At 40.3% G+C, this 288,358-nt stretch overlaps 3 protein-coding genes across 5 annotated transcripts; all 3 read right to left on the bottom strand.

Moving 5' to 3' along the window:
- Positions 1-75,971: 75,971 nt before the first annotated feature.
- Positions 75,972-100,579, bottom strand: KBTBD11 (kelch repeat and BTB domain containing 11). Of its 2 annotated transcripts, none has more exons than XM_081337639.1 (3): positions 100,335-100,579; positions 89,168-89,422; positions 75,972-82,224 (listed from the first exon to the last, which is right to left on the bottom strand). In XM_081337639.1, exons 2-3 carry the CDS (start codon positions 89,190-89,192, stop codon positions 80,270-80,272), a joined length of 1,980 nt encoding a protein of 659 aa, XP_081193765.1. In that variant the 5' UTR covers positions 89,193-89,422; positions 100,335-100,579; the 3' UTR covers positions 75,972-80,269. The 2 variants fall into 2 exon arrangements, with proteins under 2 accessions (XP_081193765.1, XP_081193766.1); XM_081337640.1 differs by lacking the exon at positions 100,335-100,579 and adding an exon at positions 98,791-98,987.
- Positions 100,580-112,128: 11,549 nt separating this feature from the next.
- On the bottom strand, positions 112,129-220,758 carry ARHGEF10 (Rho guanine nucleotide exchange factor 10; the record flags this gene model as incomplete). Its single annotated transcript, XM_081314445.1, has 28 exons — positions 112,129-112,940; positions 115,490-115,612; positions 122,711-122,885; positions 134,224-134,366; positions 138,599-138,756; positions 142,807-143,030; positions 144,383-144,469; positions 144,971-145,092; positions 146,577-146,677; positions 147,929-148,056; positions 148,649-148,764; positions 169,092-169,264; positions 179,238-179,383; positions 182,332-182,502; positions 187,744-187,836; positions 188,294-188,410; positions 190,401-190,580; positions 190,738-190,811; positions 194,210-194,320; positions 197,175-197,313; positions 198,402-198,518; positions 202,126-202,289; positions 207,481-207,537; positions 209,134-209,213; positions 212,177-212,243; positions 213,244-213,543; positions 215,316-215,459; positions 220,719-220,758. The coding sequence occupies 28 exons, from the start codon at positions 220,756-220,758 to the stop codon at positions 112,429-112,431; spliced, it is 4,062 nt and encodes a 1,353-aa protein (XP_081170571.1). The 3' UTR covers positions 112,129-112,428.
- Positions 220,759-254,401: 33,643 nt separating this feature from the next.
- On the bottom strand, positions 254,402-271,071 carry CLN8 (CLN8 transmembrane ER and ERGIC protein). 2 transcript variants are annotated; one of them, XM_081336827.1, is made up of 3 exons: positions 270,821-271,071; positions 267,034-267,685; positions 254,402-260,406 (listed from the first exon to the last, which is right to left on the bottom strand). In XM_081336827.1, exons 2-3 carry the CDS (start codon positions 267,574-267,576, stop codon positions 260,083-260,085), a joined length of 867 nt encoding a protein of 288 aa, XP_081192953.1. In that variant the 5' UTR covers positions 267,577-267,685; positions 270,821-271,071; the 3' UTR covers positions 254,402-260,082. The 2 variants fall into 2 exon arrangements, with proteins under 2 accessions (XP_081192953.1, XP_081192954.1); XM_081336828.1 differs by lacking the exon at positions 270,821-271,071 and having other exon boundaries at positions 267,034-267,967.
- Positions 271,072-288,358: the final 17,287 nt, after the last annotated feature.

Raw genomic sequence — 288,358 nt, 5'->3', positions numbered from 1 at the left:
GTGTGATTTGCTACATAGTTATTTTATTTTGATAGTGTAATTATGCTAATACTATCAAATACCACTCAATTACTTTCCCTGCAAAACATGGCCTGTACATCTTATACTGTAGGTCATTTAAACAATTCCTCACTGTTTTATTTAGTTATGGGCACCATACGATAACTGTCATATCTTTCTGTAGTCATTGTAAAAATGGAAAGATATATCATCATCATTTCGTCATTTTTATTTTACTGACTTATTTTTTTAATGGATTTGATGGCATAACTAAAATTCCTTTCATCCCTTTACACACCCACGAGCTTCAGAACCTTCAAAAGGTTTTTCATGTGTGCCAATATACCAGGGGCGTCAAACTGGCAACCCGCAGGCAGGATGTGTCACACACAGGCCACACTCACCCTGGCTCCGCAAAGACAAAAAATGTCACAATATGTCGTACTACGTCACGTGACACGATCAAGTTTGACACCCATGCAATACACAGTCCTTATATAAATACTACTTTGCTTTATTCCACCAAGAGGTCCTACATTTAAAGTGCATCTATAACTGTTTTTCCTACTGGATGCAGAAATTAGGGACATTGGCTAGATGGGATCCACAACCAATGGCTAGAAAACATGGCATTTGTGGGGTTCTTGGTGCTCTCTGAGCTTGGTTGTTTCCTTGTAGACCTTTCATTACCAAACTAGATAATACCATCAGTGAAAATGATCATCACTATCAGTGCACTGATGAAGTTCCTGCTTGGATAGTGAAACATCTGCAAGAAAACAAGCAAACTCAAAGAGCATCAAGGACTCACAATTCAACCCTGAGCTACAAATATTCTCGTCTATTGATAAATGGCAGATCCCTTAAAAGATTTTTCTTCCAAAACCTCCCTATAATCATCATTTGTTTCGCAGGCAGATTAAATATTTTATAAAGCAAAAATCTTTTGGTTTATAGATCTAGATAAACCTTCTCAACATAACTATAAAAAATGAAATTTTTCACAAACTTAGTCTGTTCCCCTCTCTGCCAACCTTTCCTACCTACATCTAATCTGGTTTAAGATGATGAACCTTGTCTTCTGAAATGCTTTTAAAATATTTGCTTGGCTTATTTTAAATATTGTATTACTCATCACCATCGGTGTCATCATTAGCATCAAGCATGGCTGGATGTGATCATGTCTAAGATGGGAAAGCCGGTGCAAGGAACGTTACTGTTTTATGTTGATGACAGACATTCACTGAATTAGACTTAAGCTAATTCCCAAGCATTAGAAGAATTCACTTTGCTAGCATGAGTCCTATTTCTGTAGACTCAGATCCAATGTTGCATATTTACTCTCATACTGTATGCGTATATATACAGTATGTACTATGGGAAGATTAAGGATGTGGTATTATCGCCAAATCCCAAATAACAGGAGTAGTTCTACCATTAGGCAGAATGAAGGACTGATTTGGAATGCCTCAAAACTATAGCAAAATATTTGTTATTTAACTTGCTGCTGTTGTAGATTTGCTTCCAGAAAGACAGAAGGGCACATGAGGATTATTCTGCTTCAAGTAATACACTTGCATGACCAGCTTTGAGTGCCAGCCACCTTGAATTAGAAGAAGGGGTACCATTTGCCAGTATCTCAAGCAGGGAACAACCTGGATCTGGTCTGCTATAATGGTATGTGGAAATGACCTTGGGAGACAGGAGGAAGAGCCACAGCCCAAGCAATGGTCTGATATATGAAGTCTGAATCCAAAAAGAGTGGTGGGGATGGAATAAGTACTTCAGAAGGGACCCTTCCTAGTTTTCTGGTAAGGTGAGAGGGGGAAGTACTTTCAGACTTGCAAGATTTTATTACTCTGACCTTACAATAAAGGTAATGTTAGTACTCATGGTTTTCTGGACTTCTTGTCTGAAGAAGAGTCTCCTACTTGAGCAGGAGGGTTGGATTATAAGATTTCCAAGGTCCCTTCCAGCTCTGTTATTCTGGACTTCCTCAAGAGCTGCTATTCCAGCTTTGATGGCAGGTGAGGTCACGGAAAGTGACATAAGGAGCATGGCATATTGAAACACAAGCCAACACCTCTTTGCTGTTTGCGGAGCGGTGTGGCCCACATCTCCCAAAAATATAGAAGCTGAGATGAGACTCTGCTTACATTATGCCATCAAAAGCAATGAGAAGCAGTGCCACCGCACTGTCCAGATTCAACCTGTAAATTTCATTGAATGACAAACTACTTCGCCCCCTGTGCTGAATGGTTAGACTGTATGCAGCATGGCATACATTACATTCTGCACTTAGAGGTGATCAAGTTACGGTGGCTGCCAAAGCTTTTCCTAGGTCAGCTTCTACAAGGATATTGGAGCTGGATCGAATTCCCACTAAAAACTAAGACTCAGTCCCTTTGACAGAATATAATAATTGAGTTCCTTCTTATGAGAGACAAAGGAGTAATTTCATTTCCCAGCAATAAGAGATCCTGATAGACAATTCCCATTGGTTCCCCTGGGGAAAAGAGAAGACCAGATGTTTCCCTGAGTCTTCTACAAACCACCAACTAAAGGAAACAATAAAATAGAATGTCCATAGTCTAAACTTTACTCTAAAGTTTCAGATACAAATAAACTCTATGTATACCTCCATGACATCATATATATTATCCAGTTCAATGTCGGAAAAGGTAAGGAATTACTGCCTAAACTACCTAAACATTGAAACTTTTCAGTCTAGAAGAAAGATGAACCTGGTGTATTGATGTTAATAGTCATATCTGAAAAACAAGGTCTTGGAGAAAACACCATGCAGACAAAGGCCTATGGTATGCAATCAGTATTATTCTAGGAAATATATCTAGGAATATTTCAAATACAGATCGTTCTTGATTTATAGCTGGTCCCTTAGTTCAAAGTTACAATGGACTTCCCTGTGGATACTTACAACCTGGTTCTGAGGTTCTGATGGCCAGACGCTATCTGAGGTCACATGACCTCATGTCAGACACTAAGCCATTTACAGCATCCCACAGTCACATGACCACCTTTTAGGATGTTTTTGCTAAAAACTGACATTTACTTCTGGACGTTGGCAAAACCAACCCATAGCGAACCATAGGTTGGCTTAATGACTGCAGCATTTGTTTTGGCAGCCACTTTAGGTCATAAAATTGGGACCAGCCGGTAACTTGTTTTAAAGCCATCACCATTTATGGCCACAATGCACAGACTCCATTACAGTCATAAGTTGAGGACAACCTGTATTATACAAATCCAGCGGCATTAATTGTATGGAGCGCTTTACTTGCCATACCACAATCCAAACATGAAGGTGATGTTAAAATGCAGAGTGTAACATGCTACAATGTTCACCAGCAAGTTACTTGCAGGCATTTCTCCTTGCAACAGTTCAGGTTGATATTAGCAAGGGAGAGAAAGGTTCAGCAAATGCAGATACAAACCAAAAATTCATGTTTTCTATTCCCCAGGAGAGTCCCTTTTCTGCACTACAGCCAAATCAAGCCTGCTGTGATGTTAGACTTTCTGTCTTCAAGCAATGAATCCACCCCCCAGCTATGACCAAACATTGCCATATGCAAGTTACTCTTCCTGCTGCAAGGAAAAGATGGCTGGCTTAGAGCCAGCTGGTGCTGTCAGATCATGTCTGAAAGTGCCCCAATTTTGTAAGTCCGAAATGACCCATTTTCAGGGGCAGTTGAAACACACCAATTATTTACTTTAATCCATCCAAAACTTGATAAAACAAATGAGATCTTTTTTAAAATAAATAAATAAACGCAGGCCCCATCATGCATTGTGACAACTTGGTTCCCTGAAGGTGAAAAATTGGGAGGAAAAACATAGTCCTAGCTTCCTTTTTTAAAAAAGAAAAAAAAGTGCTTGTTGCTGATATAGTGAGAGATATCCTGTGATAATGAAAAATTATGAAATTGTAATAGGTCAAATCATGATCTTTATCAATAGAGGTCATCATGGCAGAGCTCCTGTAGCATTTAGAAGTCCATAATTTGAATGAATTAAAAGATCGTTAAATTTTCAAATGGTGAAAACTGTTGAGAACAATTAACTTCTTTCACAAGAAGAACATAGTACAGGAAATCCATGGGGCCATTTTATAAAACAGCTTCTCTTGCACAAATGCCAAGGCTTGGAATCCTACCAAAAAAAAGTATTAATTAATTCCTGTGCAATTGTTTAGTGACTGTTTGGGGTGTTTCTTTCAACTGTTCTTTCTGAATATTTAAAAACATTTAAGTTTTTAAACTTAAAAAAGTAATTGGTTATTTCTTGGATTATAAATTCTATTACCATAATTGTTTTTTTTAAAAAAAAACAACATCAGTGGACTAGCTTCATCAAACTTTGAGATAAATTTAGATGGCTTGACACTTTAACTTCTGCTAGGAATTTCTTTTACCAGTTCCAGTTTGAAGCAACACAGCTAGGAAGCTATTCCTCCCTCTCTTAGCAAAATGCAAGGAAAATTTATTTTTAGATAGTACATGAACAAGAAAGTGGGGAAAATGGAAGTGTAGAGTGTAGGCAGAGGAATGAACCTGCACTTGTCTGTTTCATTCACTAGAATTTGTACATGCCCATCATATATATACATGCAAAACTACATAACTGTTGTTCGATGCAGACTCCAAAAGCAAATATGCATGCATATGTATCTACCGTGTTTCCCTGAAAATAAGCCCTAGCTTGGTTTTGGGGGGTGAGCCTAATAAAAGCTCTACCCCAAAAATAAGACCTAGATTTGGGGCGAGGCGCACACCTAAAAATCAGGCTAGAGCAGGTGGTGGAGCTGCCCCACCTGCACTGCGCTGGCTTAACATTGCAGCCAGGCCTCTCACACCCCGACACCTGCCTTGCTTCGGCAGTTCACTTTTCTGTGGCTGCTCATCACTTGCACGCGTCACCCCTGGCCTTCATTTCACCATAGAGGCCTTCAGGAAATGCCTCTGCAGCTGAGAATGGAGTTCCAGGTTGACACGCACGGCACCCGCTGGCCTTCATTTCACCATCAGAGTCCTTTAGGGAAGGCCTCTGCAGCTGAGAACCAAGCTCCAGATTGACACACACAGAGCTCTGTTACCATGAACATGGACTCTTGCAAAATACTCTACATAGGGATACCCTTGAAAAGTTGCCAGAAACTTCAGCTGGTACAGAATGTGCTCCCAAAGAAAGCTTCTACTGCACAAGCATTGGGTGCCAGTTTGCTTCCGAGTCCAATTCAAGGTGATGGTTATGACCCTTAAAGCCCTACATGGCATAGGGCCATCTTCCTACAGAACCGTCTTCGTTCTATTACGTTGCTTTGTCCCACCCAATCAGGCAGGAAAGGTATGTCACAGACTTGATCAGTTAAAGAACTCCAACTGGGGGGGGCCTCCAGGAAGACAGCCTTCCCTGCCATTGCCCCCTGCCCTGGGGAATATTCTCCCTCTAGAGGTGAGGCAGCCCCCCCCCAGCCTTCCGGAAAGGTATGAAAACATGGATCTGCAGCCTTGCATGGGGAGCCCAGAGGAGTTCACAGACATGGAGCTGGTTAGCAGCGTGAAAGCTCTTTCTTCACTTTTTAAACTAATTGTAAAATTGTTTTTAATTATCTTTGCATCTTTTTAAATTTTAACTCTGATATACTACTTTTATGTTTTCAGATTTTATTGTATACCATCTAGAGTCCCTCTCTATGAGGAGGATGGGCATTCCAAAATGATAAATTTGTGATAAATGAATAAAGTAATAAATAAATGAGGGGGTCCTTGGTGCTCTCTGAGCTTGGTTGTTTTCTTGCAGACATGTCATTATCCAAACTAAGTAGCATCATCAGTGTTAGATGTTGTGACTAGCACTACCTAATTTGGATAATGAAACATCTGCAAGAAAACAACCAAGCTCAGAGAGCACCAAGGACCCCACAGTTCAACTCTGAGCTACAAATATTCTCCTTTGTTGATAAATAAGCAAAACTTTTTGGATTCACAAGGCAGCCAGGAAGAGGATTGATAGGAACACTGGAGACACATAGTGTGGGTCACAGTCCCACTATTCATTGGCAGGATCCTAATCAAGCCCCCTCCCAACTCTACCAGCTACGTAGATTGGGGAGGATGGTTCTCTACCCCATTTTGGTGCTCATAGAGTGTGATTTTTAATTGTTCCTGTTTTTAAAAAGATCACCTATTTGACCCAACACCTTGGCCCTTATGAATGATTCATAATTAGATACATTTTGCTGAATTGTAATTTATTTTTTATTTAATAAATTTACTGACAGCCCAACTTTGTTGTTGTTGTTGTTAGTTGTGAAGTCGTGTCCGACCCATCGGGACCCCATGGACAACGTTCTTCCAGGCCTTCCTGTCCTCTACCATCTTCTGGAGTCCATTTAAGCTCACGCCTACTGCTTCAGGGACTCCATCCAGCCACCTCATTCTCTGTCGTCCCTTTCTTCTATTGCCCTCAATCTTTCCCAGCATTAGCCCATCTTACCACAGCCTAACTCCAATTAAGATGAAATGCTTTGTATCTTAGGTAAAAGAATATTGTGGAGTGAAGTTGTCACAGCTACACAATAATCATGCAAGTCAGGTTACCACTGGCACACCTGTCATTGCCTGCAACTCATGGACAGAGACACTTTTTTAAAATCACATCTGTAAGAGAAAGCTATGGAGCTGCCCTTTCGTCATATCCTGGGAATTTGATTTAAGAATTATGATGAACGGATAGCCTTAGAATGCTTCCACTAAACTTAAACATGCTGACAAAAGGCAATATTATTCTACCATGCTCATGTGTTTTAATTAGCCCTGGAGCTAGGCTACCCAGCAACATAATTTAGATTCAGCTGAAAACACTCCCCATCAAATCCCATGCATAAAAATAGGCTTAAAGCCCACAGCAGTTCAAGATGCAGATCCCAAATGCCCTCTGAATATTCTGCATCCTTTTTATTAGACACTAAAGGATGTGCTAATCAGAGGAAGTCACTGCCACACATCCCCAATTTATGCTATTCTTCACCAGGACGGCTTTTTTTCATTGGCTCCTCCGCCTTTCTTCAAGTAATTCTATTCTTCAAGTAATTCTATTCTCATCATTTAAGAAGCAAAAATCAAATTTTCCTACCCATCAGGAGACCAAGGTTTTTGTTGTTGTTGTTTTTTAGAACATACAAAACTGTATCATTCAGGGAACGCTAGGAAGCGTCAGCAATCAGAAGTCCATCTTTCCCAAAAGAAGACTTCAAATGCTACGGGGGAAGAATCGGGATGTTTCTGTGGAAAACGGTCGTGAGTTTTGATAACTTTCGCTTGTTCGTTGAAAAGGATTCCTAGATAAATTCAAATGAAAACTTTCTATAGCTTCGCTCCGTTTCTAACTTCAGTCTTAATAGGTCTATAGATTAAATAAAAGAATAGTGAATGAAGCAGTGCTGAATCCCTTAATAAATGTAATGATATTTCATGGTAATAAAAAAACAAACAAATCTCCTTGTTTGCTCCACTAACCGATGTAGAATTCAATGCTCCCATCAGTGACCTGCCTGATAAACTCCTGATTTTGACTTTTGGGTAGCAGGTCTAAAGCTCCTCACATCCCATTGGCTTTAATTAAGCCCTTCAATAGATACGCACCCATTGTGTTATTCCAGGGGTTTTTTGTTTGTTTGTTTTTGTTCTGTTCTATCTCTGCCCTTAAATAAAAAAGTCACTCAATGAAGAAACAGAAAAAGCACTTTAGACAACCTGCGTTTTCTTCTCATTGGGACCACCACAATATATATATATATATATTCTAGAAAAGAAAGACTTACTTACTTAATTAGATGTCAAGACTGCAGAGCTGAGTGGAAGGCAGTCTGCCACAGCTCTGGGCAAGGGAAAACAAAAATAATGTCTAAAGGAAGGCTGCTGGCCCTTCCCTCCCATTTATGGGTAGCTATTAATCTATATATAGAACCAATTGAGGAGCTCTCACAAATCAGAGATGGGTCTTTTAAGCAATGAACTATGACTTAGGTAAGTGGGGATGTCCTGGTTTCCCACCTTTGGGAAAACCTTTTCTTAGAGTGGAGAGAACTTCCTATCTGTGCATTTTGTTGACATACAGAAAATATTGGCAACTTGCCTGATATATATATTAAATGTTATATATGTAAATGTATATGTACGTATGTATACAATCTCAGCGAACATATTTCTCAACCGTACATATCAAATAGCTGGGGCAGGGCTGATAACGATTAAAAAGACCAACTCAAGTCATTAAGTTTTGAAAATCGGATTAGTGCGGAGGCAAGATTTCTCTTGCGCTCGGAGGTGTAAGCTGATCCTCCCCAAAGTCTCTTTAGGAGCTGCTTGGATTATTAAAAAAACATTCTTGCCATATGTTAAGTCACATCATCTAGGTTTTTAAAAAACTGTGTGAACACAGGGAGAGATCAAGCTTGCCCAAGAGACCATTGCTTAGCTCTAGTTTCCGTCGGAGATGCCAGGCCTTCACTATTGCTAACTTGACAAGAGATCCTTTTTTTGTTGTTGTTGTTGTTAAATCCAGCTGCTGTCAAAATATTCAGTGTGCCAGAGGACCATGAAAGAGGAAAGTACAGAATGAGAAAAAGGGAATATAAGAGGGTTTGGGTGAGCTAGTGACCACAGATGCAGTAGCAATAATATTGTAAGCCGCCTAGAATTACCATGTGATAAGATGAGTGGCTAATAAATTTTACAAATAAATTAATAAATAAAATAATGGAACAAACCATCTTCAATACTTCCAGTCTCATTGTTCCAATGGAGTCTTAAATGCAGGCATAAAGTAGGGGTGGGGAACATGTGTCTCTCCAGATGTTGTGAAGAAGCCATCCTAGCATCCCTCACCCTTGGTCATATTGTTTGGGACAGATGGATGTAACAAAATGAACCTTTTATTGTCAAAGTACAACCATGTATACATTGAGATTGGCTGAGCCTCCCTTCGTTCCCCCACCCCCAACTTACAGTGACACAAACCCTCCATCTTATTACACCATGTAAGCTAATTGCACAACGCACCAGCCTCACAAGTCAATTATGCATAAAGTTCATAAAATTATTTCCCATTCAAAAGCCTAACAGCCCATGGATAAAAGCTGTTCTTCAGCCTGTTGGTACCGCTGGCTATACTCCTATATCTCCTACCCGATGGTAGGAGAGTAAAGAGATACAGTGCAGGGTGTGAGTCATCTCTGAGAATTTTCCTCACTCTTCCAAGGCAGCGAGCCCTGACGATGTCATCTAGTGGTGTCAGGGGACAGCCCACAATGTCTTGTGATGTACTCACCACCCTTTGTAATACTTTCCTATCCACGGCTGTCAGACCAGCATACCAAACCACAATACCATACGAGAAGACGCTCTCTATAGTAGACTGGTAAAAGAGGGTCATAAGCTGTTGTTCTACCCTGTTATTCTGCAAGACCCTGAGAAAGTGAAGTCTCTGTTGGGCCTTTCTGGCCACCTGGGTTGTATTAACTTTCCAGGTAAGATCTTCACAGAGGTAGACTCCCATAAATTTAAAGGAGGAAACTCTCTCCACACAGTCCTCCCCAATGTAAAGTGGGGCAGGTTTCTCCTTTTTCCTCCGGAAGTCTAGTACCATCTCTTTTGTCTTGCCGATGTTCAAGTGCAAATTGTTGTTACAAAACCATGTGGATAGTTTTTGTACCTCCACCCTATATGCTGTCTCATCCCCACCTGTAATAAGACCCACCACAGTAGTATCATCTGCAAACTTAATTATCGCAGTAGATGGGTCGGATGATACACAGTCATATGTGTACAAAGAGTATAGGTAGGGGCTAAGCACGCAGCCCTGTGGTGAGCCAGTGCAAAGCTTCAGGGGGGTGGACAAAGCAGACCCTACCCTCACTGTTTGAATCCAATCGCAGATGGAGGGGGAAAATTTCAAGTCAGTCAGCTTCTCGATGAGAGTGCTCAGCAAAATGGTGTTGAAAGCCGAGCTATAATCAACAAAAAGCATCCTGACATAGCTTCCAGGTTTCTCAAGATGACTTGCTACAGAGTGTAAAGCAGTAGCTATGACATCGTCTGTCAACCTGTTCCCCCTATAGGCAAATTGTTGTTTATTGAAATCCAGTGGGAGGCATGTCCTGAGATGTTGGAGAACCAGTCTTTCGAAGCATTTCATGACTACAGACGTTAATGCAACTGGTCTGTAGTCATTCAGACACTCAACTGCAGTTTTCTTGGGGACTGGGACAATGGTAGCTGCTTTCAAGCATGATGGTACACATGCCGTTTGCAAGGAGATGTTAAAAATCCTTGTCAGGACCCCTGCTAATTGGTCGGCACAATTCTTAACCACTATCCCCAGCACCCCATCTGGGCCTGCGGCTTTGCTGGGATTCACAGCCTTCAATACAGTTCTCACTTGGTCTTCAGATAGGGTGAGTTGCTGAAAATCAGAAGGCCCTCCAGCAGAGGCTACGGGATCTGGTCTTTTTACCATCCTAGCATCCCTCACCCTTGGTCATATTGTTTGGGACAGATGGATGTAACAGCTAAACATCATTTGGAAGCCAGCATTGTATTGTGGCTTAAAGCCCAAACCCTAAATGTACTTTTAGAAAGAAATGTAATGTGCAGTCAGATACCCATATATACAGTAGGCAAAATCAGGTAGTCCTCGACTTACAACTGTCCATTTAGTGACCATTTGAAGTTACAATGTGGCTTACGATTGTTTTTCACATTTACAACCTTTGCAGCATCCCCCTGGTCACGTGATTAAAAGTCAAATATTTGGCAACTGACTCGTATTTGTGACCGCTGCAGTGTCCCCGGGGTCATGTGATCCCCTTTTGTGAACCTCTGACAAGCAGACTCAGTGGGAAAGCCAGTTTTATTTAACAAACATGTTAGTAAGTTAACAACTGCAGTGACTCACTTAACAACTGTGACAAGAAAGTTCATAAAATGGGGCAAAATTCACTTAACAACCATATCATTTAGCAACAGAAAATTTGGACTCAGTTGTGGTCATAAATTGGGGACTACCTGTATTATGTTCAGTGAAATATGCTTCTGTGGGTGTCGAAGACTGCAGCCATTACCACAAATTTAACCTGGCTAAATTTGGGCCACAGTGCTGTCGAATGGTACTTAAGCCCTTGCCCAATTGTGCCCAGCCTCAGTTAAATTGTAAAAAAAGACACAGAAAGAAGAACTAGAAGACACATTTGTTATTCATGTAATTCAAACACTGGGTTTCCAGCCATAAGATATTGTTACAGATGGAGGTGCAGAAGAGTGGAGACAAGAGGCAAGTAAGTGTCTGACAGAAGTATAAATAAGCTTCATTTGGGATTACACAAGATAAAAAAAAGTGGCATTCCCTGAAAGTCAAGATGAATGTGCTCTCCTGTGGCATATTTAGAATCATAAAACTACAGAGTTAGAGGTGGTCATTTGGGCCCTTCAGTCAAATAAAATGGATATTTCCACAGAGGATGCCTAAATCTGGAGCAAGAGCTTTCTGCAGATTCAAATCTCCCATGGAGTCATGTCCATCATCTTCCATTCATTTATTTGGCCAGATTTGTTGAATGGAATTTCAACAAATTCTCTGTTGAAATTTCTGGTAATTGCTACATGATTCTGAAGATCAATCAATCAATCAATCAGAATAGAACTGGGAAGGACCTTGGACGTCTTCTAGTCCAAGTCTCTGTTCAAGCAAGAGACCCTATACCATTTCAGACAGGTGGCTCTCCAGTCTTTTCTTAAAAACCTCCAGTGATGAAGCACCCACAATTTCTGAAGGCAAGCTGTTCCACTGATTAATTGTCCTCATTGTTAGGAAGTTTCTTCTTAATTCCAGGTTGCTTCTCTCCTTGATTAGTTTCCTTTAGTTGCCTTCTGGTGCTTTGGAAAATAAGTTGACTCCATCTTCTTTGTGCCAGCCCCTCAAATACTGGAATACTGCTATCATCTCACCCTTAGTCCTTCTTTTCTCTAAATTGGCCATACCCAATTCCAGGAACTGTTTTTCATATGTTTTTGTCTCCAGGCCCTTAATCATCTTAGTTGCTCTTCTCTGCATTTTTTCCAAAGTCTCATCATCTTTTTTGTACTGTAATGTGGTGACCAAAACTGGATACAGTATTCCAGATGTGGCCTTACTAAGGCTTTATAAAGCAGTACTAATACTTCAGGTGATTTTGATTCTATGCCTCTGTTTATACAAGCAAGGATTGTATTAGGTTTTTTCGCTGCTGCTGCACACTGCTGGCTTATGTTTAAGTGATCATCCACTAGGACTCCAAGGTGCCTCTCATTGTTTTTGAGCCAGGTTTCACCTAATCTGTACTTGTACCTTTGGTTTTTCCTGGCTAGGTGTAAAACCTTGCTTTTCTCCACATTAAGGTTGTTGGATAGGGCCCATTATTCAAATCTATCAAGATCTTTTTTGGTTCCTGAGTTTGTCTTCTTGGGTGTTGGCTATTCCTGCCAGCTTAGTATCATCTGCAAATTTGATAAGTTCCCCTTCTATTCCTTCATCTAAGTCATTTGTGAAGATATTGAAGAGTGCTGGGCCTAAGACAGTTGCTTGTGGTATCCCATTGCTTACTTCCCTCCATGTAGATGTAGTACCATTAAGGACTATTCATTGAGTACAGTTTAACAGCCAGTTACAAATCCATCTGGTGAGAATCTTGTCTATCCCACATTTTTCTAGTTTACTAAGAGGTAGGTTGTGATCTACTTTGTCGAATGCCTTGCTGAAGTCTAAATATACTATGTCCATAGCATTTTGCTGGTCTCCTAAATAAGTCACTTTGTCAAAGAATATCATTCTCAGAAAAAACTGATGTTTAGTTTTGTGGAACCTTTTCTTCCCTTTTTGGATATTTCTATCCTTCAATTGGTAGGGACGTGGTGGCTCAGTGGGTTAGGACGCTGAGCTTGTCGATCGGAAGGTCGGCAGTTTGGCGGGTTGAATCCCGAGTGCTGCATAACAGAGTGAGCACCTGTTACTCGTCCCAGCTTCTGCCAACCTAGCAGTTCAAAAGCACATAAACATGCAAGTAGAAAAATAGGGACCACTACGGTGGGAAGGTAACAGCGTTCCATGCACCTTTGGCATCGAGTCATGCCAGCCACATGACCACGGAGATGTCCTCAGACAAGTGCTGGCTCTTCGGCTTTGAAACGGAGATGAGCACCGGCCCCTAGAGTCGGAAACGACTAGCACGCATGTGTGGGGGAACCTTTATCCTTCAATTATGTAAGGTTAAAATCAAAGAGTGAGACTGAGCCTCAATGTCACTCCAGCACAAGAGGGACTCAAAACCGTCACCAGATATGGAACAATCATCTCCCTATTTCTCATGCCTTGCCTCATTTTCTCCCTTCACCACATGACTATAGGGTACATCAGATGATACTATGTAAAAGTAGCATCCTGTGTATGATACTTTGTTGTAAAAGCCTATGAATTTTACCATTTCAAAGGGCCTGTAACTTTTGCTCAGTTAATAAATAACATGCTATTTGCCAAGCATCCACATTTTGATCACGTGACCATGGGGATGCCGCAACGGTGGTAAGTTGCTTTTTTCAGTGCCGTTGTAACTTCAGTCATTAAACAAATGATTGCAATTTAAGGGCCCCCTGTGTGAGAAAAGCTGTAGAAAGCAGTGTAACCAAGGGAACATTAGAACCAAGCCACTCAATCCTTCATTTCTTTTCTGGCCTGGGTTAGGTCTAGGTTTAGTCCCAGTGCAAATACTAATTTCCAAAGAGTTTTTAGATCACTAAAAGCTGTAGATACATGCCTTTGCTTCTTACCCCAACAATCGTACAGGTTGTCCTCGATTTGCAACCATTTGTTTAATGACCAAAGTTACAACAGCACAAAAAGAAAGCAACTTACAACCCTTTTTCACACTCGAACTATTGCAGCACCCCAATGGTCATGGGATCAAAATTTGGACATTTGGCAACTGACTCACATTTATGACGGTTGCCGTGTTCCAGGGTCACCTTTTGCAACCTTCTGATAGGCGAAGCCATTGGGGAAGCCTGATTCACTTAACAGCTGTGTTCATAACCACTGCAGTGATTCACTTAACAACTGGGGCAAGAAAGGCCATAAAATGGAACAAAACTCACTTAACAACTGTGTTGCTTAGCAGCAGAAATTTGGGGATCAATTGTGATCGCGAGTTGAGGACTACATGTATTTTACCTTTGCCCATGCAATCAGTGTACTTATTACTTGCTAATATATAATACGTTCCTCACTTTTCTAATAAAATTCTGTGCCACTTATCCTCTGGATTTGTTTCAGCAGCATAAGAACCATTTTCATGCTTGATACCTTCTAACATCATGAGACATGGAGCTCCAAGCATTCCCAGCTAACGTGATGATCCCAGGTCATACTTGCTCATAATTTGCAGGGCTGGAGACCAACATCTCTAGAGGGTACCAGAAGATACTACACATGATTTTAGGGAAAGAAATAAGCCCAGATGAACCACCTAGAGTCAATAACAGTTGAGAAAGTTGATGGATTGCATCAATGAGACAAATAAAAATGAAATGTAGCAAGAGGATAAAATGATCTCATGTGCCGAGTACATAAAAGGTTTTATTTTCCTCTCTTAATAAACAGCCTATAATGTTTGATATATATTTCCTGCAAGATTTTCATCTCATTCCTCCCTATTCCCTCCCAGATAGGATGGCATGTGTGCCAGCAAAGACCCAGAGTATTAAAATCCAGTTCCAAATATTAGCCATCCATTTCAGTTTCACTAAGGCTGAACCAGGCTGTAAAAACCACATATGCTGTTGTAAAAGGAAAGTGAGAAAATAAAAACAGTTGCCTTTAAATTATTGATATTATGCTCTGGTCAAATTTGTCACTGGCAAACCATATTTCAGTCATCCCACTCTACAGCCATCCTATAAACTAGGATGTGAATTTTCACCTCCGTTCAGATGTTCCAAGTTCCATGGATGGGCAATAGCTCTCAGCTGTACAAAACATTATGCTGAAAAGTATGATTTGTTTGCAGTTGATCCAAGGGGGGGGGGTCAGCAGCAAAAGGTAAAACATGGGGGTCCAGTCTCGCTCCAAGCTCCTGGATAGGTTGCACTCAGCAATTCTTTTTTGAATAGCACAGCATGTTCTCTCCACTGTTAGAAGATCAGCTTTATGTTGTCTTGCCAAATTAGAGAGAGCTTCTAAAGCAAGAAGAAAAATCTTCAAAAGTTTTCGTTGAAGCCTTAAAGTACCATGAAAGACACAGTTATTAGGCAAACATGCAAACTGAGACATCCAAACTGGTAACCAAATAGTACCTTACTCTATGGGGATAAAAAGGTTTGTATTTGTAAACAGTAGACTAGATGTACAGGTAGTCCTTGTTTATCAACTGCCTCATTTAGTGAACAATTGCCATTATGACAGTGATGAATAAGTAACTTTACAACTTTGCACTTATGACCTTTGCAGGTCTGTAAAGCAAAGGAAAGCTAGAGTAAAATCACAAGCATAGCTGAGGTTTTACTTAGCAACAGCTTCCCTTAATGCTGAGTGGCCGATCCCAATTGTAGTCACTAAACAAGGACTATCTGGATTTGTCTAATATATGGAATAAAATATTAGTGTGATGGGATGTTGTTGGGATTCCCAGGAAGAAGCGAGTGCATTCCAGAGGAGCAAGAGACAAGGCAATTTGTAGGAGAGAAAGAGGTTGAAGACCGCTCCTCCTGAATCACACAGTAATGGGAAAACCTTGGGGAGTAAATCTCTCCTGCTGATGTTTTGTTGGATAGCAAGAAATCTGGGGAAATCAAGGAACAAGGACTGCAGGGAGTATACTATACAGGTAGTCCTCAATTTACAACCACAATCGAACCCAAAATTTTTGTTGCTAAGGGAGACATTTCTTAGGTGAGTTTTGCCCAATTTTACCATTTTTTCTTGCCACAGACGTTAAGTAAATTGCTGCAGGGGTTAAGTTAGTAACATGATTGTTAAATGAGTCTGGCTCCCCATTGACTTTACTTGTCAGAAGGCCAGAAAAGGGGATCATATGATCCCAGGACGCTGCAGCCATCATTAATGTGAGTCAGTTGCAAGGTGTCTGAACTTTGGTGCTGCATAAGTGTGAAAAATGGTCATAAATCACTTTTTTCAGCACCATTGTAACTTTGAACAATCGCTAAATGAATGGTTGTAAGTTAAGGAGTACCTGTAGATCATAATGTAGATCAGTGTTTCTAAAACCTGGCAACTTTAAGACAAGAATTCTGGGAATTGAAGTCCATGTGTCTTAAAGTTGGCAAATTTGAGACACACTGACATAGACAATTTCCAGATACCTGGAAGAACATGTTCTAAAGGATCCCAAAGGATTTCTGGTCCTTATAATGGGCAGGATAGCAAGTTGAAGAAGCAGTATAGGGAATAATGGAGCATTATTGGCCACAAAGGAATTGAACGCATTACTAGGTTGGGTCATCCTATAATGTAGCAATTATTTAATTAATAGTTCTACTTCATTTTGCATTGTACAGGTATTACTTCCAGTTCTAGGTTTCATGCTTTAGGAAGGATTAAAGGATTAAATCTGGAACGTGTTAGAGAAGGGCAAGAGTATCATTAAGTGATAAGAAGCAAAGTCTTGTGAAGATAGATTAAGCTTGTCTAGGCTTGAGAAAAAAATGTTTGTAGGGATAAAATGATAGCATTTTTCAACTAAATGAGGGGTCTTCACACAGAAAGTTAAGACCTGTTCTTTATCCTCCCAAAGTGTGGGGCACGGAATGGAATTTTTTGTAACTGTTCAGGAGACAGAGTAGACACAGGAAATAAATATTCTCATTTAAGAAAGCCACAAGGTCACAAAACACATGTCACAGAAAATCGAAGGATGAGATTGCATTTAGCTCCCTATAACCAAGTGCTGGGAGTCTTGAAACTAAAATGATGGAGAATGCTTCACATTTGAAGAAAATAGAGCTAGAACAAGCATTAGAGAAACTGGACAGAAAGGAAATTACCAGTGTGAATGTATCTGGATATAAATTCTATTGAAAAGAGAGTAAAGGGCATAATAGGAGCAGAAAGAAGTACATAGAATCCCCTAGTTGAGTCATCTCTTTCTCTGAATCATTCCCAAAGGCAAATTAGTACTGGAAATATCTTATGATGCCCCCCTACTCCCCTGTCCCCTAAGGAACCAAAACTGACCTTCAGATAGAAAATGAAATTAGAGAGGCATTGGAAAAAGAAACAAGAATAGTAATTGGTGATTTCCATCACTCTCACTTAGAATGGCACAATCAACACTAAGGACACATCAATAAGAATAATTTTTAGATCTCCAATGTGATTGTGCCCTAGAACAACTAATGAAAGACACAACAAGGTGAGATATAACACTAAAAGTGGAGGGGAATGCAGGCAGTCCTTGACTTACAACAGTTCATTTAGTGACTGTTCAAAGTTACAACAGGACTGAAAAAAAGTGACTTATGACCATTTTTCATACTTATGACTGTTGCAGCATCCCCATGGTCATGTGATTTACATTTGGATGCTTGACAACTGACGGTTGCCAGTTGTCCCGGGGTCATGGGATTCCCCCTTTGCGACCTTCTGACAAGCAAAGTCAATGGGGAAGCCAGATTCACTTAACAACCGTGTTACTAATTTAAGAACTGCAGTGATTCACTTAACAAATGTGGCGAGAAAAGTTGTAAAATGGGCCAAAACTCACTCAACAAATTTCTCACTTAACATAAATTTGGGGCTCAGTTGTGATCATATGTTGAGGACTAAATATAGTGATGAGAGAGAAAGAGAGAGACAGACAGATAAAGAGATAGACAAATAGAATAAAGAGATAGAGATAGTTTAGTTAGTGATAGAGACAGATGATGATGATGATTAGATAGATAGATAGATAGATAGATAGATAGATAGATAGATAGATAGATAGATAGATAGATAGATAGATAGATAGATAGATAGTTGATAGATGATAGAAATACAGTAGATAAAGATGATAGAATAAAGAATTAGATAGATAGATAGATAGATAGATAGATAGATAGATAGATAGATAGATAGATAGATAGATAGATAGATAGATTAGAGAGAGAGAGAAAATACTACTATGGTAAAAGATCTGTAAGCAATAAACAACAAAGGACATAAGACAAGCATTGAGACAAACACATTTATTCAGCTGAATAACTATAGCAAAAATATTAAATTACATTAGAATAGGAAAGCAACTAAAGAAGCTGTGGGGCCATTGGAAGATGGAAGTCTTAAAGATGCACTGAAGGAAGAAAGGAAAATAACAGAGAAAAGGAAATTTTGGCTTTTAGCTTCACTGCTGAGGATATGAAGGTGACATCTACACCTGAGCTTTCCCTTTTTAGAAGGAAGATGAGATGAACTGAGACAGAGAGAGCCGTAGTGTACGTGATATATTTGACACCCAGAATGGATTTTTTTTCCACACACCTCTCCTTTGCTGCTGAGAGCCAGTTTGGGGTTGGCATTAAGGGCTCAAGCTAGAAATGGGCAGACCGGGAATCCTAGTTCCACTTTAGGCACCAAGGCCAGCTGGGTGACCTTGGAACAGTCCCTCTCTCTCTGCCCTAAGAAAAAGACCAGGGAAAACTTCTGAAAAGGCTGCCAGGAAAACTGAAGAGGGCTGACACCTAGAGTCAATATTGACTTGAAGATACGGACTTGTTTTTTCCCCTTCCATCTTTGCTGAGATGCTGCCAACAGCCAAACAGCTGATAGGCATGCTGGCAGCAGTGACTTGGCTGCACACCCTTCTTATCTTTGTAGCCCCCCCACTTATTCCATGCATCCAGAGTGGAATGCAACCCCCTTGGTATGTCGCTGAGACTGAGGTAATGAGAGGTGAGGTTTTAAGCCAGCCTGAGAAACTCAAAAGAGGTCTGGGACCAGATAGTATTACCCCCAAGAGTTTTTCAAGAAGTTTGAAATTGCTGATCTTTTCATAAAAAGAAGCACACTCTATTTAATATTGGCATGAAATTCTCCAAGCCTACACTTTTAAAAAGAAATTGGCAAATTGGTCGCTCTCCAGATTACCTATTTTTAATGGGACATACTTCAGCTTTTTTGTTAATGAGGCAGAATCTGGGATATAAGCTCCTAGGAATTGATTAGTAAAGCTAACTCGCTCTGTTCTCCAGTTAGGCATCTGTTATCAAAGTAATTGGCATATGGCCTCATCTTTAGACAACCCAAGTCACAGTAGTTATCAGACAGCTTTTGCAAAGGTGTGATTAATGTAATGTATTGGGCCTTGTTTTACTGAGTGTACCACGTGGGGTTTGAATGCTGGAACGTTGCTTAAGCAGGGAGCTGGCTAACAGCTCCCAGCTCCTCAGACAACCAGTCTCCAGCACTGCCATTGGCTGTCTCTAGGGCGGCAATAGGTTAGTTTAAACCTATTGGTCGCCACCTAGAGGCCAGGGTATAAATAGCTGCATTCACAGCCCTGTTCCCCAGTTCAGTTCTTGCAAGCGAATAAAGAATGTTCCTGACTGAACTCACTAGCCTCGTCTCTTCTCTCAAGCAACGAACCCAGTACACAACAATTAAATTATATTTATTTATCTATTTTTCATATTTCTGAGCCGTCAATTTCCTTCAAAGAGGAACTCTGGGCAGTGTACAATAAAATGTCAAAATATAAAACAGTATATATCAGAATTTAAAATATTTAAGAGAAGGCAAGAAATGAAAATTAGTTAAATGCAAAGGGAGGGCTCTCAGGGAACTAACCAGCCCCACAGCTGTGTACTCCTTTGGGCTCCACACACAAAACCACAGTGCTATGTTTTCACACCTTTTTGGAAGGCCAAGAGGGTGGGGGTTATCTTACCTGTGGGGGAGGGAGAATATTCCACAGGATGGAGGCAGCAGCAGAGAAGGTTTTGTCCAAGACACCCCACCCAACCCACATTGGAGTTCTACCTTTCCATCACTGGTCCTGTTAAGAAGATTCTGGAATATACAGCACCTCTGGTGCAAAATAAAATATCTTGTAATAATAACTGAGAAGTAGAATCAGATATATTGATCAGAGAGACACTTTCATTTACCCTTTATTGATTATTCAACCAGACTGTTTAGATCATTTATATACTTTTTTTTAAAAAAATCTGACTCTAGGACCAATGGGTCTTGGGTAATAGTCCAAATCTTGGCTGCCGCCATCAGATGTAGGATGAAACTATTTGATGAGTGATTGAGTTCCCGTGTAATATCAAAATGTATGCTGCTATCTTATTTTGCTATTATGTTTGTTCTCGGGTCCTTTAACTGTCATAAACTTGCTTTATATGTTCATTTTTATATCAGGTCACCTTTAAATATTTGAACATTCGAAAGTCTTTGAGAATCTTCTTCATCAAAGTGTCTTGATGAACCCCATTGCCACTGGATGAAAAGACTGTGGTCTGATAGACTGGCAACTGGCTCAAAACAAAGAAGTACAGAGTAGAAATAAGGAAGTAATTCTTATACTGTATTGGCAACTTGCGCAGAATGGCATCCCCTAGGAACCAAAGTGTGAAACCTTTCTTAATCTGTACATAAATGATCGTCAATTAGAGTTAACCACTGAAACGCCTGTTTACTCACAATACCCAACCATTCAGGATGTTAAAATCAAAAGACATTTGTGATGCACTCCAAAAGGATCTCCCGAAAGGGGAACAATGTGTTATGTAGTGGGTCCGACGCAAGGAAGAGACGCTAGCCGGAGTACGTGTTCAGCTCTTTATTGGGGGGGGAATGTACTGAAAAACAAGGGCTGCCTGGCCTCCTTAAATACCTAGCCAGGTAGGCAACCAGCCAATGGGGTTGGCCCTAGGTTTCCCGCCGAAACTAGGTTTCCCGCCAAAACCGTCCAGGCCAACGCGCCCTGGTGGCTGTTGCTATGCGGCTGCCTGCATCAGGATACATAACACAATGGATTTCAAAATGTCAAATGCACCTGAGGGTAGGAAGGGGAAAATGATACATCTTGACAAAGTAGTCTAAGAATCACCTTTAACAATGGAATCTAAACTGGCAATGGCTGATCAAGAAAGGGATCTTAAAGTCACGATGGAGAACTTGATGGGAATCTCAACCTATTATGCATCTTTGCGTTAAAAAAACATATAAAATCCATCCTTGGAATTACAGGTAGTCCGTGCCTTACCACCATAATTTGGGCCAGAATTTCCACTGTTAAAGGTGTTGTGCCCAATTTTATGAACTTTTTTGTCACAGTTGTCAGGTGCAGTTTCTATGTGAACCACACAGTCATTAAGCAAATCCAGCTTCCCCCTTTGACTTTGCTTGTTGGAAGCTGACTGGGAGGATCACAAATGACGATCACTTGTCCCCAGGATGTTGCAGCCATCATAAATGTATTCCGGTTGCTGAGCACCTGAATTTTTATCATGTGACTCTGAGCATGCTACCGCAGTCGCAAGTGCAATGACCACTTGTCAATCACCCTTTTCAGTGATTTTGTAACTCCAAATGGCCGCTAAATGAATAGTTGTAAATGGAGGACTCCTGCAGTGAGCAAGAAGAAAGACTTGGTGGCTGAGATGCCCTTTGAGTCTGTGATTTAAACTGCAGAAAACCTCTAAAAGCTGCAGAAATCTCCTTCATAAAAAGTTGCTTTTGCTTTAAAAGCTTCAGATTTTCTCTGTATTACAATCTACAGAACAACACAGTGGTTGGGGGTTCCTTTATCCCTGATTCTCAGTAATAATAATTGATAACATCAACTAACATTAAAAAAAGAGTTCCCCCCACAAAGTCAAATGCCTCATTTTAGAATCCATCAGTCTGCCCTGCTGCTGTAGCTTCCACACTGGCCAATAGGAAGGCGGCTTCCCTAGCGGGTATCCAGTGAGATGTGAGGGTTGAGCAGGAATTTTAAACAGGGACCTTGCACATCTCAACCCAAGATTCATCCTTGCTCTAGTTACTTTTTGACCTTCGTTCTGTCTTGTGGGGCTCATTTTGGACTCTCATAATTTGAATGGGTGAAGAAAAGCACGACTTCCTGTTATCTGAATCTGCAAGTTATCTAGAAAGTGTGATGTGATATCGCCCAGGAGTAACCCAAGAAAACAGGACAAACTCTTCCCATCTGGAGCCCAGATTTCTATCCTTCTCTTCTGTGCTGAAGGGCAAATTGCCAATCTCTTAGAAAGGTCATTTCAGTCCTCAGGATCTGACCTGCAACAGCCAGCTCATGTGACACAGCTGAAATTGCAATTGCTTCATTTTGGGATGAAAGCGAAGAGTCGACTTTACTTTTTTTCTTAATTATCGAGTGGAAACCAAGTCTGATTGTGTAACTCTCATCTGGTGAGTATGGAAAGGTAGATTCAGAACATCTTATGGATCACAAGCAAATCTATTAAAATCACAGAGGGAATTGGGATTGATGTTTTGTATTTATTTATGTGTAGCCTGCCTTTATAACTTAGGGCAGCAAGCACACCTAATACCCTTTCCTCCTATTTTCCCCACAACAACAACCCTGTGAGGTGGGTTGGGCCGAGAAAGAGTGACTGGCCCAAAATCACCCTGCTGGCTTTTATGGCTAAGGTGGAATTTGAACTCAGTCTCCCAGTTTTTAGCCTGGTGCCTTAACTACTAGACCAAACATTGGAGGTCAATGCACCCTACTCAAAAGTGAGACATATTGAGTTGACAGTGACTTAGTTCAAAGTCAGCATATATAGAATTGCAGCTTTAACAGACTATATATTGGAAGGGGGAAATGTCCTCTCTTACACTATGAGAAAAACATGTAGTTTTATTCATTTTTTTCTCTCTAAATATTTTACTGTGTTTTATACTACCTATAAAAGGAAGATACAGTACTTTAACAACATGAATGTAGGACAAATGAAATCCTGGGTAACTTTTAGGATCACCCCAAGTTTGAGGAAATGTGAATGAGATTGTTTAAAAATATGGTAGCTCAGCAATGATAGATTCTGGAGATAACAGCCAAGAATTCTTCCAGCTGGAAACTTCATTTGGAAAAGGGAAACCAACATTTACTTTAGGCCAGAGGTGTCCAACCTTGGCAACTTTAAGACCTGTGGACTTCAACTCCCAGAATTCCCCAACCAGTTTTTTCTCCTCCTCCTCCCTCCCTCCCTTCCCTCCTCCTCCTTCTCCTTTCCTCCTCCTTCTCCTCTTTTCCTTCCTTCCTCCCTCTCTCCTTCCTTCTCCTTTCCTCCTCCTCCTCCTCCTCCTCCTCCTTTCCTTCCTTCCTTCCTTCCTTCCTTCCCTCCCTCCCTCCTCCCTCCTTCCTTCTCCTTTCCTCCTCCTTCTCCTCCTCTCACCAAGAAAACAGAAAGTTCACAGTTGCTGATGAGCAATTCAAGCATGTAAATTCCTTAATGATGTTGTCCTTTGGGACCTCAAGCATCTTTCTCTGAGTACTCTTAAAAGGTTCAATTCTATCTACACACTTCTGTCTGCTAAATATGAAACTCAATGAGCTACAGGATTCTAACCAGTGCTGCTTCCAAAATGGTTCCATGGAGATTGCTAAAGGTAGTTAGAAAGTTTGTCCAAATTATTATGTTCTACATCAGACATGTCAAACACAAGGCCTGGGGGCCGGATCCGGCCCACGAAGTGGTTTCATGTGGCCTGCGCAGCCATCCTGGAAACAGTGAGGGAACGGCCCCCAGTGTCTTGGCCCTGGCCCAGAGACCTTCCTTCTGCCAGAGACCCTCAGATCTGTCCCACTCCTGCCCAGGCCCCCATAGGCACCCTTGATGCGAACGATGTAGAGCTGGCCACGCCCACCCAGTAGGCCATAGCACTTTAGCCATGCCCACCCAGTAGGCCATGCCCACCCTGGCCATACCCACCCGGCCCCCTGAGGGCAACCGCAATGCTGATATGGCCCTCAATGAAATTGAGTTTGACACCCCTGTTCTACATGAACATAAATTGTAACAGTGAGTGAGTGCTATTTACTCCTAGCCATCTGCTGAACTAGCAGTTAGGGAAGACAAGGCTTTCTACAAGTCCCAAAATGCAAAATGGGAACCTACAGTAACTAAAGGGTTCCTGTATGTTTGTATTTATAAAACAATGCTGTTATAAAAAGTAGGCAAATTCCATATAGGAAAAAACCCTTTGGTTTACAATGTTAACATGTATTAATTTAGTTAAAATGTCATTTCTGTTTCAAAAACCAAGTAACCTAGAGTTAAACATTTAAGAATCAATGTGACATAAGTTGTAAAGATTCTGGATTTAGAATGGACATTCCTTTCACCCATAGACAGTGTTAATGTTAATTCTGACTTCAGAAAGGAGATGTCCAGAAAGAAAAATGAGTGAAAATGCTATCCACTAGGCAAAAGAAGAGAATATTTGTAGCTCAGGGTTGTCTGGTGCTCTCTCAGCTTGGTTGTTTTCTTGCAGACGTTTCATTATCCAATTAGGTAACATCTCACTGATCACTAGCACTGATGATGTTATCTAGCTGGTTAATGATATGTTGCCAAGAAAACAATCAAGCTGAGAGAGCACCAAGGACCCCATAGCATAAAACTATTTGGGCAAAAAAGTCTGCTGCCTCAAATGATCATCCATATCCAGCCACCGGCAAAGAATCAGCAAATGGTGCTGTGTGTATTTTCAGTGTTGGGAACACATTAAAGATGAAATGACTATAGAGTTTGAAATTGTGGTGTAAATTAACACAAAATCATCATGCAAGTTAATGTTTGGGCTATAGAGAAATGTGTCACCCTAGGGGTCTAATTCTTTTCAGTGCTGTTTTAGATTTTCTATTACTTTAGGGCACAGCCAGAACATACATAGCAAATTTCCAGCTGGTAACTGTCACTTAGGCCTTAGCCATATTTAAAAGAATAGGTACACAGGTATCATTAAATCAGTAGGGTTTGCAATTGATTTCAAAATGCATGCTGCCCAGTAAGCAAATATTTCCCAGCAAATTACACACCTCTCACCAAGGGTGACAATGGCCCATTGTGCAATAATGTTCTTGGTTGGTTCTCATTTGTGAACCACCAGTTGCCAACCTTTTGTTTAGAAAGCAAAATGGTGCATGCTGCTGGGCAATATGGTCAGGTGCACAAGCAGCCGTTCCTGCATCCTTTTGTGTGCAAATTGTTACTGAAAAGTGAAAACCCACAACCCAATCTTTGGAAACATGGAACCAATGCTGACCCCTTATTTGCACCACACTACCATCTTATTCAAAATGTATTTTGTCAAAAGAGAGGCGTGAGTAGCCTAAAAAAAGCAAAAAGACATTTCTCAGGAAGAGCGGTGGGGAGGAAGAAGATTGCAAAGGAGCTTTCTCCCACCACATTGGCCAAAGGGTTTCCAAGCAGATGTTACAAAATTGCCTACTGTTCACTCAGACATCAGGCAGTCCTGAAGCCTTGGAACAACTTGGCCAGTCTTTTCCTATCTCTGGCCTGAAGGCGCTTTGAGAACCCATCACAGTGTCATCAAGTGGGTGACCTTGTTCTTTCACTGAAGTTAACCAGGTTGCCTCCATAGCCCAAATTGCTTCAGTGGAGATGGCAGGGGGGGGAGGGAGGAGGCAGGCCCTGTTGCTTCACACAGGCCTAATTAACATGATGATGAGGTATCCCTCATGATATTTCTCACTGAAATTTTAAAACAAATGCAATCACAAGTTACTCTAGAGCACGGGTCTCCAAACTTGGCAACTTTAAGACTTGTGGACTTCAATTCCCAGAATTCCTCAGCCAGTCTGTCTGGGCGTTTATGTTCTCCTTATTGTTTTTATAATTATTTTAAGTGTAAGCTGCCCAGAGTAATTATGAATGAGGTTGCTTTCATGCAATGAAACCCAGCTCTGCAAAACACTCAGAAGGGGGTCCAAGTTCACTGGTACCAACAAAGTTCTTCTCCTGGAAGCAGTGAGGTGGCATGTGCTTCAGATGATTTGACCCATGGCTTCCAAAGTTCTGTCCAATGCTGGGACTGCCAGGGAAACAGCCTTGCCTCCCTAACACAAAGGATCTGAGAAGGCTTTTGCAGTAAGTAATCCTCAAGAAGATGTGGTTGCCTCAGCTGTTTCATGGATGCTTCGTTTGCATCCATATGTTTTGTTAAACACCTGTCAGGTGGAACAACCAGGCAGATTTGTTGAGTTCAAAACATAGAAGAGTTTATTATTGCTACCTCTAACACAAGAATCTGGTCAACTAACAGTTAAAGCTAAACTGCCAGTAGATAAGGGTCAATGGAATTCACGGGGAAGCAGAACTTAGGTCTTTTGTTACAATGCAATGGATCCAAACTTATGATACATTTAATCCCACCTTCTACCTCGGTTTCTACAACAGCCCTTCAAAGACTTTGTCCATACCTTATTTTAAATTAACTTAACAGCATTTCAGCAGTCAGTAATGGGTGTCAATTCTCTGCCTTTCACAGTTCAGGCCCAGAGCTCCCACATTATTACCTTGTGAAGAAACAAAGAAAACAGCCAAGAAAAAAAATCTGAGATAATTTCATGCAGCTTTTTATATATCATATATTCACTCCCCATGATTTGGTTTGAGTTTCTCGGTACAAATACATTATCAATTTTATCTCTAGATGTTCTCTGAAATGCTGGGCAGCCAACAATTGCATTTAATAGCATTTTTCTCCTCTCTTCAACACAGTTGACATCTACCTACTTTTACAATGGTATAAACGTTCAAATAACAGTAATGCCAAAAAGAACATACATGCTACATGCACATTTACTTCTGGCCATTAGTTCTGACTCCAAGGTATCAGGTATAATTGTTTGGCTCTAAAAAGAATTTTAGAAGAGGGGATCCTTTGCTCATATGGTATCTTTTTCTCCTTTTTGGAGCAAGCGCTACATGACAGAACAATAGGTATTTCCACTTTTGGCAGCTAATGAGGTTTAGCTGGAAATCAAGGTAAAAATTTACCTAGGCCAAGTATCAAACCTAATGAAGCAATAAAATTATACCAAGGAAGGGAATTCAACACTGTAAGTAACAAACAACAGTCATAATGTTTGCTCCCATTCTTAGATGTTACAGAATTATAAAAATGGATTGGTGGAATGGACTGTTTCTCTTAACTGAAACCATAAAAGTGGCTAAGCCATTCAAGAATAGCATCTCCTTCCTGGAGGTCAGAGTGGTTAAAGCTACATAAACCACTCAGGATTCAACCAGTGTCATTCCATTGGTCATGCCATATTTTGACATTGTTCTACTTGCAGTTTGGAGCTTACTAGAGAATGCTGTTAAGCTGCTGTTGGATTAGTGATCACATCCTTTCCCAAAGAGAGACATCCTCTCTCTCTCTCTCTCTCTCTCTCTCTCTCTCTCTCTCTCTCTCTCTCTCTCTCTCTCTCTCTCTCTCTCTCTCTCTCTCTCTCTCTCTCTCTCCCTCCCTCCCTCCCTCCCTCCCTCTCTCTCTCTCTCTCTGTGTACACCTTTGAGTCAGTTTTGACTCTTCAACCTGTAGCCTTCCTAAGAAGATTTTTGGAAGTAGTTTGCCTTATCTTCTTCCTAAGGCTGACAGAATCCCTGGCTCAAGGTCACTCAGCTGAGTTCATGCCAAAAGTGGGACTAGAATTCACAGCTGCCTGGTTTCTACCATGGTGCTTTAATCACCACATCAAACTGACTCTCTAAAAGAAACATATCCCTTGTTATTTCAACTAACATTAAGTATAGCCTACTTTTCAACTTAACGGGTTCCCAGTTTCATATAAAATAAAGTGAAGATAGAGATGTGTGGAAGGTAGGTTAAAACTCTTATTTGTAGCTGGCTTCCTCATCAGCTATGTTATCTGTAACAGTTGATACTTCAAGTACTACAGGTTGATACTATGGATAATCTGGGAAGAATTTTCAGCATCATCTTATACTGTTGTTCGGTCACTTTTTGCAACCCTATGGATCATAGCAGCCAGGCCCCGCTGTTGCCCTTGTCTCCCAGAGTTTGCCCATGCCTACTGCAATGATGACATTATCTTACCATCTCATCCTCTGCTGTCCCCTTCTCCTTTTGCCTTCCATCTTTTCCAACATTGGGGTCTTTTCCAATGTGTCCTCTCTTCTCATTTGGTGGCCAAAGTATTTGAGCTACAGCTTCAGTATCTGTCTTTTTCAAAGAACAGTCAGGGTTGATTTAGGATTGACTGATTTGATCTCCTTGCAGTCCAAGGGACTCTCAAGAGTCTTCTCCAACAATAATCTTATACACTTCTATTCAAAGATAAGATAACCTTTATTAACATTTTTCTGTATACAAAATGGCAAGTATTAAAATGAAATTCCAATCCCCACTTTCGAAAGAAAAAATGCCACCCACCAAACAGTGTCACCATCCCAAGGATAACAACAATAATATAATAACAGCAGCAGAATGCAGAAGTGTCAAGTTATACAAAATGATACCAAAACTTACATACATACAAAATTTACATACTTTTTCTTCTATGTATCCAAAATGAACTGTGTGATACACACACACACACTCATACATACACATATATCACAGTCCATTTGAATACATAGCAGAAAAAAAGTCTCGAGAGTTAACAAGCTTAATACTATATAGTACACAACTATTACAGAATCTAGTTGTTCTTCTTCAGATGCCACAAAGCTTCCTCCCAGAAGGCAACAATGAAAACCAGCCATGGAGAGGATGTATAAAGTCCCTGACAGTACAGCGGACCCTGGTCAAGCGGCACTTATATGCTATGTCCTGGACAGAAGGAAGTGAACTTCCAATAATCTTTTTTACCATCCTCACCACTTTCTGCACAGCCTTCCAGTCCGAAGCAGTAATACTTCCCAGCCAAACAGTAATATAATACGACAGGATATTCTCAATTGTCCCTCTATAGAAAGCAGTAAAGACAAAGGAAGGAAGATGTGCTCTTGTTGTGTTGTGCTTGGCTTTTTCCTGATAGAAAAGCACAGGAGATCATACAAAAATATTTAGGACTGCCCAGTTGTAAGTTCAACTTTTTTTCTTATTAAAAATTATTATACATAAGTCATTTTAAACTGTGATTTTTTTTTCCAAAATGCCTTTGGATTTCCTTGTAAATTGAATGAACAATATAGATTACAGCAGAAGGGATGCAGGTTCAGTTAGATTCCTACATTTTGTTATTCATCCCAATTCTGATAAAATACAATAACCTTGAGATTTCCTTCACCACATCTCATTAGCAGGCCATACTCCAAACCAAATGGAATATTTCCATTGGACAGTTGAAATGTCTTCTCATGATTAGAATATCTTCTTCTGGTGCCCTTCCTTTGGATCAAAACATCACACTTCCACATCAGTGTGTGTTATTAGAATAGGGTGTATAATTAATCCATTAAGTAAGTAAGAGAAACTAATTTCGAGGCATTATGTAGAAAATTTTTCTAGTTGTCCCAAACTAAGCCCACAAACATGTACTGGAGCTATTCTCTTCAAACGTTATGGCGCCACCTGGACTGCTGTTGGAAGCAGAACAAGAAGCTGTGCACGCAATCTGCAAAACACTTCAAGTTTTCATCCACATGAAGATTTTTGACCCAACCCAGCTGAACTATTAAGCAGACCAAAAATGGCTTCCTTCCAACATAATAAATGACTAGAAGCTGTGGTCACCCAGAATGCAAAACCTTGAAGGCCGAAGACAGCTGCTCTCCCACCCTGTCCTCAGTAATTACATTTGTTGGCAGCCTGCCACAAGTGCCACAGATACTAATATTGCATGGCTGAGCATAGTGAGAGAATGTCAGAAATCCACAGCTACTGTAAAGAAAACAGCATTAAAACATTGACTTCTCCAAAGATACTTTTCTATACTTGGAGGGTATGACATCATGAGTGCCATAGTTACTCAAATAGCATGGTTCCATAAGCCTTGGTTTTGAAGGTGGTCTATACTGTCTCGTCATCCCATGAAGACAACAAATGTTTAGGAAAGTAAATGAAAGTAGGGGGAATACAGAGCTGAAACAAATCTACAGTTGTAAGTTCTTGGGTTATTCAATTAATGCTGTTGTAAGAGCCGTGGTGTTGCGGTGGCGCAGTGGTTAAAATGCAGTATTGCAGGCTAATTCTGCTGACTGCCTGGAGTTCGATTCTGATTGGCTCAAGGTTGACTCAGCCTTCTTGTTGTGACTCAGGGTCAGCCTGTGGGTTCGGCACCCGGCTCAGATGTATCGGATGACTCAGATGAGGGGGAGGAGGTGTGTGTGGGTGACGAACCGGCTGATGATGGCTTGCAGGCTTGGCAGAGCTCCCAGCCGGGGCCCTCTTCTCAGCTGCGTGAGCCCGATAGTGCGGAGGATGATGACCCACAGCTGGCCCTGTTCAAGGACGCCCGACGCAGGAGGCAGTCGAGCAGGAACAAACAAAGAAAGGCTGTGGGACTCCTCGGGAGGAGGCACAGGGAGACCACGCCCTGAACTCTAAATAAAAGGAGTGTTTGGGGAGGGGCTGGTTGCTGAAAGCAACCCTTCTGCTTGAGGATTCAAGTTCCAGTGTTTTTGTTTCTTGTTCTGTTAATTGACTAATAAATCTTGGCAGACGCTTTTCAGCCTTGGACGCTCTCCAGTCTCTACTGTTTGAATAGAGGTTTGCCTTATTACAAGGCCGGTAGTTGGCTGGTTCAGAACACTTCTATCCTTCCAAGGTTGGTAAAATGAGGAACCAGATTGTTGGGGGGGCAAGTATGGTGACTCTGTAAACCGCTTAGAGAGGGCTGTAAAGCACTATGAAGTGGTATATAAGTCTAAGTGCTATTGCTATTCAATAGATCGATCCTGATGGTATACACCAAATGTTAAATAAGAAATATGCATTTCTTTAGACTTGAAGCCTGAAGAATAAAATATTTCATACTGTCTTCTTCATATTAAGCATAGCAAATTTGTCTGAGACTGCAGTGCCACATGCATGTGCCTAGAAAATGTTCCCATTGACACAGGAGGACAACAGGAGTGCACTTGTGTTCCTTCTTGTCCAGAACATGGAACATTTCTGATTTTTCAGATGTTAATCCCAATTAAGTATTATCATCTTAATAGGGAAAACTGCATGTCGGTTCTAGGGCAGTAACTGATCTGTAATTTCCTGCTGAAGATTGTTTTTTATAAACTTCTCACTAAACTAGTTTGATTAGTAAGTGTCAATGGGGATAACTCGATAAGCTTCAGGGGCACAGAGTTGGTATAAATATTCAGCTGTCAATTTTGCTTACAGTATGTGTGTGTTTGGTCCTAGTGGAGCTTCCTTCTAAACAGGATATAATATTGGCTGTATGTCAAAGGTTACTTCAAATTTTTGTAGTTGCAATAAATCAAGGAGGAATTGTGCATGTCATGCTATATGTTGAATCCTCCCAATCCAAAAGCTTTCCAGAACCTAGGAAATCTATCCATCAACAGAAAAAGAAAGGCTTTTGGCTAGATTAGAGGGAGCTGTTACATCTGGGCTAAAAGAATGAAATGTATAGAACTGTTAAGAATCAAATTGTTTGATCAGTTGTTGTTGACTTCTGATGAAAAAAATGATTAAAATTTTTTATAACTTTTTATTGAATTTAAAAATGGAAGCCAAACAAGTGAAAGAAACAATGATTACATGGGCAAAAAAATTGGATATAATATACAATTAGAAAAAATGGCAAAATCTTTGGGAAAGAAATTATAAGCTGACAATGGCTACTTCATATAAAGAAAACGTATATAAAATGTTCTGTAGATGACATTTTCCACCTGGTAGATTAGCAAAAATGTTTAAAAATATGTCTAGTAAATGTTGGAAATGTAAACAAACTATCACTTATGGTGGACATCTGTTAAAGCAAAAAAAAATTTGGACCAAAATACATACTTGGTTAGAAAAGATGTTAGAGAAACATGTAGATATTTAACCTGATTTTTTTTATCAGGCATAATGCCAGAAAAAAAATTGATAAACAAAATGTATATTTAACACTATATGTACTAACAGCAGCAAGGATTGCATTTGCGCAAAACTGGAAAAATGAGACAACACCATCAGAGGAAGCAATAATTACGGTAAGTAAATACTGGACTGTGCTGAAATGGATAGACTTACACTGAGAATTACTTTGGCAACCTATTGAGAAGGAAGGACTCACTGGAGAAGAGCCTAATGCTGGGAAAGATTGAGGGCAAGAGAAGAAGGGGACGACAGAGAATGAGGTGGCTGGATGGAGTCACTGAAGCAGTAGGCGTGAGCTTAGATGGACTCCAGCAGATGGTAGAGGACAGGAAGGCCTGGAGGAACATTGTCCATGGGGTTGCGATGGGTCGGACACGACTTCGCAGCTTACAACAACAACATTGAGAATTAAAGAAAAAGAAGATACGGAATACTTTCAAACACGGAATTTATTTTATCAGTGGTAAGTAAGAACTTAGCTTTTACGACTAATCAAAAATCAACCCATAGAACACGTTCATTAAGCACAAATGAATTGTAGTGATAGAAAATTAATAAAATACTTTTTAAAAAATCAAATTGGAAATGATTCTTGGATTACTGGAACAAGTCTGACTGGAATATTTAGACTATACAGGTAGTACTGACTTACAACCAGATTTGAGTCTGAAAATATGGTTGTAAATCACTGTGGTCATAAGTCAAAACATCACTTCATTAAGCAGTCACGGCAATCAATTCTCCCTAATGAGGTTTTTTTGCCAGAAAATGAAAGTGAACACTGGCCCATGTCCCATACTGCAGTCTCATGACCATGGGACACTGCAAATGGCCACAAAGGTGAGCTGGTTGCCAAGCACCCACAAATGCACTCCTTTGACTGTGGTGGGGTGTGTGTGCAGCAATTGTAACTTTTAAAATGGGTCATAAGTAGTTTTTTTGGGCGGAGGGGGGTCATAACTTTGAATGGTTGTTAAGCAACTAGTCATAAATCAAGGTCTACCTGTACACACACATCTTGTTATTATTAATACAATTAATGTTGTGAAGGATATTGTAAAGCTTTTAGACACTTGCTGCATTGTCCATTGGCCCCACAATATTAAATTGCACATCTTAATATACACAGAATATTAATATGCACAGAATTAACTTGGAGACATGACGCAAAGATCTAAATTCTACAGTGGACTACTCAAGTTTCTTTGTTTTCTTGCTTTGTCTATTTTTAACAAAAATTCCTGAATTTTGTGACAAATCATGATTATAGGAAACAATAAGTAGCATTTCCTGGAATATCTAGTCGCAGTTTCCATGCAAAAAGATCTAAAAACAAACCTTTTGGATAAATAAATTCATTTGAATTGAATGTTGCTTCATTTACGTTTACCGCACAAAGAACTGCAGTAGTTTCCCAAAAAAGTACCTTGCTTTCATTAAAGTTTCAGTAAAAGAAATAATTATTTCAAATTTCTAATAGTATCTTGTAAGAAAAGGAAAATATTTGTAAAATAATAGCAGTAGTAGTAGTAATAGTAGTAGTAGTAATAGTAGTAGTAGTAATAACAATAACAATAATAGAGTTGGAAGGGACCTTGGAAGTCCCCCTGCTCAGACAGGAAGCCCTATACCACAGGTGTCAAACTCATTGTGTCACATGACATGTCACAATATATCACAACTTTTTTCACATTGCCGGAGCTGGGGTGGGCGTGGCCTCCTCATGATGCAACTGGCCTGTGGGCCAGGAGTTTCACACCCCTGCCCTATATAATTTCAGTCTCTTCTTAAAAACTTCCAGTGTTGGAACATTCACAGCTTCTGGAGGCAGATTGTTCCACTCATTAATTGTTCTACTTGTCAGGAAATTTCACCTTAGTTCTAGGTTGTTTCTCTCTTTGGTCAGTTTCCATCCATTGCTTCTTGTCCTGCCTTCAGGTGCTTTGGAGAATAGCTTGACTCCCTCTTCTTTGTGGCAACCCTTGAGATATTGGAACACTGCTATCATGTCACCCCACGTCCTTCTCTTCATTAAAATAAGGTAAAGGTAAAAGTTCCCCCGCACATGTGTGCTAGTCGTTTCCAACTCTAGGGGCCGGTGCTCATCTCTGTTTCAAAGCCGAAGAGCCAGCACTTGTCCGAGGACGTCTCCGTGGTCATGTGGCCAGCATGACTAGATGCCAAAGGCACATGGAACACTGTTACCTTCCCACCGTAGTGGTCCCTGTTTTTCTACTTGCATTTTTACGTGCTTTCGAACTGCTAGGTTGGCAGAAGCTGGGATGAGTAACAGGCGCTCATTCTGCTACACGGCACTTGGGATTCAACCTGCCAAACTGCTGATCTTCTGATCGACAAGCTCAGCGTCCTAACCCACAGAGCCACCGTGTCCCTTTCTTCATTAAAATAGACATACCCAATTCCAGCAACCATTCTTTATAGCCTATCAAGAGCATCTCCACTTTTCATTCTACTATATATCCACTAGATGGTGCTACAAAATTTGAAAAATTAAATTTGCTGCTAAACGCAAGGCAAAAATAACCTGGGTACTGCACTGAGAAATATGTCACCCTGTTACCAAGACTGACAGCTACTGCAAGGACAAAAATCTGCAAGGAGAATCAGTGTTCTAAATAGGGTTTTCAATCATTAAGGCACAGCTGTACAAACATGACAGTTTGTTCTATTTTGTGCAGAAGGAAGAATATCTCCAAAGTGGAAACAGGCAAAGGCAACTTGAGTGACTGAAAAATTTAGCATTTTCCCTTCTCAGTCATGGAAGTGCTTTAAAAATAATCTATAAGCTGTTCGCTAAGGAAAAGAAGAATAAAGAAATAAAATACAAAGAAACGTGAAATTTGATGAGGAACATTCAAATGAACTGAATTCCAATTCCTGTTTAAAAAATGTATAACTTTTGTTCTATGCTTTATGTGTTTCTTTACCATGTGCAAATATAACAAGTTACTCTATTTCTCTAATATTTTTCTTTGTTTTTGATTTCTTCTTGCTTCTGGGTTGAACGTTCAAAGGTTACAAAGCACACTAGAGATTAAGTATGAGTCACTCAGAATTTTCTTTTATTTTGGGCTGTTTTAGGAGTGGCAGATGATACCACTCTAATGGCAGAAAGTGAAGAAGAACTAAAGAGCCTCTTGTTGCAGGTGAAGAAGGAGACTGCAAAACTTGGGTTGAAACTAAACATTAAGAAAACCAAGATCATGGCATCCGGCCCTCTCAATTCCTGGCAAATAGATGGGAAGAAATGGAGGTAGTGACAGATTTTATTTTCTTGGGCTCCAAGGTCACTGCAAATGGGGAATGCAGCCAAGAAATTAAAAGACGCTTGCTCCTGTGGAAGAAAGCCATGGCAAATCTAGACAACACACTAAAAAGCAGAGACATCACCCTGTCAACAAAAGTGCATATAGTCAAGGCTATGGTCTTCCCAGTTGCAATGTATGGCAGTGAAAGTTGGACCATAAGAAAGGCAGAGCGCCAAAGAATTGAGGCCTTTGAACTCTGGTGCTGGAGAAGACTCCTGCGAGTCCCTTGGACTGCAAGGCGATCAAACCGGTCAGTCCTAGAGGAGATCAACCCTGACTGCTCTTTAGAAGGCCAGATCCTGAAGCTAAAACTCAAATACTTTGGACACCTAACGAGAAGGAAGGACTCACTGGAGAAGAGCCTAATGCTGGGAAAGATTGAGGGCAAGAGAAGAAAGGGACGACAGAGAATGAGGTGGCTGGATGGAGTCACTGAAGCAGTAGGCGTGAGCTTAAATGGACTCCAGAAGATGGTAGAGGACAGGAAGGCCTGGAGGAACGTTGTCCATAGGGTCGCGATGGGTCGGACACGACTTCGCAGCTAACAACAACAACATTTTAGGAGTGACTTTTCCATGTTTGAAATCTTAAAAAGAGCTTATGGCATATATTCACCTTATGTTTTGGATAGAAATATTAAGAATTTTACCATAGATTGTGAAGACTGTATGGATGGTCAGTTCTAGCCCCGACTTAGCATGAAATCTGGCTGGGTGACTTTGGACCAATCACCAGGAGACCTTTCTAATCCCACTTTAGGCATGGAAGCTGGCTGGTTAACTTTGGGCCAATCACCAGTAGACTATGAGTTCTACCGTAGTCCCACCTTAGGCATGAAAGCCGGCTGGGTGACTTTGGGCCAGTCCCTCTCTCTCTCTTTCTCTCTCTCAGCCCAACTCATCTAACACGATTGTTGTGGGGAAAATAGGAGGAGGAAGGAGTACTGTGTATGTTTGCCACTTTGAGTTATTTATAAAAATAATAAAGGAGGGATAAATATCTAATCAATAAATAAAACCTTTGGGAGCATATTTGGGCATCCATACTTAGCAGGTCAATGGTAGAATGAACATTTTACAGGAATATATGCCAGCTAGCATTTATCTTTCTCTGAAAGAACTTCGGCTTATATTTAAAATGCACTAGGAAGCAGGTATTTCTTCTATTATAATAGTACCTGAGAAATTCATAACAGCATGGGGCTCTCTGGAATGATCACAGAATCATGCCACGTTGTTGGGAATTGCTATGAAACAAATGGCCTCATAAGGGTGAAACCACAGATTTAGAATTATTCGGGAAACGTCTAAAGCAAAATCTCCAATCACCTTGTAGAGCAGAGGTGAGGAACAATGGCCCCTTTATGACTTGTGGACTTCAACTCCCAGAATTCTGGGTGTTGAATCCACAAGTCGTAAAAGGGCCATAATTTCCCACCCCTGTTCTAGAGTTTATGAAGTGAGAAAATAAACTGATCAGGTTGTTCAAGACTAGCTTTTGGTCCATCAATTGGCCACTTTGCTTCTCCACACCTGAACTACAGCTCAGGCATTTCTCTGCATACTTACGTGTTGGATATCCATAGGAACAGGCCCAGCAGCAAAGTCAAAATGCTCCGTGCCCACTGCACTCCAAACCAGTGGTGGGATTCAGCCAGTTCACACCAGTTCGGCAGAACCGGTAGCTAATTTTTTGTTGCCCAGGCCCAGAATGGACTTCCAGAAGCGGCATCCACACAGAGAACCGGTTGTTCACATATTTGAATCCCACCACTGAATTCATGCCTGTAAGTGCCCTCCTCTGCAAGGCAATGAATAAAAATGAATTCAGCATTAGGTTACCTTTCCTGCTCTTTCAAAGTTAGCTGTTTCAATATATTTCTTCTTTAAATATATTTTAAAATGTATTTTACTTCACGATCAATATATGGAGAGGAAATGTTTTGTATGAGAAAACAAGTACAGAAAATAAGGCTATAAAAACTATGCTCTGCATTAGGTTGACATTCATTATAATACAGGTAGTCCTCGATTTATGACTGTAACCGATTCCAGAGTTGCAGCGTTATGACATTTGTTAAGCGGGTCATGTGCCCCTGCCCAATTTTACAAATGGGCAAAATGGCTTACAAGCCTGAAGAAATTGCTTGGACCCAGTTTATTCATGCATTCATCCATTCGTTCACTTTGTAGGGCCTGTGGTTTCTCTGCATCATGGTTAAAAGGTCACCGGTTGAAATTTGGGAGACAGCACTGTACTCCTCCATCTGAACAGATTAAGGAATCGATGTGCCACTTGGAAAGCAATGGAAAGCAATATAGAGCTTCCTTTCTCAGCTGAGGTGCACTTGTGAGAACATTCTGTTGAGTTGTATTTGCATATACTGTAGCTTACGTATAAACTGGAGCAGGCATTTATTTACGCTTTTCATGCAAGGTTTTGTTAGAAAAGGAATCCAGTCATATTCAAGATCAACCCATTCTGCAATAGATTCCCTTGGGTTTGTTGGAATTTCTTTCAGGCACGCATTGCAAGCAGCACTCCTGAGGTTCTGAATACAATCACTAGTTTTTCCTAAGATTAAAACTCTCCTTGAAGCTGCTCTTGCACCCAAAGCCTGTCAGAGATTTTTAAAAACTCCCGGTGTTTGGATCAAGGTTATCACCAAGTGCTCAGTCCCAGACTCATAAGTCAGATATGGTCAGGCACAGATCACAGTTCAGATCACCCCACAAGTGACATGTCATGATACAGTATGTGCACCATTAGGGATTGAAACAGTATTGCTTGCAAAACATGCATTTCTTAAAATATTCTGGGGTACACTCCCTGTTCAGAAGAAGCAGACCAAACATGAAAGTAAAGTTTCATGCTGTGACATGAAACTAAAAATTAACCCAAAAAAGTATATTTAAATATATAAGCTACGATATGCACTTTTAGATCCATTTATAGGTGTATGACGCTCCCATTCATTACCTTCTTTTGGCAAAGTTGCTGGTGGCATTTCTCTGCAAAAGCTGAACAAGGAGAGATTCTTCATGCATCCCCATCACTTCGATCCCTTTTGAGTCTTTGTGGAAAGACTTTGAGGGTGGTCCTTTTTTCTCCCAATGTTTAAAAAGAATTTTATTTCAAGAAGTCTGTGAGTCGGACATGTTGAGGTTTGGGCTGTAGAGCAAAGAGTGTCATTCACCAGAAGAAGTTAGATTTCACATACTGTCCAAAGATGGGGATGGGGTGTGTTAGAAAAAGGAACAAGCTAGGACTCTTAAGTTTTTCATGGCATCACAAAGATGTACATCTTTCTCTTTCAAGAGAAGAAAGCAGAAGGGGAAAGGGGAGAAAAAGACAGCAGACATCACATTAGCTGAGGCTCAATATAGCAACAAGAGAGAGTAGACAATGTAATCAAACCCATGATGTTTAATAAGTATAGTTGGAAATAAAAAGAGACTTAGAGAAGACAGAATAACAGAGTTGGAAGAGACCTTGGAGATTTTCCAGTCCAACCTACTGTTTGAGCAGAAGACCCTATAACAAATGGCTGTCCAATCTCTTGTTAAAAACCTCCAGGGATGGTGCTTCCAGAGGCAAGCCTTTCCACTCATTGTTCTCACTATCAGGAAATTTCTCTATAATTCTAGGTTGGATCCCTCCTTGATGATTTTCTGTTGGTTACTTTTTGTCCCGTTCCCAGATGCTTTGGAGAATAGGTCAGCCCCCTTTTCTCTATGGCAGCCCCTCAAATATTGGCAGACAGCTATCATGACATTCCTAATCCTTTTCTTGGTTAGGCTAGACACGCCTAGTTTCTTTAACCGATCGTCGTAAGACTTAGCCTCCAGATCCCTAATCATCTTTTACTTCATGATCAATGGAAGGATGGACATTTGGGCAGATGGAAGGTATCAACTTGGCTGGCAAGGCAAGCTTGATGTCTTTCCCCTGGATGGTCTTGAGGTTTTCTTTCTTAACATCCCAGGTACTCAGGGCAGAAACTTGCAAGGCATGATCACCTTCCGTGACACTCAAATTTCTGGAAGCATTTTCCTGACTTTGACCCCCAGACAAAAAGAGGATGCCAAAAGCAATTTCTTCAGGAGCGTATTTGGTGGTGAAGGAGAATTTTCAAAATACAGGTAGTCATCATGTTACGACTTCAGTTGGGACCAAATTGGGACCAACTGCCATTGTCTTTATTAAGGGAAAAGGTGTAAAAAGTGATGTATGTCACTTGACTGCATCTTTGAGCCACAGCTGGTACTGGTTGTCCCTGGTTGGGTTAACAAGGGAGAAGAGGGAGTCCCAAAAAGAGATACAGGTGAATTCACTGAAACAGATTAAAAACAAATAGGTTAGAATGGAAATCATGTTAGTACAATTCTGTATTTGAAGATTGTAGTTGAAGAAAAAACAGATCTTATTTTGAAACACAGATAAGAATTTCAATAAAAAAAATAACTAACACATTAAATTACATATCAAACAACATTTTTGTCTGATCCAAACTAGCAAGTTGAAAGAGACAATAATTTATCTGATGAATAACTTCTCAGCAAAAATTAGCAGGTAGAATATTAGCAATTTTTAAATTACATTTGTCTTTGGCTCAATTCAGCCCAGCACGTCAAGAAAAAACATCTCAGTTCTATTTGTAATGGCATAAGAGAGGGCATTCTGCCTAAAATCTCCTATTTTGTGGCTGAATGTTATAGCCTAATTTGAATGTGAAAATTTCAGAACAATTCATGGAAAAATTCAAACAAAAAATTTTTTTTTTGCATGACTCATACCCCGAAAATATTGACCATATTCAGAATGAAACAGAAACATATCAAATCATTTACTCCATCTCTATCACAATCTATGGTTGGGAATTCTCATGTTCTTGACTCTGATAGAGTCACCTATTTTCATTTGACCCCGAGCTACTGTAAAAGAAAAGAAAGGCAGTGCCAAAGAATGTTCAAACTATCGCACCATTGCACTCATTTCACATGCTAATAAATTTATGCTTAAAATCCTACAAGCTAGACTCCAGCAGTATGTGGATTGAGAACTACCAGAAGTACAGGTAGGATTTCGAAGAGGCAGAGGAACTAGAGATCAAATTGCCAATATATGCTGGATCATGGAGAAAGCTAGGGAGTTCCAGAAAAACATCTATTTCTGCTTCATTGACTATGCTAAAGCCTTTGATTGTGTGGATCACAACAAACTGTGGCAAGTTCTTAAAGAGATGGGAGTACCAGACCATCTTATCTGTCTCTTGAGAAACCTATATGCGGGTCAAGAAGCAACAGTGAGAACTGGACACGGAACCACTGATTGGTTCAAAATTGGGAAAGGAGTCCGGCAAGGCTGTATACTGTCACCCTGCCTATTTAATGTTGAAACTAAACATTAAGAAAACCAAGATCATAGCATCCAGCCCTCTCAATTCCTGGCAAATAGATGGGGAAGAAATGGAGGCAGTGACAGATTTTATTTTCCTGGGCTCCAAGATCACTGCAGATGGGGACTGTAGCCAAGAAATTAAAAGACGCTTGCTCCTGGGGAGGGAAGCCATGGCAAATCTAGACAGCACACTAAAAAGCAGAGACATCACCCTGTCAATAAAAGTGCGTATAGTCAAGGCTATGGTCTTCCCAGTTGCAATGTATGGCAGTGAAAGTTGGACAATAAGAAAGGCTGAGCGCCAAAGAATTGAGGCCTTTGAACTATGGTGCTGGAGAAGACTCCTGCGAGTCCCTTGGACTGCCAGGCGATCAAACCGGTCAGTCCTAGAGGAGATCAACCCTGACTGCTCTTTAGAAGGCCAGATCCTGAAGCTAAAACTCAAATACTTTGGCCACCTAACGAGAAGGAAGGACTCTCTGGAGAAGAGCCTAATGCTGGGAAAGATTGAGGGCAATAGAAGAAGGGGATGACAGAGAATGAGGTGGCTGGATGGAGTCACTGAAGCAGTAGGCGTGAGCTTAAATGGACTCCAGAAGATGGTAGAGGACAGGAAGGCCTGGAGGAATGTTGTCCATGGGGTTACGATGGGTCAGACACGACTTCGCAACTAACAACAACAACAACTGTAAAAGAATAACCATTGTGTTACAAAACTGATTTGATTTTTACTACCAAATGTTGTATGATAACTTTTCTATGGAAAAAAACTAATGTCTCAAAAACTGTATCATTACCTTCTTGAAGCAATCAGGTGTTTCCTCCTATTTGCTTCTTGCAGAGGCTGAAAATTGTTAAACAAATATTTTAGAGTGAGATAGAGAGTCATCAATTGAAACATGTCTATTTCTCTCCCAGAAGTGGAAGGACAAAACTCATCGACAATTTTCTCTCTGGGTATGGTAGAGACAGCATGTGGGAGCAGACGATGTCAATAGAGACGATGTCTCTATTCCTCTCCCTCTCTCTTGAGACCTCCTGTTAAAAGAAATTGAGCAAGTACAATTAATACATTATAAAATCTCACTTACAGAGGTTGTTCTAATTTCTTACTATCATGTAAGATACTTACAGTGGTGGGTCGGTTGATTGCCTTCTGGTACTTTTCACACTTGTTCTTTAATATTGCAACCTGCAACTCTTCTCTGTCAGCATTTCCTGGCAAAAAAAAATAACAAAAGAATTAGAACTCGTACAGCCAAGATGAATAAATCGCTTTTGTTTTTTAAACGAAAACAATTAAAATGTTGTTAAATTAAAATAATACTCACTTTCTGGATCAAGTTTTATTTTGTTCTCCAGCTCCTCAGTCTGCTTCAGAAGCCGGCCCAGTTCACTGGCTCAGCGCTTGTTCTCCTCTTCCAACTAAGATGCAGAAATTAGAGGAAGCATGCATCACTCATCGAATGTAGGTACACAGACAAAAAGAGGGGCTTAAATCAGGATTGTAAGGGAAATGAATGACTTACAGCTCTTATGGTGGCATCTTTCTCTGCCAGCTCCTTCTTCTGTAAGCATCTCAGCTCTTCTATCTGCTTCTGTTCTGTATTTTTATGGAAAAACACTTGTGCTGTTAAACAATATTCCCAAAAGACATTACATATTAACCCACCAACAACACTGCAATTTAAGACTGCTCATTAAATAGGAAGGGTCAGGTGTGGTGCAGAGGGAGGGTTGCCTTTGTGTCCCCACTCCTGCCACAGGTTCTCACACAAACAAAAGAGTTGGTTACTCACTTTGTTCTGTTTGGTGGTCTCTGTATTTCTGCAAACAGACCTGCCAAAAGAAGACATTTTGAACACCTCAGGACAAACCAACTGGAGGAGGCGAATTTACTAAATAAAATTCATAGAATTCTTCTATGATAACTCAGAACTGAGATCTGGAAGGCATTGTATTAAAATTAATATTTGTATTTGTATTCTAAATATATATACATTTTTGGAAATGTTGCTGCTTGGGAATAATCATAGGACGGGTCAACAAAAACCAATTTGATTAGTGAAAAGGCTTCATTTTTACCTTCTCTGCCACTGCAGCCATATTAGATTGTTTTCTGTAAAGTTAAATGTAAAGTTAAATTGGGCTAATAGTATAGGAGCTAAAACTGATTTTACTTGGGATTTTAATTATTTCTTTGTTCATTTACCGGGGGGGGGGGGGCATGTCTCTGTTGAAGTCAGTGTGAGAGTAAAATAGCTTATTTCCATAGGTGACACAATTTGGCAGATTGAACCCATTTTTAAAGTATATCATTTCTAACTTATTACACAATGGATTAAAAAAAAGTATTTCAAGATGTAATCCTGGAATTTGTTTTCAATTTGCAATGCTTCATCAGGTGAACATGGTGGGGCCCACATGTCAAGGGATCAATGTCCTGGGATTATGTTTTCCAAGAAGCTGATCATCTTTGCTTACTTGCTTTGCCATCTTTCCAGAAGTCAAACTGACTAAAAATCAACCTGACTCCTCTCATAATTAGGGCCCAATTTAGTGTCACTATTATTATTATTATTTATGTTACTTGTCGTGTTACCTCTTTGAATCTTGAACTCATCCTAGAGTTACGCAGTTGACAAGTAAATAAATAAATAAATAAGAGGACCTCTTACCTCAGACAGGAGTTTTGCTGCATAGTATAAGAATGTCTCCATCCTTAACTAAACTAATCCTAAACTAAATAAATATATTAAATATAATAAATAGATATATAAATAGGTAAATAGATAAATAGATATATAAACAGATATACTTAAAGTATAAAAGCTTCGAACACCGGGATGATAAAACATATTGCTAAAAGATCATAATAAGCAATAAAAAATAACTGTTTAAAGTATATCTACCTAATCTAAGCTTTTGCTGTTCCTCTGCCAGCATCATCAGAGAAAAAACATTGAAGTTTTGAAAAACCGTTGGTAAGCCTGTTTGGTTCCGTGCTCTGCTCATTGGCCATGTGATGGACCTTGCTCTAGCCAATTGCAATTGTTCTGACTGTCTCACATCGCTTCCCTTGCAATCCGGTCTTACTGTCCCCTTTTTTTAAAAAATTTCTCCTCCCTATCTGTTTTGGTTTGACTACCTTAACTGGTCTTGTTTTCTTTTGCTGCTCCTCATCCAATGTCATAGCTGTTGGTATTTGTATTTCCTTGTTCTCTGTGTCCTCCTTCTCTACCCTCCTTGCCTGTGATTGGCCATTCTGTGCTATGCCTGGGTTTCCCTCTTGACTCCCTTCCATGATTTCTGCAAACAGCTCTTTTAGCAATAAACGACTGTTTTATCCATCCCGGTGTTCGAAGATTTTATACTTTAAGTAAATATGCCTGGGATTCGTATTTTTAAAATTATTAAGAATAAACAGATACAGATAAATACGTATAAACTAATCCAAATAAACAAATGTGATATTAAATAAGATAAATAAGCAAGCAAATAAATACCAAAAAGTAAACAAAAGCTAAGCTATTGAAACACTGTAAAATGAATCCAAAACCTGACTAATCCACCACTACTCAAAACCCACAAGAGCTTTCATTCAGCCCACCAGAAGTTTTATTTACTTCTCCTTTGTGAGCTCATCTACCTGTCAGCACCATTATGAAGCACCACCTCACAAAGGAAAAGCAAAGCAAACTGGATGGGCTGAATGGATGCTACTCAGAGTTTTATTTATTTTTGCAATATTTCAATATTTTTCAATATTGGGGAAAATGTAATTACAAAATCCTGTTGATGTGTTTGCAAGAAAAATACCTTAGAAAATTTAGTGCCACTGAAGAAAGCAGGGAGATTGCTGGAGAAATATGCACAGTTTAAACTGAAAAAGTGGTGTAGAGGTGAGAGAGCAGAATTGGAGACTGTTCTGTACCAGCCTGCTACCAGCCCTGCAGAAAAGGCAGGGACAACCCCTTTTACAAGAAGGCAAGAGGCTGGAATTACGCCTGCCAAATTTATTGCTACAAAAACAAACAAGACACGAACCAAGAAACAGGAGCTTTAAGAAACAGGAACTATCCAAGCGGTTGCCTTCAGCAAACCAGCCCTCCCACACATTCCCCTTAAATACAGTTCAGGGCGTGGCCTCTCTCTGCCTCCTTCCGAGGTGCCCCATTGCCTTCCTCTGCTTACTCCTGATTGACTGCCTCCTGCGTCGGGCGTCCTTGAACAGGGCCAGCTGTGGGTCATCTTCATCCACGCTGTCAGGCTCACACAGCTGGGTCTGCATCGTGACCAGATGAGAGGGGCCTTGCTGGGGGCTCTCATCAAGCTGTCCAATCCCCTCAGCAAGCTCTTCAACACCCCCCTCCTCCTCCTCTGAGTCGTCCGATCCAACTGCCGAACCCACAGGCTGACCCTGAATCACAACAGAGATACTCTTGCTCTTGCAAGAAGCAAGTTTCCCTTTCTCCAACCCCCTTTTTCTCCAGCTATTAATTGTTACTTGTGTATTTTAATCCTGCTTTGGCCATTATTAACTCATATCTCTTTGGATATTGTTATTATTACTAGTGAAACAAGTTCCCCTGTACGCTTTTCCATTCATACAGAGTCAGTAATTGAAATCTGAGAATAAAGAATATTTTCCCAAAACTTCTGCCGCTAGAGCAGCAGCTTTCCTCTCTCTCACCCACTTCCAGACCAATTCAGGGCTACAAAAAATGATATGACAATGTCAACTATAACACAGCAATTAAGTTCGCAGCATATTGTCAACAATAACATCAGTGGGACTTCTTGATTTTGGTTTGGTTTTTTACTTCCTAATAGTCATCTCCCATAAATCTCTGGACTTCCGGAAATAGCATCACACAGAGAACTGGTTGTTCACATATTTGAATCCCACCACTGCTCCAAACTCCAGGAACCAATTGTGAAGGAAAGACTTGGCAATACATGCATAAGCATGCGTCCCCAAATGAATGTGTTTCTTTTCCTTTTCAAAGAAGCCCTTGGAGACCAGGAAGAAAAGAATCCCTATTATAGGCTTCTAGAATTATGTGTCTTCCCCACCCACCCACCTCTTAAACACTTGGCCAGCCCACCCTTCTTTCAATGGCATGGCTTTAAATACTCAATGCTTCGCATTGGGAAGATTGGTGTTTTCACATAAGTCATGTTTGACATTGTGTTGAGTTTGCCTTCCCACAATTCAAGTCATAGCCAGCCCTCACCCCAGCAGCCTTGCCAATAAATCTCTTGTACAGTGTATTTAAGCTTGTCTTCTTGATTGCTCCTCCACTCTCAGATGTCCTTTCCCCCAGTTATATAGCAGACAATGCAGCGCAAACATAAATTTGAGCCTTTGTGCAGCAGCCCTGTTGTAACATCTCTGCACTCTGTGCAGGGAAATCAGCTGATCAGAAATGACAGAATCATTTCTATTCCAAACAGCTTCTAGATCAGGGTTCCTCAGCCTTGGCAACTTTAAGGTGCAGAAACTTCATGGCTGACTGGGGAATTCCTGGGGTTCAAGTCCACGTATCACAGAGATCCCAAGGTTGAGAAAGACTGGTCTAGGCTGATGATCAGCACTGGTGATGCTACCTAGTTTGGGTAATGAAACATCTGCAAGAAAACAACCAAGCTCAGAGAGCATCAAGGACTCCTCACTTCAACCCTGAGCTACAAATATTCTCCTTTATTGAAACACTAGTCTAGACAGAACCCCAAAACCTAGCTACAGCAGAAGTCGTTCTTCAAGGTAAGGAGCAGGTAATATGCTTGCCAGGAGATATTGCATCCTGAATGTGGGCTTTTACCTCCCTTTTCTATATCACCTTAGTGCCTTAGTCTCTAAACTTTCTTGTTCAAACCTCCAATTTGTATTATCCCAGAAACCAGGAGTCAGTGAGTTCTATTCCCGCCTTAGGCATAAAAGCTGACTGGGTGACTTTGGGCCAATCACCAGGAGACTCTGAGTTCTAGTTCTGCCTTAGGCACAAAAGCCATTTGGATGACTTCAGGTCAATCACTGTCTCTCAAGCCAACTCACCTCACAGGCTTGTTGTTGTGGGGAAATGGGAGGAGGAAAGCATATTAGGTATGTTTGCTGCCTTGAGTTATTTATAAAGTAATAAAGGCAGGATAAAAATCAAATCAATAAAGTTTGCACACATTGATTGGCAGAAGCAGATTTCAGCCATGAGTTTTCCCTGCAGATGTCAGAGACTGATAAAAGCCAACCACCTGTCCTACCACTGAATCTTCCTCCTCACCAGGCATATGAGATGGTGGGAATCTTGCTTGATCCCAGGGGTTTAGAATGACCTCTGTCGTTTCATAAATGCCCCTTCCTGCTGTTCCCTGAATCTTGGAAATTACCCACAAGATCTGGTTCTGAGTCCCTTTCAAGCATCTTCTCCACTGAGGACCACTGTGCCCTCCATGAGAAACCCTTGTTCTTGTGCATGTTTTTCTACTTGATTTTGCTGAATGCTTAAAAGAGGATTTTCGAGGCACATTTGACAGAGAAAAACAGCTTCCCTGTTTGTTCTCCGCTCCCAGCAGCAGATTGTTTCCAACTTTCCTGGAGAAATGTCAATTTGCTGACCTTCTTGTGCAAACCAACAGCTGCTATTGAGGTTGCTCGTAATTTGGCAACACCAGAAGGAGAGGCAGCAGTGATCGGGTGTAATGGCTATACGAAACTGCCATAGTTGGCTGCATTTTCCCTAGCATTGGTTTCCTGATGGCCTTTGAAAGGAACCACAAAGGCAGAAGAGAATCTGTTCTCATAGCAGTGCAATAGAAGATTTACAGGACACCGTCAAAATGGGGGGGGGACCTAAGCAAGAATCTTAATTGCACTTTAAAAAAGGCATGGCTGTGATGAAAAGTTCCTGAACACAACTAAGGCCAGTGCCACCCAGTGATTAAACTATGAGGCATAACTATTTGCAGAAATGCCAATGATCTCTTTTCAAAGCAAAATATAATGCAGGCCAGTGGTGTATCTGAAGAGTTCCTACAGATCTATATGAAACTGAGGGACATATTCACCCACTTTTTGCTAAATAGAGCCCCCACACTTTACCTGGTTGCAAGAATGAGTTATGAGAACATTTTTATGAAGGTATTCCCTGCAAGGGTGGGGGACTATGGCCCTTTTATGACTTGTGGATTTCATTTCCCAGAATTCTGGGTGTTGAAGTTCACAGGTCATAAAAGGGCATAGTTCTCCACCTCTGGTATATAGATTCAACAGCTTGTATATCTATATGGTACGGAGGTAGATACTCAACCAAAATGCAACAATTGTCATATTATTTGTTTGTTTCATTATATCCTGCCTTTATTATTTTTATAAATAACTCAAGACAGGGAACATACACAATACTCCTTCCTCATCCTATTTTCCTCAGAACAACAACCTTGTAAGGTGAGTTGGGTTGAGAGTGACTGGTCTGAAGTCATCCAAATAGGTGCGACTAGAACTCACAGTCTCCTGGTAATTTGTCCAAACTCACCCAGCCAATTTTCATGCCTAAGGCGGGATGACAACTCACAGTCTCTTCATGATTGACCCAAAGTCACCTATCTGGCTTTCATACCCGATATAGGATTAGGAATCACAGTCTTCTGGCTTCTAGCCGGTGCCAAACTGACTCTATTGTGGCCAAGAAATAGCCAGGCATGGATCTAGATGAGCTGCCAATTCCAGGGCATGTCAGACACATTTGTAGGTCTGCATTGGACTACTGTATGCCCAGGTCAAGGTGTTCCTGGGCAGATCTATAGATACGAACCCCACTCTGTAGCTAACTGTGCCCTTATTTACATGTCAAAAAGGGCAGCCTTATCTTGCCTTGTTGATTTTGGATCAGTTTGCTTCCTGCCTCTGATTCTTTCATTTTCATCTCTCTCTCTCTCTCTCTCTCTCTCTCTCTCTCTCTCTCTCTCACACACACACACACACACACACACACACACAGAGAGAGAGAGAGAGAGAGAGAGAGAGAGAGAGAGAGAGAGAGAGAGAGAGAGAGAGAGAGAGAGAGAGAGAGAGTAAAGGAAAGGTCAAAGTAAGTTCACTGTTGATTTCACAAAATAACTGACTGACAGAACTAAGCTGATCCAACAATTACAACTTTCATCCTGTGAGCCACTCCACAGGCTGGGACTCAGCATTGTAACTGCAAGGGGATCCTGGTCTTTCTGTTCAGATTCTGAGAGCTGCCTTGTTTCCTTCTGTACCAGAGAAAACAAGCACTGGTAAAAGGTGCTTTAATAAAAGAGAAATATTAAACTGGCCTAAACCAGCCCATGCGGGGGGGGGGGGCTTTGTTGGGAATGCAGCAAGGAGGAGAGTGATTCAACGCCTTGTAACTTCACTAAGTGGCTTATTCCTCATGTACTCTTCTATTTACTAAGGGCTATGACTCCTTTGCTTAGAGCAGCAAACGGGGCCTCATACATAGTGCCAGAATCAGAACAGATCAGCCTTAATTCATTTCGAACAAGCCGCCCTGGCCTGATGGGGGATGGGTTGGGATTTTATTGTTGTTTTTAATATATCTATTTATTGTTTTAGTTTGGGCATTGTGTTTAATTCTTTTTTAACTTTTGTACCTTTGTATTTTTATATGTTTGCCCTGTTCACCGCCCTGAGTCCCTCGGGAGAAGGGCGGTATACAAATAAAATTATTAATTATTAATTAATTATTAATTTTTCAGGAGCCGAAAGAAGGATCTCAAATAATGTTTGCTATCTCCTGACCTGGCTGCCAGTTTAAAAATCAGGACAGATATAGGAAACTATCTCTTTGAGCATTTGAAGATAGTATTGTGCTTTCAGAGAACACCAGTGTAGAAATGCTCAATTGTATTTCTTAAAGTGTAAGCTGTGGAAATTCTGATTATGACAGAATACCAGGAGAGATACAGGGAGGGAGGGAGAGGTGATGATAGATAAATAGATTGTGGGAAGAATCCAGACAAAGAAATATTTTGGGAAATATTAAAAAGATAGAATATATTTATCCAAAGGCATAATGCCCTGTTCACCGCCCTGAGTCTCTTGAGAGAAGGGCGGTATATAAATTAAATTAATAAATTAATAAATAAATAATGGAGAAGATCTTAAAGGCAGAAAAACAAGCCCAGTTTTCCTAATAGCCCCAAGCAGAAACTAGGCAGAGACCAGTTTTTAGAAATGCAAATTCAATAATCCATTCAGGAAGGTTGGGGCCAGAAAGCTAGAAGCTAAGGGAATAAGAAGATAAAGACCTCTAAAATCTACGTACCCCACCCAAACTCTGAAAGACATGACCTTTGGGGACATAATAGGATTAACCCACCAATACCAAAAGGGCACACTCAGACTTAGGTCAAAGTACATTACACAGGAAATACAAAGCCTCAAACAGGAACAGGAATAATCTCAAAAGCCCAAGAAGGTATAAAAACCAACCACTCCCAGCAACACATGGTCAGCTTTCCCAGAACCATAGTTCTGTCTGGCTTTGCCTTTCAATAAACTCCAACTTTCTTTCTAAAGTAGTCTCTATTTTGTTTATTCCCAGCTTGGACTGGACCCTGGTGAAGATTTTTCTTTCAACAAGATGATATATGATTGACAGATAGATAGATAGATAGATAGATAGATAGATAGATAGATAGATAGATAGAATCTGAGAATCTGAAGACATTTTCCTTTTAAATTGCCTTAGAGATAGAGGAATATAAATTCTGTCCTATTTCACTTGATCTCTCCTTTTGAGCAGATTCCCAGTGATATTATGTAGATACAAAGACATTCTCAGTTCAAGCTTTGGAAATATGTGGAATCTTTACAGAGGAGAGGGTCAATCGAGAGTGAAATGGGTGGCATATAAATTTCATGAATAAATGAAAAAAATTATGAGCATCCAATGCAAAGTGAGTACCATCCTGCAACAATAAGAAATGTCATCTCTTTGAGTTTCTGGTCCATCAGTTGTGTGATCTTAAGCTGTGTCAAATCTCTCTAATTTGGTATTGAACATCAATAGCTTATTAGATAGGTGCTGCTGTTGTTGTTATCCAGCTCTCCATGGAGATACCAGAAATTGGACCAATATCCTCCTGTTCAAGTTCTGCTGTTTAGTCAGTTGGCCTATTGAAATTTGCCACAATAAATGCATTTTTTTTATTGAAAAGTTTTACAGTACATTTTTAAATACAAAACCCCTCCCAACCCCCTCCCCTCTCCCCAAACCTCCCCAACTCTCCCCTCCGCCCCCTCCCCCCTCCCCGACTTCCCAGAGCTAAATACAGGGTATAAAAATACAAACAAACATAATCTACAATATGCAAACAACAATAAAATATTAAATTCTATCGCACTTTAACTCTTAATAAAATAACTACAAGCTAGTTATACATCATATAAATCCACTACTTATTCAAATGCTAAGTGAAACTTTTTAGTCCCATATTTATTCTGGATATAATCAATCCATCTTCTCCACTCCACAGTATATCTCTGTTGCGATTGGTCTTTCAAATACGCTGAAATCTTTGCCATTTCCGCCAAATTGGAAACTTTTAAAGTCCATTCTTCTATAGTCGGCAGTTCTTCCTTCTTCCAATATTGCGCTACTAAAAGTCTCGCTGCTGTAATTAAATTCAGCATCAGCTTAGTGTCCACAATAAATGCATTGAGACTTGTATCCTGAACCAATGTCATTTGACCCATTTGCTAAGTCCCCTGATGCATTCCAGGATAAGAGTAAAAATGGAAATAGTCTTCTTGATTAGCATCTAGGGAAGAGAAAGAAAACCAAACATACTGTGTTCATAATTTCCTGGTTCCCTCAAAGGGAGACTTTTTTGAGGCAAGACTTATGGCTGTCCTAATGTGTTATTTACCCAGGAAAAAGAGAATTGGGAGTAGTCCTGGGGGCAGGGGGGGGCAGGTATGGGGGGGAAGCAGGGCAGAATATGAAGGGAAAAGTAAAACATGCTTCAAGGATAAACAAAAAGAAAGAGTCAACTGTCAGGTTGAATTAGAAGGATTTCACATAAGGCCCACAAACATGCCTTTCCTCCATTGCCAAGGTCTGAAATTCAACATTTGTCATAAACAAGAGCATGTAAAGGAAGGACATTTTAGGCAAAAACTATTCTTAGATACTCTTTACTTACAACATTCATTTAGTGACCATTTGAAGTTACAACAGCACTGAAAAAAGTGACTTATGAACATTTTTCACACTTAATGGCCACTGAAGCATCCCCATGGTCACATGATCAAAAATCAGACACTTGACAACTGGCTCATATTTGCAGTATCTTGGAGTCATTTGATTACCTTTTGTGACCTTCTGACAAGGAAAGTCAATGGGGAAGCCAAATTCACTTAACAACCATGTTACTAACTTACACTAACAACAGTGATTCACTTAATAACTGTGGCAAGTAAAATGGAGCAAATCTCACTTAACAACTGTCTTGCTTAGCAACAGAAAGTTTGGGCTCAATTTCAGTCATAAGTCAAGGATTACCTGTAACCCATTTTAATTCTCATAGTATGTGTGAGATCCATCAAATTTCTTTGCATATAGATAAACCCAGATAAGGCTGGAGTCATTGCATTAGCAAGATGGGCAGCATAGAAATTTAATAAACAGACAGTAAAGCAAATAAAAAGCTAAATATTTTGCCATCATAGACATTGAGTTAGGAGTGAAAAGGCAGAACAGCCACTTAATCGCCAACAGTTGGATGAGGAGAGCGCATCTTTCTCCTTCTGTCCTCACCACTTTTTACAGAGGCACAATTAAAAGCATTTTAACAAACTGCATCACTGTTTGGTTCGGTGGTAGCAGTGCCTCAGACAGAAGGTCCATACAGAGAATAGTAAGGATAGCCAAGAAGATCATAGGAAGCTCACTTCCCGTGATTCAGAATACTGCTCACAGCATTGTTAGAGACCCCACACATCCACTTCACAGCCTGTTTTTATTGCTTCCCTCTGGGAGGAGGTTTCGAAGTATTTATATCTAGTATTTATACTAGATTCTATAACAGCTTTATTCCTTATGCCATCCATCTTGTAAATTCACAGGATTTTTTTTGCCGTGTTTATGTATACATTCAAACTAGACTGTGATGTTTTTCTGTGTCATATATGTGTGGGTATGTGAGTATATGCATAATGATATTTTTTTGATAGCTGAAGGCAATTAAATGTCATTTTAATGTATGCTGATTAGTGTACATTTAAAGTGACAATAAAATTTTTATTCTATTCTATTCTTCTGTTCTAATACTTTGGTTTATAATGGGCAGAAGTTTTCTGTCATGCTTACTACAGACCAGTAGTATGTGAGCAAATACTCTAAAATGATGGTGCCCTTTATTAATATTTGCATACTTTTTCAAGTAAGAATAAAGCTGCTTCTCATACAAAGCAATCCTACAAGTCCAACATCCACATATGCAATGCTTTGATTTGGAGATTCAAGTCAAATGGAATTTGGTTCAGTTTCTGAACTGGTGTTGTGGAACGGATCATTACATTGGAAGCTTTCAGATCCATTCAACTTATTTGGAACCTTTTTTTTTACAAGTGCACAAAAGCTAGCCTTTTGTTTTTTCAGAATGACACATATCACTTTCCTGAACTCTTCAAATGGAAGCATCAATATTAACTTCAATTAATATATTTGCCTTGACCTTTAGAATGCAAGGCGGGATAGAAATTAAATAAAAGTTTGCTTAGTAACAGAACCAGTCCATATTCACCCAGACAAGGGTTGAAGATTGCACACACTTTCGTAACAGATATAAAAATAAAATGACACAAAATGAACAAAATAATGCTAGTGCACTTTCTTTTCCAGGAAGCCATTGTGCATCCTAATGTTTTTCCTCTGTCCAGTTTGCTCACCACAAATATGTAGCACAAATATGTTCTGCTGCTATACATATTTCTCCTTCCTGTGGAGAAGCACATTTGAACTATGCCTCCAATTTTTGGCATGTATAATAATTGATAAGGTGCCTGAATAGAATTTAATGTTTTGGGTGGGAGAGGCGCTCTTGCTCTTGCTCTCCCACCCTGAGTAAATAAATGTAATCGCTTTTTAGTTTAGCAATCCTCAAAACCACCGTGAGTCAGTGCAGAAGAAATATGTAATGGAGGCAGAGCTGCCAACATCTTTGTTTTTTTTGTGAATTACCATAGGAACCAATCACAAGGCGTGAGTCATAATGGATGTTAGTGCTTTCAATAGGATTTAGCCCCAAATGGTTCATACGAGTCCAAGGTTTTTGAAATCATTGTGTGCCATAGATAGGAACATTTCCTCCTTGCTATTCCTCTCTTATTCTGTATCAGGTAAGCAAAATGAAAGCTTTGTTTAGGGAATCTTACCTACCTTCTAATCATGAAAGACAAACTGACCACCATTATCCTTCCTTCAAGATAACACTAAATTGTCCCAATGGATTTAATATCCCTATTATTCTTTTAAAACTGCAAATCTAGAAAACTAGAAAGCAGGAGGCCAAACATTATAGGTCCAGCCCTTCTAGTGGTGTCACCCTGCCATAACCTCACAAGCCAGGGAAAAACAAGTGAGCTTTCAGCCATAAAAACGTCATCCAATTCTGACCTGTATAAGACAAACAATACTGGAACAGCAATCACCAAAAAATGCTTTAATGCAGTATTACTTGTGCTTTTTTTTTTGCCATAGAACATACAGAACGGCATTCCGGCACCTTTTTTTTGAAGGGAAGAACCGGCTCCTTCTAAGCTGCCAGCGTGAGTAAAGCTAGGTCTGGCTCAGTGAAAGGAAGCTGCCCGGGGAAATTGGGGGCATTGAAGGTCGATCCGGAAACACTTCCATGGCCCTGAAAGCAGAACCTCTTCTCTGCCTTGGTTCATGGGGCTCCCCCCATCACCACCACCTGTCCTCACCCCCGTGTTGGCCACCAGGGACAGGACTGACTCCTGGAGCGAATCTCTTCGAGGGACCAGGCACACTCCCAAAGCAGCTGCGCCGCCGCCACCTTGGTCACTCTGGCTCCAGAGGAAGCCTCTGTGTCATTAGAGGCAGAGGAGGATGAGATGGCAGAAGACATGCTGGCTCTGAACAAGCGCCCTCTCAAAGGCCTTAGCAATGGCATCTGTCAGCTGATGCTGCTCACGTAATCTGCACCTCAGAAGCTCCCTAAAGCATCCCCCCTGCCCCCGCCCGCTCTCCGTAAAGGGCTTTCGACTGGAGCCGAAGCTGTGCGTGAGTTCCGGCACCTTTTTTTTTACACAAAAAAAGCACTGAGTATTACTATTCTGTTTGCTCAGAAAATGCCAGCCTTCTGTTGCTTTCCTATCAAAAGGTATCTAACAGAGAGACTGCAGTTCTTCATTCTGGTCTCCAGTCAGGATTGGCAGTCTTCCAGGTATGTAACACAGATAAAGAGTCATTTGCAACAGAACCCGCAGCAAGGTTGTATGATAGGAGGAATTGTAATAATTTATGGCAGAAGAGGACAAGAATGAATAGCATGTAATATAGGGTGGGCCTTATTACTAGGCCCTTTCCTGTTCAGATCATTCAGCATGTCAACAGAAGACTAAGAAGGCATCTGAATCTAGGCCCATTTTGTCTGAACTACAAAAATCTGGATTATCACAGGATGGCAATAAATGCAGAATATAATCTAACCTTTCATTGCTATCTTGTGGTCACCTGAAAATTTGCAGCTCAGTAACATGGGATTCTGATCTAATTGTATTATAGGCATTTCTGTGCCAGCTCCACCAGTTATTGTGGTGTCTGGTCTGGATTGCAAAAAGCCTTTGTGATTTAGACAGAGGTTGTTGCTTTATGATCTATCTCTTGTCATTAGGTAGCTTTGTGTTTTAGATTCTGCTTTATATAATCTAGAGTAAAAGAGTTAAGAATGCAGAAGTTATTTTCAATAGGCCTGGAATGTCTGGATGGCTTGAGAGGGAAACTTGACTGGCTTACTTCCAAGGTGTCACTCACCTTGCGAGTAAGCCCCCAAGCAAATGTTTTGAACTTGCCATTGATCACAGGATCTCCTATCTCAGCTGTAACAGCTTAAGGACTGCTTTCCAAAGTCACATTAAAGTCATTCAACTAATAAAGCTGAAATATCTCATGATTTCTGTGGGGCAGGAATATAAAGGAAAGAGTGGGGGGGAACCTCCCAAGCTTGCTGACATCAGCCAGTTTATTCAGGTCAATGGTTGCAGTGGTTTTTTAAGATTTCCAGCTATTGGACTTTGTTTTAGCCAGCCAACATGGTTTTAGAAAAATTCAGAAGGATTGTAAATGCTGCTAAAGACGCACTATTTCCCAACAAAATAACTGAAACCACAGCATGCAATTAAGGCAAAACTTTTAAAAGGGACACAGTTAAGGAAGACTGCCCATTAGCATGATTCTGAACAGGGCGTTTGTCTTCACATGTGAAGCATTTCATAATGCTTTGGAAGTATATCTTATAGTGAACTTCCTCATATTTATCAGATTGCTCACATTTTTTTTGTTACTTGACAAAAATAGGAATAACAATTTGCAAAAAGCAAGCAAGAGGAGAAGCAGTTAGTAGTGTTGCTAAAATTAAGTGTAGGAAGCCTCCTGATTTTGAACACAGAGATGTTTTCCACTGATTTTGATTCACTTGCAGAATCACTCATGTTCTTGGAACACAATTGTAAGAAAAGAATGCATAGTTCCTTCCTACATATACACATACATGTACATGTCACTTTACTACTCATGTTATAATGGAGATCTATACTAAACAACTTGATGGAAATTAAGCACAGTAGTAGAACAAGCATTTTGGACCTTGCTTGAGCAGATTAAAACAGCTGGATCTTTTTCAAGCTCATCAGTGAATCTTAAAAACAAATAGATGATGCTCCTGTTGCTTGAAGGAATCCAATCATCCAAATTTTACATCAGAAGCATTATTTTTTCTAGTCCAAGAGGAAGCCTAAACTTTTATATGAATGACAGAGATGTTATCCAAATGAGAATTCTGAAAAAAGATTCTTCTCCTCTATTAACCACAAAGAAAAAACAACAGTAATAACACTGGAATTAAAAAAGAAGAAGAAAATGAAGGAACAGGGGAAAGAAAGGATCATAAATGTATTGATGTATTGTTCTGGACCTTTCTCCACATAAGATTCCAGATCTCATCATCACTGTATTGCTACGGTAGTATATCCACTGATACCTATAATTATTTTAATGGAAGGCTCTTGAAAAGATGACAATAAAATGATTAACTGGAAATGGAAGCAAAAGCTGATCTTAATAGAGGCTATGCTAGTTTCATGAAGACTGGTTGAAAAGACATACCAAATAGTTTAAATCATGTGTAGTCCGATCCACTTCTGGACCTCAGCATATTATTGCAATCATAACATGAAACTGATGGGGAAATCCTAGTTCTCTGAGAGAGGCAGTGTGTGTGTGTGTGTGTGTGTGTGTGTGTGTGTGTGTGTGTGTGTGTATTCATGATCAAAGTACTTGTACATTTATTATACTTTGTGACATCAAATCATAGAAAAGTGGGGGGAAGGAAATCTATTTTGTGATTTTATTTAAATGATAAGGATATGTGTATTATGGAGGGACAGATGGATTTTTAAAATACCATCCTTTTAAAGATATAACTGTTTTGTGGATTCCAGTCATGTTAGTCTACACCTTTAAAGCACTAATGATTTAATACAGTACCCAGTACACTCCTTCAAGACAGAAAGCACAATCCCTGAAAAGCACTTACCACCTTTGGAATTCAGCCCCACACAATTGTCTGTCCCCCCCTCTAGCTGGGTGACAAAGGCAGGGACAAATAGGTAGTATTGTCCTAGAACAGAGGGTCCCTAACCTTTTGGGCACCAGGGACCGGTTCTGTAGAGAAAGGTTTTTCCATGGACCTGGTTTTGTGTACTGCCTGCATCCCACAGATGGGGCTTTGCTTGTTGTGCAGACCAGTTGGGGACCCCTGTCCAAGAAGGATACCTAAGGCACCAAGTTAAATAGAACATCCAATTTCAATGGGGGAGGGGGAATAATATTTGTCATTTGTGTTTTGAGGTGAGGTGCTTTAGCTGCCAAGAATCCTGTCTTCTTCCTTGGATCCAATAAGAGCAAAAGGTTTCCGAAAACTTTGCAAGATGTCACCCTAGTGACCTCACATGTTCTTGCCAATGTGGAGATGAAGTCAAAGTGAACATGAACGAGTTTTGTCTGCAAAATGTCTTGCAACTATGTCACAGCATCCCAAAGAAAGAGAATCCTTCCTATACTTCTATACAAATATTTATGGAGATTCTTGGTCATCCAGGTCACAGTCATCCAGCTCACCAACTCTCAGAAAGAGTACTAACCACCAGATGACTGCAATGAATATAAATCCTTCCATTCTCCACCATTCAGTCAGAACTGAAGAAACATCTTGGATGAGAAGTGAAACACCTTCAAGCAAACCAGAAAGTCCAGTTGCCTTTTGAAAGAAAGCACCTTTGGGACTTCTCCACAATGCTATCGGCACCTTAAGCAGCACCACTAGATGGCACATCTATGTCTAGTTTAATGAAGAGAAGGGTGAGGGGTGACATGATAGCAGTGTACCTGTAATGCCAGGATTTACCATTATTCTCCTTCCCTTATAAATGGAGGCCGCAAGGAGTCCAAAATAGAAGTGTCCAACATAAAAAGAAATCAGTGCTCGGTGTCTAAAGAGAACAATGATGCTCAACAATTTTTCCACAGGAATCTCTCTCATTGTAGCTTCTTAATTACTGTAACATTAAGGCTTGTGCGGGTGTAACAGCCACTTAAATAGCTGCAGCTTAGCAAGGAAAATTGTTTCAGCTCCTCCTTCTGGCCCATTCTTAACCTCACCTTTCCTTCTAATTTGCCCTGCCAACTTGCCTCCCTCTCGGCAGATGATATCAACTTTATAAAACCATTGCTAGGGGACCTTTTCAGGGTCTCATAGCTCTACTGGACGGTCCCAGGGCTTTATGAAAGCACAGGGCTGAGGCTATATTTAAAGAAGACAAAAGCTGTACATGAAACCTTCATTAATTGTAGGGTAATAATAGGAATGGTATTGTTTTGTGTGGACAATCGGTGCCATTAAAAACACTTTTAAAACCCCTTATCCTTTCTTCAGCAGGAAAGAAGAGAGCGGCAGCTTTGGATTTATCTAGATCACACAAATAATTCTAGATTTTGCCACTTCAAAGTGTGACAGAAATAGAGAATTGCTTTGGGAAGCAAATGGATTGGACAGAGAGGAGAAGGACAGAATGTAGTGCAAATGAGATCTGAAGCTTTTACTGTCCTGGCCCCAAAAACTCTATCCCTACTCATGCAGTATTAAATACATCAAACTATTCTGAAACATTTGTGTGTTTTCATTGCCTGCTTTTTCTTTTACTATTATATGCACATACTAAAGCAGGGGTGGGCATCTATGGCCACTTTAACAACCTGTGGACTTCAACTTCCAGAATTCCTGAGTCAGCCATGTACCCCACATTTCCTCCCATGCTGGCTCAGGAATTCTGAGGATTAAAATCCACAGGTTGTAAAGTGGCCATAGATGCCGAACCCTATACTAAAAAATAGCCTCAGCAACTATTGGCTAAAAAAAATATTAGGTTCTTACATCCTTTAACATAGAACAGTTCAGTAACCTGTTCATTCGAAGACATCTTCCTTTGGGTTCAATAGGGCTCCTTCCATATAGGTGACCATCAGATTGCAATCTAAGATAGCAAATGTCTGTAGAGATTCCCAATCATCCAGTTAGAACTGAAGAAGTTTTTTGGATGAGAAGTGAAACATTTTCAAAGGAAAAATCCAAGAAAGTCCAGTTGCTTTTTGGAAAAAGCACCTTGAGACTAAGATAGCAGAATTCCAAACCTTTAAAAAAAAACCTCAGCAGGTGGGATATGTCAAGGTAACTATAATTTAGTAGCTGACTGGCAGAAGTGATACTGTAGAGCAGGCATGTCAAATTCGCGACGTCACGTGATGTTGCACAATGTATCGGAACTTTTTCCCATTGCCGAAAATGGGATGGGCGCGGTTTCTCCGTGACGCTCTGGCCCGCGGGCCGGCAGTTTGACACCCCTGCTGTAGAGAATGAGTCAGCAGAGTATTGGGGGGTTAGTATCCCTTTAAGAGACTGTGTCTGAGAGGAATGGCAGTTGGAATCTTTAGCTCACTTGAACCATTTGAATATAACTGACTAACTTGTATTCTGTATGCTCCCTGAATGTTGTTTCATATTGTATATTAAACCACAGTTCTTTTAACAAACCATTCTCAGATCTTTATGCTCCTGTGTTATCACAAGAAAACAAGAAAAAGGGTGCGATAATTTATATTTTAAACAACAGGATAGAACCCACCAGGACATCATTTGCTTTTTTTCTCCTTTGAATAAGGCAGGGGTGTCAAACTGCCAGCCCGCAGGCCAGATATGTCATGCCGAAACCGCACCCACCCCATTGCCAGCGATGGGAAAAAAGTCGCAATACGTTGCGACACATCACGTGATCTTGTGAGTTTGACACCCCTGGTATAAAGCCTAAATAAAAGTGGTGGTTGGTCCCAGCAGGCAATCCCATTATCAGCACCAATTCTATCATAAAGGAACAGAAAATCCTTTGTGACTGAGGTGTAGTTTAATTTATGTCATCACTTAAAAGTAACACTTTACAAGAAGTGGGCTCATGTGGACATAATAAAGAAACTTTTATTTTTGATCAACATTACTGCATCATCACAGTGCTGTGGAGTGGGGGGGAGAATAGCAGAACTTTTTTAGGAAATAAGAGGTGGAGAGCTGAGCAAAACCTTTCAAGCTTGAATTCCATGTGGCATGTACTTGCTGACTCAGTTTTCCCAATTAAGCGATCAACAAGGAAGGAGAACTGCAGTGACAGTTCACAAAGCCAATGTGAAATTCCTCTTAATTATGTTGCAATTAAAATAGCTGATCTGCCTGATCTAGAAAGTTTTAGAAAAGGACCATGGCCTTGACATAGAAGATTCTGCCCTACTGCCAAATGGGCAATGATTCAACTGCCAGTCATTTTCTCTATGGAGTGGAAGAGGAGAGTATTTTATCCTCCATCTCCAGCAGCCAAATGTCTCAGGCTAAATTTCCTTTGTTTACGATCAATGAACTTTTGTTTTATTCCTGTCTCCCTCCCAATGGTTTGGGATCCATTGGCCTAAAGTCACCCTAGCCATGAAGTCATCTGAAAGGTTGACAAGGACTAAAAGCTTTGCACCATAATAATCACCTTTGAGAATAAGATCCAGGGACGTTCAAGTTCAAATTCCCAGTCTCCGAGTTCATGGAATTAATCTTGCTTAATAACTTTCTCTTATTCAAATTCATGTTACAAAATATTTCCATGTATAAATATGTCAACTTGCACTTTAGCATCACCATACTATACTTCTGATTTGTTTACAAAATGCAGAATTTAGGATTTCTGCAAAGCCCAACATTTTCTTGATGGATACTAAGTTTTTCAGAGAAGCCTAGAATATTTTTAATTAAAGGGAATGCATTTAAGTTTTGATTGGGCAAACTAGCTTCCAGGAAAAAAATGGAAAATTTCAGGAAACAAATGAGAAACAATTGCTTCAAGGTGGGATAGTAAATTGAATTCACCCTGAGAATGTTAAAAAAGTGACCAAAAACTTGGTTGTTCCCCAAGGCCTGGGGACAGTGTGGTATCCAGCTCCTCTGGAATTTTACCCAGTTAAGTATTCTTCTTTTTCCAGACACATGATCTTTGTTCTCGTTGCTTTATTGCCTTCCTCGTTTTTAATGGTGCAAGCCGTCTGGTCTTGTGCATTTGGATAGCTTTTAAATTAAATGAATGTATAAATGAATGAACCAATGAATGAATGAATACAATAAAATAAAATGGTAGAAGAGAGAGAAACTGAGAACTTGGGAAACCACATTAGCACTATATCTTAACCTTAATGTTCTGTATTGTTGTGAGTTAACATATTGTGTGAATCTAACCATTCCTTTTTGCAAATCATAAAGTACACATTTGCATGAAAAGTAAACCCATCTAGTTATAGCTTATTCAACAATTTATAGTTAGGCATAGGTTGTGCAAACTAAGTCAAAAACGTCTGTTGGCATTCTGGTTGCCTTCTTTTTTGTGCACTCCATCTCTATAATATATCCTGAGAAGAAAAGAATTTATAACACCGAAGCACATTGCAAGCTTACTTGCAGTTAGTAAAATGCTGGGATAATCTTGGACTATAGGGAGTTCTCCCTCTGCAGTTTATACCAAGAGAAATTTATTTATTTATTTATTTATTAGTTTTTATAAACCGCCCTTCTCCCGAGGGACTCGGGGCGGTGTACAGAGGATCCTTTTCAGCTGAATTTATCACATCTTACAAATACAGCTGGCGTGTTTGCATCTGTGAATACACTACAGTAGTTATAGCCCTCAACTTACAACCGTTCATTTAGCGGCTGTTTGAAGTTGCAATAGCACTGAAAAAAAGTGATTTAGACTAATTTTTCACAATTAAGATTCCCTGATCCCCACATTCACATTATCGAAATTTGGATGCTTGGCAACTGGCTCATATTTAGGATGGTTGCAGTCTCCCAGGATCATGTGATCATCTTGTTGTGACCTTCTGACAAGCACAGTCAAGGGGGAAGCCAGTCACTTTGGAACTGTGTAACTAACTTAACAACCGCGGTGATTCACTGAACAACTGTGGCAAGAAAGGTTATAAAATGGGGCAAAACTCACTTAACAACTGTCTCACTTAGCAACAGAAATTTTGGGATCAATTGTGGTCGTAAGTCAAGGATTACCTGTATTCATTTTAGGTCATTTTATCGGAGCCCAAGTCCTGCAGCAGGTTTTGCCTTTCATGCTCTTCCTTAAAAAGCAAAGAGTTGTTTAAAGGTTTTATACCACAGAGCTCAGCAATTCTCTCTTTATCTCCTATCAAATAAAAGAGACAAAAAAGAGTACTTTTTTCCTATCTTTAAAAGCACTGATAGCATATCTTGTGTATCAGTCTCCCCTACTGAAGGAATTGCCAAGAGAGAGTAAAACAATCTTGCTGTGTAAGAGAAACAGAGACCAATGAAAAGCCATGCCAAATTCTATCCCAAACGGAGACTGAAGTCAAAGCAGTTAATGTTAAGCATATTCAATAGGCAAAAGTTGCAAAATTAGTTACATAATCATTTGCACCTCCTTTTCAATCTCTAATGACCCCGGCATGGGTCCGGGTTATTTACGGGAGCACCTTTTGCCGGCGTTAACTACCCATCACCCTGTGCGCTCCCACAGGGAGGGCCTCCTCAGGGTGCCGTCGGTCAGGGAATGTTGACTGGCGGCCCCCAGGGGGAGAGCATTCTCTGTGGGCATGCCTGCCCTCTGGAATCAGCTTCCGGTTGATGGTGCCCGACCTTCGCTCGTTTCGCCGTGACCTGAAGACTTGGCTATTTGAACTTGCCGGCCTGGACTGAGGGACTGGGATTTTAGATCTTAAATTTTAAAAATTTTAAATTTTAGCATGTGTTTATTGTTTAGGGCTATTTGATTTAATCTCATTTTAATTTTTATACATTATGTTGTTGTTTATACTGTTTTAATTGCCCTGTACACTGCCCCGAGTCCCTTCGGAGAGGGGTGGTATATAAATCCAAATAAATAAATAAATAAATAAATAAATAAATTTTTCCCATCAAATTCTTGCAGTGCTTCCAAGCCAGTCCTATCTCTCTGTATTTTAAATATCTATACCTATTCATTTAGCATATAAATGGACATTTACTCTGTTAACATATATTGTGTTAAGTCTGTTAACCATAACTCTGTAGGATTTGCAACTAGATTACTGAATCATATCAACCTTCTATAGCATTCTGCTCATTTCTGACTCTATTTATTGTGTCCCTTTTCTTTTCCAGTTGATACACCACCTTCCATGGTGTCTAAAATACACAAAACGTCATTAAGCTTTTGCTGGGAAGGTTGCCCTTTAGCTCTTTTGCAGTTACATCTATAATCATGCTTGGGGAATCAATGTTTCCCTGTCTTGGTCTCTTGTCTTCGTATGTGGGCATTTTCTACATGAATTTGCTAATAGGTGTCTGTGGATGGGGGTAAGTGACAAAGTCAGTGTCCTATTGTCCCAACACAAAGCCCATCACATCAGGAAACAAGCACAAAAGTTTGCATTATGACATCACTGCACATAAATCTTTTTTTTATCATCACATTTACCTGCAACTTTACCTACATGTTAGAGGAAATGACTTAGACAATGGCATTGTATACATTCAAAATATCATATTCTGGCAGAATTAGTATTACCTTCCATATATGATTGATTGATATGGTCTAGAGCGATACCAATATACCAACATAAAAATTCTCTTAGCCATGTGAACGTATAGAAAAACGACACATTAAAAAATGAAAAGACACTGGGTAATTGTTCTCCATCGTGGAGCATTTGCTTGCTGCTTATATTTTATTTCATTACATCAGGTTCCAAAATACATAAAAAGCTTCACGGAAGTGTCCGCCTGTGCTTTTAAAAACATTGCTAACGAATCACACCTGCTCTGCATGTAATTCACTTGAATTGTGCAGTGTCCAAAGCATTTGCGTTAATCAGCAAGAACTGGGAGCATCAACACAATCACAGAAGAAATTCATTCAGATCTTACAGAGCAACACCAAGGCAGCTTACTGAAACCATGCATAATGTCCGTGATGCATTTTTTTAATATGGAAAAGATCCTGAACTGCAGATTGGAGGAGCAGGGAGGGAACAATTTAACAATCATGATTATTTTAATTACCGGTACCTTGCTCATGTGTTGAAGGTTGAACTTGAATATACTGGAAATATGTCCAGTGTTCAAAACTGATGGGAATGAAATGAGACTTGTGACAATATAATTTGGCAGCAGTCCTGCGTCCCATAATTTGTGTTCAACAGCCTCTATGTTAATAGTCCCTAAGGACTGTAGTGATGGGGGAAGGGATATAAATGACCATTCTTTTCTTTTTGCATAGTTGACTGAGGAAATGTACAACAATCCATTGTGAAACGCATCTCTGAATCAATGGGTTGAAAAGTTTGTTCGATTGTCAAAAGGGAGTTAAGTGCACCAAGTAAGAACTATGTTTTTTTTTTTAAAAAACAAAAAAACCCCCAGAAATATCCCTTTCTAGTGCACTGGTCATCTTCACTTCATTTCATTTTGCCTTCCTCCAGCTGGGCTCCCAAATTATGCTAGATTACAACTCCCCCACATTGTTTTAATCCACAACCATGAGAATAGGAATACAGTTATTCTTGTAATTAAATCTCAGCTTCACCAATCATAATATAGTAATGTCTTAGTTCTGAATGAATCAAGCACTTTTTGGAACTGTAAACTTTGCAAATTTAACTTGGGATGAACTCCAACGAAAGTCAGTGGGATATAACCTTGAAAAGATATAGATAGAATGACAGCTTCTCTTACTCTAGTTTGCTTCTTTTTTAAAAAAAGAAAAGAGAAAAGAAATCTGACTCTAGAACAGAGCAAAAAACACAGCAGTGGTTGAGAACAGAATGGGACACGGAGCAAGGGGGTAAACTGCTACAGTAAAATGTAAAGTAGAGCTCTATGAATTCTAACACAAAAGTTAAACTGCTTAAAAATCTTTGTGGGCCATTCAGCTGTTGGGATAAAAAAGCTGAAATAAAAAGCATCTATACTTAGAAGTCTCACGGGTTCAAAGAGGATCATTCACAGCAAGCAAGCACACAAACAGAAAAAAGAAAACCACCAAAACACTTAGAAGGAGAAATTCAACTATTTTTTTTTATGATGTTATTCAGAAAATGATATTTTTTTATGATGTTATTCAGAAAATAAGTACAGGTAGCCCGCAAGTTACAACAGTCATCGGGATTGGAATTTCTGTTGCTAAATGATATGGTTGCAAAGTGTGAGGTCACTTGACTGCACCACTTAGCAACGGCAAAATCTTGACACTCCCCGTGTTGCCATTGTTAACCAAATCCCACCAGTTTTTAGGCAAGGCCCCAACCTGATTCCAACCATCCCAGCTTGGGTCCTCCCGGTCTCAAGCCCTCTGGAGGGACTGCCTCTTCTTTAACTCCCACCCCATCTCGATCCTTTCAGCTCCCTTGCACTCTGCCACCTCTGCTGGCCTTGCTGCCTTGCCCTCCACCCATCCTGCCACCCCGCACTCCACTCGCTCTGCTGACCTCACTGGCTGGTGCTTGCTGGCCTCCTGAAACATTGTAAGAAATGGCCCACATTATTTGGTGACTAGCATGAGCAGCCTGGGGAAGAAGGCCTCGCATGGGGCCTGGATGGGCACAGCTTATTAGCCGTGGAAGATGGCGAAGATCAGCTGCAGGCAGGAGGGCTGGCAGGGTGAGCAGAGCCCAGGCAGGTGGGGCTGGCTGCGGCTTTGCACTGGGATACTGGCAATGGTGTGGGGTTTAGGCAGAACTCCTTGGCAGCAATAACACTGGGGCTGAAGGAGAACCCCAGGGGTGGTGGTAGCTAAGACAGCTGAAGGTCCAGAGCCTCTACTCCAACTCAGTGCCATCACCTGCACTATTAAAAGCTAACTTAAGAGTTGCCCACAACTGCCTCATAGCCATTGTCACCTACCTGCATTGCGAAGGAATTGATGGGTAAACAGAGGCTCTAGAGCAGGGCTTTTCAACCAGTGGTACGGGTACCACCGGTAGTACATTGGCACCTGGCAGGTGGTATGCGACCATCCTAGAAAAGTGGTAGCAGGGGAGGGGAATGAGCTGAACCGGTGGCAGCACCGCACAAACCTGAGTGAGAGATGGCTGGAGCTGTAGGGCTGTCAGGGCTCAGTGAAAACACCAGGATCAGTGCTTTTTGGGGCTGTCAGGGCTCAGCGGAAGCAGCGGGATCAGTGCCAGGCTCCAGCTGGAGCTCAGTGGTGCTCCTGGCGCTTCTGCTGAGCCCAGAAGAAGCACCGATCAGCTGAAATGTTGCAGCATCTCCAGGGTCTTGTGATTTACATTCAGATGCTTGGCAACTGATTCATATTTATGACAGTCAGTGTCCCAGGGTCATGTGAAGTGACCAAAACCTACTGCAACCACCCAGCAGAGGGGGGGAATAAAAACCAAACACCTTCCCACCCCACCCCCACTGCCAATCCTCAACAGAAATGCTCACAATAATGAAAACCTCAGATAGGAGGAAGAGCACTGCCGGGCAGGCAGGCAGGTGTCTTGCTCAGCTGTGGCTTGGGGGGCAACTTTTTTCAGTGCCATTGTAACTTCAAACAGTCACCAAGTGAACTGTTGTAAGTCGAGGACTACCTGTACTTCATCACTTTTTTCCTTGGTTTTTTTTTGGTCATCAAGTTTTTGACACCTTGCTAGGCGACTGGTGGTACTCGGATGTTGCCATATCCTAAAAGTGGTACAATGGGTGAAAAGGTTGAAAAGCCCTGCTCTAGAGGGCTGCAGAGGGGCCGATGCAACTGCAAATCTCAACTGCACATTGGGCAAAGGTTCGCACCCTGCAAGCTGATTGGTTCCATCTTCTGGCTGAGATGTGGGGGAAGGCAAGGCACATTCAAGTGGGGAACATTAAAATTTGCTGATGTATAAAAGGAACACCTATGCAACAGTCATAAACATGCAATGCAGTGCAGCGCAACGGAAGTCTGTTCCAGCTTTCAGAAGAGCTGTACAAGGCAGCCAAAAAGGCAGATATTTGGGGGAGGGGGGAGAGATAGGCAGGTGGAGGGAGATGAAGCACTCTATGGTCCTAAATATGAATTCTGATCAGATGACAATGGGGGAATTGCAACGGCTGTAACTTCGAGGGCTGTGCATAAGTACAATTTGTTCAGCACTGCTGCAACTTTGAACGGTCTCTGAGCATAACCTGAGGACTACCTGCAGGCCAGGCACTTTTGCATCATACGATAGTAGATTAAAAATTGTTTTTCTATGGCTTCATCATACAGTCCTGCTGTACCATGAAAGGCGCAGCTGTACCCGATACAGCATTCTCATCTATCACTCCCGAGTCTGCCACGTGGTCAATAAGGAACAGCCCATACAGCCAGGGCCACCTATGTCGTACCTGGACACCTGACCAGTGTTTGAATTAAACAATTATGACATTGTAACCTCTTAAGATGCCGACATACCTTTCTGCCTCACAGCTATGCTTTGGTACAACAGCGTTTACAGGTAGGCACAAGATATCCTGGGTTGTGTCTCTTTACTTTCTATAATTGCATCAAAGTCAACATTGCAAGGGGACAAGTGGGAATTATAAGCCACTTGAACAGAAAGCTAAAACGTCCTAAAAGCACCTCCTCTGTCTGCTAACCAAAAGTACAAGAGAGACTCTGCTTTCATGGGAATCATTTATTCTTTTCAAGCAGTTGACTTTGTATGGGGTGTTCATTTGCAAGCAAACTCATTGTGCATAAAATACTCAGTTTGATTCATTGGATAGGTATGCTCAGCATCAATCTCATTTTACGAAGGCAAACTTTTGTACTCCAGACACTGGGTCAATCCTTTCCCAGCTGCTTCTTTGAAAGGCTTCATGGAACAAACAGGATTTGTATGAAACAAAATGCCTTTGGTGTAATTGCTCAGTTCATTTTCCACATGTACTTGTAACACATGGAGTAAAAACTTCATGGCTATTCATTTAACCAAATTATGTGTTGAAAAATTAATGATGCCATAGACTTGATCTGAAATCTTTGTATGAAAAAAATATGAAAGGCCCTGAGCAGGAAATCAATTCAGAAGTATCCCATATGTTGCCCAAAGAACCAATCATCTGGCTATGATTATGTAGGCCTCACATAAAGGAAACAAAGTGAAATGGCTAGTAATTAAGCACAGATTATAGTCCTGGAAATACTCAACTGTGGCTAACTTTAAATTCAAGGAGAACACAATTTTAGTAATATTGCAGAATTTTGAGATTTGTCTATTACTGAATTATGTGAAATAATAGAAATATTACTTAACATTTTCATCCAATCTGCTTAATAGACTGGATTCAGTTGTGCATTTTTATATAATTCTGATACAGGTAGTCCTTGACTTACAACCATTCGCTTAGAGACTATTTGAAGTTACCATGGCTCTGAAAAATGTGACTTATGACCATATTTCACACTGAGGACCACTGCAGCATCCCCATGGTTATGTGATCATAATTTGGATGCTTGGCAACTGACTGATATTTATGACAGGCGCAGTATCCTGGGGTTACTAACTTAACAACTGCAGTTAATAACAACTGTGGCAAGCAAGGTTGTGAATTGGGGCAAAGCAAGGTTGTAAAAATGGGACGAGGTTGTAAAATGGGGGCAAAAAACTCACTTAATACCTGTCTTGCTTAGCAACAAAAGTTTTGGGCTCAATTGTTGTCGTAAGTCGAGGACTACATGTACTTTCACTCTACCTCCCACTCTTCACTCTCAAATTTGTTCTGGAGTTAGTTTTGAAGGGCCAATGAGCAAATCTGGAACATAGAATACCACAGAGGAAAGAAATAGGAAATCTTACTGCAGTCATAGAAATTGCTTAATAGGATGAAAGCCAGCATTCTCCGTATCAAATTACTCCCAAACCTTACAGCAAGACAATTAGCAGGCAGAGAGGAGATACATTAAGGAACCTTCATGAGGCAATTAGGGTAATAATGAAATGAAACAGTTGCAATGACTTTTTACAGCATTAAAACCTACTATCCAGTTAAATGGGTAAAATAGAAGTGGAAGGTTTAGCTTGTTTCTGATAAAATGTTTATAAAATTGCTGTCTCAAACAAAATGTTGAAACACAGGAAACTGTATTTCATCATTTGTTCCTTGAAATGTGCAACAAAGCAGAGTTCAGCTTATTTGGACGTAATTCTTTTATTTGTGTATGGAATAATATCTGAGTTAATTCAGAGCATTTAAATTGAAAGAGATGCCTCTATAAATACATAGCCAGCCTTTTTTTCCTGACAGATGTAATATGAGCACTCTTGATGTATTTGTGGGCATTTTCCAAGCAGTCATTTAAACTTAGTTGGGCATAAAGTTAAGCTTCCCACCTCCTCATTCTGTTAAAACCAGGAAGGATTATCAAGATGAGGGTGAGAAGGAAGCAGAGAACTCTGCAGACTGGATCATCATTAAAAAGAACCCGAGGAATATACCGGTAACTAAACCATCAGAGTAAATCTTCATAAGTTTCACTATAGTCTAACATGCATTTTATTTATGTATTTATTTGTTGGTTGATTGGTTTAATAAAGGAGAAAGATTGTCAGTAAAACCATGTTGTTTCCATGAGGAAATCTAAAATCTAACCAGTAAACAAGCAAGCTTATTTATTTATTTATTTATTTATTTATTTATTTATTTGTTTGTTTGTTTTTATAAACCGCCCTTCTCCCGAGGGACTCGGGGCGGTGTACAGAGTAAGGAAGGTATACAGATTGAACAATAAAAAACAATAGTAAAAACAAACTGGGACCCCAATTAAAGCTATCAGGCCAGGCCGGACTGCTGGAACAGGAAGGTTTTTAAGTCGCGCCGGAAGGTGCGGAGGTCGGGGGCCATCCGGATTTCGGTTGGTAAGCTGTTCCAGAGGGCTGGCGCACCCACTGAGAATGCCCTCCCCCTGGGGGCCACCAGCCGACATTCCTTGAGCGGTGGCACCCTGAGGAGGCCCTCTCTGTGGGAGCGCACAGGACGGTGGGGTGCCGACATTGGCAGAAGGTGCTCCCGTAGGTAGTCCGGACCCATGCCATGTAGGGCTTTGTATGTCATTGTTAGCACCTTGAACTTCACACGGAAGGCAACCGGAAGCCAGTGCAGCGCACGGAGAGGTGTGATATGGGAGTATCGGGAGGCTCCCAAGAGTGTCCGTGCCGCTGCACTTTGCACCAGTTGAAGCTTCCGAGTGGATCTCAAGGGCAGCCCCATGTAGAGAGCGTTACAGTAGTCTAGGCGAGAGGTCACAAGGGCATGGGTGACTGTACGTAAGGCATCCAGGTCCAGATAAGGCCGTAGTTGGCGAACTAGTCGAACCCGGGAGAAGGCCCCCTTGGTCACAGCTCCTATGTGATCTTCCAGGGAGAGCTGCGAGTCTAGGAGGACACCCAGGTTGCGGGCCCTATCAACAGGGGGTAGTAACTTGTCCCCGATGTTAAGGGATGGGACGTTCTGAATATCCTGGCTTGCCGGTACGTACAGCCATTCAGTCTTGTCCGGGTTCAGTTGAAGCCTGTTCCTCCCCATCCATTCCCGGACCGCTTTCAGGCAGCGGGACATCACGTCGAGGGCATCACTGATATTGTTTGGAGTTGAGATGAAAAGCTGGGTGTCATCAGCATACTGATGGTACCCTACTCCAAAGCTGCGAATGATCTCACCCAGCGGTTTCATGTAGATGTTGAACAGGAGAGGCGAGAGGACCGACCCCTGAGGGACTCCGCAAGCGAGAGGCCTCGGGGTCGACCTCTGTCCCCCTGCCAGCACCGACTGCGAGCGACCCTGGAGAAAGGAGGAGAACCAACGCAGAACCGTGCCTCCCACTCCCAGTCCCCTGAGGCGTCGCAGCAAGATACCATGGTCGATGGTATCGAAAGCCGCCGAGAGGTCTAATAAGACTAGGACAGAGGAATGGCCCCTGTCCCGGGCTCTCCAGAGATCATTCATCAGAGCAACCAATGCCGTCTCCGTGCTGTAGCCCGGCCTGAAACCCGATTGGTACGGGTCTAGATAAACCGCTTCATCCAGGATCTGAGGAAGTTGGTGCGCCACCACGCTCTCAACAACCTTCGCAAGGAAGCGAAGATTGGAGACAGGACGAAAGTTATTCAAAGAGGATGGGTCCAAGGTGGGCTTCTTCAGGAGAGGTCTCACCACCGCCTCCTTCAAGGCGGTGGGGAAGTGACCCTCACTCAGAGAAGCAGAGATGACCGCTAGGAACCAGCCTCGTGTCCCCTCTCGAGCTGCATAGGCCAGCCAGGAAGGGCACGGGTCCAGTAAGCATGTGGAGGCGCTCAACCTTCTCATAATCCTGTCCACTTCCTTAGGAGTCACAGGATCAAATTCCTCCCAGATGACGTCGAAAGGACTGTCCATGTCTTGTTCTTCCAGCTCAGCCCAGTTGGAGTCCAGGCCAGTTCGAATCCGAGCAATTTTATCCAGCAGATATTGACCGAATTCCTCGGCTCGACCCTGCAAGGGTTCCTCCCTCACCTCTTGGTTCAATAGGGAGCGAGTCACCCTGAACAAGGCAGCCGGGCGATTATCTGCGGACGCGATGAGGGTGGAAAAGTAGTTGGATTTTGCCACCCTTATCGCAGCGAGATAAGACCTGGTGAGGATTCTTAATCGCAATCGGTCGGATTCGGATCGACTGGATCTCCAACGGCTCTCTAGGCCCCGTCTCCGACGCTTCATCTCCCGGAGCTCCGCGGTGAACCATGGGGCTCGCTGGGATCTGCGCCGGGTCAGAGGCCGCAAGGGTACAACTCGGTCCAGAGCCTCCATGGCTGCCTTTTCCCAGGCTTCCACTAAGGCATCCGCCGAGCTGTGAGCAGGGAGTGCATGTGTGTCCCTAAGCGCTGCCTGGAACTTATCAGGGTCCATTAGGCGCCTAGGGCGGTACCATCTGACTGGCACCGTGCACCCACGGTGAGGGGTGGCAAAGGGAAAGTCTAGCTGCAGGAGGTGGTGATCGGTCCATGACAGGGGCGTAACAGTTGTGGCACCCCCACCGATATCATCACGCCACCGTCCAGACAAGAACAACAAGTCTGGGGTGTGGCCTCTCTCATGAGTCGGTCCAGAAATTATTTGCGACAGGTCCATGGCCGCCATGGAAGCCATGAACTCCCGAGCCAGTTCGGACGATCCTCCCAGGGACGGTAGGTTAAAGTCGCCCAAGACCATGAGTTTTGGGAATTCAACCACCAACCCTGAGAGGACATCGAGTAGCTCGGGCAGGGCCGCCGCTGCACGATTAGGTGGTAGGTACGCCAGCAGCAGGCCCAACTGCGCCCCTGGGCCGTATCTCAGTAGGAGAGACTCACACCCGACCATCTGAGGGACAGTGGTCTCTCGCAGGCTAAGGGATTCCCTGATGATAACTGCCACTCCCCCGCCCCTCCCATGGGCCCGAGGCTGGTGCAGCACCTGGAAACCTGGCGGGCAGAGGTCAACCAGAGGGACACCACCCTCTGGGCCCAGCCAGGTTTCCGTGATGCAAGCCAGGTCCGCATGCTCGCTCTCCACTAGGTCACGAATGAGGTGAGCTTTGTTAGCTACGGACCTTGCATTCAGGTAGACCAGCCTTAGCATGGGAGGCTGCACACCTTCGCTCCCGGGTCCTCCGGGGGAGTACAGAGGGTCGGAGCGTCTCACCGCTTGTACAGAGCGGAGATGACACTCCCGGTGACGATACGGCCCTCTGTCTGTGCACCTTCTGCCGTTCCCCACCATCCTGGGAATGGGCTGTTTGTCAGTACGCCACTGGGTATTATCGGCGACTGGTCCTCGTTGTACACCGTCGCGAATGGTCGTAGGCCTGGCATGCGTTATGGTGGCTGGAAGGCGTGCCTTTCCCGCGCAACCATAGTCTTCTCCCACCCCCCTCTCTAACCCCACAAAAAACTTAACTAAGAACTTAATCAGGGGCCTCTTGTTGGGCTTATGCTGGAGGCCCCTGACCCTGCCCGGCCATCTCTCAGAGGCCCAGTGGTCGGGCCCGTCATCGAGATTGGATGTAGTGCAGGCGGGTCGCACCCAGGAGAGGGGGGAACCCCTGAGGGCGTGCAGTACTGTGCTGGAGTATTGAAGGAGCATAGTCACAAGGGGTTCCGGGAAGGCAGTCCCCTGGATGGTGAATTTGCAGGAGGGTCGAGTCGGGTAGGTGGGTTTCTGGATCGTCACCCTGCCACTGCCACTTGGCCGGGCGAACCCCCAGAAGCAGGCCACTCCTCATCCTCTCACGATGGGTTGTGTCTCTGCTTCCGGAGGTGGTCCAGAACGTACTCTGGGTGAAGCATACCCCATAGAGCTCTCACCTCTATGGGGTTGCAGGTGTGAGGCCAAGCCACTCTGCCACCGTGGCTTGCACCCAGGCCCGTTATGTCCTGTGGGGAGAGAATGGGCAAGGATGGTTGAGAGTGGGCAGAAGGCAAGGTGGAGGGATTCATTAACTGGCGTCAGCTTTGGTGGTTCAGCCGCCCAAACAGTTTCCTCCCTGATCCTCTAGGCGTTGTTCCCGGCCGCAGCTCCATAGGCCCCTATTGGTTGGGGACCGTCCGGAGCGTGGCCTCCCAGAGGTATGGGAGTCCCTGGTGTCATGTCGCTGCTGTTGCCGTCTCCGTTCAAGGTGCCTCGAAGAGGTGGCTCAGGGTGTGGGCCGTAGATGCCTCGCCGCCGCCGCTACCGCCGCTGTCAGAGGCCCCTGGGCAAAAACGGTCGACCGGGGCCCGGAGAGGCTGTCACCGCCGCCCTCGCCTTCATTGCCGCCGCTTCCGCCGTACAGGGCATAGAGGAGTCGTTGGCACCCATTCGGGGCGGCTGCAAACGGCTCAGAGTGCAGGCCGGAGACGCTACGCCGTGTCCATTTTTGCCGGCGTCGAAGGATCCTGGTGAGAGTGGTCGGCCGGGGCCTGGAGAAGCTTTCGCTGCTGCTGTGGCCCACGCCGCCGTCGCCTCCATTGCCCAGCGTCTCCTTTGGTGTGGATCTTTCGGAGGCACCGCCGCCTAGGAGCAGCCCAAGGTGGTCGAGGAAGAACAAGGCACCAGCCCCACTCAAGATGACTGCATCGGTTCAGGGGGCGGGCCGGAGACGCCACACCGCTGCTGCTAGCGCCTCTGTCAAGGCCCCTCGGAGGACGGTCGACCGGGGCCCAGAGAAGCTGTCTCACCGCCCGCGTCTTCGTTGCTGCCGCTACCGTCGTAGAGCTGGTCTGCGGCGTCTCCTTGATCACTCGGAGACGCCGCCACTATCCGGGAGCAGATTAGGCAGCCGAGGCAGAACAGCAACTCCGGCCCCGCTCAGGATGGTTGCAACGGCAGCAGCGGCTCAGGGGGCGGGCCGGAGATGCCACGCCGCCAGCGCTACCGCCGCTGTCAAGGCCCCTGGGAGGCAAACGACTGGGCCTGGAGAAGCAGTCCCGGCCGCTGTCGTCTCCGCTGCCGCCTCTTCCACCGCCCAGCTGATCCGCGGCGCCTCCTCTGATCCTCGGAGACGCCGCCGCTGCCCGGGAGCGGGCCAGGGAGCCGAGGTAGAGTGGAGGCGTCGGCCTCAATTCCGCTGGCTGTACAGCCGCAGCGGCTCAGGGGGTGGGCCGAAGATGTCACCGCCACCGCCACCGCTGTTTCCAGCCCCCTGGGGAAGATGATCGGCTTTGGGCTTGGAGCGCTCTCACCGCCGTTGTTGTTGTCCTCGCTTTCGCCGCCTCCGCCTCACAGATGATCTGCGGCGTCTCCTTTGATCCTTCGGAGACGCCGCCGCCGCCCGGAGTAGATCAGGCGGCTGAGGCAGAGCGAGGATGTTGGCCCCATTTAAAACGGCCAACGGCCCAGGCGGTGGGGCGGAGATGTCCCGGCACCCCTACAGCTGATTCGGGGCGGCAGCGGACGGCACATTGCCCATCTCAGCTGCCCAACTTCTGACCCCACCCCAGGGGTCTGTTGACATCCCTGGGGGGCTCCTGGGGGGACGCCTTACCACTGGGGGTTACGGAGCTCTCCCCAGCACGTCCGCCATCTTTGGAGCCGGCAAAAAAAAAAAATGCTTGTCACTGCTTGATTCTAAACTTGAGTATGCCGAGAAAATATAAGTAATAATCATCTAAGAAAATGCTCACTTTGAAGTTTTAAATTTCACATTCACCAGTTTTAATAGATATCTTGCCATATTTGTTTTTTAAAAAATAAACCTGTGCTTCTAAACATTTCACAACTGTGATACCAATTTTAAAAGTGATTTATTATTTTTAAAAAAACAGTGGATATAAATTAATATTTTGATTTTCACTCCTAATATGTCTCATTACAGGAATTACTGGCTTCCTTTGGAAACAATAAATTGTAAAGTTGGCATCTTGTAAAAAGTATTTCAATCAGATATTTCCTACAGGCCTTCTCTGAAATTAAATTATGTGCTTTAAATAGCTCCTTCCAGCTTCATGGTCAAATCTGTACCAAATTACCATAAGTAAAGATCTTAGAACTAACACTATTTATGCACTGTAGTTCCCCTCACCCCTCATCTTCATATGCTGAAATTATGTAAGATTCCCATCCCATCTCCCTGTTCTCTCCTTCCTACTATAAAACCTGGATTTTATAGAACTGGGTATGGCTATTCTGGAGAAAAGAAGGACTAGGAGTAGCAATGATCCAGTATTTGAGGGGCCGCCGCAAAGAAGAGAGGGTCAACCTATTTTCCAAACCAGAAGGCAAGAAAGGAAACAATGGATGGAAACCATGGAAGAAATGCCCACACGTTTAAATCAAGGAGAGAAGTAACCTAGAACTAAGGAGAAATTTCCTGACAATTAGAACAATTAACCATTGGAACAACTTGCCTCCAGATGGGTGCTCCATCACTGGAGACTTTTATTTTAAGGATGACGAGACAGCCATTTGTCTGAAATGGTATAGGTTCTCCCGCTTGAGCAGGGGATTGAATCAGAAGACCTCCAAGGTCCCTTCTAGCTCTATTCTGATTGACTGATAGATCTTCAGAATTATGCATAAACTTCCATCCACCCTTGAGCCTTGGGGACCGCAAAATAAGAATGTGAGAAGTACAGAAAGATTTCTCACACCTCTAATGTTCCACTGCACTGCAAGCGTGTTGGTGAAGGTCCCAGTGACTAGAAGATGAAGAATACCCAAAAAAAATTCGTATGTCAATACTGCAGGTGCAACACTCCAACCCTAAAATCATTTTTCCAGTTAATATGCTATATAAAATAGTCGATTTTGTAGGACACTCTATGACTAAAATAAATCCAATCTTTTAGCAAGCTTTCATTTGAGGGCTTAAGAGCTGGATAGCAAAGTTAATAGTTAAAAATTTAAAATGAGTATGTTTATATATTTAGCATGAGCCGAGAGGAAAAAAATAGTTCAAAACCACCCTCTATGGCTGAGCAACTCCATCTCCTTCTAGCCAAACTGCACCTGGGTAAAAATAAAGAGAGAAATGAGGCTCTTAAATCTGTTTTTCTAACTCAAGAAAGGTAGATTAAAATACAGATTTAAGAACTAAATTTTTCACTTTTTAGAAAATGGGATTAATCAGTTTCTGTGATACCATTTTGGAAACACAAAATGGTATCTACACAATAAAGTCCACAAAATTCCTTATCAATACTATAGATGGGAGAATGCACAGGGATTCCTAATCACAATGACCCCAACAGAGTGGTCCATGTTTAATGGCATTACAAGGCAAGCTCTGCTTGTATGTAACAGCACTTAAAAAATACCTAAGGAGTAGAGTTTGTAGTGCAACAATGCAACACATATTGTTACTTCCTTGTGGGGGGAGGGGGGGTTGCTCCCAAGCCAGCAAGATTTTTCCTCCAAGCTCTGGACTGCTTATGAACCAGAGGGGACTTTCAGAATCAGCTGTGGTTGGAGACAAACTCAGTCCTGTTAAGCAACAGCTGGATTTCATCCTTTGTATGTTGGATCTTAAAACCATGGAAGAGATACCGGCACATGTTTAATGGACCTGCTACATACTGGTCCCTTTTTGGTTTAGTATTAATAAATATCTTTTTTTTCCAAAGATTTATATACCATTAGAATTAATAGACCATTACAATATACCATTACAATTAATAGACCATTAGAAAGAAAAGTAAGATTCAAAGCTTTTAAAGGTAATGTTTAACCAATTATCCAAAATACGGAATTCAACAATGTATGAAAAACTGAATTTATCAGGCAAGGACTTCTGCAAAAATAAATGGTTTTCTTCCTGTGGAAAGACACTATCCAGCCAGTTTTAAACCTGGACTGAAGAAGCACACTTACTTAAATTTATCCTATACAGCTGGTCCTCGATTTACAACCAGTGACCCTTCAAAGTTACAATGGCACTTTAAAAAGTTATTTCTGACCATTTTTCACACTTATATCTGGCATGTATTTATGACGGTCGCAGTGTCCCAGTCACATGATCACCTTTGGAGACCTTCTAACAAGCAAAATCAATGGGGAAGCATGATTTACTTAACAACCATGTGACTGACTTAACAACTGCAGTGATTCACTTAACAACTGAGGTAGAAAGGTCGTAAAATGGGACAAAATTCACTTAACTGTCTTGCTTAGCAACAGAAATGTTAGGTTAAATTGTGGTAGTAAGTTGAGGACTGCCTGTATTGACATAACGTCAGATTTAATACCTCTTTGTGTAATCAAAGTTCAATTTAATAACTAAGTTATTTCCTTATGTGTGTGTGTGTTTATATAATTTTTGGGTTGTGTTGTGTTTTTTCTTTATTATAAAAAATAAAAACAGAATGTACTAGCTTATGACATGAATTGCTTGGTTCTGGTTTATCATGATATGTAAACCTAACCATTACAATCTGCACACCACTCTTAGTGTGATCTGTGAACCAACCAATACTTTATTTAAGTCCACTAACCATGATTAGTCAATTTGTGGCTCAACATGGCATGTGAGTCCAATCAATGATTGGATACGAAGTGTCAGCTGTTCTACTCATAATTTGAAAAATTCATTGTGGCAGGATTTTGGAAGGCAGCTGATAAAATTAAATAAAGATAAATTAACTGAAAATATTTCTGTTCCAAATGCTTACAAGTATGAAAGTTGATGCTTTCCTTTTCAAAACAGGCTGCTTAGTAAGCAATGACTCAACAAAGGATTTAAGAATAAAAAGCATATGACCTCTATATATAATGAACTTGACAAGTAAATTATTAACTAAAATAAAACCAGTCTCATTTACAATCCAGCAAACTACCAGTGTAAAATGGAAATCAGTTGGCTTAAAAAATATTCATTTTCTTATTTGAGTAACAGAAGAACAAATTCTTCTTAAAAGATTCTGGACAAAAAAGTGAAGTCTTTCAATACATTTCAAGTAAGCCACAGTTAGTTTACCTTGATGGATACTGATCTGCAGAAGATAGTAATAGTAATCTTATGCAAACAAAAATCTCCCTTAATGAAATTTCATCGATATGCTCATTCCTGACAATTTGTAAATATTTGAATATGCAAATTACAGTGCAAAACTATGTTTAAAAAACACAAATGTATGTTAAGACTAAAACTGATAATATATATTTCTGATTTTGTCTAAAACTGTTGCACATAAAAAAAAGCAAACCCAGAACAGAATAGATATACTGGTGCTTTTCCCCACCACTTTCCTTCTTTTTCCAACATATACAAATGGGAGAAATGTTATTTGTTTCAAACCTTACGTTTTGCTTCATGCACAATTGTTGCAACTTCCTGAGGTTGCACAATACCATGTCTTCACCAAAGATTCCATTAAACTTAAAAATGCAAACCAGAAAAGATTATGACGTGGATGATCGCCTGTTGCTTTTTCATACAAGAACTTTTTTTTGCCTATTAAACTTCCAAAATGGCCTACAGATCTCTTCCCACATTATATGCTTCTATTTCTCCAGTGGCTCCTTTCTTGCATTCAAGAGCAAGAAGACCAAGCAGACGATGCCTGGAAGAATCTCTTTTCAAAGATGTCTATGTACAAAGGGAACATTGCCATAACTGAAATTCTTTTTTTTAAAATGGGCTGTTTCCTGGTTTTTACCAAGATCCAACATACTTCTAGATTGGAAAGGAACACAGATAAATTTACAACAATTAAATCTGTTTTAGCAGCTTTTCACTGGCTGGTTGACATGAGTGCCAAGAGATGAATTCTTTCCTACGTGAATTGCAGTAAAGAAGCCTTTGAACAGCTAGCCAACACTTTTAGGTGGAACACAATATTTTTGACAATGGTCTCCTCTTTGCTCCTATAGCCTCAAAGGAGTTGTTACATACTGCTGCCTTTCCACCTCAGATTAGCTTCTGCTACTTCTTCTATTGCTTTTGGAGCCCAACCATCATCACCACCCAAGACTGGAGAGCTTGTGCCAGCCCTCATCCGTGCTTCAGTAAAAGCCCTACACTGTGTTGACATCGGAGATAAAGGGGACAAACTGCATGCTAAGCAGTAACCCAAACATCAGGTCAGCTCTCACAATGACAGAGGACTCTCTGGCTCCCCCATTTTCTCCTTCTCTGGGAGAATAAGCACAAACGGGAGGAGGAGACCTTTAGCATCGAAGGGAGCTTTGAGCAGTTCTGTGTCAAAGGTGCCTTTAAGTCCCCCGTCCGCTTCCACCTCGCCGTTCTGCGCCAAGTTGAAGCTCAGCATCCCAGTCCGGTTGACACAATAGACGGTGCTGCCCAACGCGGCACAGCGAAAGGGTTGAACCGGGCTGCCGGCGGGGCGGAAGGAGGAGCACTGACGCCAGTGCTTGGCCACCGTATTGTACTGGAAGACTTCCACTCCAGCCCCCTGCCCTTGCTCCCCACGACTGCTGCTCACGTCAAAACGGTAAATGAAGCTCTTGTAGGGCACCATGTCAGCCGAGCGGCGCCGGCTGCTGTTGTAAGGACACTCCTGCCACTCGTCCCGCTTGGGGTCGTACTTGAGGAGCCGGTAGAAGAGGGAGCCCCCAGACACGTAGATCTCCCCATTGCAGGTGGTCGCCTCGTGAGCCACGGCAAAAGCCCCCTTGGGCAAAGGGGCCACGGGGGTCCACCGGTCGGCCCGGGGGTCGTACTTCTCCACCGTGAAAAGGCATTCCCCACCCACCGCGTAGATATACCCGTCCAGGGCCAGGAGCTTCAGCTGAGAACGGGCCTGCCCCATGGGCTTCACCTGGCTCCAGGTGTCGGTTAAGGGGTTGTAGCAAAACACCTTGTCCGACAGCTTGGGCCGCTGGTCGCCGGGGCCGCCGGAGATGCCGCCGGCTAAGAAAAGGTAGTTATAGAGGACGCACATGGCGCAGCCCTTGGCGTTGGCCTCGTCGGGCAGGCGGGTGAGAACGCTCCACTCCTGGGCCGCCTCCCGGTAGCTGTAGAGCAGGGCGCCGCCGTCCTCTAGGGAGACCACCGAGGACGGGCTCTGCGGCCGGCTGCTCTCGCGGCTCTGCGGCCGGCTGCCCGCGCCGAGCCGCTCGAAGGCGTCGCTCACCTCGGCCACCAGCAGGCAGGCCTTGCCGGCCTCCAGGCGGCGCCTCAGGATGAGGTCCCGCTCGGCTCCGCTGAGGCGCCCGTAGACGGCGGGGTCGCGCAGCACCTGCAGGTAGTGGTCGCTCATGAAGCGGAAGGCGGCTTCGCGCAGCTCGGCCAGCCGCTGCTTCTTGGCCAGGCAGAGCAGCTGGTAGCAGTTGCCCAGGCTGAGCTGGGCCCGCATGGCCTCGGCGGCGCAGTGCAGGGCGCAGGGCATCTGGAGCACGCGGGCGCCGCTCACCACCTCGGCCAGGTTGTCGTGCCGCAGCTCGCCCATGCGCGCCGTGTAGACGTACTCCAGCAGCAGACGCAGCGCCCCGTAGCTCACCCCCTTGAGGCGCAGGATGTCCCGCGAGGAGCGCGCGCGGAAATAGTCGCTCTTGGCCGCCAGCACCGCCTTGTGAGCCCGGACCCGCCGCCCGGACACCTCGATCACCAAGTCCGGCGCCTGCGAAGGAAAAGGCTGGAAAGGCGGCTCGCCGAGCGGATCGGGAGCGCCCGAGGAGACCGGCGAGGGTCTGCCGCGGCTGCTGCTGCCGCCGCCTTCCTCCTCTTCCTCCGATTCGGGCGTGGCGTTGTTAATGTCCCACTGGTGCTTCACCACGCGGCGGCTGTTGCTGCTGCAGCTGCCGGACGAGGAGGAAGAAGGGGAGGCGGCGTCGAGCTCCGGATGCGGAGCCTGGTCATCGCCGCCGCCGCCACCGCTGCCGTCGCCGGACGAGCTGAAGCAGAGCGCTGAGCTGAAGCCGCAGGGCGCCTGCAGGGGAAGCTGCGCCTCCGGCCTTTCCTCGGAGGCCACGCTCGGTTCCATCGCCGGGGACCGCTCGCCGCTGCCCTCCGCAGCCTCTCCCTGCTGCGGCTGCTCCGTCTCCCCGCAGCGCTTCTTCGCCTCGCCGACGGTCCCGTTCTCACCTGGGGAGGGGACACAAGACAGGGCTGAGCGCTCTCTCGGCCCTCCCCCCCCCCGCCGCCGCCGCTCAGGAGAGCCCAGCTCCTGCCCTGTGCGCGCTCTAGTTCGCCGCCTGACAAGACCGGTCAGGAGGCGAGGATACCCTGAGGCTCCCTGCTGAACTTCTGAATTGCCAAGGGCACCCAACTCTTCCGGCTGTCCGGTGCCGCTCTTTGACCAGGCGGGGCTTCCCTGGGTGGCAGCGTGGAGATTAAAGTTCAGGCAAGTCTCTCCGTGCCAAGAGAGGCGGGCCTGAACGGTGCTGGGCCTCCCTCTCTCCCAGCTCCCTCCCTTTCCCCTCCTGATTTTCTGATATTTTCCTCACTCTTTCCTTTTATCCGTTTGCTCAGGTATCCAACCAAAAGGGCGGGGGGCGGGGGGGGGGGGAGAAGCATCAGTTTCTGCTAAGCAAACATTTGGCCTTAACCCAACTCTTTTCCCATGATTACATCTCCATAGCAAGCACCGCTCGTGCCAGGCCATGGTAAGTTTAACTCTGGCCTACAGCAGGGGGTCTCCAAACTTGTCAACTTTAAATAAGACTTGTGGACTTCAATTCCCAGAAATCCTCAGCTGGCTGAGGAATTCTGGGAGTGGAAGTCCACAAGTCTTAAAAAGTTGACAAGTTTAGAGCCCCCAGCTATACAGAAATGATGTAACTCTGACCTCTAGAGATGGTGCAAATCTAGGCAGTCTTCAAAGGGACATATAAATAGCTTTGTTGAATATTATATACTTAAAGGTAAAGGTAAACGTTCCCCCGCACATGCGTGCTAGTCGATTCCGACTCTGGGGGCCGGTGCTCATCTCCGTTTCAAAGCCGAAGAGCCAGCGCTTGTCCGAGGACGTCTCCGTGGTCATGTGGCCAGCATGACTAGATGCCAAAGGCGCACAGAACGCTGTTACCTTCCCACCGTAGTGGTCCCTATTTTTCTACTTGCATTTTTACGTGCTTTTGAACTGCTAGGTTGGCAGAAGCTGGGACGAGTAACAGGCGCTCACTCTGTTACGCGGCACTCGGGATTCGACCCGCCAAACTGCCGACCTTCTGATCGACAAGCTCAGCGTCCTAACCCACTGAGCCACCGCGTCCCTATTATATACTTAGGAAGTTTTAAATATTTTATTCAAAAAGGTTGTGTCATGCTTTTTTGTTTGATCAGTGACAAACCAGGTTTGTTCTGACTATATTTTTTCAGGCACTGGCTTTACTGTATTGCAAGCCTAGACAAAGGGTTAAAAGGAAAAAAAAATAGGACTAGTTTGCCAATTATAAATATACTTGGACCCTAGGCAGCTAAATTCATACACCTTGCCCTTTTTGGTACATACCTGTTGATCAATTTTTAAAAAAATATTAATATTACTTAAATATAAATATTAAATATTAAAAAGAATGAGGGAGTGAGAGAAGGTTGAATCTTGGCATCTTACTCTATAGTACTTAACATCTCAATGATCTAGAAGTCATAAAATTTTGGTTTTTGAAAAACAAAAGTTTAAAATACATCTGGAAAATTTAAGATCATATAACAACAGAAGTAGAGAATTTTAGTTACTTGGCATTGCATTGACAACAAAGGCTTGGCTAAGCTCTATTAAATTTTGGTGGCAAATCTATATTTTAAAAACAAGGAAGGATTGCTTCAAGAAATACCAAATGCATCCTTTGTAGATATGTGGTTTAAACAAGTTACTAAAAAAAACCCAGTCAATTAGCATTGATCCTGATTGTTTACTTTCCAGTGGTATTGTTTTGATATAATGAAGTCCAGAGCACTTCACTGTATCAAAACAAAGTTGATGGATAATTTAGTATAGGAATTAATGGCTAAAGCCTAAGTTTCATGCTTACACCTGTAATTTTTGGAATTAACTACAAATATATTTTTCAACTCTGTAAATATCTAAGTAGCTTATATGTAAGTAAATACAGAATAATCTTTTCAAATGTCACAAATTTGATGTGTTGCCATTAAATCTGCTATCTGGTAGATTTTTAAAAAATCCATCTCAAAAGATTTTGTCCCAGTAAGAAAATTGATCTTGTATTATATTTTATATTTTATTATATTGTGATTTTTAGAAAATCCTTCCGCAGAAAGTTATTTGGCCTATTTTAAAATCCAGGAAGAGATACTTCTGAGTATGGAAAAAATTTATTTACAGATAAAAATCCTAAAAGTAGGATTAGGATTTTTAACTATGGCTATAAAAACAATGTTTTTAATAACAAATCAATTAGGATTTAAGTGTATTATATAATATTTATTAAGTGTCTTATTTGTTAAACTGTTTTATCTAATATTAGGTTTAGATTATATTGGTAATTTGCTTTAAGGCCTTTTAGAGGTACATAAAATTGATTTTTTTTTAATTGATCAAAGAGGCAGTTTGGTCTAGTGGTGAAGGCACCAGGCTAGAGACCAGGAGATGGTGAGTTCTAATCCCATTTTAAGCATGAATGCCAGCTGGGTGATTTTGGGCCAGTCACTCTCTCAGTCCAACCCATCTCACAGGGTTGTTGTGGAAAAAACAGGAGGAGAAAGAAGTATTAAATATGTTCACTACTTTGAGTTATTTATCAAAATAATAAAGGTGGGATGAAAATAAACATAAATAAATAAACATCCTGTTGTGTAGAGGTAACTTCAGTTCACTATTCACTACTGAAGTATTCACTGGGTTGGCCAGAGGTGACATGACCCAACCCAATGAAACTATAGCATTCATTTTGTACATAAATGGGATTCTACAATATTTGTGCTAGGTTGCAGTGTGGTGTTCCCAAGGCTGGAAAAATACCCATGGGCAGACAGCCAGAATCTTCTACAACACTGCATATGCCTGCAAAAAAAGTGACTGATTTATTGAAGAAGACATGTTTTCTACATGCTGTTGAGCATCCCAAAGCACCTCTTCTGGAGATTTTGTACAGCTCTAGTAGTTTGTACAAAATCAGAAGCACACAAATTCTGTTTGATAGCTTGGTGAATGACAGGGTGCTATGAGTGTGTGCTTCTATGCTGAACCAAATCAACAATAGATGGATGGCCTTTTTAGCATGGTATTGTAAATGTATTTATTATTTCAATGCATTCCCCACCAAACTAAAACAATCAGTGCAGTTCAAATGATTTAGAAAAAGGAGGTCCTAACGCCTTTTATAAATGTGGAGAGAATGGGAGCTAAGAGCAACTTCTAAAAGATTTCCAAGGATCAATCGCAGTAATTTTTGAACATTAAACAGAGCAGCAAATCAATGATGAAATGTTTTCCAAAAAAGCCAAAGCATCAAATTTGGCATCTGATCTTGTACAGATTTTCAACTCTATGGTAACGTTTTATGCAATATTATAATGCTAAACACCTATCAACCTGGTATTATCCTTTTGCTAATACGTCTCTATTCAAACATGAATGGAAAGAAAAGTGGATTTATGGTGGCCAACAGCTGCAAGTGCTCTGCAAAGCTGATGTATAATCGAAGTATTCATTAAGTGAGACTGATTTAGATGGGTTTTAACATGTTTATACTTTGCAACAATCCTATTAGAGAAGTCTATATGCATATAAATAATCCGTTACAGTACCAAATGATTTATCACTGTGATTAATTTTGCAATTTATTTACTCATGATTCAGGATTTTTCTATTATTAATGAAAGTTGGATGTGTGGACAAGAAAGCCTTCTGGCAACAGATGGGCTGCATCTCATAAAAGTCTGGGAAGAATAGCTTGGCAAGACATCTTGATAAAGTCATTTGCAGGTCTTTAAACTAAAGCTGGAGGGAGAGGATGATCATTACTTAAAATCACACCCAAAATGAGACATGGACATTTTATGGCCCATAGGCCACATCCAGCCCTTCAACTGTCCCTTCTCTCGTCTGCAGGGTCGATAATGTCAGGGCAGGGCAGGGCAGAAGAGATGGGGCAGCAGGGCAGTGGGTGCGGCAGCGAGGGATGGCAGTGGTCCTCCACAAGAGTCCCAGTTTCTCATGTGGCCTCTTGGTTAAATTAATTGCCTATCCCTGCCCAAAACAAGATCCAAAACAGTAAACCTTACAACAGGAAAAGGATAAGAGGAAAGAAAGGGGTGCTCAAGAATACACCAAGAGATGCTGCACAGGAATTTAAGGAGGACATTATTAAGACTCAGATGCTTATAGAATTCACAGAGTGTGGGCAAAGAACAGGAAGAATTTAATCCTAGTATAGGATGACAGTGTAGGTATAACTGCAACTTGGTGGGACAGGTTCTATATCTACATGGAGGATGGTATGCAGTGGAGTACCAGAGTTTCAGTCACAGACCCAATAATTTTCAACGTCTTCACAAATTATTTAGATGATAGAATAGAAGGGATATTGATAAAATCTATGTCACAAAGCTGGGGAGAGGGATGCTAATACCCCAGAAGACAAGATTTGAAAGGATCTTGATAGACTTGAACTTTGGGTCCTATCCAATGAAATGTTGATTGATGAGAAATGTTAGGGTGTGTATTTAGACAGGAAAAACCAATGCACACATACAAGATAGATGTTACCTGGCTTAGCAATAGTACTTGAGACAAAGATCTGGTTATCTTGGTAGACACAAAAGATTAAGTATGAGTTAGCAAAGCAGCACAGGTGCCAGAAAAGCCAGTGCAGTTTTTTTACTGCATCTATAATATCAAGACAATAGAAAACAATATTTTGTGTTCCATTGGTCACAGCACACCTGGAATACTGCATCCAGTTACAGCCTCCACAATACAGAAAAGACACTGAGGAACTGGAAAGAGTGCAGAAAAGAGCAACAAAGATGGTAAAGTGCTAGGAGACTAAACCTTAAAAAAAGGACAAAAAAGGAGATTCAGGAAACTACAGACCTATCAGCCTGACATAAATACCTGGGAAGATTCTGGAAAAGATAATCAAGCAACGGGTCTGCAAACACCTAGAGGCAAACAAAGTCATAACCATGCCAGACCAATCTTATTGCATTCTTTGATAAAGTGACAAAATTAGTGGAACAGAGGAATTCTCTGGATACAATTTACTTGGACTTCAGTAAGGCATTTGAAAAAGTAAACCACAACCTACAACTTGATAAGATAGAAAAATGGGTTAGACAGCGTCATTACCCAGGTGGATTCGTAACTGGTGGCCATCCGCACTCAACATGTAGTCCTCTATGGAACTGTATCTACATGGAGGAAAGTATGCAGTGGGTCAGTTCCTAAGTATGCAGTACTCTTCAATATCTTCATCTTCAATGATTTGGATGAGGGGATGGATGGGGAACTCATAAAATTTGCAGATGACACCAAGTTGGCAGGAACAGCTAACACGGTGAAGATAGGCTCAAGATACAGAAGGATCTTGACAGACTTGAACATTGGGTCCTATCTAACAAAATTAAATTCAATGGTGAAAAAAGTAAACCTCTATATTTAGGCAAGAAAAACCAAATGCACAGGTTTAGTATAGGTGGTACCTGGCTCAATAGTAGCAACCGTGAAAGGGATCTAGGGGTCCTAGTGGACAATCACTTAAATATGAGCCAGCAGTGTGCTGCAGCTGCCAATAAAGCCAACACAGTCTAGGCTGCACTAACAGAGGGATAGAATCAAGATCACACAAAGTATTAATACCACTTTATAATTCCTTTGAAAGACCACTCTCTGAATATTGCATCCAGTTTTGGTCACTGTGATGTAAAAAAGATGTTGAGACTCTAAAAAAAGTGCAGAGAAGAGCAACAAAGATGATTAGGGGACTGAAAGCTAAAACATATAAAGAACAATTGTTTAAATTGGGTATGTCTAGTTTAATGAAAAGGGCTGGGGGTGACATGATAGCAGTGTTCCAATATCTCAGGGGTTGCCACAAAGATGAGGGAGTCAAGCTATTCTCCAAAGCACCTGAAGGCAGGACAAGAAACTGGATGGAAACTAATCAAGGAGAGAAGCAACCTAGAACTAAGTAAAAATGTCTTGACAGAACAATTAATCAGTGGAACAACCTGCCTCCAGAAGTTGTGAATGCTCCAACACTGGACGTTTTTAAGAAGAGAATGGACAAACATTTGTTTGAAATGGTATAGGGTTTCCTGCCTGAGCAGAGGGTTGGACTAGAAGACCTCCAAGGCCCCTTCCAATTCTGTTATTTTGTTCTGTTCTTGTGAAGAATGGTTGAAGGAACTTTGTATGTTTGGCCTAAAGAGGAGAAGGTTAACAGGAGACATGATAGCTGTTTTCCTACTTATGGAAAGAGATTGTGGATTTATTCTCCAGAGAACATGAAGACAGGACAAGAACCCATGGGTTCTTTAAAGTAAAGGATCTCAACTGCAAAAAAGTGATCCAATCAGTTCTTTACAATGGAAGATCCAAACTTGAGGAGGAATTTCCTGAGTATGAGAGCTATTAACTTGTGGGAACAGCCTACTCCTGAAGTTATGGGTGCTCCATCACTGGAAATTTTCAAGAAGAAACTGAACTATCATTTGTTTAAGATGATATGAGGACTGCTATACTGGGCAAGGAAGTGGGCAAGGAAGTGAGCAAGAAGACTCCCAGGGTCCCTTCAAACCCTATGATTTTAAGACCCTAATTAAATATTCCTCCTCGGGAAAAGTTCTAAAGATAAAAGACCTGTATTTCACCAAAGTAATAATAATAATTGTAAATATCATAGAAAAATAATTTAGTGAGACTTGGTAATAGCATATTTATGTAAAGGGATTTACATTGAGGTTAATCCCTCAAAAATCTATTCATACTTACTTCCCACTGTCTTTAACACAGCTTGCTCACTAATGTGCATACGTTGCTGTCTTTGGTCACTTAAATCTGTCAATCAACGGCAACTCAAGTGATAACTTATTTTATAGGTATTTTTGCTTATATTACCTGAATTTCTTGTGATGGATGGCATCCTTCGGATTCCTTCTTCAAAGTATTTGAGAATCTGATGTTTTTTTATTATGATGGTTGTATTTGAGTGTCAGTGGTATCAAATATAGGTCATTCCAAAATTGTTTCAGTGGAATAAATTAGCTGCAATGCTATACATTTTTTTCAGAACATTTTGTTGTGACTGCAAGACTTCATTCAGCTTCAACAAGGTCTTCCATTTCTTAGGAGGCCATTGGCTACTTTCACCACCTATACAATTAAGAAAGAAAGTTTCAATGATTGCTACTTTCCGAATGAAACAAGTACTGCCATACATGTTTTGTCTGGAGTAATTCCCACAAAAGAAGTTTTTATTATAGTTATATTCTTTTTAATAATGGGTTTTGAGTCCCATAAACTAAACACATTACTTTTTTTCTCCAGAGTTCTTTTGACCTGATGCAAGTCCCCAAATGGCAGTTCATTATCCTGTGTTTTTTTTTACTGGAATGAAAGAGATTACGTTTCTATCCACTAATTAGGAAAACCCATGTAGGTATAACACCATACAATTAATCTAGTGCAGGAAATTCCAGGGTGGGAATTTATGTTTTTACTCACATCAAAAGATTTATCCAGCCCATGTAATGTAATGAAGATGAAAAACATGTTCATTATGTAGTGTATCTGAAATGAAAATCACTTCCTGGATCTCAGCATAAAACTGCAAGACTCAACATACATAACAATCAAGTTACCTGACTTGCTAAAAGTAATCTGACAAAAGCAGTTTGGGAAAGGGTTCACCTCAACATATATTGCTGTTGATCAATCACTAAATCAAGTCCATTCTTGGCAAATCCATGGACCATAGCACACTAGCCCCCCCCTCCCCAAATTTGCCCAAATTCATGTTCATTATGTCAGCAACACTATCTAACCATCTCATCCTCTTGTCATGCCCTTTCTCCTTTTGCCTTCAGTTTTTCCCAACATCAGGGAATGTTTCCAATGAGTCCTCTCATTTCATTAAGTAACCAAAGTGTTTGAACTTCAGCTTTGTATCTTTCCTTCCAAAAAACATTGAGAAAAAGTAAGTAGTCAAGAAGCTTGCCCTAAATCAGGTTCAACACTAAGCAGTGTGTACATCAACATCTCCTTCTATATATAGCAGTACAGAACTTATAATTTCCAGCTAATAGTTATTTACAAAAAAACCCACCTAATCACATGATACAAGTCAGTTTTCCTTCATCAGCACAAATTTCACATTAAGCTAGTTTGGCAAATCAGCATTTTTTTTCAAAGATTTCCTTAATTTGACTTGGTAACCAGAAAGAAATTGTTTTAGTTCATAGAATAAGCAGTTCACATTGTGCAAGCTTATTTTTTAACTTTTAAAATGGAAAATGTTGTGAATAGGAAGAGGAAGGTACAGTGGATATGTTTGCCACCTGGAGTTATTTGTAAAAATAATACAGGCAGGATACAAACAAACAAACAAAATTACTAAAGACAAAACAACATTGTCCCTACATCATCAATGTGACCTTCAGGGCACCCATATGCCAAATGAAATTTCTCTTGGCCTTCACAAGTGACTTTATTAGATTTCTCAAATGCATGCATGCATACATAAATACCTTAGCATACTGAAAAATGAAGTGTTACCCTCAGATATTATTTTTATTGACAACATGCCTCTGATTATCACACAAGTCCCAAAGGCTTTTTCCCCCCAGAAATAAACTTGTTTTAATACTCAGCTGCATGTGGGATTACCAGGGAAATTGAGGAAATACAGATTATCTCTTCATATATATATATATATATATATATATATATATATATATATATATATATATATATATATATATATATATATATATATATATATATATATATATATATATATATATATATATATATATATATATATATATATATGTGTGTGTGTGTGTGTGTGTGTGTGTGTGTGTGTGTGTGTGTATGTGTATGTGTATGTATTTGTATATGTATATAGTGTATATATATAGTGTATATATATAGTGTATATATATAGTGTGTATATATAGTGTGTATATATATAGTGTATATATATATATATGTGTGTGTGTGTGTGTGTCTGTATACTGTATACTGTATACTGTATACATATATATACTGTATACATATATATGCTTAATTAGTTTTAATTGGGCTTTAGCTTATCGGGATATCTATTTATATATCTACTATACCTACCTACCTTTTTTTCTTTCAGATTGAAGGTGCTAGGGAAAAAACCACCACCTTTCAAATACTGCTGCTATGTTGCTATTTTATTTATAACCTATTCATTTATTAAGTTTAGATGCCACTCATCTCACTAGAACAATATAAAAACTTAATATAAAACAATAGGAACATTAGAAGATGCTTAAAGGATATTAAAATGCAGCCATGCAGCACAGAAACATTGTTGCAAATAATATCAACAATGTTTGATCCAAGGCTATTTGATGTATCTCAGATATAAATATTAGCCAAGCACAAGTTTTTTTTAAAAGTCTTGTATACATCACACTACTCTCCAAGTCAGAGTTAAAAACACAAGCCCACAAAATCTTGGATAGTTATCCCAGCCAGTAGAAAGTAGGCTAGAAGGTTGTCAGTTTCCTCTCCATTTCCCTTTTATTTTTTCCCCTGGAGAGATTTTTTTTTTAATTGTATAAGAGTGCAACTGGGATGAGTATCACTTCAGAGAAGCCATGCTCCTTGCCCATTTATAAATGTTCTTCATCTCTCTCTCTCTCTCTCTCTCTCTCTCTCTCTCTCTCTCTCTCTCTCTCTGTGTGTGTGTGTGTGTGTGTGTGTGAGAGAGAGAGAGAGAGAGAGAGGCCCTTATTTTGTAGAGCCTGTCTAGGATGTCAAATGGAACAGTTAACATTCCATAAAGTAGTTTACAAGACTCCAGGGATATCATGATTAACCCAAGAGGGTAATTAAACTAGATCTGTGTGGTGCTAAATCTAACCTCTGGGTTAATACCCTTGGTCAGTTAATTCAATTTTGGAGTTTATACGACTCACATATCCCATGGCTCAGTTAAGTGATACAAACAAGGCCATTATGTTAAAATTCATTTGAAGAGATCTCTAAAGCACTGGGAGCACATTTTAGAATTAATCATGTTACAGTTCTGATACTAACCCAAACATAAATGCTTAAGTATCTACCTGAAATAAGGTACTTTAAAGTACTAGCACCCCTAAAGTATCCCTAAACTCTGCTGAAGATGTTCCCAACCTGGTAACAAAACATTTGGAAACCAACCCACAAGCTCGGAGAATGAATATTCACCCTCATTTTACATCTGAGGTACAGATTTTTGCTACTATTGTGTTAGCATTTGACTACATTAGACCAAAAATATTTTCACTGAATCAGGATAAAATGAAAAATAGTTTTCTTTTAAAACAAAATATAGTCCTCTATCAAGGCAAGGATTTTTCAAACTTTGTGAAATATAGTATTTAAATATAGAAGGGGGTGTTAGTTTAATTCTGTAAAAAAATTCATCTTTACAGCAATTTTGCCTTAACAGAATTCAGCTTAGATTATATCTTTACAGCTATTCTCAAAGTACCTATTAAAACTTTCTCATGATCCATTACTAGTCATAGTATAGTCCCAGAGTGCTTAAAATAAGTACAATTACTTTAGCTAGTAAGGATATATTTTCTCTGACAATCTCTATAACCACAGCAGCAGCAATAAAAAAAGCTTCCAACCACACATTTCACTGATTAGGACCACACAAGCATAAGTACAATAATTTCTTTTAAAATATATCAAGAATGAGTTTACAGTGTAACTATAACATTAGCAATGGCTTCAGGACCTTAAAATGTTGAAATGGTACGTACAGATTTGAGATTAAGGTTGATTTATCAAAAACTGTATTTAGGGTACATTGGCCTCCTCAAACAATGCATTTGTAAGGATAGAAAAGAGTTTTATTTTTGCTGAAGATGTAAGAAATTTGAGGCTCACTGATCCACACAATATGGTCATGTGACCATTAAGTATCTTTTTGGCATTGTAAATTAAGGTATATTAGTAGGTTTATGGGAAAGTCTTTAAATATTAAAGGTGTTAATGTTCAATTAAATACCATTGCCACCCCTGCTTTATATGGAAAAAAATGATAATGAGTGGAAAAGTCATCAACTTCTGCAGTTCTTGAAAATGAACCAGGGATGGGGACAACCAGTTAGTGATTGTTTTAGATCCAATGCGCATTCAGCCATACTGCCCAAGGTTAAAACTGATGGGTCCAGCTGATTTGCTTCTATTGTTTGGGCACACCAAGATGGGGAACAGCAATAACACACCTTCTACAGCTATGCCCTTATTCCTAATGAACATGATGCCAAAATAGGTCTCTTCTCCAACTCTCACCACCACTCAGGTGATCATCTTATTGACCAGCCAATTGGTGAAACTTTTGTGAATGCAGTAAACCAGAGGGACCATACTAGTATCCTGGTTATGTTGCAATATTACCAAACCAAACCAATGTGAGGAGGCAGATTTTTTTACTGAGTTATACTAGAAAGCACATAAGGAGATTTTTATCAGGCACCCACTGTAAAATGAGAAAGAAGAAAGAATTAGGATTGAATGAGAATTCTAATTCTTTCTCTCCTTGGCATTTTTTTTAGTTTTTCAAAGAGAAAACATTAAAACGTTGTGGATTGTCTGGGACACTACACATCCTCTTCACAACTTGTTTTCCTTGTTACCTTCTGGGAGGAGGCTCCGTGGTATCCGGAGCAGAACATCCAGATTCAGTCACAGTTTTGTTCCATGCAGTATTAACCTTGTGAACTCTAAAGCTTCCTCCTTCCGTTATGTATTCAAGATGGACAGTGATTAATAGTTATATGTAAGGGTTTAGGTCTATACGTATGTTGTACATAGTATGTTTAAATGTGTGTTGTGTATGTGTACACTTTGAGAGCAAGCAACTAAATTTTATTTTTAACGTGTGCCATTGTGCCCACAGTAAAAAATGACAATAAAGGGTATCTTATCTTATCTTATCTCGCTTCAGCATTTCAGATTAAATGCCTATGCCTGCTCTTTGCTTCTAAGTAGAAATGCATAGAAGTATACTTCTTAATAAGCAACATCTTGGATCAGTGTTGACTACAAAAAAGCATACACAAAACCACAAGATAAAGAACTTGAGCAGCAATATGTCTATCAGGCAGAAGTAAGCAACAACAGCATTCACCCATATGACCTATACTGAAGAAGAGTCCAATTGCAGAATAACTCTGCAGAGTAAAAAATAAAATCCACCAGTTCAGTTCCAGCTAGAAGCAAAGTATTCTGTAATTTATTGGGGTGGATTCAAAAGGGAGTTACTGATGGGACAACAGAAAGAAGAGCTTAAATATGATTGCAGAAATTTACTCATCTGTCTTTGGTTGGAATTACTGTAGTTGGCTAATGACCCTGTCCTCCTCTTTTGCTCTCTGCTTATGTACACTAGCTTGCCAATCAGAATTTGTAGGGATGTTGTTTTCTCCTTGATTGAGATGTTATTTACTGCTTGATTGTTAAGTCTGGTGTTAATTTTGGTGTTAATCCCTGCTTATATGATGGCTAGTGAGGTGGTGGTTTGGTCTTTTTTTTCTAGCTTTTTTTATTGTCTCTTTGGAATAATGTGCCTGTTGTTGGCTGATTTGTCAGAATACCAGGCTTCCAGGAATTCCCTAGCATTTTTGAATTTAGCTTGGTCTTAGGCAGGGGAGTCAAACTCAATTTCACCGAGGGCCGCATCAGCATTGCGGTTGCCCTCAAGGGGCCGGGTGGGTGTGGCCAGGGTGGGTGTGGCCTACTGGTTGGGCGTGGCTAGAGTGCGTATGGCCTACTGGGTGGGCATGGCCAGCTCTACATCGTTCGCATCAAGGGTGCCTATGGGGGCCTGGGCAGGAGTGGGACAGATCTGAGGGTCTCTGGGCCAAGGCCAAGGCAGTGGGGGCCGTTCCCTCACTGTTTCCAGGATGGCTTCACGGGCCACATGAAACCACTTTGCGGGCCGGCCCCCGGGCCTTGTGTTTGACATGTCTGGTCTAAGGGGAAGGTGCTCAAAGGTACTCTAAGGTGCTCAAAGTTTCCCAGTTGAAACTACGTGTCCATGTGTTGTGAGGTTAATGCATTTACATTGAAACCTGTTAGATGGTGTTCATGGATGAGCTCTTCTACCTGCCTAGCCTACATAGTGACTGTTACAGTTCCTACACAATATATTATAGTCCTGTTTTGTTGTTATTGTTGTTTGTTTTGGAGCTAATGGAACTTCTAGTGTATTTAAGATTATTTTTTTGAGAGCTCTGGTTGTTTTTTTTTATTAATTAATCAAATTTATATGGCTGCCCATCTCACAGAAAGTGACTCTTGGCAGTGTGCAACAATCCAGTAAAATAGAAAATCAATAAGACAATCTTTAATTAAAACCATTATATAATATTGGAAAGAATTAAAAATTACAAAAGCAAAGTTAAAACAAAAAAAAGAATACAAGTAGTCCTTGATTTATAAACACAATTGAGCGCAAAATTTTTGTTGCTAAGTGAGACAGTTAAATGAATTTTGCTCCATTTTATGATCTTTCTTGCCACAGTTGTTAAGTGAATCACTGCAGTTCTTAAGTTAGCAACATGGTTGTTAAATTATTCTGGCTTTCTCATTGACTTTGCTTGTCAGAAGATCACAAAAAGTGATCACTTGAGCCCAGGTCACTGCAACCATCATAAGTATGAGCAGTGCTTTTTTTGTAAAAGAAAAAGGTGCCGGAACTCACACATGTCATACAACCCGCCTTGCCTACCCTACAAGTTTCCATCTGAGCGTTCTATGAGAAAAAAAGCCCTGAGTATGAGTCAATTGCCAAGTATCTGAATTTTGATCAGGTGACAATGGGATGTTGCAATGGTTATAATTGTGACAAATGGTCATAACTTACTTTTTTCACTGCCACTGTAATTTTGAAGAGTCACTAAATGAACTGTTGTAGCTCTAATAGATGCAGGGATGTTAATAATAAACAAGCTACTGCAGATGAGATTGTAATAGTCTTTTTTTCTGAGAGGTTTCTGATGTATGGCAGTGTTATTCTTTTCATAGCTTGCATTAGTTGTGCTGTATTGGGTTGAGTGGTTGGATAAATTTGCATAGGTATCGATTTTGTTGGAAGATGTTCTTTAAGGCGATCTGTTTTCCCCCCCGGTGTTCTGAGTGTCTACAGTACATTTATGCTCTTCTAAATAATGTTCTTACATAGCTCCTCTTGTAGGAGATTGGATTATTTAGTTTGATAATGGAGTTCCTGGTTAGCGTGAGTCATTTTTTGATAGACTTGTGTTTCTAATTTGCCGCTAATTTGCACAATGCAATTTTCAGCACTCTAGAAGTCCTGTCTACAAAGAGTCTTCTTTAGCTTTGCACTTTTAACTGCAGGACCAGAAGAGAGCACAGGAGATTATGGGACCGGGCAGGGAGCCATCTGTTCCCTGCCCCGGGTCCTTCAGGATGAAGTTGCTTATATTGTGCAGTCACTTGGCCTTTTCCAAGAGATCATGACATCATTTTCCATTAGTAAACCTCCCATGTTTTCCCAGTGCTTATCTCTTTCTATTCCATTAAAAAAAAACCTGGAATAGCTGCACGATGTATTTTGATTTCGTGTTGCTAGGATTGCTCCCTCTGGAGGCATTCCATGGTCAACATAATCAAACTCTCTGCATAGTCCTCGTGTGCTAATTTGGGGCAGGTGAGGACAGTAGATGGACCAACTTGATGCACCCCCAATCCCCTCGCCCAATCCATCCCAATAGTTTTGCATCCAAAGTAATTCTATGCTCAGAACAGGGCTGTTGACTTTAAGGAGTCTCCCCCTGATTAAGCAGGGCAATAACTGCAGCCTAAACATCGAACACAAGAACTCATTCTTTTGTTCAGAGTGAAAAAATGTGAATAGAACAATGGGAGTCTGAATTTGGCTTTAGTAATACCAGCTCATGTTAACACTGTCATCTGCAATCTGACACAGGCCTGCTCTTTACCACACTTTAGTATGACACAGGTAGTCCTTACGACCACAGTTAAGCCCCAAATTTCCATTTCTAGGACAGTTAAGTGACTTTTGCCCCATTTTACGACCTTTCTTGGCACAGCTGTTAAGTGGATCTCCAACTTACAGTTGTTAAGTTAGTAACATGGTTGTTAAATGAACCTGGGTTCCCCACGGGTTGCAAAAGGCGATCACAAGACCATGGGACTCTGCAACCATCATAAATATGAGTCAGTTGCCAAGCATCTGAATTTTGATCATGTGATCATGGTGGTGCTGCAGCAACGGTCTAAGTATGAAAAATGGTCACAAGTCACTTTTTTCAGTGACTTTGTAACTGCAAACAGTCATTAAATGAACTGTTGTAAACCAAGCACTACATGTACTCTTTGTTAACTATCAACCCACAATTATATAGTAATTTTCACTAGATCCTCGAGCTACAGCATGAAAAAACACATCATGAAATATTGTAATTAGGTGTGTGCAAATTACAGCATTTTGTTTCAAAAAGCTTCAAGCACAACATTTTGTGTAGAGTGTAAAATGGATCATTTTGAGGATCCTGAAAGTGTGTGCTCAAATCAGCCTCTCAGAGGAGATACGAAAGTAGCATCACCAAGAGGTTGGGTCAAATGTCCTCTTCTAATTTTGAGATTTTTTTTTCATACATAAAACCAGCATGGTAAGCCTAAAGTACCTATTTTGCTTCTTATTTTGCATATTTAAAAAAGCACAAACTAAATTTTTGAAGATAATACCTGTAAGGGCTCCAGGAGTAATAAAAATGTTTTCTAGGAGGTATATTGGAGATATGTTCTTTTCCCACCCCACTCCAAAATACATGAGTCTCTCAATTCCTTCTTGAAAATGAAAAATAATCTCCTGCCATTTGATTACAACCTATTTCTATCTTGCAAGTTTATTTTCCCCAGCTGTAAGTAAGAAGGTAGAAAGAAGCAGAGGGTTGCTAAATGAAATTCACTAGCCATCTTGATTAGGGTCATCTTGTAGTCATGCTAGGTTGGATCCAGACAACATTTCCTACATCAATTTATCTCCTGACAGTTCAGCTTGCCTTGGAAAGGACAGAACACAGCTAGTTCAAATGAAAGGTTAATGTGAAGCCAGAGACAAGGGGAAAAAAAGTCAAACTACAAAGTATGTTTGCTATCAGAAAGATTAGAGCTATTCCTGGTCTTGGTGAAAAAAGGAAGCAAAGTAACCTTGAAAGGGTTAGAGAATTTTCTGGATGTCTCCTTCAGCTCTTTAAGGAGAAAATATCTATAATCTGTTATGTGAAACAGCAACAAACTCATAGTACTGTACATGCTTTCTCAAGAAAAATAATCCCAGTGTGAAATTCTAAAGGAGAATTCTGCAGGGATCAGTTAGAGATGGGAACAGCAGTTCCCTAAAACAAGCATGTTTTAGAACTCTCCATTAGTTCAGAGATAACTTAATGCCTTTACAATGCAGTAAATGTATACTAGCGAACATCAGTTTTACCAACCTTTCTGAGTCTGGTGTCCTGGGTCCAGATGTGCTGCAATGATGAATCCCAAAATTCCTTTTTAAAATTCTAGGAGATGTGATCCTCAAAAATTTAACCAGCTATTGGTAAAGACTAAATTCAGCATCTTCAGCCAGTCATTTGCAGAAATTTATATACAGGTACTCACTGGAAGCTTAGAATCTTATTCTTGGGAGGGGGAAGAGAAGGAGAATCTCCTATATCAGTATGATTATATAATTATAAATTCTTCAGCTTGGCCAGATGGTAACCTATTTTTGTCAAACACCAATTCATCTTTTTTTTTTTGAAGGAGACTGAGATGCTAGGACTGACAGGTTATCCTAAAATTTAGAAAATAGGCATATTTGCTGTTGTTAATGAACCATTAAGATTTCATCTGTGTTTAAGGATTGTAATTGCTCTATGAGATGGAAGAATAGGTCTTAATTTGAAGGGCAGCTACATCTACATCTAAATCTACATCCTTCCAAGCCTATCTTTAGTTCCCCTAAATTCAATTGTACCCTTTGATGTCCAAAAATAACAGAATTCAAACTGGAAAGGAGAGATGGAGATTTTAAAACAGCTGTTTTCATCCAGTAACGTTCTGCATTTCTTAAGAATTGCTAAGCACCATGATTCAAGCAGGGGTGGTTGTCTAAGGCTTAGTGGTTTTGGGGGGGAAAGGCAAGGATGAAACCAATTGTTATTAAAAACCTCAAGACAAATCTGTATGACAGTATGTGCCTTTTCCACCAGGGAAGAGGCAAGTTGGCAGAAGAGGCATCAGTCTAACAGAGACCACAATGCAAAATCTAAAGGGAAATCAAAATGCAAGCAACCCAACGAATATGACAGGAAAGTTCTCTGCCTATTTGAAGGCTTTGGCCAGAAAGAGCCAGAGCCAGCGCAGTGGAGAAGAGGATGAATGCCCAGTGTGGGGGAGAGCATGCTCAGTGCAGCTATGGTCCTACTGTACAAATGGATTAATGGAAGTGGGTGGGGAAGCCAAAATCAGGGGGGATCTGGCTCCACAATCTCGATTAGGAAGAGATTTCCCTCGGTTATCCTGGCTGGCTCGCTCTCACCTACCCACCCACCCACTCGGCTTCCAGGCTGCAATTCTGAACGGTGCATTTTACCAGGGATGAAGCGAGGCAGCCGTCCCTCTGGAAGATCCAGTTCGTGCCAAGCGGCAGCCTCTCATCTTCCCCCCCCCTTCGCACCCCCAGTTAAGCAAGACCCTTCCAGCTAAAGGCCAGAATCAATCCAAATTAAATGGGAGCTGGGGAAAAGAGACCTGAACGAGCAAGTTCGCCCCCGCGCCGGGCAAAGCTGCAGAGCCTCCCGCTTGCTTGGCTTCGCTTCGCTTCAGGATCATCGCCGGGCCCTGCGGGAAGCTGCGTAAAAACGCAGCCTATTCTAAAAGCCCGGCACGCCAGACACGCAACCGCTCCCCTGACCGCCCGGTCGCCGCGGGAGAAGTTGCGGGGAGCGCCTCCGCTCGCCTTGAGGGAAGGTTCCCGAGCCGGTGGCCTCACCTCGGCCGGCCTGTCAGGCGGGCGCCCCGTCCACTCTCCCGACCGGCTGCAACCCGCGCAGTCAACGGCAAGCCGAGGCGACGCCGCCGCCGCCCCCTCCGCCGGAGCGCAAAAGCGCGCCGTTTCCGCCTTCAAGCCAGCCCGGGGAGCGAGGCGCCTGACCGCTCATGGCGACGCAGTGCTGCCGCCGCCGCCGCCGCCGCGTCGCAGGCCGCTGAGGGAAACCTCCCCGGTTTAGCGTTCAGCCGGCCGGCCCGCGTCCTCCTTTAGCTCGCCCGCTCGCATCCCCCGGAGAAATCCGCGGGCTGGTGGCTGCGCGCGCTCGTGCCCGTGTGAATGATGCAGGAGCGGGTGCCGGAGCGCGCGCTCCCCGGAAAAGGTGGCGAGCCGCGCGTGCGGATGGAGGGGTCGATGGAGGCTGGCGGGGGTGTAGGGAGCTCGGCTCCTGCCAGCCGCCCTCAAGAGAAGGCAGTCCTTTGTTTGGAAATGGCTGCTTCTTCCCGACCGGCGCCCGAGCATCGCCCTTCGCGGCCTTGAGGCTGAGCTTTTGTTTATCCACGGGCTGGATCGCGCCTGGCGCCGCCCTGGCAAGCCCCGCTTGCGCGACGCGATCCTAAACCTGTAGATTCACTGGTAGAGACTACAGATAGAATTGGTGTTGCGGTTACCTCGTCGGGTAATGAAACGTCTGCAAGAAAACAACAAGGCTCAGAGAGCACCAAGGATCCCTCATTTCAACCCTGAGCTGCAAATATTCTCCTTTGTCAGAATTGTCATTTTTGCTAATAGTCTAATTATCCTTAAGTGACTTGAAAAAGCCATCTCTTGATGTGCAGCACCCGGTTTGGAGCTCTGTCTCCAGAGAGAAAGTGGCTTTTCTCAGTAAGTGAAAAAAGTAAATAGTGAACACCTGAAATAGTGAACACCTGTGGCTACTCCTGTGCAAAAAATACAAGCTATGTATCAGTCAGGATCCTAATTGTACTTGCTTCACTCCCTAGCACTCTACATTTAGCTTTTCACAAGAGTAAGTGGGTTGGGATTGGGGTAATAATGCAGCTTATTAGCATAACGCCCCATCTCTTCTCCTGATTCCCGCGGTGCAAGTTCTACAAGACCTTTTTCAACGTATATCTAATCATACTTCAAAGATTGTCAATAGGGGTAGGACTGAGCTTCTTTCAGGCCTATCCCTGAGGTGTATGTAACCTTTATCTTATCCCCAGATATATGAGTGACACCCCTCTGCCCATGTTGAAAGTAGTCCAAAACTTCGCAAGGACAATCTTAACCTGTTACATTTCATTCCTTTCACTAAAACCTGTTGTGTGTCATCACCCATGACTTTGCTGTAAAATCAGGGACCAGAAGGGGATGGGGTCAGAAGTTCAGGCAGCTGAAGGGTGTGTCCCTTCATCCATGTCTGCTCAGACTTATCCACTGTTTCCTTAAAGCAGACATGTCAAACACAAGGCTCGGGGGCTGGATCCAGCCCGCAAAGTGGTTTCATGTGGCCCGCAAAGCCATCCTGGAAACAGTGAGGGAACGGCCCCCACTGCCTTGGCCCTGGCCCAGAGACCCTCCTTCTGCCAGAGACCCTCAGATCTGTCCCACTCCTGCCCAGGCCCCCATAGGCACCCTTGATGCGAACGATGTAGAGCTGGCCACACCCACCCAGTAGGCCATATGCACTCTGGCCACGCCCACCCAGTAGGCCACGCCCACCCTGGCCATACCCACCCGGCCCCCTGAGGGCAACCGCAATGCTGATGCGGCCCTCAATGAAATTGAGTTTGACACCCCTGCCTTAAAGGATGGACTATCTGGCTTCTGAATGGACATTCTCCATTCAGATTTTTTTTTAAATTCTGCAATACAAAAAGGTTCATTATAAATAGCTTTCAGGTTATCTTATTCATATGCTGGAAACAAGATGAAGGCATGTAAGTGACACATGCCCTTTCCTAAATAATATCAAGGCATATTTTTGTCATGATTGTGTACAAGTGGAAGGCAGTGGAATTATGAGCTGAATCAAGCGAATGATCAAGCATGCAACAATGAAGATAGGCATTTATATTAGCTAATGTAGGCACAAATTGCTGGAAGAGTAAACAGTCACCTGAAGAAAGGAGAAACTTTGAGTAAAATGACTAAATTTGAACTGTTTATTCAGAATGAAGATCAAGTATTGGGATGCATTAAATATTGATACTGAAATATGGCACAGGCAGAACAAATTAAATATTCCATGATGAAATGGATGTAAACCCTCAAAATAAATGAGAAGAATAGTGGGAAGAGGTATGGGGGAAAAAATAATGAAATGTATTCCAAGTATAATTTGGGGAAAATAGTATAGTGTTTTACAGATGGAGTATAAGGGCAAGATGGACAGATAATAAAATAATAAATGTTGCAAATGCTGTAAGAAAAAAAGGAATATTTTCTCACATGCAAAAATGCTCAAAATTTGGCATAAATTTGGAAAAGTAAAATTTGCCAACGATATAAAAATGGGAGAACCAACATTGGAGAATATGCAGTAATGGCAAAACTGATAATACAGTATAAGCTTGTGAGAGAAATTTAAGTCAATTTAAATAGGGATCTCCTTATATATATGAAACATTACACAGCAAGGCAGATTTAGACATTTGGAATATGCTTTTTGGGAGAAGAGTTGAAGCTAATTAAAACAACAGATGAAACCTTAAGCAGATATAAGCAATAATCCCCAGTGTTCAAAACACAGCACAAATATTTAAGTAGTGGTTAGCGGTTGGGGAAAAAGGGAAGTGAAAGGAAGAATGTGTCACTGAATGTTCCTCTTCACAGCGTGCTTGTTGTTTTATTCTTGCTTTTTGCATGTTTATTTCTGTGTAATTTTTGGTTAGGTTTATACATTTTAAAAAACATTTTACTATGAAGAGGGTGATTTTTGCAACATTGAAGTGGGCTGTAGTACTCCTTCTCAACTCATCCCACCCTGGATATAGCTGTATTGGACAACTATCATCCTCTCTCTAGCCCTTCTTGTTGAAATTGTGTTAGGAAGGCAGTAACAAGAGTATTTCAGAGGAACTGAATTATGTGAGAAACCTGTCAGGACTGAGATGTAAGGAATGTACACTTCTGATCCTATTAGAATTTCCAGCTATCATTCCAACTAACATCAACCATGGTATCTTCTAGAGCAGTGTTTTTCAACCACTGTTCCGCGGCACACTAGTGTGCCGCGAGATGTTGCCTGGTGTGCCGTGGGAAAAATTGAAAAGTAATTATAAAATACTTTCTTTGTGTTTATTTGATTCCTATTCAAGAGAATTACTTTATATATAGTCAATATAGGCACAGAGTTAAATTTTTTAACATTTTCTAATGGTGGAGTGCCTCGTGATTTTTTTCATGAAACAAGTGTGCCTTTGCCCAAAAAAGGTTGAAAAACACTGTTCTAGAGGGCCATTCAGAGTTGGGAGCACTGTGCTTTTAGTATTTCCACGACTTACTAGAAAGGAGAGATCATTTCAGGGCTCTTATTTGCAGTGTCATAAGGCTCAGCTGTTCCCCACTACTAGTTAAGGTATGATCTCATCAATATGCTGATGATTATCCACTAAATCCTCCAGGGTCTGGGTTCTGTTAAGGTGTGGACAGGAAGAAACAGGCTGAAATTAAACTCAAGCAAAATATAATTATTTGTCCATCAAGGTTCTCTGTCAGCTTCACGTTCTCCTTCCTGACAATGACACTGCCCTTGAGAGAGCAGGTCTATAACTTGGAAGTCCTTTTGACTCATGAATGATATTGTCAGACAGATGTTCTACCAGTTGTGACCTTACCAGGAGTTTTGTCACAGTGACTTATGTTCTCATTGCCATCTGGCCAGACTACTATAATATGCTGCATACAGCATGTAGCTCCAATTAAAGACCACTCAGAAACTTTAGTCAGTACAAAATGCAGCAGCCTATGAACTAGCTGAAGTGATATACCATGAGCCCATTATACTTATTCTCCAGTTAGAATTGATGGGTCTAATTAATAGCCTGGGAGAAATTGCTTGTAACTTTCCATTATTAAGACCTCAGAGAGTAGAAGTTTAAGTTGAGAATTAAAGCTAGAGATGTTCCAGAGAACTTTTAACTAGTTGGATAACGCCATTAGTATTTTAAAGAATTGTGAATTGCTACATTTCAGTTGATAATTTGTTGAAATGTTAACCTTATATGTGTTTGATTATGATTCTTTTAATGATATACCACCAAAGTCTCAAGAAAGCAATGGTCTGACAATCCAATAGGTAAATAAATAACAATGTATAGAGGAATCAGGCAAAGATCGATCTGTCAGGTGCAAAAGATCATGACCACACATGACGTTCCAATTAAACTGATTTGTAACTGCTCATGCCTATAGACAGGAATCAACTCAATGCTTAGTACTATTTGGCACTAGATAAGGGTCAACAGAATTCAAAAGGGGTTGGACTTAAGACTGTGGGAACGTAATGACTCTAGGCTGATTCCTCTTTTGACTCCACCCTCAGGTTCTACAACACCTTCTCCTACCTACACTATCTATCATCAAGGCTGTTTATGTTTCTAGTCTGTTTCAAAAAATGATTTTCTATCCATCATTCATAAAATAAAATACAATAGGCTATGTTCACACTACATGCTACCTGCTAGTCAGGTACTTGTGGCTTAATGCTGTAGTAAACCAACTGAAGAATCTTCCTAGGATTGGGGATGAATTGATTCTCAATCCATGGATCAAATTGATTTAAACTCCTGTAGAACCATACTGGAATATTAACATCACTAATGAGTCTGTGCAAACTGCCTGAATTGTAGACTTAACTCACTTCCCTCTTCTATATCTTTGGAAGAAGAAATAAAACAGAATTCCCTTTCCATCGGGTGGATTGTTTGGTTGTGTTTACATTCAGCCAAGGATTATGGTTTAAAATAAATATGAGTCCATTTCTGAACAAATTACATTGAATTTTGTTGAAAAAACAAAGGTTTATTTTAAACCACAAGTCATGGTTTGTCTATAAATTAGGAATCTGCTATAGTGAAGCTAAATTCTAGCTGCTCAGCCTTGGTACTTGGCAAAGTTAACTCTTTGCTTATTTACACAAATGACATTGTATGTGAACCAATGGATAGCAATCCATGTTTACCAGGTCATTATAAGAATTGACACTAACAGGCATCACGGTATTTTAAAAAACTTATTTTGTTCCTGGCTATATTCCATTGAAGGGGACGCGGTGGCTCAGTGGGTTAGGACGCTGAGCTTGTCGATCGGAAGGTCGGCAGTTTGGCGGGTCGAATCCCGAGTGCCGCGTAACAGAGTGAGCGCCTGTTACTCGCCCCAGCTTCTGCCAACCTAGCAGTTCGAAAGCACGTCAAAATGCAAGTAGAAAAATAGGGACCACTACGGTGGGAAGGTAACAGCGTTCCGTGCGCCTTTGGCGTCTAGTCATGCCGGCCACATGACCACGGAGACGTCCTCGGACAAGCGCTGGCTCTTCGGCTTTGAAACGGAGATGAGCACCGGCCCCTAGAGTCGGAAACGACTAGCACGCATGTGCGGGGGAACCTTTACCTTTATATTCCATTGAACTCTTTTTCCAATATATTAAAAGTTTCATGTACCCCTTGTAGCTGTTTTGAACAAATAACATAAGAATACACTACTAATACAGTTCTGGGGTCTTGTTTATTCACAGTTTATTGAGTTTATTTTAGACATAAATACATATTTGTATGGCTCAGGTTATAACAAATGTACTGTTAGATATTAGAAAACACTTGATGAAACGTAGTGGATGTCTTCCTCCCAGATATCTCTATTCTCACATGGGATCAGACGCAAAATCTGCCTAGCAACATATATATATCTGTGTGCACTATAAATGTGGCTTGTATTCAACATTAAAGCAGTACTTTGGTTACTGGTTAGCATTTTAATCTATACATATATACAATTTTATTGGGGTTTTTAAAAGTTCTGTAATATAGTACACATATTTTATAACAGTCTTGTCAGAAACTTCCTCAGCAGCCCCCAATAACCAGGATCCAGAGAGTTTATGGAATTTTCCTTAAAAACCTCCATCACAAACTGTTCCTCAAAGACTCTTCAGTTTCCAAAGCAAGTTGAAATAGAGTGTCAGAAATATTATCCAAGACAGGTGAGTTCAAAGAAATCCTGAAATTGGGGAACTAGTTTCACATTTTATCAACCAATGGCAAAAAAAAAATCACTATTGAACAAAAAACCTAAATAACAAGTGTTTGAGGAATGTAAACTGGGATGGTTAAGTGCTAAAAGTTAAAAATGTTTTTTTCCAACTTCTGTAGACATTATCAGTTCTTTTTATTGTCCTCTGCCCATTTCTCCAATGAAAGACTCATTTAGAAGAACCTGATAATGCACTTGCAACTCTTTAAGCCATAAAATTATGGCTTAAAGAACTGATCGTTGTATCTTTACTATGGGAAAGTCTCATCTAGAAATGAATTCTGGGAGTACCAAGTCTGCACTAAGGAGCCAGAAATTCAAATATTTCAATACTGCTTGCCTAAAATATATATGAAAAGGTCTCACATCCAGCCAAGGTATCAGAACCCTATGTTCTGGGTGCATGGGATTTCTTATTCTTTTTGGGTTCTACCATTCTTCGGGGGGGGGGGTGAGGGGGAAGCTTGAGGTGCTGATGTGTATTTGCTTTGCTATGTTTCTTGCTCTATCCTCTTTGATTTGTCTCTAATGCGGTGGGAATGGAATGTACCTCCGGCCATCTGCCTTATCTCCAAGCGTGGAAGAAATGGTGCAGACCTCTAACAGCCTTGGAAGCGGCACCTTATTACTGTTCCCACGGCGTTTTCACACCTGCGGATTGGCCTGTTTGAACCGTCTGGATGGACAGTTTGGGTGGGGTTACCATGGACACTTTTACTTGCTTTGCGCAGGAAACCCTCAGATCCTGCCTTCCATTCATGCTGTCAACACCTCCCAATAAAAGTTCCTTTTGAAATGATGCCATTTCAAGAGTTCTGCTTTCTTGGGAGAACTGATTTGAGGCAGGTCTTCACACAAGGACACTAATAAGCTGTAAATTTGTGACTCCACAAATATGAATCTACATTTGATTAACTAGATCAGGGGTCTTCAAACTTGGCCCTTTTATGACTTGTGGACTTCAACTCCCAGAATCCCTCAGCCAGCGTGCCTGGTTGAGAAATTCTGGAAGTTGAAGTCCACAAGTCATACAGGGGCCAAGTTTGAAGACCCCTGAACTAGATGGTAAGGCTTTCAATGGTCTAAATGAGGGAAAAATCTATTGCTCATATTAAAAGTGTGTTCTAATTTATTGCAAACCAATAACTTGCTGGTGGATGCTAATCGGTTTTCTGCTTACTTTTTTCCATCCTCAAGAAAAGAGGAAGTCCCTCTCTCACACAAACATATTTATGTCTTCATTATTGTATAACTGTTACCAAATTTAGTCACACGTAACATAATCAATATCCATTGATCTATTTGGATCCACCTTAACTACAATGGATTCAATCTATAACACTTGAAAGAAATGGCCATAACACAGCTTTGTAATGTAAGTTTCCTACTAGAATTTCCCTTTCTTCAAGAAGAAAAAAGATGAAAGTAGGACTCTCTGTGATCCAACATGCTGCTGTTGGTACAGCAAAGCTCTTTTAGTTTAAATTCTCATCTTCCATCCCATCCTATCAGAATATACCACTATTACATATACAAACCCCAAGAAACCCAACTGGGTAAGCTTGTGAGCTTCAGATAAGCCTCATCCTGCAGCTAAGCTCTGGCAAGGCTCAGGTACACCCAGGTTTTAAGACATCACATAATTCTACAAATTGTAAAATGATTGCCAATGCTCAATTGCCATTATCCAGAGTCATTACAATGGATCCTGAAGTTGTAGCTGTTGGTCACGAGCAATTAGTTTTTCACAGTAGAGATAGCACCTGTGTTTGCATCCCAGGTAGGTATGTACGGTAGTTTTCCATTTTCGTAAAAGGAAATGTGTTGATTTGCTTTAATTATACTAATTCCCTTCCTTATTGCTTGGAAATGGCATGTTATCTTCTTTCTATAGAAGTAGGGCTGGGTGTTTTTGCCAATATTCACATGATAAATGCACATTTGTTGACTTCAGATTAAAGTCTGTGTAAATCATATGCATTGGTAACAGTCAATGATGCATCTGGAGAGCAGTAAACTTCTAATGAGTCACTTGATGGGACTGTGGGGCTTGCATGCTCCAAGGAGGATGAGGGTTATGCCAGAGGTTCAAGCATCCTGGGCAAACAAACCAATTAATTTACAGCATGGCTGCAGCTATAACTGAAAATGTTGGGATGCAAAATCAACAAACAAGAAAAGAAGCCAAACAGTACACCACCAAAACAGAAGATCAGGTTATAAAATAAAAACAGCATGTTAAGATCAGATGCAAGCAAGCTGGAACAGATGAAAGACAAGAAGCTAAAGAACAAGAAGACCAAAGAAGATCAAGAAATATCAACAAATAACAATCACAGCCAGAAAATCAGCAGATACAAAGCTCAACTTGCACACTACAGGCAGAATCTTCAATTTCAGTCAAATCAGAAATGTTTCCACCAATCCATCCGTGGAGAAACTGCAGTGCACCAGCCACATCCAGCAGGGAAGAAACAGTGCAGTACTGGGCGTCGTTATGGGACAACCCAAAGAAATAAAAGAATGCAGGTTGGCTAAAGGAGGTGGGTAAGAATAAAGCAGGACTTGTAATAACAGTAGAAATGGTGAAGAAAAGGTCAAAGAAAATCAGGAATCGGTCAGCAGCACCAAGTGAAGGTGAACTGCATGGTTTTTGGTTGAAACATCTGACTGGTCTACATCTACTCATTGCCAAGCAGTTTAACAACATACCACAAAGAGGTGACATTGAAGAGTGGTTAACATATGGCAAAACCTACCTGATAATGAAAGATCCAGCAAAAGGGCCTGTACCGGGTTATCTGTAGGCCAATTACCTTCTTACCAATGATTTGCTCACTGGTGTGATAGCTGATGCAGTCCAATAGCATCTAGCTGCAAACAAGCTCTTTCCATCTGAGCAAACCACTCGAACAGAAGAGGAACGAAGATTAACTCCTAATTGATGATTCTGAAAAACTACAAGAGAAGGAAGACCAAGTTGAACATAGCTTGGACTTATTATAATAAGCCATTTGACTCTCTGCTACATTACTAGATAATCAAACGTCTAAAAATAACAGGAACCAGTAGAAGCTTTGAGCAAAGATCATGGCACAATGGAAGACACAGTTACTGGTCAATGTTGAAATACTAGGAGAGGTTAATACCAAGAAAGGGATTTTTCAAGGAGACTGTCACCAGTAGAGTTTGTTGCTACATTAACTCCTCTGTCAACAATACTGAGCAAGTCAGGCCATGGCTACCAAACATCAAAGAAATCTGCCAAGCTATCCCACCACCTTTGCATGGACAATAGGAAGCTGTATGGAAAAACACCATCTGAAATAGAATTGCTGCTCAACACTGTCCCAAGATACAGTCAAGATATTGCAGTGGAGTTTGGACTAGACAAATGTGCCACCCTCACCATCAAATGAGGAAAAATAGTGAAATGTGAATGGAAATAACATCAGGAGTCTAGATGAAGAAGTTCACTACAAATTCCTGGGCATCCGTCAAGCTGGAAACAAGAACAGTGAAGTCAAGAAGAAAGTTAGAAGTGACTCTATCATGGCAGCGAAGAAGATCTTAAAGTCCAGACCCAGTGATGGAAATATCAACAAGGCAATTTAACAGCTTCAAAAGTCATTAGATACGGAGCTGGAACAGTGGACTAGACTCAAGCAGTACTAAAAGCCCTGGGCAGGATGATCAGAAAAATAACAACAATGCATCATTCCTTTCATTCATGAAGCAACAGACTTTATTTACCAAGGAAAACAGGTGGACGCAGAATGTTGCAAGTACACTAAATAACTGAAGAAGAAAAAAAGGCACTGGAAGAGTATCTGAAGAACAATGAAGAAGATGCAATGAAGCTGGCACACCATAAAGCTTACTGAATATCGGCAAGAGCAAACTGGCCTACAAAAAAGACCAAATGAAACATAGAATAGAGATGTGGCAAGGCAAAGTATTACACAGCCAGTACATTTAAAAATATAGCAGGGCAAGCAGATTAACAACAAGACCTGGCAATGGCTAAGAGCAGGAAAGACTGGGGAGCTAATTCTGCCTGCACAAGGCCAAGCTTGAAGAACAAATGTATATAAAGCCAGAATTGACAAGACAGCAACAGACAGCAAATGTGGTCGTGGCAAAGGAGCTGAAAAAACAGTGGGCCACCTAATTAGCTGATGCAAGAATACTGCACAGACTGGCGACGAAGTAGATGTTCCAATGGTGTATTGGAAGATCTGCAAAAAAATACCATTTGCAAGTAAAAACTGGTGGGACCACAACACATACAAAGTAATAGAAAAATGAAGAAGCTAAGGTGGTCTGTGACTTTAGAATTCAGATAGGCACCTAGATAACCCCCCCAAATGCTAGATAACCCCCCCCCCCCAAATGTATCAAATGTTGTTAAGAAAAACAAAAAAGTCTGAATACTTGATGGACGTTGCAGTACTGGAGACAGCAGAATAGAAGAACTGGAGAAAATCACAACATAAAAAGACCTGCAAGTAGAAATAGAACAACCACAGCAAAAGAAAGCAAAGACAGTACCAACAGTAATAGGTGCCCTGGGTGCAATTCTAAAATATCTGGAGCTCCATTTGAACATCATCAGCAGTGACAAAATTAGTACCATCAATTGCAAAAGGCAACTTTACTTGTGGAACAGCTTACATCCTGTGGATGATACCTTTAACACCGTCAAACAACAATACCAGCCTATCACAGATCCTTGGGAAATACTGAACAAGTGGATCAAAATGCCAAATTCAGATTATCCATCTGGCTGACTGGCTAGCCAACCATAATAATCTTATGAAAGCTATACTTTAATGTTAGGGTCTCTTTATTTTATGTTTATATACTGCTCAAAAAATAAAGGGAACACTTAAACAACACAATGTACTGTATTTAATAGTAGGATGTCTTATCTTGTGTTCCCTTTATTTTTTGAGCAGTATATTTGATTTCCTCACTATTATCTGATGCTAATCAAAATATATAAGCAGCCATATGGATAAATGGGGCACATTCTACGCCCAGCGACAGAATGTACTATAATTAAATGGAGCACCAAAACACAATCAACTGCCTGAATCTACCAAATTTCACAGTGGTTTTATTTCCCCTTCTACTTACTGGGAGTAACCAAAAGATTAAAAGAAAATACATCAGTTAGTAAGTCAAACATATTTCATTCCGCATGTTTAACATTTCTTTTTACAACATTCATTTTTAAGTATTAATAATTAAAAGTTAGCCATACCCCTTTTCCTCCCAAGTATAAATCTGTAGAATATAACAAAAAAACTTTTATTGTGTCTAACACTTACTTGAGAAGGTATATTACAGATTTATTAATAATCTCTGGAATTAAGCTAGTAGACTATCTTGGAATAATGATTACTTTAAAAATGTTTGTGGAAATGAAACACATGTGCATGATATCACCTTGCAAGAAATAATTATTTAAGCAAGGCTCATCAGAGAAATATTATTTGATCCTTTCTCTTCACTGAATATTTTCAGGCCATAATATTTGAATATAAATAGTAGCAAAATGAGAAAAAAAATGTTTGAAATGAATTATACATTTTTTCAACTCAAAAGTTTTGAAAACTCAAAAGTATATTTAGATGTAGCTCTGAAATAGACTTCTTAGGATATGTCTAAGATACTTGTTGTAACAAGTTAACCCACGTAAACGTGGGACAAAGAAATCTTATAACCTTTGCAAACATTGACATTTAATTTGCTTCGAGATAAAAAACACAAATTCATCATGATGGTGTTAACACCAAAGGAAATGCCATTGTACAAATTGCACTGGGTCCTGTTGTCAGATCTTTAACAGTGGAATCTGCCAAACCATAATTGAAGACACCAGTTCGTCTGGCCGCTGCTGCTTGCATTTCTTATTCACCCTTCTGTGCCCTTGTCCTCCAGAGATGACCATGATGGATATCGCTTTCCCCTCTCTGGATCTATGTCTTTTAGTCTGGTCAGGGGAGACTTCTTTCAAAAGCTCATAGACGGCACTCTCTTCTGGCCGAGGTTCAGTTGTGTTGGATCCGTGAGACAACGTGAGTGATCCAGATGATGAAGACAAGTCACTTTTCTGAGCAATGGATCCGACTGAGCCCCCCAACCAAATGGCATTGTCATTGGGGTTGCTCAGAGAAGAAATAGGCCTCTCAGGTCCAACACCCTTTTGGTCATCCTCTTTCAGGCCTGAATGAGGACAATTCAGCCTGGACTTGGACTTGCTTTTGTTCTGCTTGCTTGTCACAGAGGCCGTTACAAGGAACTTGATAGGGCCATTATGGGCATGATAAGATACCATGCCTCTTCCTGCAGTCAAATGAAAAAGGACTCTCTTAGACACAACCATTTTCATGCAGCTTAATTCTTTTCACCAGCTGCTGGATCTACAAAGCACTGAATAAAAAGTGGCTAACTTGTAATATGCCTTTTGTATGTTCCTAGGTCAACATTCACTTCAGACCTCAGTTGTGAAACAGAATTTTGCATGGGAAAAAATTCTCAACTAGCAGAAAAACTAGCCCATGATAATAGCTGAAGCTCTAGCCTTCTATGTGCATTTCTATCTGCAAAGCAAGCAGTATTAGAGCTGCAGAATAACCTTGCAATTGGAAAACAGTACCTAATTCTACAAGGATTTATTTCTATGACCTCACCCTATTACATAAATAGACTAATGACTCTTAAATCACATTCGGACCCTTTCTTCCTGATTCTTGCTCAGGATTTATGCACGCAAACAGATTTAACACGTAGGTGTGCAAATGGAAATGAACATTATGCTTTAATTTAGTACTGTGAGTTAACGAGAAGATGCCCATCACCTACCCCACACTTATCCTACCCCACCAGGAAGAAGAAAATGACAACTGTCATTTAACATTCCTGGGTTTTTTTTAATACCTAAATAAGGAACTGTGCTATAAAATAAACACTAATCAGTCATGAATAAGTCAAGTTCAAGTCTTCAATTGTTTTTGTGGTTTGCTTAGCAATATATTATTTGAAATTTATTCCTCCTACTGTAGAAGGACAGAGCCAGGGGTGCTTAAGTCTGATGTTTTGCAAGAGTCTCTTCAATCAGAGGTAAGTCAGAACCTACATCTGATTATGTACTGGCTCATCAGCTTAAAGTGTTGCTGTATCTACTACAAAGAGATCCAAGAGAAGACGTTCTTGATACTGATACATTTATTTTGGGCTGGTGCTCACTTGTTTTACACATTTTAAGGGTGTTATAATATAAATCACATTTTGGTATGCTGAACTGAATTATTATTTTTTATAATTCTATTTAATTGAGCATGTGTTTAATTGGTTAAGATTTTTAAAATTGTAATCAAATACTTTTTCCCCACTTTAAAAACAATGAAAATGTAGAATGTAAAGCTTATGAACATGGTTTATAATATTTAATTATAAAATCCACAGCTTAGTGTTATGTATCATCTAATCCAATGGAAATGTTTTCCAACACAAACTCTGGAAGTTACCATCTGTTTTTCAATGAGGCAAAGGTGAAATTGGTATTCAGTTCATGCTTTGTTCTCTTGTTTTTATAGCAGCAGGAGCCAGGGAATCAGCTGACTGATTTTATCTTAATTTTGCTTTTTCCACCATCCATTGCCCAAGACCTTGTTTTCAATAAAACTTATTCTACACCCACAACACGTAATCATGTTAATACTAGCAACAGTGAAAGAGAGTAGATCTCACTTTTTGCTAACCATGTCAGCTTAAAGCATGGAAAATTTGGGATCCCAACTGTTGGAACATTTCTGTCATGATTCATAGTATTAATTGCTACGATATCTGAAATGTGTTCTATAACAGAGGTCCCCAACTTTTTGGGCACCAGGGACAGGTTCCGTGGAGAGAGGTTTTTCCGCGGACCGGAGGGTGCGTGATTTTGTGTGGTGCCTGCATCCCGCAGATGGGGTTTTGCTTGTTTGTGTGGTCCGGTTGCTGGCATGCTACTGGTCCACGGACCAGGGGTTGGTGACCCCTGTTCTATAAGACATTTGGCAAACAATATATTTATCTGTTCACCTATGGATTGTTGACAACAACTGATCAGTATAATGACATATTTACCAAATACAGGCTGTTTTTGGGGAAGCAAGGTAAAACCATAGCAATGCACTTGTTTTATAAGGCGTATGCAATTTTTTTAAAGAATCCTCAGGAGAGTGAGCATTCCTGATTACCGAATGCCCTCTATGTATCATGACTAATGATTGACATTGTGCTTTAATTTTATCCCAGGCGGTTGAACAATCCTTGGCCTTTTTACAAAAGAACATTAAATTAGTTGTGCATACATATAACTCCCATACTATAGAGAATTTCCCTTAGGTGGAATAGCTTTGGGTGGGCAGAAGAATGCTAATACAGAGCTGCCCATCAATAGACCATGTTTGCTACATAGCTGTGGTGAACTTTCAGTGGCTTGGTCTTTTAACAAGAGAATAAAAAAAGAAAGGTAAGAGCTAAAGTCTGCAATTGTCTTTTAAGTTAAAAAAAAAAGGGAAACAAGATGCTAAGATTACAGCACAGTTTCTTTTGCCAACATTTTTGATATGAGCCTTCCTTTACCTCAGGGGTCCCCAACCCCTGGTCCGTGGACCAGTACCAGTCTGTGGCATGCCAGCAACTGGTCCGCACAAACAAGCAAAGCCCCATCCATGGGATACAGGCAGCACACAAAACCATGCACTCTCCGATCTGGGGAAAAACCTCTCTCCACAGCACCCAAAAAGTTGGGGACCTCTGCTTTATCTGAAAGCGGCGCCTTTGATGAATCACTACAATTTTTTGTACTGATAAGAGTTTACTTGCAGTGTGAATATTATACTCACCGGTTACTTTGGGGATTCCCTGCAAGCGAGGAACTGGGAGTGCTACTATAATCCCAACATTTGTTCCAACCAATAATAGACCATGGCATACTAAGAGGCTAGTCACTGAAACACGTTGCTGTCCTGCAAGATGCAGAGAATATTACATTACTCCCAAACCAGGTTTTTTTTGCTGTTTACAGTTGCACTGTACAGGCATTATTTAATGAAATCATGTTCTCCTACATATTTAAAAATGTTGTAAGCATACAATAAATCATATAATACAAGGGTCATGTAGCCAAGCAATAACCTATCCATTTATTTCAGTTTCTATCTGCAGTTCTCCTGTGTTTTTGAAATACCCATGAATTCACTGCTGTCAAACACTGCTACCACTGCCAGGAAAGATCCACCATGGAAGCCACCTCCAAAGGTGCACTGCTGAATACCTACAAGCCTCAATGCCACCAGCTTCTGTGATAGCACCACTTCTCTAGACACCAAATAGCTGATTAGCACACCAGCTATTCCTTTGCAGTCTGCAGTTATTTTCAATTATCTTCCAATCCTTTTCCCTTTACAAATTGTGCAGGCCTGCTGTTGAGGGTCAACCCCTCCCCCTTTCTACTGTGGACTTTTTACAAAAAAATATACTTAATATCAACACAAAATAGTGAAGAGTACATAGGCACAGTGTAATGAATCAAGTATGCTAATGTTCAGTATATGTTAGCCAACATATGATGCTAGGTTTATATTATAGCATGATTCCACCACATTTTTAAAATTATCCCAGGCTGACATGTGGACAAGTGCCTTCAATTTAACTTAATGGTGAGATTATTAATTTAGGGAACTATACACAATTATCTAGCAGATGTATAATCCATTTATAAATGATTAAGTAGCAATCCTGTATTCATTTATATGGTGGTACTGCATTCCACCAGAATCATTTCTGAACGGATACATAAGATAAGATTTATATCTAAAGGTTATGTCTAGAGGTAATCCAGAAATTTAGCAGATTAATGGAGCAACAGATACCCATTAAAACAAAATGTCCATTAAATCCAAATTGGGTTTTGTGCATGGGCATTTTATATATTTACCCATATTCAAAATGGCATTTTATTCATGTACAAAAATAATACAGGGTACAACCAAATTTTGTCCAATGTATCCAAAATGTCTACTTCAATTTATACCTGAATTTCAGAATACTGATAATCTGATATTATTTTAAACATACTGTATATTAACTCTGTTAACTGAAAGACCACTGAGTTATCTTTTAGAAAATTTGCAAAAAGGCAGTTTTGAGACAATGGCTATCCCAGTTCCAAAATTGAAGAAGGAATGAATAAAAAACTCACATTGTACAACAAAACCGTATGGATAAAAAGACTTGTGCTTTTAAACAAATCAAATTATTTTTAAACTCTCTTCAAAGATTCTTAAAAAGCACTGGAGCCATATTAAATAAAGAATTGTTTTCTAGTTTCTCCTTTATTTACAAATTGAACCTGGTATGGGTAATTTTGTGGAGTTACAGTTTTACTCTTAAAAATTTGGGCAGCAATCTGGAAATTCTAGAAACTGTTGACCTGACACATTTAGGTGGCTCAGGGCTGGAGAAAACTAATTCATGACATGAAGTATGAACTAGACATATTCTGTGCTTAAAGGAAATCACTGATGGCCGTAAGGACTGATGCTAAAATTAACTATCAAATATTCATAAAAAGGAAAGTCGCTTGTTTGGGAAGTGGAATTCCAGAGTTTTCTATCAGAACTGGGCAGAGGGGCAGCCTTGAATGAAACATGAATGATTCCAGAAGGTAAATAAATGGCACCAAATGATCACGGCTCCAGTATAAAATCCTGCCCTATTTTTATTCATGGAAAAAATCCCTTATGCAGAAAACAACTGAGCAGACCTATTGTTTTATTAGCAAGAAAATATAAACTAAAGAGGCATGTAAATATAAATTCAAGACCCGCAAAACTGTACTTTGAAATCAGTGTGTTCCCAACTTATGTATAAACCAGGCAGTGGTGGGATTCAGCCAGTTCGCACCAGTTTGGCAGAACCGGTAGCTAATTTTTTTGTTGACCAGGCCAAGAATGGACTTCCGGAAGTGGCATCCACACAGAAAACCAGTTGTTCCCATACTTGAATCCCACCACTGAAACCAGGTATATTCAACTTCCAGAGAACCAGTGATATTAAGAAAAGAACAATAATCAAACATGGCCTAGCAAAATGTCTTCATAATGGTCATATGGTGTGAATCACTATACTGTGGTCCTTAATTTCAATGTTTAGATGATTTAATCATTTTTGTTTAATTTCAAAAAAACATGTATAAAAAGTAAACAAGCAAGAAAAATGGAAGAAGAAAAGAATCAGACAAGAAGCTTAGACAATTTAAATAAAAAAGGTGAATGAATCTCTTGTTAAATCTGCACATCTGAGAGTTTTTAGACATCAGTTCAGTGCAAAATATAAAAGTGTCTACTATTTGTTCTTGTTTTGCACATTTGCAGAACAATGAGACCGGGGAGAGGGATTTTAATCTTCTCTTCCCACAGAGGATATTCACGCATATTGTGTTCATTTTAAACGCATTGCCTATTATAAAAAAATACTTCACAGAGCATTTTCACTCCAAAATGACTGAAAATACCTGTATATCCTGTTGTGTAATTCTGATCTGCAGTATTTTGGTGACATTAACATCAAGGGGATGGAAGGAGGAAAACTCAAGGCCTGTCCTGACCCCAGGATCTACAAAAATGTCTAACTGGTGGCTCATGCTAGTTAAATAACATTGTTTCCACATGTGAAAACTGCTAACAATTATTCTGCATGCTCACATTTTGAAGGCAGAAGACCAACTTTGGAACAAACAATTCTAAGTGCAGTCAAACGGAAATCCCTTGCTTTTAAAGTGATGGAACAGTTGGGAAGCACCTGTTTGAGAACATGAACTTCTGAAACACATAATTAATACAAGATGGCAAATGCATTAGGTTTGTGTGCACTGTTCCAGATTAAGTACAGAAGGGAGGAATGGCTACAGCTTTGTGCTTTTCCAAATGTTTTAATTCTCAGAAGTGGCTGCAAATCAGTTCAGTTTATCAATCCTTCCTTCCAGTGAATATTTTGGGGATAAATTAATCCTACTTTGATCTCAAATAGATACAATTTGGAGTAAAAACATTTCAGAGATTAAATTGGGTTAAATTTAAATAGTATAACAACCTTTTTAGTATGCATATACTTTTTGTAATTCAAAGTATTTTCATGGGGCAAATAGTGTACAATATTAAAATAATTTTAATATCATGTAAAATTCAACAAAAAATAAAATAGAAACAGATTGTAGACTATAATCATTGGCCATAAATAGTGAGATATTCATGACCATTGATTATAGTTTAAAATCTGTACCATAATGAGATGGTTTTGACCCCGTAGGTCTGTTAATATAAAGATGGCTTTAGTCCAAAAATCCAATTGAATTTTTCACATCTCTGAAAAAAAAATTATGATACTGAACAACTATTTAAAATGAATTCCAAGCCACCACATTTTCAATAACATAATTCAAGTACTTTATATACTACAAATACACTATGTTCTCAATTACTATAACATAAAACAGAAACAAGATTTATGTAAGATGTTCCAATGAAACTGGCAGAGCTGAAATTTGAGCAGAGACTTTCAAATTCACAGGTCCCTATGCTATGTTTATTATAAATATGCCAGTGTAGTTGGAATGAGGAAGATCGTTGTTATTTCAAGGAGTTTAGTGACAAATTTAGTGATAAGAAGTGTTACGTTTTTCCATTTGCCATCAAGCAATACATGTCATACTACTAGATTAAAAAATCACATAGGTGAGCATGGTATCAGTAGAACAAATTAAAAACATCTTTAAATTCAGCAGAATTCTTCAGGGCAAATCTTGTTTCTCATGAATTTCACATATAAAAAAGAAAAAAAATGGAATTTAGAATAAAATTCAAGATAGTTTAATTCAAGTTATAACATTTGTATGTAACCTGGACATTATTTTTGTCCTCAGTCCTATATCTGAGGAGGGTACATCAAACCAATAAGTTTGTCATGGCCAGAGTATACATCATACGGAAATCTTCAAAGGGGTGTTTCACTTTGATGAAGCCTCAAGTAATGCAGACTCTTGAAGCTGCTCCTTCACATAACATGACTTCTTTGACCCTGGTGACTCAGTAGTTAGAATGCAGTATCGCAGGCTAACTCTGGCCACCGCCAGGAGTTCGATCTTGACTGGTTAAAGTTTGACTCGGCCTTCCATCCTTCCAAAGTCGGTAAAATGAGATTGTTGGGGCCAATATGCTGATATTTGTAAACTGCTTAGAGAGAGCTTTAAAGCTGTATGAAGCAGTATGCAAGTCTAGATGCTGTTGCTATTAAGTCTTAAGAGCAAAGCAAAGTGTGTTGTTTCTTTAACAAACGTTGCAGGAAATACTACGGTGCAGCCTGAAGCACCCTACATAAATTCCAGTCCCAATTACCATTGTTAAGTCAAGGATTACCTGTAGTTGGTGAGAATTATAGAATTAAGAGACTTGATTCTAAAATTAAGATTTAACTAGAGATTACATACCTAGTTCCAGATGTTTTGGAAAGTAAAAAAGAACTTACCATGACTTTTGGAGCCAACTATAGTGATGAGGAATTCATGAAATCTAAACCTTCATGCCTGTCCGTTCGTATATAAAAAGGGACTACAGAACGGTTTCTTCAGACATAACATTTAAATACTGAGCAGTTTTTTACAACAGCTTTTGTGCCTTCTTCTAATCTAGTGATTTTTAAATAATGGTCCAGAGCAGGGGTCGGCAACCTAAAAAAGGAAAAGAGCCACCGGGAACCGGTTCCATCACAAATTAAAAAAACTGGGAGCCGCGTGCGTGTGTCCATGCACGCGCATGCGCAAAAAATGTTTTGCGCATGCGCAAAACGGTTTTTTGCGCATGCGCGGACGCACGCGATTGCCATTTTTTTTTAAAAAGTGAGATGGAACCGGTTCCCGGTTGCCCGACGGCGACGGCCCGTCTGCAAAGCTGCCGCTTTCGGCAGCTTTGCAGACGGGCCGCGGCAGCTTCCTCAAAGAGCGACGCCGCGGCCCATTCGCACGGAGGTACGCGCGCACCTCTCCAAAGGTTTGGGGAGGTGCGCGCGCACCTCTCCAATCGGGCGGTGCCACTCTCCATTTGGAGAGGTGCGCGCACACCACTGCCCGTTCGAAGAGGTGCGCGTGCACCGGGCACACTGGGAGCTGCAGGAGACGGCTCAAAGAGCCGCATGCGGCTCCGGAGCCGCGGGTTGCCGACCCGTGGTCCAGAGAATGTATCTACATCTAGCAATGCCTACCTAGCAACAGCTTGCTTTCTGCATGTTCTGTATAGTTACAGAATGTAAAGGTAAAAGGTAAAGGTAAAGGTTCCCCCGCACATGCGTGCTAGTCGTTTCCGACTCTAGGGGCCGGTGCTCATCTCCGTTTCAAAGCCGAAGAGCCAGCGCTTGTCCAAGGACATCTCCGTGGTCATGTGGCCGGCATGACTAGATGCCAAAGGCACACGGAACGCTGTTACCTTCCCACCGGAGTGGTCCCTATATTTCTACTTGCATTTTTACGTGCTTTCGAACTGCTAGGTTGGCAGAAGCTGGGACGAGTAACAGGCGCTCACTCTGTTACGCGGCACTCGGGATTCGACCCGCCAAACTGCCGACCTTCTGATCAACAAGCTCAGCGTCCTAACCCACTGAGCCACCGCGTCCCTTTACCTTTACAGAATGTAGACTTGCCTTTTAATTTTGGAAAGAGATACTTATGTGTATAAGTGTGCTACATTCTACTCTTTACGAAGGAAACCTCTCCATACCAAAATAGTTTGAACCGGAAGAAATGGGCAAGTGAAACATATAGCAATACAGCCACGAGTGTTAATGCATTAAAAAGCACACTCCTTTTATTCTATTGCTTACTTTCTGCTTTTCAGAAGTCTATTACCTATGGATCAATGCATTTGCTGTTTTGTTTTCAACTTTTTCCAGCTTTTACTATGTCACAAGAACATTTAAACAAATCCCCCTTTTTCTTGTTCCACATCAAATCAATTCAAGCTACAACTTAATCTTTGTTACTTTGAACAAAAAACTCTATTGCAACTGTTACATGAATTGTGGGTGGGAATACATTTCAGATAAAATAGAAGCAGCTGAAGCATAATTGTAATGGTGTGTGTATGTTTATCTCAAGTTCTTCAGCAGGAAAACAGAGTTTACATTTCTCTTCTTGTCTTTCCGTGGCAGTAATAGCTAAGATTAGATATTTTCCAAATAGCCATTTTTTTTAAAAAAAACGTGCAGGAATACCTATTTGTAAACCACACACAGGCACAGTTTACCTCCTACAAGCAAAATACTCAATCCTCTAGCATGGTGACAACAGCCTGAAAAATACTCTCCTGAGAATACATAAACAAGTGGCTGATTTGTGTGCTTATTGGGTAGCCCCAAAGTTAAGGGCTTTTAAAAGTAGCAGAAGAGGAAATAATGTACAGTTAATAAAATTACTATTAGACTTTTAAAGAACTGGCAATAGATAGGTTCTCTAACAGAGAGCAGATAACTTGCCCTTAGGTCACAAGTGTTCCTCAGCCTGATTGAGGGTGGGGTGGGGGAACTTTGTAAACATGCAGGTTGACTTTGGAGACTGTCTGGAGAAACCCCTGCAGTTTTCTTGGAAAAATTTTCCAAAATGATCTGCCCTTGCCTTTTTCTTAGGGCTGAGAAAGAACGACTGAGCGGATTAGAACTCAAAGTCTCTCAATTTCCAGCCTGATGCCTTAAATGACTAAGCAAACTGTTTCCCTCTGATTTTCTATCTTACTATATTCCTCATCCAGCGGTTTTTCAGAATTATGTTAGGCTTGTCTTTCAGAAAACAGGTCCTTAAGGTTTCCATTCAGATCAATATTCTGAGTAAAAGACACGTCACATTTGTGAATGACAGCAAAACTGGATTATTAGGTGACTTCCATAGATTTTGGATATTAAGTGCCAATGGCGGGGCAGCAGACTGCACAACCTCAGGTTTAAACCTTCAGATTTAACATCATGCCCACAAAGCAAGAGTTGTTCAAACAAACAATCTGGTAATGAATAAATAATGGTACCTGATAACATATTGTGAGCAAGAGTAGCCACATTAACATCCTGGAGATGTTTAAGGGTTTCAGTGTGGAAAAGACGGAGAGTAGATCCCGATGTGAAGGCAATCCAGATCCCCACTCCTGCAACAGCCATATGAGAGATCACCATCCCTTCCTCTTGATGAGCTTCAAAATGGCACTGGATAATAGACAGATTCCATTAAAAAAGCATTCAGTAGGAACAGCAATACCAATAACCTATATTTATTTGTTTTCACACAAATAACTGTGGACCTGTTGTGAAGGACACCATGAATTAAACATTATCTTGCCTTCTAACAAGGCTGAATTGAAAACAGAAATGGCCGCAAGGACATCCAAATGCTTATCATGCAGTACTTAATACAAAAAGAACAATGATGCAGACATTCAGTTATTCCTCAGAGCCAGAACCATATATAAAACTGGTAGTAGTTCCCTGCTAAAGAAAGGAAATGATAACAATTTTCACTAATGGCCTACAGAACATAATATTATAATTGAGATCCAAGCTCCATCAATTTAACAGAATAAAACAGTTGGAAGGGACCTTGGAGCCTTCTAATCTCCTGCTCAAGCAGGAGACTCTAGACTATTTCAGACATATAGTTGTCCAATCTCTTCTTTAAAATCTCCAGTGATAAAAGACTCACAAGTTCTGGAGGCAAGCCATTCCACCAATTAATTGTTCTAACTGTAAGGAAATTTCTTCTTAGTTCTAGGTTGCTTCTCTGCTTGATTGGTTTCCATCCACTGCTTCTTGTCCTGCCTTCTGGTGCTTTGGAGCACAGCTTGACTGCCTCTTCTTTGTGGCAACCCCTGAGATATTGGAACACTGCTATCATGTCACTCCTAGTCTTTCTCTTCATTAAACTAGACATACCCATGTGTATTTGTCAACTTGTACCCATGGACCAAAGCAATGAATCTGCCATTTTTAAAATGATGATCCTCCTCCCTCCACCATGGAGACTCATGGCTCTTAGTATCTCTTTCTCATAGTATTCCAAAGAATACCCCGGCTTTCTGGAACAGGAAGTTAAGAGGGCAGAAATTGGCAAATGTTGCTTTCCCATTATCTTCTTTTGGCATACAATGAACTTTTCTCAGTGATTCAACTCAGAATCTCTTTTCTAGAAGTTGTTATACTTAGACATCACATCAAAGCAAGTGCAGTAGGATTTGGATGTGGTTCCCTATAAGTCTCCTAAACAATAACCAGTGGTCATCACAATGAGCATCAATGGAAGGTATAATTAAATATTTGGTGGGTAGCACGTGGCTAAAAACATAAGGAAAGAGAGGAGGAGGTAGTTAGTTAACTGTATATTATTCATGAAGCAATGTGAGTGCAACATTGCATTAAGCCTAATAGTTTGGGAGGATAAAATAGATTGGGCAGAATAAAATTAGGGCAGAATGAAAGTAATTGGAAAAGAGAGAAATAAAATACAGTAAATTAAGGGGCTGACTTTTCTCGATAAATTTAGAGTACAGTATTTTCTCAATTACTAACTCACTGTTGTACTTGCAATGATCTAAGTGCATATGCATTATTAACAATGGATCATGTAATGTTTTCAAGAGTCAGATCATAACAAAAAGTAACGTAATAAATAGCAATTAAACTCTAAAACATGCATTCAAAAATGATACTTGTGGGACATCTTCACTGAACTGCAATCCAGATTTTCCTGTTCCATATTTCTAGCATGATATTGAAATTGTAAATTGGCAAGCAGAATATATGTTGGCATCCAGATCTTACAAAAATATTTTACATATTTTTTTCAGAGTCTTTACTATGAAGGTATGTATTTAAAGTGGTTAAAAGATGTAAAGCAATTTCAATTATGAGTTGGGATAGCTATCTAACTCCCAAACCTTTTCTGCCCCAAAGTCCTTCAGAGACAGCTATCTGCTTCCAAAACAATGCAAAAATTCAAAGCATCTTTAAATATCTCCATTTGCAATGATTGTGGCAATACTAAGAATAGGTCATTCACAAATACTGTTATTCTAAGGGACAGAAATCTGGATGTTTCCAACTTTTTATAAAAATGGAATCAATAAAATCAATAAAAACCCCAAAACAACACTCATGATTTACCTGTGTAGTTTATGCTTATCTGGAAAGATAGTGAACTTACTATTAAAAGGAATAATCAAATAGACCAGTGAGTATTAAAATACACACCATAAAGCTTCCAGTAATTTTCTGAGAAAAAAATAAAAACAAAACAGTTGTGATTCCTCTGCTTCAAATCTATGGAAACAGATGGTACCACCCAAGTAACAAGACAAGTTGGGTGGCAGCCAAGAAAAGCTACATTAATCTTGTCAAATCATTCACATTAATTATTAAACCATTTTTAAAAGCCTAAATCATAAAAGGTAATTAATTAACCTGTTTCTTTATTGAACTCCCTATGTCAAAACTATTTTAGGTAAGTAAAAATAAGGTGTGTAGGGGGAAAAGGTTGGTGTTAAGGATACATCATTAAAAGTGAATGTTTTCTGGGTGAGTGGTTGCTGTGAGAAATTATGGTGTGGTAGTGCGCAACATTATTGTGTTCTTCATGCAATATTACAGGTTAGAGAACATTAATATTAAAACGTTTCAAAGCTTATCGGCCAAGGAGACAAAAGTTTCTTGGGGTCCTCAAAAGATAATGTTTATTCTAAGTTAAAAAGCTAAAAAAGGATTAAAGCACTGGATTAAAGAACTGACTCAAATCAAATATTTGAGTATTTGTTTTCTTTTGAGAACAATACAGATTCCTGCCTGCCTTATCAAGCAATTTATGAAGGTGATGATTTTTATCTACCAATACAGTTGGTATTAGCAGCCAGGAAACTCATCTGCTTTGAGAAAGATTCCTGACTCTATATCTCTTAGATAAGTGATGAAAATTTTAAAGATAATTTAAATATATTTGAGGATCATTTAAATTGTCTGGGGACAAATACCTGCTCATAAAAAAAAAAGCTCAGTGCCAACCAACATGTTGGACTTCTGCTAGAGCACAGGTCTGCAACCCGTGGCTCTGGAGCTGCATGCGGCTCTTTCAGCCGTCTCCTGCGGCTCCCAGTCCTCTGCTATGTGTACTCCAAAAAAAAAAGTGAGACTAAAAAAGTTCAACCAATCAATTCAAATATGCAGGGTAGGTGCATATCTCGCCTTGGCTCCACTCTTCATTCAAACCCTGTTCTGCGCATGTGCGCATGTATGCGCATGCGCACACATTTTTTGAGGCTCCCAGTTTTTCCTTTTGTGAGGGAACTGGTTCTGAGTGGCTCTTTCACTGTTTCAGGTTGCTGACCCCTGAGCTAGAGTGAAACACACACACACACACACACACAAACACACACACATATATTTAGAACTTCCACATGTTATTTGTGGTGAACATAATGTCACAACTGTAATAAGAAGGCAGTGAATGAAACAGGGTATTAGTTATGCAACTAATCACTGACAGGCCATGCCAGCAGCAAGGAGAAACTGAAGAAAGGGTTGGTTTTAAAAGGGCATGCTTGTGAGCGAAGAGGAAATTGACCCTTAGGTCAAAATGTTTACCTACGGGTCAGCTTTGTTCACATACCACTTTCCTTTTGGTTTCACAGCTGTTCAGTCCCTTCCCATTTCCTTTGCTCACAAGCGCGCCCTTTTAAAACCAGCCCTTTCTTCACTTTCTATTGCTGCTGGCTTGGCCTGTCAGTTAGCAGTTACACAACTAATGCCCTGCCTTATTCACTGCCTTCTTATTGCAATTGTGACATTGTTTTCACCACAAATAACATATGTGAAAGTGCTGAAGTTCTAAAGAGGAAAGCTAATTGAAGTGTCAGCACTAGTTAAAAACTGGTTGCAAGCAAAAAAACTGACAGGAAATAAGAGCGATACAATAAAAAAAATGTGGAAGGAAAAATAAAAGGCTTCCTATCTGAATAAATAACCCCAGTAACAATAATGTTTAGTTTAAAATGCTTGTCATTTTCACGTCTGCTTTAAACATCAAGGATTTGTAACTTAAAATTTAGGACAACTATCTTAAATTCTGTATCATAAAGCAAAAACATTTTCAGTCTCATATTAAGACGATTTCACATATTATAGTTCATGTATTCATTTTTGCACTGAAAAACCTCAAGCTGAGTGAGGGCAGATGTGTCCACGCAAATATTCTCTAATCAGTTCATAAAAACACCCCTGTAAATGTATGCCTAATGATCTGTACAAGGCATAAAACTTTCCCATCTATAGTAACTGTGCAGGCAGAAATTAAATAGACCCAAGGTTATCTTATAAACAGATACAGTAAAGACATCTGCCTACAGATTCGTACAATACACAAACAGTATCTATTAGGAAAAATATTTACAAGAAGGTAGAAAAAAACCCCACAGCACAGCAATATCATTCTACCATCAGAGTGTTGTTCTGTGCCCAAGGGTATGCTTTTTGCAAATCAGCACAGCAGAAGTACAGATGGAAAAAATGTTCATATTTCTCTATTATCTTGCTACAATTAGTTCTCTTCCTAATAATCCAGTTCAAAAACTTGACTATTTTTTTCTCTCTCTCTAGGGAGCAACCAACAGTGTAATATTTTTCTTAGCCACAGGCTCTGAAGTCATCTTTATGATCAGCTCTACAATGTTTATTGATCTTACGGTAGTATGTCATCCACACAAATGTACTTGTATTTTTATGAAGGAGACTAATACGTTGACAACAGGGACGCGGTGGCTCAGTGGGTTTAGGACGCTGAGCTTGTCGATCAGAAGGTCGGCAGTCTGGCGGGTCGAATCCCGAGTGCCGCGTAACAGAGTGAGCGCCTGTTACTCATCCCAGCTTCTGCCAACCTAGCAGTTCGAATGCACGTAAAAATGCAAGTAGAAAAATAGGGACCACTACGGTGGGAAGGTAACAGCGTTCTGTGCGCCTTTGGCGTCTAGTCATGCCGGCCACATGACTACGGAGACGTCCTTGCACAAGTGCTAGCTCTTTGGCTTTGAAACGGAGATGAGCACCGGCCCCTAGAGTTGGAAACAACTAGCACGCATGTGCGGGGGAACCTTTATCTTTACCTAATACATTGACATTACTTTTTTCCATAAGCGAGATTATTAGCCAAACACTTTACATTTTTGAGATTTCTAAAATGATATTTTCTCATCTAACATCTGCAAATTGAAGAACTTGTTAAAAGGATCATGAATCAGTTATTCCAATTTTTCCTTCTTGCTGCAATCCCTAGTGTCACTTTTCATGCTCTGCTGAAAGAAGGGTAAATTATTTATCCAAGTAGTAAAATCAAAATTTTATGTGCTTCACTCGTCAGCTAAAAGTTTTCTTAGCCTGGCTCTTAGTCATTCCTGAATACACACATACACATTGGAATGAATGACCTCAGGCAACAGCACATACATCCACGCAATGCTCTAGAGGAATCTGTGACCTCTCCTAACCCAGAGCATGGTGATCTGCTATAATCTAACATAGCTCTTTCTAACACAGCTCTCTCATAGTGTGCCTTACACTTCTGTCCTGCAAGAATTAGCTCATTAATTGAATTGAAACTGACAGAAATTACATCACAACACTGAAGAAGCCTAGAGTGAAATTTTTAAAAATGAGAAACATTCTGCACAATAATAAAAGAATCTATTTTAACTCTCTCACAAATTGGTATGACTGTGAAGCCTTTTCATTCATCCTCCAATTTATCATTTTTGTACCATGCAACCTCTTCTCATTCTTTATCAGACGCAGAACGTCTAGAACCACCCTTTTTCTCATGCAAGGGAAACGCAATCATTTTGCTTGCTGATGTTTGGGTGAGAGTCTCTCTCCTCTTGCGCACACGAACAGCCATACTCCTCCAGTTGTTTCTCTGTCTTTTACACAGACCATGATAAACCATTATAGATGTTGCCATGCTCCCAAGACATTTCTCTGCGAAACGAAGCAGCCCTAGAATGAAAGCTAGCTTGGTCCATAATTCCATGCTAAAGTCTTCCCCTTCCTTCAGACTAAAGAGCCCGGCGTTTTTCTTTTCCTCAAGCTCTATGGCAACCTTAAGAGTTCCAGCACACATTTTCATGGCTACAGCCAATTCTTTCATCCCGGTGGCGCCTGAGAGAACCACTTTTTTTTTTTGATACAAGACGACATTGCATAGTTTGCATCTTTTGCTTCCCCCCATTTATACGCAGCACAAAATCCTTTGTGATTCTCAGCCCAAAGAGCACTGCCAAGGACTGCAAAATGCTTTCTCAAGCATAGCACGTTCTGTATAATGGGCCTCATTGTTCACGGAAAGTGAAGGGATTTTACTATGTTTAAGAAACGGCCGTGTTTATATATATGCTATTAAGGAAAAATGAGGGTATTTTCATTTGTATTTGTATTTGTATTTATTAAATTTGTATACCGCCCTTCTCCCGAGGGACTCAGGGCGGTGAACAGGGCACATATAAATAGAGGATACAAAAATTAAAAAACAATTAAATAATTGCCCAGATAAAACAGTAACAATATAAAACCCAATTAAAAAACCCTAACTTCCCCCATCAGGCCAGGCCAGCTTGTTCAAATAAATGGGTCTTCAGACTGCGTCGGAAAGAGCGAAGGTCCGGTGCCGTCCGGAGCTCAACCGGCAGTTGGTTCCATAAAGCCGGAGCACCCACAGAGAAGGCCCTCCCCCTGGGGGCCACCAGCCGACATTCTCTGACCGGGGGCACCCTGAGGAGGCCCTCTCTGTGGGAACGCACAGGGCGGAGGGAAGTTGACGCCGGCAGCAGGTGGTCCCCGAGGTACTCCGGCCCCATGCCATGTAGGGACTTAAAGACCATTACCAGAACCTTGAATCTCACCCGGAAGACAACTGGTAACCAATGCAGCTCGCAGAGCAAAGGTGTAACGTGGGAGTACCGGGAAACTCCCAAGACAACTCTCGCGGCCGCATTTATTTGGCATACTTCAGGGTTTGTTTTTGGAAAATTTAAATTACAAATTATAATCTTTCATTGTTATAATTATATGTAATTATTGAAGGGGGAATGTATAATTATGGTTAAGAGGGAAAGCTAGCAAGCCCCTATGAAGTCTACCACAAGAGTGATAGGCAGGAAAGCACAGATAGTGGAACAGGTGCCTTGAATCCAGGACTGTTGCAAACTCTCCTTTTGAACAACCGTACTCTGGAAAGAAACATTATAACAAATTGTAAAGATGATGATGGTGATTAATAATAATTTTTTTAAAAAACTGGCTGTACGGGTCCCAGTGGTTATTGGAACACTGGACGCCCTATAAAAAAACCTTAAATAGCATTTAGGAAACCTGTGCGTTGATAAAATTTCCATTTGCCAGTAACAAAAGTCCATACTGCTTGATCTGCACATTTATTACAGTGATACATTACACCATGCTAAGTTGTTGAGAGCTCAACGCAAAGGAAAGCCGGCATCAGCTAAGGAACTGGCAGCTGTGATTTCACATTATGTAACATAATAGGTTTTTATCTACCCATTTATTGCCAAATCAAGCTAGCAAATATACCTAACACTCCTGCCTATTTTCCCAACAACAATCCTGTGGGGTGGGGTGGGTTTACAGAGAGGAACGAGCCGAAGTAGCCCAACCAGACTCCTAGTTTCTAGGCCAGCACATTCACCACTACACCAGCTCTTATATCCTGCTTTGCTTGCGTAGACCCTTTTAGGAATAAGCACTGTAAACCTGATGCTAACGCATTGCCAAGCCTTTTGGATTTACTCTGGGAGTTCTTATAGTAGTTACAGAGAAGGTAATTTCTCTTGCGAAATAAATAGCGACAGGCCACAGCCTTGTCCCTTTCCTCTGTTGCCAACATATATATTATCTTGGCATTCTCGTGAATGCTGTTTCAGCTCCAGTGGAACTAGAGACTGGCACATGTCTGTGCTAGCTCTGTTTGAGGCAAAGGCTTCAGAAAATTTCCCTTCCAGCCAAGGACGATTGTTTATGAAAGCTGCGATATATTTCAATCATTCCTAAAATGTAACATTATTTCTAGCTAAACACGTACCCCATAACCACCAAAACAAGAAGTATCACTGTGGTTGGCATGAAGCTTAGAACAAAAATACTTTCAAGTGGAGCTGACCTCAGCTTGAATATGGGATTCCAGGAAGAGTCCAAGCATCAAAACATAAACAGCAAGGAAGGAACAGCAAGTGGGTAGGAAGCAACAGCAATGCAATGCAATCTGCCAAATAATTTGTTCTTATGCCTCGAAAATACAGAATATGTGAAAAAGATTCAACTGTGCCTAAGGGCTTTGTTTTGTGCTTGTTAGCACAAAGTGTTGCCAAATTTAAGCAGCAACATGACTGCAATTATGTGAGAAAGGGGGTGGTGGTGGATAATAATAGGAGGGAGATCGGTGTGAACAGAGATCTAGAAAGCAGGTCATCTTGGTGGCTGCCCCACCAATATGGAACAGTTTAACTTCCGCGGTCAGGATGGATCCCATATTGTCCTTTTTTTCCCTTTGGAAAACGGCAGATAATTTCATTTTGCTGCTCCAGTGGGCTGCTTCCTTCCTGATTTTTTTTTCCATTTTATATTCCATGTGTTTTACCCTTTATGAAGATTACAAAACCTAGGGTTTTATGGGACTATTTGTTTTTATTGATTACAAATCACTGGAGCCTGGCAATACGGCAATACATAAATAAAAGGGCAGGAGAGTTGTGATGAGTGTGAGGATCCCAGCTGGCTGCATCACAGAATTGAGAGAGTGCCACTTTGGACAGGATATAAGAAGAGTAACGCACGGAGAAATTGCATCTCTGCTACACTGTCAGGCTGCATAAATCATGAAGTTTGATCAAATCAAAAGCATATCTGCAGTATCTAACTATTCATCTATCTCAAATTCCTGTTTCTCCTGCTTGTTGGCTACAGCACCAAGGAAGTTTTTCCAAGACTGCTAATTCTCTCTCTTTCTGTGTGTGTGTGTGTGTGTGTGTGAGAGAGAGAGAGAGAGAGAGAGAGACAGACAGACAGACACACACACACACACACACACACACAGAGAGAGAGAGAGAGAGAGAGAGAGAGAGAGAGAGAGAGAGAGAGAGAGAGAGAGAGAGCGCACACGTTTCGTGAGTATTATTTTATTATTCTCCTTCATTGGGAGTATTATTAACATTTCCTGCAATCAGTGCTTTTATCTAAGGTAGGGACCCCTGGGGATTCAAACTGGTCAGGCAGTAGGGAACAATCAGCAGCTTACAGGAAAAAGATCAGCTGAGGACAGAGTCCATCAGTCTGTGTTAGCTCTTGCCTTACCCCATTCTCAGCCAGGAAAGCTGAAGTGGTCATACACTTGCAGTCCTATCTTATATATTTTATTTCTTTACATACAAATGAAGTCACTGCAGTCATTGAAGATTATGACTAATCATGGCCCACTGTGTTTTGTTAGATGACTTTTCACTTCCTAGTCCAGGGATGAGAGACTAGCCCAAACACAACCAGTTTTCATGTCTAGGGGAGGACTGGAACCTGAATCTTCTTGCTGCTATTCCAGTCCTTTAATCATTATAGAACAATGATTCTTACCCATACATACGAGTACATACCTCTAAAAAAAAATCTGTGTTTCATTGTTCAGCTTATTGTCTTCCGAAAACTTTGTCTATCCAAATAGCAATTTAATTCTGTTATACTACAAGTAACAAACCTACTACAAACTGCACTTACTACAATAAGTTCTTTGGAGACCCAGTTGGTCTAAGTTAGTAGTTAAGGCACCAGGCTAGAAACTGGGAGACTGACCCACTTTAGCCATGAAAGCCAGCTGGGTGACCTTGGACCAGTCACACTCTCTCTCAGCCCAACTCTCCTCACATGATGGTTATTTTGGGGGAACAGGAAGGTGCGTTGGATATGTTCACCGCCTTGGGTTATTTGTAATAATAAAGGTGGGATACAAATAAATAATAAAAGCACTCTGATTTCATACTTTTCCTTCCATGTTAGCTCCCACTACCACAGAGCCATTGAAGAGACCAGTTCTGTTATGACCTACTCCAATGGCTGTCCAAGACTGGAGAATTGATAACGAGGAAAGAAAGGAAGGATACTAGTGAGTATATATTATGCAAAAAAAGAAAAAAGAAAAGAAAATGGTGATGTTTGTACGTTATGCATGTTATTTCATTTTCTATCTAACTTCAAGGCAAGGAGATACTAATAGGACTCCTAAAGGCAAAAAAAAAAGAAGGAATGGAATGGCCAAGATCATTCTATAAGAATAAAATGCACTAATGCATATCACAGATCATCCCTTCTGAATGATTAAATGCTGCAATTAATATTCAGTGAAATTAAAGCCATCCATTACAGACTGTTACATTTTACTAGTTACATCAAAAGATCATTAAAGAAACCCTTTTTTATTTAAGATGGACAATCTGATGCAAAAAGATACAGCCCCCACCCCAAAAAAGATGGTCTACCGAGTTGGAAAGACAACAATATCAGAGACAAATATTTAGGAATTTTAAAAAAGCTGTTCACTAAAAGCAAAAGCTTGGATTTCAGATTATTCATCCACATTCAGTAGGTGGGAAATACAAATATAATCAATCTACTCCTTTCCACGTCTCTAAGATGATATTCTTGTATTCTCCAAGTTGATATCCTAGGAATTCTGGCAATGATATTCCTGGTATAACTTGAATGGATGGTGGCAAGTCTACTGTAGACAATTAAAAAGTGAAGAATACCAAGAAATGGAAATTGTAGGCACAGACTTGACAGTCTTGTATGGTTGATATGGCTGATTCAAATAAGCATCTAACGTGTTAGTTCATTCATTAGTTCGACTGACAGTTTTAAAAAGGGCGGGCAAATGTAAAATAAATAAATAAAAAAAATCTGCATTCAGCATAGAAAGCATTAGTTTTTAAAGAATCCACACATGAGCCACATGATCAAACCATAATGCTAATTATCCCTATAATCATGTTGGACACTGTGGCTCACAGTTAGTACACTGAGTCTTAGACCTGGGAGACGTATATTTGCCTTCATGAGTCTTAAGAGCATTAAAGGTCTACAGTTTGAGACTCGAGTGCCACAAGATGAAGTGATCTCCTGTCACTTGCCCCAGCTCCGAGCAGTTGGAAAGCATGCCAATGCAATTAGATAAATAGGTACTACGTATAAGCATGTGGGAAGGTAACCGCATTTTGCGTTTTGCCGTACAGTCTGTGTTGTGGCATAATGTCACACTGGCCACATGACTGTGGAAACATCTCCAGACAACACTTGGCTCTTTGGCTTAAGAAATGGAGATGAGCACTGCTCGCTAGAGTTGCTCACGATTAGCAGAGTAAAACCCAAGGAGACCTTAACTTTATTTTCATGTGCAAGAATAGGCTTACACCTCATATAGGAAATTAAAAGCCACAAAATGAAGTGGAATTATTTTTACCTCTATAGCATGACTTTCCGTATTAATTATAAATATCTGTCCACCAGAAGCAGCCCATATGGTTTCCTCCATCACAAGAAGACCTCTGACAGGAAGAACTCCCAATTTCACTATTTTCTGTGGTTCTGAGTTCCAGGTCCCATCTTTTGCAGAAAGAAAAGAAGACATTTAATTGTTTTTTTTAAAAGAAAATCACTTCATTTATATAATACCTTGCTATACTTATTAATGATAACATATTCTTGCCTCAAAATGGATTTTTCTTACCTTTTGTTCTATTCCAAAACCATTTTTAAGCAAAGTCTATAGCCAGAGGGTGGGTATTTAAAAGGATCATATACTTATGTTTATTTTGGATGTTTTTTTACCATTGGTTCTGTTTTTAAATGTTTTGTTTAAATTATGGTATAATTTTAAATTGTAAGCTGCCCAGAGTTATTGACTGAGATGGGTGGCTACAGATATTGAATGAATGAATGAATGAATGAATGAATGAATGAATGGGTCTTTAAACCCTTACAAAGGTACTGGCCACCCTTGCATGTCTGGGAGAAACCTATACAACGATATTTTTTTCAAATATTACAAGAGGAAGTGAACTGGATTGTTAAAAACAAAATCTGTTGTCACGTATTAGCATTTTTAATTCCACTGCTTCATTTTATAATTGGAAATATTCCACTAATTGCCAACCTCCCTCTCAACATTTGACAGTTCTCTTTGCACAACAGTCACAACACAAAGAGAAAACAGGAGTTCAAAGTAATAGAAAGCTAATTCTGGACAGTAACTCAGGATTTGTCATGAATTCCATTTAATTAAATATAATAGCCTTCTCTTTGCCCTCCAGCAATGGAGAAGAGTTCTCTTCTGTTTGATTTAGCTAGTATTCATCTTACTACTCAATAGCTTCCTTATTTTCTCTATTGTGTAGCCTCACTGGCATTTCAACAGAGCTGCTAAATTGGCCCTGTGAGCAGAGATGGTTAATTGAGTAGTGCAATGGTGCATAAACAATAAGATAAATGATTACATACTGGCTTGTTTTTATCTCAGCAGAGCAAGACTAAAAATACTTAGCAATAGTTAAAAGAAACTCAGTTTGAACACTTTTGAAATTAATATTTACTTCAGTGATTATTCAGAATTACAGCTATCATCAACAATTGAAGGGATCCATATATAGTAACAGCAAAACAAAAACATTTCATGATATTATCATTATAGCAATTCCTCCTTAGGAAAAAAAACACCTATTCAGTATTTAAATTCTTCAACTGACTTAGGTAGCTGGGTAATAATCAATTGAGTTGTATTTATTTATTATTAAGTCTCTATGCTGCCCATTTCATCAAGGTGACCCTAAGCAGCTTAAAGTCGTATAATTAAAATGCAATATAAAACCTTAAAAGAATAAATAAAGACCAGACATTTAACATTCAGTTAAAATTCAGTTGTATTTGCCTCTTTCAACACTACAGTTCTCTCTGAAATATTAGGCCAGTTTTAACCAGATCATTTTACTGAATTCTGAATAGCTGAACACTGCCCAGTTCAAGATGCCAATACTAACCTATACAGCTCTAAAGAACTTGGGATACACAAACCTGCCCCAAACATACAAAATAATATCTAAAAAGTAATTTATCTCTACCTGGACAGAGACTTTTTGACAGAAGTGCCCTGAGTCTACACCATTTCCAACTGAGATCAAACTAACCTTCCTCAGAGTTTGTATTCCCGATGACCAAGACTGCATTGTCAAGTTGAAATTCTAATGGCCTTTAAAGTTCTTTTCTGGTCTTACGATGACAAATGCTCTCTTCCTGTCATTTTTAGGGTGTAAGATTGTTACTTTTCTTTTAAATGATACAGAATACCTGATTTTTGTACATTGCCTCGAATGCCCCTGGAAGATGATTTATAAATAATGTCACATCAATAAATGAACTGGAGATATCACCGGAATAAGGATCATGGAATCTCTCCCTCTGAATCAAATATAAGGGCTTTCTGGGCAGGACATTAAAGACTGACCAGATGATTTTCTCCTGTAACATGAGAGCAACTGAAATATAACACATGAACTCTCTGAATGTGAGTGTAAAGCGGCATTAGAGGCTGAGAGAAATATACCTGCATTTCAAAAAATTTTCTGCTGCTGATACTTACACAAAACTGGCAATGCCAGGAATTACTGGCAAACTTGGATGAAAAATATTCTGAACTGCAGAATTAAGCAGTGCAACTTGGAGTCTCCAATGTCAACCTGTACTAATTATGACTGGGTCAAATCCTCTCTCCCAGCCTTTATTATACATCTGACAAAATAGGTCAGCGTTTCATTAAGCTGCTTCTTCAGCATGATTGGAAAAGCAGCTTGAGACGACAATGATTATAGTTACAAACTGTGAGAAAGAGAGAGATTTCTTTTGTAATCATGGAGTAAGAAATAATTTTGTAATTCTGCTTAAATTTGCTGCCAAGGAAACTGGAAGCTTCTTTTTATTTCATTTTAGTTTTTCTTTTTCTCCCCTCCCTTCCTCCCTTTTCATTATGACTGTTTCTTTCATGCTTTTTTAACTTTTGATTGAAAGCAGCTCAAAACTGGTTATCAGATAAGCAGCTAAATAAATGATTTAAATAAATAAAAATAGTTTGTGTTAGTAGTTTAAAAATGTTACAGAGAGAAAGCAAATGTTTAGCTGAGAAAAAAGGAATGCAGAGACCACTGTATGTGCTTTCTTTAGACATAAAAAGAGCCACAATCACAGCAACCCTAAAGGACACTGCAAACGCGGCTGAACACAGACCTGCATTAAAGAGAGTCCATCTTATATAATGGATGTGCTTTGATCTCTCTTCTTAATATACACCCAGCTATTTGTGATATAAATAAAGAAGTTTTAAATATATGTTGCTGATAACTGGCTCTGCATTATTTGCAAAAATATACCATCCTACTATTAGGAATATTGAGAAGTTCAACAATCACAATAAAATTAACAGAATTGAATCAAGTACTTGGAAATCTATGTCCTGTCTAAGATGACAATGTACCAGGCAAGTGTTTTACTATTTGTAATCTTTACTATTTGTAATCTGCATAAAGAAACAAGAACTGCACATGTGTTTGTAAGATGCAGAGGCTGAGGAAGTCGAAATTTAACCCTTTCTCCCTAAACAACCAAGATATTTCATAATTTTAAACCTCACACTATACTGAAGCTCATTATGCAATAGAAGATAATATTTGTAGCTCGTGGTTGAATTGTAGGATTCTTGGTGCTCTCTGGTGTGGTTGTTTGCTTTGCAGACATTTGATTACCCAAGTTGGATTCACAGGACACCAAGGAACTCCACTGATCATTATATTGATTTAAATGTATTAAAAGTTAACAAAGAGGAGTAAATGAGGAGCCTTGTTTTTAACAAGTATATACTAGATCAGAGATCCCCAACCTCTGGGCCACGGCTCACTACCGGGCAGTGTAAGGGATGGGTGAGCATGCACACACACGCGTGCAGCTCCGCTTGCACTAGCGATGGGCGCTCACACTTGAAGTTCCATTTCTGTAAGCAGTGGGCATGCCGGCTACTCACACAAATGGAGCTGCACGAGTTCATGCGCATGCCTGCCACTCACACAGAACCATCCCCTCTTCCCCCTCTGCCAAGCCAGAAAGGTTGGGGACCGCTGTACTAGACCACTTTGAGGAGATCAACACATGGAACAGGACAGATTCTGGCATAAACATTTAAATGTACATTATTTTTCAATTAATACTACAATAAATACTTTAAAGATAGTGTGTGCGGGCATGCGCAAGATACAGCCTTAAAGCCATTTTATGTTATATCTTAAAACATAATATTCATGCCACCTCTTAGAAAGATTTGGAATTAATTCCTTATGAACTAAACATTCAGTATCTTCAGTAGACTTCCCCATCCTACTGCTCTTCAGCTGTGAAAAGGCTGCGGTTCCCCTAATTTTCAGGTGGAGTAAAAGTCTTACAAGAAATGGGCCAGCACACCCAAATTCTCCTCAATTAGAAAAGACTATTGGAACTGTTAAACTACTGGAAAAACTGCAATTAGGAATGACAGTATATGTAGCTGACCCAGGAACCTGTTTCTAATGTAAGAGCTCCTATTTCCAATCTGCATGGAAAAATTGAAACAAGTACTGCTTAAGAAATTACAGACTAAGCAGATTTTTCAAACCTATATGCAATTTCTGATGACCACTGATGCCAACAGCAATGAAAATGTGAATATGAAGTTAGAAAAAAAAGAAACACAGTAATGGAATCTGTGTCTATAAACACTTCAACTATGAAACCCTTCTGGATATCTCATAACATTCCTATACCTTCCAATTTGGAGTAGATTGCAATGTTTCCATTGACTAGGCCAGCAAATAAATGGTGAGTCTTGTATGCTAAGCTCATCACAGTAGAATTCTCGGGAGCAAAGAAGTGTTGTAGACGGACCTTCTTGGATCCTTGACTACTTTTGTAAACCGAAATGCTATTTAAGAAGAACAGAAAATATTTTAAAAATCATGATATAAAAACAATAAAGGAAAACAGAATCAGCATTACATTCAAGAATTTCTTCCATTCTATGCTTTTTTACTCTTTGTTTTTTGTAACACCTAATGCAGGGCTCTGTGTGTGGGATGTGTGTGGGTGTGTACGTCTGTACACAGACACACAGACACATACCCATATACCGTACATGTGACAGCATTGATGTTCTGCATGGCCAAACTTCATGGTATATATTGTCTGTATTAGATGAAACAAAACAAATGCATATTATATGAGACTATCTTAGACACAGTCTAAAAGTAACATTATTTTAGAATTTACAATCCAAACCCAAATCTAGTAAAGCTGAAGTCAATCTACAAACTCTATATTTCTATTCTATTTCAGAATTTATGAGGAGAGAATTTGTCAGCTACAAAACACAAAGTATACTTTCCGAGACACTTATACAGAGATTGGGGGAAAACACAAGGGAACCGTACATTTCTTCTAATGCAAGAAAAAGAATGCTTCCCACTTGGATGAGAATATTTTCTTTATCACGCAGAATTTTCAATACCTAAATCTGCATCTCATACATCTTAGACTTTTAAATATTACTTCTTTTTTGTTGGCCTACAGGACTACTAGAACCATGATCCATGGAATTATTGAAAGAAGGAGAATGACAGGGTGAAAGATGGACCATCAGTAACTGAAACATTTCATCAAGTTTAAGGCCATATTACTACAGAATACTCAATACGTTTGCCTTAATTTATTAGTGACAAATGACCACAAAAATACTATTTTACTTCTGAATATACCCCACTGCTTGCTAAGAAAGGGAAATCATCCTCACTTGTATAAATGCAACGTAACTTTTCCTATAGGGATGGGCAGAGTTTTAAATAAATTAGATCTTTCAAAATAAGTATGATTAGATTTAGCCACCCCTTCATGGATTACTGCCTTGTCGTGGCGAAGGGGCTTGAGTAATTCAATGAAGCTATGAGCTATGCTGTGCAGGGCCACCCAAGACGGACAGGTCATAGCAGAGAGTTCTGACAAAATGTGATCCACTGGAGAAGGAAATGGCAACCCACTCAAGTATCTTTGCCATGAAAACCCTATGGACAGTACCGAAAGGCAAAATGATATGACGCTGGAAGATGAGGCCCTCAGGTCGGAAGGCGTCCAATATGCTACTGGGGAAGAGCAGAAGGCTATACTAGTAGTGCCAGAAAGAATGAAGTGACTGGGCCAAAGCCGAAAGGACACTCAGCTGTGGACATATCTGGTGGTGAAAGGAAAGTCCGATGCTGTAAAGATTTTTTTCTCCATAGGAACCTGGAATGTAAGATCTATGAATCAAGGAAAGCTGGACGTGGTCAAACAAGAGATGACAAGACTGAACACCAACATCTTAGGAATCAGCAAACTAAAATGGACAGGAATGGGTGAATTTAATTCAGATGACCATCAGGTATACTACTGTGGGCAAGAATCCCTCAGAAGAAATGGAGCAGCCTTCATAGTCGATAAAAGAGTAGGAAAAACAATACTGGGATACAATCCCCAAAATGACAGAATGATCTCAGTTTGAATTCAAGGCAAACCATTCAATATCACAGTAGTCCAAGTCTATGTCCCAACCAGTGGTGCTGAAGAGCATGAAATTGACCGGTTCTATGAAGCCCTACAGCACCTTATAGAACTAACACCAAAAAACGATGTCCTTATCATCATGGGGGATTAGAATGCTAAAGTAGGAAGCCAAAAGATAACCGGAATAACAGGCAAGTTTGGCCATGGAGTACAAAATGAAGCAGGGCACAGGCTGATAGAATTTTGTCAAGAGAATACGATGGTCATCGCAAACACTCTTTTTCAACAACCCAAGAGACGGCTCTACACATGGACATCACCAGACGGTCAACACAGAAATCAGATTGACTATGTGCTCTGCAGCCAAAGATGGAGAAGCTCTATACAGTCAGTAAAAACAAGATCAGGAGCTGACTGTGGCTCAGACCATGAGCTTCTTGTTGCAAAATTTAGGCTTAAACTGAAGAAAGTAGGGAAAAGCACGAGGCCACTCAGATATGAACTAAATCATATCCCTGATAAATACACTGTAGAGGTGACAAATAGATTTAAGGAATTAGATCTGATAGACAGAGTGTCTGAAGAACTATGGACGGAGGTTCGCAGCATTGTACAAGAGGTAACAACTAAAGCCATCCCAAAGAAAAAGAAATGCAAGAAAGCAAAATGGCTGTCTGGGGAAGCTTTGCAAATAGCTGAGGAAAGGAGGGAAGCGAAAGGCAAGGGAGAAAAAGAAAGATACACCCAACTGAATGCAGAATTGGAGAATAGCTAGAAGAGATAAGAATGCCTTCTTAAATGAACAGTGCAAAGAAATAGAAGAAAACAATAGAATAGGGAGGACCAGAGATCTCTTCAAGAAAATTGGAGAGATGAAGGGAATGTTTCATGCAAAAATGGGCATGATAAAGGACCAAAATGGCAGTAAAAGTGCTACACTCAATTTGCCAGCAAATTTGGAAAACAGTGGCCACAGGATTGGAAAAGATCAGTTTACCTTCCAATTCCAAAGAAAGGCAGTGCCAAAGAATGTTCAAACTATCGCACCATTGCACTCATTTCACATGCTAGTAAAGTTAGGCTTAAAATCCTACAAGCTAGACTCCAGCAGTATGTGGATTGAGAACTACCAGAAGTACAGGCAGGATTTCGAAGAGGCAGAGGAACTAGAGATCAAATAGCCAACATACGCTGGATCATGGAGAAAGCTAGGGAGTTCCAGAAAAACATCTACATCCGCTTCATTGACTATGCTAAAGCCTTTGATTGTGTGGATCACAACAAACTGTGGCAAGTTCTTAAAGAGATGGGAGTACCAGACCATCTTATTTGTCTCTTGAGAAACCTATATGCGGGTCAAGAAGCAACAGTGAGAACTGGACATGGAACCACTGATTGATTCAAAATTTGGAAAGGAGTCCGGCAAGGCTGCATACTGTCACCCTGCCTGTTTAATGTATATGCAGAGCACATCATGAGAAAGGCAGGACTAGATGAATCAAAAGTTGGAATTAAGATTGCCGGGAGAAATATCAACAACCTAAGATATGCAGATGATACCACTCTAATGGCAGAAAGTGAAGAGGAACTAAAGAACATCTTGTTGCGGGTGAAGAAGGAGAGTGCAAAAGTTGGCTTAAAACTTAACATTAAGAAAACCAAGATCATGGCATCCAGCCCTCTCAATTCCTGGCAAAAGGATGATGACGAAATGGAGGTAGCGACAGATTTTATTTTCCTGGGCTCCATGATCACCGCAGATGGGGAATGCAGCCAAGAAATTAAAAACGTTTGTTCCTGGGGAGGAAAGCCATGGCAAATCTAGACAGCACACTAAAACGCAAAGACATCACCCTGCCAACTAAAGTACGTATAGTCAAGGCTATGGTTTTTCCAGTTGTAATGTATGGCTGTGAAAGTTGGACCATAAGAAAGGCTGAGCGCCAAAGAATTGAGGCCTTTGAACTATGGTGCTGGAGAAGACTCCTGCAAGTCCCTTGGACTGCAAGGCGATCAAACCGGTCAGTCCTAGAGGAGATCAACCCTGACTGCTCTTTAGAAGGCCAGATCCTGAAGCTAAAACTCAAATACTTTGGCCACCTAATGAGAAGGAAGGACTCACTGGAGAAGAGCCTAATGCTGGGAAAGATTGAGGGCAATAGAAGAAGGGGACGACAGAGAATGAGGTGGCTGTTTGGAGTTACTGAAGCAGTAGGCGTGAGCTTAAATGGACTCCAGAAGATGGTAGAGGACAGGAAGGCCTAGAGGAACATTGTCCATAGGGTTGCGATGGGTCGAACACGACTTCGCAACTAACAACAACAGATTTAGCCATTTTCCAGAAACATGTGATTTGGTGCAGCATTATATTTTTTATCTCTCTGTGTCTCATATAGAACTAAATAATCTATAGAAGTGAAACACAAAACATTAAAAATACCTTCCTTCTTCCGTGCCTAGACAAATAGTAGGCACATTGAAAGGTTTTGTAGGCATGTCTCCCGATTCAGGAACCATGTTATTTGATTCTTTGGATTCCTCTTCTGGAATGTAGACCATACAGAGAATTCTTGACTCCACATTGAAGCATTCAATAAGCTTTGGACTAGAGTTTTGAAATGATACAATGGCGATTTGGCCCATCTGATTAGTACAACTGCCAATCTGTATTATAGAGAAAAGTTTTACTCTGCTTCATAAGCAATATCTCTTTAACCAATAACATATATGGCAAAGTTCATTAGAAAAGGAATCGTTAAGTTTTAAGCTTAATGATTTCTTAATGAAACTACTTTAAATTAAGTAGTTTCTAGAAACTGGACACTAAAAGAAACAATAATACTACATGCCTAACTTACTGACTGAAATTATGGGGGGGGGGGAATTCACGTGCTAACCAGAGTTTTGTTCCCTAAAAAAATTCTTTATGTCTTTAACAGCATTATGTACTACAAATATACACACACGTATGTTTAGCGTACAAGAATTCATGATAGTTCTAGGTTTTATTTGTTAATCCTACAATAGACAAAAATCTACAAGGGATTACATTGCCAACAGAAAAACTGATGATGACCAGGTTTTAGGAAATTATTATTATTGCATGATTTCTACTGTTAAATATATTTTATAACTCTAAGATTAAAAAATCTCACTCTCCCTGTTCAAAACACTGTACAAGATAACAAGTGATGATTTGCAAAAATTCATGTAGATGGATTGGAGGCACAGAAATCAACTTCAGGCCACAAAATACACTGTTGTATAATGTCAAAGTATCCACCCATACTCATAACTTTTTTGTTAATATTGAATGTCAAGGGTCAAGTTAGATACGATACTGGGAAATCATTCTCTACCCTTAATTTTTATAAGCGTTTAGAATGGTTTTGATATGCTTGATTGCATATTATGTAGAATGGATGCTTAAATCATTCCTAACCGGGCTGTGCCTCCCATTCTAACAATTTCCAAGAAAAGAAGCCTTGAGAAAAGCTTTATATTGGGAAGACTATCCTGCTGCTTTCATGCACTAAACTTCACGTGTCATTTATTCAATTTTCATCTTAAAAAAGCTAAAACCAAAAGAGCAGACTTTTTTTTAAGAACACAATCATCAGTATGTTATCCAGCTTGGTATATCTCTATCTCTGTCTATCTCTATTTTTCTTTTTCTTTTTACGACCCTGTAATTCCTTTTTATCATGGTGGAGTCAGAGCGACTGAATGGAGCTGAGCGTTTACTGGCCAGATGCCCTTCCTGATGCCTACGCGGAGTTCACAGCAGACATTCTTTCTTTGCATCCTGATAGAGAAACATTTGAACTCTCAACCTTCCAAGTGGGAGGCGAGCGTCCTCACCTATAGGCCACCATGCCTCTTATCTACCGGTACATCTTTATCTACATCTATATCATTGTAAAACTGAATTTGCAGAAGAGAATTAATTTTTAGACTATTATTCTATTCTCTATAAATGCTATTATGTGAACTTTGAAAAAAAATTAAATCCTTACCCACAGAAACCCATACTCCGTAGAAAGAGAATCAAGATCACTTTCTTCACATAAACAAGGTTCAGGATTATAAGCAGCACATTCAACCTTAACCCACAAAACAAAGATCGTTAGTAAACACCTTAGATATTTGTTATAGCAATAAAAAATAATAATGCTTTTCTGGCCCAGTGCTAGTAAAACTGAAGCAAATGAGTAAAAGAAAAACGATTTCTATTTTGCCACCTCATGTCACACACTTAAATCTCATTCAGAAATTTGAGGAGCCTTCAGTGAATTGAAATTACACGAGATATTTCAAATGAAAGGAAAAGGCATGGTACATAAGCAAAAATCAGCTTGTATGTATGTCAGACTTGGCTCTGACATAAATGCAAATGTATATTATTAACCACTTTTTCTATCTAGCAGTTTTTATGAGCTATGTCAATTTTGGAGGGTGGCATTAAATAAGCTACTAGAAAATGCTTTCAGTCCAAATAACTAATAAAGAGGAAATAAACTTAACTTTAGGTAAAGTACATATTAGCCCATGCATGTTTCAATTTGTACATTAGCTATTTAGCAAACTAAATTGATCATCTTTACCTTAAATTCCTGTTGTTTGGCCATCATCACAGGCATGTGCTTCACAAGGAGTGGATGTTTCTCTTTTTTAATCTGATACCCGTCATCATCTATGCAGAACCAACCCAGCAGATTTTCATCAGCTGTAATGGCAAAAGGAAAAAAAGAAATGTCTTTGTTTTCAATAAGTTATTGCTATGTTTTTATGTATTAAATTAAATATGAATAGACATTTATTTTCTAGTAACTGTCTCTGTAGAATAAGCAAGTAATCAAATGTTTTCTTTTAAATGGCCACAGAGGTGTTTAATACATAAAGGCATAAAGTTTAAAGTTAATAATGGGAAGTTCTAGAGAAACTTTGCAGCCTTATGCTGCTTAAATCTAGAAGGCAACATTTATGTATTCCAAAATCACATTTTAAAAAGATAACCAAAATTTATAAAATCTCTAGAGAAAATCTCTATGGAAAGAAGGGAGAAAGAGGGGAAAAAAAGGAATCAATATTTTTGCCAGCAGGAGAAACCCCAGCATTACCACCGTGCATACACATAGAATAAAATAGCAAAAGGATACACAAAGAAGTTCAAATCAATGCATAAGGTTTGTAGTAAATGTTTCCCCTGTCCAATCATGCCCGACTTTAGTGGGCAGTGTTCATCTCCATTTCTTAGCTGAGGAAGCCAACATAGTCCAAAGATATTTCCGTGGCCATGTGGTTACTATGACCATATGTCAAAGCACGTACCTTCCCACTGAAGTGCTATCTATACTGCTCAAAAAAATAAAGGGAACACTTAAACAACACTTTTTTTAAAAAAAAATCCCATTTATATCCCGCCCTTCTCCAAAGACTCAGGGCGGCTTACAATCTAAAGCACAAATCTATGTGCTTAGCAATAGCCTTCATTCTATGTATATGCCTGCTTATTAGGGCTTTTGCCCCCCCGCCCCAAGCGGCATTTTTACAAAGTCAGCTTATTGCCCCCAACAATCTGGGTCCTCATTTTACCTACCTCGGAAGGATGGAAGGTTGAGTCAACCTTGAGCCTGGTGGGACTTGAACCTGCACTAATTGCAGGCAGCTGGTGTTACTTAAGGAGGCATTAGCCCACTGCTCCACCAAGGACTGTACTGTATTTAATAGTAGGATGTCTTAACTTGTGTTCCTTTATTTATTTGAGCAGTATATTTTATCTACTCGCTTTTGAATTGCTAGGTGGGCCAGAGCTGGGGCAAGTAATGGGAATTCCCCCTGTTGCACGGTACTACGGTCTCAAACCTGGGCTGTCAGCTTTCCTGCTGACAAGTTCAGAGTCTTTAATGGCTGAGCCATCGTGCCCTTTCAACTATAAGATATCTAGCTTCATATTTTCATTAGACTAACTTCTTCAGAGTTGCTGACCCTATTCCAGAATTGAAATGGTTGGTCCTAGAGATTCCTGGCAAAGAAGAGCTGATTTTTTTCTCTCTTGATTGTTTTTGAATTTGCTGGTCACTATCTAGAATAAATTAACTGATTCTCTGTTAGTGTGTCTCTCCTTGGCCACAATCATTCTGAAGGCAAAGCTAACTGTCCTTTAGTTTAATTTATGTAAGTTTCAAGCACAACAAAGAAAAAACTTACCTAAAGCAAGCTTAGCCATTTGTAAACTTCTGATCCACGACTGTTTAATGGCAGGTGTAAATGTATTGAACACAGCCATAAAGAAAGTAGGCCGTCCTGATCTGTTAAAATTAAACAAAGTAAGTCAGTGCATATTCCTGTTACATATAAAATAAAAGCATTCCATATATTCTTTTATCAAGATGAAAACAACTTTTCATTGGCTACAACTGTAGCACCAAATAAATTATTATACATTCTATTGAACAGCATTAGCATTTTTTACAACATTGAAAGGTACACTTCCACAACTTGCAAATAGGTTTTATTTAATGCCTACCTAAGTAAAGACCTATCATCTCTCCCAGAGCTGGGAAACGTTCCTGTTTCTGTATTTTGGGACAAGAGGCTGACATTCATAGTCATTGTATCCCATTATTCTGACTCCATTCATAGCATAAGTGATCAATGTCCTATATTGGTAACCTTGTACAGCCTATCAGACAATTGTGCTTCTCCTTCCACTGAGGAATACAAGTTATGTCAGAGTTGTGATACTATCTCTTTTACCTGTGGGTTGCTGCTGGTGTAAAATCAAAGCTAGCAGATTGGTACAGTATTGGCATACTGAAACAGGGTTATAGAAATTGACCAGATTAGGATTTCTTATAACTTCTGAAATATATTAGAGAATAAGAAAATAATAAGCAGTCAGGCTGAGGGGGACACAACTGTCCATTGTCATACAAAGGAAGTTTGACTCCTTATGAAATTCTGTTTTTTAAAATATGTATCAAATGTCTAGAGAATAAGGATTGCTGGCTCAACTACAAGTAGTCCTCAACCTACAACCACAACTGAGCCCAGAACTTTTGTGGCTAAGTGAGACATTTTTTAAGTGAGTTTTGCCCCGTTTTACAATCTTTCCTGCCGTATTTAACAAGTGAATGACCGCAGTTGTTAAGTTAGCAACATGGCTGTTGATGGCTTCCTCACGGACTTTGTTTGTCAGAAGGTCGCAAAAGGTTGTCACATGATTCCGGGACACTACAACCACCATAAATATGATTTCTTATATAAGAAACCCTAAATCTGAATTTTGATCACATGACCATAGGGATGCCGCAACAGTTGTAAGTGTGAAAAGGGACCATAAGTCACTTATTCTCAGTGCCACTGTAACTTTGAATGGTCATTAAAACAAATTGTTCCTAAGCACATGGCTATCATCCTTATTTTGTGTCACTAAACATGATCCTCCTCTTCTCCTACCCAGAAGCTACATTTTACTGTGCTGGCTTTCATGACAACTTCTCCCTCAGGTGCTTTCCAGAAAATGTATGTCTCCTCTCTAGTTCAAGGTTGCTACTAACTTGTCCTGTTTTCCTGGAAGCTGAAGTTGAATTCGACAGCGGTCTGCAGCTCTAATTTCATCTTCTTTTTTCAAAATGAGTTTCTGTAAACCTGAGGTCCAATCATGAGCCACTGATTGATTTAAATTCTGGTGGAACGACAACAAGAAGAATAAATGTTGTAGTTCATACAATGTTACATTAAGTTTATTTTCCCTGTGGTATCAAAAACCTGTGAGGCTGGGCTGCAAACCTTTTTAAGATACATCATCAGAATTTAAGCTAAAATTTCCTTTGCAGATGCTATCTGGAAAGGTGTGCATTAAATAACAGAACTCTACTGCCATTCTATATAATTTTTACCTGACAGGGACACAGGCACAAACATGTTGTAGAGCATGGATTAAAACAAGAGGGAAAAAACACATGCTAGTAGGATTAAATAATGCTTAAACAGACTTGATAGCACTATGCTCCATGCTAAAGAAATACTGTTATTAATTCATGATACAAGTGTATGACATTTTCCTTAACATCACGGAATAAAAATACTCTATTAAATACCCTATGCTTAGATTGCACATACGCAAATAGGCTGAGTACAACAAACTCAGCAAGGCATTGCTAATCTCCTTACAACTCTCCAGTTTACCATTTAACAATAATCGCATTAGTATCGCACAAAAGAGTAAAGGTGTTTGCTTAATCTGGAAAGTTAATTCTACATCCATCACTTATTACCTGGTAGTTTCCCTTCAGACTGCATATTAGTTGACTGATTTGGCCAACTACATTCAAGTCATGTAAGAGGTTCTGCAAATCACTGTACAGTTGCCCTGGTCCCATATAAAGCTTATCTAGAACATAAAAATATGCAATTAAATATGCTTATAAAGTAAGACAGTTATTAGACATACAATACACTTTGCAATCAAAGTTATAAGAACAGTACCTAAAGTGGATATACACACCCCTATTAAAGTGTCAGGTTTTTGAGGTGTAAAAATACAATTTATAAGCTGTACAATTCAATTGAAAAGTAAACTAAAATCTTGTTTGAGGAAAAATAACAATAAAATAATTGTTGTGATTCAGTGTCAGCCTATGGTTTCGGCAGCTGAGTCTGATGATTCTGAAGAGGAGGAGGAGGAGGGTTTGGAGAGCCTTTGGTGTCAGAGGAAGGTTCTGATGCACCGCAGAACTCTCAGCCTGGCCCCTCCCATCTTGTTCCTCCTCAGACTCAGCTGTGTGAGCATGAGGGATTGGAAGAAGATGATCCACAGCTGGCTCTGTTCAGGGACGCTAGGAGCAGGAGGCAATCTAGCAGAGCAGAACAGAGGAAAGCAATGAGGCAACTCGGGAGAAGGCAATGAGAAGCCACGCCTTGGGACTGCTGATAAAAGGGGAATGTGTGGGAGGTGCTGGTTGCTGAAGGCAACCGTTTGAAGATCTTCTGCTAGAGTCCTGGTCTGTTATTCTTGTTTAACCTTTTGGTTTAAGTCTTGTTTGAACTTTTCGTTTACCGGTAACTTTTGTTTGAACTCTTTCTAAATGAATTTTGTTGGGTTTTTTTCAGTCAGTTGATTATAAAAAGGGGTTGTCCCTGACATTCAAACAGGGCCGGTGGTAGGCTAGAACAGAACAATAATGTACAAAAATGTGATTGCATAACGTGCATATCCCTTATAAGTAGGGATATGTCTGTCCTGAGAAATAACCAATCACATTCAAACTGATGTGAAATAGTAGTCAATAGACACCTGCCATCAATTAACATCATTCTAATCAAGCCCATATAACGTTCAGATGTTGTAGTAGGGTTTTTCTGACATTTATTCAGTTGCCTCTTATAGCAAAAGCCATGGTCTACAAAGAGTTTACAGATCTCATTGTTGGAAAGTATCAGTCAGGAGAAGGGTACAAAATTTTTTCCAAGGCATTGGATATACCATGGAACATAGTGAAGACAGTCATCAACAAGTGGAGAAAATATGTACAATACCGAAATTACCAAGAACTGGATGTCCATCCAAAATTGATGAAAAAACAAGAAGAGAAACATCCAAACTTTCTACATTTTGCAAAAACCTACTTCAATTCTGACAAAAGCATGTGAGAAAATGTGTTATGGTCTGACGAGACCAAGGTTGAACTTTTTAGCCATAATTCCAAAAAGTATGTTTGGCACAAAAACATTACATCACCAAAAGTACTCCATACACACAGTGAAGCACGGTTACAACAGCATTATGCTTTGGGGCTGCTTTTGTTCAGCTGTAACTGGGGTTTTAATCAAAGCGGAGGGAATTTATAAATAGTTCCAAATATCAGTTAATTTTGGCACAAAATCTTCAGGCCTCTGCTAAAATGCTAAAGGTGAAGAGGAATTTTACCTTTCAACATGACAAAGACCCAAAGCGTATCTCCAAATCAACAAAAGAATGGCTTCAACAGAGGAAGATCAAAGTTTTGGAATGGGCCAGCCAGAGCACTGATATGATTTAATTGAAAATCTCTGGGGTGACCTGAAGAGGGTTGTGCAATCTGATTAGGAGGACTTTGCAAGGCAGAGTGTGCAGAAATTCCCAAGGCAAGATGCCATGCTGATAGGCTCCTATCTCAAAAGACTGAATGTTGTCATAAAATTAAAAGGTCTTCAAAAAGTATTAGTTTAAGGGTGTGCACACTTATGCAACCATGTTATTGCAAGTTTATTTTGATTTTTTTTCCCACTAAAAGATTTCATTTTGTTTTTCAACTGAATCAGTTTATCTGTTAAAGGTAGAAATAATTCTGAAATTATTTATCTTTATCTGATTTCATTACATCTCTTCTTTACATTTTAACAGGGTGTGTAGACTTTCTATATCTATAGTACACTATTCTATAAGTTGTTGTTGTTAGTTGCGAAGTCGTGTCCGACCCATCGCGACCCTATGGACAACGTTCCTCCAGGCCTTCCTGTCCTCTACCATCTTCTGGAGTCCCTTTAAGCTCACACCTACTGCTTCACTGACTCCATCCAGCCACCTCATTCTCTGTCGTCCCCTTCTTCTCTTGCCCTCAATCTTTCCCAGCATTAGGCTCTTCTCCAGTGAGTCCTTCCTTCTCATTAGGTGGCTAAAGTATTTGAGTTTTAGCTTCAGGATCTGGCCTTCTAAAGAGCAGTCAGGGTTGATCTCCTCTAGGACTGACCGGTTTGATCGCCTTGCGGTCCAAGGGACTCGCAGGAGTCTTCTCCAGCACCAGAGTTCAAAGGCTTCAATTCTTTGGCGCTCAGCCTTTCTTATGGTCCAGCTTTCACTGCCATACATTGCAACTGGGAAGACCATAGCCTTGACTATACGCACTTTTGTTGACAGGGTGATGTCTCTGCTTTTTAGTGTGCTGTCTAGATTTGCCATGGCTTTCCTCCCCAGGAGCGTCTTTTAATTTCTTGGCTACAGTCCCCATCTGCAGTGATCTTGGAGCCCAGGAAAATAAAATCTGTCACTACCTCCATTTCTTCCCCATCTATTTGCCAGGAATTGAGAGGGCCAGATGCCATGATCTTGGTTTTCTTAATGTTTAGTTTCAACCCAAGTTTTGCACTCTCCTTCTTCACTCGCAACAAGAGGCTCTTTAGTTCCTCTTCACTTTCTGCCATTAGAGTGGTATCATCTGCATATCTTAGGTTGTTGATGTTTCTTCTGGCAATCTTAATTCCAACTTTTGATTCATCTAGCCCTGCCTTTCTCATGATGTGCTCTGCATATAAATTAAATAGGCAAGGCGACAGTATACAGCCTTGCCGGACTCCTTTCCCAATTTTGAACCAATCAGTGGTTCTGTGTCCAGTTCTCACTGTTGCTTCTTGGCCCGCATATAGGTTTCTCAAGAGACAAATAAGATGGTCTGGTATGCCCATCTCTTTAAGGACTTGCCACAGTTTGTTATGATCCACACAATCAAAGGCTTTAGCATAGTCAATGAAGCAGAAGTAGATGTTTTTCTGGAACTCTCTAGCTTTCTCCATGATCCAGCGTATGTTAGCAATTTGATCTCTAGTTCCTCTGCCTCTTCGAAATCCTGCCTGTACTTCTGGTAGTTCTCGATCCACATACTGCTGGAGTCTAGCTTGTAGAATTTTAAGCATAACTTTACTAGCATGAGAAATGAGTGCAATGGTGCGATAGTTTGAACATTCTTTGGCACTGCCTTTCTTTGGAATTGGAATGTAAACTGATCTTTTCCAATCCTGTGGCCACTGTTGAGTTTTCCAAATTTGCTGGCAAATTGAGTGTAGCACTTTTACTGCATCGTCTTTTAAGATTTTGAATAGCTCAGCTGGAATACTGTCACCTCCACTAGCTTTGTTGTTGCTCAGCTTTTCTAAGGCCCACTTCACTTCACATTCTAGGATGTCTGGCTCGAGGTCAGTGACCACCTCACTGTGATTGTCAGGGATGTTAAGCTCATTCTTGTATAGTTCTTCTGTGTAATTTTGCCACCTCTTCTTAATCTCTTCTGCCTCTGTTAGGTCCCTGCCATTTTGGTCCTTTATCATGCCCATTTTTGCATGAAACGTTCCTTTCATCTCTCCAATTTTCTTGAAAAGATCTCTGGTCCTCCCTATTCTATTGTTTTCCTCTATTTCTTTGCATTGTTCATTTAAGAAGGAATTCTTATCTCTTCTAGCTATTCTTTGGAATTCTGCATTTAATTGGGCATATCTTTCTTTTTCTCCCTTGCCTTTCGCTTCCCTCCTTTCCTCAGCTATTTGCAAAGCTTCCTCAGACAGCCATTTTGCTTTCTTGCATTTCTTTTTCTTTGGGATGGTTTTGGATGCTACCTGTTGTACAATGTTGCGAACCTCTGTCCATAGTTCTTCAGGCACTCTGTCTATCAGATCTAATTCCTTAAATCTATTTGTCACCTCTACTGTATATTGAACAGGGATATGATTTAATTCATACCTGACTGGCCTAGCGCTTTTCCCTACTTTCTTTAATTTAAGCCTAAACTTTGCAACAAGAAGCTCATGGTCTGAGCCACAGTCAGCTCCTGGTCTTGTTTTTACTGACTGTATAGAGCTTCTCCATCTTTGGCTGCAGAGCATATAGTCAATCTGATTTCTGTGTTGACCGTCTGGTGATGTCCATGTGTAAAGCCGTCTCTTGGGTTGTTGGAAAAGAGTGTTTGCTATGACCATCGTATTCTCTTGACAAAATTCTATCAGCCTGTGCCCTGCTTCATTTTGTACTCCAAGGCCAAACTTGCCTGTTATTCCAGTTATCTTTTGGCTTCCTACTTTAGCATTCCAATCCCCCATGACGATAAGGACATCATTTTTGGGTGTTAGTTCTATAAGGTGCTGTAGGGCTTCATAGAACTGGTCAATTTCATCCTCTTCAGCACTGGTGGTTGGGGCATAGACTTGGACTACTGTGATATTGAATGGTTTGCCTTGGATTCGAACTGAGATCATTCTGTCATTTTGAGGATTGTATCCCAGTATTGCTTTTCCTACTTTTTTATTGACTATGAAGGCTACTCCATTTCTTCTGAGGGATTCTTGCCCGCAGTAGTATACCTGATGGTCACCTGAATTAAATTCACCCATTCCTGTCCATTTTAGTTCGCTGATACCTAAGATGTCGATGTTTAGTCTTGTCATCTCTTGTTTGACCACGTCCAGCTTTCCTTGATTCATGGATCTTACATTCCAGGTTCCTATGGAGAAAAAATCTTTACAGCATCGGACTTTCCTTTCACCACCAGACATATCCACAGCTGAGCGTCCTTTCGGCTTTGGCCCAGTCGCTTCATTCTTTCTGGCGCTACTAGTACTAGCCCTCTGCTCTTCCCCAGTAGCATATTGGACGCCTTCCAACCTGAGGGGCTCATCTTCCAGCGTCATATCGTTTTGCCTTTTGGTACTGTCCATAGGGTTTTCATGGCAAAGATACTGGAGTGGTTTGCCATTTCCTTCTCCAGTGGATCACGTTTTGTCAGAACTCTCTGCTATGACCTTTCCATCTTGGGTGGCCCTGCACGGCATAGCTCATAGCTTCATTGAATTACGCAAGCCCCTTCGCCACGACAAGGCAGTAATCCATGAAGGGGATTCTATATGTACAATAGATCAGAGGTCAACAACATTTTCAAGCTGGCGGACCAGATGGAAAAGGAGCAGCTGGGAAATTTGTGTGTGCATGCACACATGTGCGCACAAACAGGGCCTCACGCACCTGCGTGGGGCTATCAGCCCTGTTTGCCCAGGCGCTAGCCGCCACCGCTATCACCCACGCATATACACAAATGGGTTGAGCAATCCACACGGCGCTAATAGCCCCGTTTGTACAGGCGTACAGGCACTAGCCGCCGCCACACTAGTCTCACATGCATGCGCAAATTGGACCTGCAACCCGTGTGCACACCAGCGGCCCCATTTGCACAGACATACAGGTGCTAACCCCGCGCACATGCACGAACATGTCTGCAGGTACTAGCACGAATGGGGGTGAGCCATCCTGTCCCGTGGCCCAGTGGCCAGTAGGCCACAGCCTGGTAGGGGGCAGTGGCCCATAGGTTGGGGACCCCTGCAATAAACACTGTAAAAACAATGGTTTTGCCCATTTTATTTTATAAAATTCAGACTCTATTTTCAATTTAACTATTAATTCTTTCAAAAACATAACAAAAACTCATCCAAACATCATACTCAACCTAATCCAACCCTAACTTAAAGTATTAGGCTGCAATAATTAAATATTAATTACATTAATTAAATTGCTAACAGATGATCAAATGATTAATTATAATTTATTCCTTTATCCCAAAGAGGACATAACGTGATCTTTCTATATTTTGGAATTTAAGTTACAGCCATGCTTTTCAGAGAAAAACTGAGAACACTTTGGTTCAATCAGTGTTTTAAATATGTCAAGTTTAGGTATTTGTTTTTCTCTACCATAAACAGAACAATAACGAGTCCACATCTGATATCAAACTGACAAATGACAAAATCAGTGGGAATACATTAAACAAAAGCAAGTGCCAGAATCAGCAGAAACACAAGCTAAATAATTTGGTTTCAGCAATTAGAAAGACAATCTGTACATTCTGGATATGTTTCTGAACAAGAAGAACTTAATTAGCAGGGCAGTCTTCCAATTACATGTATCTCAATGATTTAGCATATAAATTGGAGTATATTGGTCTATTTGTATATATTATGCAATAAAAAGAAATTATTAATCCCAAGCATCTTTTAATTTCCATGTATAATTGCAGAACATCACAGCAGAACAATATCACTTCATGTCATATTTAAGACTGTGCTCATCATCTGTATTTAAATACTTATAAACATGGTTCCTTTTTAAAAAGATCTACTATTCAATTAATCAGGAGTGTCTACAGCTATTAAGACGTTTGTGTTTTTAACTGATTAAATGAACTGATTAAATGAGCAGTATAAACTTTAAATAAATCTGTATGCAAGTTTTAAGATTAGAAGGCAATGCTTATTAGTTAATATATGTTTCTTGAGTATACACATTTAAGAATGTAAGAACCCAGAGTGCTAATAAATATCTATTCTGATTTTGTTTTTCATTCTAGATAAGAGCATGCTTATCCCTGAGCAATTATAGCATTGTTTTCTGTAATTATGTACAATTTATAAACCCCTTTCTTAATCTGGGCTACTCTAAATGTGCATAATTTCAATTCTATCCCACAATTCCCCAGCCAGCTTTTGAAAGGCACAAGATTTGGAAAGACCGTTCCATAGGCAAAAATCTGTAAGAAATACACTAACATAAGTTATCATTACTTATTGAAAATTGCTTTGGGAGGGAAGGAATAGCTTCCACATTGCCTTTCTTTGGCTGAATTACATTAACTGAAATAGTTAGAGGCTCAGACAAAATGTTCTTTTGAATGTCCTCTATTGACAATAGTCTTTGGAAGGTTGCTTAAAAATAATTAAAGTACTTAAGGATAAAGAAAATGAAAAAAGGAAAGCAAATTAAGATGTGGGTGGGTTCAGGGTGAAGTGTGGGGTGTCAAGCTTGACATAGGGATTTTTTTTTTAAAGTACTGCTGTTCTTTTCAATTTTGCAACTTTTCAAATAGAAAAGAAATTCTTTTATCTTTTGAGATTCAGCATAAACTGATTTTTCATTTTTAAGAGGATGTTACTATTTTTAATTTTTGTATGTATATAACAATGTTCAGATGAAATCACAAGCATAGTTGATGACAACTTGTGAATTTGCTTTGTCATGCCAGCTGGTTCTTGCCTTTTGCACAGGTTTCTTTTGTGCAGCCACACATATTTCTGGGAAAAATAGCTTTAAGAAGCCACAGATAAGTTCTACATGCCTGTTCCCAAGTGCTGCAGAAACCAACTCCGTTTAGATAGCTGACTCAGGAATTCTGGGAATTGAAGTCCATGAGTCATAAAAGAGCCGAGGTTGCCTACCCCTGCACTAGACCAAAATGACGACATGGCATGCATCTGAAGAAGAAAAGCAGTATCTGCAACAACAGGGTTTAATATTACTGCTAAAAAATCAGATACCAAGGAATTTACTTAACAACAAAAAATAGAGCTTTTTATGAATAATTATTTGCAGAGTTAGAAATCTATAAAGGTAACTGTGTTAAGATGGAGAACATACCCAATACTCCTCCCTCCTCCTATTTTCCCCACAATAACAACCCTCTGAGGTGAGTTGGGCTGAGAGTGAGTAACTGGATGGACCAAAGTCACCCAGGAAGCTTTCATGCCTAAGGTGGGACTAGAACGCGCAGTTCCTGGTTTCGAGGCCAGCATTTAATCACTACACCAAATTGTATGTCACTTAAAATGTAACATCAATCCAATAATTAGTTTGTAATTACAGCTTATGACTTAGCATGTTGCATGAGTTTAAACAATTATGGCCCATTTAATAGTACATGATTATATAAAAGATGGCTTGATAATCAGCCTCTGCGTAGATGTGGACTCAATTACAGTGGCCCTCTGTATCAGGTCATCTGGGAGAATATTTATTTCTCACACTTAAAGTCACTTCTTGTGAGATGCCATACAAGTGTGAACATGTGAATTCATGAAAGTATGTATCACTAGGATTTGAAAACAACTTGATGGCACATAATCAGTCTACGTACATGCATGTTTAGCTATAGATTGGTTCAACACAAATGACTAAGCTATATATGTTTGTGTTTATATACAAATCTAGGAACATTTTGCTATGTAATTTTGTGCACCTGTCTCCTGCAATACGAGAAATCCTGTCCCGTAAGACTTTTCTTTCCTGTACTAAGAATGGGAAATTCTTATTATTTTGAAATTAAGGTCTCTGAATTCTGTGCATGACTTTGTGCCAATTAAAATGGTAGAAATACGACAGGTTGGGATTTTCTCTTTTCCAGCCATATTTCGACCCAGCTGATTCCACTCTGTGGAAATAGGCACCACAGGCCAAAAGTGGGAACCACCTTGAATATATTCAGATGCATACATGCTCATGCACAGATCAAGAACGTAGGGTTGACAAAGCAATGCAGCCTGTTCTAATATGAAACTATCTGTGATCTAAACAAGACGAAAATAATTGTGGTTGCTAGTGACCCAACCATTGTGTAGCTCTCATCTACCTATAATGCAAGTGTAGAGTTACATAAGGTTGTATTTTTTTCATCTTATCAAACATTCAGAAGCAAGGCTTTTATTACAAAAAAGAAACCAAACCAAGAATCCTACAGAAACAGGGTTCAAATAAAGGAAAGCTTTCATTAATGATTTAGATGTTGATCTCCAACAGACTGGCATAAAATATCCCTCATTAATTTTAAAAAGGTAGGGATCAAGCAATTGTGTCTTTTTAGATTTTCTAGCTGTATAAACGTCCTGCATCTCTTTGTGTGTGTGTCTGTGTTACATAAGCTCTTAATACACATAACAATAGTTGCCACTAGCCCTGTGCCTTTCCTTGGTTACCTCTGAAATTGCCACCCACTCCTGGTTGTCATGCCCAATAACTGAAGAACCTGAACAGCAGAGGAGATTCTGATGTTTGCTTGGCATGATAAATCCAATTAAATTTACAAAAAAGAATTCACAAAAAACTTCAACTCTCAGTTGGAATGAAACATGATTATGTGTTAAACAAGTTCACAAATGAAGATGGGAATTAAAGTGACACTGAAATTGGATCAAATCATGTTTAATTTTACAGAGGCAAATACAGTGATTTGGGGTATTAAACATTGTTATAAGGTTAGAAAAGCATAATATTTAATCTCCTCTATTAATCTATTATGTAAATCATGCATTCCCTAAAATTGGCAGAGTGAATCTAAATCAGTTTTCTCAGAAGCAAGCAGAAGTAGTGATGTTAAAAATCTTACAGTACAGAAAACCATGGCCTGGAAAGGTACCTCAGAGGTCACCTAGCCTGACCCTTTGCTTAATGTAAAATCTGTTAAAGCAATGGCGACCCGGAGTGGTGGTGGGGGGGAGATTTTGTGGGAGGGGAGATTTTGTGGGAGGGGCAGGTACATGTGTGCATGCGCAAACACCTGCAACGATTGTGGCAGCACTTGTGCGAGTGAGGTGCAAGCACCCACAACGAGGCTTATGCGAGTGGGGCCGTGAACACCCAGGAGGTGCTTGTATGAGTGGGGCCACAAACACTCACGACAACGCTCGTGCAAGTGGGACCACGAATGCCCGACACTTGCGGTGTTGGTTGCATGAGTGGGGCCATGCACGTGCACACGCAGACATGCATGCAATGGAGTCAATTAGGCCACAGCCTGGCAGTGGGCCATGGCCCACATGTTGGGGACCCTTGTATTAAAGCACATCAGATGACTATACAGTCTTTGTTTGAAGATGAACAATGAGGGGAAGAAACCATTTCATAAGGAAACTTGTTCCATTCTTTGAGAGCTCTTCCCGTCAGGAATATTTTCCTAATAACTAATCTAAATCTGTTTTCTTGAACCCAGGGCTTCTAGTCCTACCCTACAGGAGAACAGAAAACAGTTCACTCCCTCCTCTAGATGACCTCTTTTAGAAACCGGAAGACTATTGTACAAGTAGTCCTTGACTTACAAGTATTCGTTCAGTGACCGCTCAGTTACAGTGGCATTGAAAAAAGTGGTAAGTGTGATGATTTACATCATTTACAAACAAGCTATGTTTACACATAATTTATAATTGTTTTAAACAATGAGATAGCTGGACGCCTTAGGTATTTCATAATACATAGGGCAGTATTCAGTATAGGGCAGTGATGGCGAACCTTTTACAGACCGAGTGCCTAAACTGCAACCCAAAACCCATGTATCTTCGGGTGCTGGGTGGGCATGCCCCATTGGGTGGGCGTGGCTGCGATGGTAACGGCAGACTGGGTGGGACTAAAAAGTTCAATCAATCAATTCCAACTTTGCGAGATCTTCTTTTTTCCCGTGAGAAGTTGAAATTGATTGATTGATTGAACCTTTTTTTTTTGCACATGGTGGCGGCGGCCTAAAGTGAAAAGGTTTTATAAAACCCAGCTGAAGGCCTAGGACTGGAGCGACGGTGCGCGTGCCCACAGAGAGGGCTCTGCGTACCACCTGTGGCACCCGTGCCATAGGTTTGCCACCACGGGTATAGGGCATCTAATCTCAAGAGAAACTTTCTTTCACGTTGAGACTTTTCTTTTGGGAGACCCATCCCAGTCTACCTACCACCAAACTATAGATAGTGAGAATAATAATGTGGGACCTTCCGTTGCTCTTAAAAGTCTCTTTGTCTTCATTAAAGCACATCCTACTGTTCTAAGTGTACACTCTCCACAGTGCTCTTTAACAACAACAAAAGCTCACTAAGTTTTCACAAGCTGCACAGCAACAGCACAAGTCTCAAGGGAAGAGGTAATGATATTAAATGCAGGTGGGTGGAAGGATCAGTTAAAGGAAGCATAACCAGCCTGGGAGCTATGAAGGCACCACAGAATTTAATATATGTTGTGAAATGAAGATCACACACATATAACTACTTTTTTATTTCATTACAATAAATTAAATGCCTAACCCTTCACATTTCTTAGAAAATCTAATCATCTCTATAAAAGAAGCACAGAACTGCTGTTTTTCTCCAAGAAACTGAAGAGGTTGCAAATATTTACTGATTTGCTTCATACATCACAGTAAGCTACTGTTTGCTTAATGGCTGAGAGCATAGATCAAAATTGGCTTCAACTCAGTGTAATAAGCCATCCTTTATGAACAAGTCATATCTAGGCTAAGTGCAACGTGTGAACCCATCTATTGTATGCATTTAATTCTTACACTCTACAACAAAAGTTTATTCAAATCTCAAAGTGCTGATGCGATTTCTAACTGTTGTTCTTGCAGGTCCGAATTTCTGAGTCATGTGGTTTCTATGCCAACGGCCTTCTGTGGCTACTTAAACGCAGTGGCTCAGTGGGTTAGGACACTGAGCTTGTCGATCAGAAGGTCGGCAGTTTGGCGGATCAAATCCCGAGTGCCGCGTAACAGAGTGAGCGCCTGTTACTCGTCCCAGCTTCTGCCCACCTAGCAGTTCGAAAGCACGTAAAAATGCAAGTAGAAAAATAGGGACCACTCCGGTGGGAAGGTAACAGCGTTCCGTGCGCCTTTGGCGTCTAGTCATGCCGGTCACATGACCACGGAGACGTCCTCGGACAAGCGCTGGCTCTTCGGCTTTGAAACGGAGATGAGCACCGGCCCCTAGAGTTGGAAACGACTAGCACGCATGTGCGGGGGAACCTTTACTTTTACCTTTAATGTTTTTTCAGCACCTAGAGCAAGGGTCTTCAAACTTGGCCCTTTTATGACTTGTGGACTTCAACTCCCAGAATTCCTCAGTAAGGCACGCTGGCTGAGGAATTCTGGGAGTTGAAGGCCACAAGTCATAAAATGGCCAAGTTTGAAGACCCCTGACCTAGAACTTCCTCTTCTGCTTTTAGGAATGGGATTTTCTTTCCTGCAAGTTTTCATTCACAAGACAGGCCAAGGGAAAGCAATGACCCTGGCTGAAGCATTCTGGGAGTTGAAGTCCACACATCTTAAAGTCTGAGAAACATTGCTCCAACATTTCACTTTGATAGGTTCTAAAGAAGAATTTGGTATTCCTCTTTCAAATGACTTCTAAGTCCAAACAGCTTCATAACGTTATTAGCAAACTGTGTTGGTGCTAAGGCAGTTCTCAAATGTTTTCTTTCGTTGTAATGTCACATAGTATCATATAAAAGAGCAACCCACCCAGTTGCATAATTTCAACAATAGCTAAATTGTACAGTAAGCCCTAACCACCATCATTTTGAGCACTGATCAGATAAGATTATTTTTTTTATCTTTATCTTGCCTTTAACCATTGTGTGCTTTCTCTTTCTCTCCTCTCTATATACAGTAGTCCACAACTCCATTTTGTGTCTTTTTTTTTTTTTTTTTTTTTTTTTTGCCACGCCTCCTGGAAGATGGCCGCTCGCAGCTGATCGCGGAGATCAAAGGATGCGAGTTTGGCATGGAGCCCTGCAGGGGGCTGCTGTTCCCTAGCCCGGATGGGCGACAGGACCCTCCGAGGCTTTGGTGGAGCCCGTAATGAGCGCCAGTAGTAACAACGGGGCGGTATTGGAAAGGGATGGCGAAGCGGCAAGGAGGCAAGGCTCCCGGACTCGAAGGGGCCAAGCGGAACGGCTCGATCAGGCTGACGGTTGAATTACAACGGCCGAAAGCAACCGGCGGCACCCTACGGCAACCTGTAAAGCGGCTGAGGATGGTCGGGCTGCAACGTGCAGTTTGCAGCCTTTTCTGGCTCGCTCAAACCAGCAAAGAGCATATACCAGCCGGCAGCTGCCGATGGGATCTTGCGGCGGTCCCCAAATCAGCTGTTAAGCGGCCAGCTTGGATGCGAGTAACCGGCGGTACCCCGCGGCAGCCTGTAAAGCGGCCGGTGATGGGCGGGCTGCAACGCGCAGTTTCCAGCCTTTTCTGGCTCGTTCAGACCGGCAGAGAGCATATACTAGCCGGCAGCTGCCGGTGGGATCTTGCGGCGGCCTCCAAATCAGCTGTTAAGCGGCCTGCTTGGATGCGCGGCATGCGGAAGCCTGCAACGGACATACAACGACCTGATCGATCTCCCTTCGATAGACAAACGGTCCGGCCCTGCAGCCACCTGCGGAGGAGCTGTAACGACCTGGGGCTGCCTACAAAGGTAGCCTGGACGGCGAGGCTCCAGAATTGGTGGCTACTGCCCCCCATCTGCCCATCTATAAGATCTTCGCGCTCCCCCCCCACGACAGAGATCTGTGGGATGATGGCCACCGTCTGTAGGCTAGAGCGCCATTTAAAACCCTCCTATATCTGGTCTGGAGGGCAGAATTCACCAGGGACCACCTGAAGCTTTATTTGGAGGTGGGATGTGCCGAAAGGCCCCCGAGATAGCAGTTATCCTCTCGGGATCATAACTTTAAGTCCAGATAATCCCTCCTTCATTTTTTCACCGGAGACTGACTACAGCCCCTCGGTCGCGATGACATCTTAGGCATGGAGATAGATGAACTACCACCGCTCATCACCGGAGCTACGAAGTTATCCACCAACAGACTATGCTAGCATTCACCGGACTCTCTCTCCTCCTGCGACCTACCCGGAGCTGGATGGTGACCCCCTGAGATCCTGATCACTGTGAGAGGGTGACCATGTTCTCAGGAGCCACTACTTCAGCTCTGTGGTCTTGATATGCAGTTGTTCCTACCAGCTCGTCCTTTACTCCTATTTCCACCTCTGATGGCTTACACCAGAAGTGAGCTACTTGCCCTGAGAGCTTCCCCACTCTCTCAGAGATGGCCATCAGACCTACGCCGCCGTTTCCTTAATGACGGGTCCTGGGACCCCGAGAGGTGGCATGGCGCCAAGAAGAGGCTCTTGGGTTTTCTTTTAAAATTTTTTGAAGGGTTAGGGAGGGGGGAGGGTCAGGCCCAGCAAATCGAGGGGAAGATCCCACCGGACCTGTCTCAGCCTAAGTTGGCCAATGGTCGCGGCAATATGAGGGCCATGGAGAGTCTTGTAAACCAGGGGGATGGGACAGGGATACCGATCCCCACAGTAATTGGGAATGGCAGCAGATGGAGGAGCAGAGGGTCATATCGTATTCTGAGATCACGCCCACGCTATCTTCTTGCTGTGGCGCGCTCTGACCCTCTGGCTCCCGCTTGCTGCCCTGGGGAAGAGGGAGGTCTGACTCCTGAGCTCAGGCTGATCTATTTTAATGCCAGGTCTGTTGTGAATAAAGCTCCCCTCATCCATGACTTGATCGAGGAGGAAGGCGCAGACCTGGCATGCATCACGGAAACCTGGCTGGGCCCAGAGGGAGGGGTCCCTCTGACTGATTTATCCCCCCCAGGTTTCCGTGTGCTACATCAACCTCGAGCTCAGGGTAGGGGAGGTGGCGTGGCGATCGTTATCAGAGAGACCCTCCATCCGCGGGAGGCCACTGCCCCTCAGATAGACGGATGTGAATCCCTCCTCTTAAGGTGGGGTCCTGGTGGTCAGTTGGGCCTACTTCTGGTATACCTCTCTCCAAGCTGCACAGCAACGGTTCTACCCAAGCTACCTGACGCCATCTCAGGATTGGCGGTCGAATTTCCAAAGCTTATGGTACTGGGAGATTTTAATCTACCTTCCCTGGGCAGTGCATCAGAAGTGGCCCGAGAGTTCATGGCCTCCATGACGGCCATGGACCTTACTCAAATTACTCAGGACCCAACTCACGAGGGAGGAAACATGCCGGATCTAATTTTTGTCTCTGGGCAGTGGCTAAATGGGATGGGTGGGGTTACTCCAACATCACAACCCCTTTCATGGACAGACCACTACCTCCTGCGGTTGGGCCTCCGTCACGTCACCCCCCGATGTCAGGAAGCGGAACCGACCAGGTGGTTCCGCCCCAGGCGCCTGATGGACCCAGATAAATTCCAGATGGCGCTTGGACCGATTCCCACCTCCCTCTCCCACAACCCGGTCGAGTCCTTAGTTAATGCCTGGCAACAGGCTGCTTCGGAGGCGCTCGACCGCGTTGTCCCTTTGCGGCCTCTGACCCGGCGCAAGTCCCGACTCGCTCCTTGGTTCTCCAAGGACCTGCGGGAGATGAAGCGCCAGAGAAGGGGCCTAGAGAGCATTTGGAGAGCCAGTCGGTCCGAGTCTGACCGAACACAGTTAAGATCCTTTTCTAGATCCTATCTTGTGGCAATGAGGGTGGCAAAGCACGCCTACTTCACCACCCTCATTGCGTCCGCAGATAATCGCCCGGCCGCCCTATTTAGAGTGGTCCGCTCCCTTTTAAGTCAAGAGACGGGAGAGGACCCCCTACATGGACGGGCTGAGGAATTTAGTAAATATCTGGTGGACAAAATTGCTCAGATTCGGGCTGGTCTGGACTCTGACTGGGCAGTATCTAACGAGAGGAAAACGATGAAGTTGGCCAAGTACATTTGGGAAGAGTTCGATCCTGTGACTCCGGATGAAGTGGACAAGATCATGGGGAAACTAAGTGCCGCCACATGTTTGTTGGACCCGTGTCCCTCCTGGCTAGTCTATGCTTCTCGGGAGGTTACACGAGGCTGGCTCCTAGCAGTTATCAATGCCTCACTGAGTGAAGGGTACTTCCCTGCTGCCTTGAAAGAGGCGGTGGTAAGGCCCCTCCTCAAGAAACCGGCACTGGACCCAGCTGTTTTAAACAACTTCCGTCCTGTCTCCAACCTTCGCTTCCTTGCGAAGGTCGTTGAGAGCGTGGTGGCACGACAGCTCCCTTTGAACCTGGAGGAAGCTGAATATCTAGATCCGTACCAATCGGGTTTCAGACCGGGGCACAGCACGGAGACGGCATTGGTCGCGCTGGTGAATGATCTCTGGCGGGCCCGAGATAGAGGTTATTCTTCTGTCCTGGTCCTATTAGATCTATCAGCGGCTTTTGATACCATCGACCATGGTATCTTACTGCGTCGTCTTGAGGGGCTGGGAGTGGGAGGCACCGTTCTGCGTTGGTTCTCCTCCTACCTCTCGGACCGTTCGCAGACGGTGTTGGCAGGAGGGCAGAGGTCAAGCCCTAGGCCTCTTAATTGTGGAGTGCCTCAGGGTTCGGTGCTCTCGCCCCTCCTGTTCAACATCTATATGAAGCCGCTGGGAGAGATCATCCGTAGCTTCGGGGTGAAATATCATCAATATGCTGATGATACCCAGCTATTCATCTCCACCCCGAACCAACCCAGTGATGCCCTCGATGTGATGTCCCGTTGTCTGGAAGCGGTACAGATTTGGATGGGAGAAAACAGGCTTCGACTCAACCCGGCCAAGACTGAGTGGCTGTACATACCGTCATCTCGTTTAGTCCAAGAGGTTCCATCTCTGACTATAGGAGGAGAGATGTTACCTCCCATTGATAAAGCACGCAATCTGGGCGTCCTCCTAGATTCACGACTCAGTTTTGAAGATCACATTGGAACCGTGGCTAGGGGGGCATTTGCCCAGATTCGTCTTATATACCAATTACGCCCCTTTTTGGACCGAGATGCCCTACGTACAGTCACCCACGCACTCGTTACCTCCCGTATTGATTACTGTAATGCTCTCTACATGGGGCTGCCCTTAAAGACCACCCGGAGGCTTCAGCTGGTGCAGAATGCAGCTGCGCGGGTTGTGATGGGAGCTTCCCGATACTCCCATATTACACCCCTCCTGCGGGAGCTGCATTGGCTACCAGTTGCCCTCCGGGTGAGATTTAAGGTGCTGGTACTTACCTTTAAAGCCCTACATGGCTTAGGTCCGGGATACTTGCAGGACCATCTGCTGCCGGGAACAAATTCCCATCGTCCAGTACGCTCACACAGAGAAGGCCTCCTCAGGGTACCGTCAGCTAGGCAATGTCGGCTGGCGACCCCCAGGGGGAGGGCCTTCTCTGTGGGAGCACCAACCCTATGGAATCAGCTCCCCCCTGAGCTTCGGATAGCCCAAAACCTCCAATCCTTTCGCCGCGGCCTCAAAACACACCTGTTCCACCAAGCTGACCTAGACTGACAGGCATCTTAATTAATTTATATTTAGTATTTTTAATTCATTTTTAAATTCTCTAATTTTTTATTGCACTGATGTTCTCAATTTCATTTATCTTGATTTATGCACTTATTATATGTTTTATTGTGAGCCGCCCTGAGTCCTTCAGGAGATAGGGCGGGATATAAATCCCATCAATAAATAAATAAATAAATAAAAAGCACCCATTCTTCTCACCACTATGAAATAAAACAAAAAAAGCTACACAAAGAAGACATAAAGAACAAGAACGGGAACAATACATTTATAGAAAATAGTGCTTCCCAGTTGTATTAGTAGTATAATTTTAACCATTCTTAGCCAACTGGTTACAATAGCTGGGAATTTTTCTAGTCTTAGTATCCAGAGACCACCAAGATGGAAAAGTTGGAATAAACTATACAGACAGGAGCTGTGCTCAATTCTAGACTGAAATGGAAAAGACAGGTAGGACTAAATTGTTTCTAGGGGGTCCTTAAAAAATCTCTGCATGCTTTTTATATTATTTATGCTACTTTGAGAGTACCACTGATAAATGTATCCAATGCAAAAAGAAAATTCTCCTTCCAGTTGAGATCTACTGTTAAAGATTCTATAGGCATGCAGTTTTCTTGCCAGCACTACAGAAGTGGTTAGCTACTGGCTTCTTCTGAGATTGTTTATTTTTTAGTGTAATTTACAATCCTGGAGATTTCTCATCTAAGTACTAACTGGCAGCAACCCTGATTAGCTTCTGAATACGGACTAGGTAAACCAAGTGCTGCCACCTGCTGAGCTAATCATTACTTCAAGCCATTACTTCATTACTTCAAGGAAGAAACGGATGGAAACTAGTCAGGGAGAGAAGCAACCTAGAAGGAGAAACTTCCTGACAGTTAGAACAATTAACCAGTGGAACAACCTGCCTCCAGAGGTGGGGAATGCTCCAACACTGGAGGTTTTTAAGAAGAAACTGGACAGCCATTTGCCTGAAATGGTATAAGGTTTCCTGCCTGAGAAGGGGGTTGGACTAGATGACCTCCAAGGTCCCTTACAACTTTTATTATTATTATTATTATTATTATTATTATTATTATTATTATTATTATTATTATTATTATTATTATTATTATTATATATTTCACCAACCCATTACCAAAAGTCATCAACCCAAAGTAAATAGCTTCCTGCAGTGTTGATCTTTCATTCTGGCAGTTTTCTAACAAGGGTGAAGATGGGTCATTCTTCAGCCATACAGTAAAACCAATTTTGCAACAAAAGTAGAATTTTCTTTTTATTGTGGGAAACAGACTATGTATGCCTCTCAGAAGATCTTCCCCTACCTGTCTTATTTATAGATTTAATGTTTAAAAAAATAAAAATTGGAAAACTGCTGGAGATACAAAGGGTGCAGATTAAGTGGATATATTTCAATGTGGGAAATTCTCCAAATTCCATTGATTAATCCAGATTAATACACAGCGGCTACTGAAAACGGAAGCTTAAGTGACCTGCTCTAGTTGTGAGCTTCTTGTGTGAATGATTGCCCATGCAGCTCAAACACAGAAAAGAGAAATCACTAGCTGAAACATAATATGTACTATAAGTAGTCCTGGACTTACAACCCTTTGTTTAGTGACCGTTTGAAGTAACAACAGCGCTGAAAAAAGTGACTTATGACTTTTTTCCACACTTATGACCACTGCAGCATCCCCATGTTCACTTGATCAAAATTGAGATGCTAGGCAACTGGCATGTATTTATGATACGTTGCAAAGTCCCGAGGTCATGTGATCACCGATTGTGACCTCCTGACAAGCAGTCAATGGGGAAGCCAGATTCACTAAACAACCATACTAACTTAACTGCTGTGATTCCTCACCAGCCAGTGGATCCGGCAGCTGAGTCTGAGGAATCAGATGAGGAGGAGGAGGGGCCTGTACTGACATCAGAGTCAGAGGAAGGCTCTGAGGAGCTCCAAGACTTACAGTCTGACGAGGAGCCTGGCCCCTCTACTTGCAGTCAGGCTGAGACACAGCTGTGCTGGGAGCCTGAGTTGGACAGTGATGAAGCACAGCTGGGAAATATTCAGGATGCACGAAAACACCGGCAAGAAAAGAGAGTAGGACAGAGGAATGCAATGGGGTGGCTCCAAAGGAAAAGGAAAAGGCATTAGGAAGCCACGCCTTGGCTGAATAATCAAAGGGAAGGTGTGGGAGGTGCTGGTTGCCAAAGGCAACCGTTCATGTTGAGGATTGAGTTTCTGTAAACTTGTGCGTTTGCCTTGGACACTGACTCAGGTCTGTGAATAATAAAAGGGGTTGGTTTTTCTTGCGGTTCCTGCCTGCTTGTTGGAAGAGGGGTTGATTTCTCCTTGGGAGCATAACAAGGACTCACATAGGCTGGGACAGAACATTAACAACTGTAGTGACTCACTTAACAACTCTGGCAAGAAAGGTTGTAAAATGGGACAAAACTCACTTAAGTGTCTCAGAAATTTGGGACTCAATTATAGTCATACGTTGAGGACTACCTGTACTGATATAAAATATATACATGCCAGTCTCATAACAAATCCTTAGGATGTTTTCTGAATACAAGTAGTCTTCAACGTACAACCACAATTGGGCCCAAAATTTGTGTTATTAAGTGAGACATTTGTTAAGTGAATTTTGCCCATTTTACAACATTTTTTGTCAGAGTTGTTAAGTGAATTACTACAGTTGTTAAATTAGTAACAAGGTTACTAAGTGAATCTGGCTTCCCCACTGACTTTGCTTGTCAGAATGTTGTGAAAGGGATCACATGACCCTGGGGCAGAGTTAGTGGCCAAGTGTCTGAATTTTGATCACGCGATGATGGGGATGCTACAATGGTCATAAATGTGAAAAACAGCCATAAGTCATTATTTTCAGTGCCATTATAACTTTGAATGGTTACTAAATGAACTGTTGTTTTAAGTCGAGGACTACGTGTATTAACATTAAAAAAATAATAATGTAAAGATCTTCGTAAGCCTTTCAAGCCCGTCTATATTCACATTGTGAAGCACATTCACAAATAATAAACGGCTGCTACTTACTTGGCTTGGCATTGGTAACCATGATCTCAGAAGATGACTGCAAAGGGAACCTGCAGTTCTCTCCTTGACCATCATTACTTCCATACTCTATGACGTCGACATGCCCAAGTGGCACACTCCATTTTAATAAGTACCTCTGGCCACTCACGACACCACTACTTTCATGGGAAGAGCTGAAACAAGGCCACAAAAATGATGAAAAGAGGTCATTTTTTTCTTATATTTTCAGACTTTTTTTAAAAAAAAATGTTCTCATACATAAATCTCCCTGGTGTATAACTTTTTGTTCTAATTCTGCAAGTACTTCCCAAAGAAAAAGTCCCAATGGAACAAAATTGGATTTAGAGATGCTGCTGCCTTATTTTTTGTCTGGCATTAACAAAAACCACAAGGTAAATTGCAGATGTCATTGTATTATATATGAGGTAACATGATGTAAACATTCCCTAGAGTGTATATGTTAACCGCACAAAAGTATCGTCAAAGCATATATTTAGGGAAGCCGCCTGACAGGAATACACGCGGGAACTTTGACAGCTGTCAAAGTTCCCCGTACTGCGCAGGCGCCTCCACTGACAGCTCGCGGCTGTCAAACTCCGGACCGTGAAGAAGACTGAGCTGTCAAAGCGTCCGCCACACTGCGCAGGCGCAGCCACTGACAGCTCGCGGCTGTCAAAACACCACACCACGAGGAAGCCGGAGCTGTCAACAGAAGACGACGCCGATTGGTCCCTGCCTGACACGGCGCCAAAATAAATACATCTGATTGGTCCTCGCTACCAGCTGCCGGCTATAAAAGCCGGACAAGTTATTCTCTGTTTGCCTTGCTCTAATAAACTTGTTGTTAAACTAGCCTGTCGTCCCGAGCAGTCCTTCGGCTACTTCACTGGCGACGAAGGTGGGATCGCTCCGGAGCTGAAGTCACGGCCGAGGAAGAGAGTTCCCGGCAAGAGCTGACACGGAAGTTTTAACTTCCATCGGAGCAACCCAGGACCGGACGACATGGCAAACTTCGGCCGTGTGAGGGAGTTTGATACCCGCCATCCCGAGAGATGGCAATCACACCTCGGCCAAGTTGAAGGATTCCTTCTCGTCAGTAAGATCACTGACGACCGAGCAAAGGCCGCCGCCCTGCTGTACATCAGCGGGCCCCCGGTGTACGACGCAGCCGTCGGGCTGTTCAGCCCAGTGCCCATCACGGAAGTCTCCTACGCGGACCTGGTGGACCAGCTGAACAAGTATTACATGCCGGCTCGCTCGGAACTGTACTGGCGGGTGCAATTCGCACAAAAGAAACAACGGCAGGACGAGCCCGCCAACGAGTTCATCGCTGGGGTCAGACACGCCGCGCGGAACTGCTGCTTCCCCGACCTGGAAGACCGCATCAGAGATCAGGTGGTGATCGGTCTGAGGGACGAGAAGCTACAAAAAAAACTGACGTCCAAACCCGACATGAATCTGGCTGAGCTGACCAGGGAGATCATGGCATACGAACACAGCCACAAAAAGAAGCCGACGAACACGACCCCAGAGTCCCCGGCGACCGTCTACCAGGAAAGCGCAACCTTCAGCGACAGCGGAGAGTCGGTAGATTTCACCGATGGAGAAGCCCTACAGCGCAGGATGGAGCACCGACAGCCGAGGAGGGGAAAAACGTCGGACCGCCGAGGATCCAGGGACCCTCCACCGCCACCCCCACGTTACGTGCAACGAGCCGCCTGTGCCAGCTGCGGGGGCAACCATGCCCGTGGAAGCTGCCGTTTTAGGAACGCAAAATGCCACAACTGCGGGAAGACTGGCCACATCAAGCCGGTGTGCCGCAGCAAGGGCCGGGACAACGTCAATGAGGTGGAGGCAAACCCCCCAGGTAGGCCAGCTGCCCAGGCCAACAGGGAAACCCCACCAGGCAACCGGGTTGAGACAATCGATAGGGTAAACTGCATAAGTTCCAAGGTTAAGGTCTGGGTCAGAATTCAGGGGGTGCCTTGCCACATGGAGGTGGATTCAGGGTCAGCGGTCTCCTTAATTTCGCTAACTACTTATCAGGAGATCTGTCAGAAAGGCCGAAGACAAATTCCCCTGAAACAAACTCAGGTTCACCTTGCAGACTTCCAGAAAACCCCTATTCCGTTGGAAGGGAAAGCCAAGGTCCTTGTACAGTATAAGGGGTTCAAAGGCACCCTAGAGGTTCTAGTTACGCCAGGGAACCGTACCAACTTGATAGGGCTTAACTGGTTCACTCCACTAGGCATCGCCTTATCAGGGGTTAATACCATCCAAACACCCAGCCTGGAAGCCGTTTGCGAAAAGTACGCCGACGTTTTCGAGGGCACTTTAGGGAAATATACAGGTCCCCCCATTTCCCTGCAATTAAATCCAGCAATCCAACCAATTAAAATAAGAGCTAGGAGGGTACCTTTCGCCCTCAAAGAAAAAATTGAAAACGAGCTTGACCGACTCGTGAGTCTAGGGGTACTAGAGCCAACAGATGGGGGAACCTGGGAGACCCCTATTGTCACCCCAATCAAACCTAATGGCGAAGTGAGAGTATGCGCTGACTATAAGGCGACAGTCAACCTAGCCCTCAGCCCCCATGCTTACCCGGTGCCAGCGGTAAGGGACGTATTTGCTTCCATCCGCTCTGGCACCATTTTCGCCAAGCTTGACCTCTCGCAGGCGTATTTACAGCTGCCTGTCACAGACGACACCGCGGAAGCGCAAACTATTGTCACCCACCGCGGTGCTTTTAAAGTTAAGAGGCTTCAGTTCGGCATATCTGCAGCCCCGGGTATCTTCCAGGGTATCATGGAAAAGACCCTGAAAGGAATACCCGGGGTCTGCCCCTATTTCGACGATGTTCTCATCGCCGGAGAAAATGAAGCTAGTTTAGCTGACAGGCTGTCAGCTGTGCTGAGCCGGCTCAGAGAAGCCGGTCTCAAACTTAAGAGGGAAAAGTGCTCCATTGGAGTCACTTCTACAGAATTCCTAGGGTATAAAATCGATAGCCAGGGCATCCACCCCACCTCTGAGAAACTAAGGGCTATTCAAACCGCACCCAGCCCTAGGAATAAGCAAGAGCTTCAATCCTTTTTGGGACTGTTAAACTTTTACCATGCTTTCATTCCCCACAAAGCCACTATTGCAGAGCCTCTCCATAGGCTCCTCGACAAGGGTACAACTTGGTCCTGGACCAAGGAACATGAAAATAGTTTCCAATCGTTAAAAAAGATCATCTGTCAAAGCTCAACCATCACCCTTTTCAGAGAAGACACCCCAATATGCATCGCTTGCGATGCCTCTCCCTACGGAATTGGGGCAGTCTTAAGTCACCTACTCGAGGACGGCACACAAAGACCCATAGCCTTCTATTCTCGCACTCTGACCAAAGCTGAAAGAAACTATGCACAAATTGACAGGGAAGCCCTAGCGATAGTAGCAGGGGTCAAAAAATTTCATGATTATCTGTATGGAAGACCATTTACGATATTTACAGATCACAAACCCCTGCTAGGCATATTTACTTGGAATAAAATTACACCACAAATTCTCTCCCCGAGAATCTTAAGATGGTCAACGTTCCTAGCAGCCTATTCTTATCAACTAATACATAAACCAGGTAAGGAATTGGGTCATGCTGACTGCCTCAGCAGACTGCCCATACAAACCAGGGACTCAGATCCAGCCCCAGCCAGCCAAATTTTAGCAATCTCTCAGCTTCCAGAATGCCCCCTGACGGCAAACATTATAGCTAATAATTCAGCAAAAGATAAAATACTTGCCAGAGTCCTCAAATGGGCCACAACAGGGTGGCCAGCTCAAAACCCACAACCCCAATTCCAACCTTATTATAACAGGAAAAACGAGATTTCAACACATAGAGGATGCCTGCTATGGGGAAATAGGGTCATCATACCAGAGAAAAACATAGACCAAACATTACACATTTTACATGAGGGGCACCCTGGAATTGTAAAAATGAAGGCAATGGCTAGAAGTTATGTATGGTGGCCTGGCATAGATAAACAAATTGAAAGGTATGTGGGTGGGTGTTATACCTGTCAGGAGACCAGGAGCGAACCCCCCCAGGCACCGATCCATAAATGGGAGACTACAAGGAACCCTTGGTCACGTATACATATAGATTTTGCAGGACCTATCCAGGGCCAAAGTTTCTTAATAGCAGTAGACAGCTATTCCAAATGGCTGGAAGTCACGCCCCTTAGAAAAACAACGTCCACAGCCACTATTCAAGCCTTAAGAAAAATATTCGCAACGCACGGCCTACCTGACACCATAGTTTCCGACAATGGACCTCAATTCACCTCTCGTGAATTTCAGATCTTCGCTACGAAGAATTGTATTAGGCTGGTCACGTCGGCGCCGTTCCACCCGTCGTCGAACGGAATGGCTGAAATTATGGTACGATCCACGAAAGAAGCATTAAAAAAATTCGTTAAAGGGAACTGGCAGAGGCGACTCAGCCAGTTCCTCTTATCACAACACACAATGCCATGCTCCACAACGGGCAAATCACCGGCGGAATTAAGATGGGGGAGGAGGCTAATAACACGTCTCGACAGACTGCACCCCGACACATACCCAGAAGAAAAACAGCACCCCCACCCCGGCCGCACACTCAAACCTGGTCAATTAATATGGGCAAGATCATACACAGATAAAAACAAGTGGGTTCAAGGGACAGTAATAAAACAAACAGGGCCCATCTCATACCTCATAGCTACGCAGGCACAGGGCAACATACGCCGCCATATTGACCAGCTCAGACCCAGACAACCGCCACACAATTCCGAGCAACCAACCAACGCCGACTTACAACCCCCTCCGGAAATGCTGCCTATCCCAAACCAGGAAGTGGAACACCAAAACGAAGAACCAGAACCAGACCATCCACCACCCCTTCGCCGATCATCCAGGAATCGAAGACCACCCACCTACCTAAAGGACTATCAGTGGGCAGGGTCAAACATCCAAGAGGAAAGAAACGCACCAGGGGAGGGGTAAGGGGTGTATTATATATGAGGTAACATGATGTAAACATTCCCTAGAGTGTATATGTTAACCGCACAAAAGTATCGTCAAAGCATATATTTAGGGAAGCCGCCTGACAGGAATACACGCGGGAACTTTGACAGCTGTCAAAGTTCCCCGTACTGCGCAGGCGCCTCCACTGACAGCTCGCGGCTGTCAAACTCCGGACCGTGAAGAAGACTGAGCTGTCAAAGCGTCCGCCACACTGCGCAGGCGCAGCCACTGACAGCTCGCGGCTGTCAAAACACCACACCACGAGGAAGCCGGAGCTGTCAACAGAAGACGACGCCGATTGGTCCCTGCCTGACACGGCGCCAAAATAAATACATCTGATTGGTCCTCGCTACCAGCTGCCGGCTATAAAAGCCGGACAAGTTATTCTCTGTTTGCCTTGCTCTAATAAACTTGTTGTTAAACTAGCCTGTCGTCCCGAGCAGTCCTTCGGCTACTTCAGTCATCAAGATTTTTCTCACTTTTAAAACAAAAGCAAACTGAACTGTAAATGTTTTACTAAATTACTTCTTTGGTTAATGAGCAAAAATTTCCAGGGGGGGAAAAACACACCGGGGGATTTATTTCTAAATGAAGTACAAAATGTTATCATCCAAAAGGAAAAGGCCCCATTTAATTCCCATTGCTCCACAGGACACTGAATTTTGAGGAAACACCTTGTGTAACTGCTCCAAGATCTTGAATGCAGATGCAAAGCATAAAAACACCAAAATATGTCTCTCTGTGTGTGATATTTCCAGAACATACAAACCATGCAAAGAAGTGAGAAGAAAGTATTAATTGAGTGGGTTAAAAAGAGAAGCAGAAAATTTTCCAAAAATCCAAGAGGAGCAAACAGCAAAAGGAGAACTGGACTAAATAATATTAATTAATATTATTAATTAGTCATTAATAATATGACTAATAATGGCTCATTATGTTTATCAAAAGCTTTTTAAAAACATATCTAAAAACATTTTCATTTATCAACAAGAATACAAAACAGAAAAACAAACATCCAATGCTAACAATGGGGGAAAAAAAGAAAAACAGCACTAGCAATAGCACTCAGAGTTATATACCGCTTCACAGTGCTTTACAGCCCCCAACAATCTGGGTCCTCATTTCATCGACCTCGGAATGATGGAAGGCTGAGCTGGTCAGGATCGAACTCCTCGCAGTGACCAGTGAATTAGCATGCAATACTGCATTTTAACCACTGCATCACAGCTTTTGTACACAAAAAACCTGTCTGTTAAGGTTTTTACAAGGTACTAGTAATGGTGTTCAAAGCCCTCCATGGCAGGGGGCCGGAGTACCTCAGGGAACATCTGCTGCCGGCATCAAGCTCCCTGCGCCCTGTGCGTTCCCACAGAGAGGGCCTCCTCAGGGTGCCACCGATCAGAGAATGTCGATTGGTGGCCCCCAGGGGGAGAGCCTTCTCTGTGGGCGCTCCGGAGCTGTGGAATCAGTTACCGGTAGAGCTCCGGATGGCGCCCGATCTTCGCTCCTTTCGTCGCGATCTCAAGACGTTTTTGTTTGTACAAGCCGGCCTAGCCTGATGGGGATTGGTGGGGTTTTTTTATTTTTTGTATTCTTAATTTTATCTTTGGGGTTTTATAATTGTATATCAATTGTTTTAAAATTGGGCAATCATTTAATTTCTTTTTAATATTTGTATTTTGTATTTTACTCTTGCCCTGTGAACCGCCCTGAGTCCTCAGGGAGAAGGGCGGTATAGAAATATTATTAAATTAAATTAAATTAAATTAAATTAAATTAAATTAAATTAAATTAAATACCCCAAATGTCAGATATATCTAACATTGAACATAAAGAATCCATCCTGGCTGGATATTATCTATCTTATTATCTATCTATCTATCTATCTATCTATCTATCTATCTATCTATCCATCTATCTATCCATCCACCCATCCATTCATCCATCCCCACCTTGAATTTTACCCTGGCAAGGCCTGCTTACTTGAACATATTCAGTTGCCATAGGAATGCTGTTGGATAAGAGCTTCTGTGTAGCAAGAGATCTACATTTGCAGATATATGCCACCCACGTAATTACATGAGACTATGAAATTTAGAACAAGGCATTGCACAGCAGGGATGCAAAAATGCAGCAGATATGTAAGACTGTTACAGGATCCTGTCTGTAGGGAGTGCGCTTTCAAACCTACCACAGTGTATTTACATGCATTATATGTGAGAGTTTGAACTCAGAACTGTGGATTTTTAAACTTGTGCTTTTCTCATACTAGCATAGACGAGGGGGTCTCCACACTCTTCAGTTCATCCATCCCTTCATGAAGTTTCAAACTGTTCATTAACTCCCAAGAACTTATTATATGAAAATAATTTAATAAATACTACTTTAACTAATAGTGTAATGAATAACAATAACAACCATCTTCTCCTGGTTACATCTACCCGACCTACCAGAGAGGGTAGGTAAGGAATGTGGTGGATCTTCTCTCCGAAGAAGGTACATCTACTGGGACCAAGAAGGGCCTCCTCTGGGGTGGCTCCCTCCCTGTGGAACACAATCCCCGCAGAAATAAAATTGCCTCCTGAAGACCTGGTTTTGCTCAGAGTAAGACAGAGCCCTTCAAGTGGCTTATTTGATTGACTGTTGTCACCAGAGGGATCAGGGTAATTGTTTTTTATTGCTTTATATTAGGTTTTATCTTTGTAAGCCACCTGGTATCATTGACACTATGTTGGGCAGCCATATAAATTTTCTTAAATAAAATAAAAATGAACAACAAACTTCTTGGATAGTCCTATCAATCCTTGTGGTTCAATACTGACCACTTTAGGAGACTGTGTCGACATAGACCTTATTTCTATAATCTTGCTTCTATAAAAGCAATAGCACTTAAACTTACGTACTACTCCATAGTGCTCTACAGCACACTCTGAGAGGTTTACAGAGCCACTCTATTGCCCTCAGCAATCTGAATCCTCATTTTACCAGCCTTGGAAAGATGGATGTTGTGAGTAAACCTTGAGCTGGTCTTGACTGAATTCTTGGCTGTGGGCAGAGTCAGCTTGCAATACTCCATACTAACCACTGCGCCACCATGGCTCATTTTAATACTTTAAATAAAGTGGATTTATATCTGTGAGGATTTTGAGTGCAAAACAAATGCTTGAAAAGTTCATTTAGAACAGAGGTGTCAAACTCAATTTCATTGAGGGCCGCATCAGCATTGCGGTTGCCCTCAGGGGGCCGGGTGGGCATGGCCAGGGTGGGCGTGGCCTACTGGGTGGGCGTGGCTAGAGTGCGTATGGCCTACTGGGTGGGCGTGGCCAGCTCTACATCGTTCACATCAAGGGTGCCTATGGGGGCCTGGGCAGGAGTGGGACAGATCTGAGGGTCTCTGGAAGAAGGAGGGTCTCTGGGCCAGGGCCAAGGCAATGGGGGCCGTTCCCTCATTTTTTCCAGGATGGCTTCACGGGCCACATGAAACCACTCTGCGGGCCGGATCCGGCCCCCGGGCCTTGTGTTTGACATGTCTGATTTAGAAGGATGTGATCTAACAGGCTTTTTGTTCTTTTACTTCCTCCCCTACAAGCATACACTGTGCATTTCCCTTCTTGAAGAAAAATGAAGAGAAAGAAATCCATAAAGATGCACACATATTATAGCAGTGCAAAAAGTAACAAGCTGACTGGCAAAATATTTCACTGACATTAATCTCACAATTCTAGAGTTGGAAAAGTTTATTGTTTACAAAAGGACTTTTAAATGAAAAGCCTAGATACAGTCACCTCTGGGGTTGTTTTTTTTTTTTTTGGAGGTAACAGTTTTTAAGAAGTATAGCGTCAATCTCCTCTAATTCTAGATATTCCAGATTATTTTCTGAAATGCAAATTTTTGCCAGCAGTAAGTACTGGAAATTTTGGATCTTATCTCATCAGGGCCTTCTACTCTTGCATGACTGGCAAATTTCATTTGTGTGGACAACTGGGAATTTGGCATTTTTCTTACTTTTCCTTAAGTTAAGAAATTAAGTAATAAAAAGCTTCTAGTTCTTAAATTATCTCTAACACATCTCACTGTCTCTACATCAGTTTTATTTAATCAAGATCCATCCCATTCTGATCCTTATACCATCTTCTTTAGCACTGTTGTTCAATTTGCTAGTATGCTGAATATTTGTTCATTAGTAAATGTAATGATGTGGAGGATTGAAGTTGGTTGCAGTAACAATATTACTTAGGACAAAAAAAGGAAATATAATTCAGCCTAGATTACCCTAATACCATTAGACAAGAGAAGCAGGGGATGTTAAGGATCCCCTCTCTTAAGGAAGTCCATCTACTACCATAGGACCAAGAAGAAGGGGCTTCTCCACCATGGCTCCCTCCCTGTGGAACATCAACCCTACAGAAATACGGAGGTCCTCACTTTGACACTCTTTCAAAAGGCTCTGTAGAGATGGTGTTGTCAGCAGGCCTGGTGACCTTAGGGTCACGTGGATCCTATCAGGTGGGTGGTTTGACTGTTGTCATGGGGAGGGGAGTATGAGGGTTTATTGGCTTTTTTACTGGGGTTTTACGTATTTCTGTAAGTTGCCTGAAATCACTGTGGGTTGGACAGCCGTGTGAGTTTTCTTAATAAAAAAAAAATTCTTCATTCCTTTCAATCCTTGTTTCCATGAGGTCCATGCATCCCTTTATATATTATTTTTGTTCCTTTAATTTAAAATCTTTATTTGGGGAAGGAGTGGAAAGAGCTAATCATTCAGTTATAACTTTTCAAACTTTGATCTCAAAAGTTATTAGATTTGTTGGCCGCTCTCTCATCTATCTATGTAAATATCCTACATATATATATTGCATTTTTATCCTACACTGCAGCTTTGCCCAAAGCCAAAGAGATGAACGTGGGATTTTTTTGCTTACAATACAATGAATGTTCTCTGCCACTAAGTAAGAGCCCTGAATTATAATCCATGGTATATATGTAACCAAAAACCACGTAAAATGGACTCGTTGTAGTACACCAAAAAAAAACTTTCCTAGTTCATGTGTCTTATCTCTTATGCTTTAGCAATTATTTTATAGTGTGTGAGTAGAATCTTACCGAATATGCACAGTAGCACACATGAGTACATCGTTTAGCATAAAAAGACGTCGTTCTTTGGTTTTCATGATCTCCCCTTTGTCTGTATAAACAGTTTCTAACATATCATCACTTCGGATGAGGTACCGGTTGCCACTGCTGAGTAACTGAATAATACGAAAAGATTTCAAAACATAGTATTTTTACATCTGAACATATTCTGCTTTAAAATATATGAATCAGTTTCATGAGTCCATAGAATTTTGTTATGTGATAAAATTCTTCCTTTACAATTTTGTATCTGTAGCATCATGATAATCAGGTATCAATCAATTAATCCTTCATTTCAGTCATGGATCAACATAAAATACAAACGAAGAAAAAAAAATACACCCATTTCAATAATAACTGTGACACTTATAAGAGATAAAAGTTAAGTAAAAGCCTGATTGCTAATTTAATACTATAATATTAAAAAAGTAAAATCTGTCTCGATAAATTCGTAATGTTAAGAGTAGGACTACAGACTAAAGGGGGAGGGTCTGAGGGCCCACAAAACAATGTAAAAACAGATGAATATTAAAACAAATAAAAGAGGAATTCTCAGTTGGTTTACTGATACCCTGTACCAGTGGTGGGATTCAGTTGGTTCGCACCAATTTGGCAGAACCGGGGGCTAATTTTTTGTTGCCCAGGCCCAGAACGGACTTCCAGAAGTGGCATCCGCACAGATAACCGGTTGTTCACATATTTGAATCCCACCAGTGCCCTGTGCCCTTAATTATCTGTATGCAAATTTTAATTGCCACCAGGCAAAATCAGGCAACATTGTATGTAATGAATGGTTCCTTATCTGAGAAGATAAAATCAAGAAGAAAACTTTCATCATGACCTATAACAATAAAGATAGAATTATAGTTTCTCAACTACATATATAATAGGGGCACTATAAAAGCACAGATGTGGTGATCTCAATAGCCTTTGTGCTACATGGACAAGTTCACATAAATATGGGGACTCTGGTTAATAGCAATAGCAATAGCACTTATATACTGCTTCATAGTTCTACAACACTCTAAGCAGTTTTACAGAGTTAGCATATTGCCCCAAACACTCTGGGTCCTCATTTTATCAACCTCGGAAGGATGGAAGACTGAATCAACCTTAAGCCAGTGAGGATCGAACTCCTGGCAGTAGGAAGAGTTTGCCTGCAATACTGCACTTTAACCACTGCACCACCATAGTTCTTAAACCTCCTATTAAGAACTAAGGAGGGTCAAATAGCAAACCTAGCTTTGTTGTTACGCAGGGGAGGTTAATTATTATTATTATTATTAATTTTATTTGTATACCGCCCTTCTCCCGAAGGACTCAGGGCGGTGAACAGGGAAGTACATATTAAAAGATAAAATACAAAAATTAAAAGAGATTAAACAAATGCCCACAGCTCTTACAATAAGTTAAAACACATTAAAAATAATAAAACCCAACCCCATCCCATCAGGCCAGGCCAGCTTGTTCGAAGAGATAAGTATTTAGATCGCGCTGGAAGGAGCGCAGGTCGGGCGCCATCTGGAGCTCAACCGGAAGACGGTTCCATAAATCCGGCGCGCCCACAGAGAACGCCCTCCCCCTGGGGGCCACCAGTCGGCATTCTTTGACCGGTGGCACCCTGAGGAGGCCTTCTCTGTGGGAGTGTACTGGGCGGAGGGAAGTTGATGCCGGCCGCAGGTGCTCCCCAAGGCATTCCGGACCCATGCCATGTAGGGCTTTGTAGGTCAATACCAGCACCTTGAATCTCACCCGGAAGACAACTGGAAGCCAATGCAACTCACGGAGCAGAGGTGTAACATGGGACTATCGGGAAACTCCTAGCACAACTCTCGCGGCTGCATTCTGTACCAGTTGGAGCCTCCGAGTGGTCTTCAAGGGCAGCCCCATGTAGAGAGCGTTGCAGTAGTCCAAACGAGAGGTCACGAGCGCATGAGTGACCATACATAAGGCATCCCGGTCTAAATAGGGCCGCAACTGGCGCACCAGGCGAACCTGGGCGAAGGCCCCCCTAGTCACAGCTACTATATGGTCTTCTAAAGAAAGCTGTGAATCTAGGAGGACTCCCAAGTTGCGAGCCCTATCTAATATATACAACTATCTGCCTAGTTCTTGCCTTGAATAAATTATGTGAGCTCCTTTACGGGCTGGAATGTGGCTGACCTCATTCTGGCATTACATCTAGGGCTCTTTCTCAAACAATTTTTTTAACCTGAGTGTACCCCACAAGAAACTATAGCTCAAGTTGTCTAGAATGGCTTGTTGCCCCCAAAATTGTAACTGATCAGTCAGGACTAATGGGATGGCTTCTGATGGGAAAAAACTGACATACAACTTTACTCTCTGCATTCAATAAATTGGTTATGGTTCAAGAAAACCTGCCAATAAATTGATTAGTCTTCAGAATGTCAATGGCGATGGTGTAAGAAGGACACTCAGAGCCTTGCACATCTATCCAATGAATACAGCCTTCATCACACATGCTCCTATATTGGCTCCCCCCACTTGGGATAGAAAATCAAATTCAGTACTATCAACATGGTGGCAATTAATGTCCATGAAACAAATGGGATGTACAGTATTTGTATAAAATACATATTAGGAATAATTATTTAAGAAAGCCTAAAAATTTTAGAATCCATCGGAACTGGCAGAGTTGGCATGCTCTAGGTTTCTTTATTATACACTGTCATTCAGTGGGACATAGGACTTATGCCTTCTCTGTCACCATGTCCTGCACCAGAGAGCAGGATTCCTCAGAGATCTGGATGGCTCTGATCCTATTGGCCTTTCACAAGACATTAAAGAACAAGATGCTTGCCCAGACATTTGGGTCAAAGGTAGGCCTAGTCCCTTTTTTTTTGACTGTTTGGTTTACTAATTGGAGGGGAAAAGATTTTCCACCCCAGCATGTGTCACCGTATGGTTTGTATATTGATTTCATGAACTATGTTATTTTGGGTTTCAGAGTCACCTTTGTGAGCTATGCAGTTGCACACATATTTCAAAAAAACATTCTTAACAAGAGAAATAAGGGAAAAACAAGAAGTGCAATTTTCCAAACCTTGTTCAGGTAACGCTCATTCATGGCTTTGGCTATTTGTTTTATTTCACAGCGCTGATCTGCATCTCTTTTCCTTTCATTTAATTTCTCTGCCAGCGTTTCAAGTTCTGTGAGAGCCATCTGTAGAGGCAGCCTGTCTGGGTGGCCTTTAGTTGTGTTCTTCAACATATCCTGGACATAACAAAAAGGGGAAAAAAAGTTTGTCATGCTCTGACCCAGCTAATTCAGCTTATTTTTCTTGACTAGAAAAAGGAAGTCATTTAAACATATCTGTCGGACAGCTACCCTTTCCAAAGCTACAGATTCAATCTTTTTTAGGCTTTGTCTGCTATGTCAAGTGAGGTACACTTACCTAATTTTAGAAAGCACCTTACAATCCAGTTACAAATTCTCTGGGCAATTGGTTCCAACATCAAACTGCTCATAAGAACTTATTTTTTTTCCTAAGGCTCACATGAAATTTGCCCTCTTGTAACATTATGCCACAGCACTGAGAAAGAACAAGTCTTCATCCTCTTTTGTACAGGTAGTCCTCGACTTGCAACCTTTCATTTAGTGACCAAAGTTACAACGGCACTGAAAAAAGTAACTTATGCCCATTTTTCACCCTTATGACTGGTGCAGCATTCCCATAGTCACATGTTCAGAATTTGGACGCTTGGCAACTGGCATGTATTTCTGATGGTTGTAGTGTCCCGGGGTCATGTGATCACCTTTTTGTGACCTCCTGACAGGCAAAGTCAATGGGGAAGCCAGATTCACTTAACAGCCATGTTACTAACTTAAAACAACTGCGGTGATTCACTTAATAATTGTGGCAAGAAAACAGGGCAAAACTCATTTAACTGTCTCGCTTAGCAACAGAAATTTTGGGCTCAATTGTGGCTATAGGACGAGGAATACCTGTATGACATTCTTTCAAGTCATTTGAAGGATATGATCATATCTCTTTCCCCACAAGCTTAAAAATATCTAGTTAATAAAGCAGAATGTTTGTAGCTCAGGACTGAAATGAGGGGTCCTTGCTTCTCTCCAAGCTTGGTTGTTTTCTTGCAGACATTTCATTACCCAAACTAGACAACATCACAGCACTGATGATGTTACCTAGTTTGGGCAATGAAATGTCTGCAAGAAAACAGCCAACCAAGAACATCTGCAAGAAAACAACCAAGCTCAGGAAGCAGTATGGACCCTTCAGATATCTAACTTTTTCAATCTTTCTTTGAAAGATTTAGTTTCCCAATATTCCTCATTTCTTTTTTCTGACCAAACAAGAATAAATGGAAGGATTATTTCCTATAATTTGGAATTAACTGAGCTTGATGCAGCCTAATGCTTCATTTGCCTTTTTTATAGCCATATTACACTGCCAGCTTACATATATTCACTTAATTATCATGTCATCCATACTTAATCAGCTTGCTGATCAACATGTCACGGAATACTTTGTAAAATGATTCACTGCAATCAAGGTACTTTATGTTTACAACAGTCCATTAAGGAATTGCCTAGTCAAATCACAAGAAAAGAATAGTCTGACAAGCTTTCATCTTGGCAAATCCGTGTCTTATTCCATATTCATTTCAAGGAGCTAGCAAATCCGTTTATTATCTATTTTAGGATCTTCCCAGGTACTGCATCAGATCCTTTCCCCCCTCTCATTTTGGAATGATATGGACAAAATTTGCCCTTCTCCTGTAGATTGCCACTTCATTGGTTATATAATATTTTTCAAAACGAGTATCTAGGGGTTTGGCCAGACTAACCAACTAATTCACTCACTCACTCAAGTCCTTCATTACCAAAGAATGCACTCTAACTGGTTCTGCAGTTTTAAACTCACTTGAAAATATTCCTTGACCACATTTCTATTACTCTAAGGATTCAACTCTGCACCTTCAATCTGCCCTTCACAATTTCCTGATGACACTTTGGTGTAACTGCCAAGAAATAAACAATTTTAGGGCTCCTTTAATAATAATAGTAATCAACTTAGTACTAGCAATCTTTATAGTTATACTACAGATATGTTTCATCAAAAGGATGTTACTCCAAAGGCCAGAAAAAGTAGAAGACCAAAGGACTGACATTTTATATTCTTTGCTCAACAGAGTCTGACATAATCTGGCAAGTACACATCACGGTACTGGAATTTAACATGATCAATATAAATATGTACCGCAGTTTCCGGCGTATAAGACTACTTTTTAACCCATGAAAATCTTCTCAAAAGTCAGGGGTCGTCTTATACGCCGGGTGCTGAAAATTTAGGGACAGGGCTGGCTGGAAAACCTGGAGCGGATCTCCCATTTAGTCTGCGCAGGGAAAGCGGGACCAATTGGAGAAGAAGCTGCAGTCTGTGATTTTTTTACAGGCTGGGGTCTGGACGTCTTTCATTCTAAAGTTGAAGAGCAGCTGTAGTATATCCCAACTTGAAAGGCAGGTGGGGAAGGCAGCAGCCAGAGCAGCGGCTTAGCTCTAAGGACACATTTGACTCAGGAACTGGGCGGGCTGGCTGGAAAACCTGGAGCGGATCTCCCATTTGGTCTTTTTTTTAAAAAAAAATCCCATTTATATCCTGCCCTTTTCCGAAGACTCAGGGTGGCTTACAATTTAAAGCACAAATCAATGTGATTAGCAATAGCCTTCATTCTGTGTATATGTCTGTTTATTAGGGCTTTCACACCCCCCAAGCAGCATTATTACAAAGCCAGCTTATTGCCCCCAACAATCCGGGTCCTCATTTTACCTACCTTGGAAGGATGGAAAGCTGAGTCAACCTTGAGCCTGGTGGGATGCGAACCTGCACTAATTGCAGGCAGCTGGTGTTATTTAAGGCTCTGCGCAGGGAAAGCTTTAGAGTGAATTAGGAAAAGTGAAAAAGTGAATTAGGAAAATAGGGAACGGTTGCTGGAATTGGGTATGTGTAGCTTAACGAAGAGAAGGGTGAGGGGTGACATGATAGCAGTGATCCAATATCTCAGGGGCTGCCACAAAGCAGAGGGAGCCAAGCTATTCTCCAAAGCACCTGAAAGCAGGACAAGAAGCAATGGATGGAAACTAGTCAAAGAGAGAAGCAACCTAGAACTAAGGAGAAACTTCCTGACAGTTAGAACAATTAACCAGTGGAACAACCTGCCTCCAGAAGTGGTGAATGCTCCAACACTGGAAGTTTTTAAGAAGAGACTGGACAGCCATTTGTCTGAAATGGTATAGGGTTTCCTGCCTTAGCAGGGGGTTGGACTAGATGACCTCCAAGGTCCCCTCCAACTACTTCTTCTTCTTCTTCTTCTTCTTCTTCTTCTTCTTCTTCTTCTTCTTCTTCTTATTCTTATTCTTATTATTATTATTATTATTATTATTATTATTATTATTATTATTATATTATTATTATTATTATTATTATTATTGTTTAATCCACTTGCACTGTTTTATGTTTACATGTTTGATGACAAACAGCCTTATGTTTATAAGTGACAGTTTTCCTACTAAGCACCTGCATGCCAAAAGCATTTGAATTAAAATTACCATATTAAAATCAAATCTGATGTTTTTTAATTTTTATTTGGTGTGCGTTGGAAGAGGGGTAGTCTTATACGGCGAGTATAGCCCAAACCCTATAATTTAACAGGAAATGTAGGGGGTCGTCTTATACGCCGGAAAATACGGTAAGTATCTGTATTGCCATTGCTTTCACTGTAGCTACCAGATCGGGAATGTTCTTGCATTCTGTTCCTCTTTTCTTACAATTTTTGAAAATAACTGTAAATTTCATGCAGGTGACAACAGGGTATAACTTGTATCATTTCTTGACTTAGGATTTGACAGGATAATTGAATTTTGTTTACATGTATAGCATTCAATTGCATCAATATCTAGTAGACATTTAACTAGGATCATAAAACAGGTGAATACAATAATTATAGATTATTGGGGTCCCCAGGGGGACAAACATTACTGGAGGTAGCTGACTAGGTAAGAAAACCTCATCCCCGTCTCATCGATCTCTTAGTTCTGGTTTCAGTATAGTTTTAAAATCTGAAGCTGTGTAATTTTCATGTTTTAATTATTTTTAACACTTGTTTCAGGACTTGTAAGCTGCCAGAGTCACCTTATAGGGGAGATGGGCAGCATAAAAGTTGAATGAATGAATGAATGAATGAATGAATGAACATGCTTAACACATCTTAAAAGCTTTCCAAAGCTGTTTAAAACAATCTACAGTTGAAGCCTCCTACCCACCAAGAAAATAATTCTATTGCCTAGGCCCTAATATCAGAAAGCTCTAACTCATGCACATTCCAGCTAGTGGCAGAAAACAATTGGAGGTTGTCTTGAGTCATAAAATCTTTTATACGCAGTTAATAGAACTCCGAAGTAAATTTTTGAAGGATTATGCACGATGGAGCGATAGAAAAGAAACAGCAATCAACCTGCTGTATTCTTTACTGCTTGAAGTTTCTAAAAACTTGCTGGAAACATAACATAAATTGAGGTAGTTTAATATGATGGCTGGCACATACATGACCATGATGAGATTATTGTGTGGAAGAGCAGAGTAGACCTAATAGAGTTGCTTCAACTGAGTGAAGCTACTCTGGATCACAACTCTTATCTACAATGACCTGGTCTAAAATAAAACTCAGCTCTCAAGCTTTGGAAGAATCTAGTCTTGCTTCTTAAGAAACGACAAGTTACTGACCTCATGTGTCCAGTTTCTCAGACATTTCCCCCTATTTAACACCAAAGTTATCAGTGTTGAGCTTCAGGTAGCTCATGGTCTTCTAAGTGCAAATGTCAGCTGGTGGACTCTTGTGGAATACCACAAAGGGAGATCTGGGAGCTAAAAATTAGATGCTCATCATTACTTACAGAGTCCAGTCCTCCAAACTGGGTTGGAACTGTATAAAAGCATGGCCATCTAGCCAAGCTAGAATCCAAACTAGCCTCCTCAGAAATAACCCTTAATGAACAGTATCAAAATTGGCCAACAGATCTGACAATAACTGAATGGGCCATGTTAAACAACAGAGAGAACTGTCTCGATACTATGCCCCTATACTAAACTCAAAGTAATATTGATTTTAAAGGAATCCTAAAGTTCCTTTCAATGTTCTACAAGAACACTAGCAAAGACATAATATCCAGGAAATTAATGGCTAAAAAGTTATGACTGTCATATACAAAGAACAACATGGGTGACTCTAAAACCAGGCAACAATCCCATAAATTAAAGGATAAACTTTGCACTTTCAGGTACAACTCAGAAATTAGTCACAGAATTGATTTTCAATGACAAAACAACTAACAATCAGATCCTATTACCGTGTTAGTGTTCTAGCCAGTACTATTCAGCAAACACCAAGGAAGATGGCAAACTCAAGCAATTTTAAGAATTGATACATGACTTGCCTGTAATAGAAGGATGAACTGAGGAAAACGTTGTATGGGCTTCATCATTAAGCCATAAAGAGTGATTCTATCAGGACTAGATTCTTGACATTGCTGTAATGAAAAAAGTGGTTTTTCTTATATTAGCCACTGAGAGTTTCTCAAGAGGAGCATAGATAAAATGTATGTCTCATATTCTGGCCACTAAATGAGAAGAGAGGACTCACTGGAAAAGATCTTGAAGTTAGGAAAGATTGAAGGCAAAAGGAGAAGGGGATGGCAGAGTATAAGATGGTTAGATAGTGTCACTGATGAAACATTAATTTGGGCAAACTCCAGGAGACAGTGGAGGACAGGTGGGCCTGGTGTGCTATGGTCCATGGGGTCATGAAGAGTCTGACACAATTTAGTGACTGAATAACAACAACAAGCATATACACATATTCATGGATAATCTTAAAGCTGAGCTAAACACTGGATGTTCGATATTTGTCAAATAATTAGTCTCCCAGATAATCATGTTGCTTTGATAGTCTACAATCACAAAGGAACCAAAATCCAAAATGCACACCTTTAAAAACTCAAGGAACGCAGGTTTTGTAGCACATGTTTTCTTGAGAATCCCCACAGCTGTGCTAAAATTGATTACATACTCACTGTAGGCATCTAGTACCATGGATTTAGAGAACTAAATGACACAATAAAAATAAATGCACATTATCAGTCAGTTACAATAAAGAACACATATTTCTAAAAAAGTATTCAAGATATTCAGCATATAGTCAAAAACTGTAACTTTTATTTTAAAATATTTAGTCACATTTTAAGGATCTCTACAAAAGGCTGAATTAGCAAGGTTTTAAGGGACGCGGTGGCTCAGTGGGTTAGGATGCTGAGCTTGTCGATCAGAAGGTCGGCAATTTGGTGGGTCGAATCCCGAGTGCCGCATAACAGAGTGAGCGCCTGTTACTTGACCCAGCTTCTGCCAACCTAGCAGTTCGAAAGCATGTAAAAATGCAAATAGAAAAATAGGGACCACTCCGGTGGGAAGGTAACAGCGTTCCGTGCGCCTTTGGCGTCTAGTCATACCAGCCACATGACCATGGAGACGTCCTGGGACAAGCGCGGGCTCTTCGGCTTTGAAACGGAGATGAGCACCGGCCCCTAGAGTTGGAAACAACTAGCACACATGTGCAGGGGAACCTTTACCTTTACCTTTAGCAAGGTTTTACCAAGAAATCTGACATGCTATTTCCATAAAATAATATTGTTTCGGCATTTGCCTTTAAGATTATACCTCATAATTTCAGTGTCACTGATACTATGATACTTTGTTAAGAGGATAGCCTGGATAGACTATGACAGCAATAAATCAAGGAATGTCTGATTAAATGCTGTATCATTTAAGTGAGTCCATCCATCTGAGGAAATGAGCTACAGTTCATAAAGCTTATAATACGTTAGTCTTAAAACATGATACAATGGGTCCGAGAAATCTAATTCTGAAACTTCTTTTATACCTTTGTCACTTTTAACTACAACATTTGGATAGGAAATGAAAAGGAAGAAGAAATTCAAACAATACATCAGAAGGCAGCACTTCCATATCCTGGCCAAGAAAACAAGATGGATGTGGAGGCTTTAGTTTTAGGATTCACAGTTAGTTTTTCCTACTTGAAAGGTATGCAGTTAAGATTTTTAAAATAATGATAAGCCTAACTTTCTGAACCAATTAGCAATGGAAAAATTATTTTCAAAAGTATACAAATATGTCTGATATTAGAGTGAGGTGGCTTCTTGAGTTTATTTACCTTTCATTTGAAATTGTCATCTATATTATCCAAGACTTAATAATCAGAAAGGTTTAAAAACAATGTAGCTTTTGCTAAGATCTTAAAATTGAATACTTCTTGTTGCTAGGAAACTATTAGCACAAACTCCAAACTGAGTCCATTTAAAAAAAAGTTCAGTAAATGTATCAATGCATTATTTCACTGTAGGGATTTTATGGTGTCCTTAATACTGCAAGTATACATGTATAACACTTAGCTAAGTTTAAACTTTTCCAAACCAAGGGATGGTGATTGCAACTGAGGATGACATTGTTAACATATTTAAATTTTTTAGCTGGAGCAGTGGAGTTGTGCAGTGAGCCAGAATGCACAGTTGTGGTTGATTGGCACCAGAGTGCTGGCTCCTCCGTGAGGCAATCTGTGCTGTGATTGGTTGCTATGGCTGTGGAGGGGGAGCGCCCTTTTCCCCGTCTTTTTCTTCTGTGTGCCCTGTTTGGTCTGTCACGATGCTCCTGTTGGCCTGATTATCTTGTTTGATGTATATATTGATGTAAAATATATTTATTTATATAAAACTACAAGTTTGTGTCAAGTGTTTTCTGACTCCATTTGGACATCTGCTATACAATTCCCTGACAGACATTTTTTTTCTTCACAGTATTTATAATTCACCTCAGTTCCAAAGGAAGATAAAATTAAAACCAAAATAGGAACACAATAAGCAAAACATTGCCACCATTTGTCTTTAGGAGTGCAAAGGAATCTGATCTGACTCTGGGACAAAGGTTTTTGTACTTCTTTGGAATTTCACTTGTTCAGCCCATTTATGAATTAAACAGACATTTATGAATTAAACAGACCCCAAAGCTATGATCATTCACATACCGAGGCAACAAAGACATCCCCGATCATTTCAACAGAATCCCACTCCGAGACACGACTTGCCAGGGCCATCTGAAACATTGAATGACACTGAACAATTTCTTTAATTCGGTAGAAGACCATCTTCAGTTTCCTCTCACTCAATAATTTGGGCTCCATCTCGGAAAGAGGTTTTTCATATTGCTGAAATTTTTAAAAAAGGACATCAACTAATTATCAAAAACTATAATCAAATGAATTATTTTCAAAACTATAAACAAAAACATCAGCAATAATGAACTACACAAATGAGATTCATTCATCCTCGTATTTATTTGGCCTCAAAATGATAGTTACTTACCTCTAATATTCTTTTCAGAGCATCCACATAGTTTTTCTCACTATCAACCACAGCGCCTAAAATGTATCTTCGCACTACCTGTTAAAATATAATATTAAATATGGCACAATCAGACAGCTAATCTGCCATTCAAGGATACCTTTGCACAAACATTAACTTTATCTCCCTCAAATAGTCTTGTCTGATAAAGCAGAAAAGCTGGTCAGTTATAACTCAGTGAAACCAGAAAGACAATTTTATGAATGAAAAAGCGTTTCCACTATTTCAGAGACTTGTTGCTTATCTTTCAACTTCATGTACAGGTAAGCCTCGACTTACGATCACAATCTGAACCAGAATTTCCATTCTAAGCAAGGCAGTTACTCCCAGTTTTATGACCTTTTTGTCATAGTTGTTAAGTGAATCACTGCAGCAGATAAGTGACTCATGCGGTTGTTAAGCAAATCTGGCTTTCCCCACTGAGCTTGCTTGTCAGAAGCTGGCTGGGAAAGTCACAAATGATGATCATACGACCCGCGATGCTACAACCATTATAAATTTATGCTGTTTGCTAAGCATCTGAATTTTGATCAGGTCACCATGGAGATTCTACAGGAGGTTGTAACTCCAAGGACTAATCATAAGTGACTTTTTTAATTCCACTGTAACTTTGAATGGTTGTTAAATGAATGGTTGCAATTCAAAGAGCACATGTATACTATTCCTGCTACGAGCATGTATATAGGTAATTTATGGAAAATTAAAGGTAAAGGTTCCCCCGCACATGCGTGCTAGTCGTTTCCGACTCTAGGGGCCGGTGCTCATCTCCGTTTCAAAGCCGAAGAGCCAGCGCTTGTCCGAGGACGTCTCCGTGGTCATGTGGCCGGCATGACTAGACGCCAAAGGCGCACGGAACGCTGTTACCTTCCCACCGTAGTGGTCCCTATTTTTCTACTTGCATTTTTACGTGCTTTCGAACTGCTAGGTTGGCAGAAGCTGGGACGAGTAACAGGCGCTCACTCTGTTACGCGGCACTCGGGATTCGACCCGCCAAACTGCCGACCTTCCGATCGACAAGCTCAGCGTCCTAACCCACTGAGCCACCGCGTCCCTTATGGAAAATTACCTATTTAAAAAAAAGGAAGAAAACTTCCAGAAAAAAAAGAAATGTGGAGAAACAAAAAGGTAAGCTCAATTAGGGGAAAAAAAACCAACCAGAAGCTAAAACCATATTTATCTAGCAAATGGACATCTTAAAAAGTATACTATGGAAAGCAGCTAATGTTAAATACTGTATAATAAGGAGTTTAAATATAGAATTGCTTGCAATTTAACAATTTAAAGGTGTACTGTCATTTAAAATGATTTAATGCATGCCTGTCTCACAGTGAAGTGCAATTTTTTTAAAATCCATTTCCACTGTTAAGTACACATTATTTACTTATTCTAACATGATGCTGGCATCCAGCCTTTTTTTAAAGTTGTGTCAGTAATAGCAAAAAGAGGTAAGCCATATTATTTAACTTTCCTCCAGTCACTCATACCCAGAATTACTTTTTGGTCTGCACTGCACTGAATAAAAATCTTTTTCCTGGAGTCCCACATTCACAGACAAATAAACCTGCTGCTTTGCTTAATTACACACTATTCTCTCCACAAAGATGGAAACAGATGGAGATATTGTGAATCCAGAACAAGTGCCAGTAGCTATTTTAATCCTATCTGCCAGAGGATGGAGAGCCCCTGTAGGTTTTAAAGTAATCTCAGCTAAAGCCACAAAATGGCAACATGTATTTACATGATTGGAGTTTTTATACTTTTAAATAAAATAAATATATATTTTGCACACAAGACAAACATAATGGGCTGGGGAAGATTCTTCATTCATTGTTTCCGCAACTGTAAATACCAGTAAGTCATGTTTGTTCACTATTTTAATAAAACAACTGCATACAATTTCAGTAAACAATATAAGATCTATCAAGAAGAGTTAAAAAATGTTTTAACAGTTAACAAAAAAAATCTTTGTGAACTAAAAAAAAAGTGTGTAGTAAAATCCAGCAAAATACGTAGGGATGTCGCTGATTTTGCCACTCTGAAGATATAGTAGATGCCTGTAGTGCATCTACAAAATTAGGATTATAGAACAGGAAGAATATCTATATGTATCTGCCAGGATGTGTCTAAACAATAACTGGGTTCATTTACAGGTAGTCCTCAACTTACGACCACAACTGAGCCCAGAATTTATGTTGCTAAGTGAGACAGTTACTTAATAATGGGGAGTTTTCCCCCATTTTATGACTTTTCTTGCCACACTTGTTAAGTGAATCACTGCAGTTGTTAAATTAATAACACAGTTATTAAGTGAATCTGGCTTCCCCATTGATTTTGTTTGTTAGAAGGTCGCAAAAGGTGATCACTTGAACGCGGGATTTTATAACTGTCCTAAGTATGAACCAGTTGTGAATCATGTGACCAAGGGGATGCTGTAATGGTTATAAGTCACTCTTTACAGTGCTTTTGTAAGTTTGAACGGTCCCTAAATGAGCTGTTGTAAGTCGAGGACTACCTGTATCAGAGGAAACGAAGAATAATCCACAATAATGGCTTAGTATTATTTGTGAAGCAGGTTTATGTGGTCTGTAATAACAGCTGCATTTAACTCAGTTCCATATGAAAAAAGGTAAGATGAGAAGTCTACAAAGAATGGAGACAAGGGATTGATAGCCCTGCTTTCCATTCTTTGGGATCATTTATCAGAATTCTCCAATCACACATTGTTTCAGGACAATCCCTTGCAGCAAATGTCATCTCACTCTATGCTCCTGAAGTCAGTATTCTTATGTTCTTCATGAAACTGGATTAATTCCATTTGTACAGAGGACCTCCAGGTTTATTCCTATTCTGCTAAAAAAATTCTTAAAAAACATTGAGGCCTTCCTGAATTCTCAGATCAGCTAAAGAAGGTAGAAATTTCACTTTGAAATCATCCCCCAATAAAAGCCAAGGTATTTTCTAATGTGCTAAATTGAGCCCAGTTCATACAGGGATTGTTTAATCTAGCATTTCTTTATCTAGGGAAGGAGCAAGACACACAAGTGATTAACTGTGCCACCTGGTGGCAAACAGCAGCATGTTCAGAATTAAATCGTTTTCACCCCCAGAATATATTGACTAGTCTGTTACTAATTACAAGATTGAATTTTTGAACATGTCAAAATATAAGTCTACACAGAGCTGAATGGAATTATCACAGAATTTCATGCAATTAAGTTGTATTTTAGCTTCTCTTCAAAGACTTTACTTAAGGGATTTATCACATCAGGATTTGTCTCAACAATCAAGACAATTAATTGCATTTGAATTTCAATTTTGTGAGAGACAAATGTACATAAATCAGACATAAGATGCAGCAAAGTGACTTTACTCTTAGAAATTAAGCTATGTATAAAAAAGACTGGGGATTAGACTTCGATAGCATCCAACACACAAACCTGTTGTTGGGATAATCCATCTGGCATGGGAGTCATGATTGCTTCTGTGTGGATGCAATCTACATCAATAAACAGCTCCTCTTCCTCCAGACAGGTAGCTCTGTGTTCTAGAAATAAACCATATTAGAATTCCATCCATATATATACAGTATATATATACCGTATGTATACACACACACACACACACAAACACACATATATACAGTGTGTGTGTGTGTGTGTGTGTGTGTGTGTGTGTGTATAAAGATAATCAGTCCTAAATGTATTTATTGCTCAAATAATATTTTCATTTGCTCCACCATTATGGAGTAAAAATGTTGAATTCCCACATTCATTGTTCTAAGAAAAATTCAACATACATTTACCAATCGTTTTTATACAGCAGTATTTTTAAAAAAATAATTAATTCTCTAAAGTAGGAAACCTATATACTCTCTCCATGAATCTACAATGCACAGAATGCTGTCGTGCACCAGTGCAGCTCTACGCAGGCAGGGGCTATGTAAACCACATGTTTCTCCTTCGCCAAGCCATTGGTAAATATATAAATGAGAAAGGAGGTTGAATGTACATTGCTGGTTTAGGGATAGCGAGAACATGAAAAGTCTTAAAATTACAGAATTGAAGGTTATTCCGAATGTGATTAACGGTATTACAAAGTGGAAGTAGAGCATGTGGAAGAATAAATGGAATATTTAGCAAGTGTTTTAACATTAAGGGGGAGTTAGATGGATCTATAATACATTCATGGAAAAATGTATTCGGGGTTTTCATGTGTGTGTGTTTTTTTAAAGTAGGTATGTTCAGGTTGTTAACTGAGATGCATTGCAACGAAGTAGTGGTTTGACAGGGAAATGGAGCAAATAACTGCCAATTATACATAAAGAGCAAAACGTATAAGAGGAAAGAACAGGATTTGTGTATCTCGAAATGTTTACTAAAGATGCAAAAATGGGCACGTACATTTTTAGACTTGCAAATGCTACTATACTGTAAATGTAACAGTAGCATGCAGTTCATTGTGAGGAATGTTTCACAAAAGAAGCAAAAATAAGCTCATTTAAAAATATTCTTCTGTTCACCATGTAATATGGAAGGGAGCTTTGAATATATCAGGAGAAAAATAAAAATAAGTTAAGTGCAGAGGGAACAGGATATTTAAAGACCATGTATCAAGAATACATTACTTTTCTTCTATACAACATCAGATTATCAGAGACGGCCTGGAGACATCTCTGCAGTTTTCTTGGCAAAGTTTTTCAAAAGTGGCTTGTTATTGCCTCCATCCTATGGCTGAGAGAAAGTGACTGGCCAAAGGCCACCCACCTGGCTTTGTGCCTAACACGGGACTAGAACTCACAGTCTCCCAGGTTCTAAGCTGATGCCTTAACAACTACACCAAATTGCTTCTTTTCTAAAATATACAGATGCTAAATAAATGTGGACACAACACAAATATGAATGACTAGTATGAAAAAGGTGCACCAAGCTGGTTTGGTCACAGATAGGGACCAAAACAAACATGTGAAGAGAAGAGGAAAGAGAAATCCCCCCAAAAAAACTTGATAGTTGAACATCTTGTCTTTGATGAGATCCTGAGAAGAGAATTTAAAAGAAACGCTGTGAGGGAAGTGGCAACAAACATGATAAGAACAAGCAAGGAAGGACAGAAAATCTGTCCTGTTTGTAAGGACGGAAAATTTGAGGAGGCAAAGTACATGGTGTTTTTGGAAACTATAATACCACAGGGCTTTTTCCCCCCTGTGCCATGCCTTTCCTTTCTTCCCCTTACTATCTCCCTCCGGATAACATTGCTTGCCATGTGTGGCAAGCTGGTGTGCATGTTGTGTCTGTGTGTGTCTGTGTGTGCGTGTGCTTGTGCTTGTGTTAAGTCCAAAGTTTTTCCTCCAAGACATCCATTAATGAAAATTAAGTAGTCAACTGTATGTATAACCTTCAGAGTATTTGATTTGAGAAACCACCTCAGGTGAATCACAGAGTTGTCCTAGCATTATTTTCACAACTTCAGTCAAAAACCATAGCATACTCATCCAGAGCAATATGATTTTAAGAGCAAAAGTACCAGAAATAACTGTTGTGATTCAGGGTCAGCCTGTGGGTTCGGCAGTTGGGTCGGATGACTCGGATGACTCAGATGAGGGGGAGGAGGGGGGTGTTGAAGAAGAACTTGCTGATGATGGCTTGGAGGCTCCGCAGAGCCCTCAGCCAGGCCCCTCTTACTTGGTGGAGACCCAGCTGCGTGAGCTCGACAGTGTGGATGAAGATGACCCACAGCTGGCCCTGTTCAAGGACGCCCGACGCAGGAGGCAGTCAAGTAGGAGCAAGCAGAGAAAGGCTGTGGGACTTCTCGGAAGGAGGCAAAGAGAGGCCACGCCCTGAACTCTTATAAAGGGAGTGTTTGGGGGAGGGCTGGTTTGCTGAAAGCAACCGCTCCGATAGAGGATCAAAGCTCCGGTATCTTGTTTCATGTTTTGTTGTTTGTTTGTGTAATAAATTTGGCAGACGTATTCCAGCCTCTGCCGTTTGTACAGGGGTTGCCTTTCTGCAAGGCCGGTAGCAGGCTGGTACAGAACAATAACATTATCATCCCAGTCAAGATCATTAATGCCTTATCCATTTCTGAGAGTGAAACTTCAAACAATTTCAGTTAACTTCTATTATTCTGTTAATAAATTCAATTTAATTGCACACACAAGCGCGCGTGCACGCACACACACACACACACACACAGAGTTTTTAATCTTAAACTCACTTCTATTTTTTTTCCTTCAAAAAATAAGTTCAATTAATATTTCCTTACCTGAAAATCTGGATGATATTTCATAAGGCTACCTATGAGCTTATTTAGTTTTCTGAAGCAATGTGGTTTGAAAAATAGTTACACATTTCAATGTTATTTTGCTATAAATGGTTAATTAGTAGTGGATGATCAGTGCATACCTTGACTAATAAAGGACTTAGTTCTGATGAATGACCGACCTTTCTTCACAGCCGCTTTAGTTTTTTCAAGTCCGTCTTTGGTGCCTTCCCTTGCTGCTCTCATGAGATTGTGCATCTGCAAGACAGGGACAAACAGATTCTGCATGTTCAATGAGTAATCAGAGTAGCATTCAAAGCGTTACAAATGTTATAGCAGATATGACATGACAAGCACTGCTTGTTAAAAGAACAATGTCAGGTTGTGGAGACCAAAGTCAACAATCTATGCTCAAATGATTAACGCCTGGTAATTAATATGCCAGCTTTTTTTAATGTTGTTATCTTCCATATTTATATACACAGAGAGAGATAATGAAAATTTACACACAGTATTTTCCAGTATTTTACTTCTTTAACAGAATTTAAGGAAACTTACCCCCTTTGCCATTTTTATACCTACCTCTTGCATTTCTCTCTAGACTTAATCTTAATATCAAGATACCACATCTCCAAGTTAAGTTCAATATACACTCAAAAAGTTCAGAACACTTGACTAAAATGTTTTGAAACACTGCTGCAACTTTTAATGCTTATTTTTATGGAACTTATATCTCACTTAAAGTGGGATGAGCAGAACAAATTAACATTATAGAAACCATCCTACTATTTTTCTTTGATTGCACGAATCTTCATATCCAGAAACTGGGGAAGGGGGGCCAGCATGAGAATTTCCTTGCATAGCTCACCATGCATATCTGAATTTGGAGAGAAACAGGGACAGTGCTCTCAATTTTCACTTGCATTTGCAGTTTCAATCTGTCTGCTCCTTCATGGAAAATGTTTTCCCCGCTGATCCCATAACAAGCTGAAGTAATGCTGGTATCCCAATTACATGTTGACTATTTAATGCTAAAGGATATTTATACTGAAAAAGAAAAACAGCAACCACATTTATTCAAACTCCCACAAAAGCTAAAATCTACATGATCTTCCAGAGAGACATCCCATTAGTAATGACGACTCATCTAGGTGAATTAAACTGCAATAGTATAGCCAAAAATCCAGAAAGAAAATTAACTGTATTTTTCAATCCCTAAGTATTAAAATAGCAGTCCCAAAAAGCTGGCATAAAACCCGATAAAATTATTTTAAGGTGATAGCAATGCAAACAGCACAGGGTGAATACATGCTGTTTTTTTTTCATCAGCTGTTTTAACATTGATCTGGTTAGAAAATCAACGATGTTACCTTCAGCTCGTGTTTTTGCTTTAGTTGCTGAATCTCCACTCCTCCCACTGTGTTGGTCATCAGATCTTTCATCTTTTTCTCATAGTGCTCCTTTAAACGCGTTAGGTCATGAGAAAGCTGCAGCACACAAAAAGATACAATCTTAAAATTTACTTTAAAGGGGTTGGGCTGTACGTGCACAAACTGCTGGGGGCCAGATAAGAAAAAACGAATGATAATGTAAAAAAAAAGAGGTATATTTTGCTCCTAAAGTTCATATACAAGTAGTCCTTGACTTACGAGCACAACTGAGCCCAAAGTTTCTGTCGCTAAGTGAGTTTTGCCCATTTTATGACATTTCTTGCCACAGCTGATGAGTGAGTCACTGCAGTTGTTAAGTTAGTAACACGGTTGTTAAGTGAATCTGGCTTCCTCGTTGACTCTGCTTGTCAGAAGGTTGCCAAACGGTGATCACATGACACCAGGACACTACAACCGTCATAAATAGGAACCAGTTGCCAAGTGTCCAAGTTTTGATCATGTGACCATGGGGCTGCTGTAAGAAATAGCAGTTGGATGTAACAGGAATGGGGTATTTAAGAAATGTATACAGCATATGGTAAAGAGCCAGTTTGGTCTAGTGGTTAAACCATCCGGCTAGAAATAGGAAGACCAGGAGTTTAAGTCCCACCTTAGCCATGGCAGCCAGCTGAGTGACCTTGGACCAGTTTCTCTCTCTCTCAGCCCAACCCATCGCACAGGGTTGTTGTTGTTGTTGTTGTTGTGGGGAAAATTGGACAAGGAAGGAATTATTGTCTGTGTTTGCTGCCCAGAGTTATTTATAAAAATAATAATGGTGGGATGCAAATAAATAAATCAAACTAAACACAGTCTTTACTTATGGCCTTAGACCACTTATTAGACGGGCATTATTAAGCAATGCACATATTATCTCTGTTACTTTAATTGGTTCCAATGTGGACCAATTTGGCTATGGTTCTCCTTCGTAAACACGTAGAAGAAAACATCCAGTTAGTGAACAAGCAAGCTCTGCAATGTGGTGCACAGGAAACACTGAATATATAGTTTTTTATTTTATTTTTATTTATTTTAATCCCATTTATATCCCGCCCTTCTCCGAAGAATCAGGGCGGCTTACAATTTAAGCACAAACCAATGTTAGCGGCTATAGTTAGCGGCTATAGAGATCTCTGTTAGCCTTTTGCCATGAAAGATAGGGGGTACTGTATGCTATAGGAAAGGAAATTGTGGATAAGAATCACTTTAGACACTGCTTTCACTACAGAGTTAACGAATGAAAATCCCTGAAACTAAAATATACCTTGCTTGACCGCTTTTTATGAAGTTCCAAGAGACAGGTGGATTGGGCTGTCTCATCTGATTTTCATCCTGTGATCATCCTAAAATATTTTAATTAGGAATTCATTGTCACTAGTCTTTAGAATAATGCCTTAATCTCTACTGAAACCTTTTTTATGGGTCAAGTTGAATGCTTCTTCTAAGATCCAAGAATCCTGGGGAGGACTGATAAACTTCTCTACCATACAGCATAAAAGAAGACATTAATCTCTCTTCTGCAAAGCGCACTTGCTTCTCAAGCAGAATATTGCACCATTCCAACTAACGTGTGTGTGTGTGTGTGTGTGTGTGTGTGTGATGTGTATACACACACATTGAGTCAATCTTGACTTCTGGCCGCTGCCTAGAGAAGTCCCTGCAGTTTTCTTAGCAAGATTTTTAGAAGTGGTTTGCCCACATCTTCTCCCTGGGGCTCAGAGCGACTGGCCAAAGTCACCCATGGGACTTCATTTGTGCAATAAGACTAGAACTCATAGTCGCCTGGTTTTGAGAAAAGTACCTCTGCTCTAATCATTCAAGCAACTTGTGTACTTTCCTTTCCGTTTTTCAACTTCATTGAATTAATTTAGGATTCCCAAAGCCATAGAATTAGAGAACTGAAATAAATGTTTTGTGTGATAGAATTATACTTTCATCTTTTTATTAGCGTTTTATACAGTTTATCAGAATTTCCAGAAGGAGTCACAGGAAGAAGACAGTTACTGTCCTTATAGGTCTTATACATGGCAATCAATTTGGTTTTAGTCCTGAAATGACCCAAATCAAATTATGGTTAGGGTTTTACTATGGCACTTTTTAAAAACTATGGAGCACTAACTATTCTTACTAATTAAACCAATTCTATATAAATTATTTTAACTATTCAAAATTAGTTATTGATACAGCATTCAATTTAAAACCTATTTTTCATAATAATAATAATAATAATAATAATAATAATAATAATAATAATAATAATAATAATAATAATAATAATAATAATAATAATAATAATAATTTTATTTATATACCGCCCTTCTCCCGAAGGACTCAGGGCAGTGAACAGGGCAAGCATAAAAAATACAGAGTTACAAAAGTTAAAAAGGATTAAATATATGCCCACTAAAAACAGTACGTACAAATATTAAAATAACAATAAAAAAACCCCGCCCATCCCCCATCAGGCCAGGCCGGCTTGTTCAAATAAGTGTGTCTTCAGATCGCGACGGAAGGAGCGGAGGTCTGGCGCCATCCGGAGCTCAACCGGGAGCTGATTCCATAGTTCCGGGGCGCCCACAGAGAAGGATCTCCCCCTGGGGGCCACCAATCGACATTCTCTGATCGGTGGCACCCTGAGGAGGCCCTCTCTGTGGGAACGCACAGGGCAGAGGGAAGTTGATGCCGGCAGCAGGTGCTCCCTAAGGTAATGATGATGATGATGATGATGGAAGGGACCTTGGAGGTCATCTAGTCCAACCCCCTGCTCAGGCAGGAAATCCTATACCATTTCTTAAATGTGATTCTTGTTTGCATCACTGTTAAATTGTTAAATTATTTACAGTAAAGCATTGTACACCCCAAGCCTCTGATCTCAAATTTCCCCTAATGCTCTTTCTTTCTTCACTGTTGTTTTCAGTTCTTTCAGGCTAGATCTGAAGTGTACTAGTTTTGAAAAAAATTAAATGAATGAAGTTCACTTGTACTATAAGGGTGTGAAGCTAGAACATTACTTACATTTGAGGGTTTATCTGGTTGTTACAGAGAGTTATAAAGGAATGGATTAAACATTGTATTAAATATTAGAATTCATAAGATAACAGTATCAGGCTCAGCCCAAGAATGACATATAGATAGAGCAACCCAGCCAAAGTTATTTCCTCACATTAATAGACAGAATCTTGCCAGACTAAACTCTTACTACTCTCAGTCTAATAATGGATCTACCCTGGGAGATTCTAGGGCGTGGCTATCTGCAATCTCTTCCTCTTGTCTCCTATCCGCCTCTAGGCTGTGTTGACATACACACACCTCTTGGAATGTGCTCCCTCCTTGCTGAGAAACAGCCATTTCACTGTTATCCATCACACCACCTCTCCCTTTGTAGGTACCATCCATCACATTGAGTACCTTCTACCATATACTGCATATAAACTGCATCATGGGATGTCAGGAAATAAGAGCATCTGTATTAGGGTTAATACTTTCTGAATGCAAATGGATTTATGCAGTGCCATAGGATATTCTACTTCTTCTTTCAAAACTGCTCAACATTCAGTGTATTTGTTATGGCTTGGAATTATGTAATGCAACTGGATGATATAAACATTGGCCTACTACAACTTTGGGAAGCACAAATATGCTAGAAAAAGCCATCAGAATTACATACTTGTCTTCTGTGGTTGCCACGCAGAAAAGAACTGGGTATTCCATTTTTATACTCTGAGTCGCTTTGTTCTTCATAGCTTTCAAATTCACTTGAACTCCACCCATATTCTAGGGAGCTATTTCCACCTTCATCTCCGTTCTCAACATCATCATAAATCATCTCCTCTGCATCCATTAAAAATATAAATATAATTAAGTTATATTCATGTAAAAATTCTATCTCAGATATCTGTGACTGTAAATGAAAATCTTCCTTTGCTATTTTCAGTCCGAGGAATGAAAAATAACGAGAGATTTATAAGGAAAGGTTTATTTTCAGTGCACTAATTTTAAAATTTGGACTTCAGGCTTAGACTCGAAAAAATTATAATCTCTAGCAAATGCAGCTTATTTTTTTTTAAAAAAAAATCTGAACTTAAGCTGATATATTTTTATTGTGTGCATGTTTAAGAATGACTAGCATTTTCTTCCATTACTTCATGTCTTACAAACTCCATTTCCATTTATTTATCTATTTCCTTTCACAGTTCAAAGCTCATTCGTAATTTATATTATTGAAACAAAAAATAGATTTTAAAATTATAAAATCATAAAATTAAAAAACATGACATCCTAGTCATTGGTTCACCACAACAGTTTTTCTGAAGGCAAAAACTATAAAAGACAACTTAAATTCCGAAGTACAGATGCTACCACAGAATAGCACACCCGATGTGCTTCCATGAAGTGCCAATTTGGTGTAATGGTTAAGACATCAGGCTAGAAGCTAGGAGATCGTGAGTTCTAGTCCAAAGCCAGCTGGGTGACCTTGGGCTTGGTGACTTTTTCTCAGCCCCAGGAAGGAGGCAATGGCAAACCACTTTCGAAAAATGTTTGCCAACTGCAGGGACTTGTCTGAGCTGTCTTTTGAGAATTGGATATGATTAAAGGGAAGGGGAAAAAATATATGCCTCCATACTATGTAACTCATGGAAAGTGGGATTATCAGAGGATTCTCCCTGGGAAAATAAGTTTCCCTGGTCAAGTCTACTTGGACAAGATGGCCCTAAGGATACTCTGGAGCCAAGTCATACTAGCACTTGGAATCTCACTTGGAAGCTAACTGCAAACTAGTTCAGCTCTCCTGTGCCTGCCCTGAGATAGAGCTCCCTGGGCTGTTGCATGTGCCGAAAGACGGCAGTGCTGCACTGGTGTCTGCGCCAGCCCAGTCCTCAATCTCCTGTGCTTGTCCTGAGACAGTGGACCACTGCACCTGTACCTGCAGGAAGGCAGGCACACCAGCAGGGGGAGCCCTGCTATAGAGACCTTAGCAGAATCTCTGATTCTCTGTCTCTCTGATGCATACTCTCTCATCATCTGCTGCTCCTCCCTTCTCTCTCACTCTTCAGCTGGCACTGTGCTTACCTTCCTGCTTGCACGTGCATGCACAACTGCCGCCCATGGTTGGCAAACGCTCCAGTGGATCAATGTTGGAGCTTAGAGGGTTTTTGTTTGGTTCTTGTGTTTTAAACACATCATGAACTCCCAGAGAACCTTTAATGACCTCTCATGGAGGCCTAGGCTTCTGCAGAATCTTGGTTAAGAACCCTGTTATATAAAAAAGGGGCTGGGTGAATTAAGATAAGTACTGCTATAAAGGAACTACCTGGTGGAATAGAAACATTTGATTTCAGTCAAACTATGTATTAATACAATATAAATACAATTGTGTAGTTTTCCCCAGTTAATAAGCACTAGTGGCATACAATATCACCCTGTATAGGATTTCAGAAAAAATATATCTAAATTTAAATGTAAAAATCAAGGAATCTTTCTCTTGGCAATGATTATTATCATGGGTGATACAAAGTATGAATAGGTTGCAAATATTCTAAATAATCTAAAAGAATTACGACAGGGAGCAACAGTATGAAATATAACTGAGAAACAATTAAAAACATTCTATATAGAGATGAAGGACCAGAAGAAAGATCTGGACAACACATCACGTCAACACAATAAGTAGCCAGATAAAGATCTGGACAAAGTATCACATCAACACATCAGATAAGTAGTATTCCTGGAAAAAAAATTATGGCTCACAGCAGACATAAACTGTATACAAGTCAATATACAAAAGCACAAAACAACAGGTTTGAGATAACATTGGCTTTTCGCAAACTCTTCACTTGTTTAGAAAAACATTACCCATCTGTCCTAGGGCAAAGAAGGGAGGGTAAATGGCATAAGATGAGGAATGAAAAAAGATGAAAATTCTCTTGCAACCAGTCTGTTACACTGGTTCATACTCAGTCTGGTTTATGATAATGATAAAGAGAGGGGAAGAATCCTTTAGAGTGAGCAACTGGCATATCACCTTGTCTATTTTAGTGTCAAAACAACTTCACACAAATGGCTAGATATTATATAGTCTTCTAATTGTCATGGGAGCTGCTGCAGCTGCTGGGAACTATTTATATAAAAAATCTCTAAAGTAATTCAGATAAAATAAAAAGATGCTAGATATTTTACACAAAGGGACATTTCTGAAGAATTGCTTAGGAACAGCAAAACCGCAAAGTGTTTGTTTTATAGCACTTGTAAGCTACCTCGCTCCCAAAGTAGTCAACAAACAAAGGCATCCCTTCATAAAAATAATTAGATCCAGAACAGTATTAAAAAGAAAAGAAAACCACACACCAAAAGTGGAAAAAGCACCCTAAATAAAGCCCAACACATAGGTGTCTACAGTCAATCAGCAAAGACCAAAAGGATGTTGAAATGAAACAGCTTTTACTGGTTTATGGAACTGAAGATGAAGCTTCAGCTTCAACAGACCCTCGCGGTATGAGCAGATTTGGCTAGGATGGAAAGATTCAATTTTGGCAAGGCATCGTTTGATGTATCCTGGTGCTGGGTGATTTAGGGCTTTCAATGTTATGACCATACCTTCAAACTGAGTAGTGATTATTCCTTTTGCTAGATATCATTTCTAGGGAAGTTCAAGACATCTAGAGACAGGACATTCCAGGAAACATCAGAACATTCCATATTTCTTCTGGACTTCCAGACTATATTCTGGAAACTATCAACTATAGCAACCACTTCTGAAATGGATGAGTCTGCCCCAGGGGTAGGCAACCTTGCCTCTTTTATGACTTGTGGACTTCAATATCCAGAATTCCTGAACCAGACATGCTGACTCAGGAATTCTAGGAGTTGAAGTCCACAAGTCATAAAAGAGGCAAGGTCGCCTACCCCTGGTCTACCCATAAGTTAGCGGGGGGGGGGAACCGTCCAGTGTTCTGGAAATCAGCCACTGCCCAGTCACTGCTATGGGATGGGCAGCCATATAAATTATTTAAACCAACCAACCAATAAATAAAAGCATTCTAACCTTAACACATTATGTGTTGCACATGTCTAATTATTTCCTTGATCTAAATCCACCCCAAATCAAACTTTTCACTTCAGTAAGATGTGATTGTACTGCCTATAAACACAGAACTGAAGAACAGGTACACAATCTAGAGTCCTTGGTGAACCTTCAGAAGCCTTTAGCAATTACTGAATTATTAAATGTCTGGACAGTAATCATATTTATTAATTTTAATTGCATGGAAATGAAATACATTTTCATTTTTATTTAGTCCTAGTCATCATTTTGGGTGCATAATCCCCAGCATGCTATTCTAAAACCAAACAAAGCCTTTGACCTTGAAATTATGGATCCCCATTCTATATGGTAACAGCATAAAATATGAGAAATATTGTAGAAGGAGAGGTAGGGAAAGGTTACCGTAGTTTCCGGCCTATAAGACTACTTTTTAACCCATGAAAATCTTCTCAAAAGTCAGGGGTCGTCTTATACACCGGGTGCTGAAAATTTAGGGACAGGGCTGGCTGGAAAACCTGGAGCGGATCTCCCATTTAGTCTGCGCAGGGAAAGCAGGACCAATTGGAGAAGAAGCTGCAGTCTGTGATTTTTTACAGGCTGGGGTCTGGGCGTCTTTCTTTCTAAAGTTGAAGAGCAGCTGTAGTATATCCCAACTTGAAAGGCAGGTGGGGAAGGCAGCAGCCAGAGCAGCGGCTTAGCTCTAAGGACACATTTGACTCAGGAACTGGGCGGGCTGGCTGGAAAACCTGGAGCGGATCTCCCATTTGGTCTTTGTTTTTTAAATCCCATTTATATCCTGCCCTTCTCCGAAGACTCAGGGTGGCTTACCATTTAAAGCACAAATCAATGTGCTTAGCAATAGCCTTCATTCTGTGTATATGCCTGTTTATTAGGGCTTTCACCCCCCCCCAAGCAGCATTATTACAAAGTCAGCTTATTGCCCCCAACAATGTGGGTCCTCATTTTACCTACCTTGGAAGGATGGAAAGCTGAGTCAACCTTGAGCCTGGTGGGATGCGAACCTGCACTAATTGCAGGCAGCTGGTTTTACGTAAGGCTCTGCGCAGGGAAAGCTTTAGAGTGAATTAGGAAAAGTGAAAAAGTGAATTAGGAAAATAGGGAACAGTTGCTGGAATTGGGTATGTGTAGTTTAACGAAGAGAAGGGTGAGGGGTGACATGATAGCAGTGACCCAATATCTCAGGGGCTACCACAAAGCAGAGGGAGCCAAGCTATTCTCCAAAGCACCTGAAAGCAGGACAAGAAGCAATGGATGGAAACTAGTCAAGGAGAGAAGCAACCTAGAACTAAGGAGAAACTTCCTGACAGTTAGAACAATTAACCAGTGGAACAACCTGCCTCCAGAAGTGGTGAATGCTCCAACACTGGAAGTTTTTAAGAAGAGACTGGACAGCCATTTGTCTGAAATGGTATAGGGTTTCCTGCCTTAGCAGGGGGTTGGACTAGATGACCTCCAAGGTCCCCTCCAACTACTACTACTACGTCTTATTATTATTATTATTATTATTATTATTATTATTATTATTATTATTATTATTGGTTATTATTATTATTATTATTATTATTATTATTATTATTATTATAGTTTAATCCACTTGCACTGTTTTATGTTTACATGTTTGATGACAAACAGCCTTATGTTTATAAGTGACAGTTTTCCTACTAAGCACCTGCATGTCATAAGCATTTGAATTAAAATTACCATATTAAAATCAAATCTGATGTTTTTTAATTTTTATTTGGTGTGCGTTGGAAGAGGGGTAGTCTTATACGGCAAGTATAGCCCAAACCCTATAATTTAACAGGAAATGTAGGGGGTCATCTTATACGCCCAGTCGTCTTATACGCCGGAAAATACGGTAAATATTTCTTCCACTTGGTATGACAATCAGTATTTTCCCCTCTAATATTACTAATTAAAAATGAATTTAAAATTTAAACTTTAACATTAAACTTATACCTGGTTCAGAGTCTGAATTTTCTCTTGGTACATCATCATATATTACTTCATCAGGATCTAAAAGCAAAGGGAAAAAAAACCTCAATGCATTTTTACCAGAGAAATTCCTTTAAAAATAGTTAAAACTGGCAAGACACACATCTAGAGATAGATTATAGAACACAATAAAAAGGTAAATAGAGAAACACACAAACATATATATCATATTCAGTTTTTTCCCCTAGTCAGAAGCATATTATTCGATACTGCTTCACAACTTCAAATTAACAAGATGAAAATAAAAATGTTCTAAACCAGCCTTTTGATTTCTCCTGCATTACCCAAATTTCTGCTTTGCATTAGGAGAAATCCGCAGAAAGCCTAACATTTTGAAATACTCGTTTACAAATAAAACTGCAAAGATTGGTTTAATTCTTAAAAGTGCACATATTTAAATGCATTCATTAGAACACATGTTGATGGATTATGTATCTAAATAACCATTTTAGATACGTAAGCTATAAACATATGTTCTAATGAATACATTTGCATAATTGCAGTGTTAGTAGTAAACAACTAAATAGGAATTTTAGAGTTGAAAATGCATCTTCTATGTTGTGATTCCTCACATTATACAATTGTTCATGTGACAATTTACTTTTTCAGCACTGATTCTTTAATATCTAGCCTAAGTATAACTACTATAGAGAGCAATTCCTTTTTATTTTACATCCTTTTTAGAATGTTACATCCTTTTTAGATGTTTAGCACATGTGCTCAGTTCTTGTCTGTTTCTAGTACACTTTCAGGTGTCTATGAATTCATATATGTTCTTTCTCATTTCTATCACAGTATAAAGTTGTTTTTTTTAAAAAAAAGAACAAATATTCACAAAAAAGCAAGTGAGATTTGAGCCAAGAAGTGAATGCCATTAAAAAGGGAAACTAATATCCAATACATATATTATTTCAGAAAGTCAATTCAAATTAGTATTTTCAAAGTTTAAATTCCTCAGATATCCTTACAATGACGTTTTCTTCCAGATTTAGTGGGAAATACAAGGAAACACACATCTAATGCAACATTTTGTTTTTTCAGGCTTTGGTTTATACCTTTGAATTTGTACAAAATATATGCCTTTCAATTTATTTGTTTTGTCTAACTCACATATATAAATAATTTCCTTATCAAGCAACTAACAAATATTTTTCTTTAAGACTACTAAGATTTGATTGGACATGATACAATATTTATTTTTGTGAACTACTGTTAACATTTCTGCAACAGAGAAACAATCTTTGAATTCGGGGGGGGGGCATGCAAAATATAATCTTTCAAACTGTTACAAGCTTGAAATGATAGGAAATTTCCCACCCCGGCACCAAACAGACTATTCAAACATTTAGAAGGTTTTCAATCTTGGAACAGGATGGTTCTGTGATTAAAATAGTGCCAAGTTTCTTGAACCAGTTTATTACATACTCAAACTGACACGTTTTGCAGACAATTTTGCATTGCCTACTTGGAATTTATAAATATCATCTGAATAATGAAAACAGTGCAAGCATCCAGAAGATGTTGTGTAATTAAACAATCTGATAAATGCAGCAATCTGAGCCACTGACCCAAGACTGTCAAATTCCTGCAGAGGAATTACTGGTCATCTATACTCACTCTCCATCCACTCTGTATTTGCAGGATCAGCCACCCATTTGGCCAAGGCATTCTCATCTGTGCTCCCCTGATTATCTTCACTAAAAATTAAGCAGACAGAGAGAAAATAAAAATGATTTTCATGTGTTCAACTGACTTGAAGCACAATCTTCCTTGCATGTTGACTTGGAAACTCCATTAAGTTTAATGAGAGTAGGAGAATATGGAATTCCATTAATTACTACAATGTTAATTACTGAATTTAAACAGCTCTTCCACAAAATGTTGTCCTCAACAACATATTGTTACTTAAAATATGCTTCAAAAAAATATCTAAATTGCTTCTGAGTAAAGTGGCAAAGAAGCCTGAATCCATAGGGCTTAAAATTGTGCAGGAAAGAAGTGAACACACAAAAGAATCTTCTTTGGTAGGGGCGTAAGTAGTGCTCTGTAGGCTTCAATGCAATCCTTTCAGACAAGACCTCTGACAAGACATCTCCCAGGTTACCTAAAGTAATGCTAAACGCCTCCCATTCAAAAATAGTGGTGCATTTGCATAGCACCCCTTCCCAGCCCCTCATTAGTCTGCCTCTCTCTCACACAGGCATCTCTATAACCCTACAGAGTGAGAGGGTTTGTACCTCCTTGCCTCTGTCTAGAGTCGGCTCTAGAGGTCATCCAGATTTTTGCAGATCAAATGAGGTGTGTTTGTTTTCCCTCTCCTCATTCTTCCAGGAGGAGGAAGAAAGAGAGTGAGAAAATGAAGAAAGCAGCTAGCAGCAAAATTCCTAAAGCCTTCTCCTTCCTCTCCTTTCTGCGGAGGCCCTGCATTTTGGGCTACCCTATCTTGGCTGCCCGTTAGGGACGCGGTGGCTCAGTGGGTTAGGACGCTGAGCTTGTCGATCAGAAGGTCGGCAGTTTGGCGGGTCAAATCCCGAGTGCCGCGTAACAGAGTGAGCGCCTGTTACTCGTCCCAGCTTCTGCCAACCTAGCAGTTCGAAAGCACGTAAAAATGCAAGTAGAAAAATAGGGACCACTATGGTGGGAAGGTAACAGCGTTCCATGCGCCTTTGGCGTCTAGTCATGCCGGCCACATGACCACGGAGATGTCCTCGGACAAGCGCTGGCTCTTCGGCTTTGAAACGGCCCCTAGAGTCGGAAATGACTAGCACGCATGTGCGGGGGAACCTTTACCTTTACCTTTATCTTGGCTGCCCACTAATAGACAGGGCAACAAGATGCATAAGAATCTATTTACTGCCATCTCGGGGTTTGCATTTCAGATATCACAGTTCTACTTTACACAATCAGGTATGCTGAAGTACAGGGCAATGGCCGGGTGAAAAGGGCAGTCCAGCAAGCCTTAAAGTGGCTTCCTTCCCACCTTCCCTATATTTATACTAGTATTCTTTGTGAAATGATTATTCATCTGAAATATAAAGAATGTTGTCAATTCATCTTGAGGCTCTGCATGTACAAAATAGAATATTCTTTATTGGCCATGTGTGATTGGGCACACAAGGAATTTGTTTCAAGGGCATAGGTTCTCAGTGTACATGCAAGCAACAAAGTGATAAATCATAAGATACAGGCATAAGTCATAAGATACAACCAACAAAGAGGGGATAGTCATAAGATACCAATAGGAGTAGGTAATGAGCTATGCATGCTTTATATTTCATCTCCAAATTAGAAAAATATGTGACTCCTATAAAGTTTTGTAGATAAGATTCCATGCTGGTAGACTTGGGCACTCTGAAGATCAAATCCAAAGCACTCTAGAGCCCTGGTAAAAGGCGGTCTGTTTAGTAATGGTCAGGGCTACATTTCTGGTTTATCTTTACTATCCACTAGCAGGTGTGAAAAATCACACTCCGGTTGCCTTGACTGCCCCAAAGCTATTGAACAAACAATCTGCTTAACCACTTCCTCTCTCCGATATAGTCTGATAGAGTAGCTGCTTTTAACCTGGTCTCCTCCACATAAAACAACTGGCAAAGATGATATGCCGCTCTGCATCAGAGCTATTTTATTTCCAGTGTCATTAGGAAGAGACAGGCTAGGAACAAACACAATCTCTAGCCATTACAGGAGGACTTTCTCTCAGAAATATTTGGAAAAACGGCCTTGCTCTCATGGGCTCAAGAGACTTGGTGGCTTTTGTTCAAATAAGGCCATGTGGATAATTGCCAGTATGTTCCCACTGGCTCTAAATTTAGGAATCTGATTTGGTTGGTCCATGTTGCCTAGCAAATGTTTACCTTTCATTCCCCACCCACCAAGCACCCTGATTTGAAAAACACTGTCTGCAGCTTTAAACGGGCAATGTCCACCTTACAAAAGACATTATAAAGGGAAGGTTTTGGGAAATGACTCAGAAATGAGTCACAGTAATAATTAGGTGGAAGCACAGGTGGAAGCAGACAAAGTCAGGCTGAAGTGTGAAGAAACAAGCAGATATTGAAGAGAAAGAGCATTTACTACCATAACTAAGAAAAAAAGATTTTAAAAATCTATATAAAACAAGAAAGCTCATTTAATGCAGCATCTTGCTTTGTTCAATAGTCAAATAGTTTTGGAAATAATGGTAGGCATGACATTGCTACAGCTTGATAAGATAGATAACCTTTATTGTCATTTTTTACTATGGGCACAATGGCACACATTAAAAATGAAATTTAGTTGCTTGCTACTACCCTCAAAGAAGTAATAAAGCATGTGTAGCACCAGATATACCAGCCTATATCCAATAATACATAATCAGACATCAGTGGTCTTCTGGAACAGATTTTGGACAATCTTGATGAGGAGCATCTATTTCATAGATGGATGTTATTCCATCAACAGACAGGCATTGTTAACCACGGCCTGTATTGCTAAAGAAGTTGAATGTGACTATGAAAAGACGGACTGTGGAAGGATATCACTTTTACCTGAACATGTATTAATCCTGCTGTCCTCCATTTAAAACAGTGGCCTAGGTTTTTTTTACTGAGCTCCAGATGCACTGAGGCTACAGCTTTGTTGTTCTTTCACAAAAAATGTCATTAAATATTTGACTTACCTGTTTGGAGGCTCTTCTGAACTCTGAGAATTTGAATGACCATCCTCGGCTACTATATGAACACTTGCTAAAGAAATGATACAATTTCTCAGTCACAGTAATGGTAAAGTGAAAGCATTTTAAATTAACATTCATTATAGTGAATTGTCAAGTACAATTTCCTGTTCTTAAATATTGCTTATTAGTAATACATTTTATGAGCTCCTCTGAATGTGGGATTATAAATATTTAAGTAAGTAAAAGGGTTATGTTATATAGCTTTCTTTCCACATATGTAAAACCCTTTTCATTTTATAACTTATGAATAGAATTCTTTATTGGCCAAGTGTGATTAGATACACAAGAAATTTGTGTCTGGTGCATAAGCTCTCAGTGTACATACAAACAACAAAGTGATAAGTGTGTATCATAGTTACAATCATTAATCATAACATACAAATGATAAATCATAGATACCATTAGGAAAAGGTAGTAGGAAAGATGAGAAGGATAATATCAAAACAGCCCTACTACATGGGTAAATATCTTTAAGCCTAAGACAGTGCTGTGGGATATATATTAGCACATATACATGACAGTTTAGAAATAGAGACATTTCAAACAACTGAGAAATTAGATAAATTTCTATAATCCAATATAGAATAAACAGTTTTCTGCTTTCACAAAGACTTATTCTTCTTCCTAAATACTCCTTTGCACACTCTCCAAGTTTTACCAAAAGCCTAACAAACCAGGCAGAGAGTATTTGAGAGGAAGAGAAGAGGGTAGGGTCCTATTAAAAAAGAATTCATTAAGTTTATTAAGAACACAATCCTAATAAAACAGGCATTTTCTAGCACAAAAAATAAGTTGTCAATAACACAAAACTATCATTAACAATCTACATAAATCTTATTGATATTACAAAATATATTTAAGCTATGTGTCAAAACTCAATGTACAACCCACTGAGCAATGCGCATAGCTTTGGATTACACAGATATCAAACTATCCAAGAAATAACAGGACCATCGACAGGAAAATAATTGTTTTTTTAAAAAATATAATTGTCCATAGCTCTACACTACCTTCCTCATCCACAGAAGGGTTGCGGATTATAACAGGACTGGAATACGCCGGCAATATCAATGGCAAATTGGATGGCACTGCATAGCCACAAGGTACCGGAACCGAATATCCACTTGAGAGGGTGGGACTTATAGTTCCATCTTGTGTGCTTGGCTCTGGTGACAGCAACAGCTCCTTTTCCTGCATTGGCGAAATGGTTATGACAGAGTATGGGTTTACCCGTGGTAGGATGCCCTCTGCATTGGCTTTGGAGCTCTGCATTTTCTCCGTTTCTTCTAGGTTTTCTAGATTTTCATTCCCTTGAATACAAAAGATACACACTGCTGTCAAAGCAACTCTTCTCATAATGAGAAAAAAAACACAAAATCAAACTTCCTCCCTCTGCAATATGGCTTCTCCTCCCGTTCAAAAACCAAGCTACTTTCTACATACTGCACTTCAGATCTGAAGGCAAAAAGGTGCTTGGAGCACACGTGGATTAGTTACATAATACTGGTCTTCAGCTCCTTAAAGCAGCTACGTCTTTCCCAGGATAATACAGCTGACTTCTTGGGGAAGAAAAGCCTTGCAATGGCCAACATGAGCTCTTTTTTTTCCCCTTGTTCTCTCCCCCCCTGGGATTTTAAGGTAATCAGGACAGCACTGGTTTCCAATTATAAAAGGAAAATGCTGAGGGCGTGTTTATGTTTGAAGGAAGATTTGTTTCAGGTGGAAGGACGAAAAAAGGAAGAATTTGCAGCTGACAAGATAGCTGATGGGGAAGGAAGAATGGGCCTGGACTTCAGCAAACCAAGAGCAGGCAAGCTGAAGGGAAAAGCAGAGCTCAGCCGGTTCACCACTCTAGCAGAAATGGTGAGAAATTACAGCCAGTCAACAGGTGGTAAATCACCTTCCTTTTCCACCTCAGCACAGAGGTACAGTTTCCTCCTGTACCATGAAAAAACAAAAACAAAAAAAAACCCCTCCCAAGTGGCCTTTGGGGCCCAAAAAGAGAGGTGAGGACTACAAATATTTTTATAGGTGTTTATAGTAGAGACCCAATAACAATTAGACAGAATGGACTGTTATGTTAAACTGGCTTGCCTACAAGCAGAATCCATAGCTTGAATGTTTAATCTGTTAGGCAAACTGTTTGGCCTTGAGAATTAGAACAGAGTGGAGGTGTCGAGTGCTTCAGATTAGAAGGGAAAAGAGCGTTTCAGAATGCACAAGGGCACTTATCTGCAATTCCTTAAACCTAATGGTTTGTTGTTGTTTTTTCCCTGGGATCGATAACCACTGAAGTCTTTTGGGAAATAGTACAAATTACCAACACAGAGACCATTTTTTATCTTTCCTGTGTTTTAAAGGAAAGCCTTTAAAACGCTTTTGTTATAAATTTAATAAACTTGCTTATTTTCCTAACTTCTACCTTAACACTTAATATAAGTATAGTATAATATAGCATAGGCTGAGTAATAGCACTATGTCAATAATATCTATGTGTATATCTTAATCCAAAATAGTTGTATAACAATTCTGTTCTCCTTTGTTGCCTGAACTTATACCACAGTTTTTCAGCCACCTTCAGGTTGGTTGCCTTCAACTGCTATCAGCTGCTGTTCTTAATTGGAGATCCTAAGTCTTGTAAACTTCTCTCCACTGAGAACCAGGCTGACATAGATAGAAAAACTTCAGCAACTCAACTGAATTATACAACTCTCACCGTTCAATGTAGGAACATTAGAAAATATGACAATTTTATACAATAGACATGTTGGCCAACATGAGAATTCCAGAATGCTGCATCTCTTGGCACTGGAGTAATCTTTGAATCTATACACTGAGAGTGTCATCTCATAGTGGCTTAATTGCATAGGTCCCTAAGAGTAATTTACATGCAGCTTTTCTTGTGACAAAGCTCATTTAGGCTTTCATGCAATGAACAGTTTTAATTTCTGAGGGTCCGAATTAGTTCAACCCATGATTCCCAAGAATGAATACTTGCAAGCATCATGGAGTTACTCTCAAAGGCAATTCATATTCACAAAAAGTAAGATTCACAAGATTTATTTTGCCTGGAATCATGTACCTATACAATTTGCCTCTTCTCGAATTGGCAAAATAGTTTGTCTGTCTGCTTCTGGTATCTCATCTCCACTATCAAAGTCAAACTGTTCTCCTTCTTCTTCCTCTTCTTCATTAGCAGCAGTGATTGGCATGTCATTTCCTAAAACTAAAGAGTGGACATCTTTAAAAGCAAACCCTTGACAAACAATGGGTATGAAATGAATAACAATCACACTTTTAACACTTGACATTAGGACTTAGGATATTAGGACTTCAGTATGCTTCACATATCAGTCTTACATTCAAATCCTATGAATGTTTTCAAAATTATAACATACACTGATTACTGCGGAACTAGTGTGGGAAGTATATGGTAAAAATACAGCAGATACATGAGAAGAAAAGCCACTATTTAGTTGATAGCTGTTACTACTCAAAAGTAATGTATGCAATATATTATTTTGATATACATGCAACCAATTTATCCACCATTCTTAGAAGCAAATTAAAAATACGGAACTTCTAAATAATCAGTGCTGATGCAGAAGAATGCAGACAATCTGCTCTTAATGATCAGCATCCTTACACGTTCATCAAAAGGTATATAAAGCCAGTAAGAATCTCCAATACACTTTCAACATTTAAATTAAATTGTTTCATGCCAAGGTGATTTTCTATATAGCCAATACCATGTTTGACTACTTCTAAAACCAAAATGAACCACCTGGGTTCAAACAAATTTATGTCAGGAAACATTTGTAAGCTTGCCCTTTTATAAACACATACAGGTAGTCCTTGACTTATGACTGGTTTCTTAGAAACCACTCAAAGTTATAGTAGACCCCCGCCAAAGCTACTTACAACCCGTTTTTAAGTTCCTTGCTCCAATATCCCCAGTCATTTGTCCTTACAATCAACTGCAAGGACAGAAAGGGAAATACAGGTGCCACGGTGGATGGGGGGGGACTTGGACGGCCTGGGGCAGGGGGAGGGGTCGTGAGGCAATCACGTGGGCACTTCACTTAACAGCTGTCATCACTTCTGACCAAAATGGACAGTCCCCATTAGTCCATCTTGAGCTGAGGACCACCTGTATTCCTATTATATAGAACATGTCTCCAGTATGTACATGCAATGCTTTAATATTAATTACATGTTAGTTCAGAGTAAACTCTGTTAAAATATTTAGGACCTCACATTACAACACTAATTTGATAACATGCTGGCTTATATATTCACATATATTACAAAAAATAAACAGCTAGCCAACTGAAAGGCAGCAGATTCCTACACAAAGACATTAGATAAGCTCCTTTTTAATTAAAAAGATATCAGGCATATTTCAAAGGTCCAGTGATGTCACACCTGGGTGTTTACCAGGAAAAATTGGCCTAAGAACAATACCCATAGATTTTATATTGCTAGAGTAACTTTTATCCAAATGTGCATCTATGGGAAATAGTATTGGAATATATTAAACAAACAAATAAATAAAGATGGATTACAAAACAGATGAGGTCTACAGTCTGCCAAGGAACACTATGTTATTTAATAGTTTCTCTGAGGAAGGTCTGAAAGCTTTTGCCCGCTGGTGAATAAAGCAATATTAGAGGTTGTGTGAAACTCGATTTCTCTTGATCCTTCTAGCTAAACATTTAATCTATTTTACAGGAAGATCAAACTTTGCCATATCCCAGTCAACACCATTCTTATTTACTCTATGTACCTTTATTTTGTCCAGTGATGGCAATTAACAAAACAAATATCTTTTATATTTGTAATTATCATCACTATCAAAGCCTTGATTCTTACCACTCAATCAGCATTAACTGTAATGTTATCAACTGCTATCCTTTTCCTCATATACCACTTTTGGAGCAATACCAAAAAATTTTTTTTTTAAAAAAAGACAGAGCTTTGGCCACATAAGTGTTTTTAATATTATCTGAATCACGGCCCTGTCTAACTTCTGCTTTTGACATGTAGCCATGACAAGGGAATGGGTGGGGTAATTAAATGGTAACTAAATATTTTTCATCTTGGCATTTTAAATTCAATCAACACCTTAAAAAAATCTATTAAGAATGGAAAGTCTTGCCTTTTTGAGAATGCATAAAATAGTTCCAAATTTATGGAAGAGTAAACACCTAGGTTACATTTTTGTGCATACATCTCCTTAGTATGTGGGAATGACTTGGGAAGAAAGATGTTGCCTATGGGACAATAATATAGGAGAGGTCATAGCCTACAGCTGCATAACTGGATGTAGAAGGAAACTCAGAAGGACCTCCACCCAAAAAAGTGCTCTGGCTGTAAAGGGAGACAGTGGGATACTTGTACTTTCAGACTTGCAAGAGTCCCTTAATGTAGCCTTACATTAAGCCAGAATTAGCTAATCTGGTCTTGTTTCCAATCTGGTCTTCCCAGAAAAGGCTGACACTTTTCCACAACAATAACACCATCTATAAAAAAAGCTTTCTTGGATCTGGAGAGATACAAAAATGTCTTGATGTGGAGCTGCGAGATCAGACGGACCTCTAAACAAACAATACTTACTTAGAAATAAGAATGGTTAGGACTATATTTTCATTTTATACTTATATTTACAATTAAATGGAAGAAATGTGTGTTGCCAAGGAATTTACTTGCACGAACATTTTCAAGTTGCTGCATGGATTCCATTGGTAGCCCTCCTGTGTTTTCACGCTGCTTCTCCTTTATTATTTTCATTTGTGAATAATTTATTCAAGAGTGAAAAGAATAGCTGCAGAACATGCTTGACTGAACACTAAAATCCATTTGTCTGACAACAGTCTTTTATTTTAAAATAGGGAGGGAAACAGTGCCTTTCTACATGGCCTCCACATAATACTAGATAGGAATCAATAAGGTGGATTTTAGAATCAAAATGGATCCCTTTAGAGTAGACTAACAACATGTAGAGCTGTGGTTCCCAGCTTTTTCTATGTCCCTCACCCTTAGGAAATGTTTGATTAATATTCACACACAAGTAATTGTGACTTGTGACTCATCCCTAAGGGACACAAGCCACTCTTTGCCACACCCCCTGAAATTTCTTCTTGTATCCCCTGGGGGTGTGGGCACTCCAGGTTGGGAACTTCTGATTTTGGGCCTTAAAGGAATATCAAAACCATAAACTACACGCAGGAATAATAATAATAAAAAAAGAAATCCCAGTATGGCACACCCACTTCTGTATTTTTGCCAAGGAAACTGACTAGGCATGTCCATGAAGTCACCAGGAGCCCTGCATGACTTGGGAGATTAATCTTTAATTGGAAATATGTTCTTTCATGTATAAGTTAACAATGCACAATACCCTGCTTACATTAGTGGGGGGGGGGAGAAAAGATTTCTGTTCTATCTCTCTGTTGTGAAGCATGGCTGTTAGGTAAAGGTAAATAATTAAAGCTGGTTTACCTAATTTTATTTTTCTCTGTTTTTTAAAAAAAATCAAATACTTTGGCTTTTCCCTTTCATTTTAAGACTCTTCTCTTTTAAAGCAGAAATTCAGACACAAAACAATCTACCAGCAGCTTCCACAAAAAGGAACTATTGAGAGCTACAATTCAGAAGCTGTTCTCATTTGACTTAAATCTTGGCTCCATTTGTACCATCTTTTGTAACTGTCTTGTGTGCATAAATGGGCATTTCTCACAAACAAATGCCATATAGTACAAAGTTCAGTCTAAGCAATATTCTTACAATCCTCAAAGAAGGCTCTGTCCTGCAGGCTTCCTATCAAGTTCTTTGTTAAGCTCCTCACCCTAGATTACATGAATTTTAATCATCCGTAATTTACAAATATGACCAACATTCAGTGCACAAATTATTTTAATTATTTATTTGCAATCATACGTAGAATTTAATTCTGAAATGTCAGTGAAGTGGGAGCAGTGTGACTCTCTGAGCATAACATTGCAGAGGCCAGGGTCCACCATCAAGAAGGCATTCTTTCTGGGTCCTGCAAAATGACACTATTTGCTTAATAGGATTCACTTTATCAGAGCTCACTGGACTGGTAGAAACATACGGAGGCAAGCAGTTCCTCAAGTAGCCAGGCTGATGCCATGAAGGGCTTTACAGTTAATAACCAGTATACTGAATTGCACCCGAAAGCCATCTGATAACACTGCAAATCACACAAAGCAGTGGGGACACATACCATGACACGACCATCACTGCCTGCACTACTGCATTCTACACCAGGTTTAACTTCTGAGTAGTTTTCAAGGGCAGCCCCATATAGAAGGCTTTACAGTAATCCAATTGCGAGGGACCAAGGTGTAATTGATCTCCTGATTCTAAAGGGCCTCCTGGTCCAAAAAGAGGTATAACAAGCACACCAGATGAACTTGTACAAAAATTATTTCTCTTTCAGCAGCTGTCGGTCGAAGAGGACCTCCAGATTGTAACCAGTCTCACAAAGGGAACAGTAACCTCACTGAATATTAAAAATGGAATATCCCCAGACGCAGATAACGAGTTCTTACCACAATTAGGCCTAAATCTGTTCCTCCCCATCCAATTCTGCACAGGCTCCAGGTATTGAGCCAGGACCTGGACAGAATCACGTCTTTGGCCTAGGGGCTATTGATGATTCCTGACCCTAAACCAATGAACGACTTCACCCAGTGATTCCATTTAACTGGTTAAAATCCTAGCCAGAACACAAACAGATATAGCTAATTCAGAAAAGAGATTGCAAACCATGCTAGTCAACATTTTCCAGAAAATTATACATTCACATATGTTTTCACTGGCTCTTTCCCATCACATATATTGACTTATCCACCCTAAATAAAAACTGCACTGTAAACAACCTTGCAATAGCGTAAGCAGCCTGTAACATCCCACAATAATGGAGATCCAGTGCCAGATAGGAGATAATATATAACAAATGAAAAAACTACTAGAAACAACTTCTCATCTTTACTAACCAGTGCCAATGAATGAAATCACTCAATGGAATCTTAAGGAAATCCAAAACACATGCTTGACACAGAATCTTCTCCCTATGAGTTTATGACAACAAATAATGCAATGAAGAAAATAAGATAATTCAGAATAGTAAAACAACATTTAAGGAATTATTTTAAAGACCACCACCACAATGTAGTGGTTAAGGCACCAGGCTAAAACCTGGGAGATCGTGAGTTCTAGTCCCACTTGAGACATGTAGCCAGCTGAGTGACTTTGGGCCAGTCCCTTTCTCTGAGCCCCTGGAAGAAGGCAGTGGCAAACTATTTCCAAAAATCTTTCTAAAGAAATTGCAAGAAATTGGCCAGACGGTATCCAGGAGTCAAAAATGATTTAAAGGCACAAAATAAATAAATTCAAATATTTTAAAATGCAGGCATTTTCAACTTAGCATGAACATCCATACTTTTTTTATTTACATTACCTTCAGGAGGTGGTGGTGGAGGGAATCCTTCCATTTCCATGCTATTATTCTTTCCCTAATGTGTTTTCTTTTCAAGATACAATAAATGATTCTGTAATAAAAGATCATTTAAAAAAGGTGAATATTTTTTCACATTTTTTTAATATATCATATACCATACTTATCACACAGAAGAAAACTGCCTGAATGTTAAAGCACAAGAGTTTCTTGAAGTCAGAGAATGGTGTTTTATTTTATTTTATTTATCTATTTTGTAAAGACAGAGTTTGGGTCTATTGAGAGCCAATTTGGTATAAGGGTTAAGATGTTGGTTGGCCTAGAAACCAGGTGACTGGGAGTTCTTGTCCTGCAGTAGCCATGAAAGCCAGCTGGGTGACTTTGGCCCAGTCACTGTCTTTTAGCCCAACCCATCTCACAGGGTTGTTGTGGGGAAAATAGGACTAGAAAGAAGTAATAGGTATGTTTGCCGCCTTGAGTTACTTATAAAGTAATAAAGATGGGAAAAATCTAATAAATAAAGTAGCAGAAGTCATTATAGTACAACACTGCTTTATGCCAACCTACAGTGACTGTGCATCCTTTATTATAGGTAGTCCTTTATTTCAGAAAGCTGTGTTTTTAAAAAAACTCATTTCTGTCCATTATTTTGGTCATTCAACTTGTACCATACAAATGGCACCACAAAATGCACTTTTTCAATTCTTGTGGGGGAAAAACATGCAAACTGAATTGTCTTTTTTGAAATGAATTTAAATATGCTGCTTGATTTTAGATATCTTTATTAGGATATTTTGGTAAAGTTTTTCTTGGTTTTGTTCTTGAATTTTCTTTTGTAAATAATTTAAAATTTTTATCCTTATGAACCTCTTTCAGATTTTCCCCTTTTTCAAGTGTGTCCTTTATTTTTTCCCTCCAGGAAAATATGATCACCACCACAGCCATACCACATCATGAATCCAACTGATACCATTTTGCTTGTGCTTAATAGCAGAAACTTTCATTAAGGCATGGAAAGGTTATTTCTGCCAGACACTTAGTGAGGGGTTCTCAGACAAATACTGTGCCAGCAAATCCATCTTTATTACACCAACCTAAACTCTCCTTCATTTGTCCTAACATCTTCCATGTTTTGCACTGATACAGAAATGATTGCCTGCAATGTAACTCTGCTTGTGTTTTCATGCTATACTAACTCAGCAATTACCTCAGGCACTCAGCCAACAACAGCCCCTTACCAACATCAGAAGTGTATATTTCTTGTCAAGGATAGTGCTAAGCCTTCTCTAAGCCTGTATTATGGGCTCGGGCTACTCTGTAATAAAAGTAATCTTTCTACACATAACTTGAAAGATTTATGATTATGTGGCTTAAACCCAGATAAGCCTAACTTCACATTAATTCATAATCCTGAACAGCAGAATCAAGGGTTTATAAATTTAACAACAAGAAACGCAGGGCTTAAAAATGACATCAATAAGTTTTAAACCCAGAATCAAAACTAAAACACCAAAGTATACAGCTCGCTTGTTCTGCATTTCCATGTACCATATTTTCACAGTAGGTTAGCCCTGCCAGTAGTTTATAAGGAAGAGGCACACTGCCAATACTTCTCTCCAAATTGCTTAGTATATTAGCAACTATTTGCTAGGACTGTGCCAAAATTTCTTGCTGGCTTCAGATTTTTACTAAAATCCTATTGAGAAGCTGACACATCCTCATATTAAAATGCAAAGGAAAGGAACCACGTTGCATGGTACCTCCTTAGAACAGGCCGCAACATGTACAGTAATATTTTTTCATCAGTTTTGGTATATGTTCCATAGGTTGGGAAGCATACTGAATTCATGACAAGATGAGTGGTGAATAAATGTAATAATAAAATGTATTGAATTCATGAATTCAAGTATTTCAATAAGAGAAATAAATACCCTATATTTAATATAATAAAACTTTGATCTAACATGTCATGAGCCTCTATAGGTTTTGGGTTGTTATGAGCATTTGTCTCAATTACCTGTAAATTAAAGAGAAAAGGGCCTTGAAAAAATAAAGAACTTGTTTTGAATCTCACAAGAATATTCTGAGCAAGCAAAATATGTTTCAATGGCCTTTCAATGTTGTGGTATCTTACAAAACTTGGGCTGTCTGCAATCAAGTTATATCAAAGACATGACTATTGCTATTTTCAATTTGTATAATCTAGTAATTAATTTTTATATCATAGATTGTGATTCCATTGTTTATGTTCTACTTTTCTATCCCTTATCTTATTAGTTTAAGAAAGAAAAGCCAGTATGATGAATAACTTGCTGTGTTTTTATTATTACATATGGCTTGGTGTCATTTGAGACAAACCTGTGAATAATAATTTGATTGTTTTAATATATTAGTTTTCTCCTAAGCATATTACTTGCTATTTTGATTGTGGAATATTATTATAAACTGAAGCAAGTTCAAAGAAAGCTTGAACGATAACTTAATATTTTCTCCATAACTCAAAAAAACCCCGCCCAGATTTTAACTAACAGTTAATTAGTTATGTTTCTGCAAATAAATTTAAGTACTTATAAAGTGATATGTTCTGTTGTGGTAATAAAGGGCAGAATTCTAATTCAATTATTTTATAGATTCTAGTCAATACATTTTCTCTCTATATTTACTTATTTCAAATGATTCTCAATATGCTAATTGCAATGTATATTCCTAAAATAATATTGCAGACTATAATATTTTTCCTTGAGTTTTAAGCTTATTATAACTATTCAAGTGAGGGAGAAAACATTTTAAACCTCTGGAAAACAATTCTAAGCTGCTTTTTATATTGTTATTCACAGTGCTTTTTTTGTAAAAGAAAAAGGTGCCAGAACTCACACGTCATACAACCCACCTTGCCTACCCTATAAGGTTCCATCCAAAAAAGGTGCCGGAACTCCGTTCTGAGCATTCAATGACAAAAAAAGCCCTGGTTATTCAATTATTCCTATCACCAATATGGAAAGAGTAAGCAGGACACATTCTTAACCTTGAAAGTTACCATAGTGTATTCAGAGGTTTGTCAGATAAAACACAAGCTTTGTAACAACTGAAACAGATTTTTCTAAATGTAGAACTTCTGTGTATCACTGTGTAGCTGCTTGTGTGGGTTAGCTGCTTACCTACCCATGGACTAAAAGCAGGGGTGTCAAACTGCCGGCCCTCAGGCCGGATGCATCATAATGAAACCGCACCCACCCCATTGCTGGCAATGGCAAAAAAGTCACAATACATTGCAACACGTTGCAAGTTTGACACCCCTGGACTAAATTAGGATTAGTGGTTCATTAGAATAACTACTCCCTAAATATGTATCATGACTTATCAGGTGAATGAAAATGTATTAATTTAATATCCTCACATTTCTGAGGTTACACGTTCCAGTTTATTCACTTCATATTAGTTTTAACAACACAGGTGGGTTTTTTTTTACAGATCCTCACAAGCAAAGGTTTATAATGTGTTGCTAGGTATGTTTTGCTTCTTGTTTCATTACATTTTATGTGTCTTCCAGTATAGTCTTTCTTACCAGTTACAAATACAGATAGGCCACGTTTAGTACAAGTTTGAATGATGTGATATTCAGTTTAGTACAAAGTGTAAATTGATACACTTTGAATCAATTGAATGCAACCCAAAATTCAGTTAATGTGAGGCTAGTGTGTGCAGAATTGAGACTAGCACACATGCATTTGCAGTTGTGGTTTTAAGAACTGCTGATCTTTGTGCAAAATGGAGAAAAGAGAGTGTCTGTCAGTAAAGGTTAAAAAAAGAAAAGGCCCATTATTACACTAAAGCTACAATTTGATGTGATTGAATGACATGAACGTCAAGACTACAATAAGATGTTGGAGTGCCTGAATCTGCAATATAATTTTTTGTTTTATTTTATTTTTGGTAATTAATCTGAGACTTTGTAAACCATAATTTTAAATTGTGAGTATATTCTTTATATCTTCTTAATATTTGATCAATATACAGTATATAAAAATTTATGTAAATTTTGCTATTTTTGAATTGGAACCAATTATCATTTTCCATAAAAATAGCACTTCAAATAGTATGAATTCAAATAATAAGATCATTTAATGAGATTTGTTAACTGTACTAATCGAGACATACCTGTATGACAGGACTTCTAAGGAAAAGCTAAGAGTATAGGCTGGCTTATAAAGAGGGTATATAATCTTTTAAATATTTTAACAAAAAGATCATAGGATATTGTAGCTCAGAAACCATACTTTGGCTTGGAAATAGTGGAAAACCTGGTGTATAATTCAAGACTGATGGTGCAGTATCTCTAAGGCGCTAGGGTCAGACTGTATATTTTGTAAAAGTGGAAATACTTCATATTTAATGGAAGCCTCACACAGATTGTTATAATACACTCTTTAGTGTTGCAAAGGTAAAGGTGTCCCCTGTCCAGTTGTGTCTGACTCTTAAGGGCCAGTGTTCATCTCTGTTTCCTAGCCAAGGGATCCATCATTGTCCAAGGAGCTTCTGTGGTCATGTGGCCAGCATTACTATATGCCGTGGTGCAAAGAGCACTGTTACCTTCCCACTGAAGCGATGTCTATTTATCTACATTAATTTGCATGCTTTCGGATTGCTAAATTGGCAGGAGCAGTTAAGTGTTGAATGAAAGACTTAAACCTCTCTCATTTGTGAAAATTATTTAGCTGGAATGAGCTGTGCAAGCAAAGATAAATTGTAATATTAAGAATTTAACAAACATCCAACCACACAATATTGGCTTATTGCCCTTAACCAGAGGGTTTTAACAGGCTACAGTGGAACACCAGATGGACCCCTGCCTTATGGAGCAGATTCTGGACTCTGTCTGACGGGCTTGGGAAGGGTCCCCTGACAGAGCTAGTTTAATGTCAACTGTCTGAGTAGCCAACCCCCAAAAAGGAATCCTTAGAGCAACTAAGTCCCCAAACAGAAAACATTATTGGATAAACCATCTCGGAACTGAAGGAACAAAAACAGCTCGTGTTTTTCCAGAGCGAAAGCTTGTCCCCACCTCTCGGGTGTTCACATTGTCCAATGATACAACTTCTTTTTGTTATGGGAACAATCCACTTCTCCACAAGCACCTCCATCAAGCACTTGCAGGCTCTCATGGTTCAGGAATGGTATCTTGGCATCCCGTTTCCACCCCTCCCCACTTTCATTTGAAGGTTGATTAGTGATAGAAGCCAGACGGAAATATAGTGATTCAATCTGGACACATATTTTCCCCAAAACCTAAATCCCTCCAGCTGTTTTAATATATAATTCCCATCATCCACTATGATCAGGCTGAAGAAGGAGGTCCTGCACATGATGCCAGCTCAAGAGCGTATGGCACACTTGGATTGATAGTGGTATCTGATGGTGTCATCTGAAATGATTTGCATTTTTAGAATGATTCAGAAGAAGAGGTGGGGTCGGTGCCCTCTAAGGTTTGGCAGCATAGACCACTGACTACTTGGCCTGTAGCAGGCTGTCTGGACTACAGGCAATATTAATTATACTTAAGTGCTGAAACTATTGGATTGCAAGGTAAGTGTTAGATATTTATAAATTGCCCTAACTGGAACTACAGTGTGGACCAATGAGTTAAAACCTTTTCTCATAACAATCATAACGGTTCACATCAAATTAGCTGCACTTTTTCCTAGCAAGGAAAAAAAAATGTATAGCCTCTTTATGATATCAGTTCTTTTATCATTTTCTATCTATTTAAACTGTGAAGTTTGGTCCCAGTATAAATCATCATACAGGTCTAATCTTGCAAATCATTTTTGTATAATATGATAATTCTCTTCTAAATATGGTTTTTTTTTTCTTTTAAAAAGGAAGAAGCTACTGTATATTACAAGATTGGTGTAAGTAGTTTGATTGCCTGTTTTCTTTCCAAATGTTTGGTATTTCATCTCTGGAAATTTTCAACCAATAGGGGAAAGTAGTCATCAGGAGTTATAAGAGCTGCAATCATAAATGTTTAGAAGATACTAAATTGCTTTTATTTATTTATTTTTTGTTTTAATTCCATTTATATCCCGCCCTTCTCCATAGACTCAAGCTTAGCAGTAGCCTTCATTCTATGTATATGCCTGCTTATTAGGGCTTTCACACACACACCCCAAGCGGCATTATTACAAAGTCAGCTTAATTGCCCCCAACAATCTGGGTCCTCATTTTACCTACCTCGGAAGGATGGAAGGCTGAGTCAACCTTGAGCCTGGTGGGATGCGAACCTGCACTAATTGCAGGCAACTGGTGTTACTTAAGGAGGCATTAGCCCACTGCTCCACCCAGGCTCTTTCCCGTAACAGATTTTAATAGGCTTTATACAATAATTTTAAAACCTATCCCATTACGGTAGTTTATTTTATACGAGAGATGTACAGCAAAGGCAAACCTACAATACACACTTAACACATTTGGTGATGTGATAAACTGCATGAGATTGTTGGATTAAAAGACCCAGATTTCCCTACCATTTAGGGTCAGTGAGTTGACAATATCCAAATGGCATACAACGTACAGACCTAAGACACAGATTGTTCAGAATCTTCCCTTTACATAAACTCTCACAAGCCTGTTTTATTTAGTAAAGCTTCCACTACTTTACAGCCTCCTCATACAAAAAAAATATTCCATCAGCTATCTACAAATTGCAACAGTTTTAGAGTTCAGTCACAGGAATTCCTTTTCAAAGCCAAATCTTAGGTCTCTATTTGCACCTGCTCCCCAACCCTAATGTAGCTAGCTTCTTTTTTGGTTTAATGTGATAAGTGTTGGTGTTGTTCAGTCTGCTAAGTTATGTCTGACTCTTTGCTACCTCATGGACCATAGCACACCAAGCCCCCATGTCCTCCATTGTCTCCCAAAGTTTGTCTAATCTCATGTCCATTGCTTCAATGACACTATCTAACCATCTCATTCTCTACCATCCCCTTCTCCTTTTGCCTTCAAAATTTCGCAACATCAGGGTCTTTTCCCATGAGTCCTCTCTTCTCATTAGGTGGCCAAAGTATTTGAAATGTGGTGAATAAACACAGCTAATTGTGTACACTCAATAAATGGGACTTAAAAGAATTTGAATTAATGCAGTGTGTAAATCCTATCTCTACCTTCCTATTACAATTGACAATCATCCTTTCTGTAGCTTCACAATGGAGCCTATCCTGGGGCCTTAAAGATATTTTATTCTTTAAAATCCTCCTGAAACAATCCTCCTGTCTTTCTAATACTAATCCTTGTGACAGCCTCCAAACTCTTATCGTCCACTAATACATTATACTAGATCATAAATTTCAGTGCATTCATTTAAAGTTGGATCTTTTTGCTCAATTTACTTGCTCTAACCTGCAACATAAAATGGCTCAGTTAGTGCCACACTAAAGCAGGTTTTGTCTCATTGCTAGTATCAAACGCAACTCTGCTCAGATGGGTTTTAAAAAGATTACCGGTACTTGGGATTCTGCATATATATATACATACATACATACATACATATATACATATATATATACTGATAGTTTCTGTAGAGAGGCTGCTTTTCTTTCCCTCAAGTATTCATTATATAAATATTTCCTAATTCCTTTGAATGTTGAAATACACAGTGAATTGCCAGATACGGTACTGTATCTTAACAAAGCATCCTAGTTTCCAAAAAGGAATTCTGTCAAGTGGATATACATACAATGATGAACTGATCTGAAAATGATGCTTCCAAATATTTTAAAGTTTAAATATTTAAAGTTCACTTTTCTGTGGCACTCAAGAGAAACTTCCACAAAGCCATATAACAAAAAAAACCTGATTTTTTAAAAAGTTATTGAATATACATAGGCTGGTTCCCTATTTATCTGTAATATATTCTATGTTTTGTGAATTAAGAAATATTGGAATAGCCCAATGAGCACACCGTGTTTCACACTATATGATAGCTTACATCAGTCACTTATTAGATTACATTATACTTTTTTCAGCTTCAAACAATCTATCTCAAAAATAATGTTGACTTATCTTAAAATTTTCTATAAATCTTAAGGAAAACATTTTTTAATTAAAATATTTTTTCCTCTTATGTCTCTCTCCAGAACCGTATTTAGTCTGAATTATAGCTTAGAAAAATAAGATCCAAAGCTAGGTTTAATATTCTCCATTACAGTAATTTGAAGTAAACAACTTTATTTCCTCTGTAATCTCTTCTGAAGTAGCGCCTGAACATCTACAGGTAGTCCTCTATTTACAACAGTTCATTTAGTGACAACAGCACTGGAAAAAGTGATTTATGACCATTTTTCACACTTATGACCATTGCAGCATTCCCATGGTCATATGATCAAAATTCAAACACTTGGGAATGGACTCATATTTATGACGGTAGCGGTGTGCCAGGGTCATGTGACCACCTTTTGCAACCTTCTGACAAGCAAAATCAATGGAAAAGCCAGATTCACTTAACAACTGTGTTACTAATTTAACCACTGCAGTGATTCACTTAACTACCATGGCAAGAAAGGTTGCATAATGGGGCAAAATTAACTTAACAAATGTCTCATTTAGCTACATAAAATTGAGGCTCAATTGTGGTCTTAAGTCGAGGACTACCTGTATTCTTTTTCTTTTCCACAAGTATTAGGATCAATCTCCTCCAGACAGTTGGATCCATATTTCAAATAAAAGATAAACATTGAGGAGTTTTCTTCAAGGTGATGCATCTTTATGTTTCAAGATCAATAATCAATTATTCCCAAATTAAGTATCTAAAATCAAAAGTAAAATTTGTCCCTTTGAATATTCTTTCTCATATTTTCCAGATCCTTTCATGTTAGTCAAAAGCAGTAGCTAGATGTAGCAGAATGCAATCATAAATAATCATTTCATTGCTAGCAAACTGTCGAGGATAAGGCAAATGACTTGCCCAAGTTATGAACATATGGCAAAAGTCCAGGACTGAGCCATCAAACTCAAATCATTCATTTGAACTCAAGTTCTTTCATACAGAATCATCCTTTCCAAATCTTCTCACCCAACCAGCATTCTAAGCATACAAGATACACTCAGCCCAACAATTCAGTAATTTTAGAAACCACTCCTAATAACAGGAGTTGCCACATATCTAAAACAATGAGATTTCCTCCCAGTCTCTCTAAGCTAGAGGCTTTAAGTAAGAATTATGCCTGCAGCCATATTCCAAAATATTGATTGGATCAAGGATGAACACTTAACAAAAAATTACATTCTATTTAAACTAACTTATATTTAGTGCATGAATACATATATTTAGTATGTTTATCATAAGTAATATCTATACGATTAATACTTTTTCTCTTTTCTCATTCAGAATTAACAATTCAGAGGCTTCATTCAACACTGCAAACCCATCTTCTGCACTCATCCTAAAAGCTCCCATTATTCTCTGAAAGCCTTAGAGCAGTGGTTCTCATGGACCAAGGGGATCTGTGAAGGTCTAGGCATTTTTCTCTAAGAAATTCAACTTTAAAATAGCAGGAATGATCTAGATTTGCTGATAATTTAAATATGGCAGCAGGGGGGAGGGGGTCTGTTATGTCCAGGGAGGCAGGGATCATGTTGAACTAATGTTCTGTATAAAATATTGCTGATTGGTAAGATTTATATCACTCCTCTTCTTCAAGAGCTCAAGATGAGTTATCTGGAAAGTTCCCTTTATTTCCATAACTACCCCATGAAGCACTGGCTCAGATATCCACACCAGAACACACCTGTCAGACAGTCATCTAACTACTGCATCCTCAATCATTTTTATGAAAGATGATTATTGCTGGGGGGGAAAACCCCTCTTGCTACAGCACTCAAGAAAGCATTTCTATAGTCCCACACAGCCTCTTCTAATAGGTCTGCAATTGGGCAAGTGAATAAAAATGGTCAGTGAACAGGCCCTTTTCTGCATGTAATCAAACTGTACATTTTCTTGTGCATTCCATCACTTTTGCCACACCCTTAATGAGCCTCCCTCTTTTGCAACAGGCACTGGGGAGGATTAAGGAGGAATCAGGATGTACACTTGGCATCACCACCATCTTTCCAAAGAAACTTTTACACTTTGGAAGGCTGCATTGCCGACCCCCAATCAGTGTAAAGTGGGGAGCCACAGACATCAACATTATAAATAAATGCCTACACTCTGCTCTCCTGCACAGCTGGTTCAGAACTCAATTCCATACAGCTAAATTATTTTATTCTTAAAACATGCCCAATCCTGGAACATCATTGCCCCCCCCACCCCTGCAAACACACAGGGGGAAGAGATGCTGAGCACGAATAACTCTAGATGAAACTCAAACCCACAGATTTAACGAGATACATTTATTAACGGAGAATACATTAAATATTTACATTGGGGAAAAGAAAACCTCCCCTCCCCATGCATATTTACTTTTTTTTTTTTTAAAAATGAGATTCCCCACAACTCTCTTTTCCAAAGAGTCTTGCTGAGTAAAACCATTCCACGGAAACTCTCTTTAACAGTTTTGGCATCCAAACTTCGTATGTATGTATGTGTGTGTGTGTGTGTGTGTGTGTGTATACACACACACACATATATACACATATATATATATACACATATACACGTATACATACACATACACATATATATATATACATACACACACACACACATATATATATATATATATATATATATATATATATATATATATATATATATATATATATATATATATATATATATATATATATATATATATATATATATATATATATGCATATGAATATATGCATATGAATGCTTTCACCATGACACCATCAATTTTCTCGATCCAAGAGGCTGCACTCCCTCCCCCCCGCCACACCCCCGCTATGGATGAATCACGGCTCCATGGGGGGAGGGACACGAGAGGGACATACTCGGTGGGGCTCCCCATAGGGAACAAGTAAAACCTATCTCTCCCCCCCCCCGCTCCTGAGGCAAGCAGCTACAGAAGCTCCTTGGGCATCTGCCTGCAAAGGACTCCGCGGCTGGACGGAGGAAAAAAGCGAGGGGGCACTTGAGGACCCCCACTGGGGAGCCCGTCTCCAAGCGCGCCACAACTTTCTCCACCGCCAAGCCAGTGTCGCTGTCCCGGTCGCGCCGAACTCTCTCGCCTTTGAGGATGCCCGAAGGGTCGCGTTCAACCCCCTCGGCGGAAAGCCACAGCTTGTCCGGCATCGTTTTGGTCACCTTTGCAGCCTCGAGGCGCTGTCACCCCTCTCCTCCGGCTTCACCGGTGCTGAGGCGGGCTGCCCGATCCCCTCCGAAACACGCAGGCGGTCAGCATTTCTCCCGCACGCACACACACACACACGCAGGATGCCTTGCGGAGCCGAGGATGTCGCCGAGACCTCGAGCATGATTGGAGGAGCGGGGGAGGAATCGCCCCCTCCGGTTGGCTCTCCCGACTGCCACTCCAGCGGCTGCTCCGGCTTAGGGCGCTGTGGGGAGCAGAGCTGCGCCGCCGCCGCTCCAGACCCTTCCCTTCCACCCCCGTACACGCATGCATCGCATTCCTCGATGCCCACGTGACCCGCCTAATTGCTCTGTATTGTACAGCTGGGCTGCGCGGAGTAAGGCGGCTAGCGCCGCCAGCGTTTCCACTTTCAAGTCCGGTCTAGGTTGCCGTGGCTGGGTTCTTTTCCTCTCCGCAAAGGAGGCTGCTGCCCAAACCCCCTGAACTAAAAACCTGTGCAAAACCGCCATTGGTGCTAAAAACAACAACTTTGGCATTTTCACCTTGTTTTCCACAACTTTCTGTGGCCCTGTAAGGAAAAGCATTAATTTCAATGGAAGCCTTCTGGGGCGTCCCCGCCCTAAAGAGTCCCTCAGTCTGCCTTCGACGAAGGCGGTGCGCTAAATCTGAGCGTGTTTGTGCAGTTACGTTGGCTTAAGAGTAGACCACAACTCGGCCGTGTTATTTATCCAAAGCTTAAAGTTTCATGACGGCCTCTCTCTCCAGTGATGCTTCCAGCCTTGAATAGAATTCCTGTAGCAATCTTACTGGGCACTGACTGTATCCTTAAGGGACGGTATGAATAGAAGCAATCGCGGGTGCCTTAAAAGTTGCTTAACGGGAGATGTGTTTTCTTGCTCTAGGAAGAATTGCTGTTTGGTAAATGAGTCGAACAATAATTAAGACAATTTACTGTGTAATTCTAGAGTAGTCCCGACAGGTAGCTAGGCAGTATATAAATTTAATAAATAAATGAATTCTGAACTATAGGTAAGGTAAAGGTTCCCCCGCACATGCGTGCTAGTCGTTTCCAACTCTAGGGGCTGGTGTTCATCTCCGTTTCAAAGCAGAAGAGGCAGCGCTTGTCCGAGGACGTCTCCGTGGTCATGTGGCCGGCATGACTAGACGCCAAAGGCGCACGGAACGCTGTTACCTTCCCACCGTAGTGGTCCCTATTTTTCTACTTGCATTTTTACGTGCTTTCGAACTGCTAGGTTGGCAGAAGCTGGGACGAGTAACAGGCGCTCACTCTGTTACGCGGCACTTGGGATTCGACCCGCCAAACTGCCGACCTTCTGATCGGCAAGCTCAGTGTCCTAACTCACTGAGCCACCGCGTCCCTTCTGGACTATAGAAATGGTAATAAACCAACATCAGGCCCAGGGAACAAGCCAGTCAATATTTTTTTTGTCGCGACACATGGATCTACAGCCAAAATTCAGACATGACTTGGATGCTGCATTTAATCATGCAAGATATATTCACTGATCCAAAAAGCAGACCTTGCACCTATGGGAATTACGCTAGGAAGATGATAATAGAAATGGTAATATCATATATGATAGTTTGGTCTAGTGCAGGAGTTAAACACTCAAAGAGCCTCTTGGACCTGTTTCCCACCGAAAAGAAAACACTGGGAGCCGCAAAACCCTTCTGACATCTAAAATGAAGATAACAGTGCACATATCCTTTTTTACCTTTTCTGCTATGTTTAAAAAAAACTATAGGGTGTTGCATTTACGAAATCAATGAACTAAAAAAAATATATGCAGGAGAAAAAGAGGGAAAAACCCTTTCTCCTTCATCCCAACAGATGAAAACAATTTTAGTAGCTTATCTATCAACTTTAAATACATCATAATTATCCCCATACCTCATCTCTTAATGAAAAAAAACACATCAAAATATTTCATTAAACATTCTTTACTAAAAGTCCAGTAAGGACAACCACATGTATTCATATTTTCTCTCTCCCTCCCTTTCTCCCCCTCTCTCTCTCCCCTCCTTCTCTTTCTGCCCTTGGTCTGCCAGTCCTCTTCCCCCACTGTGTGTTTGTTGTTTTGTGTGTGTGTGTGTGTGTGAGAGAGAGAGAGAGAGAGAGAGAGAGAGAGAGAGAGCAAAGCACAAGTGCCTCTCTCTGTTTCTCTCCCTGCAAATGGCGGAGGACTGGAGCTGCTGTAGAAGGCTGAAAGAGCCGCATGCGGCTCCAGAACTCCAGATTGCCGACCCGTGGTCTAGTGATTAAAGCATCAGGTTAGAAACTAGGAAACTGAATTCTAGTCCCATCCCAGATATGAAAGCCTGTTGGTGACTTTGGACCAATCACTTTTTCAGTCCAGTTCAGCCCACAGGATTGTTGTTCTGTGAAAATAGGAAGAAATATTAGGTATGTTTGCCACCTTGAGTTACTTATAAAGTAATAAAGGTGGGTTAAAACTCAAATAAAAATAAAGAGCATTGCCATCTTTTTGTCCACTTCATAAATAAGATCCTTTAAAGATTGATAATAAGGAGTTTATGGTTCCATATTGTTACATTTGGAAGCTAAGTAAGCTGCATCATTTGAATTTCTATATACCATAGGTATTAATAGTAGAGGGCCCTCATAACACTGGATTTTACTAATAAACTGTAAATTTCTTCCCTTTCACCGTGTCTTTTTTTCTGGGCAATAAAATTAAAATACACTATGAGGTAGCATCCGCTGTCTTCCAAAAGTAATTCAGACACGAATCCTTTTTACTTTTAGTTCCATATTAATTAACATTAGTGCTGTGGGGTGGAAAAAAATACTGCATTAGCAATAAGCACCATAGACTCTAATCAAATATGTCTAATCCTCCTGTGTCAGCAAGCAAGCCAGCAAACCTAGCAAGAAATATAAAATATATTCACAGAATTCCAGAAACATAGCTTTTATTTTTAAATCAAAACGCAACCTAAATATCTAAACAATGCCCCCAAACACAATGGGATACAACTTCAAATATAATACTGTAGTACCAGATTAAGGCAAATGATTACCGTATTTTCCGGCGTATAAGACGACTTTTTAACCCATGAAAATCACCTCAAAAGTTGGGGGGTCGTCTTATACGCCGAGTCGTCTTATACGCCGGAAAAATACCTCTCAGATCTTTTCTCTTTTCTGCTGGGCGGCGGGATCGCTGGGTGAATGGAGGTAGGCATGGCGACCCGTGGTAAAGCGGCTGACGGTGAACGGCGAAGGAGGACAAACTCTCGTCAGCTTCTGGGGCGGCTACTGCAGCTGCCGCCATTGCTCTCTCTAGGACTGGCCATGCTAGCGCCTCCAATGCTGGCCGTCAGGTCCCCGATGAGAGGAGGGGAAGGCAGTCCCCAGAGGCGCCCCGCTCGACCGTAGGAAGGGAGCACCTTTGCTCCCGCCGAGGCACCGCCTGACTCGCGCCGACTAGAAGAATTGCTTGCCCGGTCACGCCTCGGCTTCACGCACTGCCGCTGCCCGTGAATTGTCTCCAGTGCGCGCGGCGCTCTTTTCAGCGTGGTGAGTCTGCCAATCAATCTTCGGGTTTTGGGCGGCGGGAGGGTGGGGGGAAAAAGAGATGGAGCGCCTCTTGTCTGCAGCCACTTGGCGCCCCTTGCCCGGAACTGAGAGCAGCAGCGCACCAGGCAAGAGAGCTCAGAGAAAAGAAGGCGAGGCGCCCATTTGGCGGGGAAGGAGCAAAGCTGGGCAAATCACAGAGCAGGCGGAGCAGAGAAACGTTACAGGGGAAAAGGGGGCGGGGTTTAAAAGGCAAGGCAGGCGGGACGTGGAGACGTTCTGCAGTTAGAAGTAACGAAGGAGCCTCCGGGCGCTTTCTGGATTGGATTGTGCAAACTGAGCGTGCCGCTACAGTCCTCGTGTTTCCCAGGGTTGCCTGTCATGCCAGAGGTATTCCCTGTAGCCCCAGATTCTTTAGCTCCCCACTTTCCTTAATTCAGGCGAATTTTGTGCTCCATGGAGAAACATTAATACGCAAATGCCGTTTGTTTAACCGCGCAAAACTTGGGGGAAATCTTGGTATTTGGGAACGGAAAGGCTTAAGCCTTTTCATTTCTGTTTTATGCATGGGCTGGGAGGGTCACGAAGTTTACCTCTTTTATTTATTAACGAGTTGTTAATATGCAGATTGTGTGCCAGGAAGTGAAATATTGAGTTATTAGCCCAAACCCTATAATTTAACATGAAAAGTAGGGGGTCGTCTTATACGCCAGGTCGCCTTATACGCCGGAAAATACGGTAGGTAAGAATGGTTGAGTACAGAAATGGGTCTTTAACCTCTTCTTAAAATGCAAGGCAGAACTGGGAATTCCACATAGCTAGTGCCACCAAGGACAAATCTTCACCTTTTTCACCTCCATCATTAAACTCTTCAAGAGAATCAGAATCAGTCATAGGGAGAAAAGCCATTCCTTCATATACAGCCAGGTTCCAGGACATTTAGGGATTTATATAGAATTTAACCTGAAATTCTTATGAACAGGCGTCATAGGCTCCTGGTCAGGAAGTACCCAATGGAACATTCTTCTCAGTGGTGGTCCCTTCTTTACAGAACATCATCCCCCACAAGGCACAGCTAGTCCCCACTCTGTTGCTCTTCTGAAAGACCCCCAAAGGCTTGGGGACCAGGACTGGAAATGGAGCTGATCAAATGGCTGATTTGATTGTCTTATTGCTGCCATGTGGGGTGGTTTTCCTTATGTGCTTTTAATATAAGGTAGATTTTTTTTAATGTTATAAGAGTTATAAGAGTCATCTATTGTGAGTTGTTTAAATTTGTTTAATAAATAATTTCCAGACCCATTATGATTTCTTAACTTCCTTCAATTGTCTATTTGGGAGAGAACTGGAACATGGTAATAGTGGTCAGATTAAACTTTTTCAGAGAAGGTAGATAGATGGAAATAAAATTGCAGATGGAAAAAAATGGTTCCTTGACACTATAATCAGCCTGAGCCACACAACATAGGCTCAAAGCTGTGTCCCTGTTTCTTCAAGGTGGTGGGGACAAAATCTAGAAGCCATTTTAGATGATGCCTTGAGCTGGCATCAAGACTTTGACTAATAGGTTTAGCATGAAAGCAAACTTGCCTGCTAAGAATGAAAGATATAAAAGAATGCTGTCCCTTCTTTCCTATTTTGTTTTTATTGGGATGAGAACTGTTTGCAATGAACATATGACAGGAAACAAATTAGCAAGCCACTAATATTAATGAAAATTACATGCAATCATGCTGTAGTCACATCTATTCATCCAAACCACTCTCTAGAACTGTTAATGGAATATATACAGCAGTACAGCTTGGAATATAGAATTAGAACTTTTAATCCTGTCTTTATTATTTTTATAAATAGCTCAAGGCAACAAACACACTTAATACAACTTCCTCTATTTTGTCTACAACAACAACCACCACCCTGTGAGGTGAGTTGGGTGGAGAATGACTGGCCCAAAGTTACCCAGCTGGCTTTTCATGCCTAAGGTGGGACTAGAACTCACCGTTTCCTGGTTTCTAGTCTGGTGCCTTAACCATTAAACCACAATGATGATATAGAAAAGCAGTATTAGCAATACGGTTTAATATTATTGCTAAAAATTAGATACCTGGGAATTTACTTAACAACAACATAGAGATTTCTGTATAATTATTTTCAGACTTAGAAATGTATAAAGGAAAATATATTAAGATGGAGAAAGTTAAATAGAAGGGAAAATATTACGCTTACAGTTAACATCATGCTAAAAGAAACTAGTTTGTGTTGCTGGCAGTATATCAACCTAGTACTGACTGCAAAAATAGATCATTTCTTCCCTAAAGATTGGAAATATAAGGCTGGGTCACTTTTTTCAGATTTTGTGACAATGCTGTAAAGTCCCCAAATTTTGGGAAATGATTTATAATAAAATGAAACAGATTTTAAAAATTAGATTTACTTTCCCACCTTCTATTTTTCAGTTAAAAAGTAATGTTACTACAAGATATAACAGACTGCTTTTGTTGAGCTGTGATGACACAGTGGTTAGAATGCAGAATTACAGACAAACTCTGCACGCTGCCAGGAGTTTGATTCTAAGTGGCTTAAGGTTGACTCAGCCTTCCATCCTTCTGAGGTGGGTAAAATGAGGACCCAAATAATTGGGGGTAATCTGCTGACCACTTAGATGCAGAAGAATAATCAAGAAACAAAAAGCAATCCTGATAAGCTAAACAAACAAATGCTCGACATAAAGACACAATTTGAGGTTCACCAACAAATGATCTTTAAAAATGAACAAAGAATTCAGAAGGTGGAAGATCAATCAGAAGATACTGGAGAAAAAATTGAAGCACTTATGACAGAGAATGAAAGATTAGAACAAGCAAATCAAAACCTAGAAGGAGCGGTCACTGCTTTGGAAATGGAGAAGGCTGTACACTATTTGAGATTCTATAACATACCCGAAGATAAAGAGGAAAATACAGCAGAAGTGATTATTAATCTATTAGCAGAGGCCCTAGAAATGGAAAGATCAGAGATGCTGCAAGAAGTGGATGAAATATTTAGAATTCCAGTTGCGCAAAGAAACACAAATTGCTCAGAGAAACCCATGTAAGTTTTATGAAGAAAACAATGAGGGATGAGATATTAAGAAGAGTTAGAGATGATCCATTACAATATAAAGAAATAGTAGTGTTGAAACAGATTCCCAAGAGAATAAGTGACTCGAAGACAATATCATTTCTTGACTATAAAGCTGATTGCAAAAGGAGTAAATTTTAGATGGCTGATGCCAGAAGGGATTTTAATCAATTGGAATAACGCAAGATATCGTTTGGACTCAGTGTGGAAGGCAGAGGATTTTGATGAAAGATATAGAGCATTTCTGGGAGAAAGAACAAAATATCAACAAGAGGATGGAAAAAGCCACAAACAGACAGAACAAACAATAGATGAAACAATTACACAGGTGGAAGAGGAAAATGAGAAGATGAATCAAGAAGATGAAGGAATAGTAAGAGAGCAGAGGATTACGAGATCAACAAGATCTAAATGTAAGTAAACCAAAATGGAAAAGGAAAATGGATTTTTTTCAGTGAATATAAATGGATTGAATTCCCCATCAAAAAGGAAAAGAATTTTCAAAAAACTACAGAAATTAAATATTGACATAATTTGTTTGCAAGAGACACACACACACAAAAAAATCATAAATTCTTGGAAAATCCAAAACTTGGAAAACTTTATTATACATCAGCTCAACAAAAAAGTAGTTATATATGTCAAACAAACAATTGATTCCAAAATGATTTATGCAGATGAAGAAGGAAGAATATTAATGGTAGAAATATTTTAAAATCAAAACCAGATACTTTTGATAGCAATACATGCACCAAATAAACAAGAAGAATTTTATCAAAACCTTCACAGAAAAATAGTAGAAATGGAATACCAAAATATATGCTTAATTGGGGATTTCAATGCAATAGTAGATGGGACATTAGACTATAAAAGTAGTAAATCAGGGAAACAAGGAAGAAAAAGATTACCTGATTTTTTTCAATATGATAGAAGAAATTGGTATACAAGATATCTGGAGAGAAACGAATCCAGGAAAATCACAATACGCATTTTATTCTAATAGTCATAAATCTTGGTCTAGAATTGATATGATTTGGACAACGCCTGAATTAAGGGTTAATATGTAGGAAATTGAAATAGAATTAGGTACTTGGGCAGATCATAACCCCTTTAAAATGGTGTGGAAAGGAATGCAGAAAAAAATAAGATGGACTTTGAATCAATCTATATTAAAAGAGAATTTATAGGTAAAGGTAAAGGATCCCCTGCACATGCACAACTCTAGGGGCCAGTGCTCATCTCCGTTTCAAAGCCTAAGAGCCAGCGCTTCTCCGAGGATGTCTCCGTAGTCATGTGGCCGGCATGACTAGATGCCAAAGGCGCACAGAACGCTGTTACCTATTTTTCTACTTGCATTTTTACGTGCTTTTGAACTGCTAGGTTGGCAGAAGCTGGGACGAATAACAGGTGCTCACTCTGTTACGTGGCACTCGGGATTCGACCCGCCAAACTTCCAACCATCTGATTGACAAGCTCAGCGTCCTAACCCACTGAGCCACAGTGTCCCTTCTTAAAAGAAATGGAATTTTTCTTTAAAGAAAATAAAAAAAGAAGATACATTACAAAATGAATGGGATACAGCAAAAGCATATTTTCAAGGCGTAGCGATAACATACATGGCGAAAAAAAATAAGAGACGTCAGTTGTTAGGAATTTAAAAAATTAGAACTTGAACTACAAATAAACCCACAAAAGAAAACATTGAAAAGACAAATGGAAATAATAAAACATAAATTAAATTTAATAGAATCAGAAAAATTGGCACAACAAATTAAAAGAGCAAAACAAAACGTCTTTGAAAATGCAAACAAACCAGGAAGATGGTTAGCTTATAAACTTAAAAAATAGAAGGAGAAAAAATTGATAAACAATTTAGTAGATGAAAAAGGCTATATACAATTTAAAAATGCAGCAATTAAAAAGATAATTAAAGAATACTATGAGAAACTGTATGACAAGGAAGATACTCCATGGGGGAAAATGACTCAATATATGGAAGAAAATAATTTACCAAAAATTCCAGGAAAATTTAAGACTATTTTAAATGAAAAAATAACAGTGATGGAATTGACAGGGGCAGTAAAAAGACAAAAAAATAAAAAAAACACCGGGACCAGATGGACTCCCAGCAGTATTTTATAAATGTTTACAAGATATATTAAGTTCAACATTGAAAAATGTATGTAAAGAACTTTTATTGGCAGCAAAACTCCCAAATACATGGACAGAAGCTAATGTTACTTTGATACCAAAAGAGAATTCAGATTTGACCCAAATCAAAAACTATAGACTGATATCACTACCAGTGGCATAGCGTGGGTTGTCAGCACCCGGGGCAAGGCAAGTAATTTGTGCCCCCTCGCTCTCGCACCGCACGCCTGGCACCCCCCTGGCGTAAGAAGAATCGAGCCTCCCGCGATCTCCCGTCCCCCCCCACCCCCCTGAAATTCTCGCCCGCTTTCACAGACTTGTTCTTTTACACCGGCTGCAAGTACCAGGAGCCAAAGGCAGCCTCTCCGAAAGCCTCACACCCAAAGACGCAGGCACGCCCACACCGAGGAATGCCGCCGCTGGCGAGGCTCGCAGACGCCGCCGCTGCCGTTCTTTCTTTCTCGTTCGCGGGAGCGCGCGGCGGCGTGCGCATACAGAGGCTTATATAGACCCAGGGAGCCGCCGAGCCTTCCCCCACCCGGAGAGAGAAGCGTTTCTGTGTCGGCGCAGGCACAAATACCCCTCGCTCACGAGCAGCCTTGCCCTAGCCCGCCGGTCGCACCCCCCCAGATGTTGCGCCCGGTGCGGCCGGCCCCCCCTGCACCCCCCACGCTACGCCACTGATCACTACTGAATGTGGACTATAAAATCTTCACTTCAATAATAGTTGAGAGGCTAAAAAGATTTCTTTTAGAAAATTTTATTAAATATACATTTAAAAACAAAAGTGGACATGATTCAACTTCCCTAGCTACAACACTACTATTAGTATTATCTTGTTACAGAAAAAAATAACAAAAATCTAAAATACAATCTATAACAGGGCAAAGTATATTAAAAAAGTACATATAAGATCTGTCGGTTTTTTAGTAAACTGTCATTCAGTCCTCAGCGTTATATTTACATATCTTTCAGTTATATGTAAATATAGATGCTAATAAAAAGTCCTTACTTAACCAACCAATCAAACAATGTTCATCTCAGCGATCCTCCTTAACTCTAACCAATTGTACAATTTTTGCCAAATTTCATAATACTCCGTTTTATTCTTATTTTTGATCTCTAGGGTTAACCTGTCCATTTCAGTGCAGGATAAAATTTTATCTATTATTTCTTCTTCAGTGGGTGTTTCCTCTCTTTTCCATTTTTGGGCATATGCCAGTCTTGCTGCTGTTAAGATATGTACTAATAAGCAGAGAGATGCTTTACTAAAATTATCATTAATAATCCCTAATAAAAAAAATCAGGTTTTAAATCTATTTTTGTTGTAATATTTCTTCCAACCAATTTTTAATCCGCTGCCAAAAAAATTTCACTTCTGAACATTCCCACCACATATGATAATAAGTCCCTGGAAGCCTTCTGCATTTCCAGCACATTGGTGAGATTTTTTTATCTATTTTTGCTAACCTTGTAGGGGGAAGATGCCATCCATAAAACATCTTGTACAAATTCTCTTTATAGGAGGTGGCTAGCGTTAACCTCCTATTTCTATCCCATAGAGATTGCCAATTATCTAAGTCAATATTATAACGAAAATTTTTACTCCAGGTTAACATTGTTTCTTTTACCTGTTCTTCTAATAAATCCTGTTCTAATAAATATTGGTATATCTTTTTTATCAATCGATCTTCTGTTCCTAGAAGAATTTTATCTAATTGTGTATGCTCTAATTTTATCCCTGGTTCTTTTTTATCTTTTCTGTATCGTGACTGTTATTTGTAAGTATGCCCACCATTCCAACTCTACACTATCTTCTGATAATCTTTTTCCTTGTTTTCAGGTCTCCATTTTCACCTAAAAGATCTTTATATGTAATTACACTTCCTAGATTTATAAATTTGGGGTGCATAAAAATCTCTAATATAGATAGCCAATTGGGAATTTATATATATATATATATATATATATATATATATATATATATATATATATATATATATATATATATATATATATATATATATATATATATATATATATATATATATATATATATATATATATATATATATATATATATATATATATATATATATATATATATATATTTATTTAATATTTATCCACACATCTAATAATGCCCGTCTAATATGATGATTCTGAAAATACTGATGAGCCTTATATTTTCCATCCCACATTATAGCATGCCACCCAATTTGCATGTCATGACCTTCTAAGGCTAGTAGTCTATTCCTTAAATGTATCCAATCCTTTATCCATACCGCTATTGCTGCTTGATTATATTTTTCCCAATCTGGGAGGCCGAGCCCTCCTCTTTCCTTTGCATCCTGTAATAATTTTAACTTGATTCTCGGTTTTTTACCTTGCCAGATAAATTTAGATGTAAATTTTCAAAAAAAATCCTTACCTAATTTAATTGGTACACGTTGGAATAAAAAGAGTAATTTGGGCAGTATATTCATCTTGATCGTCGCGATTCTTCCCATAAAAGAGAGCTGCAAGTTTTTCCATCTATCTAGGTCTACTATAATTTGGTCCATTAACTTATCATAATTTTCTCTTTTAAGTGTAGTACATCTTGCTGATTGTTGGATCCCCAAATACTTAATCTTTTAGATTTCTGGATGTCAATTTTTTCTACTAACTCAGTCTCTTCTAAGTTGGACATATTTTTAACGAACATTTTAGTTTTTTCTTTGTTAATTTTTAACCCTGCAACATCTCCATAATTTTCCAGCACCTGTAATAATTTTGTTCCAGATTCTAAAGGGTCTTCCAGGATGAAAACTAGATCATCCGCATAAGCCTGTAATTTAAATGTCTCTTTCCTAATTTCTAATCCTTTAATCATCTTATCTTTTTGGATTATTCTTATGAGTACTTCTAAAGAATGAATAATAAAGGAGATAGTGGACAGCCTTGTCTCGTACTTTTTTGTATTTGAATGCTATTTGTTAATTCTCCGTTTATGATTACTTTTGCCTCTTGCTTGGAATAGATTGCTTTAAACATATTTATAAATTTTTCTCCGAATTCCATCTGTTTGAGTTGAGTCAACATAAAATTCCATTTGACATTATCAAACGCTTTCTGAGCATTGACAAAAATTAATGCCATTTGTTTTTCGCTATGAAATTCATAGTATTCTAAGATGTCTAGTATTCTAATTTGTCTTTTACACAAGAAGCCGTTTTGGTCAGTATGAATAAATTCCGCTAAATATTTTTTAAATCTTTCTGCCATTAGTCATGAAAATCTTATAATCCGTGTTCAGTAAAGAAATGGGTCTATAATTTTTAATACAGGTCAAATCAGTTTTCTTTAGGGATTAGTGAGATGATTGCTTCTTTCCATGAGTTTGGAATTTTTGCTGTGTTTAGTACCTCATTAAATAAACCCAAAAGTGTTCGGACCAAAAGTTCTTGGAGGTTTTTGTATATTTCGGACAGTAGTCCATCAGGGCCAGGTGTTTTATTACTTTTTTGTTTTTTAATAGCTTCCATAATTTCCTGAACTGTTATACTGCATCTTTATTTAATATATTTTGAAATTCTTCTGAAACCTTCGGTAGGTCTGCTTTCATAAGATATTGTGATATTCTTTCCTCAGTGATCATTTCCTCCTCTTTATAAAGATTTTTATAGAATTCATACGTCACCCATTTTTCCCCATCATTCTGATGTACTATCTCTCCTGCTTGGTTACGTAATTTACTAATCCATCTACTATCTTTTTGTTTTTTCAATCTATAGGCCAGCCATCTCCCAGGTTTATTTGCCTGCTCAAAATTTTTTTGTCTAATTCTTTTTAATTTTTGTGCCAATTCTCCCTTTTCTATAATATTCAATTTATGCTTATTTAAATCCAACTGTTGTTTTAAATCTCTACATTGTGGGGGGTTTTTTGTAATTCTAATTCTAATTTTTTATGTTCATCCTCTAAACTTTTTCAATATTCTTTTCTTTTTATATTCATTGGCCATATATGCAATTGCAGTTCCTCTCATAACTGCTTTGGCCGTATCCCATAAATTTTGAGTGCTAGTCTCCTCTTTCTTATTTATCTGGAAGAATCTCCGCATTTGTTCCTCCATCTTATGTTTAAATTCTGTTTGGTTTAGGATTGTCTTTTTAAGAGTCCACCTCGTTGTTGTCTTCTGTTCTTTCCATTTAATTACAATGGGATTATGATCTGCCCAAGTATTAATATCTATTATTATATCATCAATATCTGAATTTAGTTCTTTCATTGTCCAGACCATATCAATTCTAGACCACAATTGATGCCACCCTGAATAGTATGTAAATTGCTTTTCATTCAAATTTCTCTCCCTCTATCTTGAATATTTAATTTCTCCACCATTTTAAAAAAGTACCGGGTAATATTCTCTTGGTTCGTTTCCTAACTTCCTCACTCTTATAATCTAATTCTCTGTCTATAATTGCATTAAAATCGCCAATTATACAAATGTTCTCATAATCCATATCAGCAATAACCTTATGCAATTTCTTATAAAATTGTCTTTGTTTTTCATTGGGGGCATAAATTCCTACCAGGGCATCCTTTTTTTTGTTCAAGGAAATTTCAATAATCAATATTCTACCTTCCTCATCTCGATAAATTTGTCTTGCTGGGATTCTTTAACGTATATCACAATTCCTCCTCTCTTCTGCTGTGAAAGCGATACAAATTTAATTCCTAACTTAGGGTAGTTTAATAAATCCTGATCTTGAGCCTTTATATGTGTTTCTTGTAGAATTGTTATATCTAAATTTTTCTTACTGAGCTTATTCAAAATTATATTTCTTGTAGCTGGGGAGTTTAGTCCATTCACATTTAATGATAATACTGTTAATACTTCTATATTACTGCCTTTGTTTTGATCTTGTTGCCCTTGTCGGTCTATCTTCCTTAACTTCTTTGTGTCTACACTCATCATTGTTGTCATGGTGCATTCTCAATTTTTCTCTTCTCTGTTTCCTGTTCTTTGTCTTGTGATTCCCATGTCTTTCTATTATATCTCTCTGCATTGTTCCCTTCTGGAAAAACTCTTCTGCTTTATCAATCGAATCTAACCTATATCTCTTTTCTTGCCAGGTCACCATAATCCCTTCTGGCATCAGCCATCTAAAATTAATATTTTGTCTTATTAATTTTGATGTAATATGTTGGTAGGGCCTTCTCAGATCTCTTAACCCTCCTAGGGACTTGTTTGAGGACAATTAGTTGTTTACCTCTATATTCTATTGGATCGTCCCTTGTTCTGTGCAAAATCTCATCCCTAATTGACTTCTTCACAAATCTGATATGTACCTCCTTGGGTAAGTTATTTCTTCTCGCGTGATTTGTGTGAATTCTAAATAGTTCATCAATCTCATTTGCCATTTCATCTTTCCCTGTCCCTACGGCCCTTGCTAGCAAGTCCATCATCATTTCTGGGAGGTCCTCCCCCTTCTCTTCCTTCACGTTTTGGAAACGTAGTGGTCTGCTTTCTCAGTTTCAAGCAGTATAATGGTTTTTTCTAACTCTTTATTTGCTTGGAAAAGTTTTTCATTCATCTACTCTTCTTTCCTCCTTATTCATTCTATCCTCCATTTCTAATAATTTCTGTTCATTTTTCAATATTTGCTGTTGAAAACATTCAAATTTTCCGTCCATTGCTCCCATCCTCTCTTTGAGTTCTACAGTATCATTCCTTATTTCACCTATTTCTCTTTTTAAATCCTCATGATTCTCAACATAACCTCTTGCATGGATTGTAATATTGCTTGTATGTCATTAGGTGAGCTTGCTCTCTCCCGCGGCAAACCTCCCACTTATACACAATCTTTGTCTTTCCGTCCACCACACTTGGGGAGTTTATTGTTCTTCCAAGGTTATAATCACTAGTGCCTTATATCTTAACAATGCTAGATTTTGTTGTTAACACAATATCCAACCTAACACCTATTACACTAAAACATAATAATCATTATTAATCAATTTCAAATGTCTATATTCCAAACAGTCCTAACTTTTCTATATAGAAATATGTAACAATAATATAACCAGTAATATTCAATTCTTTAACAATAAAAACCAGATTTCACAGTCAGTTCAGTTATGAATATTATATTATTATATTATTATACAATTATATATTGTATTATTATATTGTATTATATATTGTATATTATTATATATATTATTATATAAACATTCAACTTTTTGTTCCTAATTAGTCTCCTCCAAATCAATCATACCATAGGTTATATTCAATTAATTCTTATTGGTCTAAATTCTCAAAACAATTACCATTTGTCCCTTTTGTTTTAGAAGCTTTTTGAAACAAATAGTTCACTTCTTAAGTTATGAGTATCACTCTTCCCTCTTTTGATTAGTTTTTCTTCAAGATGTCCACTCTCTCAGCTGAGTCCGCACTGTCACTCTTCATTTTGTTTTTTGTTAAACTCCTTCTTGGCTTTACTGCAAGAGCCAGAAAGAGAAGCCACCCTTGATCTCCAGTCCTTACAGCCTATGAGCCTGTTGCTTTAAGGTCAGATCTCTTTTTCCCCCCTCTCCTTCTCACTGTTATCTGACAAGGAAGATTTTATTTATTTATTTATTTATTTTTGGGACTTATATGCCACCCTATCTCCCGAAGGACTCAGGGAGGCTAACAATAAAAAACAACAATACAAAAATTTAAAAAGAATTAAATAACAGCCCCAAAATAAATTAACTACACAGTTAAAAATTAAAACATATTTAAAAACCCATCATCAATCCAGATCAGCCTGATGGAAGAAGAAAGTTTTGAGGTCGCGGCGAAAGGACCGGAGGTCCGGGGCCATCCGAAGCTCAAGGGGGAGTTGGTTCCAAAGGGCTGGTGCTCCCACAGAGAAGGCCCTCCCCCTGGGGGTCACCAGCCGACATTGTCTGGCCGATGGCACCCTGAGGAGGCCCTCTCTGTGTGAGCGCACTGGGCGATGGGAAGTCATCCCCGGTAGCAGACGATCCTGCAAATATCCCGGGCCTAAGCCATGTAGGGCTTTAAAGGTACGTACCAGCACCTTAAATCTCGCCCGGAAGACAACTGGTAGCCAATGCAGCTCACGCAGGAGGGGTGTAATATGGGAGTATTGGGATGCTCCCATCACTACCCGCGCAGCCGCATTCTGCACCAGCTGAAGCCTCCGGGTGGTCTTCAAGGGCAGCCCCATGTAGAGAGCATTGCAGTAATCTATCCGAGAGGTAACGAGTGCATGGGTGACCGTACATAGGGCATCTCGGTCCAGATAGGGGCGCAACTGGCGCACCAGGCGAACCTGGGCAAATGCCCCCCTGGCCACGACTCCAATATGATCTTCAAAACTGAGTCGTGAGTCCAGGAGGACGCCTAAATTGCGCGCCCTATCAATGGGAGGCAACACCTCTCCTCCCATAACCAAAGATGGAACCTCTTGGACAAATCGAGATGCCGGTACGTAGAGCCACTCAGTCTTGGCCGGGTTGAGCTGGAGCCTGTTCTTCCCCATCCAAATCCGTACCGCTTCCAGGCAACGGGACATACCATCGAGGGCATCACTGGCTTGGTTCAGGGTGGAGATAAAGAGCTGGGTATCATCGGCATATTGATGATACCTCACCCCAAAACCACAGATGATCTCACCCAGCGGCTTCATATAGATGTTGAACAGGAGGGGCGAGAGTACCGACCCCTGAGGCACCCCACAATTAAGGGGCCTAGGGGTTGACCTCTGCCCTCCTGTCAACACCGTCTGCAAGCGGCCCGAGAGGTAGGAGAACCACCGTAAAACGGTGCCTCCCACTCCCAACCCCGCAAGACGTTGCAGCAAGATACCATGGTCGATGGTATCAAAAGCCGCTGAGAGATCTAAAAGGACCAGGACAGAAGAATAACCCCTGTCTCGGGCCCGCCAGAGGTCATCCACCAGTGCGACCAATGCCGTCTCCGTGCTGTACCCGGGCCTGAAACCCGATTGGTATGGATCCAGATACTCAGTTTCCTCCAGGACCAAAGGGAGCTGCCACGCCACCACGCTCTCAACAACCTTCGCAAGAAAGCGAAGGTTGGAGACAGGATGAACGTTGTTTAAAATAGCTGGATCCAAGGCAGGTTTCTTGAGGAGGGGCCTTACCACCGCCTCCTTCAAGGCGGCAGGAAAGCACCCCTCACTCGAGGAAGCATTTATAATTGCCAGGAGCCAGCCTCGTATAACCTCCCGGGCCGCATAAACCAGCCAGGAGGGACACGGGTCCAACAAACACGTGGCGGCACTTAATTTCCCCATGATCCTGTCCACTTCATCCGGAGTCACAGGATCAAACTCTTCCCAGATAATATCGGCCAAACCCATCGTTTCCCCTTCGTCAGACACTGCCCAGTCGGAGTCCAAGCCAGCCCGAATCTGAGCGATTTTATCCACCAGATACTCACTAAACTCCTTGGCCCGTCCCTGCAAGGGGTCCTCTCCCGTCCCCTGATTTAAAAGGGAACGGGTCACCCTAAACAGGGCGGCCGGGCGGTTATCTGCGGATGCAATGAGGGTGGCGAAGTGAGCACGCTTCGCCACCTCCATTGCCACAAGATAAGATCTAGAAAAGGATCTTAACTGTGTTCAGTCAGACTCAGACCAACTGTGCAAAATCTCGGGCAGTGATGAGAGAGATGGTGGCTTCAGTTCAACAAACGATTTATTAGTTCAGCCCAGACAACATGAGCAATACAACGAGCCTTTATATAGGCAACTGTAAAACTTATCAACAAATCAGGGACGGGTGTTTTCCCGCTGAGGGGTTATGCCCAATGATCAGCTGGCAGCTTTTTTGACATTTCCCTAGGCATGCGCCTCTGAGCCAGGGAAACCCGTCAGCTGGCTGGCGCTTCAGCTGGGAGCCTATGTATCCTAGCCGGCGATTTGACAGCTAGCGGCTGTCAGTTGGCTGGTGGTTCTGCGCCTGTGCGGCTTTTGACAGCTCGCGGCTGCTATGCACGCGCAGCTTTTGACAGCTGTCAGTGACAACGGCGGGGTGCGCGTGCGTATTGGGATCGACGGCCTCACGACAGCTGTCAGTGCGGCCACGTGGAGCGGCCTTTGACAGCTGTCATTCCTGCGATGGATATAATACAGACTGGACCTCCAAATGCTCTCTAGGCCCCTTTCGCTCTGGGGCCTCTCCTCTTATCTTCTCTTCTGTGAAATTCTCCGGAAAGATTTCACCATCCGGAACACTTACAAGAGTTCGCTGAGTGTTTCTTCTGCCAAGCTAGATGAATCACTGTACCGCTAGCTCACCGCTATTTTTGACAGCTGTCATTTCTTCACGGCCGCCATAATGGGCCGTCTCCTTCACCCGGCTCTCTCCTAGGCTTTCCTGCTTTCTGCAGCTCGAACCGCCATCCTGAGCTTCTCAGCTGGGCGCCTCTACTTCTAATCTCCCTCCGAGAGATCTGGGGCTTTTAAAAAACCCACCGGGAACAGAGAAACAGCTGTGAGATCGGCACGCTCATTCGAAGCGGCATCTCAACACAGCCATTCCGTTTGACAGCTGGCTCCGCCTCGAGAGGCTGAAAAGATTTTTGACTGAATTTATACACCCAGATCAAAATGGATTTTTGCCAGAGACAAATAAAAAATAATTTGAGCGTAATACTAGATATATTGGAATATTATGAACTTCATCCAAGGAAACAACTGGCACTAGCATTTTTAGACACCCAAAAGGCATTCGATAATGTTTCTTGGCAATTTATGATTCAACAACTAAAAAAAATGGACTTTGGTCAAAACTTTATAAATACGATTCAGACAATATATCAGAAACAAACATCAAAAGTAATTGTCAATGGGGATTACACAGAGAATTTTGATATACGAAAAGGCACAAGGATGTTCATTATCCCCATTGCTATTTATCTTAACTTTGGAAGTTTTAAATAGAAACATTAGGCAAGATCCAGAAATTAAAGGATTGAAAATAAAAGGTGAAACCTACAATCTGCAAGCATTTGCAGATGATTTGGTATTCATTCTAGAGGAACCTTTAGAGACAATTCCTAAACTGTTGGAAAAGATAGAACAATTTGGAGAGATAGCAGGATTAAAGATAGAGAAAAAACTAAAGTGATAAACTAAACAAAAAAAGAAAATATCAGAAAAAATAGAATTGCAAATAGTCAAAAAGGTCAAATATTTGGGAATATATTTGACAGCAAAATGTTCAACAATAAAAGATAATTACATTAAATTGTTAAACCAAATAAAGCTTGATTCGGAAAAATGGAAGAATCTTCAACTGTCAATTTATCTGGCAAGGAAAGAAACCTAGAATTAAATTGAAAATGTTATAAGAAACCAAGGGAAATGTAGGCTTTGGCTTGCCACATTGGATTTTATATTATCAAGCATCAGTGTTAACATGGATAAAAGAATGGATAACTCTTAAAAATAAAAAATAGTATCTGCAACTTGGTTGGCATGCTTTTCTATGATACGGAAAAAATAAAATACATAAATACTTCCAAAGCCACTACATTAGAAACGCATTATTATTAACTTGGGAAAAAATAAACTGTAAAATTTATTTGAAAATTCCAGGATGGCTTTCAACAATGGAAGCATTCGTACATCCAAATCTAGTCAATCTTGATAAAATATGGGCATACAAAGATATTCTAAATTCTGAAGGGAACTTAAAATCCAGGGAAGAGATGGAAAATCAGGGCATTGATTTAACATGGTACTCACATTTACAAATGCAAGTCAGATATGATAAAGATATTAAATTGGACTGACAGGCATTTTAATTAATTATATTTAGAATTTTTAATTTATTTTTAGTTTTTAATTTTAATTTATTGCATAGATGATTTTAATCTTATTTTTATCTTGATTTATGTACTTATTATATGTTTGTTGTTAGCCGCCCTGAGTCCTTCGGGAGATAGGGCGGGATATAAATCCCATCAATCAATAAATAAATAAATAAATAGTATGGATTTTACAAAGAACAGACTATGTTTGATCAGACATTAACTTCTGATGAAAAGTTAATTAAAAATGTACAATTTCTTATTAAATTTCAAAATGGAAGATGAACAAGTTAGAGACAATGGTAGTATGGGCAAAGAATTTTGGATATAATATAGACTTAGAAAAGTGGCAGTTTGTGGGAAACTATAAATTGACAATGTCAGATTCATACAAAGAAAACTTATATAAAATGTTTTATAGATGGCACTTGCCACCAACAAGATTAGCAAAAATATTTAAAAATATGTCAGAGAAATGTTGGAAATGTAAACACAAACCAGGTAGTTATTATCATATGTAGTGGATATGTGTTATAGCAAGGAGATTTTGGACAATAATACACACTTGGTTAGAAAAAATGTTAGAGAAACACATAGACTACAAAACTGATTTTTTTTACTAGGTATAATGCCAGAAAAACTTGATAAGCAAAGTACATATTTGATTCTACATGTGATAACAGCAGCAAAAATTATATTTGCACAATATTGGAAGAACGAAGAAATACCACAAGAAATAATCAAAAAATATTAGACTGTGCGGAAATAGACAAGACTTACTTTAAGGTTGAAAGAAAAAGAAGAAACAGAATATTTTCAAACTTGGGACCTATTTTATCAATGGTTAGAGAAAAGATTTAGGGATTAGGAATTTAATTTGTATTAATGAATAAGATACTCAGACATGTTTTTGAATAATTATTATTGAACTCTGTTTAAAAAATAATAAAACTTATATATATATATATATATATAATCACTTAGAGAGGCTGTAAAAGCACTATGAAACAGTATATAAGTCTAACTGCTATTGCTGTTCTTATTTTGTTCACAGTAACAAGTCCCATGATCTTTTGTCTTTCATTGGCAATTACATACAATGTAGAATAACAAATTTAAGTTGTGGGAGTCTGCATAAAAGTTAAAAGTAGTCTTGTGTTTGAAAAACAAATGATACAAAATTCAGTTCTATGTGGAAGCTATTTTTGGATTATACTTCCATATATGGTTCTATACTGCAGCCAACATTTGGATTTCTACAAACATAAGATTTTAACATTTAAGTTTGTATATGACTTGCTAAATACTGAGAGCTTTTTAGATGAAGTAGAAATTATTGTAATTTTAATCTTGATTTATTAATACTAAATGTTACTTTGAATATTTTTACTTCATTTTCTAATACTTGCGTATCTCAATCCTGTGTACTTTAACCTTTTTATACTTCCCCGACTGATTTTTAAATACTATACATACGCATATATAAACACATACACACAAACACACATGCACTCATACCCGCACACAGGATTAATGTCAATATGCCGATGACCCAGTTATGCTTTTGGAGTTCTTTCGCTGTGGAGGGATCCAAATGAAGAACAATTTTCAACTTAATCCTAACAAGACAGAATTGTTTTGTGTTCTAGGCCCTCCTAGATAAGAGGAACTTCCAGTTTTGGTTCTTGATGGTAGGGTGACAGAACCAGGGCACAACAAACCATGGAGGGGGTCTCTTGTACTCACAACTCAAGTTGGCAACCAGGACCAGGAGGGCATTTGCGCAAATCCACTTTGTGTACCAACTGCACCCTTTTTTCTTGTTTGAGGGCACTGCTGTTACATCTTGGTCCCTTCAAAGTGGACTGCTACAATGGGCTCTATGTAGGGCTGCCCTTAGAGATTATTCATAAACTGCAGCTGGGATGATGCAGACAATTATATTTACAGTTCAATTTACCCTCCATCATAGCTTGGCAAGGTGCTCTGGCTCCTTGTAGGCCATCATGTTCAGTACAAATTGTTGACTCCTATAGAACTCTTCACAGAGTGGAGCCAGATTATTTGCAGAAGCATCTCTGATCCGTTTTGCCCATCCCAGTAGGTCTGACAGGGTTGGCACAGTATTAGATCAGTGAGGGAGAATCTTTTGGGCTTAGTGAGTCAAAAAGTTCAGGAAATGCCTAACTTGACTCTGCTGGCATGTCACATGACCCTGAACAAGAGAGACATTTCTCTATCCTATCTTCCCCCTCACACATATACACATCTGAATAGCAGCATCTGGGTTTCAACTTCAGCCCAAGTGCTACCACTTCCGCTCAAAAAGGCCACCTCACACTATTCCCCAGGCATGTAAGCCTTGGGGAAAGGTAGAGTTGCCTAGCATTCCCCGGGATTGCTTACCTTTCAGGTGGTGTTCTCTTTCTATTGACAGGCCCTGCAGCCTACCTGAGGTTGCTCCTGGTCATATGAAGCCTTCGTTCTTGAAGCAGCTTTGGAAAATGCTCTTTCGCAGCCTCTGCAAATTGCACAAGAATAAGGCGTGCTATCGAGAATAGCTGTTCTTGGGTGTTGGTGAACGCTGATGTCACCCAAAATGTTGTGGCATGTTACCTTTGAAACAAATATGTCGTAGGTGACGCTATTTAATATTGTGATGTTTTTAAAATCAGTTTCAGTTGATTGAGTAAAGCAAAATACCGAATTATGAAATAAAAATAATTTTAAAGCAGGTACTTAGAAGTTTACAGCAATTATATTTTTAATACACGGATACAACACTTATCAGAAATAATTATATTTAAAATAGAAAGTAATATGGATTTTAATTTTTAATGCAGTTCTAATAATGAAGACTTTCTGGAGAAATAAAACAAAAAGATCTTTGCATAATATTAAGAAATTAAAATAGGTGTCAAAGTGAGTTTCTATGGGAAACGAGCTCCTCTGGACACAATGAGTACATTGACGTACTGCCTTATAAACAAAGTGGGAACATGAACACTGTTGCGAGACACATGAAACCAATCAGCATCCATTTTGCAACCCTCAAAGCCTTACCACATGGGCAATGTAAAATATTTTGGCTATTTGCATGCCGAAGGGAAGATAAAAACATTTCTCTTAAAACTTCGCAGCCCCATCCCAAATGGGCTACATTCCTGCCCACTTTAACATATTATTCATCCACACCATATCCTTATTAAGTCCCAAAATGTTGGCTTGAATTTGATAGCTGGTTTTCCTCTGTCAGAAGAAACAGTTAAAAAGAACTGCTGAAGCTCCTTCTATAGTGAACTGGGAACTTTTTTTTTTAATTTTATTTATATACCGCCCTTCTCCCGAAGGACTCAGGGCGGTGAACAGGGCAAGAATAAAAAATACAAAATTACAAAAGTTAAAAAAGAATTAAATATATGCCCACTAAAAACAGTAAATACAAATATTAAAATAACAATAAAAAACCCCACCAACAGTCTAATGCAGACATGTCAAATTTGTGACGTCACGTGACATCATGCGGCATATTGGAGCTTTTCACCATTGCCGGCAATGGGGTGGGTGCAGTTTCTTCATGACACGTCCGGCCTATGGGCCGGCAGTTTGACACCCCTGGTCTAATGTGAAAATTCAATGTATGACTCTGACCTCATGGCTTGGGTTTTATAATCACAACTGGACCACAGCAGGTTAGTAAGGCTATCATAAATAGAACACAGAATGAGTAAACTGGTAGATTTTGAAAATGTTAGTAATATGTAGATAGTATAATGAAAGAGAAACAACATTCAACAACAATGAAAGAGATAATTTCTTCCTTGGATGATTATGAACAAGATTAAACTGAACAGCTAACATCTTAAATGTATATAGTAAACCACATTTGAAATGAAGGATGCAATTTGGATGGCATGGTACCATTCCAGAAAAGATGCAGATTGAAGATTATGGACCATGGCATTGATTCTAGTTTTCCCTTTCCACGAATGGGCAGAAATATTGTACTCTATAACAGGGGTTCTCCAAGTAGCACCACAAAGAAGTCCATGCCTTTTTTCATTCCACATACAGATATCTAGAAATATCTGAGTGGCTACTGTTATTGACAGGAAATGAAACTAGATGGGCTTCTGGGCAACTGCATTTCAATATAATAGGGAAAAATGATTAAACTGAAAATGCTAGAAAAGGGGTTTTTTTTACTGAAAAGAAAGTACATTTCACTGCCCATTATTGTAACTGCAAGCAAAAAACTGTAAAGCTTATTAAACAACTGATTTTAAAAAAGGAAAGAACAAAAGCAATACATTTATTAGCAGAATCAATTTTTAAAAAGGAAAGAACAAAAGCAATACATTTATTAGCACAATCAATTATGGAGGAACAAGAAAAAATATATAGCAAATATATTTGCTGCATAAACTACTTAGAAAATAAAGTTCTTATTTTTAGGAAGTACTATACTCCATTGCAGATGGTATTGCAGATGGTACGTAACTGGCGGTAGGAATCAATATAAAACACATAATTTTGGGTTGTAGGGAAGAATAAAAGCAAGACAACTCAATAGTAAATAGTACAAATAACTATCTCATGTTCAACTTTATCAGTAATATCTAAGTAGGAAAGTCATAAACCACATTTTGTAATACCTCTTAGGGCAGGGGTGTCAAACTCAATTTCATTGTGGGCCACATCAGCATTGCGGTTGCCCTCAGGGGGCCAGGTGGATATGCCTGGGTGGGCGTGGCCTACTGGGTGGGCATGGCTAGAGTGTGTATGGCCTACTGGGTGGGCATGGCCAGCTCTACATTGTTCACATGAAGGGTGCCTATAGGGGCCTGGGCAGGAGTGGGACAGATCTGAGGGTCTCTGGCAGAAGGAGGGTCTCTGGGCCAGGGCCAGGGCCAAGGCAGTGGGGGCCGTTCCCTGTTTCCAGGATGGCTTCGCAGGCCGCATGAAACCACTTCGCGGGCCGGATCTGGCCCCCGGGCCTTGTGTTTGACATGTCTGTCTTAGGGCAATTAGGAAAAGAGAAAGGTGGTTAATTCCCTCCCCCCTCCTACTTTTCATTACAAAGTGCATATGATGACTTTTCTTCATACTGAAATTTATTTTGAAGATCACTTGCATGAAAAAGAACTTGGAGCTGCTAAGAAGTATTTACAAAATGCACATAAGCTAAACTAGTTTGAAATTAAGAACAAAGCATAGCTGAAACACTCATAATATCTAGTTCAGCTCTCACATTTAAATAAAAAATGAAATTCTATTTACATATGTGATTTCATTAATTAAACTACTGCATATGCCCAAGGTATGCTCATTTCCCAACGCCCACTATTCTTCTTAGAAAATACTCTATGTCAGCTATTCCACTTTTTTTTTAAAAAAAGATACTGTATCCCAACCATTCTACTTTTTAAAAAATATTCTTAGGGAAAAAAAGAGAAGTCTTATTTCTGTTGCAAATTTGTCCAACTGCCCCAGCAAAATTCCCATTTTTCTTATTTTGGTGCTAAGCAGCAAAGAACCAATGTAACAGAGATCTTTTACATTTTAGTCAACAATGCATAAACTGCAATCACAGGATTGTGTAGTAATACATGACCGCACAAGTTCTACCCATCCACTTCTTGGTGTGCCTGTGGTCCCTAAGGCTGCCACTGAATATGACAGCAGGACAACTATTACACACACACATCTTACATATGCATAAGGGAAAAAAATTCAATCAAATTTAATGGAGGTGTGTGTGGCCTGACCTGTTTTGGAACAGAACAGAAATGACATGCATTCAGGCGTGAGAGGGATTCTAATCAAAATACTCATTAGCAGCAGCATTCCCAACTAAATCACAGCACTGACTTGGTCAGGGAAAAAATATAGACCAAACTCTGAATCATTGTAGGCAACTAAGATAAATAAAACCTCAAGGGTCCAAAGCTATATATTAGCAAATGAACTAGAACAATTAAACTCATTTAAAAAAAAACAGTGGCTACTGCACATGTACCTATGCTATGGGTTAAACATCAAATATATCTGATTTTTTTTACTAACTACTTCTATGATTATAGATGAAGCATTAGACATTATTCCATACACAGTACAATTTTTCACCAACAGAAACATAAGAAAATACTATATACTACGTGTATGCAACTTTTTCAGTGGCCAATAGATAATCTACCTTTTCATTGCTTCCATTTTTAAAAGGTGCAAATGTTTAATAAAAAGTTTTTGTTGTGCAAACTGCAACTATGCTACTTTGGTTAAAAGCAAGCAAACTGGCAAACCTATGCTATCTAGAAAGAGATCCACAGTCAGAAACTAAACTGTAATTTCAATATCAAAAGTGTATAACTGTCCTTTTGAGGGATTGCAAGCAAATATTTACAATTTGTTCATTAGAGAAATTCTAATCATTATGACTGGAAAGACCCGTATTTTGCCCAGACTCCAAGGAAAATGCAATTAAACAGATTTTTTTTCTGTGACTTCTCACAGAAAATCACAATGGGCAGGTTGTTATCCTCCAGGAAAGATGTATCAATGAAAACATTTTATTAATTCGAACATGTCCCTGATTGGATTTTGATCCCATCCCCATCTATATTAATAGCATTTAGCATTTTTTCAGGGTCTGTTTTTGACAAAAGACTTATGTAAACATGGTCACAATCATCTTCAGAATGTAGATTTTCAATTTTTCTTCTCATGTTGTGCTACTACTCAGAACAATATAAGTTACAGTCAAGAAAAGTACATTAGTGGCAACATTCCCAATAAATTTTAGCTAGAAATATACCACAATTCAAAATTTCAAGAATGAAGAGTCTTGAAGATGAATTAAACTACTACTACCTTAACTTATTATTATTATGGTCTATAACTGCATTAAGATTTGATTGATAGATTAACTACAGAAATTCAAGCCAGATTTCCATACGTACATTTATATTATGAAAAGGTTTGCCTCTCTGAACTGTTATTCTTTCCAAGTAATGACTAGAGCAAATGTTTAATATTTCTTTTATGCCTAACATTCACAGCTATACCTGTTTCCTAAACAGGGGAAAAATAGGAGAAATTGGAGAAAACTAGATTTTAAAATTTTATGCAGTCTTATCAGTTTTTCACTAATTTTACTAGGGTGGGAAGAGAAAGAAATGTTTCAAGCTGTACTTAATTCATATATTTCCACATTGAGCTTGAATATAAACTGCATTAATCTGAGATTCTCATGCATTCTATATTACCTATACTAAAACAATATATACCAAATTCAATGTATTACCTTTTATAGTTGTTGTGCATTCCAGATAATTTTATAACATACTTGTTTAAAATAAGATGGGTACCTAATGCCACAACTGCCATTAGATGGCAGTGTTCAACAGCTTTCTATTGAAATATTAGGTTAAGGATTGGTTTCAGCAATCTTTACACAGCAATTAAGTAGTGGAATATGGTAGCTATATAGGTTCCTTCTTTTAAAATGCTTAGCTTTGAGAAAAGTTTTAAGGTTTATAAATTGATGTTGGATTTTAGACCCTGGGATTAACAGAACAGAACTTGATAAAATTTTATAAATTATCTAAAACGTGGGTATGCAAAAAGCTGGAAGCTCAACCACCTTCAACATCTCTCCTACTGAAATTGCAAAACAGCAGCTTTCCTGAGGTGCCACATCAAAATTTGAATTGGTTACTTATTGGAAATAATTTTAAGGTATATAGGCTTTTTCTACTAGTCACTATAGAATATTGCATGCTGAAGAGAAACATTTTTTTTAATGTTAAACCAAAGTCATGACCATATTTTCAATGTTCAATTACTCTTCAAACTAAATTATATTTCATAATGTTCTAGAATTGGTATTAAACATTTGGATGCTTTCCTAGGGAAAAAATGTAATGTTCCCCTCTCTTCTCATATTATTAAACTGGATTGGCATTTGGCATTCATTAGATAAGGTAGCAAACTTTACATAGAAACCGATTCATATATACACGAAAAGGAATTGCAGGAAGGTAAGTGCAATTTTAGATTGATTAAATGAGAAAGCATCATTTGTACTGGACATTCTTTCTAGGCTGCAATCTGTCCTAGAGATGACAGGTTCAAAATAGCAAGCCTTGGAAGCAGCAACGCAGGTTTTAAAGACAGACAGACAGACCAGGCAGTTTGTTTCCTGCACTTTGCTGGTTTACAAAATATTCCCACGTGAGTAACAATGCCCAACATTCAGGACACACCTGCAATATTGGTTAAATGAGGTTAATAATATTCCCAATTAAATAACATTACTAGAAACTAGTAATTTAGATCCCTTGATAGGCACAGCTTCATATTCCCAGCTGTCTGTCCAACTTATTTCTGACCAGATTTTACGGTTACCCATAGAGATCCAAGTTATTTTCAGAGCCCCTTCTTCTGGAATGCTTCCCCATTTACTTTCACAGATGAACCATTTTTCATTGTTCTATCACTAAAATTCCAGTCAACAGGAGAAAAAAGTTGAAGAGTCTTTTTGTGTGTCCAGTAGGGATTAAGTATGAAGGTAACAGCACTCAATCCTGTTAATACAACAGTAAAATATAAGAGTCCCAGATTTTCCATCACAGCATACCAATTGGAAAGACACACCCACCACATGTGGTAGGTAAGCATCATGCGGCAGTGAAACATGTGGACCATTATCCACTGACTTCCCTTCCAAAACAAAGTATTAGCCCGGCCAGCCTAGAGAAGAAAAAAAAAGAAATCCAAGTTAAAAAGATACCAAATAGATAAAATTGAAACATATTTCATGTGAAACAAGAACTATATTTGCAAAGTTAAAGCATTATGGAATCTTACTACTTCCAAGTTTAGTGAAAGAGTTATGAAAGGAGCAGGGAATCTGAAACAAAACTAGCTTGTGAGTAAGAACTTGATTAAACATCTGGATGACCTTTTGGAAGACAAAATGGAATGTCACCAAGAAAAATTATTAGGAAGTAGGCATAAGTTCTTCCAATTCCAGCAGATTCATGCTTTTTTGTCACATGACTGAAAAGGATCGCTCAAAGGAAAAATAACCTTTTGCATATGCCAAGACAGCAACTTTTTAATCCATGCCCTACAAGAGTTACAGAACTGGAAAATGCAGGAGAAAATGTCCCAACACATAAATCTTGGAAGGCTGCTCCAAAAAGAGACTTATTCCACAATAGATCTATATTTTATCTCTAGAGTTTGTCAAATCCATAGAAAATAATACTGGCTACTTAATTTAAATAAAAGGAGGGATGTCCCCTGCCAAACTATCCTAGGCTGTATTATTAGGAAGTAGAATTCAATTGAGGAGAGCCAGTCTAATCTAGTACAGGAGTCCCCAACCTGTAGGCCGTGGGACAGGCTGGCCAGTGCACACGTTTGCATGCACCCCCCCCCACTTGCGCTAGTGCCACAGCTGCAGGGCTCAAAAACAGGACACTGCACCTCAGAGCACGAAAACAGTCCGCTGCTGCATGGTGCACAAATGGGCACCGCCACACCGTGGGGCGCAAAAACGGGCTGCTGCCACACTGCAAGCCACAAAAACGATTGCTGCCGCGGCACTCAAAAATGGGGCATCGCCGCATCACAGGGCGCAAAAATGGGCTGCCGCCACGCTGCAAGGCACAAAAATGGGCACCGCCACACTGTAGGGTGCAAAAATGGGTGCTGCCACACCACAGGGCACAAAATCACCACGCTGCAAGGCACAAAAACAGCCGCCATGCAGGAACAAGGTGCTGTGCCACGCAAGAATGGAGCAGGGCTAGGGACTATCACACAGGCGCTAGCCCCACCCCGTTTGTGGCACATGTGTGCTCACAGCCCCCTGCACATGCACACATGTAAAATGCTTCCCCCTCCCTTTTCCTCCAGTCCACCAACTGACAAAGGTTGGTGACCTCTGATCTAGTAGTTAAGGCAATATGCTAAAAAGCGGGAGATTGTGAGTTCTAGTCCCACCTTAGCCATGAAAGCCAGCTGGGTTACCTTGGGCCAATCACCCTCTCTTAGCCCAACCAAGCTCACTGAGTCATTGTTGTGGAGAAAACAGGAGGAAGATGTCTGCTCTATTTGTAAAAATAATAAAGGCAGGATATAAATACAATTGTCTTTTAGTATTCTAAATCCATCTTATTAAACATCTTCATGGTATTCAAAGGAATCTTCTAATAAAGGCAATATAACATTGGAGGCTTCAGTATTCTGGTATAAACTTACTTTAACATGCAATATGTCTCAATATCCCCAGAGAATAGCCTGAATCCTAAGGTAGGGAAAATATGGAAAGTTCTAACACTCTCCCTTCTTCTACTCACTCAGGATGTTACTTAGCAATATAAATCTTGTTTTATGTGAGCTCAGTTAACTATACTAGTACAGTATGTTCAATTCCAGTAGTATCTCAAGGGAAACATTTGAATTTTTATCCAGGTTCCAAAACTGCTATGACTATTATTACACCTAAACATAAACAGATGGCCAGAAACCTCCTAGCACAGCAAATGATACCAACTTGATCTTGACATCCATATGGAAGCATTATAACCCACAGTGTTTAAATTGCTCAGTTGTTCCTATGAATTTAATTCTTCCTTAATATTTTGAAAGAAATCCTGGAGATCATATCTGCTTAGAAACACCACAGTTTGACAAAGCAGTTCTTCATCTAATATGTAATAGTGGGTAGTCCGTAACTAGTCAAATATAATAAAAAGTATACCAAAATGTTTTTCAAATATGTTACTTACAATTAGGTTCAAAATATTAAGAATATTTTCACGTGGTTATCCAGATTCTCAATCTTCATAAATTAAGTGTCATATTAAACACAACCGAGGTATTAATATTTTCTCTTTTACTTTTAATATTAAAATCTAGAAAGGACAGGTTGGGTTTATACAATTTATTCTTTTGTTTTCTAGTTATTTTAATGTAGAGAAAGCTAGCTGGGCTCACACAATATATTCAGTCAAGAATTGGAAAAGTATAGCCTAGAATGACAGGCACCCAACAGAATCCCTTTTACCTCCTCTATTAACATAATTTTGCAACTGCTATACCCCTGGGCAATTCCCAGGGATTAAAAAAAATAATGCATGTCTTATGGCCAAAGGGAAATTGTCCTTTACATATTATAGTGGTTGGGTTCAAACAAACTATGTTATGGCTCAGTATAATGTATGAACCAACCACCACTTGGAACTATCATTTTTTTCCTTTTTTTTCTCTAAAGCCCGATTTATTACTTGGGAAACTATACTGAATTGGGGTTGGCAAGGTTATAGTCTTTCCAATGTTTAAGCAAAGCTCCCATCACTCCTAGACACAGACTGAGCTGTTTTGGAACTCAGCAATATCTAAGAGAACACAAACTTCCTACTTGTATATTAAGTGATAAGCATTACTTGGTGCTTGGTGGAGCAGTGGGCTAATGCCTCCTTCAGTAACACCAGCTGCCTGCAATTAGTGCAGGTTCGCATCCCACCAGGCTCAAGGTTGACTCAGCCTTCCATCCTTCCGAGGTAGGTAAAATGAGGACCCAGATTGTTGGGGGCAATAAGCTGACTTTGTAATAATGCCGCTTGGGGCCCCCCGAAAGCCCTAATAATAAGCAGGCATATACATAGAACGAAGGCTATTGCTAAGCACATTGATTTGTGCTTTAGATTGTAAGCCGCCCTGAGTCTTCGGAGAAGGGCGAGATATAAATGGGATTAAAATTAAAAAAATTAAATTAAAAGTAATAAGCAGTCTTTGACCTGATTTTTAAGATTTCAAACTTACACATAAGCATAAACTGAAATAGACTAAATTGTTTGCATTTCTGTCATAAATGTTTACATTACAATGCTGTTTTCAATTTGCAGTCTGAAGAACAATCTATAGTATTATGATTGCAGTATAGAGTTCTGTTGCTTTAAACAAATACTATTCATACCGTGTTTCCCCGGTCTTGTATTATTATTATTATTTTTTGCCTCCAAAAGAGGCACCAGGTCTTATATTCGGGGGATGTCTTATCCGAGCCACTGCTTGCTTTCTTCTGTGGCCGCTTGCGGCCAGACGCTGCATGCTGCATCGTGCCAGTACCACCGCTCATGGCAGGCCACATGGTGCATCGCAATGGTGCCAATGTGCCATGTGGCTGCAAGGGGCCGCAAAAGAAGTCTGGCAGTGGCGTGTGGGAGGCCTGGCTGCAGGTGTGCTAAGTGGGTGCAGGGCATGTGGGGAAGCTTCTCAACCCCCACCCCAGCTTGATTTTTACTCACCCCACCTCCTACAAGCAGAGACGGTGGGACAGGGTTTTAACTAAGGCTTATTTGTGGGGTAGGGTTTATATTAGGGCCTATGTAAAACTCAAGCTAGGGCTTATTTTCGGGATAGGTCTTATTTTTGGGGCAACACAGTATATTCAATTAATAAAGCTAAATGACCACAAGTGACTCAAAATGGCATATTCAAAAGATTGTAAAACACACTATCCCAGTAAAGTAGCTTTAAGGGACAGCTTCTGAACCGCTGCATATACAACTCTCCTCTTCTTATTGCTTTCTATGCCACCTCTAAATGAAGGGAGCAAGTTTCCATTTGCTGTCACTTGCCTTGTCTTTCCTAATGGCACATATGATTCACTTCGCCTTAAGGTCTTAGAAAAAGAGAAGCTGTTATATTATGTCATGACCTCACATACAAGGTTTTACATGACTTCCTCAAATGTATGAACATTGTTGATATCAGAATGTAGTTGCAGGAAATAAACATTCTCCAAACAGAACTCAAGATTATTATTTTCTTTGATGGTGGTATTCCAGAGCAGTCAAACAATCCACAAAAATAGCAATTTTAATCTATGGTTCCATGTTGCAGAAAAACAATCCAATTATGTACATAGTTCATGATATTTTAAAATGGGACACTATGTGTGTTTCATATAGAACCACATCTTATTGAACTACTTAAAGCAGTAGTCTTCTATTTGGTGTGGTGTAACTGCCCCATGTGCTAAACCTATCATAGATTGAAATTCTTAATACAACTTTAGTTCTCCATTGGAATACACAGTAATTTTCAACATGAACTATTTTAAATGAGATTACAGTTCATGTAACTAATCACTGTGATTAGCTACAAAGGGAAAGGACAGAGCAATCATAGCCTCCCCGCCCTGCCCCAGATAGCACCATTGAATGGAATTGACAATTACATGGCTAATTTCTACCAGCATTATTTCGAATCTTAAATGCTTCATCACTCTTCCAGTGATCTGTCCCACTGTCTTCAAACTGGCTGGGGACAAGTACAGAAAGTTGTTTACCCCTAACCAGGTTTATTGATTCTCCAATATTTTTCCAGAAGTGTTTTGAATGCATTTGTATTCTAAAACACAGTTCTAAATTAAATTTAAAGTAGCATGTGTAAATTTAATAAACACATTTCATCTGGAAAGCTCAATAAAGGTAAATATCCTATTAAAAATGAATTATTCAATTAGGAATTATTCCTAGCTGCTGTTCTATCACTTAATGTTCTAGATATAAGAATCAGCTCATCTTTTCAGGAGTGCATTTATTATTTTTATTTTATTTTTTATTTTATTAAATTTATATACCACCCTATTCCCGTAGGACTCAGGGCGGTTTACAGGGAGGGTTAAAAACAGACATACAAAAATTAAAATCAGATTAAAATTAATTAAATCAAGTCCCAAAATTTAAACTAAAACCCAATAAAATTAAAACCCCTCAGCCTGGGCCAGACAGCTCGAAGAGCCAAGTTTTCAGGTCCCGGCGAAATGAGCGAAGGTTGGGGGTAGTCCTAAGTTCCATGGGGAGTTGGTTCCATAGGTCTGGCGCGCCTACAGAGAACGCTCTTCCCCTGGGAATAACACGCTGGCATTCCTTAACCGGCGGTATCCTGAGAAGGCCCTCCCTGTGGGAGCGCACAGGACGAAGGGAGCTTGATGCCGGCAGCAGGTGTTCTCTCAGATAACCCGGACCCAAGCCATACCGAAGCCAATGTAGCTCGCGGAGTAGAGGTGTTACATGGGAGTATCGGGAAACCCCCATCACAACTCACGCGGCCGCATTCTGCACCAGTCGAAGCCTACATGGGCAGCCCCATGTAGAGAGCGTTTTAGTAGTCTAAACGGGAGGTCACAAGCGCATGGGTGACTGTGCATAGGGCATCTCGGTCCAGATAGGGTCGCAACTGGCGCACCAGGCGAACCTGGGCAAAAGCCCCCCTGGTCACGGCTCCTATGTGGTCTTCAAAATTGAGCCGTGAATCCAGGAGGACGCCCATGTTGCGAGCCCTATCAACGGGGTGTAACACCTCACCCACCATCATTAAAGATGGAATAGTCTGGTTAACCCGAGATGCCAGTATGCACAGCCACTCAGTCTTGGCAGGATTGAGACGAAGCCTGTTTCTCCCCATCCAGACCCGGACCGCCTCCAGGCAACGGGACATCACAGCGAGGGCATCGCTGGGTTGGTTCGGGGTGGAGAAAAAAAGTTGGGTATCATCAGCATACTGATGATACCCCACCCCAAAACCACGAATGATCTCGCCCAGCGGCTTCATATAGATGTTGAACAAAAGGGGAGAGAGAACCGACCCCTGAGGAACTCCACAAACGAGAGGCCTCGGGGCGGACCTCTGCCCTCCCGTCAACACCGACTGCGAGCGGCCCAGGAGATAGGAGAACCACTGCAAAACAGTGCATCCCACTCCCAACCCCGAGACGCCGCAGTAGGATACCATGGTCGATGGTATCGAAAGCCGCTGAGAGATCTAATAGGACTAGGAAAGAGGAACAACCCCTGTCCCGAGCCCGCCAGAGATCATTCACCAGCGCGACCAATGCCGTCTCCGTGCTGTGCCCGGGCCTGAAACCCGATTGGTACGGGTCCAGATAATCATAATTATGACACTCTTCTGTAACAGTTAACATCTGTTGGTATATGAAGAACACTAGCAATGAGGACCTCAAAGCAGCTGTGTGCTCAGACATGAGCCTAGGCCTGATCACTCAGAGACTCTGGAAATTCATACAATAACAGAGAGGAGATGGAGGATTAGGTTCTAGATAGGAGATTCAACAAGAAAATAGTGGAGAGTGAGGGTTGTAACCTGAACCTTGCAGAATAAAATGTTTTATTACTGAAACAAGCTGTCATCATGCTCTCAGAGCTGCTGCAGTTCTAGCCTGTCTTGCCATATGGGGACTAGTCCAGACAAGATATGCAATTCTATATAGCCACCATAGCTGTAATCTCAATTTGCTTTCTAGCTAGTCAGAGAGAATTGCTCTCACTGCTCTCTCACCTTTAAAAGCATCCAAGACATGCAAGTGAAAGGTGTACTCATTTCAAGTAGCATTCCCATCAAAGGTATGTAATGTCCAGATTTTATGTTGGTTATCAGACCCAAAAAACCACCAAAAGCAAGAAAATGGTGAACAACTACAAATAAATCAAATGTTTTAAAGATAAAATTAGAGACATGAACGGCTACATTTTCCAGCAAAAAGAAGCCAGAGGCTATGAGGCAACTAAACCAACTCCAGTCCTGCTGGGAATAAACCACGTCAGCTTGAAAAACTGGATCTAGAAGCAAAGCCCAGAAGCCAGCCACACAACTCTGAATGCCAAACACGCCTCGTGTGGCAGTCAGATTCCAAAAGACTTTCTCCTTCGCTGGCAATGAGCGGTAAGTCATACTCAACCATGAAGACAAAAAATGTGAAAAACAAAATATTCCCAAGTAGAGAAAGAAGCCAATGGCCACTAGTGCCAAACGAACTTCCCACAGAAAATAATTCCAGGCAAATATGGATCTAGATGTTGCCTCATCATTTTGAAGATTCATGTCTTCTACTTATGTTGAAGTGATTTGGGGAGCATCTACTAGTCAGGTCCACTTGGGAATCTTGAACTTTTGCTCATGCAGTGAGGAGCAACCAAATTCTCATTGTCATCTGTAGAAAAAAATAAAAAAAAAGTTCTATACAGGAATACACACATGCTTACACATTAACATTTTATACCTAGTTCTAAGAAATCATACAGACTCAGTTTACAGAAAGCACTAAGAGGTCCTTCAGTTTAGGTAAAGCTTCTTGTATGACAAAATGGCTTAGAATTTTGTGTAAAGAAATAATTATTCAACAAACTGATTAAGTAAACATCATATGGGAATCCAACTATGCATTACTAGTAGCAATGCAGAAGTTCCTTGGATTTCTTGCACATACTGTACTTCTGCAATTAACACTGAAATAATCATACATTCTTAGTACCTGTTATCAGCCATATTAGTGTGGCTCTGAATCCAGATACTATCCTATATAAACAAGTCATGTCCTTGTAATTGAAATTAAATATGTGTAAATATATACTTATTGTAATGAACTTTTTAAGCTATGTTTTTTTAAAAAATGTTAGAGTTGCATGCACCTAACTATGAAAAATGCTGAGGAGAAAACTAAAGATGGCATGGGGGATAGCTGGCTGACAAGAAATCCACAGTCACCTTCTTTGATCTGTGCCTTCCACAAGGATTGAACTTATTAAGATGGGCCTGCAGAATAGCTTAGACAAAATTATGGTTGGCTAATGTGCAACTCAATACATTATATAAATCCTGTCAGAGTAACTAGTATATGGTTTGATATATTCTGTGAATCAAAAAACTCAAGTCAATTCAGATAAACATGGTTAACTAAAACTAAAATAAATTTCAGATAAACATGGTTAACTAAAACATGAATTAGCAGGAACAGAGTTATGAGCTAAATAAAAATAGATAATCAGTGGTTTATAGCCAACTGTGTGTTCTTTCACTGTATCTTACTTACCTTGTATTGTTTCACACTGTCAGGAAAATGAAGTTGCACATACAAGCTTGGAGGCTACTTAGGGAACACTGTGGCCCTAACAGGTAACTGCTGTACTTTGCAGGCAATTTCACAGGTGCATATGACTGCCTAGTCATTAGCAGGGAAGGGATGTTTTCAAGCTTTCTTCCATAGTGCCTTGTAGATGGATTTAAGTAAGCACTAAGTTCCAGATGTATATTTCATTCCTAGCCATTATAAGCACATTATTTATTTTATTTTTATTTTAATTTCATTTATATCCTGCCCTTCTCCGAAGACTCAGGGCGGCTTATGCACCTTTATTCAAATCTGGATCACAATAATTAACCCTTAACTGAAAATAAATTAACACAAACACACACAAACATAAAAAATATGCAGTACTTACTAACATCCTACCAGATACTTTTAGCAATTGTTCCTGATTTCTGATTTTTTTTAAAAAAATAGTATTTATTTCTCTCTCTGATGACTTTGTACAATAATGGTTATAGTTGTCTGATTACCAAGGAAAGAATTACATTTTTCCCCTTAAGAGTTGACAGGCACTCAGTTGATGGACTGTCTGCCATTACACAAAAATCAGGTACCGGTATGCCTAATTCAGAGTTGAATTCCCAATTTTGTGCTGGCTGAGCATGATGAGAGCGGGACTCCAACATAGAACTGAAGCGACAGCTAGCTCAATATTCCCACCCAAAGGTATTTTTAAAATAAATTTCTGCAGCCTGATCCTTTTAACTTGGAAATACAAAAATCTAAGTATGCCACTGTCACTAGATGCTCACCCTATAATGTTAATAATTTCATATAAGGTAATTCTCCTGATGATCATCTTCCAAAATTCTGTCTTCCCAAGTCCTTTCTCCATAGACCTCATTGCTTAAGAAAACCTTTCTGGGTAATGCAGACAACCAAGCCATCCCCAAAGCCCAAGGCTTCTCCAGATTAATTCTTGTCTAGCAACAGATTTAATATACCGTAAGTAAAGCCTTGTTGTGACACCCTTATTAAACACCTAAAACGTTGAGAGAGAAAAAACTGTTTTTAGAGAAGAGTGGCTACGCTAATAACTCTGAAGAAACCCCGAGGGACAGGGAAAAGTAATAATGTATCCCAAAAATTACACTTCCAAATTACAGGTAGTCCTCAACTTATGACCACAATTGAGCCCAACTTTTCTGTTGCTAAGTGAAACATTTGTTAAATGAATTTTGCCCCATTTTACAATGCTTTCTTGCCACAGTTGTTAAGTGACTCATTACAGTTCAGTTAGTAACACAGTTGTTAAGTGAATCTCCCCCTTTGACTTTGCTAGTAAAAGAGGTCAGAGAAGGTGGCCACATGGCCCCCAGTACACAGCAACCGTCATAAATAGGAACCTGTTGCCAAGTGTCCAAATTTTGATCACAGCACCACGGGAATGCTCCAAAGGTTAAGTGTGAAAAAACGGTCGGTAAGTGGCTTTTTTTCCCCCAGTGCCTTTGTAACTTGGAACGGTCATTAAGTGAACTATTATAAAGCGAGGACTACCTGCACTCCCCCTCAGATCTCCTCGCCCTCGTCTCTCTGGTTCCATAAAGAAATACGAATTAAGCTTCACTTCTGCTAAAAGCGTCTTCCGGTATTGTAAAACTAACAGAGAAAAAAAACCACCGCCACCGCCGACGCCACCCAACCCGGAGAGCAACCGGCTCCCTTCGTCCCTGGCGGGTGGGCAAACGGAAACCGGGGCTATTCGGGGCTTATGGTGTACATCCGTGTCCCAACTTCACCCTTTAAAAAAAAAACACGCTGGCATCCGAGAAGGGGGTTGTGTTTATTCTTACTCCCCCTCTACACACACACAACACACAACACACACACTTAAATTTTTACCACAGCCTTCTTTATTCGTGCCAGAAGCACTTTCAGATCCAGGGGTCTTCAAACTTGGCCCTTTTATGACTTGTGGACTTCAACTCCCAGAATTCCTCAGCCAGCAAAGCTGGCTGAGGAATTCTGGGAGTTGAAGTCCACAAGTCATAAAAGGGCCAAGTTTGAAGACCCCTGTTAAACATTCAACACGAAGTAAAATCAGCATGAAACCCCAGAAGCCCCCCCCCTCGGTCAGAGATATTACCACAGCCGAGGGAGGAGGAGGAAAACTGCAGCTCGCCAAAAGGAAGCCGCGTTTTCTCTCCTCAAGGCTTCTCCTAAACGCCGCGCCGCTAACTATTCCGAAGCGGTCCTTACCGGTTTTACACCAAAAGGTCTCTCGCTCGGTCGCTTTTCTCTTCCTCTTCGCAACTACCCCAATCTGCCTTCCGTTTTGCTTCTCTGGAAGTTTTGGGTTGGTTTGGTTTGGGTTGGAGTTTTGTTTTTTTTTAAATGTCCTCTTCCCGTCACGCGCTTAGCAACACCGCCCCCCCCTCCTCCTCCTCCTCGCGGTCAGCCGGGTCCAAAGCAACCGCCGAGGACGCCAGGTCGCTTCTGTGGCGCGCTCGCGGACCGGGCCGCGCACGCGCCTTCGTTTCCCCTTTTCTTCATCCTCTTCGTCAGCTAAAACGGGTTGGGGCGAACCATTTGGCCCACTCGGAGAGGGGGAGGAAAGGGGAACGTAGAGTCGCCGTGGGGAACAGTTTCTGAGGCAGATGGGCGTGAAATCTAAATGAACGAGTCAATTTCTTCGGAATAATAACGAAGTCAAAACTTCGCACGCACCATAAACGACCCGCCTTGGCAAATATTAGCTGTGACTCTTTAGACGCCTAAAAGGCGCTCTCTCCAGTTCTGTTGGACTTTGAACCCTAGACTTCGGGCTGAGACCAAATTTGTTTCTGTTATTTTGTACGCGATGCTCGCGTGATAAGCTTTGAGGTTTGGGGGTTTTTTTAAGTGCCTTTCCGTCAGATTTTTTTTTTCTTCCATATAAACGTAAGATGTGGGTATCATCCTGTATCAATGTAAGGCCCTTTGGAAAAATTACAGCCCCCAATTAGTACGTGGTGTGCTTTCAAGAATAGTTGTCTGGTGTTGGGAGAATGGTGGCATGTCACCTTTGAAATGCGTGTCGTGATCTAGGTCAATTCATTGATATTGAGGTATCATTGATATTGAAGTATCTAGGACTATTCACGTACACCCTGTCTCATAATTGCCTAATAATAAGTTAAAGCTCATGTGCTAAGATAGGATCATTCTGCTAAGCTTGTAAGCCGCCCTGAGTCTTCGGAGAAGGGCGGGATATAAATGGAATTAAAAAATTAAAAAAAAAATTCTCAACAGCAGGAGCTTTCGGTTACCCGCATCATAAGGTTTGTCCTCCAGCCTTGAGGAATCTAGGCAGATTTAATTCAGAAATTGCATAATGTGATAGGAACATCTTGGTGAAATAGATGATACCTATCTGTTGTTGTTAGTTGCAAAGTCGTGTCTGACCCATCACAACCCTATGGACAATGTTCCTCCAGGTCTTCCTGTCCTCTACCATCTTCTGGAGTCCATTTAAGCTCACGCCTACTGCTTCAGTGACTCCATCCAGCCACCTCATTCTCTGTCGTCCCCTTCTTCTATTGCCCTCAATCTTTCCCAGCATTAGGCTCTTCTCCAGTGAGTCCTTCCTTCTCATTAGGTGGCCAAAGTATTTGAGTTTTTGCTTCAGGATCTGGCCTTCTAAAGAGCAGTCAGGGTTGATTTCCTCTAGGACTGACCGGTTTGATCGCCTTGCAGTCCAAGAGACTTGCAGAAGTCTTCTCCAGAGTTCAAAGGCCTCAATTCTTTGGCGCTCAGCCTTTTTTATGGTCCAGCTTTCCCTGCCATACATTGCAACTGGGAAGTCCATAGCCTTGACTATACGCACTTTTGTTGACAGGGTGATGTCTCTGCTTTTTAGTGTGCTGTCTAGATTTGCCATGGCTTTCCTCCCCACGAGCAAGCGTCTTTTAATTTCTTGGCTACAGTCCCCATCTGCAGTGATCTTGGAGCCCAGGAAAATAAAATCTGTCACTACCTCCATTTCTTCCCCATCTATTTGCCAGGAATTGAGAGGGCCGGATGCCATGATCTTGGTTTTCTTAATGTTTAGTTTCAACCCAAGTTTTGCACTTTCCTTCACTCGCAACAAGAGTCTCTTTAGTTCCTCTTCACTTTCTGCCATTAGAGGAGTATCATCTGCATATCTTAGGTTGATGATGTTTCTTCCGGCAATCTTAATTCCAATTTTTGATTCATCTAGCCCTGCCTTTCTCATGATGTGCTCTGCATATAAGTTAAATAGGCAAGGCAACAGTATACAGCCTTGCCGGACTCCTTTCCCAATTTTGAACCAATCAGTGGTTCCGTGTCCAGTTCTCACTGTTGCTTTTTGGCCCACATATAGGTTTCTCAAGAGACAAATAAGATGGTACACCCATCTCTTTAAGGACTTGCCACAGTTTGTTATGATCCACACAATCAAAGGCTTTAGCATAGTCAATGAAGCAGAAGTAAATGTTTTTCTGGAACTCTCTAGCTTTCTCCATGATCCAGCGTATGTTGGCAATTTGATCTCTAGTTCCTCTGCCTCTTTGAAATCCTGCCTGTACTTCTGGTAGTTCTTGATCAACATACTGCTGAAGTCTAGCTTGTAGGATTTTAAGCATAACTTTACTAGCGTGAGAAATGAGTGCAATGGTGCAATAGTTTGAACATTCTTTGGCACTGCCTTTCTTTCTTTCTTTCTTTCCCATCGCCCAGTACGCTCACACAGAGAAGGCCTCCTCAGGGTACCGTCAGCTAGGCAATGTTGGCTGGTGACCCCCAGGGGGAGGGCCTTCTCTGTGGGAGCGCCAGTCCTATGGAATCAGCTCCCCCCTGAGCTTCGGATGGCCCAAAATCTCAAGTCCTTTCGCCGCGGCCTCAAAACACTCCTTTTCCACCTGGCTGACCTGGACTGACAGGCATTTTAATTATATTTACAATTTTTAATTTATTTTTAATTTTAATTTATTGCACAGATGATTTTAATTTTATTTTTATCTTAATTTCTGTACTTATTATATGTTTTGTTGTTAGCCGCCCTGAGTCCTTCGGGAGATAGGGCGGGATATAAATCCCATTAATAAATAAATAAATAAATAAACTGATCTTTTCCAATCCTTTTTTTTATTGAAAAGTTTTACAGTACATTTTTAAATACAAAACCCCTCCCCTTCCCCTCCCCTCCCCCCAAACCTCCCCAACTCTCCCCTCCCCTCCCCCCCTCCCCGACTTCCCAGAGCTAAATACAGGGTATAAAAATACAAACAAGCGACTTCCGGTGGCTCCGCGGCGACGGAGACAGCCTTCCCGGGCTGCCCGTGGCTCAGCTGTTGTTTTTTCGCCCGAAACAGTGCCGATCAGCTGTTCGGGCGAATTTGAAGCCCCCTCCTCGGGAGAAGAGGAGGGGGTGAGGCCCCAGGTAGGGGTAGAGTTCTCCGGGGCCGCCTGAGCTTGGAGCTTGGGCGGCTGAAGGATTGAACTCCCCCGAAGCCTGGGTTGCTCCCAGCTGGCTGGCGTCTCTGCTCCGGACTTCTTGGAGCAGAGCCAGGCGTCTGCGACCACCCCTGCCTGAAGAAAGGACTATGGATTAAAGGAGCAGGCAGAGCGGTACAAGAGGAAAAGGTGAAGAGGATTATTTTATTATACTCTCGAGCTTGGTGGACTTTTTAAACTTTTAGTGAAAGTGCGTCACAATTGAAAAGTAAAAGATGGCGGCTAAACCTCCCCCTAAAACTCTACGGAGTGGTGGATCTTCTCCGGTGCAACAATCATCATTACAGGCGTTGCATCCTCCTGATGTATTGACACCGAAGGACTTACGAGATGCTCTGGATAAACTTTTGGAATCAATTAATCAATCAATGGCTGATAAATTTGCACAGATGGAGGAGAAATTGGAGAAACTGGAGGAGAGAATGGAAGAGAGGATGGAACAGAAGCTCAGTGTGATGAAGGTAGACATTTTGTCTTCAGTGCATAAAGTGGCGGAATGTGTGGAAGATTTAGATGAAAAATTGGATGATTTGACTCAAAAGAATGAAATATTAGAAGTTAAGGTACGGGAGAATGAAAATTTAAGAGACAAAATGGAAAGGGAGTTAAGCCTTGCCCAATATTACCAGATGCAGTTTGCTGTTAGAATCAGAGGTTTAAAAGAGAACATTAAGGAAGATTTAAAGCAGCTGGTTTCTGAGGCTTTTGAAGTGGTATTGAATCAGCCAGCATCTGAAATAAGAGCAGCTATGGATAAAGTGTTCCGTGTAAACTCATGGATTGCCAGACAGAGAAAGTTGCCTAGAGATGTGGTGGTTTACTTCACAAAAAGAGAAATCAGAGATGAAGTTATACAAGCTGCTTATGATGCTAAAGTTGTGATTGCTGATCAAGAAGTTTTGGTTTTAAAGGAGATTCCTCCAAAGATTTTGAGGAGAAGGAAGGATTTTACATTTCTTGTGCAAGAGCTCAAGCAACGAGATATAAGGTTCAGATGGGAGATTCCAGACGGGCTGATGGTGATGTATGAAGGCAAAAGGTACCGGTTGATTACTGTGAAGCAAGCGCGTGATTTCTACAATACTGTTTTAAAAGCAACCCCATTAACACTTCTGGAAGCTGCAAAGGGATCGGGAGAAGGAGAAGGAGAACATCAAGAGGATGAAACTGAGGAAAATGGTGCTGGAGGAGATCAAGCTACAACCTCTTTGGATGATCCTAGAGAGCAAAGGGTAACGCGTGCTGCTTTAAAAAGAGCAAAGAAAATAAAAGAACAAGATCAGCAAAAGTCTTCAGAATCTTCACAACGTACTCATAGCCAAGCAGTGGGAGGAGCACGGCCTAAAGAAGATAGTCCTATCAAAGCAGTGCTTCAAGAGCTTTGGGAGGATATGCATGGTAACTAAATTTTTGACTTGGAACGTTAATGGACTAAATTCACCACAGAAGAGAAAGAAGGTTTTTCAATATTTAAAACAATTTAAGATAGATGTTATATGTTTGCAAGAAACGCATATTAGGGCTATGGACCAAAAGTTTTTATTGAACTCAAGACTGGGTACGCATTTTGTTGCCTCTGCAATGAATAAGAAAAATGGAGTGGTTGTTTATATTAAAAGTGCCATAACAGCGGATTTAATTGAAGCAGATAAGCATGGAAGATACGTACTGATAGACTTGTTGTTAGAAGGCAAAAAGACGCTTCTAGTTGGACTGTATGCTCCTAATCAACAACAACAACAGGGTGACTTTTTTAGTTTACTTTATACAAAGCTTACCCAGTTGGATTATAAATCTTTTATTTTTATGGGGGACTGGAATGGTGTTATGGATGTACAGATGGATAAGGCTGGAGCTTTTAAGCGCATTCCAAGTCATGCTAGACTGCCTAAATCTTTTTTTGAAATGAAGGATGACTTGGAATTGCGAGATATCTGGCGCGAGAGACACCTGCAGGAAAAGGATTATACTTTTTATTCTGATAGACATAAATCTTTTTCGAGGATTGATTTTATTTTGGTGACTAATGACTTTTTTTTGAGGACTAAAAAGGTGAAGATTTGTGCAAGAACTATTTCTGATCATAGTCCAGTGTGGTTAGAGATTGATAAGGAGAAAAGAGACAGGCGCTCGTGGCGCGTAAATGAGAACTTGTTTAGAAATCAGAGAAATGTGGAAGAATGCAAACAGCGGATGAAGGATTTTTTTGAAACTAATATGAACAAAGGTACTTCTATGGACATGGTGTGGGATGCTAGCAAGGCATACATGAGAGGGGTGTTGATATATATGAACAACAAACATAGACGTGCTGTGAAGCTAGGAGGAAAGAATTGGAGAATGAAATAAAGGAAAAAGAAAAGGCTTTGATTTTGAATTCAGAGGATGTGAAGACTAAGGAGGCTATTAAATTGTTAAGAGGACAATTTGATAAATTAATGGCTGACCAAGTGGCAACCAATCTGCGGTTTGCCAGGCATAACACTTTTTGTAACGCTAACAAACCAGGCAGATGGTTAGCTTATAGATTGAGGAAAAAACAAAGGGCTTCTAATATAGACAAGATTGAGCATAAAGGAAGGGTCGTGTTTCAACAGGACCTTATCAAGGACGCTTTTGTGGATTTTTATTCTAAATTATATGCTAAGGAGAAAATTAATGAAAAGGACATTGATATATATTTGGAAAATGCTAGCATCCCGGTTCTTACGCAAGTACAAAAAGAAGGGATTAATCAACTGATCACAGAAGAAGAAATTTTTATAGCAATTAAGGAATTGAAGGTGGATAAAGCACCAGGTACGGATGGCTTGACTGCGGCCTATTATAAAAATTTACAATTAGAAATGATAAAACCGTTAAAGGAACTGTTCCAGACAATCCAGAGGGGGGGAAAGGTGCCACCGTCTTGGAGAACAGCTTTTATCTCTTTGATTCCGAAGGAAGACCAAGATGTTACTCAAGTTAAAAATTATAGACCGATATCGCTTTTAAACACAGATTACAAGATATTTGCTAAGGTTTTGGCTAATAGACTGATGAGGGTTCTGCAACAGGTGATTCATGGGGATCAAACAGGGTTTATTAGTGGTAGGCAAATGAAAAATAATGTGAGGCATATAGTTGATGTGTTAGAGTTTTTGGAAAGGAACAACCAGATTGCTGCGGTGCTAATTTTTTTAGATGCTGAAAAAGCTTTTGATCAATTGAATTGGAAATTTTTGTTGAAAGTTTTAGATAAAATGGATTTTGGGGAAAATATTTACAACCGATTAGGGCATTATATAAAAAACAAACTGCCCGAATTATAGTTAATAATAGCTTGACAGAAGCATGTAATATTGAGAAGGGCACAAGGCAAGGGTGTCCGTTATCGCCCTTGTTATTTGTGTTAACATTAGAGATATTATTGGTTAAAATTCGGAATTCGGAAAAAATTAAGGGGATTCAAATTGGAGATCAGGACTACAGATTGAGAGCATTCGCAGACGATCTGGTTGTTACAGTGACCCAGCCAGAGAACTCTGTTGTGGACCTGATGGAGATAATAACACAATATGGGAAGGTTTCTGGATTTAAGGTTAATGTACAAAAAACAAAAATTATGGCCAAAAATATGACAACATCGCAAAAGGCCCTTTTAGAAGGATTAACTGGATTTGAGATTGTTAAAAGGGTTAAATATTTGGGGGTGATTTTGTCACCCTCTAATACAAAGCTATATAAAAATAATTATGAAAAATTATGGGGGAAAATTCAAAAAGAATTGGAGAGTTGGAAAAAATTGCAATTGTCTTTGCTGGGACGGATCGCAGCAGTAAAAATGAATGTCCTGCCTAAATTTTTATTTTTATTTCAAATGATACCGATTCTTAAGAAAGATTCTAACCTGGAGGAATGGCAGCGAGGTATCAATAAATTTGTGTGGGCAGGGAAAAAACCACGAGTTAAACTTAAGATTATGCAGGATACTCGTGAGAGAGGTGGCCTTAAACTGCCTAATTTTAAATTATATTATGAAGCTGCTGCATTAGTAGGAATAAGTGACTGGATTAATTTGACGCAAGGGAGGTTATTAAATCTTGAGGGCCACGATTTGTTGTTTGGCTGGCATGCATATTTGTTGTATGATAAGAAGGTAGACAACGTGTTTAGGGTGCATATTGTAAGACAGGCATTGCTGAGAGTTTGGAAGAAGTACAGACATAAGTTAAGTTGCAAGATACCATTGTGGGCAATTCCAAAGCACGCAATAGAAAATATACATGCTGGCTTCAAACATGATTTGACTACGTACAAGGAGATTCTCAGTTTGGAAAGAAATGTTTGGTGTTTGAAATCATATAGCCTCTTGCGAGAAGAGAAGGTTGTTCAAAATTGGTTTCAATATACTCAGTTACGGGCCAGGTGGAAAGAAGACCAGAAAAATGGATTTACAATGACTGATGAAAATTTGATAAAGCAAATTAGGAATCTGGGACCAGCACATATCAAACGGATATATCTTGCATTGATAGAGATTGACTCAGAAACAGAGCTTGTTAAGGATTGTATGATAAAATGGGCCCAAAATATCCAGGAAGTCATTACAATGGACACGTGGGAGAAGATTTGGGTGAGGAACGTAAAATTTACACAAGCTCAAAATTTAAGAGAGAATTTTTACAAAATGTTTTATAGATGGCATTTAGATCCCAAAAAGCTTGCAAGTATGTATCCGAATTATCAGCCTAAATGTTGGAGGTGCGGTGATGAAGATGCAACATATTTTCACATATGGTGGACTTGTAAAAAGGTTAAGGCTTTTTGGATAAAAGTCTGGTGGAATATGCAGAAGATTTTTAAACAGAGGTTAAAGTTTTGTCCGCAATTTTTTTTGTTGGGAATAATTACAGATGCCACAGTTGTGGACACCAAGTTGATGTTGAATTTAATTACGGTGGCAAGACTTTTGATAGGCCAATATTGGAAGAAAGAGGAACTGCCGACCATAGAGGAGTGGACTTTAAAGGTTTCCGACCTGGCAGAGATGGCGAAGATTTCGGCCTATTTGAAAGATCATTCGCAAGAACGCTATATTATGGAATGGAGAAAATGGATTGATTTTATCCAGAACAAGTATAGGGTTAAGAAGTTTTATGTAGCATTTGAATAAGTCTTCTTTCGTGTTTTTTTCTTTATTATCTTAGTTTTTTTTATATATATATATTCAATATTATTATTATTTGTTTTATCTTATATAAGCTAGAGAGTGATGGATTTTAGAGTTTATAATTGTTAGTATATGATTGTTTATGATTGCTTTTTATATATATACCTTGTATTTAGCTCTGGGAAGTCGGGGAGGGGGGGAGGGGGGGAGGTAGGGAGGGGGGAGGAGGGAGGGGGAAGGGGGGATTCTTAAAGGAAAACTGTATTTTAAAACTCTTCAATAAAAAAAAATACAAACAAGCATAATGATCCACACAATCAAAGGCTTTAGCATAGTCAATGAAGCAGAAGTAAATGTTTTTCTGGAACTCTCTAGCTTTCTCCATGATCCAGCGTATGTTGGCAATTTGATCTCTAGTTCCTCTGCCTCTTTGAAATCCTGCCTGTACTTCTGGTAGTTCTTGATCAACATACTGCTGAAGTCTAGCTTGTAGGATTTTAAGCATAACTTTACTAGCGTGAGAAATGAGTGCAATGGTGCAATAGTTTGAACATTCTTTGGCACTGCCTTTCTTTCTTTCTTTCTTTCCCATCGCCCAGTACGCTCACACAGAGAAGGCCTCCTCAGGGTACCGTCAGCTAGGCAATGTCGGCTGGTGACCCCCAGGGGGAGGGCCTTCTCTGTGGGAGCGCCAGTCCTATGGAATCAGCTCCCCCCTGAGCTTCGGATGGCCCAAAATCTCCAGTCCTTTCGCCGCGGCCTCAAAACACTCCTTTTCCACCTGGCTGACCTGGACTGACAGGCATTTTAATTATATTTACAATTTTTAATTTATTTTTAATTTTTAATTTTAATTTATTGCACAGATGATTTTAATTTTATTTTTATCTTAATTTCTGTACTTATTATATGTTTTGTTGTTAGCCGCCCTGAGTCCTTCGGGAGATAGGGCGGGATATAAATCCCATTAATAAATAAATAAATAAATAAACTGATCTTTTCCAATCCTTTTTTTTATTGAAAAGTTTTACAGTACATTTTTAAATACAAAACCCCTCCCCTTCCCCTCCCCTCCCCCCAAACCTCCCCAACTCTCCCCTCCCCTCCCCCCTCCCCGACTTCCCAGAGCTAAATACAGGGTATAAAAATACAAACAAGCATAATCTAAAATATGCAAACAACAATAAAATATTAAATTCTATCGCACTTTAACTCTTAATAAAATAACTACAAGCTAGTTATACATCATATAAATCCACTACTTATTCAAATGCTAAGTGAAACTTTTTAGTCCCATATTTATTCTGGATATAATCAATCCATCTTCTCCACTCCACAATATACCTCTGTTGCGATTGGTCTTTCAAATACGCTGAAATCTTTGCCATTTCCGCCAAATTGGAGACTTTTAAAGTCCATTCTTCTATAGTTGGCAGTTCTTCCTTCTTCCAATATTGCGCTACTAAAAGTCTCGCTGCCGTAATTAAATTCAACATCAGCTTAGTGTCCACAACGGTAGTAACTGATAATGCCCAGTAAAAACAATTGCGGACAAAACTTTATCCTTTTCTTGAATATTTTTTGCATATTCCACCAAATTTTAATCCAAAATGCTTTAACCCTTTTACGAGTCCACCATATATGAAAATACGTTGCATTCTCACAGCCACACCTCCCACATTTGGGCTGACAGCTCAGATACATGCTTGCTAGTTTTTTAGGATCTAAATGCCACCTATAAAACATTTTGTAAAAGTTCTCTCTTAAATTTTGGGCCTGTGTAAATTTTACATTTCTCACCCAGATCTTTTCCCAAGTATCCATTGTGATAACTTCTTGAAAATTCTGAGCCCATTTTATCATACAGTCTTTGACAAGTTCCGTCTCTGAATCAATTGCTATCAATGCAAGATATATCCTTTTTATATGAGCTTGACCTTGATCTCTAATTTGCTCTACCAAATTTTCATCAGTCATCAAAAAACCGGTTTTCTGGTCCTCTTTCCACCTAGCCTGTAATTGCCCATACTGAAACCAAGTTTGTACTATCTTTTCTTCTTTCAAAATGTTATATGACTTTAATTGCCATACATTCCTTTCCAAACTTAAAATTTCCTTATATGTAGTCACATCATGTTTAGGTATTGCCCAAATGGGTATCTTATACTGATCTTTTCCAATCCTGTGGCCACTGTTGAGTTTTCCAAATTTGCTGGCAAATTGAGTGTAGCACTTTTACTGCATCGTCTTTTAAGATTTTGAATAGCTCAGCTGGAATACTGTCACCTCCAGTAGCTTTGTATCTGTAACCATATGCTTTTCACATTTTGCCCTTCATTTTCTAATTAAAAGTTTATCAATGGTGTTAACTTGAGAGATACTTTAAACTTCTTCCCAAACCAAATCACTGTACTACTTCTTTTCATAATTCTGTATGAATTAAATCAGGTTCTCAAACTGCAGGTCCTCTAGGAACAGACAGGACTTTGGGTGGGGGAACCTCACATTTTTAATGTATTTCATGGATTTGGAATTTTAATGCATTAGTAGTGGTCAGATCTGTAATTACACCTATTGATCATGTAACAAATTAGGAGCAGCTACTGATGAACAGTCTACGCCAGCTATAGAGAATTGGGTTGTGTGTATCTCAGAAATATTTCTGTGCTTCTTTCTGGTATCTTTGCCAACATGGTGTGCTACAATGTATTCATATTATTTGCAGTGTTTAGAAATCAATGGTACAGGCAGTCCTTGACTTTCAAATAGCTTAGCAACTATTTGAAGTTACAACTGACCCGAAAAAGGGCACATAGACCAGGATATGAAGTTCTGATGGTCAGGTACTCTCTGCGGTCACACGACTGAACTTTGGGCACTTGGCAACATGTCTGTATTTATGGTGGCTGTTTGCAGCATCCTGCAATCACATGACCACATTTTACAATGGTTTTGCCAAAAACAGGCATTTACTTCCACTTTCCAGCAAAACTGTGCCCATAGCAAATCATTGTTTGCTTAATAAATGCAATGATTTGCTTAATGATTGTTGCGGAAAAGGTGGAAAATTGGGTCAGTCACATGACTGACCCATTTTTATAATCATGCTATATGACTGCAATAGACAGGCTCTATTTAATGGAGTTGGACATTGACTATTTGGGTGTGGGCTCTGTTAAGCCACACACCAGCACAATATTCAGTGTATAAACCAGAGCCAAGGCTGTTATTGGTAGGGTGTTAGCATCAGCACCCCAAGATGTTTCCGCCAGTCTGCTCAGTAAATTATTGCAGCTTTTCAGTTTTGCAGTTGTTTTTTCCAGGTGTTGTCGTAAAGTTAGTGATCTACCCAATAGTTGTGGACGAAATCACCCAATGTATCATTTTATGGGTGGCATGAGAGCAATTCTATACCAGATTAGGATTATGATAGGAGAGGCATTTCTCCCATGGCTCCTGAACATCCAGTATAATCCTAAACTCTGATATCATCTGTTCAGTTTGGCTTAGCATATTAAGCATTCCTAGCCATTATGGCTTGTGTTAGGTAAGCTCAAATAGTAGTGGCATAATAAGAAAACCTTGGTTAAGCATTCCTGCTATGTAAAAGTGAAATATCCACATGAAGTCCATTATGGTCTAGTGCAGGGGTAGGCAACCTCGGCTCTTGTATGACTCATGGACTTCAACTCCCAGAATTCCTGAGTCAGCTCTCTATTTAATTTCATTGCATTCTATAGATTTTTTAGCATATTTTTTAATATGGTGCAGAACACAGACAGAAAACCTGTATTTGTTTTTCCCAGCACAAAACTTTAATTATGCAAAATTAAAGTCCTAACTTACTCCACTAGCTTCCTATAAGATGACAAGGATTTTGATTCTTATTTCATCTATAAACTTCTGTCTTGATGTTCTATGTCCCTTTTCCTATACTTGTATATTTTCCTATCTTAGATCTTTCTTAGATCTTTAAATCTTTTCTATTCCCCCATATCTCCAGCATTTATGGCCAGTCTCAGTTCACCTGCACATGAAAACCCTTTTCACTCTTACAGACTTGCAAATGGCTTTTCTCTACCCCTTCCACTCCACACTCACAATCCTCAGTTTATGTGCTTGGTTTGGCTTGCTTGAGGTTGCAGACTCTGGCTGACTTCTTTTCCTCCCAGTCTCTCAGGGGTCTTGCAGCTCAAGAATTGAAGTTCTCTCTTGCTGTCTGAAGAGAACTACCGAAATACTTGCTCTTTAACACCAATTTTACAATCTTTTTTTTTTTACCGCGACTTATGATCTTCCCTGCCATATTCCCCAATGACATTAAGAGGGCACCTTGTAGGTCTTCTAGTCAAACCCCCTGCCTATGGCAGGAGACCCTATACCAGGGATCTTCAAACTTGGCCCTTTTATGACTTTTGGACTTCAACTCTCAGAATTCCTCATCCAGGCATGCTGGCTGAGGAATTCTGGGAGATGAAGTCCACAAGTCATAAAAGGGCCAAGTTTGAAGACCCTTGCCCTATACCCGTGGTGGCGAACCTATGGCATGCGTGCCACAGGTGGCATGCAGAGCCCTCTCTGTGGGCACACGTGCTGTCGCCCCAGTCCCAGGCCTTCAGCTAGGTTTTATAAAATCTTTTCGCTTTAGGCCTCTGCTGCCATGTGCAAAAAAAAAGGTTCAATCAATCAATCAATTTCAACTTCTCGCAGGAAAAAAAAAGATCTCACAAAGTTGGAATTGATTGATTGAACTTTTTAGTCCCACCCAGTCTGCCATTACCACCACAGCCATGCCCACCAAATGGGCCACGCCCACCTGGCACCTAATGATACCTAAGTGGGTTTGTGGTTGAGGTTTGGGCACTTGGTCTCTAAAAGGTTCGCCATTACTGCCCTATACCATTTCAGACCAATTCTTAAAAATCTCCAGTGTGGAGCTCCTACAACGTCTGAAGGCAAGCCATTCCACTGATTAATTGTTCTCACTGTTGGGAAATTTCTTCTTAGTTCTATGTTGAATCTCTCTTTAATGATCTTCCCTTTTTTTCTTTTGTTTCCCTTAAAACTTTGTAAGAAATTAAGTTTCCACAGCTTAACTATTTAATTTTAATGGCAAATTCTGTTGATGTGATCTCTAAAAACTTCACAACCACAGCGTTTCAGGCACCAAATTGCCTCAAGTCCATTTTGGATTTTCAATGTGCTGGAAAGGGAACAGTATTGAATAAAGATTTTTTCATTAATTTTAAATATGTAAAGCTGTTCATGTTTATTTATGTATTTAGTCACTTACAGTCAGAGATCAATTAACATATTTTATGAAATTTTTATTGATTTCAAAAGATAAGATAAAATACAAATTTAAAAAAATGACAAGAGCAAAGAATAACAACTACAAAGAAGACAAGAAAAAATTAACAACACTGGGTAATAAAGAAAAATGGAGTATATGACAGATACACAATTAACCTCCACCCCGGCTGAATGTTGATAAATATAACTCAGACAAATATAATAGATTCCCCCTCTTACTTGATGGGTCTACAAATAGTTGTACATTTTCAGAGATCAGTTAACAATTTATAGTAATTATATTTATAATGCTTGCCTAAGCCCATGTTTGTACTCTATTCCCCAAAATTGCCTTTGAGGTAAGGCAATCTGAAGTTGCCTAGAGAATGCATTGAAGTCATAGACAGTTTATTTTGGAGACAAGATTTAGTCCAAAGAGTTTGTGATTTAGTCTATGGAGATATTCCATACTAGTGGTCATCCAGCTGTCTCTATGGAAATAATAAAGTATATTTGTGTGGTTGATTCATTGCTACAGTGACTCCACAGATACTAGAAATTGCTAGGCTGAAAATATTCTCTTAATAAACAGTTTTATTTCTAGCAATGCCTCTAAATAAGGCTTTTATTGTGCAAGAAGCCTGCCATGGTCTTGGATATTTACAAAAATGTTTCACATTGTCCTTTAAAAAACTTTTTTTTCCTTACCACTTCTTCACCATGTTTATTTTCAAAAAACAATTAATAAAGAATGATGGAAGAACTGCACAAATGTACCAGGAACGGTCAAGATGGAAAGCCCTGAGATGAGCATAAAAACTGAAGAACTCCAGATGTTGTTGACATGGGGACTCATGAGCCCTATCCAGAAAATCTATAGCCAGGAATCAGAATTTCCAACATTTTTAAAGCCAGGATCACAATGTTTCTAACTATCAACTTTGCTTTCCCCAAGGTTTGGGTGGTACTAAGTTTATTCAGCAGAAAGACAAAGCATGGATAAAATTCCTAGCAAGTGATTCATTGACTCCACTCAGCCAATTTGAATTATTCCTCAACCACAATTGTTCATAAACACAGTCCAGAGCTGGTTATTATAAGCAAGAGTTCCTTCAAACTTTTGCCCCCCAAAATCATCTTGTGATTTTTTTTTCTTTTTTTTTTCTGAACCAAACTTTTTTTAGTACTATGCTATTTTCACATTAGTTGTAACGCAAGCAAGGGGAAAGCACTGGTGTCTGAAATGTTTGAAAAACTAAAAGATATTTTAAAAGAGTTTTATGTATCGCTGGCAACAGCAACAAGTTGCAAAGCAAGTATGATCACCAAAAGCTTAGTGACAGACGGTCCTCAACTTACCATCACAATTGAGCCCAAAATTTTGATTGCAAAGCGAAATGGCTTCTTAAATGAGTTTTGCCCCATTTTATTTCCTTTTTTTGCCACAGTTGTTAAGTGAATCACTGCAGTTAAGTTAGTAGCACAGATCTTAAGTGAATCTAGTTTCCCCATTGACTTTGCTTGTCAGAAGGTTGCAAAAGGTGGCCACAAAAGGTGATCCTGCGGTGAACCTATCCTGAGCTCCTGGATCTCATTGCAGGGTTTAGAAATTCAGGGTCTCTATGGTAAATTATGTTTTTGTCTCAAGTGCTTTATAACCTGCCCCATAAGAGTCAGAATGTTTTTATTTCTCTTGGAGTAGATGGCATGTTCCCTAATGATGGGGGGAAATTGTAATTAATTCTCGGTATGGTGCGATGGTCAGATATTATTGGCTGACATGAGAGCCAGTTTGATGTAGCGTTTAAGGAGCTGGCCTAGAAACCAGGAGAATGTGAGTTCTCAACTCTTTTAGGCATGAAAGCCGGCTGGATGACTTTGGGCCAGTGACTCTCTCTCAGCCCAACCATCTCAAAGAGTTGTTTTGGGGAAGATGCGAGGAGGAAGGAGTAAAGTATTGGCATGTTTACCACCTAGAGTTGTATATGGGAAATGAAAGTGGGATAAAATAAGAATAAAAATATTCAGTTCACAATGTCCCTGAACCTGAAGACCAATTAGAATGATCTTCCAGCTGTTTTAGGGATGGTTTTCAGCAATCTTAACAGTCAAGTCTGTCATGTACTTTGTTAAGCTCTGGGATTGAAAGATGGCAAGAACACTGAATAAGATTAACCCCAAGTAGCTTATTTCTTTCTCTTCCTGAATTCACTGATGAGCTCTGGAAAATGACGTAGAAGAAAGTATAACTAAAGAGAGGTCCATATTGAGGCCGACATTGTGATGATAAGAGCAGAATGGTTTTTGGTCAATTTAAGGCAAGGGTGTCAAGCGACGTATCGTGATTTTTTTTACCATTGCAGGCAATGGGTGGACGCAGTTTTGCTATGATGCATCCGGCCCATGGGCCAGCAGTTTGAGTCCCCTGAAGGAATCTCATCCAGGAACATTGTTCAAGAGAGCTGAGTGATGTTGCCCAAGAGTATGTGGGATGACATTCCTGCAGGTGGTTATGACAGGTTTGCCAGATACTTGGGGTTATAAAACTGCTCATATTTGCTCCATTAAACACAATTTGGCAGAATGTAGTGAAATGACCAGGAGAACATTTTGCAAAGGAAGCTGGGATTTACTGGAGTTTAAGAAGGTGAATAAAATACAAATAGCCCTCAACTTAAAACAGCTCATTAAGTGATTATTTAAGGTTACAATGGCATTGAAAAAAATGACTTATGACTGTTGTTCCCACATATCCCCGCGGTCACATAATCAAAATTCACACAGTTGGCAACTGGCTCATATTTATGATTGCAGTGTTCCCCCAGGATCATGTGATCACTCCTATGACCTTCTGACAAGCAAAATCAATGGGGAAGCTGCAGTGATTCACTTAACATCTCACAGTGAAGGTTGCAAAATGGGACAAAACTCAATAAATGTCTCACTTAGCAATAGAAATTTTGGGCTCAATTGTGGTCATAAGTCGAGGACTACCTCTACTTTGCAGAACGAGGTCTGCCACCTGTGAGCTGGTTCCATGACTTACTTAGCTCCTTTAAGCTCTGTGTGTCTTTAGGGAGAGAGTGAATACAATTAATGAGAGAGAAGAGAGAATTCAGTTAATGACTCTTTGGGAAAATGTTTAACACCGCCTTGAAGAAGGCAGTGGTGCGCTTGCTCCTCAATGATTGCCTTTTTATCTAACCTCATCTGACAGGTTCTGCTACTTTCCAATCCCTTCTTGTGAGGAAATATTTTTGCAAAGGTAATAGAAAAAAAGAATTGCAGAGAACCTTAAGTGAAGCAGGTGATCTGGATTCTTTTCAGTTGGGTTCAGGTAAAAAAAAAACAAACTACATTGGTCACTCTGACCTTCATCAGAACCGGGATGGGGAAAGGCAGCCCCTTGCTAGTTCTTTCATTCTCTCAGCAGCATTGACTATGATCACTTGTGCTATCCTCCTGGACCACCTAAGGCTTGGAGATAAAGGGCATTCTTGGAGATAAAGGGCATTGTCTTGTGACGGTTCCATTGCTATCTGAACAGGCAGTTCCCATCACCTGAAGGCAGGACAAGAAACAACAGATGGAAACTAATCAAGGAGAGAACCAACCTAGAACTAAAGAGAAATTTCCTGACAGTGAGAACAATTAATCAGTGGAATGACTTGCTTCCAGAAGTTGTGAATGCTCCAACACTGGAGTTTTTAAAGAAGAGACTGGACAACTATTTATCTGAAATGGTATAGGGCAGGGGTAGGCAACCTTGGCTCTTTTATGACTCGTGGACTTCAACTCCCAGAATTCCTGAGGCAGCATGGCTCAGCTTGGAAACC

The sequence above is a fragment of the Vipera berus genome, assembly GCF_964194415.1.
Source record: "Vipera berus genome assembly, chromosome: 1".
NCBI classification, from domain to species: domain Eukaryota; kingdom Metazoa; phylum Chordata; class Lepidosauria; order Squamata; family Viperidae; genus Vipera; species Vipera berus.
The sequence above is the reverse complement of the archived record's forward strand: the minus strand, read 5'-3'. Positions and strand labels throughout refer to the sequence as shown.

What these genes read in the sequence shown, in the direction of transcription:
- KBTBD11 (XM_081337639.1), bottom strand. Translation starts at nt 89,192, where the DNA reads ATGCCATCCATCACAAGAAATTCAG. An exon ending in ATCCATCACAAGAAATTCAG is followed by an intron (nt 82,225 to 89,167) that starts GTAATATAAGCA and finishes TCCCCTCCCCAG; the next exon opens with GTGAGAACGGGACCGTCGGC.
- CLN8 (XM_081336827.1), bottom strand. Translation starts at nt 267,576, where the DNA reads ATGAATCTTCAAAATGATGAGGCAACATCTAGATCCATATTTGCCTGG. An exon ending in TGTCTTGGATGCTTTTAAAG is followed by an intron (nt 260,407 to 267,033) that starts GTGAGAGAGCAG and finishes TTTCTTCTCTAG; the next exon opens with GCTGGCCGGGCTAATACTTT.